This window comes from Manis pentadactyla, chromosome 11, assembly GCF_030020395.1.
Source record: "Manis pentadactyla isolate mManPen7 chromosome 11, mManPen7.hap1, whole genome shotgun sequence".
Taxonomy (NCBI): Eukaryota; Metazoa; Chordata; class Mammalia; order Pholidota; family Manidae; genus Manis; species Manis pentadactyla.
The window spans coordinates 104,960,289-105,166,868 of record NC_080029.1 but is presented as its reverse complement, the minus strand read 5'-3'; the positions used below and the strand labels follow the sequence as shown (position 1 = coordinate 105,166,868).

At 37.1% G+C, this 206,580-nt stretch overlaps 2 protein-coding genes and 1 pseudogene across 3 annotated transcripts; 2 read left to right on the top strand and 1 right to left on the bottom strand.

Annotated features, from left to right (window-relative positions):
• The first annotated feature begins 9,061 nt into the window (after nucleotides 1-9,061).
• MNS1 (meiosis specific nuclear structural 1) lies at nucleotides 9,062-76,285 on the top strand. Its single transcript, XM_036929717.2, has 10 exons — nucleotides 9,062-9,172; nucleotides 9,970-10,191; nucleotides 32,533-32,660; nucleotides 48,768-48,870; nucleotides 57,630-57,859; nucleotides 58,447-58,663; nucleotides 58,765-58,872; nucleotides 68,301-68,558; nucleotides 74,843-74,968; nucleotides 75,951-76,285. Exons 1-10 carry the CDS (start codon nucleotides 9,170-9,172, stop codon nucleotides 76,041-76,043), a joined length of 1,488 nt encoding a protein of 495 aa, XP_036785612.1. The 5' UTR covers nucleotides 9,062-9,169; the 3' UTR covers nucleotides 76,044-76,285.
• On the bottom strand, nucleotides 38,164-137,165 carry TEX9 (testis expressed 9). 2 transcript variants are annotated; one of them, XM_057488836.1, is made up of 12 exons: nucleotides 137,088-137,165; nucleotides 136,893-136,984; nucleotides 131,023-131,086; nucleotides 130,311-130,390; nucleotides 119,016-119,061; nucleotides 116,337-116,419; nucleotides 114,613-114,794; nucleotides 111,992-112,074; nucleotides 111,411-111,584; nucleotides 94,962-95,096; nucleotides 77,484-77,618; nucleotides 38,164-39,304 (listed from the first exon to the last, which is right to left on the bottom strand). In XM_057488836.1, exons 1-12 carry the CDS (start codon nucleotides 137,112-137,114, stop codon nucleotides 39,278-39,280), a joined length of 1,128 nt encoding a protein of 375 aa, XP_057344819.1. In that variant the 5' UTR covers nucleotides 137,115-137,165; the 3' UTR covers nucleotides 38,164-39,277. The 2 variants fall into 2 exon arrangements, with proteins under 2 accessions (XP_057344819.1, XP_036785614.1); XM_036929719.1 differs by lacking the exon at nucleotides 38,164-39,304 and adding an exon at nucleotides 76,669-76,893.
• A 28,407-nt stretch (nucleotides 137,166-165,572) lies between these two features.
• LOC118934308 (homeobox protein NANOG-like) lies at nucleotides 165,573-166,423 on the top strand (annotated as a pseudogene).
• Nucleotides 166,424-206,580: the final 40,157 nt, after the last annotated feature.

Genomic DNA, 206,580 nt, shown 5'->3' with positions numbered 1-206,580 from the left:
TTTTGGAGGGACACCTGCTGGGGTAGATGTGTTGGGGAGGGCAGGTCCATAGGGGAATGCCAGGGTGGGGCAAGCAATTTACTAGAAAGGTAGATGGAGAGCGTCAGCATCTGGCCAGGTAGGCAGAAAGGGGGCAAGAAAAATAGTGCCTGTGAGCATTCCCATTCCTACAGAAAGTTCCTAGGGATCCCTACCCCTCTTGCACATTTCCTAAAAATAGTCAATAAATCTTCATGTATGGCCCCAGTGCTTTTCAAACTGCTGCCTCTGTGCTGGGTCTCTGAGTGAGTTTGTGCTCAGGCCCTTTAAGTGTGGAGTTTCAGTTTCCATAGCCCTCTGGCTCTCTGGAATTAAGCCCTGCTGATTTTCAAAGCCAGATGTTATAGAGGCTTGTCTTCCCAGTGCAGATACCCAGAATGGGGGGGTTGCCCAATATGAGGCTTGAACCCCTTGCTCCTTAGAGAAAACCTCTGAGCCTTTGATATCCCTCCCACTTGTGTGTGAAGGGGTGTGGGTCCCACCTAGTGCACATCTCTGTCCCTCCTACCCTTCTTGATATGGCTTTTTCTCCATATCTTTAGGTGTGGAAGAACTGCTCTGACAGTCTTCAGGTCATTCTGAGAGAGAGTTGCTTGGTATGTAATTGCAGCCCTGGTGTGTCTGTGGAAAAAAGTGACTCAGGATCCTCCTACTGTGCCATCTTGATCAAGATAACAAATTACATAAATTAGTGTAGAATCTTTCTGTAATACCCAGGTTTGGACTGGACAAAGAGCTATAACTAAAATTCCCTTTAGAACCTCAGTTAGACAAGCAAAAAAATAATGAAAAGCATATGTTGCTTAAATACTTTGCAATGCTGCATGGCATTTTACTATTAGGAATTAAGAGATTCTCCTCTATTGAATCTGTTAAATTCTGAAACAGTCCCCATCTCCTACCGTAACTATAGGGAGCCTAACCCTTGAGGGAGGTGATATCAGTAAGTCTGCAGCAGGTTGCCTGCTTTGCTTCATACCAGGTCACTTTATACAGAACACCAAGAGGACAAGCTTGCACCTTCTCTCCATTTCTGTGAGGCAGTATTGCCAGTGAATGGAAAAGGAGAGATAATGTTGATATGCAGCCAGGTGATCAATGACCTAAGGACAGTGAGAGTAGGTTTATAGCAACCAGAAACTCAAGTCTCTAGTTAAGCATTTTAGTCACATTTTGTATTCTTTTCCTCTAGTTCTCAGTCTTTACCACAAATACACCTTTGTAACACTCCTTACCAGAATTCATGAATGTTGCATATTTTCATTTAATTATGTATGGCCCTACCTTTAATCACTCTTTTCTTCATTAGTACACATTGTTCTTATTATGCCATTACTTTAAGGTTGGGTTCCCTTTGCAAGAGCAACCTAGAAGTGCAGTGTGAGTACTCTGAGAATGTGAATTCTACTTGGTCAGAATCCTGTATTTCACTTCCCCTCACTCTTATGATTAGAAACATGCCAACCATTCCACAAAATCCTTCTTTGTAACTTGTCTCATAATTTCCAGTGACCCTCATGGTTTCCCCTTCACTTATTTCTACTGACGAAATGCAAAACTTTCTCCTTCTCCTACACAGTAGATTCCCCATCTGAATTATCCTGATTATCCTGACTGCATCCATATTACTGCGTTCTAAATATATTGTCAATCCTTCAGTGTTTATTTAAGTTTCACTATATTCAGGTCTTTGGACTCGCCACATTTTGGTAAATGTAGACAATTAGTAATGCATTTAAATCATTGCTTACTGTGTGTGATGTTCTGAAATATTAATTCTTTTAAGAAGCAAAGGGTATTGATATAACTGCCTGATTAAAAATATAGTTTAGGTATTCATGAGTGAAATACATTGTATATTTCATTAATGAAGTAGTTACAGATATTTCCTTGTAAAAACTAATATATTAGTGTGATTTAAAAGTTAATTATACATTATAGAGCTGACTTTATCAAGTGACCATTTATATTAATTGATCTTGGGGCATTGCAGGTAATGTTCTCCTGCTTTTTTAAAATGGTAGCATTAATATACAGTCACATGAGCAACATTGTGGTTACCAGATTCCCCCTATTATGAAGTCCCCACCACATACCCCATTATACTCACTGTCCATCAGTGTAGGAAGATGCTATAGTCACTACTTGCTTTCTCTGTGCTATACTGCCTTCCCCATGCTCCCCCCACATTATGTATGCTAATCGTAATGCCTCTTAATCCCCTTATCCCTCCCTTTCCCCCAACCCTCCCCAGTCCCTCTCCCTTTGGTGTTAGTCCATTTGTTCTCCCAAAATGAAGTATTCAAAAATATGTCATGCTTATCCGATTTGTAAATGACATGACTGGGAATTATCAAATGACTAGACAAATATGTTGCATGGATTTTTTTATTGAAGTATAGCTGATACACAGTATTACATTGGTCTCAGGTGTACATAGTGATTCAACAATTGTATGCAATGAAAAATGCTCATCACAATAAGTGTAGTTACCAACTATCATAGAAAGATATTACAACATTATTGACTATATGCTGTGTGCTGTGTTTTTGTCCCTGTAACTCATTTTTTTTTATAATTGGAAGTTTGTCCCTTTTTATCTACTGTACCTATTTTCCCTGTGCCCTTCCCCATGGTAACTACCAGTTTGTTCTCTGTGTTGATGTTTCTATTTCTGTTTATTCATTCACTTGTTTTATTTTCTAGATTCCACATATAAGTGAAATCATATGGTATTTGTCTTTCTCTGTCTGACTTATTTTAGTTAGCATGATATCCTCTATACCATGACACCATTTGTTGTCACAAATGTCAGAATTTCATTCTTTTTTATGTCAGAGTACATCTATTATATATACATACCACATCTTCTTTACCTATATACCTGTCCATGGACACTTGAGTTGCTTCCATATCTTGGCTATTGTAAATAATGCTGCAATAAACATAGGGGTACATATATCTTTTTGAATTAGTGATTTTATTTTCTTCAGGTATTCCTAGAAGTGGAATTACTGAGTAGTATGGTATTTCTATTTTTAACTTTTTGAGGAATATCCATACTGTTTTCCAGAGTGGCTGCATGAGTTTAGATTCCTATCAACAATGAACAAGGGTTCCCTTTTCTTCACAGCCTTGCTAACACTTGTTATTCTTGTCTTTTGCGACTAGCCATTCTGACTGGTGTGAAGTGATACCTCATTGTGGTTTTGATTTGCATTTCCCTGGTGATTAGTGATGCAGAGCATCTATTTCTGTGTCTGTTGGCCAACCATATGTTTCTCTGGAAAGTGTCTATTCAGGTCTTCTTGTGTTGTGTGTATATTTTTGAAAACAAAACCAACAATCAAAAGTTGTGATCAAGACTCCAGAAAATAAAGAAGGGAGAGAGAAAGATGTGAGAAAGGAAAGCAGAGTTTCTCCACTCTATGTACTAATGATCTTTAAAATCAAACATTTGTTTAAAAAAGAGAATGCTGACAAACGTTTTGTTTTTCTTAATCATTTTCACCCATGAGATTAGAGACAGTGGTTCTATATCTGTTAGGAATTGAATTTGGCTAACAGTAATAGAATCCTGAGTGCAGAATAGGACCCTGAGACTTAGATAAAGAATTTATTTTTCTTTCATACATCATGAGGTTAGGAGTCTGGCAGCCCTGAGCTTTGTGGTAGCTCTGTGGCCGTAAAGAACCAAGGCTCCTTCTGTTTTTCTGCTCTGCCACTCAGAGCATGTATTATCTCATCGACAAGATGGCTGGTGGAGTTTCAGTCATCACATACTCTTATTAATGGCAAAGACCACACATAACAAATTCCCTCTAGTAGGAAGGAGTTCAGAGAAGTCCATTTTAGCTAAAAGTTGAAGAAGAATCCTGAGGAGGCAGACATTCAAGCCTTTGTAGGCTAGGTTAAAGGCTTTAAAGGCAATAAGAAAACTGCATATTTACTGTTAAGGAAAATTTTTACAATTTATGAGACTCCCTCCTGCCAAAACACACACCAGAGACTAGTGTGCCAAGACCTGCCTAATGCTGAGTCTGGATGAGGGTAACAGAGAACCGCCCTCTTTCCACCATCTGTCTAGCAAGCATGAGCAACAAGGAACAGTGATCTAGTGCTAGAGGGAGAAGCCAGAGTGTGGAGAGAGAAAATCTCTTATGTGCAGGTACACAAGAAGTCCTAAAGCTAAGGGCAAATCAGGAACATTGAGAGAAGCCTTCTGGGAAACCAGGCCCCAACATAAGCATAAATGCCCATTGATAGATTGATTAATGGATAAAGAAGATGTAGTACATATTCTCAGCCATAATGCTAGAGAAATTTGAAGATAATGGTACATTGAAGATAACCATAGCAACACAAAGTTCAAATCCAGCTCAACTCCTGACTACATAGTCTCAACCTACACTAATACTCCTTCACATACTCCTTCCTACACTAATGTGCTTATTTCCAGGCATAAATATGATTTATCTCATTCTTTGCCATCTTACATGTGATGTCTGACATTCCACCCAAAATTATGGGGCCCACAATAAAGCAAAAAAAACATTGCAAAAGTGTATAAAGACAAAGCATCAGAACAAAACAGACATGACCCAGATGTGAAACTCTCAGATAGAAAATTTTAAATATGATAATTAATATATTAAAGACCTTAATGGGAAAGGTAGGAAATATACATGAAAAGATGGATAGTTTTAGCTGAAAAAATGGATATTATAAGAAATAACTAAGTAGAAATATTAGATAAAAAATAAAACAGAAATGAACATGATGAATACCTTTGACAGCCTTAGCAGACCATTTAACACAGCTGAGGAAAGAATCAATGAATATGAAGCTATATTAATAAAAATTACCGAACTGAAACAGAAAGAGAAAAAGATTGGAGGGGGGAAAAAAATAGAGCATTTTTGAGCTTTGAGACAATATCAAACAATCTAACTGTGTATTGTAGAGTTATGTATTTAAAAGTAAAATGTATGATATAAACAGCACAAAAAATGTGATGGAGGATTATACTCTTGTAAGGTTTACACCCAACAAATGAAGCAGAATATGGTATTTGAATATTTAAATGTATACACACATCTCGTAAATCTTAGGGTATTCACTAAAAAACCAAGGATACATAAATAATAAGCCAATTGTGAAAATAAAATGGAGTCACAAAAAAATCAAAAGAAGACAGAAAAAGAAGAGAAAATGACCAAAAACATAAGGAACAAATATTTTTAAATTGGCAAAACTGTAGGTTTTAACCCATACAAATAAAGTGATATATAAATGTAAATGTCAAAAACATACCAATTCAAAAACAGATTGTCAGACTGAATAAAAACGCAACATCCAACTATATGCTATCCACAGGAGAGCCATTTTAAATATAGACACATATAAACAATGAAAGCATAGAGAAATACCATGTAAACATTAGTTATAAGAAAGCTGGAATGGCTACATTAATATCAAATAGGCTTCAGAACAAAAAATATAACCAGTGAGAAGAGAGTCATTTCAAAATGTTAATGTAAAAATGTCATCACGATATAATAATAATCCTAAAGTTGTGTACACCTAACAATAGCAAAACACACACAGTGTGAAATGTAAATAAATGAAAAGAGAAATAAGCAAATCCAGAATTATTCTTGATGACCGCAACACTCCTCTCAGTAACTGATAAAGGAAACAGAAATACTGTAGGATATACAATACCTGAACAGCATTCTCAACCAATAAGATTCTTGATTTTATTGATGTTTATAGAATAGTTCACCCAAAACACCAGAATACATATTCTTTTCCAGGACACATAAAACAGTCACCAAGGCAGACCATATTCTGTACAATAAAACCAAATCTCAACAAATTTAAAAGATTTAAAGTCACAGAGTATGTTGTCTGACTGTACTGGAATTAAACAATAACAATAACAGAAAGAGAGCTGGAAGATCTGAAATATTGAGAAAGTTAAAACACTTCTAAATAATAGGTCAAAGAAGTCATCTTTGAATATTTTGCATGAATGAGAAAGCACAACATAATCAAAATCTGTGGAAGGCCAGTAAAGCAGGGCTTAAAGTGAATTTTATATTGTATATTTATATTTGAAAAGAGTAATGGTCTTAAGGATTTAAGTTTTCATCTTATGAAACTATAAAAAGAAACCCAATCAAATGAAACCCAAAGCGAGCAGAGGAGAAAATGAGCATAAAACAATGAACCTGGAAATCTAGAAAAAAAAAAACAAAAAAATTAACAAAGCCAAAAGTTTGCTCCTATAAAGTATAAAATTGATGAAACTCAAACTTATGGAGAACAATATTTCTTCAAAGTTATTTCTGGGTAGAACTTTCTTCCATGTGCGTTACAGTAATATAATTTCAATCAATTGTTCATTTAACAGATATTATTACGTATTATATGCCAGGACTGTTTTAAATGCTTGAGATACATCATTGTTCAAAACAAAGACATTTTCTGCTGTCAGTCTAGACAAGGTTTAACAATAAGCTGCTCTATGAGAAACTACACATAAGCCATATTTTTTTGTGGAGTTCTTATGGAAGTTGCTAGACTAACGGGATTAAAAGCACATAATGATTGCTTCCTGGTTTCAAAATGTTTTGCACTGCATGCACCTCATGGTTAATTTTAGTTTTGTGGTAACTAGGTTTATAATAAGATGAAGACAAAAACATTGACAATACCACCCACCAACACACAAACAGTAACACACACAAGTCCTCTTCTAATGTAGGAAAACAATTTGGATCTAAGGTGAGGTCTACAACCCAATAGAGTTACCTATTTGCTATTAATCCGTTTGCATTTCATTTTGGGAAGTTTATACTGACATTGTCATCAAGCTTACTGATTCTCTCAGTGGTGTCTAGTCTATTGATAAATCAGAGGCATTCTTCACAGAATATTTGATTTCTAGAATATCATTTGGATTCTTAGTTTCCATTTCTCCACTTACATTACCCATATGTTCTTGTATGTTATCCACATTCTTCATCACATCCCTTAGCATATTAATCAGGTTTTTTAAGTTCCTGTTTAATAATCCCTAAATTTGTGTCATTGCTGAGTGTAATTATGATGCTTCCTTTGTCTTTCAGATTATGTTTGTCCTTGCCTTTTAACAACTTTTTCATTAGCCTTATAGTTTTTTCTTGAAAACCGGACATGGTATATTAGGTAACAGGAACTGATGTAAATAGGGCATTGATGTGAGGTAATTTTATGTGACTGGGCGTTGGGCTGTGTTTATGTTTACTGTATCTGTAGGTTCCAGAGACTTCAAATTCCTCTAGGGGTTTTGTTTTTGTCTCCTGTTGTCTTTAGATTTCCCTAAGAGTTCCTTGTTTGATAGAGTGTGATTGTTGTTATACTGCAGCACTGTTGGTGTCCTGGTAAAGTTTAGGAAAGGGGAAGTGTTCTATAATTTTATGATTGAATCTCTTTTAGTAGGGCTGTGTCCCTGGGCTGTGATGTTCACAAGTATTTCCCAGCTCCCTTTCCTCCATTCAGGTGAGACAGGAAGGACAGAGGAGGCTACAGTCAGAAAAATCTTCACCCTGGGTTGAATAGGCTCTGGCAAAATCTTTTCTTCTGGAAAGTAGGCCTTTATTATGGAAAAGGCTCTGGACGTATTTTAAAGTGATTATTCTTCTTATCCTTCTCCCCTAGCCATAGGGATCTTCTTGGTTTTTCGCTATGAGAACCTGCTGTGGTTCCTGGAGTCAAAACCCATGGAAGTGTGTGGCCTCCCTGAGATCGCAGCCCTCAGTAGCTTTGCTCCACTAGTCCAAACTCAGTCACTAGCAATTCATCAAAATTACCACTTAAGTATTCCTAATTTATGGCTTTGGTGGCTTCTGCTCCGGGTAAGTAGGTCTTGGCTGTGACTCCTGGATTCACCTCCGTTTCCAGATTTTAGGATGTTGGGATGCCCTATAATCTCAGTTCTATCATGAATCCAAGAAAAGTCATTAATTTTTAGTTTGTTCAACTTTTTCTGGTAGTAAGGAAGGAAGTGATAACTTCCAATCTTTTCTATATTTTGGAACTAAAACTGGAAGGTTTTTTTGTTATTAATCTTTAAGCAGATATACTATTATACAAGATAAACTTCAAACTGGAAAACAAACTCCCTTAGAATTATTTTTTTAGCTTTTATGAGATTTCCCTAAATACATCATCTCTAATACAATAGACTTGACTAACTTCTCTGACCCACTCCTGTTGTTAGATTCTTCCACTTAAAATGGACTTTGGTTAACCTGCCAGTAAAATAAACCAGAGCACATCCAGCCATCACCTGCTCTCTCTGGTACCTGGAACATGTATTACAAAGTGGAGTAAAATCCATGTGGCCCATACATTTTTTTTTTTTTAACGTATCACTAATATACACTCCTATGAAGGCCCCACAAGAAAAACAATCCGGCCACCACTCGCCCCCACCATTGAGTGCTCCCACCCCCCATATGGCCCATACATTTTATTACCAAAGTTTACCAACAGCCTTTGGGGGTGAGGGGAAGGCTCCTGGAAGCACGTGCCATCTCACTGCCTCAGTTACCCAGCCAAGGGGACGGTGACCATTTCTCCCACTGCTGAGGATGAAGACAGTCCACAACGCAGGAAGAACAGGCACTGGGGGCGCAGGATGTTCTGTGAGTGCAAAGTGCCTTTGGCCCCATGTCCTAGACAGGATTTTTTGTATTTCTCTGAGAACAGTTTCCACAGACTTCACCTTGGCTTCCGACACCACCAAAACCACGGAGCTCAGCCGCTAGAGGGAAATCCGTAGCACCCTGGCCGACTACAACGGGCTTGCGTCAGGACCCAAGCTCTGAAGTTCCCGCCTGTCTCCTTTAGACGTATGGAAGTAGCCGTCCTGCCAGCCTCCCAAGAAGCTCAATGCTGATTGGGCGTGTGGGTCCAATGGGAGGCTACGCTCTGCGAAGACCCGCCTCAGACGGGTCGGGTGCGCAGCAACGAGCGGACGTTGCCGAGAAACCGAGTAAACACCAGAGTCCGGCGGGCCTCCCTCTGTGCTGCGGGAGGTGGTGGCTCCGGCAGCCGGAGAGGGGGGTTTTCCTCTGCCGAGATGGTGAGCTAGTCGACGATGTCGGAGCTACTTGTTTATTAATTGGCTTAATTGTATTTTAGAGATAGTCTGCTTCTAAAAAAGGATTCAAAATGCCTAACTGGAGAATTTAGTGGGAAATGCGTATATTTGCTTTAGAGGACTCAGGTGCTGCTGTTGAAGCAACGGCTGGCTTCCAGCCTTTACTCATTTTCCCCACACATTAGCTCTGCCTCGTAAAAATCTTGTTTCCCTTATTTCTGGCAATTTGGGGGAAGAATAAGAACTGCTGAACAAATGAGTGGAAATGAAAGTCCAGGACTGCGAATAAATAACAGCGACTGATCTCTTGAATCTGTTAATACAGATTTAAGAAAACCTCACCAGCTTCTGGAGAAAACCTCACCAGCTTCTGGACTGCATTTTGGCCGAGGGGGAAGGGGGGAGGGGTGGGGAGGAGGAATTTACCGCGTGGTGGTTAAGAGCTAGGTTTGTAGAGCTCGACTGCATGTTTTTGAATCCTAGTAGTACTGCTATTTAGCTGAAGAATATTGAATAAAGTTGCTTGTACTTTTCATGCCTCATCTATAAGATAGGAAATAATAATAGTACCTACTTATTTGATATATCAATATATCTACCACGCTTACTCATTTATGATGGTATGGTTTTCTGAATTTAGGAAGGAAGCCAAAGGCCCTTCGTTTATTACTGTTACCTAAATTTCTACCATTTGTTTCTGGATCGTGTATCAGCATATTTTTAAAAATTAGATTTTGGAATACCAAAATGTGCACACTTTTTTTTTTTTGGCATTATAGGCCTCCAAAAGGAGAACTTTGAGCTTCCACGAAAGGCATCAAAAATTAGTAGATGAAAACTACTGCCCAAAATTGCATGTAGACGCATTAAAAGAGGTAGAGCATCACATCAGAGACCGAATGGGGCAAAGTGAAAGTGATGACCGTGTGGAACGCAAGAGGTTCCTCAGATTACTACAGAATGAACAGTTTGAGTTGGATATGGAAGAGGCCATTCAAAAGGTAAGTTTTACTATTTGTTTTTACATCTTTTTTTCTTCATTTTCTCCTTGGAAACGATAAAAACCAACTGATCATCATACTGGAATTAAATAGACAACAGCCTCAGGCAAAGGATGCCGCCTAAGTCAGCCCAGTGTAGTGGTGAAGACTGGGTTTTTTTAGAGCTAGACTAGTATTTAGTATCTATCTAGTCTAAATACTAGACTCCTAATACTGGAACTTTGGGTAAGTTGCTTTTACTTTTATACCTCATCTATAAAATGACAGTAATATTTATAATACCCACTTCATAGGATTGTTTTAATTATTAATGAGTTAATACATGCAAAGCCTTTGGAATAGTGCCTAGAACAAAGTAAGCACTCACGCTTTTTTTTTTCATAAGTAAAATTAAAATTTCATTAAAAAATGTCATGAATGAAATCCATAAGTACTAACTTCCACAGTTTTGTTCATGTAAGTACAATACTGTTGCTTTCCATAATCTAGAGACAAAAATTTAAGAATATCTTTTTGTGATTTTATGGAGATTAAACGTGTACATTATTAAGTGGTAGAAAATGAACACTTAGGTATGAATTTACTCATATTTTTTATTTTTGAAGAACTTCTTTGAACAGTTCAGGTACTATATATGTATATAAAGCCTAAAATATGGAGATAATTTCTCAATGGAAACTGCTAAATATTTTAAGGGATGAGAGTGGCAGAAAAAGGAAAACTGGTAAGAAAAATATGTTCTCGTGAAAAAGATGTTCAGCATATTTTTAGTTCCTGCTATGTGTTCAGCATTTTGTAGGATGTTGCGGGGAATGGCAAAAACAAGTTTTAAAAGTGGTATTCATCCCTCCAAGTTCCAAATTCCAGAAGCTTAGACATGATATTTTAACCCTGAGCAGTAAGCTCCTAGGGGTTAGATTTTTTTCTTATTGTTTTTTTTCTTATTTTTTTCTTTATTTTTAAAGAAAATCCCAGGTATGTCAACTCTCTCCTGCATGGTTCAGTATGCATTTTATAGAAATGGGTAATTTCTTACATAGTATTAGTATAATGCCAGTATCTCACCTGGTAGAATTATCATTAAGCCCCAGGTATCACGTAATATAATACATAAACCAGTTTCTGTGATTTTGTCAAAAATCTGCTTTCACAATTGGTTTGTTTTAATCAGGATCCAAATTCACACAGTATATTTGGTTATGTCTCTTTGGTCCCTCTAAATCTAAAATAGCCCCTTCCTCATCCTTTTTTTTTTAACTTCACGTTTTTAACATTAAAGTAACAAGGCCAATTGTTTTATAGGATATCCCCCATTCTGAATTTATGTTTGCTTTCTCACTGGATTTTTTAATTTGCTGCCCTCTCTTTTATATTTCCTCTAAATGTAAGTTACCCCTAAATGCATGACTAAATTTAGGCACAACTTTTTTGGCAATCACTACAGATAGTGATGCTATCCTTGATACACAAAAGTAGGCACATGATAACTGGTTGTTCTACTTTTAGTGATGCTCAGGTTGATCAGTAGGTTTAGTGAGACATCCTGATTCCTCCATTGTAAAGATCCCCCTCAAACTTTCATCTCTGGTTTCACCAATATATCTTTTCTTCCTTTAGGCATTGCAAAACATTGATTTTCTAATTTTGTTATTGCTTTCACATGTAGCTGAAATTCCTGTATAAAGAACTTTTCCTCACCAACTAGGCTTAATTGGTACCATGAAATACAGTTTGTACTGGAAAGGAAGGTAATTAATTTTCAGAGTAAACAATTGGTGCCCTAGTCCTTTCCATTAGTGTCTACCTATGCTTTTTCTTCTTTTTCTTTTTTCTTTTTTTTTTTTGAGAGGGCATCTCTCAAATTTATTGATCAAATGGTTGTTAACAATAAAATTCTGTATAGGGGACTCAATGCACAATCATTAATCAACCCCAAGCCTAATTCTCAACAGTCTCCAATTTTCTGAAGCATAACGAACAAGTTCTTACATGGTGAACAAGTTCTTACATAGTGAATAAGTTCTTACATGGTGAACAGTGTAAGGGCAGTCATCTAACACAAACTTTCGGTTTTGATCACGCATTATGAACTATAAACAATCAGGTCAAATATGAATATTTGTTTGATTTTTATACTTGGTTTATATGTGAATCCCACATTTCTCCCTTATTATTATTATTATTATTATTATTTTTTTAAATAAAATGTTGAAGTGGTAGGTAGATACAAGATAAAGGTAGAAAACATAGTTTAGTGCTGTAAGAGGGCAAATGTAGATGATCAGGTGTGTGCCTATAGACTAAGTATTAATCCAAGCTAGACAAGGGCAACAAAACATCCACGGATGCAGAAGATTTCTCTCAAAACAGCGGGGGTGAGGTTCTAAGCCTCACCTCTGTTGATCCCCAATTTCTCACCTGATGGCCCCCCTGCGACTGTGCCTGTCTTAGGTTGTTCCTCCTGTGAGGAATCTTACCCGTCTCTGGCTAACCAGTCATCTTCCGGGGCCATACAGGGAAATGTAAAGTTGGTAAGTGAGAGAGAAGCCATATTGTTTGAAAAGGTTAGCTTTTTACTTCTTTGCAGATTTATGCCCTGTGGCTTCTATGCCCAGCATTTGTCTTGAGGTATCTTTACCACTTGGAAGAATTATGATACTCGGTAATTTCAATATGAGGCATGAATTCTACTTAAGGGTTGTAATTAGGAAGGAAGAAGAAAAGCTATAGAAGTAGCAGACGGAAGAAAACATGGGAAGATTGATTATTTCTTTGACATATCTTCTTGTAGAGTAACATAAGCATGTATAAGTTTTAAACTACTAATTAAATTGCATACACACATTAACATAATAGGAATATAGCTACATAACCAAAGCAGACCTACAATTCCCAGCCATCTCCAGTGAAACCAAAAATACCAGTTAGGCACCCTAGGCATTTGTGAAAACTTATCAATGATACGATGGATATTGTCTAACTGAATTTGAATAGTTTGAGAAAAATCACACAAATTAAAACAACACATTCCTGGGAACTGTTCACATCCCATATGTTCTTTTAACAGTAGATAGTCTATAGTCACAAGATGTTGGAGCATTGCAACTTGCACTTCTCCTAATTCTTGGTTGAGTTCTGACAGTATAGATCCAGTCAAATTTGTTGTTCTACTGTATGCACAGGCCAGCTTACATATCTCCTTCTTCATTCCAATGGCAAGTCCAGGAACCGGTGGGATGAATGCAGCTACAACTGCAACAGGGCCAGGATCTTTGTTGAAGTTTTTTGATGATCGTCTTCTGGAATGACTCTTCCAGAGAATGTTGATATTGGAAGTTCTTCATATCATATCTTAATTCTTTTTCTGGGTCTTTGGTGTTTCCATATGTATTTTTGAACTATTTGTTCCAGTTCGTTGAAGAATGTTCCTGGTAATTTGATAGGGATTGCATCAAATCTGTATATTGCTTTGGGCAGGATGGCCATTTTGACGATATTAATTCTTCCTAGCCAAGAGCATGGGATGAGTTTCCATTTGTTAGTGTCCCCTTTAATTTCTCTTAAGCGTGACTTGTAGTTTTCAGGGTATAGGTCTTTCACTTCTTTGGTTAGGTTTATTCCTAGGCATTTTATTCTTTTTGATGCCATTGTGAATGGAGTTGTTTTCCTCATTTCTCTCTCTATTGGTTCATTGCTAGTATATAGGAAAGCCACAGATTTCTGTGTGTTAATTTTGTATCCTGCAACTTTGCTGTATTCCGATATCAGTTCTACTAGTTTTGGAGTGGAGTCTTTGGGGTTTTTTATGTACAATATCATGTCATTTGCAAATAGTGACAGTTTAACTTCTTCTTTACCTATCTGGATTCCTTGTATTTCTTTGTTTTGTCTGATTGCCATGGCTAGGACCTCCAGTACTATGTTAAATAACAGTGGGGAGAGTGGGCATCCCTGTCTTGTTACTGATCTCAGAGGAAAAGCTTTCAGCTTCTCGCTGTTCAGTATAATGTTGGCTGTGGGTTTATCATATACGGCCTTTATTGTGTTGAGGTACTTGCCCTCTTTACCCATTTTGCTGAGAGTTTTTATCATGAATGGATGTTGAACTTTGTCAAATGCTTTTTCAGCATCTATGGAGATGATCATGTGGTTTTTGTCTTTCTTTTTGTTGATGTGGTGGATGATGTTGATGGACTTTCGAATGTTGTACCATCCTTGCATCCCTGGGATGAATCCCACTTGGTCATGGTGTATGATCCTTTTGATATATTTTTGAATTCAGTTTGCTGATATTTTATTGAGTATTTTTGCATCTACATTCATCAGGGATATTGGTCTGTAATTTTCTTTTTTGGTGGGGTCTTTGCCTGTTTTGGTATTAGGGTGATGTTGGCTTCATAGAATGAGTTTGGGAGTATTCCCTCCTCTTCTATTTCTTGGAAAACTTTAAGGAGAATGGGTATAATGTCTTCTCTGTGTGTCTGATAAAATTCCGAGGTAAATCTGTCCGGTCGAGGGGTTTTGTTCTTGGGAATTTTTTAATTACTGTTTAAATTTCTTTGCTCGTAATTGGTTTAACTTTTGTGTTTCTTCCTTGGGCAGTCTTGGAAGGTTGTATTTTTCTACGAAGTTGTCCATTTCTTCTCGGTTTTCCAGCTTCTTAGCATATAGGTTTTCATAGTAGTCTTTAATAATTCTTTATATTTCTGTGGAGTCTGTGGTGATTTTTCCGTTCTCATTTCTGATTCTGTTGATGTGTGTTGATTCTCTTTTTCTCTTAATAAGTTTGGCTAAAGGCTTATCTATTTTGTTTATTTTCTCAAAGAACCAGCTCTTGGTTTCACTGATTTTTCCTATTGTTTTATTCTTCTCAATTTTGTTTATTTCTTCTCTGATCTTTATTATGTCCCTCCTTCTGCTGACTTTAGGCCTCATTTGTTCTTCTTTTCCCAGTTTCAATAATTGTGATGTTAGACTATTCATTTGGGTTTGTTCTTCCTTCTTCAAGTGTGCCTGGACCGCTATATACTTTCCTCTTAAGTCTGCTTTTGCTGCATCCCACAGAAGTTGGGGCTTTATGTTGTTGTTGTCATTTGTTTCCATATATTCCTTGATCTCTATTTTAATTTGTTCGTTGATCCATTGATTATTTAGGAGCATGTTGTTAAGCCTCCATGTGTTTGTGAGCCTTTTTGTTTTCTTTGTAGAATTTCTAGTTTTATACCTTTGTGGTCTGAAAGTTGGTTGGTAGAATTTCAATATTTTGGAATTTACTGAGGTTCCTTTTGTGGGCTAGTATGTGGTCTATTCTGGAGAATGTTCCATGTGCACTTGAGAAGAATGTATATCCTGGTGCTTTTGGATGTAGAATTCTATAGATGTCTGTTAGGTCCATCTGTTCTACTGTGTTGTTCAGTGCCTCCGTGTCTTTACTTATTTTCTGCCCGGTGGATCTATCCTTTCGGCTGAGTTGTGTGTTAAAGTCTCCTTAAATGAATGCATTGCATTCTATTTTCCCCTTTAGTTCTGTTAGTATTTGTTTCACATATGCTGGTGCTCCTGTGTTGGGTGCATATTTATTTAGAATGGTTATATCCTCTTGTTGGACTAAGCCCTTTATCATTATGTAGTGTCCTTCTTTATCTCTTGTTACTTTCTTTGTTTTGAAGTCTATTTTTTCTGATATTAGTACTGCAACCCCTGCTTTCTTCTCTCTGTTGTTTGCCTGAAATATGTTTTTCCATCCCTTGACTTTTAGTCTGTGCATGTCTTTGGTTTTGAGGTGAGTTTCTTGTAAGCAGCATATAGATGGGTCTTGCTTTTTTATCCATTCTATTATTCTGTGTCTTTTGATTGGTGCATTCAGTCCATTTACATTTAGGGTGAGTATTGAAAGATATGTACTTATTGCCATTGCAGGCTTTAGATTTGTGGTTACAAAGGTTCAAGGTTAGCCTCTTTAGTATCTTAGTGCCTAACTTCGCTCGCTTATTGAGCTGTTATATACACTGTCTGTAGATTCTTTTCTTCTCTCCCGTCTTATTCCTCCTCCTCCATTCTTTATATGTTGGGTGTTTTGTTCTGTGCTCTTTTTAGGAGTGCTCCCATCTAGAGCAGTCCCTGTAAGATGCCCTGTAGAGGTGGTTTGTGGGAGGCAAATTCCCTCAACTTTTGCTTGTCTGGTAATTGTTTAATCCCTCCATGATATTTAAATGATAATAGTGCTGGATACAGTATCCTTGGTTCAAGGCCCTTCTGTTTCATTGCATTAAATATATCATGCCATTCTCTTCTGGCCTGTAGGGTTTCTGTTGAGAAGTCTGATGATAGCCTGATGGGTTTTCCTTTATAGGTGACCTTTTTCTCTGTAGCTGCCTTCAAAACTCTTTCCTTGTCCTTGATCTTTGCCATTTTAATTATTATGTGTCTTGGTGTTGTCCTCCTTGGGTCCTTTCTGTTGGGAGTTCTGTGTATTCCCATGGTCTGTTCGATTATTTCCTCCCCCAGTTTGGGGAAGTTTTCAGCAATTATTTCTTCAAAGACGCTTTCTATCCCTTTTTCTCTCTCTTCTTCTTCTGGTACCCCTATAATACGGATATTGTTCCTTTTGGATTGGTCACACAGTTCTCTTAATATTGTTTCATTCCTGGAGATCCTTTTCTCTCTCTCTATGTCAGCTTCTATGCATTCCTGTTCTCTGGTTTCTATTCCATCAATGGCCTCTTGCATCTTATCCATTCTGGTTATAAATCCTTCCAGAGTTTGTTTCACTTCTGTAATCTCCTTCCTGGCATCTGTGATCTCCCTCCGGACTTCATCCCTTAGATCTTGCATATTTCTCTGCATCTCCGTCAGCATGTTTATGATTTTTATTTTGAATTCTTTTTCAGGAAGACTTGTTAGGTTTGTCTCCTTCTCTGGTGTTGTCTCTGTGATCTTGGTTTGCCTGTAATTTTGCCTTTTCATGGTGTTAGAAATAGTTTGCAGAGCTGGGACGAGTGATGGCTGGAAGAACTTCCCTTCTTGTTGGTTTGTGGCCCTCCTCTCCTGGGAGAACAGCGACCTCTAGTGGCTTGTGCTGGGCAGCTGCATGCAGACAGGGCTTCTGCTTCCTGCCCGGCTGCTATGTAGTTTATCTCCGCTGTTGCTGTGGGTGTGGCCTGGGTTGGGCGGCTGCTCCTAAATGGTGGAGCCGTGTTGGAGGGGGAGTGGCCGGGAGGCTATTTATCTCCGTGAGGGGTCTCCGTGCTCCCCGTTGCCCAGGTGGTTAGAGTGCCCAGAGATCCCCAGATTCCCTGCCTCTGGACTAAGTGTCCCGGGCCACTTCCGTCCGGTTTTTGGGTCCCTGTCCCTTTAAGACTTCCAAAAAGCACTCGCCAAAAAACAACAACAACAAAAGAAACAAACAGGAAAATATTTAATACATTATTAGAAGAAAAAAAAAAAGCCGCTCGCTTTTCTTTGTCCTAAGGCGCCGGCCTCAGGGACCTGCCCACCGGTCTTGCTGCCCTGTTTCCCTAGTATCCAGGACCCCACGCATGCACTGTGTCTGCGCTCTGGTGCGGATGGCTGGGGCTGGGTGTTTAGCAGTCCTGGGCTCTCTCTCCCTCCTTGTTCCGACTCCTCTCCTCATGCCGGGAGCTGGGGGTAGTGGCGCTCGGGTCCTGCCCGGCTGGGGCTTGTATCTTACCCCCTTCATGAGGCGCTGGGTTCTCTCAGGTGCGGATGTGGTCTGGATGTTGTCCTGTGTCCTCTGGTCTCTATTCTAGGAAGAGTTGTCTTTGGTATATTTTCATAAATATATGTGGTTTTGGGAGGAGATTTCCGCTGCTCTACTCACGCTGCCATCTTGGCTCCACCTGTTTTTTTTTTTTTTCTTTTTTTCAGTAGTATCTATTTATTTAGTTTTTTTTTTTTTGGTATAATTAATCTACTGTTACATGAGGAACATTATGTTTACTGGACTCCCCCCATCACCAAGTCCCCCCGACAAACCCCATTACAGTCACTGTCCATCAGTGTAGTAAGATGCTGTAGAATCACTACTTGTCTTCTCTGTGTTGCACAGCCCTCCCCGTGCCCCCCAACCCCTGCATTATACATGCTATACATGCTATTTGTAATGCCCTCTTTCTTTTTCCCTGCCCTTGTCCCTCCCTTCCCACCCATCCTCCCCAGTCCCTTTCCCTTTGGTAACTGTTAGTCCATTCTTGGGTTCAGTGTTTCTGCTGTTGTTTTGTCCCTTCAGTTTTTTCTTTGTTCTTATCCTCCACATATGAGTGAAATCATTTGGTATTTCTCTTTCTCTGCTTGGCTAATTTCACTGAGCATAATACCCTCTAGCTCCATCCATGTTGTTGCAAATGGGAGGATTTGTTTTCTTCTTATGGCTGAATAATACTCCATTGTGTATATGTACCACATCTTCTTTATCCATTCATGTACTGATGGACACTTAGGTTGCTTCTATTTCTTGGCTATTGTAAATAGTGCTGTGATAAACATAGGGTGCATCTGTCTTTTTCAAACTGGGCTGCTGCATTCTTAGGGTAAATTCCTAGGAGTGGAATTGCTGGATCAAATGGTATTTCTATTTTGAGTTTTTTGAGGAACCTCCATACTGCTTTCCACAATGGTTGAACTAATTTACATTCCCACCAGCAGTGTAGGAGGGTTCCCCTTTCTCCACATCCTCACCAACATTTGTTGTTGTTTGTCTTTTGGATGGTGGTGATCCTTACTGGTGTGAGGTGATATCTCATTGTGGTTTTAGTTTGCATTTCTCTGATGACTAGCGATGTGGAGCATCTTTTCATGTGTCTGTTGGCCATCTGAATTTCTTCTTTGGAAAACTGTTCAGCTCCTCTGCCCATTTTATAATTGGATTATTTGCTTTATGTTTGTTGATATGTGTGAGCTCTTTATATGTTTTAGATGTCAACCCTTTATCGGATCTGTCATTTATGAATATATATTCTCCCATACTGTAGGATGCCTTTTGTTCTATTGATGGTGTCCTTTGCTGTACAGAAGCTTTTCAGCTTGATATAGTCCCACTTGTTCATTTTTACTTTTGTTTCCCTTCCCCTTGGAGATATGTACATGAAGAAGTCACTCATGTTTATGTCTAAAAGATTTTTGCCTATGTTTTATTTGAAGAGTTTTATGGTTTCATGACTTATATTCAGGTCTTTGATCCATTTCTTTGGTAATTTACTTTTATGTATGGGGTTAGACAATGATCCAGTTTCATTCTCTTACATGTAGCTCTCCAGTTTTGCCAACACCGCTCCAGTTCATTGAAGAATGCTATTGGAAATTTTATAGGGATTACTTTGAAGCTTTGGGCAGGATGGGTAGATTGCTTTGGTCAGAATGGCCATTTTGACAATATTAATTCTTCCTGGCCAAGAGCATGGGATGAGTTTCCATTCGTTAGTGTCCTCTTTAATTTCTCTTAAGAGTGTCTTATAGTTTTCAGGGTATAGGTCTTTCACCTCCTTGGTTAGGTTTATTCCTAGGTATTTTATTCTTTTTGATGCAATTGTTTTCCTGATTTCTCTTTCTGCTAGCTCATTTTTAGTGTATAGGAAGGCCACAGATTTCTGTGTATTAATTTTGCATCCTGCAACTTTGCTGAATTCCGATATTAGTTCTAGTAGTTTTAGAGTGGAGTCTTTAGGGTTTGTTATGTACAATATCATGTCATCTACAAATTGTGACAGTCTCACTTCTTATTTACCAATCTGGATTCCTTGTATTTCTTTGTTTTGTCTAATTGCCATGGCTAGGACCTCCAGTACAATGTTGAATAACAGTGGGGAGAGTGGGCATCCTTGTCTTGTTCCCAATCTTAGAGGAAAAGCTTTCAGCTTCTTGCTGTTCAGTATGATGTTGGCTGTGGGTTTATCATATATGGCCTTTATTATGTTGAGGTACTTGCCCTCTATGCCCATTTTGTTGAGGATTTTGATCATGAATGGATGTCGAATTTTGTCAAATGCTTTTTTGCATCTATGGAGATGATCATGTGATTTTTGTCCTTCTTTTTTTATGTAGTGCATGATGTTGATGGATTTTCGAATGTTGTACCATCCTTGCATTCCTGAGATGAATCCCACCTGATCATGGTGTATGATCCTCTTGATGTATTTCTGAATTCGGTTTGCTAATATTTTGTTGAGTATTTTTGCATCTATGTTCTTCAGGGATATTGGTCTGTAATTTTCTTTTTTTGTGGGGTCTTTGCCTGGTTTTGGTATTAGGGTGATGCTGGCTTCATAGAATGAGTTTGGAATTATTGCCTTCTCTTCTATTTTTTGGAAAACTTTAAGGAGAATGGGTATTATGTCTTCTCTATATTTCTGATAAAATTCAGTGGTAAATTCATCTGGCTTAGGGGTTTTTTTCTTGGGTAGTTTTTTGATTACCGCTTCAATTTCTTTGCTGATAATTGGTCTGTTTAGATTTTCTGTTTCTTCCTTGGTCAGTCTTGGAAGGTTGTATTTTTCTAGGAAATTGTCCATTTCTTCTAGGTTTTGCAGCTTGCTAGCATACAGATTTTCATAGTATTCTCTAATAATTTTTTGTATTTCTGTGGGGTCTGATGTGATTTTTCCTTTCTCATTTCTGATTCTGTTGATATGTGTAGATTCTCTTTTTCTCTTAATAACTCTGGCTAGGGATTTATCTATTTTGTTTATTTTCTCAAAGAACCAACTCTTGGTTTAATTGATTTTTTTCTGTTATTTTATTTTTCTCAATTTTATTTATTCTCTAATCTTTGTTATGTCCCTCCTTCTGCTGACTTTGGGATTCATGACTTTGGGTTTCATTTGTTCTTCTTTTTCCAGTTTCAATAATTGTGACTTTAAACTATTCATTTGGGAATGTTCTTCCAATAGGCCTGGATTGCTATGTACTTTCCTTTTAGAACTCCCTTTGCTGCATCCCACAGAAGTTGGGGCTTTATACTGTTGCTGTCATTTGTCTCCATATATTTGCTCGATCTCTGTTTTAATTTGGTCTTTGATCCATTGGTTATTTAGAAGCATGTTGTTAAGCCTCCATATGTTTGTGAGCCTTTTTGTTTTCTTTGTACAATTAATTTCTAGTTTTATGCCTTTGTGGTCTGAGAAGTTGGATGGTAGAATTTCAGTCTTTTTGAATTTACTGAGGCTCTTTTTGTGGCCTAGTATGTGATCTATTCGGAGAATGTTCCATGTGCACTTGAGAAGAATGTGTATCCTGCTGCTTTTGGGTGTTGGGTTCTGTAGATGTCTGTTAAGTCCATCTGTTCTAGTGTGTTGTTCAGTGCCTCTGTGTCTTTACTTATTTTCTGTCTGGTGGATCTGTCCTTTGGAGTGAGTGGTGTGTTAAAGTCTCCCAAAATGAATGCATTGCATTCTATTTCCTCCTTCGATTGTGTTAGTATTTGTTTCACATATGTTGGTGCTCCTGTTTTGGGTGCACATATATGTATAATGGTTATATCCTCTTGTTGGGCTGCCCCCTTTATCATTATATAATGTCCTTCTTTATCGCTTGTTGCCTTCTTTGTTTTGAAGTCTATTTTGTCTGATACCAGTACTGCTACACCTGCTTTTTTCTCCCTATTGTTTGCATGAAATATCTTTTTACATTCCTTGACTTTTCATCTGTGTATGTCTTTGGGTTTGAGGTGAGTCTCTTGTAAGCATCATATAGATGGGTCTTGCTTTTTAATCTATTCTGTTACTTTGTGTCTTTTGATTGGTGTATTCAGTCCATTTACATTTACGGTGATTATTGAAAGATATGTACTTATTGCCATTGCAGGCTTTAGATTCGTGGTTACTAAAGGTTCAAGGGTAGCTTCTTTGCTGTCTAGCCATCTAAGTTAACTCTCTTATTAAGCTATTATAAACACAGTCTGATAATTCTTTATTTCTCTCCCTTCTTACTATTCCTCCTCCATTCTTTGTATGTTGGTTGTTTTATTCTGTACTCTTTTATGTTTCCTTTGACTGCTTTTGTAAGTAGTTGATTTTATTGTTTGACTTTATTTAGTATTTGGTTGGTCTGCTTTCTTTGGTATGATTTTATTTTGTCTCTTGACATCTTTTTAGTCTTAGGAGTGCTTCCATCTAGAGCATTCCCTTTAAAGTATCCTGTAGAGGTGGTTTGTGGGCAGCAAATTCCTTCACCTTTTACTTATATGGGAATTGTTTAATCCCTCCTTCATATTTAACTGATAATCGTGCTGGATACAGTATTTTTGGTTCCATGCCCTTCTGTTTCATTAAATATATCATGCCATTCTCTTCTGGACTGTAAGGTTTCTGTTGAGAAGTCTGATGATAGCCTGATGGGTTTTCCTTTATAGGTAATTTTTTACTCTCTCTGGATGCCTTTAATACTCTGTCCTTGTTTTTGATCTTTGCCATTGTAATGATTATATGCCATGGTGTTGTCGTCCTTGGGTTCCTTGTGTTGCGAGATATGTGGGCTTCTATGGTCTGAGAGACTGTTTCCTTCCCCAGCTTGGGGAAGTTTTCAGCAATTATTTCTTCAAAGACACTTTCTGTCTCTTTTTCTCTCTCTTCTTCTGGTACCCCTATAATGTGAATATTGTTCCATTTGGATTGGTCACACAGTTCTCTTAATATTCTTTCATTCCTGGACATCCTTTTATCTCTCTCTGCCTCAGCTTCTCTGTATTCCTGTTCTCTGATTTCTATTCCATTTACAGTCTCTTGCACCTTGTCCTTTCTGCTCTTAAGTCCTTCTATTGATTGTTTAATTTCTGTTATCTCCTTCCAGACTTCATCCCTTAGCTCTTGCATATTTCTCTGCTGGTCCATCAGCATGGTTATGACTTTTATTGTGAATTCTTTTTCAAGAAGGTTTGTCATATCTGTCTCACCAGGCCCTCTCTCTGGGGTTGTCTGAGTGAATTTTCACTGTAACAGATTCTTTTGCCTTTTCATAGTGATAGCCCTGGTTGCTGGCAGGTCGTGCATGTGTCAGTTGGGGGAACAAAGTCCCTTCATGCTTACTGATTGCCTTGTCCTTCTCTGCTGCCTGTGCCGGTTTCCTCACACCGGGAGCAGTCTCTGGGATAATCTCCTGAGCTGCTGGGCATGGGGTGACCCTCAGGATAGCCTAGTGCCCTGCAGGGGGTCGCAGACACACCGTGTGTGTCTCCTGCGAGAACAGTGCTCCTTTGTGCCTTCTGGACCTTGCTCTGGCTTCCTCTGTCTGTGCTGGGCAGCTGCATGCCAGCAGCAGCTTCTCGGTCTGTGCCGGTTAGCAGCACACTGGGAGAGGACTGTTTGATTGCCCTGGGTGTGGCTATTCCCCTGGCTGCTCCACATCTGTGGCAGTTTAGCTGGTTTGCTTGCAGCGCTGGCAGGAGGGAATAAATGGCATTCTGCTTATCGCTATGAGGGGCTTTCAGAGCTGCATTACCACCCAATGGGTTAGGTTGGTCACCTGAAGTTCCTTAATATTCCCAGCCTGCTGGGCTGAGTGTGCCAGGATGATTTTGTCTAGCTGTTAAGCCCTTGTCCCTTTAAGACTTTTAAAAGGTGCCCACTTTTCTTTTGTCCAGAGTAGCCGACTGTGGGGACCTGCTCGCAGTCTCCATCTCGGATTTTACTTTTCCATTTCTGTAATATACTGTACACCATGCAATATGTGTTTGTGCTCTCGGTGGAGATTACTAGGGCTGGTTATTTAGTAGTTCTGTGCTTCAACTCCCTCCCTATGCTGATTCTTTTCCTTCCATCAGTTAGCTGGGGTGGGGTTAGTGCTTGGATCCCACTGCCTAATGGCTTTGTATCTTACCCTTTTCATGAGATGCTGAGTTCTTACAGATGTAGATGTAGCCTGGCTGTTGTACTGTATATTCTGGTCTCTCTTTTAGGAATTTGTTGTATTTTTGGAAACATATATAATTTTGGGAGGACATTTTCACTGCCCTACTCTTGCCGCCATCTTGAGCATTTGCTAAGAGGTTTCTTTTAGGTATTTAATTATTTTTGATGCAATTGTAAATGGAATTGTTTTCCTCATTTCTCTTTCTGCTATGTCATCATTAGTGTATAGGAATGCAACAGATTTCTGTGTATTAGTTTTGTATCCTGCAACTTTGCTGAGTTCTAATAGTTTTTTGGTGGAGTCTTCAGGGTCTTTTGTATGTAGTATCATGCCATCTGCAAATAGTGACAATTTAACTTCTTCCCTACCAATCTGGATGCCTTTTATCTCTTTGTCTTGCCTGATTGTCCTGGCTAGGACCTCCAGTACTATATTGAATAAAACTGGTGAGAGTGGACATCCTTGTCTTGTTCCAGATCTTAGAAGAAAAACTTTCAGCTTTTTGACATTGAATGTGATGCTAGTTGTGAGTTTGTTGTATGTGGCTTTTATATGTTGAGGCATGTATCCTGTACAGCCGTTTTGATGAGAATATAATTTTTATTATGAACAGAGTTTGAATTTTGTCAAATGCTTATTCAGCATCTATCAAGTTGATTATGTGGTTTTTATCTTTTTTGTTAATGTGGTGTATCACATTGATTGTTTTACAAATATTGTATCATCCTTGCATCCCTGTAATAAATCCTACCTAGTAATGATGGGTGATCCATTTGATGTATTTTGAATTTGGTTTGCTAATATTTTGTTGAGAATCTTTGCATCTGTGTTCATCAGGGATATTGATCTGTAATTTTCTTTTTTTGTAGTGTCTATGTCTGGTTTTAGTGAGTGATGCTGGCCTCATAGAATGAGTTTGGAAGTATTCCCTTCTCTTCTACTTTTTGTAATACTTTAAGAAGGATGGATATTAGCTCTTCTTTAAATGTCTGTGCAGCCATCTAGTACTGGACTTGTTTGCTGGGAATTTTTTGATTACCAATTCAATTTTGTTGCTGGCAGTTAGTCTGTTCACCTTTTCTGTTTCTTCCTGGTCAGTCATGGAAGGTTGTACTTTTCTAGGAATTTGTCCATTTCTTCTAGGTTGCCCAATTTATTGGCGTATAATTTTTCATAGCATTCTCTAATAATTATTTGTATTTCTGTGATATCCACTGGAACTATTCCTTTTTGCTGCTTATTTTGTTTACTTTTGTACTCTCTTTTATTCTTGATAAGTCTGGCTAGCTGTTTGTCAATTTTGTTCATCTTCTCAAAGAATGGGCTCTTGGTTTTACTGATATTTTTTCTCTTTTTATTCTTTATTTATTTCTGCTCTGATCTTTATGTCCCTCCTCCTACTAACATTGGGTTTCATTTGTTCTTTTTCAAGTATCTTTGTGAGTTTAGACAGTTTGGGATTGTTGTTCTTTCTTGAGGTAGGCCTGTATTGTTATGTACTTGCCTCTTAGAACTGCTTTTGCAGCGTCCCACAAATTTTGGACTGTTGTATTTTTGTTTTCATTTGTCTCCATGTAGTGCTTGATTTCTGTTTTGGTGTGTTCATTAATCCATTGATTATTTAGAAACATGTTGTTTAACCTCCACTTTTTTGTGAGCTTTTTTGTTTTCTTTGTAATTTATTTCTAGTTCATACCATGTGGTTTGAGAAGTTGTTTGATACAATTTAAATCTTTTAAAATTTATCGAGGCTCTTTTTGTGGCCTGCTACATGATCTGTTCTGGAGAACATTCCATGTGCACTTGAGAAAAATGTGTATCCTTCTACTTTTGGGTGCAATGTCTGTAGGTACATTAAGTCCATCTGATCTAATGTTGTTCAGTGCTTCTGCTGTTTCCTTATTTATTTTCTGTCTGGTTGATCTGTCTGTTAATGTAAATGGCATGTTAAAATCCCCTAAAATGAATGAGTTGCAGTCTATTTCCCCCTTTCATTCTGTTAGTATTTCTTTTAGGTGCTCCTGTGTTGGGTACCTAGATATTTATAATTGTTGTATCCTCTTGGACTGACCCCTTTATCATTATGTAATGTCCTTCTTTGTCTCTTGTTACTTTTTGTTTTGAAGTCTATTTTGTCTGATGTAAGTGCTGCTGCTTCTGCTTTTTCTCCTTATTATTTGCGTTCAATATCTTTTCTGTCTGTTCACTTTCAGTATTTGTGTCTTTAGGTATGAAATGAGTCCCCTGTAGGCAGCATATAGGTGGGTCTTGTTTCTTTATCCATTCTGCCACCTTATGTCTTTTGATTGGTGCATTCAGTCCATTTACATTTAAGGTAAGTATTGATAGGTATGTCCTTATTATCAGTTTATTAATTGTCTTCTGGTTGTTTTTGTAGTTCCTCCATGTTCCTTTCTTCTTCTCTTATAGTCTTCTTTTGTTACTTAATGGTTTTCTTTAGTATTGTGATTGGATTTCTCTTTTTAAATTTTTTGTGCATTTATTGTAGGCATTAGGTTTGTGGTTACCATAAGGTTGAAGGTCAGCTTCCTAACTATATAACAGTCCATATTAAGTTGATAATTGCTCTATTTCAGCATCATCTAAAAGTACTTTTTAATTCTTTTTCATACTCCACACTTTATGTGTTAGATGTCATAATGTGCATTTTTTGTGTACTCCTTGACTGATTTTGTATATAGTTGATTTTAATACTTTTGTTTTAATTTCATATTTGCTTAGTAAGAAATGGTCTATTACTCTTACTGTGAGTTTATTTTCATCGGTGAAAACTATTTAGGCTTAAGAGCATTTTATAAAAGTCCCATTAACATATCCTCCAATGCCTGTTTAGTGGTTATAAATTCCTCCAGCCTCTGTGTTTAATCTTCAAATCTGAATGATAATTTTGCTAGGTAGAGGATTCTTGGTGGAAGGTCTTTCTGTTTCAATACATTAAATATTTCATGCCAGTCCTGTCTGCTAATAGCCTGATGGAGTTTCCCTTATTAGTAATCTTTGTACTCTTTTTGGCTGCTTTCAGTACCATCTTCTTATCCTTCTCTTATCCCCTTACTGTTCAGTTCCTCTTCCTCTGCTTGTGGGTTGGGTTAGGGGAAGAGCTGGTGTCTCAATTGATCCAATTGATCATGCCTCTGCCATTTTACCCTTCTCTGTGTGGTCTTTTCTTCACCAGGTGCAGGTGGTCTGTTCTGTACAGCAAAGGAAACCATGTCCTCTCACTGTCCTCTCATTCTGGTTTTGATTTGCATTTCCCTGGTGATTAGTAAGTGAGCATCTTTTCTTGTGTTTTTTGGCCATCTGTGTGTCTTGGGGAAAATGCCTATTCAGAAGTTTTGCCCATTTGTTAATTGAATTATTTATTTGTTACTGAGTTGTATGATTTCTTTATATATTTGGCCATTAACCCCTTATCCAGATATATTATTTGCAAAGATCTCCCACTTAGTAAGTTGCCGTTCATTTTACTGATGGTTTCCTTTGCTGTTCAGAACCTTATTATTTTGATGTAGCTCCATTTGCTTATTTTTGCTTTTGTTGCTCTTGCCTTGGAATCAGATCCAAAATAAATATCACTAAGACTGGTCAAGGAGTTTGCTGCCTATGTTTTCTTCTGGGTGTTTTATGGTTTCGGGTCTTACATTCAAGTCTTTAATACATTTTGAGTTAATTTTTGTATATGGTGTAAGATACTGGTCCAGTTTCATTTTTTGCATGTAGCTGACCAGTTTCCCCAGTACCATTTATTGAAGAGACTGTCCTTTCCCCATTGTATATTCTTACTTCCTTTGTCTTTAATTAATTGACGATATAGGTGTGGGCTTATTTCTGAGCTCTGTATCCTGATGCATTGACCTATGTGTCTATTTTTAGGCCAATACTGTACTGTTCTGATTGCTATAGTATAGTTTGAAATCTGGGAATATGATACTTAAAATGTTGTTCTTTCTCAAGATTGCTTTGGCCCTTTGGGGTCTTTTGTGGTTCAAAGTAACAGTCATTAAGATGCTCACCAAATTTGGGAGATGGACACACTTGGGAGAAGTACCAAACAGAGGTCACATAACTGAAGAATACAAGAGAACTGTAAAATACACTAGAGAAGTTCAACAACAGACTGGATGAAACAGAAGAATGGATCTGCATACTGGAAGACAAAGCACTGGAAATCACCCAGACAGAACAGCAATTTAAGAAATGAAGATAAGAGAGTCATGAAACAACATCAACTGCAATAATAGTTGCAAAATACGGATCTCAGAGGAGAAGAGAGAGAATGGGATAAAAAAACTTATTTGAAGAAATAATGGCTGAAAATTTCCCTCACCTGGGGAAGGAAACAGACTTCCAGATCTAAGAGTCCCAGAGAGTTCACCATAATGCTCTTGAGAGTCATCTAAGTTTTAGTTGGATATATCAAGTTATTGTGTAGTAGTGTATGGTACAGGTGTTCTGGTTGTTTTCTTTAAAATTTTGCATATTACATTTCATTCTTTGTGATGTACAGTTCTGTCAGTCTTGACAAATGCATAGATTTATTTCTTCCATGATAAATATCATGCAAAACAGTTCCATCACACCAAAAGTTTCCTTTGTAGTGAATCCCTACTCCCCCACCAAATCTCTGGAAACTATTGATTTTCTCTTTGTCCCAATAGGTTCACCTTTTCCATAGTATCATATCAATGGAATTATACAATATGTCATCTTTTGGGTCTGACTTCTTTCATTCAGCAAAACAAATTTAAGATTCCATGTTGTATAAATCATTCCTTTTAATTGCTGAATGGTATAGTAGTGTCCTATTACATGGTTGTATATAGTTTGTTTATCCATTCACAGGCTGAAGGAAATCTGAGTTGTTTCCAATTTGGGGCAATTATGAACAAAGTTGCTATGAACATTTGATTGAAAACTCTTTTATGAGCATACATTTTCGTTTCTCTTGAATTGATATCTGGGAGTAAGATAGATAGGTCATATGGTAAGTGGTTGTTTCATTTTATAAGAGATTGCCAAACTGTCTTCCAATGTGGTGTACTATTTTGTATTTCTTCAAGTAACGTATATGTGTCATCATAAGTACATGCTGTTCTTTCTGTTAATTCATATTTTTATTGAGATAATTATAGATGCATGTTCAGTTGTAAAAAAATAATACAGAGAATCCTGTATACCCTGGACCCAATTTTGTCAATGGTACATCTTGCAAAATTATAGTACAATATCACAAACAAGATATCAACAAGATACAATTCACCAATCTTCTTCAGATTTGCCCAGTTTTGCTTGTGCTCATGTGTTTGTGTGTGTGTATTTACTTCCGAACAGTTTACCACATGTGTAGGTTTATATATCCAGTACCACAGTTAATATCCAGAAGAGTTTCATGACCACAAGGACCCCTCATTTTGTCTTTTTATACTTTTTTTATACTTCTTGTTTTTTATGTCTGTTTATACTTTTTAATGTGGCATACTTTTTCTTGTCCACCCCTACCTTATCTCTTACTCTGGCAACCACTTATACGTTCTCCATTTGTATAATTTTGTCATTTCAAGAATGCTATATATACACATAACTCAACAATAAAAAGGTTAAAAAAATGTTAATGGGCAAAGGATTTCAATAGCCATTTCTCCAAAGAAGATACACAGATGAGCAAAGCATAAAAAAATGCTCAACATCATTAGTCATTAGAGAGAAGAAAATCAGAACCACAACTGAGATACCACTTCAGACCTATGAGTTTCTATAATTTAAAAAGAAGTAAAATTAGTGTTGGCAAAGATGTAGAGAACTTGGAACCATTGTACATTGCTGTTAGAAGTGTAAAACAGTTTGGTAGTTCCTCCAAGAAGTGGAAAATGGTTTGGTAGTTCCTAAAAATGTAAATATAGTTACTGTATTACCGAGCAGTTCTACTCTTAATCATATACCTGATAATTGAAAACATGTCCACACAAAACTTGTACATGAATGTGCATAGCAGCATTATTCATGATAGCCAAAAAGTGGAAACAACTCAATGGCCTACCAGCTGATAACTGGATACACAGTGGAATGGAAAATGTGTTACAGCTATACAGTAGAATATTTTATAGCCATAAAAAGGAATGAATTACTGATACGTGCTGCAACATGGATGAACCTTGAAAACATTATACTGAATGAAAGAAGCCAAATACAAAAAGGCCACATACTGTATGATTTCATTTAATGAAATATCAAGAGTAAGCAAATCCATAGAGATACAAAGTAGATTTGTGGTTTTCTGAGGCTGGCAGGGCTAAGGGGAATGAATTGTGAGTGACTGCTATCAAATATGGTGTTTCTTTTTGGAGTGATGAAAATACTCTGAAAACTTACATCCGCGTAAAAACCTGCACATTGATGTTTGTAGCAACTATTCATAATTGCCAAAATGCGCAAGCAACCAAGATATCCTTCAGTAGGTGAATGGATATATAATACAGATAATAGAATATGTCAGCACTAAAAGAAATGAGCTATCAAGCTGTGAAAAGACATGGAAGAACCTTAAATGTGTGTTACTAAGTGAAAGAAGCCAATCTGAAAAGGCTACATACTGTGTGATTCCAATTACATGACATTCTGGGAAAGGCAAAACTATAGAGATAGTAAAAAGATCTGTGGTTACCAGGGTTTGGAGGAGGAAAGAATGAATAGGTAGAGCACAGAGGATTTTTAGGGTAGTGAAACTATTCTGTATGATACTGTAATGGTAGATATATGTCATTAGAAATTTGTCAAAACCTGTAGAATTTACAACAGGAGTGAGCCCTACTTTGAACTATGGACTTTGGGTGATAATAGTATGTCCATGTGGGTTTATTGATTGTAACAAATATACCATTCTCCTGTGGATGTTGATTGTGACAGGTTGCTGTGCATGTGTGTATATGGGAAGAGGGTATATGGGAATTCTCTTTATGCTTAATTTTGCTGTGAACCCAAAACTCCAAAAAAGTAGTCTTATTAAAAGACAAGTTCCAGAGCTAGTTAGTGATTGCTGCCCAACACCGTGAATGTACTAAAAATCCACTGAGTCATGGATTGTGAAAGGTGAATTTTATGCTATGTGAATCATACCTCAATTTTAAAATAAAGAAACACGTTCCAAGATCATTACATAAATGGGATCAAACAGTATTATATATAACTTTTTGGGATTGGAATTTTTCACTCAGCATAATTCTTAGAAATTCATCCAAATTGTTGGTTGCATTAGCACTTCATTCCTTTTTATTAAGCAGAGTATTCCATGGCATGGGTGCACTACAGTTTATTTGACCACTCATCTGTTGAAAGATTTCTGGGTACTTCCAGTATTGGCTATTTTGAATAAATATGCTGTAAATATTTGGGTACAGGTTTTTAAATAAACAAATTTTCATTTCTTTGGGATAAATGCCTGAGTACACTTGAGTTGTATGGTAATTGCATGTTAGCTTTATAACAAACTACCAAATAACACCAGAATGGCTGTATCACTTTACATTCCCACCAGCAATGTGTGAGTAATGCAGTTTCTTACCAGCATTGGTTTTGCCACTATTTTTCATTTTAGCCATTCTAATAGACATGTAGTGATATACCATTGTAGTTTTAACATGTATTCGCTGATGGCTAATGATGTTAGCTCTCTTTTCATGTGCTTATTCATTCTAAATACAGAATATAATGATGCATCTAGATCTTTCTACTATTTTACAGGCAATACAAAAGAGAAACAAGTTAAATGATATCCTGGGGAAGCAATCAAATTCAGTATGTGGGACATTATGGGACATATGTCCTAATTTCTACTTAAGCCAATCAGTGGCTTGGAAAAAAAAGTGTGTATATTGCGGTGACTGTTACAGAATAAAAGAGACTTAAAATAAATAATAGCCACTTGTAATATTTGGATTTTGATTTGAACAAACAACAAAAACATTTTTGTGGCAATTGGAGAAAGCTGAATGTGGACAAGGTTAATATTAGACCTTACTAAGGAATTTTAATCTATAATTTATTTAGACATGTTAATGATATAGTTGTTAAATAAGAAGAGAGATAGAGATCAATACTGAGTCATTTACATGGTAATGATATGCCTAGGATTTGTTTGAAAATATTCCAGCAAATACAAAAAAAACAAAAAAGAATAAGAGTGGAGAGGAAGAGTAGAGATAAATGGCAAAATATTGATAATTGTTGAAGATGAGTGATGGCTACTTGAGGGTGTATTTTAATACTCATCTTACTATGGGTGATCTTTGTAATTTTCCATGATAAAATATTTGGAAAGTTATTTTTTATTTTAAAATAAAACATAGTTGATTGTTGCTCTGAACGCACTTGTCATTTTCTTTTATAAAACAAATAAATTCAACCTCGATGAAAAAAATCTGATTCTGGAAGACAAATACCTTAAGTTAATTTTTATTTATTCAGGCAGAAGAAAACAAAAGATTGAGGAAACTCCAACTTGAACAAGAAGAAAAATTGGCTACAGAATTGGCAAAACTTAAACATGAAAGTCTAAAGGATGAAAAGATGAGGCAACAAGTAAGGGAAAACAGGTATCTTGTTTTCTATACATTTCATTTATTTAGTCTTTATCTTTAAACTTTTATGTAATGCTTTGCACCTGAGAGTGAAACTTCTTTCTTTTTACCAGTGCACTTAGTTACTCTTCTGCTTGGAAATATGTATTCCTCTAAGTCCTGCACATTCATTTGAGAAAATTATTCATAGAAGTAAGGTGTAACATTTAAGGTGGAAATAAATGCCAGTCCCCTCTGCTCTTTCCTCATAATTCTTAAAATGATGTTTAATAAAAAACAGATTCATGAATCCTCCTTTTAGAGAAACCTTAGGCTATACCTAATTTAATTTTATACCTCTATGTAAATTTCCTACAGTATTTCTGGAAAGTGCCTGGTCAGCTGTGGTGTAACACCTCTGACTGTAATAGGAACTTTCTTTTTCATTCAACCCTGTTTGATAATATTTCCCCCTATTGTTTCAAAATTGATATCCCTGTAATCCCCCCATGCATTTATCTCAGTTCTGCTGTCAGAGGAAAAAAAAGACAAATCAATTTAGTTCTTCTGAGAACTAACAAATTAATTTAGTTATTCTGAGAACTAAATCCTTTCATATTTATGAATACATTAAATTTTTTCTTGTGTATGTTAAATGTCCCTCATTCCTTCACTTCTTCCTTATGTAACATGGCTTCAAGTTTCTTCAACATTTGGGCTCTCTTCTATAATTTACATTACTGGTGTTCCTTAACAAAATATGCCCCCACAATTATGTATAATACTCCAGGATACTGCTTAGTACCCCTAAGAGTGGGCCTATTAGCCACATTGTTCTAGATTATGTTTCTTAATGTTGCCTAAGATTGAATTCCTTTTCCATCCCTTCACTTTTAGTCTGTGTATGTCTTTGGGTTTGAGGTGAGTTTCTTGTAAGCAGCATATAGATGGGTCTTGCTTTTTATCCATTCTATTACTCTGTGTCTTTTGATTGGTGCATTCAGTCCATTTACATTTAGGGTGATTACTGAAAGATATGTACTTACTGGCATTGCAGACTTTGGATTCGTGGTTACCAAAGGTTCAAGGGTAGCTTCTTTACTATCAAACCGTCTAACATAACTCTCTTATTAGGCTATTATAAACACAGTGTGATGATTCTTATTTCTCTCCCTTCTTATTATTCCTCCTCTGTTCTTTGTATGTTAAGTGTTTTATTCTGTACTCTTTTGTGTTTCCTTTGACTTTTTTTATGAATAGTTTATTTTATTTTCTGCCTTTAGTTAGTATTTGGTTGGTCTGCTTTCTTTGCTGTGATTTTATTTTCTCTGGTGACATCTATTTAGCCTTAGGAGTGCCTCCGTCTAGAGCATTCCCTTTAAAATATCCTGTAGAGGTGGTTTGTGGGAGACAAATTCCCTCAACTTTTGCTTGTCTGGGAATTAATTCCTCCTTCAAATTTAAATGATAATCATGCTGGATACAGTATTCTTGGTTCAAGGCCCTTCTGTTTAATTGTATTAAATATATCATGCCATTCTCTTCTGGACTGTAAGGTTTCTGTTGAGAAGTCTGATGATAGCCTGATGAGTTTTCCTTTGTAGGTGACCTTTTTTCTCTCTCTGGCTGCCTTTAATACTCTGTCCTTGTCTTTGATCTTTGCCATTTTAATGATTATATGTCTTGGTTTTGTCCTCCTTGGGTCCCTTGTGTTTGGAGATCTGTGGGCTTCCATGGTCCAAGAGACTATTTTCTCCCCCAGCTTGGGGAAGTTTTCAGCAATTATTTCTTCAAAGACACTTTCTATCCCTTTTTCTCTCTCTTCTTCTTCTGGTACCCCCATAATGTGAATATTGTTCTGTTTGGATTGGTCTCACAGTTCTCTTAATATTCTTTCATTCCTAGAGATCCTTTTATCTCTCTCTGCCTCAGCTTCTCTGTATTCCTTTTCTCTGATTTCTATTCCATTTACAGTCTCTTGCACCTTGTCCTGTCTGCTCTTAAGTCCTTCTATTGATTGTTTCATTTCTGTTATTTCCTTCCAGACTTCATCCCGTAGCTCTTGCATATTTCTCTGCAGGTCCATCAGTATGGTTATGACCTTTATTTTGAACTCTTTTTCAGGAAGATTGGTTATATCTATCTCCCCAGGCCCTCTCTCTGGGGTTGTCTGAGTGATTCTTGACTGGACAAGATTCTTCTGCCTTTTCATGGTGATAGAGGTGGTCGTAGGCAGGTGGTGTGTGTGTCAGCTGAGGGAACAAAGTCCCTTCCTGCTTGCTGGTCGCCTTGCCCTTCTCGCTGGTCGCCTTGCCCTTCTCTGCTGCCTGTGCTGGTTACCTGCAGACAGGGAGCAGTCTCTGGGATAATCTCCTGAGCTGCCATGGGTGGGGCAGCCCTCTGGATAGCCCAGAGCCCTTCGGGGAGTGGCAGATGCATAGGGTGTGTTCTCCTGCCAGAACGGCCCCCCTTTGTGCCTTGTTCTGGCTTCCTCTGTCCGTGCCAGGCAGCTGTGCGCTGGCTGCAGCTTCTGGGTCTGTCGCATTTAGCTGCGTGGTGGGAGAAGACTCTGGGTGGTTGCTGTGGGTGGGGCCACTCTACAGCTGTTCCGCCGCTGTGGTGGGTCAGCTGGTTTGCTTGCAGCGCTTGCCAGGGGGAATGAATGGCAGTCTGCTTATCACTGTGAGGGGCTTTGGGGCTGGGTTATCCACCCCCCCCCAGGCGGTTGGGGCATCTGAAGTTACTTAGGGTTCCCAGCCTGCTGGGTTGAGTGTGCCAGGACAGTATTGTCCAGCTGTTAAACCCTTGTCCCTTTAAGACTTTTAAAAAGCACCCTCTTTTCTTTTGTCCCAGGGGAGCTGGCTCAGGGACCCGCTCGCAGTCTCCATCTCAGATTTTACTTTTCCGATTCTCTCATATTCAGTACATCATGCAAAGTGTGTCTGTGCTCCCAGTGCAGATTACTAGGGCTGGTTATTTAACAGATATGTGCTTCCACTCCCTCCCCACTCTGATTCTTTTCCTCCTGCTGGTGAGCTGTGGTGGGGGGAGTGCTCGGGTCCTGCCAGGTCGCGGCTTTGTATCTTATCCTTTTTGTGAGATGCCGAGTTCTTGTAGATGTAGATGTAGCTTGGCTGTTGTACTGTATCTTCTGGTCTCTCTTTTAGGCATAGTTGTATTCGTTGTATTTTCAAAAATATATTTGGTTTTGGGAGGAGATTTCCCCTGCCCTACTCACGCCACCATCTTGAGCCTCCCCCACTGAATTCCTTTTGAGGGGCAGCTGTGTCACACTGTTTATGAAACATTAGGGCTGAATAAATGCCCATCCTGTACTTATGTAGTTGAATATATTGGAAATTTACTTTGATAGTTGTTACATTTTATCTTTATTGAACAGGGTTTCTGTAGATTATATAACCCACAGATGAGCTTCAGGAGTTTGGAGCCTCATTAAATTATGTTCACATATTTTGGAAATGTACCTGTGTGTATGTTTTCCTGAGTCCACAATTCCTATCAATGTTTCTAAGGGATTACTAATTCTTAAAAAAAATGATTTAAAATTACTGCTGTTTTCATATTGTTTTGGTCTCAGACTATCTTTTGGGATCTTAATTATTCAATCATTGTTAGTTACCATTTCATCTGAAGATGAAAAATACTTTCATCATGTCTTTGTCTAATCCACTAATAAAAGAATTAAATATGATGGACAGTGACTGTAATGGGGTATGTGGGGGAAACTTTGTGATGGGGAGAGTCTAATAAACATAATGTTCCTCATGTAAATGTAGACTAATGATAGCAAAAAAAAAAAAAAATAGAAGAGCTTTACATTTGTAGCAGTTTCAGACTAGGTTTTTCAGATTAATGTTTGTTCCCACTGAGCATAGACTATCTGGAGACAAGGTTAAAATAAATTCTGGGAAAGGAAGAAAACCAGAATGGTGAGCCTGGCACCTGCAGCTACATTTCTCCTGGTGGTTTCTGCTAATTCCAAAATGATGGCTGAGAGTTAAGAAGTGAAGCAGAGTTTGTCCAGTAAGCATATGGCAAGGTGTTCAACCTCATTCTACAAGATTTATGCTTAAGATTTGCACACTTTAGTCCACGTTTTACTTAAATAATACAGAATTTAATTAGATTTTATTAGATAGAAACAGATGAAAAGATAATGTTTGAACAAGTTAGTGGAAAATACCCAGAATAAAGCATGGCAAGAAGAAAGAACAGAAAAATACAGAGAACTTAAAATTTGAGACACTTGCTATGTTAGAAAGTTCTAACTTGTATAATTTTGATCCTGGTAGTAGAAATGAAAGAGGTGATGCAGAAGCAATATTTGAATTGAGAATACTGCTCAACCAGAGGGATGCCTGCAGGAGTCAGCTCCTAGCACTCTGTTCTCATCCCAAGCAGTCAAGCCTGGGTGCAGTGCACCCAAGCATCCTGCTGTTCTGCACCCCCTGGCGTCGTGTGCCCACACCCCCCATCCGGCCCTGAGCCCATTCCTTCCACCCTGTGAGCCAATAGGCAGTGCCTTTGCTGCAGGGTAGGCAGAGGGTGGCCCCTTCCACAATAATCCCAGCACATAATGTTTTTAATTCAAGAAAATATATACAAGACAATTTAATTATTGTTGATTTCAAGAGTTGGCCAAGCATTTCTAAAAATGATAAAAATACATAAAGCACAGGTTAGTATACAATAAATAATGAAATCCACACCTATACTCATCCTAGTCAAACTCTTAAAATCCAATGGAGAAAATCATAAAAAATAAAAAAAATCACAAAAGTGCCACACTCAAAAGACTACTACTTTCAAAGGAGCAACAATAAGGAATAACTGAATTTTGAAAAGAAACAGTAGAAACTAGAAGGCAGTAGATTTAAAGGACTAAAAGGAAATAACAATCTAGAATCTCTCCTGTGAAAATTTTCTTCAAATTTAAGGCAAAAGTCATTCAGTTGAGCACTCTTTCATATAGAGTATGCTGCCTCTCAGCAGTGTCAAATTGCTAAGAGTTTTTATTTTGTACATAAGCCATGGTAAAATTTTGACTGACATGCAGAAATGGACCATTTCTCTAATCAGTGTATTCATATGCAAATCAGGAGTTTAAATTCAAGGAAATGTTTGCTGTGGTACTTAAAATATATCCTAAACAGCTCAAAATTACTATATTAAGATTTGGCTCTTTAAATTTAAAAGAGATCAATTTTCAAAACCCAGAGTTAATTTAAAAAACTCATAGAAATTCATTTTGAAAATAGTTGTTTGAGTTCAGAAGTCATGGGACTCTTCTGTTATTTGATTTTTGAACATAATTTTTTAAATTAAAGAAAATATTTAAAAGACAGTTTAATTTTATCAGTGCTTTTAACTGGAGAGGAGAAACTCATTGCCCATTTTTAGAAATCCTGTTTTAATTTTAGCACTAAATATAATCAATAATTTGAATTATTATAATTATATAATTGTACAATTTATAATTATTACATATTTAGAAACTATATATTTATAACATAGTTAACACATAGCTTTATGAAAGCAAAAACAAGTACCTTATATACAATTTGTATTTTAGTTGAGCAAAAACTAGCTCAAAGAAGAGACAGTCTTTCCTTATTAAATATATAACCAGTTCCTCACTTATGCCAATACAGTTACATTTCTGACCAATAATCAAGATGTTAACTGTCAAGTAAATTAGTGAGGTGGATGAAAAAAATAACATTTCAGATAAACAAAACCAGAGAATTGATCACAATAACCCTGTGTTAAAGGAAATACTAGAAGTTGTTCTTCAGGTAGAAGAATGAAAATGATCCCAATATTAATTTCAGAACTTCAGGCAGGTAAATGTGTAGTAAATCTAAGTGAAATTTGAATGTGTAAGCATTCTATGTCTTTGGGGACTTAAATATATATAAAGTTTAAAATACAACTATAATAAAAGTGAGATAGGAAGTAAATAAATGGAGTTGAAGTGGTCAAGAAGCTTTTATTGTCTAGTGAAAAATAATGGACAAATTTTATTAGATTTGTAATCTCTAATAACAAATTGGAAAAGAAAATACGCAATTAAATTAAGAGAAAAGAAAATGTGATAAATGGTGAATCTAAAAAGATACTATGTAGTAAAGAGCTACCATAGCAGGCCTGAGACTGATAGCCTTTGAAAGTACTGCTTGCAAGTTTGGTCTTGGCTGGCGTGGGAAACTTGGATTTGGGAAAGGTTTCTACCACTGTGATAACAGTACCTAAACCGTTTTCCTTCTGGGATTCTGGAATTTTGGTATGTGCAAGGCAAAGGGTGCCTCCATGACTAGCCCCTTATATAAACTCTAGGTACTAAGCCTCTAATGAGCTTTCCTGGTGGACATTTCACTCATGTCACGACTCATTGCTGGGAGAATTAAGCATGTTCTGTGTGACTCCACTGGGAGAGGACTTTTGGAAACTTGCAGCTGATTTCTTCCAGACTTTGTCTCATGTGCCTTTTTCCCCTTACTGATTTTGCTCTACATTTCACTGTGATGAATCATAGCCATGATTATGACTACATGCTGAGTCCTGTGAGTCCTGTGAGTCCTCCTAGTGAATGGCTGAACCAGGGGAATGGGGAGTGGTGGCCTTGGGGACACTCAACATAGGCAAAAAGAAAAGAGAACCTAAAATAGAACAAATAGAAATAAAATACTAAGATTGTAAATGTAAATCTAACTATATTAGTAATTATAAACATATTTGAAAAATTACCAAAATAGAGTATACGTTATGCCAGAACAACTTATCAACAGATTTTCAAAGCATTTAAGTCATAGATAGTATGTTCTCAGACAACACTGGAATTAAACTAGATGCAGTAACAAAAGAGAAACCTAGACAATCTTTGTATGTTTAGATGTTTTAAAATGTACTTCAAAATAACTTTGAGGCCAAGGAAGTAATCAAAATTGAAATTAGAAAGTATTTTTTTCTTTTATTTTCAGCTTTATTGAATTATGGTGGTAAACAAAATTTCTTTATATTTAGTTCAACGTGAAAGCTCCATGAATGGAGAATAAGATGGGGAGGATGCCTCCTGAGCCATTCCGTGCTCAGTGCCCTTCATTAGTAGGTGCCTTTAATGTGGACTAAATATTAACAGGAAATGCTTTGGGAAGGTACTGCCTAAAATGTAGGCATCCGTGGTTGCCTGATGATGGGGAAATGCCCTTTTTGGAGCCCAGGTTCCCCCTTTTCAGAAGGGAATAGACACAGGATTGATGGTCTCCCAGAGAACCACTCCCACTTAGTTTCTTCAAGAATTTATATATTTCTCCCATATGAGCCTTAAATAAAGTGGTGTAACTTTTTTTTTGAGAGGGCCTCTCTCATATTTATTTATCAAATGGTTGTTAACAATAAAATTCTGTTTTGGGGACTCAATGCACATTCATTAATCAACCCCAAGCCTAATTCTCAACAGTCTCCAATCTTCTGAAGGATAACGAACAAGTTCTTACATGGTGAACAAGTTCTTACATAGTGAGTAAGTTCTTACATGGTGAACAGCGCAAGGGCAGTCATATCACAGAAACTTTCAGTTTTGATCACGCATCATGAACTATAAACAATCAAGTCAGATATGATTATTCGTTTGATCTTTATACTTGATTTATATGTGAATCCCACATTTCTCCCTTATTATTATTATTCTTTTTTAATAAAATGCTGAAGTGGTAGGTAGATGCAAGATAAAGGTAGAAAACATAGTTTAGTGCTGTAAGAGGGCAAATGTAGATGATCAGGTGTGTGCCTATAGACTAAGTATTAATCCAAGCTAGACAAGGGCAACAAAACATCCACGGATGCAGAAGATTTCTCTCAAAATGGGGGGTGAGGTTCTAAGCCTCACCTCTGTTGATCCCCAGTTTCTCACCTGATGGCCCCCCTGTGACTGCGCCTGTCTTAGGTTGTTCCTCCCTTGAGGGATTTTACTCGTCTCTGGCTAACCAGTCATCTTCCGGGGCCATACAGGGAAATGTAAAGTTGGTAAGTGAGAGAGAAGCAATATTGTTTGGAAAGGTTAGCTTTTTACTTCTTTGCAGATTTATGCCCTGTGGCTTCTATGCCCAGCATTTGTATTGAGGTATCTTTACCACTTGGAAGAATTATGATACTCGGTAATTTTCGATACGAGGCATGAATTCTACTAAAGGGTTGTAATTAGGAAGGAAGAAGAAAAGCTATAGAAGTAGCAGACAGAAGAAAACATGGGAAGATTGATTCTTTCTTTGACATATCTTCTTGTAGAGTAACATAAGCATGTATAGGTTTTAAACTACTAATTAAATTGCGTACACACATTAACATAATAGGAATACAGCTACATAACAAAAGCAGACCTACAGTTACCAGCCATATCCAGTGAAACCATCAGACAAATTAAAACGACACATTCCTGGGAACTGTTCACATCCTATATGTTCTTTTAACAGTAGATAGTCTATAGTCGCACAATTTTGGAGCATTGCAACTTGCACTTCTCCTAATTCTTGGTTGAGTTCTGACAGTATAGATCCAGTCAAATTTGTTGTTTTACTGTATGCACAGGCCAGCTTAGATATCTCCTTCTTCACTCCAATGGCAAGTCCAGAAACCAGTGGGATGAATGCAACTACAACCGCAGCAGCGCCAGGATCTTTGTTGAAGTTTTTTTGATGATCATCTTCTGGAATGACTCTTCCAGAGGATGTTGATGTTGGAAGTTCTTCTTCATAGCGTATCTTAATTCGTTTTCTGGGTAGCCAAATTAGGCTTTGATCCTCTGTATAAATACAAACAAACCCTTTGCCCACAGTTTGATATGACCTTTTTACCATTGTGAAGAACCTATTAGAGATCACCACACAGGAACTGCTTTTTTTTTTATGAGAAAGGAATATTATCAGAAAAATGTACTTCCATAGCTGATCATCTGACACCCTTTAAAAGATCAAATTTAAGGATAATTAAAGCATGCATTAATCGTTTATTTACAGTTAGTATTATCCTATCATGGAGTAATCCCCTTTTCTTTCCCTTTTTTTTTGTTATCATTAATGTACAATTACATGAAGAATATTATGTTTACTAGGCTCTCCCCTATACCAAGTCCCCCCCACAAACCCCATTACAGTCACTGTCCATCAGCATAGCAAAATGTTGCAGAATCACTACTTGTCTTCTCTGTGTTGCACAGCCCTCCCCTTTCTCCCACCCCCCACATTATGCATGCTAATCATAATACCCCCTTTCTTCTTCCCCCTCCTTATCCCTCCCTACCCACCCATCCTCCCCAGTCCCTCTCCCTTTGGTAACTATTAGTCCATTCTTGGGTTCTGTGATTCTGCTGCTGTTTTGTTCCTCCAGTTTTTCCTTTGTCCTTATACTCCACATATGAGTGAAATTATTTGGTATTTCTCTTTCTCCGCTTGGCTTATTTCACTGAGCATAATACCCTCTAGCTCCATCCATGTTGTTGCAAATGGTAGGATTTGTTTTCTTCTTATGGCTGAGTAATATTCCATTGTGTATATGTACCACATCTTCTTTATCCATTCATCTACTGTTGGACACTTAGGTTGCTTCCATTTCTTGGCTATTGTAAATAGTGCTGCGATAAACATAGGGGTGCGTCTGTCTTTTTCAAACTTGAGTGCTGCATTCTTAGGGTAGATTCCTAGGCGTGGAATTCCTGGGTCAAATGGTAAGTCTATTTTGAGCATTTTGAGGAACCTCCATATTGCTTTCCACAATGGTTGAACTAATTTACATTCCCACCAGCAGTGTAGGAGGGTTCCCCTTTCTCCACAACCTCGCCAACATTTGCTGTTGTTTGTCTTTTGGATGGTGGCCGTCCTTACTGGTGTGAGGTGATATCTCATTGTGGTTTTAATTTGCATTTCTCTGATGACTAGCGATGTGGAGCATCTTTTCATGTGTCTGTTGGCCATCTGAATTTCTTTTTTGGAGAACTGTCTGTTCAGTTCCTCTGCCCATTTTTTAATTGGATTATTTGTTTTTTGTTTGTTAAGGTGGGTGAAGTCTTCTTTTTTTTTTTTTTAGTTTTATTTTGGTATCATTAATCTTCAATTACATGAAGGACATTATGTTTACTAGGCTCCCCCCTTCACCAGTTCCCCCCACATACCCGTTCACAGTCACTGTCCATCAACATAGTATGATGCTGTAAAATCACTACTTGTCTTCTCTGTGTTGCACAGCCCTCCTCATGCCCCCTCCACACTATACATGTTAATCGTAATGTCCCCTTTCTTTTTTCCTGACCTTATCCCTCCCTTCCCACCTGTACTCCCCAGTCCGTTTCCCTTTGGTAGCTGTTAGTCCATTCTTGAGTTCTCTGCTTCTGCTGCTCTTTTGTTCCTTCAGTTTTCTTTTGTTCTTATACTCCACAGATGAATGAAATCATTTGGTACTTGTCTTTCTCCGCCTGGCTTATTTCACTGAGCATAATACCCTCTAACTCCATCCATGTTGCAAATGGTAGGATCTGTTTTTTTCTTATGGCTGAGTAATATTCCATTGTGTATATATACCATGTCTTCTTTATCCATTCATCTACTGATGGACATTTAGGTTGCTTCCATTTCTTGGCTATTGTAAATAGTGCAGCAATAAACATAGGTGTGCATCTGTCTTTTTCAAACTGGAGTGCTGCATTCTTAGGGTAAATTCCTAGAAGTGGAATTCCTGGGTCAAATGGTATTTCTATTTTGAGCATTTTGAGGAACCTCCATACTGCTTTCCACAATAGTTGAACTAATTTACATTCCCACCAGCAGTGTAGGAGGGTTCCCCTTTCTCCACATACTCGCCAACATTTGTTGTTGTTTGTCTTTTGGATGGTGGCCATCCTTACTGGTGTGAGGTGATATCTCATTGTGGTTTTAATTTGCATTTCTCTGATGACAAGCGATGTGGAGCATCTTTTCATGTGTCTGTTGGCCATCTGAATTTCTTCTTTAGAGAACTGTCTATTTAGCTCCTCTGCCCATTTTTTAATTGGATTATTTGCTTTTTGTTTGTTGAGGTGTGTGAGCTCTTTATATATTTTCGATGTCAAGCCTTTATCAAATCTGTCATTTATGAATATATTCTCCCATATGGTAGGATACCTTTTTGTTCTATTGATGGTGTCCTTTGCTGTTCAGAAGCTTTTCAGCTTGATATAGTCCCATTTCTTCATTTTTGCTTTTGTTTCCCTTGCCCGGGGAGATATGTTCAAGAAGAGGTCATTCATGCTTATGTCTAAGAGATTTTTGCCCATGTTTTTTTCTAAGAGTTTTATGGTTTCATGACTTACATTCAAGTCTTTGATCCATTTCAAATTTACTTTTGCGTATGGGGTTAGACAGTGATCCAGTTTCATTCTCTTAAATGTAGCTGTCCAGTTTTGACAGCACCATCTGTTGAAGAGACTGTCATTTCCCCATTGTATGTCCACGGCCCCTTTATCAAATATTAGTTGACAATATATGTTTGGGTTAATGTTTGGAGTCTCTATTCTGTTCCATTCGTCTGTGGCTCTGTTCTTGTGCCAGTACCAAATTGTCTTGATTACTATGGCTTTGTAGTAGAGCTTGAAGTTGGAGAGTGAGATCCCCCCTACTTTATTCTTCTTTCTCAGGATTTCTTTGGCTGTTCGGGGTCTTTGGTGTTTCCATATGAATTTTTGAACTATTTGTTCCAGTTCGTTGAAGAATGTTCCTGGTAATTTGATAGGGATTGCATCAAATCTGTATATTGCTTTGGGCAGGATGGCCATTTTGACAATATTAATTCTTCCTAGCCAAGAGCATGGGATGAATTTACATTTGTTAGTGTCCGCTTTAATTTCCCTTAAGAGTGTCTTGTAGTTTTCAGGGTATAGGTCTTTCACTTCTTTGGTTAGGTTTATTCCTAGGTATTTTATTCTTTTTGATGCAATTGTGAATGGAGTTGTTTTCCTGATTTCTCTTTGTATTGGTTCATTGTTAGTGTATAGGAAAGCTTATAAATCCTTCCAGAGTTTGTTTCACTTCTGTAATCTCCTTCCAGGCGTCTGTAATCTCCCTCTGGATGTCTGTAATCTCCCTCTGGACTTCATCCCTTAGCTCTTGTATATTTCTCGGCATCTCCATCAGCATGTGAATGATTTTTATTTTGAATTCTTTTTCATGAGGACTGGTTAGGTCTATCTCCTTCCGTGGTGTTGTCTCTGTTATCTCTGTCTGCCTGTAATTTTGCCTTTTCATGATGATAGAGATAGTTTGCAGAGCTGTGATGAGTGACGGCTGGAAGAACTTCCCTTCTTGTTGGTTTGTGGGAAACAAAATTGTATCTTTAAAAATGCTATTGAAATTGATAATTCCTGGCAAGAATGATAAAGTATAAAAGAGAATGCATGAATAACCAATTTTAGGAATTGATCATGGAATATCACTCTAGGTCATACAAATATTTACTAGGTCATAGCACATTATTGTGAACAATTCTATGCAAATAAATTAGAATATTTATATAAAATTCCTAAATAGCACAGTTTACCAAACTGACTGGCATAAGTAGAAATAGAATGCTAAATGTTCCTGTAAGTTTTAAAGATATTGCATCTATAATTACATAAACCCACATAGCTAGGTGGTTGGTAAATGTTATAAACCACTTAAAGAATAAGTAACACCAATCTTTACATATGTAGTTTTTCAGAATGGGAAAAGAGGGAGTAATTCCCAATTTTTAATCAGGTCACTACCTAAAAAGGATAAGGAAAGTATAGACTAATTTTTCTCATGAATTTAGCTATTATAATCTGAAACATATTAGTCAATATCAAATCCAGTGGTATGTGAGAAAGATAATACATCTGACCAGCTTTAATTCATTCTAGAAACATAAAGTTGGTTTAATATTAGAAAATTAATAAGTTTAATTCAACCCATTAACAGAATATAATAGGAAAAACCTTATGAGCAGAGAAAGCCAATGACAAAAAAACTGTATAATTAAAAAAAGATTGGCAAACTTAGGAATAAGATTTACAGTAACATCATATTTAATGGCAAATGTTAAACACTTTTCCTCTGACTTTATGAATCATTGTATTGGACACACCAATAAGTGCGTCCAGTGCAATAAGGCAAGAAAAGTAAGTGAAAGATGTTAGTATTAGCAGTCAAGAAATAAAACTTTAATCATTCACAGATGATATGATTGTATACACAGAAAACCCAAAAGAGCCTACATATAAATTATAAGGTTAGCAGTGCTGTTGGATATGAACTCCATATTACATTAATTGTATTTCTGTAAATCAGCAACAATTAGAAATCAAATTCATTTTCTCACATATGGCTGATTGATCCAGTGCATTTATAAAAATCTCTTTCTAAATCACTGCAGTGCCAGTTTTGTCATAAAGTAATTATGTGTATTTGCATGAATCTGTTTTTGAATTTTCTATCCCATCCTTCCTCAACTGAAGTTCCATAGGAGAATTAAGCATCACAGAAAATTGAAAATTTTCAAATAATTTATACAAGCATAAAAATAAATACCTAATGAAAGAGGTGTAAAATTTCAATACAAAACAAAACAAAAATGAACCATTATTGATAGACTTTTTAAAAACTAAATAATTGGAAGGATATACCTTGTTTATTTAAATATTTCAGTACTCTCCAAATTTATTTTAAACATTTCAGTACTCTCCAAATTGATTTATGCATACAGTAGAATCCTAATCAGAATCCAAGACAGTTTTGTATATATTATGATGTTTGACAAGCTGAGTATAAAATATATATAAAAATACTAAGTACCAAGAATGGCTAAGACAATCTTTAAGAAGACCAAAATTGGAGAGTACCTCTCCAGGATAGTACTACTTCTTAAAAAGCTACAATAATTAAGATAGTGTGGCTTTAGCACAGGATAAACAGAATGGAATAGAATAGGATAAATAAATGGATTAGTGGAGTAGAATAGAGAAGCTCTCAACCAGAAAATTTAAACCCTAATGCCCTAAAGCATCCATTAATATGCAATCAATTAACTTACCTTCTATAGATCTAAGATAATACCAGCTATATACTATCTTAGAGGAAATTAAAAATTCAGTTTTTCTGTGATAGCTGTTTTCTGTGAGGCCTAGTTCTCTGTGGAACTCTACTTGAGGAAGGATGAGATAGAAAATTAAAAAACAGATCCATGTATATATATACATTTGCTTTATGACAAAACTGTTACTGCAGAGTATTCAGAAATAGGCATTTTTATAAAGTGGTACTGGATCAATTACATATCCATATATAAGAAAATGAACTTGATTTCTACCTCACACCACAACAAAAATCAGTTCCTGAAGGATTATAGTCTAAAAGTGAATGGAATGGTGAAACAACAAAGACCAATAAGAAAATATTTTATGTCTGTGGGGTAGGCAACATTTCTTAAAACATGATACAAATGTCCCTGACAGTAAAGAAAAAGATTGGTAAATTAGAAGACTTCTCTTCCATCTAAATAAACTGCAATGAGAGTAACCACAGATGGTTGGAGGTATTTGCAATGCCTATAACCAACAAAAGACTTGTATCCAGAACATATAAAGAACTTTCATGTAGCAATAAGTAGTAGACAATTCAGTATAAAAATGGGCAAAAAAATACTGGAAAGAACTCCACAGAAAATACATGAATCAGACATATGAAAAGTTCCAGTTACATTAGTGATAGGGAAACATAAAACCTCAACAATATATTACATACCCATAGGAGTGATTAACTTTAAAAATAATAAAAAGAAAATATTTTTTACTAAGGATGTATAAAGCACTTAGGTAAAATTTATGAGAGTGTAAATCTCTAAAAGCATTGGAAAACTGACATCTACTAAGTTTGAACACAAGTCTATCCTGACTCAGAAATTTTACTTCTAGGTATATATCCAATAGAAATGTGTGGACTTTTCTTCAAATGAAGATCATTTATGTACATGTTGGTTGTTTGGAATTTGATGCATTTTTTAATACAGGCAATATTATGAATTGTGATTGGATTTGTACATTGGTTTATGCACATTAATACTATAACAAAACCCCCTTTAAATGTCTCTCAGCATCTTAGTAGAGTAAAATATGTAGACTAGAAAATTATTTCTCATTTATATTATTATTTTTATGAAAAAAGGCAATCTTATGTCATATACATTTGCATCTACAACAGTAAAGGCAAGAAGGATACAACACCACCAGGAATATCTCTCTTTCCTTACCCCTTAGGACTATCTCTTTGTAGGTATGGGGTACTTGTAAGTTGAGTTTATAATAGGTAAGTGACTCTGTGTTCCAGTAAAAATTATGTAGTACATCTAGGTGACATCTAAGGACCCTTTGAACTCAGAATTCATATTATGTCATATTCAGAATTATGACTGGCACATTAAAATGAAAAGTTTTAAATGGCAATTTGTTTTCACTAAGGTTAGGGACATGAAAGATTCAAAAGCAGTTCAGAGATTGTCTGAGGTCAATCCCCATTTTTTAGCAGGTAAGTAAAGAACCCAGAGAAGTGAAGCAAACTTACCCATGATCACTCTCTCTTCATAATCATCATTAAAAAAAAGTTACTGTTTATAGAGCGTTTACTGTGTAACAGGTACTTTTCTAATCTCTTTATATACATTAACTAATTTAGTTCCCACAATTACTACTTTTACAGATAACAATTAAGGTATTAAATTTAGGTAACTTGCTTAGGTTTAAACCCCTCCATTAAAGATCTTGATAGTGATAGTATCAGTAGCTGGACAGAAATCCAAACCAATAGTGCTAAGCACCTCTGAGCCAGGAACTGGCAAGGAAATTTTTAGTGGTAATTATTGAAAACAATAGGGTTGTTTTGTCCAGAAAATTAATCAAAATATTCCATTTTATACGCATTCTGATTTGTTTTTGGATGAAGGGAGAAAGGGTATTTTCAAAATATTTAAATAATAATTTAAGTGTATTTTACACATTTAGAAAAAATTATTTTAAATTTCAGATATAGGTTATTTTTAAAATTAACATAATCCTCAATTTTAAATTTCTGTTTTTTTTTTAAACAGTATTGAGCTCAGAGAATTGGAGAAGAAATTAAAAGCAGCTTACATGAATAAAGAAAGGGCAGCTCAGATTGCAGAGAAGGATGCCATTAAATATGAGCAAATGGTAATCATGTTACTGTTTTCTGTATTTTTGCTTCATTATGTTTTAAAAAATCTAATTTTTCTAATTATGTTTTCTATGTATTTTGCTTCATTTAGACAAAGGTAGAACAAAATTTTGAAAATTATTACATATCATAAAGGATTTATGCTGTTATATTTCACAAATACTTTTATGCTTTTCAGATCCTTAGGTATGGGACCTCATGTTTTATTTAATATTGAAACTTGTTTAATTTAATATTAGAGCCTTTTGGAGATATAAAGAATTAGGTTGCTGCTTAGAAAGAATAGCTATATTTAGTAAGTCCCAGCATTCCTTTTGGTCTCTAACTAATTATTCTTTCACAAACCAATGCAGTACAAGTTGTTAGCATGATCAATATATTTTAGAATGTCATTATAGTTTTTATTTGTTAAATGCTTTAAAAAGTAAACTATAATTTTAGGTAGAAAACTTTCCTGCTTTATAAACAGCTGTCTCTTCTTCTCATGTTTTCTTCTCTTTTTAACTTTTTAAAAACTTTTTAAAAGAGTTAAAATATTTTTAACTCTTTTCTAACTCCTGTTATACTGCCAAGTTCATGGCAAGAGTTACTCTTGGGCAAAGGAGTTTCAGACATATACACCAGTAGAGTTATACAGCATAATGTAATTTGGGGTTTATTTGAGTGAACACTTAAAAGCACATCATCACTTGAGCTCTCATTGTCATACAGGGAGGATAGACATAGATAAAAGGTCTGGTTGTAGTATTGCAGTCTTTTAAGTTCCCATCTCTCATTTCTCTATTATTTCATAGATCACCTTGGTGGTAGAGTCACCTTTCTCCTAGATCCCTTTCAAAGATATTATATGGCATTTAAAGATGAGCAGATAGAGTAGAAGTAAATGTTCTGGCTTTTAAAATTGACCAGAATGTAAGTTGAAAGAAAAAAAGCAAGTTACAGAAAAAAGAAGTTGGACAATAATACATATCAGACCATTTTTATTTTTTAAACCTATTCATATATGTATGTTTTTATCAACACACATGTGTATTATCTGTGTGTTATATATCTCAACACCCATATGTTCACAGAGACACTTAGAGGGATGATACAAAAATATGTAACTAGTGCAGTGCAATGTAGGCATCAAATAAGAACAGGTACTGGACATAGTGACGTGTGCATGTGTGTGTATGTTAGTATAGAAAAAGTCTGCAGGCTTATACAGCATGATGTTAACAAGTAGCCTTTGGTGTGGCAGACAATAGGAGATGGTGAGGAGATTTCATTTCCTAAGCCATGTACTCTACCCATTCAAAATACAGCAGTCAGTAATAAACTAAAATAAAAGTTGAAGAGCAGGGAAAAAGATGGTGGCATGAGAACTGAGGCAGAAACCTCCTCCTAACATGAAAATATAGCAAATACAACTAATCCTGGAGAGCAGCTGGAAAGAAGGCTGCAACAGATGGCCTAATCTGGGAAAAAGAGAAGACCTCACAAAAGGTTAAAGTAGCAAAGCCATGATCTGGTGGGACCCAGGCCCTCCCACAACCCCAGGTCACAGGCAGGAGGAAGAGAAACAGAGTGGGGAGAGAGTAGAAGCCCACGACTGCTAAACACTCACCCCTGGAGATCTGCTTTGGGAGCATGAACCCACATTACATGGTGCTCTGGATATTAGAGGGGTTGGAAAGCAAAGACAGGCAGAATACTCAGAGAGACTGAGATTCCACCACTTGTGGAGAACAGGTACCCACAACCAGCCACTCTGGGACAAAAGAAAAGTGGGTACTTTGAAAGACTTCCCAACAGCAAGAGGGCTGCAAAAGGGGCAAGGACTATACAGAGCTTGTAGTTTGGGAGAAAGGACAGGTGGAAAAAATCGTCCCAGAACACTCAACCCAGCAGGTTGGGAACTCCCAGGATCTTCAGATGCTCCATCCCCCTGGCTAGCAACATAGCACTGAGGCCCCACACTGTGATATGTAGTGTGCCACTCCTTCCTCCCGACAGGCACCGGTCAGCACCCTGCCATTGCGCCAGGCCTATCAGAGGGTGGCTGTGCCTATAGCAGCTACAAGGGCATAATGCAGACACCTCCCTGCGTGCTCGGTCCCCTAGCCCTGGCAGTGGAGGCAGGCACTGCAGCCAGGAAGCAGGAAAGAGCTTTTTCCTCCCTGCAAGAGCTGGCACTGCACATGTGTGACCCCTATCATCACTCCAGGTGCTGGGCAGCTCCATAGAATAGAGCTTTTGGGCACTAGAGGCTGCCACCTACAAAAAGTTGTTATTCCATAGACATCATTAGAAATATGAAATGGCAAAACAATTTTGTGCAAACCAGAATCCCTCAAACACCAGAAAGAGGGCTAAGTGAAGTCACCAATCTTCTTGATAAAGATTTCAAAATAAAAATCATAAACATGCTCACGGAGCCACAGAAAATATTAAAGATATCAGGGAGGACTTTAAGAAAGAGAGAGAAACTTTAAAAAATATAGTATCTGAAATGAAACATACAACAGAGGGATTTAAAAGCAGATTAGATGAGGTAGAGGAAATGGAAATGAAATAGAAGTTAGACAACAAGAAAACAGAAGCTGAGGCACAGAGAGAAAAAAGGATCTCTAGGAATGAAAGAAAAATAAGAACTGTGCAACCAATCCAAATGGAACAATATTTGCATTATAGGTGTACAAGAAGAAGATGAGAGAAAAAAAAGGGATAGAAAGTCTCTGTGGAAATAATTGCTGAAAACTTCCTCAATTTGAGGAAGGAAATAGTCTCTCAGATCTTTGAAGTGCAGAGATCTCCTGGCACAAGGGACCCTAGGAAGACAACACCAAGACATATAATAATTAAAATGTCAAAGGTCAAGGACAAAGAGAGAATATTAAAAGCAGCTAAGGAGAGAAAAAAGATGATGTGCAAAGGGAAGAGTATCAGGTTATCAGCCAAAACCTTACAGGCCAGAAGGGAGTGGAATGATATATTTAATGGAATGAAATAGAAGGTCCTCGAACCAAGAATATTCTACCCATCAGGATTATCATTTATATTTCAAGCAGGAATTAAACAATTTCCAGATAAGCAGAAGTTGAGGAAATTTACCTTCCACAAACCATCTCTACAGTGTATAGATGGAAGTGCTATAGGTAGAAGTGCTCTTAAGGCTAAATAGCTGTCACCAGAGAAAATAAAACCACGCTAAAGGACATAAACCAATTAATTAATAAGCAAATGCAAAATTAAATCAACTACCCACAAAGTCAAGAGATACACAAAGAGTACAGAATATGACACCTAATATATAAAGAGCAGAGGAGGAATTTTAAAAAGGATAAAAAAAAACACCTTTAGATAATGTTTGAAATAGGATAATAGGTGAGTTAAGTTAGACTGTTAGATAGTAAAGAAGCTGCCTTTGAACCACGAATCAAAAGCCTGCAATGGCAATAAGTACATATCTTTCAATAATCACCCTAAATGTAAATGGACTCAATGCACCAATCAAAAGACACAGAGTTACTGAATGGATAAAAAAACAAAACCCATCTTTATGCTGCCTTCAAGAGATTCACTTCAAACCCAAAGACATACACAGACTCAAAGTGAAGGGATGAAAAAAGATATTTCATGCAACTAATAGGGGAAAAAGCAGGAGTTGCAGCACTTGTATCAGACAAAATAGACTTCAAAACAAAGAAAGTAACGAGACAAAGAAGGACATTACATAATGATAAAGGGGTCAGTCCAACAAGAGGATAGAACCATTATATCTATGCACCCAATGTAGGAACACCTACATATGTGAAACAAATACTAACAGAATTAAAGGGGGAAATTGAAAGCAATGCATTCATTTTAGGAGACTTCAACACACCACTCACTCCAAAGGACAGATCAACCACAGAGAAAATAAGTAAGGACACAGAGGCACTGAACAACACATTAAAACAGATGGACCTAACAGACATCTACAGAACTCTACACCCAAAAGCAGCAGGATATACATTCTTCTCAAGTGCACATGGAACATTTTCAAGAATAGGTCATATACTAGATCACAAAAAGAGCCTCGGTAAATTCAGAAGGATTGAAATTTTACCAACCAGTTTCTCAGACCACAAAGGTATGAAACTAGAAATAAATTATGCAAAGAAAACAAAAAATTCCACAAACACATAAAGGCTTTACAACATGCTCCTAAATAATCAGTGGATCAATGACCAAAATAAACAGATCAAGCAACATATGGAGACAAATGACAACAACTCAACACCTGCAAACCTGTGGGATGCAGCAAAGGCAGTTCTAAGAGTAAAGTATATTGCAATACAGGCCTACATCAAGAAAGAACAACAATCCCAAATGAACAGTCTAAACTCAAAATTAATGAAACTAGAAAAAGAAGAAAAAATGAAGCCCAAAGTCAGTAAGAGGAGGGACATAATAAACACCAGAGCAGAAGTGAATAAAATTGAGAAGAGTAAGACAATAGAAAGAATCAATGAAATCAGGACCTAGTTCTTTGAGAAAATTAACAAAATAGATAAACCCCTAGCCAGACTTATCAAGAAAAAAAAAAGATTCTACACACTTAAACAGAATCCGAAATGAGAAAGGAAAAATCACTTAAGACACCACAGAAATAGAAAGAATTATTTGAGAATACTATGAACAATTATATGCTAACAAATTGGTTAACCCAGAAGAAATGGACAACTTTCTAGAAAAATACAGCCTTCCAAGACTGACCAAGGAAGAAACAGAAAATCTGAACAGACCAATTACCAGCAATGAAATTGAATTGATAATCAAAGAACTACATAAGAACAATCCCTGAACCAGATGGCTTCACTGCTGAATTTTATCAAACATTTAGTGAAGACCTACTACCTATCCACCTTAAAGTTTTCCAAAAGTAGAAGAGGAGGGAATACTTCCAAACTCATTTTATAAGGCCAGCATCACTCTAATAGTAAAACCAGGCAAAGACACCACAAAAAAAAGAAAATTACAGACCAGTATCCTTGATGAACATAGACGCAAAAATACTCAACAAATGTTAGCAAACCGAATTAAAAAATACATGAAAAAGATCATCATGATCAAGTAGGATTTATTCCAGGGATGTAAGGATGGTACAATATTTGAAAATCCAACAACATCATACATCACATCAGCAAAAAGATGGACAAATATCACATGTTCATCTCAATATATGCTGAAAAAGCATTTGACAAAATTGAACATCCATTCATGATGAAAACTCTCAACAAAATGGGTATAGAGGGCAAATACCTCAACATAATAAAGGCCATATATGACAAACCCACAGCCAACATCATATTTAACAGTGAAAAGCTGAAAGCTTCCTCTTCAATTGGGAACAAGAAAAGGATGCCCATTCTCCTCATTTTTATTCAACACAGTAGTGGATGTCCTAGCCACAGCAATGAGACAAAACAAAGAAATAAAGGCATCCAGATTGCTAAGGAAGAAGTTAAACTGTCACTGTTTGCAGATGACATGATATTGTGCACAAAAATCCCTAAAGAATCCTCCCCAAAACTGTAGAACTAATAACTGAATTCAGCAAAGTTGCAGGATGCCAAATTAATACACAGAAATCTGTTGCATTCCTATACATTAATGATGAACCAATAGAAAGAGAAATCAGGAAAACAAGTCCATTCACAATTGCATCCAAAAGAGTAAAATACCTAGGACTAAACCAAACCAAGTAGGTGAAAGACCTATACCATGAAAACACAAGACACTCGTGAGAGAAATTAAGACACCAATAAATGGAAATACATCCCATGGTCATGGATAGGAAAAATTAGTATTGTCAAAACGGCCATCCTGCCTATAGCAATCTACATATTCTATGGAATCCCTTTCAAAATACCAACAGCATTCTTCTACGAACCAGAACAAATAGTTCTAAAATTCATATGTAACCACAAAAGCCACAGCAATCCTGAGAAGGAAGAATAAAGCTGAGGGCATTACGCTCCTCGACTTCAAGTTCTACTATAAAACCACAGTAATCAAGACAATTTGGTAACGGCACAAGAACAGACCCATAGATCAATGGAACAGAATTGAGAGCCCAGACATAAACATATCATATATATGATAAAGGAGCCATGGATATACAATGGAGAAATGACAGCCTCTTCAACTACTGGTATTGGCAAAACTGGACAGCTACATGTAAGAGAATGAAACTGGATCACTGTCTAACCACATATGCAAAAGTAAACTCAAAATGGATCAAAAACCTGAATGCAAGTCATGAAACCATGAACCTCTTAGAAGAAAATACAGGCAAAACCTCTTGAATATAAACGTGAGCAACTTTTTCCTGAACACATTTCCTCGGGCAAGGGAAAGAAAAGCAAAAATGAACAAATGGGACAACATCCAACTGAAAAGCTTCTGTACAGCAAAGAATCCATCAGCAGAACAAAGAGGCATTCTACAGTATGGGAGAATATATTCATAAATTACATATCCAATAAGGGGTTAACATCCAGAATATATAAAGAGCTTACATGCCTTAACACTCAAAAAGCAAATAACCTGATTAACAAATGGGTCGAGGATCTGATCAGACACTTCTTCAAAGAAGAAATTCAAATGGCCAACAAGAACATGAAAGACGCTCAGGGAAATGCAAAGTAAAACCACAGTGAGATATCACCTCACATGAGTTAGGATGGCCAACATCCAAAAGGCCAGGAACAAGAAATGTTGGTGATGATGTGGAGAAAGGGGAACCCTCCTAACACTGTTGGTGGGAATGTAAGTTAGTTTAACCATTGTAGAAAGCAATATAAAAGTTCCTCAAAAAATAGAAATACCATTTGACCCAGGAATTCCACTCCTTGGAATTTACCCAAAGAAAACAAGATCCTAGAGTTAAAAACACATATGCACCCCTATGTCTATCACAGCACTATTTACTATAGCCAATGTATGGAAGCAATTTAAGTGTCCATCACTGGATTAAATGGATAAAGATGATGTGGTACATATACACAATGGAATATTATTCAGCCATAAGAAGAAAACAAATCCTTCCATTTGCAACAACATGGTTGGAGCTAGAGGGTGTTATGCTCAGTAAAATAAGGCAGGTGGAAAAAGACAAGTACCAAATGATTTCACTCATTTGTGGAGTATAACAATAAAGCAAAACTGAAGGAACAAAACAGCAGCAGACTCACAGACTCCAAGAAGGGACTAGCGGTTACCAAAGGGAAGGTGTTGGGAAGGGTGGTTGGCACACATAATGTAGTTGGGTTATAGGGAAAGCAGTATAGCACGGAGAAGACAAGTAGTGACTCTCTAGCATCTTACTATGCTGATGGACAGTGACTGCGGTAGGGTGTGGGGGGGACTTGATAATATGGGTGAATGTTGTAACCACGATTTTGCTCATGTGGAACCTTCATAACATTGTGTATCAATGATACCTTAATAAAATAAAAAAAATAAACAAAAGTTCAATATTCACATTGAAAAAATAATAAAGTAGAACATAAAAGCGGTAATATTTTACCTTGTTTGCAGTTTTAAATATTCTGATAATTGGGGTTATTCAAGGCTATTGAAATCATTTTAATCTAACTCCTGAAATAACGGCTACTATTTTCTAAATAAAATTGATAATATTAAAGTCAAATTCTCCTAGGAATTGACTAGGTGTCAGGATATCTAGGTGCCAGTTTTGGCTTTGTCTCTCTGAGCCTTAGTTTTCTTGTCTGTGAAATGAGAACACTGTATTTCTGTAAGTGTGTGGTAATATGTACATAAATATTTTTGTCACTTCATATTTTTCCTAGAGAACCTAGTAGAACATGTGCTAAGAAAACAGAAGCAAAGAGAATTTTGGTCCAGTCACTAACAGTGTACATGTTAAAGGCATCAGTTAGATCAGGAATGGCATTCAGCATTTGTATTTTAACTGTTTCTTCTTTTATGTGTGATGTTGGTAAGCATTCTAGTGCTTTGGATGTGATCATACTGATAAAGAGTAATAACTATTTGCCCAATATATTTAATTTAATACTTACTTTATTATGTGATTTCAAAATGCTCAGAACAAGTAAGAGGTTTAACTCAGTCAAGGGGCAAATTGTCTCCAACTCAGGAAATGGTCTTGAAGGAGTGAATTAAAAGGTGCAGAAAACAGGCACAGTGTATGTGACATAGTGACTCTTTTAAGTTAAAGTGATTACAGAGGGCCTTTACTAAATGAGAACAGGAAGACTTCAAAGGCCAATGGCATGAAAGAAAGTTTAGGCTGGGAGAAACTTAAGAATTGCTCAGTGCTATTTAATGGAAGACTTGTATAAAAAAGAGTACCATCCATGCTTTAAATAGCAGTTTAAAGTTAAGTTTTAAGTTTGAAAATTGCTTACATCCTCTTAAATAGAAGAAAAAGACTACTGCTTTGGCAATTAACACAGTTACTAATAAGTGCTTCTAATGTTACTTGTTTTCAAATGTGGAGTTATTAATTATCCTTATCCTGTACTGCCTTGAGAGAGCTACTTGAAGGATTAGGAAAACCTTTTTAAGATTTGATTCATCATTCAAATCCTTCAGATAACAGCAGCTTACCTTGGCTTTTTACCTAGACAGATGAAAATATTTTATGTAAAAGCTTTAGGATATTCAATTTCATTTGTTTAAGTATTCTAGCACACTATGGTCAAATTTGAAAATGGAAAGTTTAATTTTGTTTTAATAACAGAAACGTGATGCTGAAATAGCCAAAACCATGATGGAAGAACATGAGAGAATAGTAAAGGAAGAGAATGCTGCAGAGGACAAACGAAATAAAGTAAAAGCACAGTATTATCTTGACTTAGAGAAACAACTTGAAGAACAAGAAAAAAAAAAGCAGGAAACTTATGAACAATTGTTGAAGGAGAAACTCATGATTGATGAAATTGTTAGGAAAATCTATGAAGAAGATCAGTTGTAAGTTTATCCCAACTTTCTTCCATGCCTAAACATTTAGATGAGATTTATCTTAGGCTTGTTTTGAAGAAGTATAGCACCAAACAATGCTACATAGTTCAGTGCTCAATAAATTTTATGATTACATAAACTGAGTCCAACTCATATTCATCTTTTAACGTCATAATTGATTACCTAATAATTAATGCTTATGAAGGGACAGAATGACTAAACCTTTGTGTTTCTTAAATTTGTGCATGTCATATGTCAGATGATGTGTTTTTTGATAATTACCTTGGTAGCTGAAGTTCAGAGTGATGCAAGGCTTATGTAAAGAGGTTGTAGCCTTTCTGAAATGAGATGCATAAAACTTAATAAGTTAGAGAAAAGCAAAGTAGTATTTTACTTGAAAATTCTTAGCTGTCATTCTATATGGTGGCATCTAGTGGATACTCAAAATGTTTGTTGCATGAATGATTGAATGAATAAACTATAAATAGGGAAGCCATTTTCCCCCACATTGTCATCAACTGAAGGAAATGACACTTCTGTATTTTAATATTCTACTATCATAGCTGTTACTATAAAGCTGCACTATTACTTTTTAGGGAGCAACAACAAAAATTAGAAAAAATGAATGCAACTCGAAGGTATATTGAAGAGTTCCAGAAAGAGCAGGCTCTTTGGAGAAAAAAGAAACGTGAGGAGATGGAAGAAGAAAACAGAAAAATCATAGCGTTTGCCAGCATGCAGCAACAAAGAGAAGAAGATCGGATGGCAAAAGTTCAAGAAAGTGAAGAAAAAAGGCTACAGCTTCAGAATACAGTATTAAAATAACTACTTCTTTAACATTGGAGAAATTGTGAAATATTTTTTGTAGAATTTGATTCTTATAAATGTTGGTGTGTGTGTTTTTTATTTAACAGCTGACTAAGAAATTGGAGGAAATGCTGCAGCAACGTGAAGATTTGGAACAAATGCGACAAGAATTATACCAGGAAGAACAAGCTGAAATACATAAGACAAAATTAAAAGTAAGTTTTGTAAATGGAAAGAATGATTAACACAGAAAAGAGTATCATTTTGAGATGCAACATTAGAAAGATAATAGATTTAAACCCAACCACATCGATAATTGCATTATATGTAAATGGTAAAAAAACACAACAATTAAAAAAGAAATTTTCAGGCTGGATAAACAAGCTAGACTACCTCAGCAGCAGTTCACAACTGCCAGCTATGTTGCCTTCAAGAAATACAATTTAAACATGAAGACACATACAGTTTAAAAACAAAAGGATGGAGAAAGATCTACTATGCAAACATTAATCAAAAGCAAGCTAAGGTGGAAATCATGATGTATTGGGTAAATTTATGAAGAGAATGTAATAGTTCCAAAAGTATATGAACTTAAATAAAGTTCAAAATTCATGAAGCAAAACAGAAAGGGGAAATAGACAAATCCATAATTATAGTTGAAGATTTCAATATTCCTTTTTATTAACATATAGAATAAAAAATCAGAAAACCATAGGATATAGTGTTGAACAACAATATCAGCAAACTTGACCTGAAGCCAAGATAATTTGCTGATTTTATGATTGGGTTATTTGTTCATTTCTTGTACAGTTTTGAGAGTTCTTTATATATTCTAGATACTAGTCCTTTGTCAGGTTTATAGTTTAGAAATAGTTTCTGCTAGTCTGCAGCTTGTCTTTTCATCCTCTGAACAAGGTCTTTCTCCAAGCAAATATTTTCCATTTCTATGATTTTGTTTTTATGGATCCTTCTTTTGGTATCAGCTCTAGGAAGTCTTTGCTGAGACGTTAAAAATTTTTTTTCTTCTGAAAGTTTCCCACTAAGTTTGTGATCCATTTTCAGTTAATTTTTTGTGTAAGGTATGAGACTACTAAGATCAAGTTTCAATTTGTGCTTTTGGATATCCAGTTGCTCCACACCATTGTTCAAAAGGTTATTTCTCCTTATCTGAGTTGCTTTTTCACCTTTGTTAAAACACAATTGAGCATATTTCTATGGGTCTGTTCTTGGGATATCTATTCTGTTGATCTATGTTTCTATCCCTGCACAGTTTTGATTACTGTAGCAATATAACAACTCTTCAAAATTGCTTTAGCTATTATAGTTACTTTGCCTTTCCATATACACTATAGAATAATCTTGTCTCTATCTGCAAATGGTCTTCTGCGATTTTGATCGGAGTTGCATTAAATCTGAGTATCAGTTTGGGGAAAATTGATATGTTCACTATGTTGAGTCTTCCAGTCCATGAACACAGTATGACTCTCCCTTTATATAGACCACCTTTGAATTTTTTCCACCACTGTTTTACATCTTTTAGTGTGTAAATCCTGTATTTTGTTAGATTTACACTTAACTATATAATTTTTGAGCAATTATACATGGAATTTTAGTTTTAATTTTAATGCCCATGAACTCATTGCTAGTGAATTGACTTTTTTATATTGTATCTTGCAACTTTGTTGAATTCACTTAGTAGATGTTGGAATTTTTTTCCCCCTTATATACTCATGTCTTTTGCAAATAGTGACAATTTTATTACTTTCTTATTTATATCCATTATTTTGTTTCCTTTTCTTGCCTTATTATACTGGCTAAAACTCCCACCGCTGGCTAGCACTGTGTTGAGTAAGAGTGGTGAGAGTAGACATCAACAATCTTTGCCTATTTTAGGAGAAAAACATTATGTTAATTGTAGGATTCTTTGTAAATGCTCTTTATTAAGTTGAGGAAGTACCCTTCCATCCCTATTTTTCAGAAGATTTTTATCATGAAGTGGTGTTGAATTTTGTTAGATGCTTCTTCTATATCAATTGATATGATCATATGCTTTCTCTTCTTTGGCCTAATGCATTATAATAATTGATAATTTTGAATACTGAACCAGACTTGCATCACCGGAATAAATCCCACACAGTCATGGTGCATAGTTCTTTTAGTATAGGCTGGATTCTATTTTCTAATATTGTGTTAAAGGGTTGTTGTGTCCATATTCATGAGGTATATTGGTTTTTAGCTTTTTTTTTTATACTGATGTCAGGTTAATACTATCTTTATAAAATGAATAGGGAAGTATTCCCTCATTTTCTACTTTCTGGAAGAGATTGTGTAGAATTGGTGTTCATTCTTTTTTTAAACATTTGGTAGAACTGTCCAGTGAAATTATCTGGGATTGAAGTTTAATTTTTTTAGAGTTTTAAATTATTAAGTCAATATATTAATAGTTACAGGGATATTCAAATTATGTTATTTCATATTTGGTGAGTTTTGGTGACTTGTGTTTCTCCAGGAAGTAATCTATTATGTATAGTTGTCAAGCTTATGTGTGTACAGTTGTTCATTCTATTCCCTTATCCTTTTGATGTCTGCAGGATCTGTAATGCTAACCACGTTTCATTCCTGATACTGGTAATAATGTCTTTTTGCTATATCTTTCCTAAACCTTTCACTTTAGGTTTTTAAATTTCACTAATTTTTTAATTGACACCTCCTTGAGGTATAGTTGACATAAAAAAATTGTAGGATAAAGTGTACATTACTGTGATTTGATATATGTTTATATTATGAAAGGATTCCGCCCATCTAGTTAATTAACAAATCTGTCACCTTATTTAGTTATTTATTTTTGTATTTTACATTCTACTTTCTTAGCAAATTTTAATTAGTCAGTTCAATGTTACCACCTCTAGTCATCATAGTTTACACTAGAACCTCAGACCTTATTCATCTTATAGCTGAAAGTTTCTACCCTTTACCAACCTCTCCTTATTTCACCCACCCCCTAGCCTTTGGCAAGCATTTTTCTACTCTGTTTCTGAGTTTGATGTTGTATTGTTGGATTTCACATGTTAAGTGCTACTATGATTTTTTGTCTTTCTCTGTCTAGCTTATTTCACTTAGCATAATGCCCTCAAGGTCCATCCGTGTTGTTGCAAACGGCAGAATTTCCTTTTTTTTTTTTTGTGGTTGAAAACATTGCATGTTAGATATCTTACACATTTTCTTTATCCATTCATCCATTGGCAGACGCTAAGGTCATTTCCATGTCTTGGTTATTCTGAGTAATGCTGCAGTGAACATGGGAGTGCAGGCATCTCTTGATATCCTATTTTCACTTCCTTTGGGTAGAAGTCTGATTGCTATATCATATGGTAGCTCTATTTTTAATTTTTTGAGGAAAGTCCATACTATTTTCCATAGTGGCTGTACCAATTTATAGTCCCACCAGCAATGCACAAGGGTTCCCTTTTCTCTACATTCGTGCCAACACTTGTTATCTCTTTGTTTTTTGATGATAGCCATTCTAAGAGGTATGAGGTGGTATCCCATGCTTTTGATTTGCATTTCTCTGATGATTAATGATATTGAGCATCTTTTCATGTATCTGTTTGCTATTTGTATGCCTTTGGAAAAATGTCTACTTAGATCCTTTGCCCATTTTTTAATTGGATTTTTTGTTCTGTTCAGTTGTGAGTTCATTATATATTTTGGGTATTAACCCCTTGTTGGATATATGATTTGCAAATATTTTCTCCCATTTGGTAGGTTGCCTTTCCATTTTATTGATGGTTTCCTTTGGTGTGCAGAAGGCTTTTAGTTTGATATAGTCCCACCTGTTTATTTTTGCTCTTGTTGTCTTTGCTTCTGGTATCAAATCAAAGACCAGTGTCACGGAGCTTACCCCTATGTTTCCTTCTAGGAGTTTTAAGTTTCAATTTACTTATTTTTTTAAAAAGAACCTGCCTTTTATTTAATTAATATTGCCTATTGGTTCTGTATTTTCAATTCCACTGATTTCTGCTCTTTATTTCCTTCCTTTAGCTTATTCTGAGTTTACTTTTCTTCTCTTTTTATAAGTTTTTGAAGTAGGAGCTTATTAGATTAATGACTTGAGACATTTCCTACATGCATGCATTTAGTGCTAATAATGCATTTTCCTAAATATATGCATTTAGTACTACAAATTTGCCTCAGCACTGTTTCAGTTGCATCTCACAAGTTTCAATGTTTCTTACTTTTATTTTCCTTAACTATGATGCATTTATTTTCCTTAATACTTCTCTTTGATCCATGAATTATTTATAAGTGTGTTGCTTAGTTCCCTAATATCCAGAGATTGTCCTGTTTGTTTTTTTAAAAATTGATTTCTAGTTTGATTCTACTGTGGTCAGAGAACACATTCAATAGGATTTCATTTTCTTTAAATTTGTTCTGTGGGCACTTGAAAAGAATATGTATTCTGCTGTTGGATGAAATGTATGTTCTGCAAATATCAATTAAATCCTATTGGTGGTATTGTTGAGTTCTTCTGTGCCTTTGCTGATTTTCTGTCTAGTTCTATCAGTTGTTGAGAGAGGGTTGTTGAAGTTTCTAATCATAATTGTGGATTTCTGTATTTCTTTTTTCACAAGTGTCTTTTTAATTGAGGTAAATTCACATAAAATTTACCACCTTAACCATTTTAAAGTATACAGTTCAGTATTTAGCACATTAATAATGTTGTGCAATCATCACCTCTGCCTAGCTCCAGAACATTTTCTTTACCCCAAAAGAAGACCTTGTACCCATTAAGCAGTCACTCCCCATTCCCTACTCCCCTAGTGCCTGGAAATACTAATCTGCTTTCTGTCTTTATGGGTTTGGCTATTCAGATACTTCATATAAATGGGATTATAGAATATGTGACCTTTTTGTGTCTGGCTTTTTTCCTTTCATGTAATGTCTTTAAGGGACATCCATTTTGTAGTATTGTATCATTGTAGTAGTAAATTCAGTAATTCACTCCTATTTTTAACGGAATTATGTTCCATTGTATGGATATACCACATTTTGTTTATCCATTCAACAATTGATGGATATTTGGCTTGTTTCCAAGTTTTGACTTTTGTGTATGTTGCTGCTTTGAACACTTGTGTACAAGTTTTTGTTTGAATATCTTTTAAAAATTCTTTTGGATATATACCTAGGACAGGAGTTTTAACTTTTTGAGGAACTGCCCAACTGTTTTCCACAAAGGCTGTATCATTTTACATTCCTGCTGCCAATAAATAAGGGTTCCAATTTCTCTACATATTTGTCAATACTTGTTATTTTCTGTCATGTACAAAAATTCACTCAAAGTGAGTATGACATAAAGCTGAAACTACAAAACCTCTAGAGGAAAACATAGGAAAAAGTCTTAAATGAACTTAAGAATGGCAAAGATTTCCTTAGTAGGACAAAAAAGATGAGACATTAAAGAAAAAGTTTATGATTGGGCTTCATCAAAATAAGAATTTCCTAACATTGTTGCAAAATGAAAATTTAAGCCACAGTCTTGGGGAGAATATTCCCTATACATACATCTTACAAAGAACTTACCTAGAATATATAAAGAATACTTATAACTTGGTAGTATACTATAAAGAACCCAATTTTTTAAATGAACAAAAAGTTTGAACAGACACTTCATAAAACAAGATATGTGAATAGCCAAGTACACAATAAACTGTAGCTACTAGGATTATTGTTTTTAATATTTTTAGCTACAGCAAAACATTTTAGATACACTGTTTCATCAATGAGGAAGGAATAGCATGTATTTATATAAAAACCAATTGCATATATATTCTTAATGATTAACTGCATAATGTAAACTGTATACATTTCTTTTAAAAAACATGTTAATACAATCCACTTAAATATATACCTAATATCAAATTACCCCAAAAAATTTAAGAATAAAATGATGGATAACAAGCATATGTGAACAATTGGGAAGCAGATAAGCAGAGTCATCACCAGGTAAATAGAACACCAAATTAACTGCAGATGTCACTGATAAAATGTGTAATTGATAATGTCGGTATTATAGAATAAATGTGTAATCTTCCATGTAACATTGCATTAAAGTATGTAACTTTAAAAGCTATGAGATCTCCAGAGAAAATTTACTGGAATGATGCAAGGGGAAAAGGTGTTCAACACCACTAGAAATTTATAACAAATATTTTAACCTATTAACTGAAAATTTAAAGTATTCTTTTCAGTTATTACTGGCTGAAGGTGAAATTTGCAGACAATTTAGAGGATGAGATTTTTTGTAAATCCATGAGATTTTGTAAAACTGATCTCTGAGGCTATTATTAAATGAGAAATAGTGGAAAAAACTATTTAAGTAATCAACTTAGTAATTTAGTGAAACAATACAAATTCAAAATGAGGCAAGAATATGTAAGGAAATTATACAGATACAAGTGGAAATTAAGAATCAGGAAAACATTAGCATTAATTAATCCAATTGCTTTACATTGGGGGAAAGATTTTACTCTGGAAAAATAATAAAGAAAACAAAAACAAAATTAAAAAGAATAAAGGTTCTGTAAAGAGATTAGAAAAATAGCAAAAGGTTAATTAATACTAATGTGAAAACCTGATGGTACAATTTTCTAAGTTAGAAATACAGTGATTTCAAGAAATGTAGAAAAATCAGACAAAATAAGATTACTAAGGATATCTCAAAAGCCTTTTGTGCCCTGCCTCATATCCTCTCAGCCTCACCTTTGACTTCAGCGGCAGCCATGGAAAACAGTTGTGAGGACTTAGACCGACTCTGCTGACAGCTTCCTAAAATGTGGGAGTGTGGTTGGGGACAGGGAGCTAACATTCTCTGGAGCATCCCTCCACCCACAGAGGACAGAAATGAAGTCTTCCTGGCAGCCTTCAGGAAGGCTCTCAAAGGCAAGCACGTTCCTCACAAGGTGCTGGCAGGACTAAGCCTCAGCGCCATGATGGTGACCAGCTCTGTGAGGCGCCCTTGTGTTGGCTTCCCTTCCTTCCCTGTTCTGCCTCTCACTGTACTTCCCGAGATTATCTCCCTTATAAAGTATCTATACACAAGATCTTGTGTAAGGCTCTGCTTTCAGAGAACCCAGACTAAGATAACCTCTAACGGTTTCCAGTCTCAGATATTTTTTATTAAGGTATCATTGATATACAGTCACATGTGCAACATTGTGGCTACTAGACTCCCCCCATTATCAAGTCCCCACCACACACCCCATTACAGTCACTGTCCATCAGCATAGTAAGATGCTATAGAATCACTACTTGTTTTCTCTGTGCTGTATTTCCTTCCCTGTGCCCCCCTTACATTATGTGTGCTAATCATAATGCCCCTTAATCCCCTTATCCCTCCCTTCCCACCCACCCTCCCCAATCCCTTTTGCTTTGGTAACTGTTAGTCCATTCTTGGGTTCTGTGAGTCTGCTGCCGTTTTGTTCCTTCAGTTTTTGTTTTGTTGTTATACTCCACAGATGAGTGAAATCATTTGATACTTGTCTTTCTCTGACTGGCTTATTTCCCTGAGCATAATACCCTCTAGCTCCATCCATGTTGTTGCAAATAGTAGGATTTGTTTTCTTCTTATGGCTGAATAATATTCCATAGTGTATATGTACCACATCTTTTTTATCCATTCATCTACTGATGGACACTTAGGTTGCTTCCATTTTTGTCTATTGTAAATAGTGCTGCGATAAACATAGAGGTGCATATATCTTTTTGAATGTGGGATCCTGTATTCTTAGGGTAAATTCCTAGGAGTGGAATTCCTGGGTCAAATGCCAGTCTCAGATAGTTTTATAGCAATTTGCTTTAAAACTTCAATGAGCAGCTATTTCTCAAACTATATAATGGTTATTATATATAACTATATAATCTCAACTATTTAGAACATGAGATAGAAAATTATGCAGTTCATATTATGTGACTATAATCCCAATCCAAACATATTAAAGAGTACATGAACTCTTTTCTAGTTGAAAAAATATAATGAATTGTATATTTTGTTTTGTCAAACAATTCCCTGATTTTTAGCCAGATGTCTTCACCATTGGATTAAACTAAAATTTGTTTTGGAGATGGATGATAGGAAATATCAAAGTTCATTTGGTTCAATAGGTACAAAATTTCTCTGTGCAAGGTATTATGATAAGCTCTGGACCTTTTCTACTTCTATATAGCAAGTGGCAAATAAACACAAGCAGTATATTATAAGAAAAATTATGTGCCCAGCATCCAAAAGACAAATAAGATATGCCCTTTAGGAATTTATTTTTAGTAAGGAGAATAAAGCATGTACATATGAAATAAAATTAGATGACAGAAAAATTAAATCGTATCAGAGGCCGAAAAGAGAGGTACGTAGGAGTAGAGTCATTAGAAAAGATTTTTGGAGGAGGTACATAAGACAGGGATAAGTGGAGAAAGAGAGGTTGATACTCAAGGTAGTGCACAAAGTTGCAACAGCTGGTACTGCAGATTGGCTCACATAAACCCCACTCCTGTCCCTTTTAAAAACATTTATCTTACTTTTATTATAAAGACTATAAAGTTAAAATGACATTTCTGTAATTTAGCTAGAATTCTTCATATGACCTGAGGTTATCTCTAACAGTTTTCCCCCTTCTTGAAGGTGGAAATGGGCAAAATGAGATAATAGCCACGTATAATAGGAAGATCGAGTCATTGGGGGTAGCTTTGGTAGAGTTATGATCATGGCTCAAATTCCATGATGGTGACTCTACCAACGATAGATGGTAACCAAGATGGTAGCTTGGTTTCTGGCCCCCTTGGAAGTTATTATATATCACCTGTTGGCCTATAGTAAATCCTTTTTAGTCTGTGTTATTTGTAAGTAAGAACTCTGACCATATGGCTGTTGTTAAGGCAATATTTTGAATGCCTTAAGGATATTGGCCTATCTGGATGGAAACTGGGCAAGTTTGGTTCAATTAAAGGATTTAAAATTTGCATCAATACTAATTGAATAGCTGCTAAAGCAAAAATAGTAAAATGTTACTGGTAGAATCTAGGTGTTAGGTATATGAATGATCACTGTAAAATTCTTTATATTTTTTAGTTACATTTGAAATTTTTCATAAAATGGGAAAATTAAAGCTTGCAGGGAAGGACTTTAACTGCTCCAAATAAATTTGAATTTCCATGAGAAACTTCTGTCATTGCTAGATTATTCTGAAAAATATCAATAGAGTTTTTTTTTTTAGGCAACAGTCTAGAATGATTCATAGTTGGTACAGATTTCACAGACCACAGATTAATAAACTCAGGTGTGCAAAAAAAGTTTTTACGTACTCTTTTTCAGCTCTCTTTAAAGGAGCTGTGTGTTAATTCTGAGTACAGAAACAAGATGGTAAATATATACAAGTTAAAATATAAAAATAAGTAACTAAAAGCAATCTAAATGTAGTATGTCATTTATCCAACTAAAATGATGCGGGAAAGTGTTATCTTGAAAAGGTGTAAATTTTTCAGTTTTATTTCATATTGTAACACTAAGCTTAACCAAGCTCTTGTACCCTTTTTTTGTAAATCTGCTGTAAAGAATAGTCACTGAATTAACTTTCGTATGTATTATTATTAGGAGGAAGCAGAAGAGAAATTGAGAAAGCAAAAGGAGTTGAAACAAAATTTTATAGAACAGATGGCCTTGAAGGAACTGGTACTACAGGCTGCAAAAGAGGAAGAGGAGATCTTTAGAAAAGCTATGCTAGCTAAACTTGCTGAGGATGATCGCATAGAATTAATGAATGCTCAGAAACAACGAATGAAGCAACTAGAACACAGGAGGGCTGTGGAAAAACTTATTGAGCAGCGTCGCAACCAGTTCCTTGCAGACAAAGTAAGAAAGTTTTTTGTTTTGGGGTGTTTTTTTTTTCTCATTATAATTGAACAACAATCAGCTCATCTAGTCATCCACTGAACATTTAACAGAGGACTTTTTATGTGCCAGGTGATGTTAGATATGTTTACTTATGATATATAAAATTTCTGGCCACTTTATGCATCTAGAAAATATTTTTGATGCTTCTATGTGCTAGGCACTGGTTGGTGTTGAGAACATAAAGATGAATACAACTAAGTTCATGTCATCTATGAGTGTATGGTCTTGGTTTAGAAAAGTATATAAAAATAATGGTTATAAAGAGATCAAGTGCATGTGATTATAATTATACAGTTATGGATATCTTGGTATGGTAGAGAGGAAGACAGATCACGAATGCCCTGGATCCTATTTTAAAGAAAGTGGACCTTATGCGAAGGGACCCACTGAAGAATTAAGAAAGCTACTTGATAAGATATGCCCTTGAAAAGATGACTCAAATAGCAGGATTGAGGATAGATGTGAGAGGGCTAAGACTGGTACAGGGAGACCAGTAAGGAAATTATTACAGTATTCCCACTGATGGTGATAAAAACCCAGGCAAATGGAGAAGGGATCTTAGAGATGTGAAGGAGACAGAATTGATGCAACTTCGTGACCAGTTAGGTCTGGAGAGGTGAGAGAGGAACTCAGGCTACTACTACTACTACTAAATAAGGCTATTGCTTCTGTCTCCAGTGAGTGGTGGGTGATGCCCTAAAGAAAAATACTCTGAGACGGTATGTAATGCCTTTTTGTCCACATTGATTTTAAAGCCCAGGGGGGGATTTCGTAGTTGAAACTGTGGATTTGATAGTCGGAGAGGGAACTAGTTTTGTGACTTGGGACACATTGATTTGTGTTCCAACCGCAAAACAAAACTTATGTAATCTGCCTCACTAGATTGTGCTTTAGGAACCAAATGAGGTAACGTTTAAGTGCTTTAAAAAGGTAAACAGCTCTAAATATGAGAGTACAGATTAGGCATGTGGTAATATTTTTGAATAACAATAGAGGTGGTAGTAAAAACAACTAACATTTATTGAGTATTTACATATGTCTTTCACTATTCTAAGCTTGTTACAAGCAAAGTAATAACTTTCAACTTCCGATTCTGTGAGTTAGGTACTAGCACTATTCCCATTTTAAAGTTGTGGAAACTGAGGCATAGATTATTTACATATATACTGCCCAAGGTTTCACAGGAAGTAGGTGGCAGAGCTGGGATTAGTAAGTCTTTTCCTGCTTGGGTAGACAAAAAGAAATTCCAGGATTTTCTTCTAATCAACAAGTACTGACCTGCTAGGCATTCTGCTGAGTGTTGGTAAGGGAACAAAAACAAATAAAAGTTATTCTGGTAGCTTCTAAATCTAGTGCAGAAAATAAGGTATAGATACCCCAAAGACTTGTTTATATATAAAACTATGAAGAATGCATTTCTTAAATGTACAGTGTAAATATTAATAGAATCTGATAATGTATAATTCACTAATTGTGCAATACATTTATGGCAAAACTGTGGGTTTATCTGGAAATACATAAAAGATGAATAAAAAGTCTGTTCTAAGTTGGCAGCATATGGAATTACCACATGGAAAAACTTGAATGATAGAGTTTAGACATGGTACAGTAGGAAATTGGTTATCATGATATATGGTCTTTAAAAAAGAGGAGAAAGTAATAATTCAAGACCGATGTGATGAGCACCTGGTATAAGTTAACAGCATTGGAAGGAGAGAGAAAGAGAAGAGTTTAAATATTTTTAAAGAAAGAATAGAAAAGACAATTTTTTTACCACATAGGGTGGTGTGGAAGAAGGTGTCAAAATAACACCAAGATTTCAAATATGAGAAACTCAAGGAATACAAACGCTGTTAGGTTTTGAGTTGGAACAAAAGATAAAATGACTTCAGTTTTAGTCATGTTGAGTTTGAAATAGAAATGCAGGTTGAAAATATCCGGAAAATAGTTGAACTGAAAAAGCTTAGGTCAAGTTTTCTAAGAAGTGTGTATCTGGCATTAAGCAGCATAGAGAGGTTCAAGCTAGGATGATTCCCCAAAGTATATATTATAATAAGAAACAATCAAAGGTCCATAACTGTGTCTTGGAGAACATTCTAATTTAGGAGGTAAAAGGAGGAGAAAAAACCGACAAGACCAAGAAATGGTCATAAAGGTAAGAGAATCTAGATGGTGTAGTCACAGAAAACCAAGAGAAATCACCTCTGTCTTTTGCCTGCTCCATGAAATGCTGAGATATGTGGGGTTCAGTTTTTGGTTCCCCTCTATTCTTATTCACCTCATGCCATAGTTGTTAACCTATTTCTAGATGCCTAAATGACATAGCTGGAAATCTTGTAGGTGCCTTAGAATTTAGGTTTCCAAAAGTGAACATACCATATAAACCTTTGCAATTTCTGTAGCCTGAATCTTGGTTAAAGACAGCATACTCACTGCACCACCCAAGCTTATCACCTTGGAATCGTTCCTGGGTTACACCCCTTTCTTACCTAGTAATTTTTAATCAGCCGCCAAATCCAGCTGACTCTACTTAAGTAACAACTCTTAAGTCCAGTTTCTCTTTTTCATTAATTAGTTCAGGCATTCAAAACCATTCCCGTGGGCTGAAGCTGCCTTCTACCTGGTCTCCTTGTGATTCCAGTCCATCTGCCATTAGTTACCATGTTTTAAAAAAACTTACCATGTACCCCTCATGCTTAAAACTTAAGTGGATTCCTACAGGATGAAATCCCAATTCCTTAGCTTTGATATAAACCAGTGATCTACTCTAACTTCATTTAAGGGAGATGATTATCTATTAACTATCTAGCATTTGCCTGGCAAGTGATAAATGCTTAATAAATGATTGTTAAAATAATGAGGGTGATCAACAGCATGAGACACAGCAGAGTAATTAAGGAGGCTGAAATTAAAAGGCTTTTGAAAGTGACCAGAAAGCTTTGAATATTATATGCCTTGGAGGAGGTAGAACGAGCAACCGATTGTCCTATCTCGCGGCTTACAGAGCTAATCAGAAAGCTCCTGGAAAATTAGCAAGAAAACTAAATGAAACCAGAGAAAACTACCTAAAGCATAGATACTCTATAATATATTTATGTCTTAAATTTTAAAAAATTATAATGTTTCCAATATGAAGCTGTGGGCTTAGCATTAGGTGTCGGAAGATTTGGTCATATTTTTGTTCTGGCTCAAGGATAAGGGTGGGTTTTCATGATCATGGAACTCAATAATCCGCCCCATCACACAATCCTTTAAGGCTCTATTTTTTTTATTTCAGAGATATTCCTAAGTAGGTATTTATCACTCTGTCTATATATAAAAAGTCATGTGGCTAATCAGACAAAATCTGAAGCTTCCCCAGAGATCGTTTACTACTAGCACTACTACTATTCAGAATTTGTCCTTAATGGACAAGTTGGTTTCATACCTTTCTGAACGGTTTAATTTACTATAAAATGTTTATTAGAATAAATACCTATTGAGATATACCATATCTAAGGAGAGAAATCCTGCATTATTCCTAAATTAGAGACTATATACATCATTGGACACAAAATCTAACAAGTGAACTTCCATTAAATTATAGAACTTCTTGCATCTCCCTTTTAAAGGGGATAGATCAATTAGATTAGGTTTGGCCATAAGTAGAGTCTCAAATTAACAGTGGCTTAGTAGTTTGCATTCTCTCAGTAGAAGTCTAGAGGTAGGTAATTCAGAGTTGGAACAGAGGCTTTATTCAGGCTTCAGCAACCCAGGTTCCGCCTAGCTTTTCTTTTACGGCTTCTGTAGGGGATAGCCTTTAACTTCATGGTCTAAATTCAACTTCAGCCTTTATATCCATGTTGCAAGCAGCAGATGCATATGGCAGAAGAGAAGGGGGGATAAAGGGTGCATTAAGATTGATTCCCAGAAACTGCCATATGACACTTTTGTTTATATTGCACTGGCAAAAATCTAGTCCTGTTGTGAGCACACCTGACTGAAAGGGAGCCTTAGAAATGTAGTCTTAAAAAAAGTTCTGAAAACTACTTCATGGCAGATTCTATTACCCTATATCATCAAAGAGATAAAATAAGAGCATCTGAACTCTGGATCAGCAGCAAGATGGGTGATGTCTTTTATCCATTAGCTATCAGTGCTGCTTCTGATTCTGTAATAGATCAAATACATAATAAACAGCATATTCTCATATGAAACAATTCCAGATTTAAGTGGCATTGCATATGGCTGTGTCCTAGCATCCTTGTTTATCTTCATCCAGTTACTTTGAAGAGTTATTAGGTTATGTAGAAACCTGCCGCCCATTGTAGCAAACAAGACAGATATTCTCTTTTCTGGTTTACATGACTGACTAAATCGTCTGAAGAAATAGTGACTCTAGTAAACTAGTTACTTGAAAGACAAGCTCAGCATTAATATCACTTTAATTCATCACTGTTTTAGTGGTCTGCCTTTAGCATCCTTCCTTATCCAACAGGATTATTTGGATACAGTTCCATAAGCGTTCTTTTAAGCCCTAAAACCTTTTAAAGCAAATCATCTCTTCCATATTATATGGCACAGGATTTTGGTGTAGTTATCCAAAAGTATTCAGAGCCCTTTCCTGAGAAATACTGGTTCTCCTTTTGGAACTCTTGCTGCTACTCTTGTGCTTCCTATAAGGCTTTTTTTTTTTTGGTATCATTAATCTACAGTTACATGAGGAACATTATGTTTACTAGACTCCCCCCATCACCAAGTCCCCCCCACATACCCCATTACAGTCACTGTCCATAGCGTAGTAAGATGCTGTAGAATCACTACTTGTCTTCTCTGTGTTGCACAGCCCTCCCCGTGCCCCCCACCCCACATTATACATGCTAATCATAATGCCCCCTTTCTTTTTCTCCGCTCCTTATCCCTCCCTTCCCACCCATCCTCCCCAGTCCCTTTCGCTTTGGTAACTGTTAGTCCATTCTTGGGTTCTGTGATTCTGCTGCTGTTTTGTTCCTTCAGTTTTTCTTTTGTTCTTATACTCCACAGATGAGTGAAATCATTTGGTATTTGTTTTTCTCCACTTGGCTTATTTCACACTGAGCATAATACCTTCTAGCTCCATGCATGTTGTTGCAAATGGCAGGATTTGTTTTCTTCTTATGGCTGAATAATATTCCATTGTGTATATGTACCACATCTTCTTTATCCATTCATCTACTGATGGACACTTACGTTGTTTCCATTTCTTGGCTATTGTAAATAGTGCTGCGATAAACATAGGGGTGCATCTGTCTTTTTCAGACTGGGCTCCTGCATTCTTAGGGTAAATTCCTAGGAGTGGAATTCTTGGGTCAAATGGTATTTCTATTTTGAGGAACCTCCAGACTGCTTTCCACAATGGTTGAACTAATTTACATTCCCACCAGCAGTGTAGGAGGGTTCCCCTTTCTCCACAGCCTCCCCAACATTTGTTGTTGTTTGTCTTTTGGATGGTGGCCATCCTTACTGGTGTGAGGTGATATCTCATTGTGGTTTTAATTTGCATTTCTCTGATAATTAGCGATGTGGAGCATCTTTTCATGTGTCTGTTGGCCATCTGAATTTCTTCTTTGGAGAACTGTCTGTTCAGCTCCTCTGCCCATTTTTTATTGGATTATTTGCTTTTTGGTTGTTGAGATGCATGAGCTCTTTATATATTTCAGATGTCAACCCTTTATTGGATCTGTCGTTTATGAATATATCCTTCCCTACTGTAGGGTACCTTTTTGTTCTATTGGTGGTGTCCTTTGCTGTACAGAAGCTTTTCAACTTGATATAGTCCCACTTGTTCATTTTTGCTTTTGTTTCCCTTGCCTGGGGAGATATGTTCATGAAGAAGTTGCTCATGTTTATGTCCAAGAGATTTTTGCCTATGTTTTTTTCTAAGAGTTTTATGGTTTCATGACTTTGCTTCAGGTCTTTGATCCATTTTGAATTTGCTTTTGTGTATGGGGGCTATAGGGATTTAAAAAATTTAATACAAACAGAAAATATATATTATCCATTTCTTTTTGTCTTATACTGTAAGATGCCTTTAGCACGTGGTGTATGGTAAGCATTCAACAAATATAGGTTGAATTAATTAGGAAAGCACTTCTTTGAACATTTTTTCCTTGGTCTGATACTGTCCTGAAAATAGGTACTTGCCTTCCTAAAATAGTTTTGACAAGTTCTTAAAAGATTAATGTATTTCATGACAATTAATAAAATTGCATTTACATTTCCAGCAACATGAACTGGAAGAATGGCAGTTGCAGCAAAGACGACAAGGATATATTAATGCAATTATTGAAGAAGAAAGACTAAAACTTCTCCAAGAACATGCTACAAAATTACTAGGCTATCTTCCTAAAGTGAGTGAGATTTAAGTCATGGTGTAATTTTGATGAACTCTCATAGTGGGGAAAAACCATGGTAATCAGGATATCAGAGGGCCTGGGTTTCGCTCCCTTCTTGTTGTGAAGCAGCAGTGGGAACTTGGGCAGTCACTGAACATCTCTAAAATGAGAGAGTTGGTCTTGGCACATTCTTAGAAGTATAAGCTTGATTTATTGAATTCAAATTTTAGAGATTCTTTTCTCCCCTTTCAGTGTAGGAGGTCTAAAACCAAACTACTTTAACATAATAATTATATATTTTATACCAAAGCTGATAATAATACAAGAAATCTTGTAAATGATAACACTAGTAACAGACATCCTCTCAGACAAATGTGCCCTATAACAGTAGAGTCCTGGGGTTTAGATATTTTTGTAGGGAAATAATTATGTAGATGGAGAGAGCCCAATGAACCTGATATCCTAAAATGACTTTTATCTTTTAGGTCCTAATGGCCCCTAATGACCTAAGTTATTCTTTAGATCCTTTAGATTTTTCAGAGGGTAAATGGCTTAACTGCAAACCTGGATGGACTCTTTCCTGCAAGACTGAATGCTGCTTAGCCACAGAACTGAGGCAAGAGCTAATCCCTTGTATATGAATCTGGCAAAGCTCAGTCTCATACTATGACCTCCCTAATATCATATTGTAGGGCTGTTTCAAGACAAGGGTAGGGTACAGTATATATGTAAAATTAATTCCCCTTTAGTCAACCCAAGCAGTGGTCCTTTTTAGTAGTAAAAGCCCAGATTCCTATCACAAGTTACTACTCTTGAACTGATAAATCAGGAAATCAGGTGAGTCTAAGAAAATTCTGTCATAATTTTCAGAGAATAGAAATGATTTTTTTCATATATCTATAATTAGACTTCATTATCTTGGGGATAACTTAGTCTTACAAGCATTGAGTGAAATATTCTGGCCTTCAAAGTAACCCACAAAATATTTTTCTTGTAGGGAGTATTTAAAAAAGAAGATGATATTGATATGCTTGGTGAAGAGTTTAGAAAAGCATATCAGAAAAGGCATGAAATTTGTGAAGAGAAATAGTATCAAGATTTGGTAAAACCTGGATTTTTTTTTATTACCACTAGATGTCAGTGTAACCTTTGTTTTATAGTTAAGTGATAGCAATCCATTGTCTGGATTTTCTGAAGTACCTCTGTATTTCATCATTTGTAAACAATTATCTATAAGAAAATGTTTTCTGATAAAGCAATTCATTTTGCAGTTAAATATTCAGAATTAAAAAAAATTTTTTTAATCAAACCGTTGTTTTGTACTGATAATTTGAAGATCTGAGTTCTACACCACATTACAACAAACACTCCATGTATATATAAATATACTCCAAACCCAAGAGGCTAGCTTCTCCATACCACTCCTACCACTCAGAGCTTTTTCTGCATTTGGCTACAGTTCTGTATTTTTATTTAGGAATGTCCCTAATTTGTCCAGGGAACTAAGTGTCTAAAATTAATTTGGGTTTAAAGCATCTTTTATACTGTCTTTTATAAGGGAGGAGAAAAGTAAAGAGCAAGGAATTTCAAAAAGTGTTTTACTACCTAACTTCAAAACAGAATTTCTCAGATAAGCTATCATCACTTATGAACTAAAGCTAAATCGCCAGAATCTATTTTCTATTCAAGCACAGTTAAAAAAGCAGACTCAAAAGTTAAATTCTTATTGGTTTATTTTACAAAATACTTAGGAATTACTCTGATTTCATTTCTCAGTAAAAATTCAAACCATTACAACTGAAATAAATTATTATATATCTGTCACACAGTTTTAGTTATACAGACCAATTAAAGTAGATCACTTATGAATCTCCCCATTCAAGTGCCTTCATAAATTCCTCTTCCGTGAAAGACAGCATCTTGGCAGCTTCAATATGCATCTATATATTTTTTAAAATATTGATATTGTTTAGTATTAAGAATAGAGGACAAAACTAGAAATCTGTACAAATCTGTGTATGCTATCAAATTATAAGCTCTGTAATAGGAATGTGTACTATAAGTCCAATAAACACACTTGAAATGGTAATTATACCCAAGGGCCTATAAAAAGTCTGCTTGTCTAACAGTGCTATTGAAACTAACCTGTTGAGAGAACACTTTAATACTATAACGCCTAACCTTTGCATAAAGGAAAAGTGGCAGAGCATGACTTCATATCTTCTCACCACCAGGTAATTCATGTGTAGAGAAGGGAGCAATAGTGGTTTTCAATCAGCTTTCCCTTTTCAAGGTTTCAAGAGGCAAACCAATCCCCTAAGATAATCGTTATTCTTGCACATGATACTTTCTTTAGTTAGGAAGTACCCACACTGTATTTACCAGTCCCAGTTTCCACATTACTAATTTACTTGGATGGCACATTATATATATGAAGATTATAAAATTTTGTGCCTAAGCATGTGAAACAAAACATACCTAAAGTAGAAATACCACCTATTTTAGAGGTTCAACTGTTTCAAATACTCACCTTCTGCCTTTTTAAAACATCAATTAATTTTAATTGTTTCTTGAACCCTATCATTAATTCTCCTTTTTGCTTTTCTAGCTTCTTGTTTTCTGCTTTTAATGCTTCAATTTTTTTGTGTTCTTCATTTGCTATATCCTGCAAAAGAGAAATATTGCCATATATTCTTTGCAGTCTTTTCTTGGAAAAATTATAACTATCATCACTTCAGTAATAAAAACTTCACTGAATGATGAGGAATAAGACAAGGATGAACTCTTGCCACTTTTATCCAACACAATACTGGAAGTCCTAGTCAGAAAAGCAAGAGAAGAAAAATATATAAAGGGCATCCAAATAAAAAAGATTATCTCTATTCATCTGTCAGAACCAATAAATTAATTTTGGCAAAGTTGCTGGATACTGAACACACAAAAATCAGTTGTGTTTTCATATGCTAATAATGAACATTTCTTAAAAGAAATTAAGAAAACAGTTCCATATTTAATACCATCAATAAAAATAAAATATTTAGGAATAAACATAACCAAGGAGATGAAAAGACTTACCCTGAAAACTTCAAAACATTGCTGAAAGTATTTAGAGACAAATAAATGGGATGACATACTTTGTTCATGGATTGGAAGACTTAATATTATTAAGATGTCAAATAGATCTACAGATCCAGTGCAATGCCTACCAAAATTCCAATTGTGTTTTTTCTAGAAATAGAAAGATTCATCCTAATATTCATATGGAATGTCAAGGGACTACGATAGCCAAATGATCTTAAAAATGTAACAAAGTTGGAGTTCTCATACTTACTGATTTCAAAACATTAAAAAGCTACAAAAATCAAAACAGCATGATACTGGCATCAGACAGACATATAAACCAATGGAACAGAGAGCCCAGAAATAAACCATTGCACATAGAAACAAATTATTTTTGACAAGGATGCCAAGACCATTCACTGGGAAAGCACAGCCTCTTAACACAAACTATTTTAGGAAACTGGATAACTCCAAGCAAAGGAATGAAACAGTACCTCTATATCATACTGTATACAAAAATTAACTCAAATTACCTAAATGTAAACTATAAAACTATTACAAGAAAACACAAGAAATGATTCATGACATTAACTTTGGATATGACACAAAAAGCACAAGCAACAACAAAAAGTAAACTACTACATCAAAGGACACTACACTGAACAGGCAAACTATGATATTTGCAAATCATGTATGTGATAAGGAGTTAATATACAAAATATATAAAGAACTCTTACAAATTAGTGACAAAACACAAACAATTTTAAAACTGACAAAGGAAGAATATGTAACAGGGACCATATGTAGCCCACAAAGCCAAAAATAGTTATTAGCTGGCCCTTTACAGAAAAAGAATCCCTAGCCTTGGCCTATGTAGAATCCTAAGGATTCTAGAGTAAGGAACTTTGATACAAATTCAATATATGAAAGTAAACTGTATTACTCTATTTTAGCAACACAGATTAAAAATTAGAATTAAAAAAATTCACAACATGAGAGAAGATGAAATATTAGATAAGTATTAAAAGAATATATAGAACTTGTATACTTAAAAGTACAAAAACACCATTAGAGAAAATGAAGAAGGCTTAATAATTAGATATACTCTATTCATGATGTGAAAGACGCTATTAAGAGGTCACTTTCCCCCAAATTAAGCTATAGAGTCAATGAAAGGCCATTCAAAACTCCAACAGGATTTCTGTAGAAATTGCAAGGTGATTCTGAAATTATGTGGAAGCTACACAATCTATGAAAAGAACAAAAAAGTTTTTTAAACAAAATTTGAAAAACAGAGAGTAAAATTACACTATGATATTAAGATTTATTATAAAGACATAATAATCAAGATAATGTATTATTACCATAAAGATGGACATACAGATCAGTGGAACAGAATAGAGATTCCGAAAATAGTTCCAAACATATTGGGGGATCTGATTTTAAACAAAGGTGCCAACGCAATTCAACGGTGAAAGGCTAATCTCAACAAATAATGTGCATATATGGAAATAATGAACTTTGACCTTATATCATATACAAAAACTCACATAAAACATAAAGCTCAAGCTATGCATCTTCTATAAGAAAACATAAGAGTAAATCTTAATGACCTTAGGTTTAGCAAAGAACTCTTAAAGAACCCAAAAGGACAAATAATTAAAGAAAACAACAGAGTAAATCTCATCAAAATTTAAAATTTTACTCCTCAAAAACACCATTACAAAAATAGAAGGCAAAGGATAAAATATCTGCAAAGCATATATATGTACATATATGACAAAAGACATAGGACATATACATATAGAGAACTCTTACAATTCATTTATTATAACTAGTCAGCTCAATTAAAAAAATGAACCAAAGGGATAAAAATGAAGGACATATTAAGAAAGTATGTTCTTTAGTTAATGATGCTGTTGAGATTTGCTCATTAACCATACTAAATGTACCATATGAATTTATATGTTAGTTTCTAAGGAAACTGTGTGATTATAGAAATGTTCTGTACTAACTCCACAATTTTTATGTAAATCTAAAACTTAAAAAAAATAAAGTTCATTAAAAAAAACTTAAATCATTTGCAACAACATGGAATGGAGCTAGAGGGTATTATGCTCAGTGAAATAAGCCAGGTGGAGAAAGACAAGTATTGAATGATTTCACTCATCTGTGGAGTATAAGAACAAAGAAAAAAACTGAAGGAACAAAACAGCAGCAGAATTGCAGAACCCAAGAATGGACTAATAGTCACCAAAGGGAAAGGGACCGGGGAGGATGGGTGGGAAGGGAGGGAAAAGGGGGAAAAGGGGGCATTACGACTAGCACACATAATGTTGGGGTTGGGGGGCATGGGGAAGGCAGTATATACAGAGAAGACAAGTAATGATTCTATAGCATCTGACTACGCTGATGGACAGTGACTGTAATGGGGTATCTGGTGCGGACTTGATAATAGGGGGAGTCTAATAACCATAATGTTGCTCATGTAATTGTACATTAATGATACAAAAAAAAAACTTAAATGAGCTAAAGACTTATACAGACACTTCACCAAAGATACCTAGACTCTCCTGAACAACCACTGAATCAAAGAAGAAAATAAAAATTACCTTGAGACAAATGAAAATGGAAACACAACATACCAATTATGGGATACAGCAAAAGCAGTTCTAAGAGGGAAGCTCAAAACAATAAACATCTACCTTAAGGTACAAGAAAGATCTCAAACAAACTCTATGCCTCAAAGAACTAGAAAGAGAAGAACAAACTTCTGTTTGAGCACCAAGCTAATAGAAGGAAGGAAATAAGCCCAAAGCAGAAAAAAATGAAACAGAACAGGGAAACAATAGAAAAGCTTAACAAAACTAAGAGCTGATTCTTTGAAAAGATAAAATTGGCAAACCTTTTGCTAGACTAACCAACAAAAAAACAGAAAGAACCCATATCAACAAAATTATAAATGAAAAAGGAGATATTACAACTGATACCACAAAAGTACAAAGGATGATTAAGAGACCACTATGAATAACTATTTATCAACAAACTGGACAATCTGGAAGAAACAGAAATATTCTTAGAAACATGCAACCTACCAAGGCAGATCAGGATGAAAGAGAAAATCTGAACAGACCAATTAAAAGTAATCAATAATCTCCCAACAATGCAAAGTCCTGGACCAGATGGCTTCACTGTGGGTTTTACCAAACATTAAAAAAAAAATGAATTGCAATCCTCAAATACTTCCCAAAAATTAAAACTGCAGAAAATACCCTGAAACTCTTTTTATAAGGCCAATATAAAGGACATTATAAGAAAAGAAAACTACAGGCCAATATCCCTGATGACCTATAGATGCAAAAATTCTCAATATAATAGTAGTAAATGGGACTCAGCAGCGCACTAACAGGATCATGCACCATGACTGAGTGGAATTTACCCCTGGGTGGTTCAACATAGGCATTATACATCACATTAATAGAATGAAAAAGAAAAAACACAAGCCCATCTCAAGACAGAAAAAGCATTTGACAAAGTTAAACATCCATTCATGATAAAAACTCTTAACAAATTAGGTTTACAAGGAAGATACCTCAACATAATAAAGGCCATATATGACAAACCCACAGCTAACAACATATTTCTTAGTGAAAGGTTGAAAGCTTTTCTCTAAGAAAAAAACTTCGCCTCTCATCACTCTGATTCAAGATATTATTAGAAGTGCTAGAAAAATCAGGCAAGAAAAAGAAATAAAAGCCATCACAATTGGAAAGGAAGAAGTAAAATAGTCTCTACTTACAGGTGACATGATTTTATATGCAGAAAACACTGAAGACACCACCAAAAAAAAAAACCCATTAGTTCTAATCAAGAAATTCAGTAGAGTTGCAGGATACAAAATTAACGTTCAAAAATCAGTCACAAACAAATTATCTGAAAAATAAATAAATAACCCCATTTATAATATCATCAAACCAATAAAATACCTAGGAACAAATTTAACCAAGGAGGTGAAAGATCTGTACACTGAAAACTTTTAAGATACTCATGAAACAAAACAAAGAAGACACAAATGGAAAGGTATCTTGTGTTCATTGACTGGAAGAATTAATATTGTTAAATTGTCTGTTACCAAAGCCATCTATAGATTCAATGTAACCCCTATCAAGATTCCAATGACATTTTTTTATAGAAGAAAAAATGCTCTGAAAGTTCCCAACCTGCTGGGCTGAGTGTGCCGGGATGATTTTGTCCACCTCTCCTTTCTCCTGAGCAGCAAGCTCTGTGAAATTCTTGCCCTTTTTGCAGCCCTCTCACTGTTGGGAAGTCTCTCAGAGTGTCCGTCTTTCTTTTGTCCCATGGCAATTAGACAACACAAAGAAATAAAAGGCATCCATATTGGTAAGGAAGAAGTCAAACTGTCACTGTTTGCAGATGATATGATATTGTACATAAAAAACCCTGAAGAATCCACTCCAAAACTACTAGAATATCTGAATTCAGCAAAGTGGCAGGATACAAAATTAATACATAGAAATCTGTTGCATTCCTATACACTAATGATGAAATAGCAGAAACAGAAATCAGGAAAACAATTCCATTCACAATTGCACCAAAAAGAATAAAATACCTAGGAATAAACCTAACCAGGGAAGTGAAAGACCTATACCCTGAAAACTACAAGACATTCTTGAGAGAAATTAAAGAGGACACTAATAAGTGGAAATACATCCCCTGCTCTTGGGTAGGAAAAATTAATATTGTCAAAATGGTCATACTGCCTAAAGCAATCTCAGATTCAATGCAATCGCTATCAAAATACTGACAGCATTCATCAACAAATTGGAACAAATAGTTATAGTTCTAAAATTCATATGGAACCACAAAAGACCCTGAATAGCCAAAGCAATCCTGAGAAGGAAGAATAAAGCAGGGGGGGTCACACTCCCCAACTTCAAGCTCTACTACAAAGCCACAGTAATCAAGACAATTTGGTACTGGCACAAGAACAGACCCATACATCAATGGAACCTAATAGAGAGTCCAGATTTAAACCCACACATAAATGGCCAATTTATATACAATAAAGGAGCCATGGATATACAATGGGAAAATGACAGCTTCTTCAACAACTGGCATTGGCAAAACTGGACAGCTACATGCAAGAGAATGAAACTAGATTATTGTCTAACTCCATACACAAAAGTAAACTCAAAATGGATCAAAGACCTGAATATAAGTCATGAAACCATAAAACTCTTAGAAGAAAACATAGGCAAAAATCTCTTAAATATAAACATGAGCAACTTTTTCTGAACACATCTTGGGCAAGGGAAGCAAAAGCAAAAATGAACAAGTGGGACTACATCAAACTAAAAAGCTTCTGTACAGCAAAGGACACCATCAGACCAAAAAGCCATTGAACAGTATGGGAGAATATATTCATAAATGACATACCGGCAAGGGGTTAACATCCAAAATATATAAAGAACTCACAAGCCTCAACACTGAGAAAGCAAATAACTGGATTAAAAAATGGGTGAATGAGGAGGGGCAGAAGATGGCGGCGTGAGTAGAGCAGCGGAAATCTCCTCCCAAAACAACATATATCTATGAAAATATAACAAAGACAACCCTTCCTAGAATAAAGACCAGAGGACACAGGACAATATCCAGACCACATCCGCACCTGAGAGAACCCAGCGCCTCGCGAAGGGGGTAAGATACAAGCCCCGGCCCCGCGGGAGCCGAGCGCCCCTCCCCCCAGCTCCCGGCGGGAGAAGAGCAGGCAGACCGGGAGGGAGACGGAGCCCAGGACTGCCAAACACCCAGCCCCAGCCATCCGGGCCAGAGTGCAGGGCCCTCGATACTAGGAAAACAGGGCAGCAAGAACAGTGAGCAGGCACTGGAGGCTGGGCGACAGAGGGCATAAGAAAAGCGCGCGACCATTTTTTTTTGCTTTTTTGCTGTTTTGTTTTGGCAAGCGCTTTTTGGAAGTCTTAAAGGGATAGGGACCCCAATACTAGGGAAACAGGGCAGAAAGACCGGTGAGCAGAGGCCTGAGGCTGGCACCGCAGAATAAAGAAAAACGAACGACCACCTTTTTTTTTTTTTTTTTTAATTAAAAACTTTTTTCTTTTTTTTTAATTAAAAAAATTTTTTTTTCTTTTTTTTTTTGGTGGGCGTTGTTTTGTTTTGGCGGGTGCTTTTTGGAAGTCTTAAAGGGGCAGGGCGGGTCACTTAATCCAGAGGTAGGGAATCCGGGATCTCTGGGCACCCTAACCCCTGGGCTGCAGGGAGCAGGGAGGCCCCTTATGGAGATAAATAGCCTCCCAGCCGCTCCTGCTCCAACTCGACTCCACCATTTTGGAGTAGCTGCCCGAGCCAGGCCACGCCCACAGCAACAGCGGAGATTAACTCCATAGCAGCCGGGCAGGAAGCAGAAACCTTGTCTGCGCGCAGCTGCCCAGCACAAGCCACTAGAGGCCGCTGTTCTCCCAGGAGAGGAGGGCCACAAACCAACAAGAAAGGAAGTCCTTCCAGCCGTCACTCGTCCCAGTTCTGCAGACTATTCCTATCACCATGAAAAGGCAAAGCTACAGGCAGACAAAGATCACAGAGACAACACCAGAGAAGGAGACAGACCTAACCAGTCTCCCTGAAAAAGAATTCAAAATAAGAATCATAAACATGCTGACAGAGATGCAGAGAAATACGCAAGAGAAATGGGATGAAGTCCGGAAGGAGATCACAGATGCCAGAAAGGAGATCGCAGAAATGAAACAAACTCTGGAAGGGTTTATAAGCAGAATGGATAGAATGCAAGAGGCCATTGATGGAATTGAAATCAGAAAACAGGAACGCATAGAAGCTGACATAGAGAGAGACAAAAGGATCTCCAGGAATGAAACAATATTAAGAGAACTGTGTGACCAATCCAAAAGGAACAATATCCGTATTATAGGGGTCCCAGAAGAAGAAGAAAGAGGAAAAGAGATGGAAAGTATCTTAGAAGAAATAATTGCTGAAAACTTCCCCACACTGGGGGAGGAAGTAATCGAACAGACCACGGAAATACACAGAACCCCCAACAGAAAGGATCCAAGAAGGGCAACACCAAGACACATAATAATTAAAATGGCAAAGATCAAGGACAAGGAAAGAGTGTTAAAGGCAGCTAGAGAGAAAAAGGTCACCTATAAAGGGAAACCCATTAGGCTAATGTCAGATTTCTCAACAGAAACCCTACAGGCCAGAAGAGAATGGCATGATATATTTAATACAATGAAACAGAAGGGCCTTGAACCAAGGATACTGTATCCAGCACAACTATCATTCAAATATGACGGTGGGATTAAACAATTCCCAGACAAACAAAAGCTGAGGGAATTTGCTTTCCACAAACCACCTCTACAGAACATCTTACAGGGACTGCTCTAGATGGGAGCACTCCTAGAAAGAGCACAGCACAAAACACCCAACATATGAAGAATCGAGGAGGAGGAACAAGAAGGGAGAGAAGAAAAGAATCTTCAGACAGTGTATATAACAGCTCAATAAGCGAGCTAAGTTAGGCAGTAAGATACTAAAGAGGCTAACCTTGAACCTTTGGTAACCACGAATTTAAAGCCTGCAATGGCAATAAGTACATATCTTTCAATAGTCACCCTAAATGTTAATGGGTTGAATGCACCAATCAAAAGACACAGAGTAACAGAATGGATAAAAAAGCAAGACCCATCTATATGCTGCTTACAAGAAACTCACCTCAAACCCAAAGACATGTACAGACTAAAAGTCAAGGGATGGAAAAACATATTTCATGCAAACAACAGTGAGAAGAAAGCAGGGGTTGCAGTACTAATATCAGACAAAATAGACTTCAAAACAAAGAAAGTAACAAGAGATAAAGAAGGACACTACATAATGATAAAGGGCTCAGTCAAACAAGAGGATATAACCATTCTAAATATATATGCACCCAACACAGGAGCACCAGCATATGTGAAACAAATACTAACAGAACTAAAGGGGGATATAGGCTGCAATGCATTCATTCTAGGAGACTTCAACATACCACTTACCCCAAAGGATAGATCCACTGGGCAGAAAATAAGGAAGGACACGGAAGCACTGAACAACACAGTAGAGCAGATGGACCTAATAGACATCTATAGAACTCTACATCCAAAAGCAGCGGGATATACATTCTTCTCAAGTGCACATGGAACATTCTCCAGAATAGACCACATACTAGGCCACAAAAAGAGCCTCAGAAAATTCCAAAAGATTGAAATCCTACCAACCAACTTTTCAGACCACAAAGGCATAAAACTAGAAATAAACCGTACAAAGAAAGCAAAGAGGCTCACAAACACATGGAGGCTTAACAACACGCTCCTAAATAATCAATGGATCAATGACCAAATCAAAATGGAGATCCAGCAATATATGGAAACAAATGACAACAACAACACTAAGCCCCAACTTCTGTGGGACACAGCAAAAGCAGTCTTAAGAGGAAAGTATATAGCAATCCAAGCATATTTAAAAAAGGAAGAGCAATCCCAAATGAATGGTCTAATGTCACAATTATCAAAATTGGAAAAAGAAGAACAAATGAGGCCTAAGGTCAGCAGAAGGAGGGACATAATAAAGATCAGAGAAGAAATAAATAAAATTGAGAAGAATAAAACAATAGCAAAAATCAATGAAACCAAGAGCTGGTTCTTCGAGAAAATAAACAAAATAGATAAGCCTCTAGCCAGACTTATTAAGAAGAAAAGAGAGTCAACACAAATCAACAGTATCAGAAACGAGAAAGGAAAAATCACGATGGACCCCACGGAAATGCAAAGAATTATTGGAGAATACTATGAAAACCTATATGCTAACAAGCTGGGAAACCTAGGAGAAATGGACGACTTCCTAGAAAAATATAACCTTCCAAGATTGACCCAGGAAGAAACAGAAAATCTAAACAGACCAATTACCAGCAACGAAATTGAAGCGGTAATCAAAAAACTACCAAAGAACAAAACCCCCGGGCCAGATGGATTTACCTCGGAATTTTATTAGACATACAGGGAAGACATAATACCCATTCTCCTTAAAGTTTTCCAAAAAATAGAGGAGGAGGGGATACTCCCAAACTCATTCTATGAAGCTAACATCACCCTAATACCAAAACCAGGCAAAGACCCCACCAAAAAAGAAAACTACAGACCAATATCCCTGATGAACGTAGATGCAAAAATACTCAACAAAATATTAGCAAACCGAATTCAAAAATACATCAAAAGATCATACACCATGACCAAGTGGGATTCATCCCAGGGATGCAAGGATGGTACAACATTCGAAAGTCCATCAACATCATCCACCACATCAACAAAAAGAAAGACAAAAACCACATGATCATCTCCATAGATGCTGAAAAAGCATTTGACAAAGTTCAACATCCATTCATGTTAAAAACTCTCAGCAAAATGGGAATAGAGGGCAAGTACCTCAACATAATAAAGGCCATCTATGATAAACCCACAGCCAACATTATATTGAACAGCGAGAAGCTGAAAGCATTTCCTCTGAGATCGGGAACTAGACAGGGATGCCCACTCTCTCCACTGTTATTTAACATAGTACTGGAGGTCCTAGCCACGGCAATCAGACAAAATAAAGAAATACAAGGAATCCAGATTGGTAAAGAAGAAGTTAAACTGTCACTATTTGCAGATGACATGATACTGTACATAAAAAACCCTAAAGACTCCACCCCAAAACTACTAGAACTGATATCGGAATACAGCAAAGTTGCAGGATACAAAATCAACACACAGAAATCTGTGGCTTTCCTATATACTAACAATGAACCAACAGAAAGAGAAATCAGGAAAACAACTCCATTCACAATTGCATCAAAAAAAATAAAATACCTAGGAATAAACCTAACCAAAGAAGTGAAAGACTTATACTCTGAAAAATACAAGTCACTCTTAAGAGAAATTAAAGGGGACACTAACAGATGGAAACTCATCCCATGCTCGTGGCTAGGAAGAATTAATATCGTCAAAATGGCCATCCTGCCCAAAGCAATATACAGATTTGATGCAATCCCTATGAAACTACCAGCAACATTCTTCAATGAACTGGAACAAATAATTCAAAAATTCATATGGAAACACCAAAGACCCCAAATAGCCAAAGCAATCTTGAGAAAGAAGAATAAAGTAGGGGGGATCTCACTCCCCAACTTCAAGCTCTACTATAAAGCCATAGTGATCAAGACAATTTGGTACTGGCACAAGAGCAGAGCCACAGACCAATGGAACAGACTAGAGAATCCAGACATTAACCCAGACATATATGGTCAATTAATATTTGATAAAGGAGCCATGGACATACAACGGCGAAATGACAGTCTCTTCAACAGGTGGTGCTGGCAAAACTGGACAGCTACATGTAGGAGAATGAAACTGGACCATTGTCTAACCCCAGATACAAAAGTAAACTCAAAATGGATCAAAGACCTGAATGTAAGCCATGAAACCATTAAACTCTTGGAAGAAAACATAGGCGAAAACCTCTTAGACATAAACATGAGCGACCTCTTCTTGAACATATCTCCCCGGCAAGGAAAACAAAAGCAAAAATGAGTAAGTGGGACTATATTAAGCTGAAAAGCTTCTGTACAGCAAAAGACACCATCAATAGAACAAGAAGGATCCCTACAGTACGGGAGAATATATTTGAAAATGACACATCCGATAAAGGCTTGACGTCCAGAATATATAAGGAGCTCACACGCCTCAACAAACAAAAAACAAATAACCCAATTAAAAAATGGGCAGAGGAACTGAACAGACAGTTCTCCAAAAAAGAACTACAGATGGCCAACAGACACATGAAAAGATGCTCCACATCGCTAATTATCAGAGAAATGCAAATTAAAACTACAACGAGGTATCACCTCACACCAGTAAGGATGGCTGCCATCCAAAAGACAAACAACAACAAATGTTGGCGAGGCTGTGGAGAAAGGGGAACCCTCCTACACTGCTGGTGGGAATGTAAACTAGTTCAACCATTGTGGAAAGCTGTATGGAGGTATATCAAAATGCTCAAAACAGACTTACCATTTGACCCAGGAATTGCACTCCTAGGAATTTACCCTAAGAACGCAGCAATCAAGTTTCAGAAAGACAGATGCACCCCTATGTTTATTGCAGCACTATTTACAATAGCCAAGAATTGGAAGCAACCTAAATGTCCATCAATAGATGAATGGATAAAGAAGATGTGGTACATATACACAATGGAATACTACTCAGCCATAAGAAAAGGGCAAATCCAATCATTTGCAGCAACATGGATGGAGCTGGAGGGTATTATGCTCAGTGAAACAAGCCAAGCGAAGAAAGAGAAATACCAAATGATTTCACTCATCTGTGGAATATAAGAACAAAGGAAAAACCGAAGGAACAAAATAGCAGCAGAATCACAGAACTCAAGAATGGACTAACAGGTACCAAAGGGAAAGGGACTGGCGAGGATGGGTGGGTAGGGAGGGATAAGGCGGGGAGAAGTAGGGGGGTATTAAGATTAACATACATGGGGGGGTAGGAGAAAAGGGAGGGCTGTACAACACAGAGAAGGCAAGTAGTGATTCTACAACATTTTGCTATGCTGATGGACAGTGACTGTAAAGGGGTTTATAGGGGAGACCTGGTATAGGGGAGAGCCTAGTAAACATAATATTCGTCATGTAAGTGTAGATTAGTGATACCAAAAACAAAGAAAAAAAAAAAAAAGGGCAGTTCCTGTGTGGTAACCTCCAACGAGTTCTACACAAGGGTATAAAGGGCATATAAAAGTGTAGGCAAAGGGTCTGTTTGTGTTTATACAGAGGATCAAAGCCTAATTGGGCTACCCCGAAAATGAACTAATATACGATATGAAAAAGAACTTCCAACATCTGCACTCTCTGGAAGACTCATGCCAGAAGATGATCATCAAAAAACCCCAACAAAGATCCACGCACTGCTACAGCTGTAGATGCACTCATCCCACCAGTTCCTGGACTTGCCATGGGAATGAGGAAGGAGATATCTAAGCTGGCCTGTGCATACAGTAAAACAACAAATTTGACTGGATCTATACTGTTGGAACTCAACCAAGAATTTGGAGAAGTGCAAATTGTAGCGCTCCAAACTCTTACAACTACAGACTATTTACTGTTAAAAGAACATATAGCATGTGAACAGTCCCCAGGAATGGGTTGTTTTAATTTGTCTGATTTCTCTCAGACTGTTCAAGTTCAGTTGGACAATATCCACCATATCATAGATAAGTTTTCACAAATGCCTAAGGTGCCTTAATGGTTTTCTTGGTTTCACTGGAGATGGCTGGTAATTACAGATATGCTTTGGTTATGTAACTATACTCCTATTATGTTAATGTGTGTGCGCAATTTAAGTAGTAGCTTAAAACCTATATATGCTGAAGTTACTCTACAAGAAGATATGTCAAAGAAATAATCAATCTTCCCATGTTTTCTTCCGTCTGCTACTTCTATAGCTTTTCTTCTTCCTTCCTAATTACAACCCTTAAATAGAATTCGTGCCTCATATCAAATTTACCGAGTATCATAACTCCTCCAAGTGGTAAAGATACCTCAAGACAAATGCTGGGCATAGAAGCCACAGGGAATAAATCTGCAAAGAAGTAAAAAGCTAACCTTTTCAAACAATAAGGCTTCCCTCTCACTTACCAACTTCACATTTCCCTGTATGGCCCCCGAAGATGACTGGTTAGCCAGAGACGGGTAAGATTCCTCAAGGGAGGAACAACCTAAGACAGGCACAGTCGCAGGGGGGCCATCAGGTGAGAAATTGGGGATCAACAGAGGTGAGGCTTAGAACCTCACCCCCCCTGTTCTGAGAGAAATCTTCTGCATACGTGGATGTTTTATTGCCCTTGTCTAGCTTGGATTAACACATAGTCTACAGGCACACACCTGATCATCTACATTTGCTCTCTTACAACACTAAACTATGTTTTCTACCTTTATCTTGTATCTACCTACCACTTCAGCATTTTATTAAAAATAATAATAATAAAGAGAGAAATGTGGTATCCACATATAAATCAAGTATAAAAACCAAATGAGTATTCATATTTGAACTGACCGTTTAGAGTTCATAATGCATGAGCAAAACCGAAAGCTTCTGTGATGACTCCCCTTGTACTGTTCACTATGTAACTAATTCATTATGTAAGAATTTGTTCTACATGTAAGAACTTGTTTGTTATGCCTCAGAAGATTGGAGACTGACGAAAATTAGGCTTGGGGTGGATTAATGATTGTGCATTGAGCATTGACTCCCCTATACAGAATTTTATTGTTGTTAACAACCATTTGATCAATAAATATGAGAGATGCCCTCACAAAAAAAAAAAAAAAAAAAGGACAGACTTCCAATGGTAAAATAAATAAGTAACCGGGATGTAATGTATAGCATAAGGAATATAGTCAAGGTATTGTAACAGCTTGGTAGGGTGATAGCTGGAACCTAGAATTATGTATATAAATGTTTTATCACTGTGTTGTACACTTGAAACTAATGTAATGTAATACTGTGCATCAACTACCCTTCAATAAAAAATAATTATTTAAAAAAAAAAAATGGGTGAATGATATGAACAGACACTTCTCCAAAGAAGAAATTCAGATGGCAAACAGGCACTGGAAAAGAAGCTTCATGTTGCTAATTATCAGGAAATACAAATTAAAACCAGAATGCAGTATCACCTCACACTATTTAGGATGGCCAACATCCAAAAGACAAGGAACAACAAATGCTGGTGAAGATGTGGAGAAAGGGGAACCTTCCTACACTGTTGGTAAGAATGTAAAATAGTTCAACCATTGTGGAAAGCAACATGGAGGTTCCTCAAAAAACTAAAAATAGAAGTACCATTTGAACCAAAAATTCCACTCCTAGGAATTTTCCCTAAGAAAACAAGATCCCAGATTCAAAAAGACATATGCACTTCTATGTTTATTGCAGCACTATTTACAAAAGCCAAGATATGGAAGTGACCTAAGCATCCATCAGTAGATGAATGGATAAAGAAGATGTGGTACATATACATAACGGAATATTATTAAGTCATAAAAAGAAAACAAATCCTTCCATTTGCAACAACATGGATGGAGCTATAGAGTATTATGCTCAGTGAAATGAACCAGGCGGAGAAAGACAAGTACCAAATGATTTCACTCTTCTGTGGAGTATGACAAAGCAAAACTGAAGGAACAAAACAGCAGCAGACTCAGAGGTGGGGAGAGGTGGGGGAGGGTGTGTGGGGAGGGATGGAGAAGGGGATTGAGGGGTATTATGACTGGCACACATGGTGTGTGAGGGTTCACAGTGTAGCACAGAGAAGACAACTAGTGACACTGTGGCATGTTACTACACTGATGGACAGTGACTGCAATTCGGTGTTGGGAGACTTGATAATATGGGTGAATGTAATAACTATAATGTTGCTCATGTGAAAACTTCATAAGAGTGTATATATCAATGATACCTTAATAAAAAAAATTTTTTTTAAACATAAAACTCAGACATATGGCTCTTGATATCTACCCAAGATAAATGAAAATACATATTCAAAGGCTTACATGTCACTTCATGGCAGCTCTATTTCTAATAGTAAAAAATTGGAAAACAAACTTAATGTAATCAACAGGCCATATAGGTTGGTATATTTATACCATATGTAAAATTATTAAGAGTAAACTGCTGTCACATGTAACAATGTGGATGAATCTCAAAATAACTGTATTGAGTTACAGAAGACACATTTTTAAAAAGACTAAAAAGTTCTAAGAAAAATGCAAATAAGTTACCTGGAGATGGGGGTTAGAAGAAAGGCATGAATCTTAGAGAGACACAAGGAAGCTTTGGGGGGGTGATATATTCATGATCTTTATAATGATGATTATTTCACAGGTATACACATCATCAAATTTTATACTTTAAATATGTACAGGTTTACTGCATGTCAATTATACCCCAGTAAATGTGAAAAAATAAATATTGAAATATATATACCCAAAAATATGCAAATAAAAAAAATGTGCCACACAATTAAAGTATCACTTTGAAGGTTCCTTCTTTGACCAGCCTTGTTACTGAGTTAACAATAAATCTTTTCAAAGAACCAGATTTTGGTTTTATTTTCTCTATTATCTGTTTTCTATTTTCCCTGAATTATGCTTATTATACTCTCATGTCTACTTGCTTCAGTTTTTAATTTGCTCTTTTTCCTTCTTAAATTGAAAGCTTTGACCATTGATTTTCAACCCTTTTTCATTTCTAACACAGTATTCAAAAGATAAAATTCCTGGATGAGAAGTTTATCTTGAATAAATCTGAACTGTTTTTATAGTGTTGCTGGTTTTACTTATTTTTTTATTTTATTGGAGAATCGTTGATATACAATATTATATTGGTTTCAGGTGTACAACATAGGAATTCAACAGTTGTGTACATTACAAAGTGTTGATGGCTTTAAACTAAGTTGTTCACCAAGTCCTCATTACCTGAATTTGCAAAATGACTAGCCAGAATTAGGAGTCATTTATTGTTATGGAAACAGGTTTTTCCTTCTACTTCTCTAATGTATGTGCTAAAAGAGAGATCAAATCTACAACAATTATCAGCAAATCCTGACATATACATGTTGTTTCTTCATGTTACATATACATTGTATTGTCTTCAAAATCTCTTCAGAATGCACCAAACTGGAAATAATACTCTAATAAAATGCTAATTATTTGCAGGTTTGTAAAATTACTTCCTAACTTGTTCACTTATAACTTCTATTAACATACTCCAGTCATCATGCTGTCAGTGACAGCTCTTGAACATGAACATACTCTCAACATATGGCATAAACTATCTCACAAAAGAGATCTTAAAAGTCTACAGTCACTGTAACATATTTGCCTCTGTTACACCTTTTGGAGGATTTATCAACAACAGTTTAGTTCTATATCCTATAAGTGTTATTCACTTAATCCAAAATGTATCATGTGTGTGTGTAATGAGGGTGGCTCTTAATTTAATCATCCAAGCCATTATTAAATTATTAAATATTGTCCTAAGGGAGAGATTCCACTGGAGTATCACTTTCAGGTTGAAAAAGACTAATAGCCAATATTTACAGAGTGTACAAAAGGCTTTCTCAGACACCGATATTGGAGCTTTCATTCATTCAACAGATAATTCAGGAATTGAGTGCTAATTCAATGCAATCATTGGCTAGAAACTAGGGATAACAACAGTAATCCTCACAATAACATCTTAACAGTGGTTATCAAAACGTCTCAGAACAAGGAGCATCGGCATCACTTGGGAACTTGTTAAAACTGCCCATTTTCAGGCGGTACCTCAGACCTACTGAATTAGGAACTCTTGGCTTGGGGCCCAGGATTCTATGTTTTAACAAGCCCACCAGGTAATTCTGATACATGCTCAAGTTTGAGAGCCACTGCCCTCAAGTAAGCAGCCTCTCTGCATTATAGATTAGAAAACTGAGGATCAGAGAAGAGATACAGACTTGAGATACAAGAGTCTTTTTCCACCATTTGTCCCCAGAGATTAGAAAAGCATCTGGCATATAATATACATACAAAAAAGATCTGTTGGATGAAAAAAAAATGAATGAATCCTCCAAAAAGTTGTGCTATTATCCAATTATGGTAATACCCAAGCAATATAATCCTAACTTACTATGTACACATTGATAATGAATGTATTTCTTCTGAAAAGAGAAGTGTTCGTTATGACATCAAGAATTATTTTTAAAAACTATTATTTTTGACCCTTGCATAAAAGAAGTTAAAGGAGATCACTAGCCAAAACTATTATTTCCATACCTTGTTATTTTGCCTTAATTTACTTAACTCCAATTTATACTTTTCTGCTTCCTCTAGAGCTCTATTCAAGCGAACTTCTGTAGCACTTTGATTAGTGGCAGCCTGCTTTTGTAGTCTTGTTTTACTTTGTAATTCCTGTATAGTAAAAGAGATATATGGAACATTTATAAATATACCATAAGTTCTATTATTTTTCAACATTTTCCATGACCATATTCCTTATTTTCTCCTACATTTATACATAATACACACACACACACATACACACAGCACACTAGAGGCTGAGCACTGAGTGACAGAAGTCTCAGGAAATTTTAACCTGGACAAGTTTTAAGGAAATATATCCTTAAAGATGTAGCTGCAAATTAGGCTTTCAAACTTCTTTTTGGTTTGGAATTTTCTGCCTGTTTTTATTGACTCCAAAATAAAATATACATGTCCTGCACATTTGTTTTATAAGCAATTCTTTATTACTATTGTTCTTCCTTTGGAAACCTCCCAAAATACTTAATGTAAGGCACAAACTCTCTTATAAATACTGTGTTTATGTAAGCCTGAAAAATACATCATTTAAGATGTTTTTGTTAAATACAGAGCATTTACATTAGCCTTATAGGAAAATCCCAATTCTGAACAAAAACAACAGATCTTACGGATTATTTTCCACATCTTGGGGTGGATTTAGGCCTGCACTTCTGCAAATATTCTGAGATACTGTTGTAGAGAGTCTACAGGCCACACTTGAAGAAACAAACATACAGGATAAACTCCAAACTCTACCATAACTTGGTACTATAAATTTGTTCTCATGCCACAGATGTTGCCTTTGGCTCTGTCAACATCACTTGACTCTGTTCCAAACAGCCAAGATGTTTCTTGCCTGAGCCTTTGCTCACATTCTTCCTTCTGCCCTGACCCCTCCCTATTCCTCATCCTCACTGGCTAGCACCTACCTATCCTTTAAGACTCAACTAGTGCTGTATACTAGGGTTCTACCTCTTTTCAAGAAGCTTTCCTCAGTATCTTCCTCACTCTCTTCCCTGGTTGGATTAGGTTCCCCTTCTCTAGAGCTTCTATAACACCTTGGTATACATACATCATAGTACCTGCTGTGTAGAACTAAAGCTATCCATTTACTTCATTTCCCCCATTATAATGTAAGTTCCTTGAGGATAGGAACTGTCTAATTTCTGTATTCCCAGCACTTTAGTGGCAGGTAAAAGGCACTAGTTTACTTAACCAAATTTATTTTGTAATAACAACTCACTCTTCTTTGCATCCCCTACAATGCCTAGTACAGAGCCTTATACAAAACAGATACTTAATAAATATCATGGGATTGAAATGATGCAGTTAAAAACACAATTGTCTGTTTTCTTCTTTTATAATTTTTTTCTCCTGGCTGTTATCACTATGTTTTATTTAAAAACTGATCTCCCTGGCTCTGAGTAATTAGGGGCAAAACAAAACAAAACAAAACACATGCTGCTCTTTATGTATGTTTCTAAACAAACCAAACTGTGTATGGATACCATCTGCTTTCACCAGCCTTCTTCACAGCTTTGTGGGTGGTAACTGCACTAAGAACAAGCTGGTTTTATCTCACTGTTCACATGGAAAAAGCAGAGATTCTCATTAGTTACAAAGTCCACAATTTTTGCTGCCTCATTTCAGCCTCCTCTCAGAGAAATATGGAAATGGATCTGTGCCCCTCTCTTTCCTGCTGGTGACTTTGTAACTTACTACACAGAAAAATGAAAGCCACCCTCTACCAAATGATATCACCCTACCCCTGCATCAATATTGCCCATTTCTTGGGAGAAGTGAAAAAGAAAAAGAATAGCCAGAAGAACAGTAAAGGAGGACAAAGTATTCCTATATGAGTAAATCCACTAAAGAAAGAGAAAAACCTTATCAAAAACTTGGAAACATTTGTTTTCAACCATACACAAGTACTTTTTACAAAGTTCAGACAAGATACTGAAAGTGTTATGAGAGCACCTGCATCCTGAAAATAATAAAGTGAATCTATTGTTAACAAAACAATCAGGCAGTTTACATAGTGTTAGAGAAAAATTTTCTGAAAAATCTCAAGCCCTGAACTTTACATTAATTTTAAAAGAAAAGGCTGGATAGCTTAAAAAAAAAAACAAGTCTAACTTTAAAATTCAAATACTACGAGGTCAAAGAGGAAATAATTTGCCATTTTCTTATCATTTTTAAAGCATTCCTAAGGCACTGAGAGAGGGCAAGGAGAGAAGTATCTATCAGTAGACACTGCACAAGATAAAATGTAAATGTTTTAAGAGTAACACAAATTACCATAGTAATTCGGATGAAGAACAAGCAAGATGAGGACACATAAACGATCAGATAAGGTTCTAGAAACAAGTGGCTAACATACAAAAAGCAATAAACTTAGAACCAGAGAACCAGCCAGCTGTGGCAGACTGTTTTCACATCCAAAACTGGGAGTAACAGTATCTATACCAAATAGGTTTTACTTATTCAACACATTTATCAAGCACTTCTGCATGCCAGGTACTGTTCTACATGATGGGCACGGAATAGTTAACCAAAGTTCCTTCTCTCATAAAGCTTGCATCACAGAGGAAGAGACAGATCGCACATACATACAGCACACACACACACTCATCTGTAATATATGGTAGTGATTTAAGGGTTATAAAGAAAAATAAAGAAGCGTAAAAGGAAAGAGCAATGGGGGCAGGGAGGTGTGAATACTTATTTAAGACAGAGTAGTTAGGGGAAGACTTCCAATCATGTGAAAATGATTAACATAAAGATCTGGAGGAAAGAATTACAGACGGGAAGAACAATGAAGACAAAGCATTCATAAGGCACTGAGAGAGGGCGAGGAGTAAAGTATGTATCAGTAGACATAGACTTGAGGCGGGAATTCAAAGATCAATGAGGTGGTGAGTGTGGCTTCAGTTAAGTGATACAGTCACAGTGTTAGGTCTGAAGAGAAAAAAGCAGCGTGAGCTTAGGTAGGCCTTGCAAACCCCGCTAGGAGTCTGTACTTTATTCTCAATGACGTGGCAAGTCTTTGGAGGATTTTCAGTAAGGCGTGCATGTGTGTATGTATGCCATGACCTAGGTTTTTGAAGGATTACTCTAGCTAATGTGGTATTCTACTGAGTACAAGAATACCAATTTGGAGGTCATTGGAATAGTATAAGTGAAAGATAGCTTGGACTTGGGTAAAGCAGTGAGTTTTAGTAAGTGGTTAATTCTATGTATTTTAAAGACAGAATTGACAGGACCTGTTGGTGGGCAGGATCTAGGTGTGGGGAAAGAGAAGGATCCAGATGACTCCTGGATTTTGGCCTGAACAACTGAATGTCTTTTACTGAGAGGGGCAAAAGGAGAAGCAGGTTTGTAGAGGTCAGGGAAGCAGAAGCTCCATTTAGAACACAGGAAGGTTAACATACCAAGCAGATATACCAAGGGGGTAGCAAGAGGTGAGTCTGGAGTCAAAGAAGAGGTGAGAGCAAGAAATAGAATGTAGGGGTGATCAACATATGTATTGTATATAAAGCCATGGAAATGAATGATAACATCTAAGCATTGGACATAGACAGAGAAAAGAGTCAAAGACTGAGTGCTGGATGTTTCATCCAGGCTGGTAAAGGTCATGAAAATGAGGGAGAAAATCATGAGTGTGGTGCTCCAAAGCCAAATAATAGTGTTTCAAAGTAATATGTGAAATATTGCTGAGATATAAATTATTACGAGGAATAATAATTGACTAGAACTGGCGATGTGGATTACTGGTGACCTTGCTGAAAAGGTTTCAGAGGCAAAGTAGAGACAGAAGCCTAACCAAGTAGTTTCAGGAGAGAATGGCAAATGAGGAATAGACATTGAATAAAGACAAATATTTTAATAAGCTTCGCTATAAAGGAAAGCAATGAAAGAGAGCTAGAGGTAGATGTGAAATGTTTTGAAAAATATTTATTAAAGATTCTATAGCATGTTTGTATGTTAATATAACCCAATAAAGTACATTTCATTTTTGCAGGAGAAAGAAAGACAGGATAATTACAGGAGTAAAGTCCCTGAGCAGGAGAGAGGGTAAGGGATCCAGTGAACAGTTCTTTAGTGAAGAGTCTAACACTTTAGACAGAAGAGGTAATAACTCCTTGCAATGAAGGGGAAAGCAGAGTAGATGAGTATAGCAGTTGATAGGGGACAATGATAGAAGGAAGAAAAGTTACCTTTTGATTCTGTTTTCTTAGTAAAATGGGGCAAAGTAATGAATTGAAAATGGGAAGGTTGGAAGACATATTAGAAAGATAAGAAAAGATCTATTTAATAGTGACTTCTTAAAGTGGGAGAGGGAACTGACTTCTCAAAAAGTAGGAGAGGAAAATGCCATTACACTTCAGATTTGTAAATACATTTAAAGTGGGACCAATTCACTTGGCTGTGTTATTTCTGTCCAGCCACAATCACTGCTCATGAGTAGGCGTGCCACAGTAAAATTTGTTTAACTAGGGTTGGGTTTTGTACACACACTATATTGGCAAGGAAATTAAAAATATATGCAAGGCATAATTAAGTGCTATACCATGAAGCCTATGTGAGGGAAGAAGGCAATAAAGAACATGGGGGAAGGGGTAGATCTATATAATAAAAATACATAACTAACATATGCACCCCTATGTTTATCGCAGCACTATTTACAATAGCCAAGAAATGGAAGCAACCTAAGTGTCCATCAGTAGATGAATGGATAAAGAAGATGTGGGACATGTACACAATGGAATATTATTCAGCCATAAGAAGAAATAAATCCTACCATTTGCAACAACATGGATGGAGCTAGAGGGTATTATGCTCAGTGAAATAAGCCAGGCAGAGAAAGGCAAGTATCAAATGATTTCACTCATCTGTGGAGTATAAGAACAAAGAAAAAACTGAAGGAACAAAACAGCAGTAGACTCACAGAATCCAATAATGGACTAATAGTCACCAAAGGGAAAGGGACTGGGAAGGATTGGAGGGAAGGGAGGGATAAAGGGAAAAAAGGGCATTACGATTAGCACACATAATGTAGGGGGTGGGGTACAGGGAAGGCAGTATAGCACAGAGAAGACAAGTAGTGATTCTATAGCATCTTACTACGCTGATGGACAGTGACTGTAATGGGGTGTGTGGTGGGGACTTGATAATGGGGGGAGTCTAGTAACTACAATGTTGCTCATGTAATTGTATAGTAATGATACCAAAATAAAAAATAAAAATAAATACGTGACTACACACAACTATCATTATGTATGTGATAGTAGTTTGTAAACCATACAGTATTAAACAAAGGTAAGGTACCATTAATAGCATGACATTACAGGATAAATATAGGTAAAAACATTAAAAGCTTTCTTTGCAAGATAAGGAAATGACTTGAAGTAGTTGAGAAAATGTTTATGACGATTTCTGCTATGAAAGCAAAAAAGAACAAAACATTTTAGGAAATAACAGCTTGGTTTTAGCTGGAGCAAAAGATAACAGACAGTGAACATTTTTTATAAAGGTGATGATGATAAGAATATTATGTTACTAATGATAGGACTGTTCATGTATCTATGGTGAGAGAAACTTGTGCAGTGTACCTACTGACTTCAAGATGACTAAAAACACAAAACAGATGAAATCTTCCAGGGATGATAAAATAAGGACCTAACATAAAAACTCATTGTAAACAACTAGAAAAAAATGGACAAAATATAATAAATGTTTAGAGATACTGGAAAACAGTAGGATTGTCATGTCTGAGAGAAGAGAAACAAATGTGGTAGTCCTACAATTATTCCAGGATTCTACCTGGAAGGAATATTCACACTGTAGATACAGGGAGAAGAAATACAAACAGCCCTAGATGTCCACTGAGTTGAGGAGACAGAGACCAGAGTTGGAGGAGACTGAGGGAGCTGAAAACTGTGTGGTGGGTTCAAATCAGGAGGAACTACATTAGGAGAGAGCTTCAGGAATGTACATAGGAAATCCCTTGAGTCTACTGAGGACTAGTACAAACCTGCATACAGGAAAACTCAGTAAGGCCAGCCAAAGAACAATCAGGGAATTGTAAATAGAACAGGTTCCATAGCTCACACAGGGTAGGAAGATATATGAGCTCTAACTAGCAAGAATGGAGAGTCCTCCGTGATCATCTGGGGCACTGAGTGGAGATTCTGGAATATTTCTTTAGGGTAAGTTTTAGTGGTAAAGCTGAACTATTTCTGGATGCTACTCTAGACACACCCTAGCAAAACTTAAAAACAGACATCAAAGGGACTTAACTGGAAAATAAGTACCTGTCAAAACCCAACATTATCTTCAAAAAACACACTAAACATGGACACTTAATATTCAATTAAAAAGAGGAAAAAAGTAACAAAGAACAGTTGAGGAAAACAGAAAACAAACAGAAACAAACAGTGTTCACAATGTCTAGCATCCAGAATAAAATTACCAGCCAAGTCAAGAAACAGGAAAACAAGATTGATATCCAGAAGAAAAATTAATCAACACAAATAAACCCATAAATAAGAAATATAACAGATCTGGAAGAAAGGCTGTCAAAACAGCTACCTTAATTATATATAAGTACTTAAGCAAAACATTAATATAATAAAATGATAAACTGAAGATATAAAAGAGAATCAAATGGAACTTCTACAGATCAATAATATAGCAATATGAGCGTTTCATTAATTAGGAATAAGAGCATATTAGACACTGCAAAGAAAAGATCAGTTGAACTACTGAAGATGCAGCAACAGAATATATCCAAATAAAGAATATGAAGAAAAAAGGGCTAAAAACTAACAACTCATCAGTGACCTAACATCACTGATATACTATCACTGTGATAATATCAACTGGTCTAACAAAAGTATAATGGAAGTCAGGTTAGGGGACAAAGGAGATACAGGAAAAAAATATTTGAAGAAATTATGGCCAAATTTTTCCAAATTTAATTAAAACTATAAATACAGATTCAAAAAGCCCAACAAAAATTCAAGTAGAATAAACACACTCCCCACACAAAACTCAGAAGCACATCATTTATTATGAAATTGCTGAAAACCAGTGACAAAGAGAATGTCTTAAGAACAGAGATAAAAGACACTAACATACAAAGGTAGAGAGAAAAGAATTAGTGTGGACTTTTTGTCTGAAACGAATGACACAACTCAGAAAACAATAGGAGGACATCTTTAAATACTAAAAGTAAACAAAAATTGTCAACCAATAATTCTTTATCTAGTGGAAAATACTCTTCAGAAATTGAAGGGGCAAACACATGAGTACAAAACTGGTGAAATCTGAATAATATCTGTGTATTGTACCAATGTCAGGTTTCTCGTTTTGATATTACACTACAATTATATTAGATGCTACCACTAAAGGAAACTGAGTGAAGGGTACACAGGACCTTGCTGTATTATTTTTGCAACTTCCTGTGAATCCACAATCTTTTCAAAATAAAAAGATTTTTCTTTTAAGTAAGGAAAAAAATATTTTTCAGAGAAACAAAAACAGAATTAGTGACTAGCAAACTGACACAACAAAAATTTAAAGGGTAGTTATGTCAAGCAAAATGTGGAAAAAAAGATGTACAGAAAGAATACCAAAAATGGTAAATATAAAGGCATTTTTGTATCATAACCTTTTAAAAATATAATTGATGATTTAAAGAAAAAATATTGTGAGATTTACGACATTTAAAAGTAAATATAGACAGGAGGGGCGGAAGATGGCGGCATGAGTAGAGCAGCGGAAATCTCCTCCCAAAACCACATATATCTATGAAACTATAACAAAGACAACCCTTCCTAGAATAAAGACCAGAGGACACAGGACAATATCCAGACCACATCCGCACCTGAGAGAACCCAGTGCCTCGCGAAGGGGGTAAGATACAAGCCCCGGCCCGGCGGGAGCCGAGCACCCATCCCCCCAACTCCCGGCGGGAGAAGAATAGGCAGAGCGGGAGGGAGACGGAGCACAGGACTGCCGAACACCCAGCCCCAGCCATCCGGGCCAGAGTGCAGGGCCCTGGATGCTAGGGAAACAGGGCAGCAAGAACAGTGAGCAGGCACCAGAGGCCGGGTGCCAGAGGACACCAGAAAAGCGAGCGACCATTTTTTTTTTTTTTGTGCTGTTTTTTTTTGGCAAGCGCTTTTTGGAAGTCTTAAAGGGATAGGGACCCCAATACTAGGGAAACAGGGCAGCAAGACTGGTGAGCAGATGCCTGAGGCTGGTGCTGGAGAATAAAGAAAAACGAGCGGCCACCTTTTTTTTTTTTTTTTAATTAAAAACTTTTTTTTTTTTAATTTAAATTTTTTTTTTTTTTTTTGTGGTCAATGTATTGTTTTGGCGGGTACTTTTTGAAAGTCTTAAAGAGGCAGGGCGGGACACTTAATCCAGAGGTAGGGAATCTGGGGATCTCTGGGCACCCTAACCCCTGGGCGGCAGGGAGCAGGGAGGCCCCTTACGGAGATAAATAGCCTCCAGGCCGCTCCCCCTCCAATGCGACTCCACCACTTTGGAGCAGAGGCACGAACCAGGCCACGCCCACAGCAACAGCGGAGATAAACTCCATAGCAGCCGGGCAGGAAGCAGAAACCCTGTCTGCACGCAGCTGCCCAGCACAAGCCACTAGAGGTCGCTGTTCTCCCAGGAGAGGAGGGCCACAAACCAACAAGGGAAGTTCTTCCAGCCGTCACTCTTCCCAGCTCTGCAAACTATTCCTATCACCATGAAAAGGCAAAGCTACAGGCAGACAAAGATCAGAGAGACAACACCAGAGAAGGAGACAGACCTAACCAGTCTTCCTGACAAAGAATTCAAAATAAGAATCATAAACATGCTGACAGAGATGCAGAGAAATATGCAAGAGAAATGGGATGAAGTCCGGAGGGAGATCACAGATGCCAGAAAGGAGATCGCAGATGCCAGAAAGGAGATCACAGAAATGAAACAAACTCTGGAAGGGTTTATAAGCAGAATGGATAGGATGCAAGAGACCATTGATGGAATTGAAACCAGAGAAAAGGAACGCATAGAAGCTGATAGAGAGAGAGAGATAAAAGGATCTCCAGGAATGAAACAATGTTAAGAGAACTGTGTGACCAATCCAAAAGGAACAATATCCGTATTATAGGGGTTCCAGAAGAAGAAGAAGAGAGAGGAAAAGAGATGGAAAGTATCTTAGAAGAAATAATTGCTGAAAACTTCCCCAAACTGGGGGAGGAAATAATCGAACAGACCACGGAAATACACAGAACCCCCAACAGAAAGGATCCAAGAAGGACAACACCAAGACACATAATAATTAAAATGGCAAAGATCAAGGACAAAGAAAGAGTTTTAAAGGCAGCTAGAGAGAAAAAGGTAAAAAAAAGTACACACTTCCAATGGTAAAATAATAAGTAACCGGGATGTAATGAATATAGTCAAGATATTGTAACAGCTTGGTATGGTGATAGCTGGTACCTAGAATTGTGATGTATATAAATGTTGAATCACTATGTTGTACACCTGAAACTAATGTAATGTAATACTTCAATAAAAAATAATTATCTACAAAAAAAATAAAAAAATAAAAAATAAAAGTAAATATATGGCAACAAAAGCATAAAGGAAAGGAAAGAAAAAATGGAATATATTGTTGTGAGGGTTTTATATACAGTATAAGGAACAGTATGATGTGATTTGATGGTAGACTGATGTGTACTGTACACATTAAATCTACGACAAAAATATTCAACAAAGAGATACAGCTGATAGTGAAGGAAAAATGGAATACTAAGAAATATTCAATTAAAAAGATGAAAAAAGTAACAAAGAACAGTTGGGGAAAATAGAAAACAAACAGAAAGATGACAGATTTAAATCCAAACATCATAAGTTTCAGTAGTATAAATGGTCTGAACATTCCAAAAAGAGATAGAGTCTATTAGAGTGGATAAAGAAGCAAAACCCAATTATATGTTATGTGCAACAAACCTATTTTCAATATAAAAACAGATTAAAAGTAAAAAAGATGAAAAAAGATATGCCATGCAAACATTAAATATAATAAGACTAGAATTACTATACTAATATCACATAAAGTAGACTTTGGAAAACAGAATATCATCAGAGATTTCAAAAACAGTATTTTATCATTATAAAGGTGCACTAATCAAAACACTATTATAATCCAAAAGGTGCAGGTATCCAAAACTAGACTAACAATACATGAAGCCAAAACTGATATAATTGAAAGGAGAAATAGATAAATCCACAATTCCAGACAGAATTCAGCACCAGTAACCCTCTCTCAATAATTGACAGAAAAAGAAAATCAGTAAGGACATAGAACACTTGAACAACACTATTTGTTCAACAAATTTGGCCTAACTAATATTTGTAGAACAGTACATTCAATGCAACATACTTCATATTCCATTCAAGTACAAATGAAGCATTTACCAAGAAAGGCCAAATGCAGGACCACAAAACCAGTTGGAACAAATTTTAAAAGGATGAAATCATATAGAGTAGGTTTTCACACCACAGAATTAAATTAGAACTCAATTAACAGAAAGACATGAAAAAACACCCAATTATGTAGACATTAAACAATACACTTCTAAATAAGCCAATGGTAAAGAAAAATCAGGAAAGAAATTAGAAAATACTTTGAATGAAATGAAAATAAAAACATCAAAATTTGTGGGGTTTAGGTAAAGTAGCACTTAGAGGAAAATTTATAGCTTTAAATGCTTATGTGAGAAAAGAAAAAAGTAGAAAATTAATTATCTAAGCTTCTACCTTAAGAATCCTGAAAAATAAGACTAAATTAAACTCAAATAAGAATGAAGGAAAAGCTAAAGATAAGGTTAGAAATAAATAGAAAATTGATAAACAGAAAAAAATCAACAAAGCCAAATGCTGATTGAAACGTTCAATGAAATTGATAACTAGCTAGACTAAGACCAAAAGGGAGAAGAGACAAATTATTAATATCAAGAATGAAATGGGGTCATTACTATAGATCTTACAGGCATTATACGTACAGCAAAGGAATATTATAGACAAATTTATGCAAATAAATTTTACTACTTATGAGATGGCAGAATTTCCCAAAAAACACAAACTACCAACACTGAGTCAAAAAATAATAATCCAAATAGACTTAAATCCACAAAATAAGTGAATTGGTAATTAAAATCCTTCCCAGAAGAAAACTCTGGTCTACACAGTTATTACAGATGAATTATATCAAACATTTAAATCAATGAACATATAGATGAATGTAACAAAATAGAGAATCCAGAAACAGTCCCACAAATATAGACAATTCATTTTCTCCACAGGTGCAGTGGTAATTAAATGAAGAAAGAATTTAATTTTCAATAAATGCTGTTGATTATCTGTATGAAAAATAAAATAAAATTTGACCCTTATCCTCATGCCATACACAAAATTAACTTGAAATAGATCACAGATTTCTATATGATACATATATACATAAAGGCTAAAACCATAAGACTTCTATAACATAGGAGAAAATCCCAATGACGTTCAAGAGGGCAAAGATTTTTTGAATAGGATGAGAAAAGCACAAAGTCTACACACACACACACAGTCTGGAATTAAGTTGCTGCCTTTTGAAAGACACTGTTAAGAAAATAAAAAGCCAAGTACTATTGGGAGAAACTATTCACAATAAATAGTCTTCTAGCAAAGGAATTATACAAAGAAACATAAAAAACCCTTACTACAACCCAGTATTTTTTAAGTGACCACAAGATTTGAACTAACAAAAGAAGATATATTAGTGGCCAATAAGCATAAGAAAAGATACTTAAGATCAATAGTTAAAAAGGAAACACAAATTGAACTATAATGAGATACTACTTCTGCCCCTTGAGAATGGCTAAAAACACCCTGACAATACCAAGTGTTGGTGAGGATAGAGAGCAACTGGAACCTTCATATACTGCTAGTGGGAATGAAAAATAATACAATCACTTTGGAACACTTTGGCAGTTTCTTAAGTTAAACATACGTTTTCTATAATACCCCCAAATTCTACTCCTAGGTATTTATACATCATGAATGATGTTGAATGTGCATACACAAAAATATTTATCTACACGAAAGACTTGTACATGAAAATTCATAGTGGTTTTATTTCTAATAGTCCAAAGCTGGAAACACCACAAATGCCCAGCAAATGGTAAGCAAATAAACAAAATGTGGTAAATCCATAAATACTACTCAGCAATACAAGGGAATGAACTACAGAACATTCAACACTAATGAATCTCAAATCACTATTCTGAACAAAAAAAGCCAGACACAAAAAAGTACATACTATGATTCCATTTATGCAGAATTTTAGAACAAGGAAAACTAACCGTAGTGAAAAAATGCAGATCAATGGTTGCCTGAGGCCATGGTTAAAGGCTGGGGATTTATGAGTAAGGGACACAAAGGCAATTTTGGGGGATGATAGAAATTTTCTTTACCTTGATTGTGGTGATGGTTAAAAGGATGTGCTAATTTGTCAAAACTCAATGAACTATACAATTAAAACAAGTATATTTTATTGTATTTAGGTTATTCCTCAATAAAGTTGATTTTTAAACAGAAATTAACAGAAAAAATCCAATGCTGAAATATATTTTTTGTGTTTATATTTTAGTAATGACTCCATCTGTTAGTATCAGCAGCTAACATAGTTAATGTACATAGTAATTTTTTAAATAATTGGTTTTTTCAGGTTTATAGAAGCAGCTCCATTAAACTCAAGCTCTCCCTTGCATTTCTGTGAAGTTCACACTGAGATTTGTGTCTAGAGAGATATAAAATAAATGGAACTAGCACAGAAAGATTCAATCTTGCATTCCACTTAACCCATGAGGTTTTTTTATTATTAACGTATCTCACTGATATATACTTATGAACGTTTCACAAGAAAAATAATGTGGTTGCTACATTCACCCATACTATCAAGTCCCCCCCATACTCCATTGCAGGACACTGTCCATCAGTGTAGTAAGATGCCACAGAGTCACTACTTGTTTTCTCTGTGCTACACTGTCTTCCCCATGACCCCCCACGCACACCATTTAAACTAATTACAATGCCCCTCAATCCCCTTCTCCCTCCCTCCCCACCTGCCCTCCCCTACCCCTTCCCTTTGGTAACAGTTAGTCCCTTCTTGGAGTCTGTGAGTCTGCTGCTATTTTGCCCCTTCAGTTTTGCTTCATTGTTATACTCCACACATGAGGAAAGTCATTTGGTATTTGTCTTTCTCTGCCTGACTTATTTCACTGAGTATAATACCCTCTAGCTCCATCCATGTTCTTAGAAATGGTAGGATTTGTTTCTTTCTTTCTTGTGGCTGAATAGTATTCCATTGTGTATATGTACCACATCTCCCATGAGAGTTTTTACACCTCTCTGGCTGACAGGTAAGATAAGTATGCAAGCTGGGAAGTTCAGAGCCAATGAAAGTTTTCATAAAAATATTCTGATAGCCAGTGTATCATAACTGTTTAGCACATTCACTGTGAACCAAAGTTTCAAATATTTTACTCCAAATAGCAATCAGATTTGGGGATAGTTGTGTGTTTATGTCCATTTAATTTGGGGGGACTAGAGAAAGAGTCTACATGATTTATAGAAACAACACAGACTTTGGAGTTAGAAAAACATGGCTTGAATCCTGCTCTGCTGCTACTGTATAACCTTGGGCAATTTGCTTAACCTCTGAGAGTCAGTTTCTCTTTCTGTAAAATGTGTTTTGCCTGGCACACAGCACTCAAAAAATGTTAGTTTCATTTCTGCCTATATAGAGATAGATTATAATCAATGTAGTTCTTTAGGAACATTAATCTATGGGCAGAATACAGGACAATAGATATGGAAAACAGAAAGGACAAAAAATAATCAGTGAGGAGGATTCAGAAATAAAATAATAGCTCGAACCAAGTAGTGGCAATGGGAACTGAAAGAAATAATGAATGAAAATATCTGAAAAAAAAAAAGAGAATATCTGGAAGAATGCACAGAATTGGGTATGAGGACCAAGAACAAGAAGAACAAAGCTGTAGGCAAGGTTTCAAGATTATGCAAGACTATAGCAGTGATATGACCAGAAGCTTGGTTGCATGATGACAAACGGTAAGGGGTCATGACAAATTAAAAATTGTTTCCCAGATACAGCTTTTTTTTTCTTAGACCACTTGTCTGTATTTCTTAGACCAACAGAAATATAACACAAACCACATATATAATTTTTAATTTTCTTGTTACTACTTTTAAGAAGAAACAGGTAAAACTAGTTTTAATACTACATTTCTCTTATCCCAATATATCCAAAATATTATCATTTCAACATGCAACAATATAAAAAATGTTAAAAAAGAATATTCTTTATTCTTTTTTGTATTAAGTCTTCAAAATCTAATGTTTATTTTACACTTAAAGCACATCACAATTTGGATTAGCCACATATGATGCATGGCTATTGTACTGGACAATGCAGGTTTATACCATTAGATCCTATAATTTTTATTTCCAGATGAATAGGTAAACAAAACATGGAACCTTCATTCACTGTTATACTACTAGCAATGGAAAGGAATAGACTATAACATGGATGAATCTCAGGCTTTATGCTAAGTAAAAAAAAAAACAAAAAAAGACTTGAGGGTACTAAGTGATTCTATTCATATGACATTCTGAAAAAGGCTAAACTATAAAAAACAAAATAGATCAGTTGTTGCCTGAGACTGGAAGTAGGGACTGGACTTGACTGAATTCACATGGGGAATTTTTTGGGATCATGGAAATGTGCTACATGTCAATTATGGTGATGGTTATACAACTACACATTTGTCAGAACTCATACAACTATAAAAAAGAGTGATTTACTGTATGTAAATTTTAATTCAATAAATCTAAATTTAAAAAATTTATTACCAGGAGATAATACTAATTATACAAGACCAAAATGTTTAAAATAGGCTCTTTTACATGAACACAGTAAAGAAAAATATGATATGGTAATGAAGAAGGCATAGTTTCTTATGTAAACCTTAATACATGCTAAATTGTATAATTTTTATCATCACTATGTCTTAAAAAGTAAAACTGTACAGTATGTTTTATTTTTACTATCACAAGGTGCACTAATATAACAAAAATTTAATGGGATGTAATTTAAAATATATTTTCTCCTTATATATGTCACAAAAACACAAGCACACCTCCCCCAAATTAAAAAATTAAAAACTTCTGTGCTTCAAAGGATACCATAAAGCGAAATGACAACACAGTGAGTGAATGGGAGAAATATTTGCAGACTGTACATCTGATAAGGGACTTTTATCTAGAATATATAAAGAACACTTACTACTCAATAATTTTAAAAATGGGCAAAGGACCTAAACAGACATTTCTCAAAGAAGATAAACAAATGGCCAATAAGCATATGAAGAGATGTTCAACATCATTAGTTTCCAAAAAATGCAAATCGAAATGATAAAGAAAAAACCATATCATACCACTAGCAAGGCTATATGTGAAAAGATAGATAATCTAACATGTATTGGTGAGGATGTGGAGAAATTGGAACACTTATAGACTGATGGTGGAAATGTAAAAATGGTATGGTTTGTTTGGAAAACAGCAGTTTCCTCAAAAGTTTAAACATAGGGTTACTAAGTGATTCAGGGATTCTACTCTTAGACATATAACCAACAGAAATAAAAACATTATGTCCACACAAAAACTTGTATATGAAATGTTCACAGCAGCATTATTCAAAATAGCCCCAAAGTGGAAACAACTCAAATGTCCATCAATTGAAAAACAGATACATAAAAAGTGTTATATCCATAGAATAGAGTACTACTCTATACAGAGGAATGCAGTACTGTCATGCACCAGTGTGGATGAACCTTGAAAACTTTATGTTAAGCAAAAGATGTCAGTCACAAAATATCACATGTTGTATGATTCTATGTATATGAAATGTCCAGATCAGGCAAATCTATCAGTGAAGAAAATACATTAGAAATTTCCTATGGCTGGAGAGGTTTGGGGAAAGAGGACACAGGTATGGTGGCTAACGGTATAGGATTTCTTTCTGGGGTGATGAAAATGTTCTAAAATTGATAGTGGTGAAAGTTACAAACTCTGTGAATATCCTAAAAGCCACTGAACTGTACACTTTTAAAGGGTGAAATGAAATTATATCTCTACAAAGCTATTAAAAAATACTCTCCTCTATATGATGGAGTATTTAGTAAATACTAACAAAATAACTGAACCAGAAGTTGTGTCTATACAAATGTGTAACTTTAATGTTTTAGTGTATCTTTGGCATTAAGTTAGAAAAAAGAGCAAAATTGTTACCTTTTCTAATGAAGACAGCTGTTGGTATAATCCATCACATTTTTTGTTTGCTTCTTCAAAAAGAGTTTTGTATTTTTCTGCTTGAGACTGTTGCAAATTAATTGTTCGCTGCTGTCTCACACAATCTTCTTCAAAATTTTTTATTTGAGACTTTAAATCCTGAATTTCATCCTTCTATTGTTATGGAATTATAGATGTGAAAAAAAGCACAAGATCTATTATCAACATAAAGTAGAAAACAAAAAGGAGCTTCATATGACCTTTGGTATTTATACCCATGAAGAAAAACAAATTACATTCCATTTTCATCTTCAAAAATATAACTCAGGTGTTTTGTTTGCATTTAATAGACTATACTTGTAAGTCTAATACAGAGAATTCTAATGGCTAACAAGTATTAAAATTCTTTAGCTCTGTGAAAATTCAACATCTCAGAATAAAGTTCAATATTTACATACAATTTTTCAATTCAAATTTAACTGTGAATTATATCTTAATGAAGCTATTTTAAAAATAATTGGAATTCCTCCTAAAATGTCTTTGAATATTAGACATTTATTTGGAGGTCTTAAAAAACTTACCTTTTTATTGCATTCACATACAACATTATCCAATTCCTCCTGCATAACACGGAGTTTGGCCTTTAGAAATCTGATCTGTGCTTCTGTGGATTTAAAGAATTATTTATTGTCTTTCACTGAATCTAAGATGCTTCCATTTTAAGAGAGAATTAGTTTATGAGGAAAAAAGTGCTCAAAAAAGGGTGTCTGACAGGAGGTCCCTGTTTGGGACACTAAATACCCCAACATAAAGGTGAATGAAAAACAAATCCACCAACACAAAGTAACTATTTACAACCTGACACTGGAACTGAATAAAGAAAATGGGAAAAACACAAAAATCTCTCCTGAGAATCTGAACCACAAGCCAGTATTCACACAAATTTTCAGATTGAATTCATACTTACCAAGGTGGTCCAAAATACATCTAACAGAATTTAAAGCGGTTTCAGGTCAGTAATGTCCCCAAATGTTTGGCAGAAACAAACACAAATCCTCTCTAGTGAAACTCAGTCTCGACCGCTGTGGTTATAAAATTCCATTGATGGTAACACTCCAATTTCACAGAAATTAAAATGTAGTATATGTGTCAGGTAACACTCCAATTTCACAGAAATTAAAATGTAGTATATGTGTCAGAATTAAAGAAATACCTTTCTGCCAAAGCTTTCTCCCACAAACCCTCATTAAGATCTACTTTTTGTATTTCATTGCTAGCAAAAGTTCTTTATTCTATAATATCAGCAGTAAATCTTTGAAGTTTATAGGCCTATAAAAATAAAATGAAAACTGAACTTAGAACTCACTTGTTATTCATTTGATCATTCATTCAAAAAATATACATTAAGTCTCTACTATGTTCCAGGCATAACAGGAGAATTAAAATACAAGCTTTGCCCTCATGGAGCTTATCTTGAGTAAACACTCTGAATTGCCTCTGAGAAATCTTTGGGATAAATCCCACAGAACACAAAATATCCCCACATACACTTCCTGTTCCAAAGCTCTTCTTACGAAGTGCCCCCACTGTTACCGGGAGCTCATGAATGATAGTGGCTCTAACCCCACTAAGATCTCTCTTAGCTGTACCTCTCCTTCTAGCCTTTCACGTAACTCCAGGTTAGCAGGGGATAGAAGGGAAATGATAACTTCAAAGGTGTGAAGTTTGCGGTAGTTGGTCTCTAGGGGGAAAGAACAAAGAAAGAATGGAAGAGCATGACTTTTACCATCTCTTTCCCCAACTCTAACCTGAATAGTATCATCAAGGAACAGGGTACTCTGGTCTCTGCAGGCCCACAACACTAAACTCCTCTCCCCATCTGACTCTGACTTCAGTCTTACCAAGAAGTCTGTGCTACTAAACTACTTTTTAATCTTTTCTTCCCACAGGTAGCATAGCCATTTTAGGCAATCATCTGGAATAAGAGAAAACTCCCCGAAAGGGGAGAACTTAGGCCAAAGATTCTGAAAAGGGAGATAGGGAAGTAAAGTGGCAGAGAGGTGATTCAGAAATAAGAAAAAAGTAGCAGTTTAAGGTGGTCTATCTGTGCTGGTTCCATATATCTGGGAGCAGGAACACTGTAACAGGGCCATGGGTGACTGTGTACTGAGAAATAGTCAACATGTGATCATTGTGTCCTTGAAGGCATCTTAACAGAAACAAAAGGCAACTTCCTGCTTTACTTACCTTCTCTTCTGATAACTACTCCCAGAAAGCTTAGAAAGGTCAGTAAATGTAATAAATTCATAAAATGAATTGCTCCTCATTTATGACTAACTAGCAGGTAGCATAATAATCATTACACATATAAATTTTATGCTTTTTACAGAATCAGAGAATTTTAAAGATAAACTTTATGATTCTCTAATACAAACTAAATTTTCAAATGAAACTGCTATTACAGAGATTGTGTAAGTGCCCTGACTGGTCACAACTGAACACATTAGAACAAAAAACATAAGAACACAAAAGAATACAATAACTATGTTCTATATACACTCAATTATTTTATTTTTGTTTACAATAGCATAGGTGGTTCCTCATAAATTGAACAATTTTAGAGGCTTTACTGATAATGCTGTTTTTTAGATGACCTAAACATATTGACTTTCTAGTGGTATGCAGAGAATGAATTTATAAAAAAGAAAATTATATTCATTAGAAAAGTCACTTATTTCACCTGATGCTACATCAGTAATTCATTCATCCTTTTGCAGGTGCTGATTTAACACACACTAAGTAAAATACAGTAACATTAAATGACAGGAATTCAAAGAAATGTCATTAAAAAAAATCATTTTAGTGTTTTAATGATAAGATATAAGGCACTTTAACCTTAGTTGAAAAGTGGTCAGTGTAACCAATATCATATAGTCTTTTTTGTTTTTACCTTTTATAATGGAAAATATAAAAAATACACAAAGTTAAAGATACCAGTTCAATGAAACCCTACCTATCCATCACCCATTTTCAATTATTGACTCATAAACAATTCTATTTCATCTATAATCTTCCACTATATCTTATAGAAGATATTGAAATAAATGTAAGAAATAACAATACAGTTTTTAAATGCAAGAAAAATAGTCCCCAAATATCTTTTTCTAAGTAATTGGAAGGAAAAAATTAAAGGAAAGCTTACCTGTTCCAATGTCTTTACTAACACCACAAAAAATATCATCATCATCTATATCATCAGAAAAGCCTTCTTCCTCCAGTTGCCCTTCAATTTTGCTAATTGTTTTTGTAAGAGAAAAGTCTGAGAAATCCTCTGGAATGGCAACATCATTGGCAGTTGGTACATCAGAGTATTTTGATTTTATACTAAAAAAAATATATATATATATATGGGTATATGTACACTGTATATATGCAAAGGAGATAGGACTTTTATCCAAATTAGCAAAATTATAAATTGTACATTTATGATGAAATCTACAATTGATACTTTCAAGAACTACATTTTAAGAAACTTAGTAGACTTTCAATCTTTATGAATCATACAACCACAGAGCTAGAGAAGCCTTTATGAAACCAGTTAGTCTAGACTTTACCTCTGAACCTGTGAACATCAAAACTAAGAGTAATGAACTTGGCCTCCTAGGTCAAATCCAGTCTTTGGCTTTTACTTTTATGTGCCACTGTAGAAGAACTATACAACTTGGTATCACTTCTAGCAATATGTCTGCAAAAGCTGAAGAATAATACCTCTTAAGAAAGAATTATAGAATGAACAGTTATTATTCTAAACTCACTATTTCCTTTCCACCCTAAAAAAACACATGTTAACCAGGATCAAAGTCAATGAAAAAGTTGGATTTGATTTTTTTTAATGAGGTAATGGAAGAAGCATGAAATAGAAGTCATGTCTGAAGGTACTGAGCAATGTGCCAGGTCTAACCCATCAAATTTATGAATTTGAAAGCCTTATTTTTCACTTTTTACTTACTTTTAAAGCCTAACTTACTTTCAACAAATAAGCAGAATTCCATTTGGAAAAACAACCTTTCTTTAAAAAGTAAACTTAAAGTCTGAAAATAAGATAGCCCTTTCCAGTTATGCATGTATGTATGTACTTACACACATACTATATGTTCTCTTTTCTCCTATCAGTCTATTTTAGATTTCTTTTTGTTATCTTTTCACTCTATTTTTTCTCTTTTATTCAAAAAACAAAAAGTTCTTTAGCCAGTTAAAAGACACAAAAATTAGCAAAGATTTTTCCAGAATTATAATGCAGTTATCAGTTTGGGTAAGTAATAGACATATAAATTTAATGACTTACTGTGAATAAGAAGCTGATTGGTACAATCCACTGTAGGTGTGACCTTTTTCTAGAAGATCTCCTACCCTAGAAAGCCTCTTGTATTACCTTTTTAGACTTAAAATACTAAGAACAGTCTTGAATTCTTTCTCACCAAAACCAACAGAATGTAAATTATAATTATACTATAGTCTTATTTAGAGAAGGCCAATCATTTTCTATCTCACACAACAATGTATGGTGCTCTGTTAAATGCTCAAAAAGTAGAATGTTTAGTCTATTTGAGAGAACTGGGAAGATAAAGACACCTAGGTTATAGTCTTAATTCTAAGAAAATATCACACTAAAAATAATACGTAAAAAACATTAGAAATGTGGCAATTTTGCTTAAGAGAACACCACAAAAATATTCAGTAACAGCTGTAAAACATTTCTGAGTAGAGGGTGTCTTAAATTATTGGAAAAGATATATACAGTGTAATTTTATATATTATAGGTATAAAAATATTTGCAGAAACAGAAAGAGCTTAATAAATAAGAATGATGGAACTGTGGATCATAAAACTAAAAAAGAAAAGTAACATTTTAAAACTGTACTATACCTTAAATGTGCTTTCCTTCCTTTACTTGCAGAGCATAGTTTGGTTTGAACTTTGTTTACTGGATCATTGTTTTTGGCCTTTGACTACATGAAAAGAATTTAAACTATTGATTAGATTCTAATCATTTGCCAAGGAAAGCAATTTTGTAATACACAGAATTGCTGGTTTCCTACACAGAAGAACAGCTATTTCATGGAATTAATCAAAGTGTATTTTAAAGAATCCCATTATTGTCCATGCTTACCACTTTATTCAACATAGTACTGGAGGTCCTAGCCATGGCAATCAGATACCACAAAGAGATAAAAGGCATCTAAATTGGTAAGGAAGAACTTAAACTGTCACTATTTGCATATGACATGATATTATACTAAAAAACACTAAAGACTACACCAAAAAACTGTTAGAATAACCAGATTCAGCAAAGTTTCAGGATACAAAATTAATATACAGAAATCTGTTACATTCCTATATACTAACAACAAACTAGTAGGAAGAGAAATCAGGAAAACAACTCCATTTACAATTGCATCAAAAAGAATAAAATATCTAGGAATAAACCTAACCAGTGAGGTAAAAAACCTATACTCTGAAAACTATATGACACTCATGAGAGAAATTAAAGACACCAAAAAATGGAATCTATCCCATGTTCATGGATAGGAAGAATCAATATTATCAAAATGCCCATCCTGCCCAAAGCAGTTTACAGATTCAATGCAATCCCTATCAAAATACCAACAGCATTCTTCAACAAACCAGAACAAATAGTTCTAAAATTCATATGGAACCACAGAGATCCTGAATAGCCAAGGCAATCCTGAGAAAGAAGAACAAAGCTAGGGGCATTATGCTCCCTGACTTCAAGTTCTACTACAAAGCTACAGTAATCAAAACAGTATGAAACTGGCACAAGAACAGACCTATAGATCAATGGAACAGAATAGAGATACCAGATATAAACCCACAAATATAGGTCAACTAATATACAATAAAAGAACTATGGATATACAATGGCAAAATGACAGCCTCTTCATACGCCTCAACACCCAAAAACAAGTAACCCAATTAAAAAATGTGCAGAGGAACTGAACAGACATTTCTCCAAAGAAGACATACAGATGACCAACAAGCACATGAAAAGATGTTCCACACTAATCATCTGGGAAATGCAAATCAAAACCACAATGATTAAGATATTTACCTCACACCAGTCTGAATGGCTACTATCCAAAAGACAAGAAATAACAAATGTTGGAGAGGATGTAGAGAAATGGGAACCCTCCTACACTGTTGGTGAGAATGTAAATTGTGTAACCACCTTGGAAAGCAGTATGGAGGTTCCTCTAAAACTAAAAACAGAAATACCATTCAATCTAGTAATTCCCCTTTTAGGAATTTACTCAAAGAAAACAAAATCCCTGATTAATAAAGATACATGCACTCCTGTGTTTATCACCAGATTATTTACAATAGCCAAGATATGGAAGCAATCTAAGTGTCCATCAATAGATGAATGGATAAAGAAGAGGTGGTATATATACACAATAGAATATTATTCAGCCATAAAAAGAAAATAAATACTGCCATTTGTAACAACATGGATGGATCTAGAGGGTATTATGCTAAGTGAAATAAGCCAACCAGAGAAAGACAAATACTATATGATTTCACTTACTTGTAGAATATAAAAACAAAGCAAAACAGAATGAACAAAACAGCAGCAGACTCACAGACATTGAGAAGTGACTAGGGGTTACCAAGGGGGAGGGGTTGGAGTTGGGGGAAAAGGGTGAGGGGGATAAAGGGGCACAATAATTCACCATCACAATATAAGCTGGTCATGAGGATGGTAGTACAGCATGAAGACTATAGTCGATGATTGTGTAACATCTTTCTGTGTTGATAGATTGTAACCATAGTAGAGGGGATGAGGATTTAATAATATGGGTAACTGTTGAACCACTGCATTGTACATTTGAAACTAATATAAGATTGTATATCAATACTTCAATATAAAAAAAAAAGATACCAGAACTATATAGCTGGAAAAGACCTAGCTATCTCCAGGACCAAGAGATTCAAAGATAAGGAAAATGAGTCCCCAAATTCAAGGATATTCAGCTCTCTAGTAGAACATTAAACTGGGTGTTGTGACTCTCAGAATTTAGTTCTCCTCACTGATTATTCCCCAGAAAGGCCTTCATATATGCTGTTCCCTTGGCCTAAATCCCCTGGGTGAGGAACTTGTAGATACCAGTACGCCCAGCACCGAAAAGTTACCTCTTACTGTAAATATTTAAATGAATGAATTAAACTTTCAAATCACCTTTTTATTCGAATTCTCTTTTTCAGTTTTTTTCTAGTAAATTTGGGCTTCAGAGACAAAACTAAAAGTCCTTAGGTTATAGACTCATTTCACTTGGAATTTTTTCCAATGTATCTCCAAACTGTTCAGTGAAATTATCAGACAAAAAAAGATTCAATTTATTTTATGAGCAACATTTCATGAAGACATCTCTTCTGAGTATGCTATTTCTATAGAATCATAATCCTCTGTTTTGTCTAGAAAAAGTCTAAAAAATAAACTAAATTCTACAGAATGTAAATATAGTCACGTGAAAATAAACTAAATTCTACAGAATGTAAATATAGTCATATGAAAGTTTGATTTCATACCTTAGTTTCTGAATGTAGATGAACTGTCCCTTCAGATATTAGACCTCTACAGGCCAAAAATAAACATTATGCATTAACAGATGAAACTAAGCCAAGAAACAAAATAATTCAACAGCAATTATATTTTAAAAGGAAAATATACAAACATCAACTAGCCTTTCTATAAGTGCTTAGGCTAAATAATTCATTTTTGAGAAGATATACTATAATGTCACTATTTTTGTAGGAAAATTAGCACAACTTCTAACTAATGGAAACATAAGGAGTGATAACTGGCCATACAAAGAGCTTGTCTGTTTCACAAAATGACTCACCAAAGGGCTTTCTATTGTTAGCCTACTCAAGTGTTAACCTTTGTCTGATGCATTAAACAAATGACTTGGTCAGTGTCTGTTTTCTCCATTACACTGTGAACTTAATTAGGGTAGGAATCATGTCTGCCTTGCTCACAGCTCTGTACCTAGTACTTGGCATAGTACCTGGCATATAAGCTCTTCAATTTGCACTACATATTTTTTAAGTGTATAAATAGATCTAAAATGCGATTCATTTTTATGCTCATGTTGTCAAAATACATTTGTAGTTTAAAACTAGTGTTTATGGGGGTCTTCAAACTATGGCCCACAGGCTGAGTCCACGCACACCCACTCATTTGTGCACTGTCTACAGCTGTTATGGCACCAAATAAACAAAGCTGAGTAGCTGCAACAAAGACCTTATAGCTCACAAAGCCTAAAATATTTACTACCCGGTTCTTTATAGAAAAAGTTTGCTACCCCTCATCACAGTCTAGATCATCCCCAACACATGATTAATACTTCTGAAAAACCTGCCACAATAGTACCTATTGTTGCTATGGAAAAGAGAAAGAAATTAATTCCATTATATCCCCTGAGAACTCCAAACCATAGCAGAGGACATAAAATTATTTTCCATCAGATGCCCCCTACTAAACTAGTCAGACATAGGTTATTTCCCTATTAGACACAAAGATATACTTTGATAAATAGTATTAAATACAACCTCTTAAAGAACTAGAAATAGCTCTGGGAAGAAAAAAATCATCAAAATATCTTAAAATTACAATCTAAAGAATCATTCTCATGTGACATGAAAATGTTACCAAAGTCAATACAAATTTTAAGTGTCTCTTTAATCACCCTGATGTTAAATAACATTTGCCATTTCCATACATTTGTTGCATTTTCCATCTCCTTTCCCTTTTCCATATACACATATACAGCAACAAAAAGACATTTAATGGTTATCTGTTTTGCTCAGGTTTAGCAGAGTGACATTACTTTGCATTTCCCTGAAAAATGAACTAAAACACAGTATTCTGATTATTTCCGTTGAAATTTTCCATTAAAGGAAAATATGATTGAAATGATTTGTGTCATAAACTTTGCTTCCAACAGACCAAAGGATATATATACCTTACCATTAGGAAACTAAATTCTGGTTTCCCTACCATAGTGTTTGGTAGAGTAACCCTGAATGTAGAAGACCTATTATAATATACACTGCCTCACTGTAATCATTTAGGTGAACTATAGTTGTTCCAAGTTGAAATAGATTGTCTCTTTACAGAATCATCCCTTCAGCAATTCCCACTAATAGTCAAGTATTATGTTTCATGTGGTAAATGCCACCTACCTGTTCAAAAAGTAGCATTAAAAAAAAACCCTGTCTATTGGTAGATGAATGTATAAAGAAGAGGTGGTACATACACCCAATGGAATATTATTCAGTCATAAAAAGAAAACAAATCCTACCATTTGCAACAACGTGGATGGAGCTAGAGGGTATTATGCTCAGTGAAATAAGCCAGGTGGAGGAAGACAAGGGCCAAATGATTTCCCTCATTTGTGGAGTATAACAAAGAAGCAAAACTGAAGGAACAAAACAGCAGCAGACTCATAGACTCCAAGAAGGGACTAGCAGTTACCCAAGGGAAGGGCTTGGGGAGGGTGGGTGGGGAGGGAGGGAGAAGGGGAATAAGGGGCATTATAATTAGCATTCACAATACAGGTAGGTCACGGGGGAAGGCAGTATAGCATGGAGAAGACAAGAAGTAGTGACTCTATAGTATCTTAATACGCTGATGGACAGTGACTGCAATGGGGAGGGGGGAACTTGATAATATGGGTAAATGTTGAAACCACAATGTTGCTCATGTGAAATCTTCATAAGATTGTATGTCAATGATACCTTGATTTGAAAAGAAAAGCCACCTGATTTACGTAAGCAGAGTGTCATCACCTCTTTACACTTCAGGAAATTTTAGTAAAAGAAAATCAACAGATTTATTTTGATGCTTGTGAAATCAGTCTCTCACCTGCTTCAACAGAGACTAGGGATTAGCTGCTGCTACCATAATTTCAATCTTTTAATTTACTGGATAGAAGCCATGCTAATCTTATTTGCAATCCAAATTTTGGAGTTTTTTAAACTGTTAGCCATCATTTCCCATAAAATATCAGAAAACATTATATATAAGGATAAGTAGTTTCACATTATATGTACACATAGAGAAGTGTATATCAAATGATGATGTAAAAAATATTTTTATGGGAAAATTCTTTTAATTACAAAGTAAAGAACTGAGATTAAAGATGGCAGCATGAGAGCAGAGACAGAGGCTTCCTCCTAAAACTGTATACAATTAGAAAATTTAATTGGCACAACTAATCCTGAGAGAGCAACAGGAAAGAAGAGACATCAGACTGCACACACCTGGAGAAAAGAGCAGACCTCACCTAACGGGGTAACGTACCAGAGCTGTGGCTCCCGGGACCCGAGCCCCTCCCCCACCCCAGCTCACGGGCGGGAGGAAGAGAAACAGAGCAGGGAGGGAGTGGAAGGCTTGGGACTGCTTAATACCTAGCTCCGGAGATCTGCGCTGGGAGCACAAACCTACATTTCATGGTGCTTTCATGAGACTCGCCTGACTCCTGGGTTGGAAAGTTAATGCAGGCAGAGTTCCTGGGGAGACTGGGATTCCAGCTGCTTGTGGAAAGCAGGGATCCATATCTGACTGCTCCGGGACAAAAACTTATACCTGTGTGCCCAGCCCACTGGCTCAAGCAGTGGAGACAGGCACAGGAGCCAGGAGGCAGGGGAACAGCTCTTTCCACCCCCCAGTACTGCTCCCCTGCGACCCCCCAACATTGCTTCAGGGGCTCAGCAGCTCCAGAGACTTCAGCTTCTGGACACTAGAGGGCGCCATATACAAACATGAAACGCCAAAGGAACCTTGTCCAGAGTAAAATTGTTAATACAACTCCTGAGAAAGATTTAAATGATATGGACTTCGTGACTCTTCCTGAAAGGGAGTTCAAAATAAAAATCATTAACATGTTCATGGAGGTATAGAAAGATAATCAAGAACTCAGGAATGAATTCTGGTCAGAGATCCAATCGTTAAAGAACACAATGGAGGGTATTAAAAGCAGGTTGGATAGGGTGGAGGAGACAATAAATGAAACAGAAACTAGAGAAGAGGAATAAAAGAAGCTGAGGCACAGAGAGAAAAAAGGATCTCTAAAAATGAAAGAATATTGAGAGAACTGTGTGACCAATCCAAGCAGAACAATTTTCACATTATAGGGATACCAGAAGAAGAAGAGAGAGAGAAAGGGATAGAAAGTGTATTTGAGGAGGTAGTTGCTGAAAACTTCCCCAATCTGGGGAAGGACATAGTCTGTCAGGCCATGGAGATCCACAGATCCCCCTACACAAGGGGCCCAAGGGAGACAACAGCAAGACACATAGTAATTAACATGGGAAAGATCAAGGATAAGGACAGACTGTTAAAAGCAGCCAGAGGCAGAAATAAGATCACATACAAAGGAAAGCCCATCAGAATAACATCAGACTTCTCAGCAGAAACCTTACAGGCCAGAAGGGAGTGGCATGATGTATTTAATGCCATGAAGCAGAAGGGCTTGGAACCAAGATTACTTTATCCAGCAAGATTATCATTTAAATTTGAAGGAGGGATTAAACAATTTCCAGATAAGCAAAAGCTGAGAGAGTTTACCTCACACAAACCATCTCTGCAGTCTATTTTGGAGGGACTGCTATAGATGGAAGTGTTCTTAGGGTTGGATAGCTGCCACCAGAGGTAGTAAAATCATGGTAGGGAGGGGGGAGAAGCTGATTGCGAGGCAAATGCAAAATTAAATTGACTGTCCCCAAAGCCAATCAAGGGATAGAGAAAAAGTATAGAATTTGATACCTAATATATAAAGAATGGAGGAGGAAGAAAAAGGAGGAGAAATAGAAAAGAACCTTTAGATTGTGTTTGTAACAGCATACTAAGTGAGTTAAGTTAGACTCTTAGATAGTAAGGAAAGTGACCTGGAACCTTTGGTAACTACGAATCTAAAGCCTGAAATGGCAATAAGTACATACCTATTGATAATCACCCTAAATGTAAATGGACTGAATGCACCAATCAAAAGACATAGAGTCACTGAATGGATAAAAAAACAAGACCCATCTATATGCTGCTTACAAGAGACTCACCTCAAACCCAAAGACATGCACAGACTAAAAGTCAAGGGATGGAAAAAGATATTTCATGCAAACAATAGGGAGAAAAAAGCAGGAGTTACAGAACTAGTATCAGACAAAATAGACTTCAAAACAAAGAAAGTAACAAGAGATAAAGAAGGACATTACATGATAAAGGGCTCAGTCCAGCAAGAGGAAATAACCATTATAAATATATATGCACCCAACACAGGAGCACCAGCATATGTGAAACAAATACTAACAGAACTAAAGGAGGAAATAGACTGCAATGCATTCATTCTAGGAGACTTCAACACACCATTCACCCCAAAGGACAGATCCACCAGACAGAAAATAAGGACACAGAGGCACTGAACAACACACTAGAACAGATGGACCTAATAGACATCTATAGAACTCTACACCCAAAAGCAACAGGATACACATTCTTCTCAAGTGCACATGGAACATTCTCCAGAATAGACCACATACTAGGCCACAAAAAGAGTCTCAGTAAATTCAACAAGATTGAAATCCTACCAACCAACTTTTCAGACCACAAAGGTATAAAACTAGAAATAAATTGTAACAAGAAAGCAAAAAGGCTCACAAACACATGGAGGATTAACAACACACTGCTAAATAGTCAATGGATCAACGACCAAATTAAAATGGAGATCCAGCAATATATGGAAATAAATGACAACAACAACACAAAGCCCCAACTTCTGTTGGACGCAGCGAAAGCAGTCTTAAGAGGAAAGTATGTAGCAATCCAGGCATATTTAAAGAAGGAAGAACAGACCCAAATGAATAGTCTAACGTCACAGTTATCAAATTTGGAAAAAGAAGAACAAAAAAAAAAATTGGAAAAAGAAGGCCTAAAGTCAGCAGAAGGAGGGACATAATAAAGATCAGAGAAGAAATAAACAAAATTGAGAAGAACAAAACAATAGAAAAAATAAATGAAACCAAGAGCTGGTTCTTTGAGAAAATAAACAAAATAGATAAGCCTCTAGCCAGACTTATTAAGAGAAAAAGAGAATCAACACACATCAACAGAATCAGAAATGACAAAGGAAACATCACGATGGACCCCACAGAAATACAAAGAATTATTAGAGACTACTATGAAAACCTATATGCTAAGAAGCTGAAAAACCTAGAAGAAATGGACAACTTCCTAGAAAAACACAACCTTCCAGGACTGACCAAGGAAGAAACACAAAATCTAAACAAACCAATTACCAGCAAAGAAATTGAAGCAGTAATCAAAAAACTACCCAAGAAAAAAAAACCCTGGGCCAGATGGATTTACCTTGGAATTTTATCAGACATACAGAGAAGATATAATACCCATTCTCCTTAAAGTTTTCCAAAAGATAGAAGAGGAGGGAATACTCCCAAACTCATTCTATGAAGCCAACATCACCCTAATACCAAAACCAGGCAAAGACCCCACCAAAAAAGAAAATTACAGACCAATATCCCTGATGAACATAGATGCAAAAATACTCAATAAAATATTAGCAAACCGAATTAAAAATATATTAAAAGGATCATACACCACGACCAAGTGGGATTCATTCCAGGGATGCAAGGATGGTACAACATTCGAAAATCCATCAACATCATCCACGACATCAACAAAAAGAAAGACAAAAACCACATGATCATCTCCATAGATGCTGAAAAAGCATCTGACAAAACTCAACATCCATTCATGATAAAAACTCTCAGCAAAATGGGAATAGAGGGCAAGTACCTCAACATAATAAAGTCCATATACGATAAACCCACAGCCAACATCATACTTAACAGCGAGAAGCTGAAAGCTTTTCATCTGAGATCAGGAACAAGACAGGGATGCCCACTCTCCCCACTGTTATTTAACATAGTACTGGAGGTCCTAGCCACGGCAATTAGACAAAACAAAGAAATACAAGGAATCCAAATTGGTAAAGAAGAAGTTAAACTGTCACTATTTGCAGATGACATGATATTGTACACAAAAAACCCTAAAGACTCCACTCCAAAGCTACCAGAACTGATATCAGAATACAGCAAAGTGGCAGGATACAAAATTAACACACAGAAATCTGTGGCTTTCCTATACACTAACAATGACCCAATAGAAAGAGAAATCAGGAAAACAATTCCATTCACAATTGCATCAAAAAGAATAAAATACCTAGGAATAAACCTAACCAAAGAAGTGAAAGACCTATACCCTGAAAACTATAAGACACTCTTAAGAGAAGTTAAAGAGGACACCAACAATTGGAAACTCATCCCATGCTCTTGGCTAGGAAGAATTAATATCGTCAAAATGGCCATCCTGCCCAAAGAAATATACAGATTTGATGCAATCCCTATCAAATTACCAACAACATTCTTCAATGAACTGGAACAAATAGTTCAAAAATTCATATGGAAACACCAAAGACCCCAAATAGCAAAAGCAATCCTGAGAAAGAAGAATAAAGTGGGGGGGGGATCTCACTCCCCAACTTCAAGCTCTACTACAAAGCCATAGTAATCAAGACAATTTGGTACTGGCACAAGAACAGAGCCACAGACCAGTGGAACAGATTAGAGACTCCAGACATTAACCCAAACATATATGGTCAATTAATATTCGATAAAGGAGCCATGGACATACAATGGGGAAATGACAGTCTCTTCAACAGATGGTGCTGGCAGAACTGGACAGCTACATGTAAGAGAATGAAACTGGATCACTGTCTAACCCCATACACAAAAGCAAATTCAAAATGGATCAGGGACCTGAATGTAAGTCATGAAACCATAAAACTCTTAGAAAAAAACATAGGCAAAAATCTCTTGGATATGAATATCAGCGACTTCTTCATGAATATTTCTCCCTGGGCAAGGAAAACAAAAGAAAAAATGAACAAGTGGGACTATATCAAGCTGAAAAGCTTCTGTACAGCAAAGGACACCATCAAAAGAACAAAAAGGTACCCTACAGTATGGGAGAATATTTTCGTAAATGACAGATCCGATAAAGGCTTGACATCCAAAATATATAAAGAGCTCACGCACCTCAACAAACAAAAAGCAAATAATCCAATTAAAAATGTTGGCAAGGTTGCGCAGAAAGGGCAACCCTCCTACACTGCTGGTAGGAATGTAAATCAGTTCAACCACTGTGGAAAGCAGTATGGAGGTTCCTCCAAAAGCTCAAAATAGACATACCATTTGACCCAGGAATTCCACTTCTAGGAATTTACCCTAAGGATGCAGCACTCCAGTTTGAAAAAGACAGATGCACCCCTATGTTTATCGCAGCACTATTTACAATAGCCAAGAAATGGAAGCAACCTAAGTGTCCATCAGTAGATGAATGGATAAAGAAGATGTAGTCCATATACACAATGGAATATTATTCAGCCATAAGAAGAAAACAAATCCTACCATCTGCAGGAACATGCTTGGAGCTAGAGGGTATTATGCTCAGTGAAATAAGCGAGGTGGAGAAAGACAAGTACCAAATGATTTCACTCATCTCTGGAGTATAAGAGCAAAGGAAAAACTGAAGGAACAAAACAGCAGCAGAATCACAGAACCCAAGAATGGACTAACAGTTACCAAAGGCAAAGAGACTGGGGAGAATGGGAGGGTAGGGAGGGATAAGGGCGCAGAAGAAGAAAGGGGGTATTATGATTAGAATGTATAATGTGGGGGGTGGGGGAAAGGGGAGGGCTTTGCAGCACAGAGAAGACAAGTAGTGATTCTACAACATCTTACTATGCTGATGGACAGTGATTGTAATGGGGTTTGTGGGGGGACTTGGGGTAGGGGAGAGCCTAGTAAACATAAGTTTTAAAAAAAAGAAAAAAAAAAAGGCTACACACTAGGCATTAACTCCCTGGGGTCAGGACCTGGTCAATTTACTAACCATTGTACCAGGTGTAGGTAGACAAGGCACTAATGGTGTTAAAAATTCTTCAAGTTTATTGAAATGTAATTTACATTTACCTATTAAAATATACCCTTTTTAGGTATATAGTTCTATAAATTTTAACAAACATAGGGTAACATAACCACCACAACAGCCAAGACAGAGAATATTTCCATCAACCCAAAAAATTCCCTTGTGTCCCCTTGTAGTTAATCCCCTCCACTAAGCCCCACACACAACTAATCTGATTTCTGTCCCTATAGTTTTACCTTTGTCAAATGTCAAACAAATGGAATCACACAGAATATATAGTTTTTAGTTTGGCTTCTTTCACATCTATGTTGTTGTTGTAACGGTACTTCATTACTTTTTATTGTCAAGTAGGATTCCATTGCATGAATATGTCATAATCTATTTATCCATTCACTACTTAATAAATATTTGATTATTCCCAGTTCTTGGCAATTTGAATAAAAGTGCTATAAACATTTGCATACAGGTTTCTTCTAGGACATACGTTTCATTTTTCTTGGGTAAATAGCTAAAGGGGAATTGCTGGATTGTACATAAAACTATTTTTGAATAGATGAATAGTGTCCCAATATTTCAAGTATGAGTCAAATATATTGCACTTAAATAAAATATTTTTTTTTGTTTCTAAACCCTCTAACGTATTTAAACGTTGTATCTTCTTAGGGCTGTGCAACTCCTACAGTCTGCTTCTTCATCTTACAAGATTGGGAGGATCCATAGCTATTTTAAGATAAACAAACCCAAACAGTTTTAGTCTGTCATTCTTAAAACTTCTTTGCAGGTACAACTCTCAAAAAGCAGAGTTTATCTATTTGATTCCAGTCAGTTCCATGTACAGTACCACATGCACAGTTCTTTCCAAGACTATACTTTTTTGCCCTGAACCCTCCCCTGGTTCCCACCCCACAGTTCACTTTGAGGTTGTTAGATTTTATAGGGAGATTATACCTTTAGTTAGATCTTTGCCCTGAGCCCTTTTATCCACTGGAAAGTTAATAAGTGCCATTTAAAATTATCCTTGCCATGAAGAACCTTAATCCACTGGAAAATGTTATCAATAGTTGTGAAAACTAACTTGTAGTATGATCTTTGCCTGAAGGTTGAGCTTTAATACGCTTTTGTTCTTCAAAGATTTTCTCAATTTTATCTCCTAACTTTTGAGGTCTAAGAAGCAGCTGACTCTACAAAGTAAGGGTAATCAAGGCAGTGTGGTGCTGGCATAGAATTGATATATAGATCAAATGTAGGAGAATTGAGAGTCCAAAAATAAAATCATGTGTCTCTGGTCAGCTGGGTTTTGACAAGAGTACTAAGACCATTCAGTGGGGGAAAGAACAGTCTTTTCAGCAAATGGTCCTGAGACAACTGGATATCCACATGCCAAAGAATGAAGTTTGACCCTTATCTCATACCAGGTACAAAAATTAACTCAAAATGGATCAAAGACTTAAATGTTAGAGCTAAAACTATACAACTGTCTTCAAAGAAAGCATGTGGCCAATCTTAATGACTTTAAGTTTAGCAATGGATTCTTACATATGACTCCAAAAGCCCAGGTAACAGATGAAATAAACAGACAAACTGAATCTCATCAAAATTAGGTGACTCTTTCAATATAACAAGGTCTCTAGTTCCTGGAATCTCCACATTCCCATTCACTGTGCCTCCAAAACAGCTAACTCTTTCCCAAACTTGTCTCTTTCTTATAATGCAATGCCAAATACAGCTAACAGTAACAGTGCATACTACTAAAATTTTATTTTCCAACCTCTCTCCCTAAGAGCACAAGTTCATTAGATACTTGTTCTGCCTCTAAGATTACCAAAGAACAGTTTTACGAAATCTATTGCCACTACATAACAGTATTCCTCTACCTTTCCAGCGTCCAATATCAATTTCCTTGCTGGCTTAATTTAAACCTAACTGCAAAGCTAAAGCCACACTTTTAGAGTTTTTGTTATACAACACCTGACTCTCAATATCAGTTGCTATGCTACTTAGGATAGGCTAGGATATTAACCCCAAAATCTCAGTAGCTTAACACACTTGAAGTAGCAGTAGAGAGGAAGAAAAAGCCCTTTTTTCCACATGTTCCACATCACCCAGAGACCAGGCTGGGAGGTTTCATTCACCAAGTAGATTTTCATTGATTATGGCACAGAAAGAGTCAGCTGGAGATTCACACAGACTAAGTCTGTTTAGGCTTGGAAGAGAAGCACTGGACTTCTACTCATAGCAAGAGACTTGGAATGTTTGATGATCACCATCGTCTCTACTGTAAGATTTTATAGTTTTATTCACACAGATCCTGTACTTTTCCTAAATTTGTTTCCAAATATCTTTTTCACTAATTCCTTCACATATCTGAAGTTCACATGAAAATCAAGGAAAAACAGATTTAATACATTGTTTTTACTAATTTATTTATTTTTACATCTTCATAAGCGATTTTCTAAGAAAGGCAGTATAGTATGTGAGAACAGGTTTAAAACTCTTATCAACTGTGGTTTGAACCTCAGTGAAATCACACTCTATCTATATCCTTGGGCAAGGTACTGAACTTCCCTAAACTCCAGTTTTCTCATTTTTAAACTGATGACAATAATACTTATTTCAAAATAGGAATCTGGGAATTAAATGAGATAAAGTAGGTAAAGGGTTTATATTGTATCTGATTGGCATAAGTGCCCAATTGTTTGTATATCATACACAATTTTACTCTTCAGAAAAGGATTTCCAATACTTACATGCAAAAAGATTTTATATTAAGATTCACATACATCATCAAAAAATGGCATTAGGTAATTTAATTCACTTACCTTAAACTGTTATCATCTTCCTCTTCATGTGATTTAATTTGTGTTGAAACAGGCCTAGATTGTACTTCTTGCTGCTCTCTCTAGTTAATTGAGTAAAGGTAAGTCATATAGAAGAAAACACAAAACTAGAATACACTCGAATGCCTTTCTGATCATTAATCATTTCAGACTTGTTCACGGTTTATATGAAATCAAGGCACAGAATTCTAAATGCTATGGTATAAAAATAAGACCTGTAGCAATGTAGTTTCACATTCCATTTATTTTGAATTAAAGAAGTCAAATGCTGAGTTTAAGAAAGAAATTACCATCTGAGTATTAATGATGATTGTTTTCCTTTATTCAGCTTATGTCCAGAGAAAATGTTACTTCTATTCTTACTGAATTACCAGTGTTAATTCTATATAGCTACTCTCAAATATTAATCTTAAAGCAAAGGGAAAGATTATGAAATATTAATGTTCTTTGTGATTAGGTTGGAACATCTAAATGGAAAACACTTTTTCAGTGGATTTCAGAAAATGCTTATCAAAAACATATATGTGCATATGTACATACACCTATACATATATTCATGTTCCATTTGTGATGATTCATTGAGCTGAAAATTTTTGCCCTGGGTACTTGTTTTTGCATGTATGTTATATATCAAATTAAAAAGTTAAAAAAATTGCACTTACAAGAAATTACTAATAATTGTACATTTACTTACTATTACTTCCTCAGCTTGTCGAACCAGATCAGCTGTTTTTGCTTCCAATTCTGCATTTAAACGCCTAAAAGCAGAAAATAGTATTTTTTATATACTGAAGATGCTACAGTACACTTTAGCCAAAACATAACTATTAGAATACTATCTCCAATTTTCCATGATTCCTCCTGCTTTGTAACAGAAATTCAAACAGTGTAGCTCTGGCCTCTCTCTGGCCCTCACTTCAGGTGGAATGACTTATTTGAGAAGAATAAACTTCTTTAAGTTCAACTCAGTTCCATTCTGTCTTCTTGGGATCAACTTCAGCTGGGGATGGGAAGTAGAGCAGAGTCAGGAAAGGGTCTACTTTGGTCTGGGGTGTTGCTGTGACCGGCCAGACAAATCTGGGGTTTAGTGAGCAGACCTAATGTGGCTCACACCTCAGCTATGTATTTTGCTAACAGCTTCATCAGAAAAAAAAAGGTGATTATTTTGACCTCTACCTGCCGCTCTTTCTTTTTAAAAAATTTTTCAATCTATTTGGAATCTAGCAAAGAATAGGAATACCATTTGTCTCCATCTAGACTGCAAGAATGGCAATACTACTGAAGAAAACTTTAAAGGAAAAATTGCTCGTAATCCTACTACCATTATCCAATTATTTTTATTTTTAATATTCCCTTCTAATTTTCATGTATATACACAATTCTAAGATATGTTTTCCTATAACAATATAGAAGCAATATGTTTATCTCTAGAAATCTTTATAATTAGTGTCATAAATGGGTATACAATATTCTAATGAGTTACAGTTTACATAATGCACTAAATTGTTCCTACTGTTAGTTTAATTCCTTTTTTTTACTTTTAAAGGTTAAAACTATAATAAACATCTTCAAAAGCATGTTTTATTCTAGTCATAGGTCACATATCTAGACCATCTAGGCTCTTTTGAAGTTATATGAAGAAATTGTTGAGCAATTTTAACAGTAAGGTACCGTGTTTGTTCTTCTTAGATACGTGATTCAGAAATAATCCAAATCACCACAAATCCCCACTCCCAGAAAAAAAAAGTACCATATTCATACTTAAAACAGTCTGCTGCTTTAAGGAATATTCTTAGGATGAGTTAATCAAAAGAAAAATATTAAGACTTGAAGTTGCATTTAGGGTGCCAGTACCTGATTTTTCACATTTCCCTTACAAGAATCATGAGAACTTAAATAGAAGCTCTGATCAATATAGCAGACCAAGATGACTCTGAAGACTATTCCTCTGCTCCAAATGCAGGGAAATGCTGGATAAAATGTAATGAAAGAAATATCACTAAACTCAAACTCAGGCAAGGGAAATACCCTGGCCCTAAAAATAAAGCTGCAAGTCAAATTGAGAGCAGTAAACAGGAACAGAAGCCAAAACAGCTTACCAGCTAGAAACTGATGACACGAGTGGGAGTCATGAAGGGTGACACCTGTAAAACGCAAGCCACAAAAACACTACCCATAACTTAGGTGAACGGAAATGAAACTAGAGCCATAGGTAGAAAAGATTCTCTTGTGGGTTGATTAGAGCATACAGGAGTACAGTCCAAATTCACCTTACCCAGATGGTATAGAGACACTACGCCAAAAGTTTAGTATAGAAAGCTAGACTGAAACCAGTGAAAACTCTGATAAGCTAGGACAGGTAAATGTGAAACCACCTAGAGGGACATTTACTTCATCTAGAACATATGGAACTTCCTCAGAAAGCAAATCCTGCTAAAGACAACTTCACAAAGATAACAAGTTGCATGAAAAAAGAAGTCACAAAAACAGAAAATCAGCAGATGCAACCAAATCTGTACCATAAGAACTGGAAATAAAACAACCTAAAATAGATTTTTAATTAAGCATTTTTCATTTACAAAAGGAAAAAAAAGAGGAAGAGTAGAAAACATGAGGGAAGAACCAGTATTTACTACAAAAGAACACTAAATTTGGAAAAGAAACAAATTATCTTAAATGAGGAATATAGTCATTGAAATAAAAAACTCAAACTCAGTGGATAAGCTGAACCACAGAATGAACTGAGGAGGGAATGAATGAATTAGAAGGTAGATAAGAAAAAATTACCTGAAAGGAGATACAGAGAAGCAAAATGACAAAAATACAAAACAGAGGTTAACATCCATTGAAGACAGACTGAATGACAAAGATGTACATCTATCTAATAGAAGTTGCAGAAAGAAATCCCAGAGGAGAGAGAATGTCAGTATTTGAAAAGATGCTGAGAATTCTCTAGAAATGAAAACATGGATCTCAAGTAGAATTAAGAAAACAAATACGTATCTATACACATCTAGTGAAACTGCAAAACTTCAGAGACAAAAAGAACACTCTATAAATTACCAAAGCAATTATTTTAAAAGAACAGAAGAAAAGTAGTCTACCAGCTATGGAACATTTAGAAAAATTGAACACATCCCTGGTCACAACAGTATATACACTGTTTGATCATAGGGCAACTAAAAATAAACTTTAAAATAACAACAATAAAAAACCCCAACAAACCAACCTATGGGCTTGGCAACTAAAAAACACACTCCTAAATAATCACTCTGAAAATAATTAACTATTTAAAACTAAGAAACTGCAGAAGAAATACATATATCTAAATGGGTCCTAAAGTACAGAAAAGCTATAATAGGGGAGAAATTTATAGAAATTAATGTATTTATTAAGAAATAAGAAAAAAACTAAAAAATGAAACTAAAAATGAAAAAACTAATCCACCACAATTAGAGGAGATAGAATATAGACCAATAAAGAAACAACAAATCAGCAATAAAATCAAAAGCTTGTTCCCTGAAAAGACCAATGAAATAGATAAACCTTCCAGCAAGACTGAAAGAAAGAAAAGACAATATTGCAAAGTTCTCAAAAGGTGTGTATGATTTTACAAATTCATTCAAGTTTGAAACCTAAGAGCATAATTAGAGTAAATTTATGCTACTACATACATTAAGTGGACACTTTTCTAGAAAACTATCAAGTGACCAAAATTTATTCTGGAAGCATTAGTATATCTAAATAAATGAATAACTGTTAATGATCCAGAATCAAAAGGCAAAAAAATTCCATCAGCAATACCAAAGAATATCAGACTCAGCTTCACACTTTTAATCAAAGGATCCCTTTACAAAAAGCTTCCCAGAATGGAAAAAGCAGAAAAGGAAAACTATTCATTTATTTCATGTGGCTAGGGTAATACTGCTTTCAAAATCAGAAAGAAAAAGACCTAGAAAAAAGTGCAATACCTATCACACTTTTGTTCATAAATGCAAAAAAACATACACAAAACTATAGCAATCAAATTCAGCAGTCTTGAAAAGAAAGTAAGAAATCTGCTCTGCTGTTCAGTATGTCAAAATATTAAATGGGAGCAGTGGGTATTCACCAAAATTCTTTTGGGAAAAGTTTTGATAAGATTTACATTCAAAATAGGAAAATTAAAGGAAACAGTGTCCCTAAACCTGGTACAAGAATCTACCAAAAACTCTACAGTAAAACTTAAATATTGGGATAAATTATTAAAAGTGGGTTCCTGAAAAATCATAACCAACATAAGGATGCTCACCATCACTTTTCCTATTTCCATACTGCACTGGAGCTTCTAACCAGGTGGAGAAGAAAAGAAAGTGTATGGAGAAACTGTAATGGGACAAAACTATCATAATTTGTATATGATATAACTGTTGTTATAAAAAAATGCAAGGGACTCTACAGAATGAATTAAGAGCATTCATCAGGTCTGACAATCCGTATCTATATAAATATAGGTGTAGGATCAACATAAAAAAACAGTAATGTTCCTACACATCAAACCAATTAGAAATAGAGTAGAAAAGCCATTCATCATAGCAAGAAAAACTGTAGGATGCCTTGTAATAAATTACATATACAAGACTTTTACATAGAAATAAAGTAAAATATTATTAACGGACTCCACCCCATGAGAAAAAAAAGCCTTTGTAAATGAAGATGTACCATATTTGTGGAAGAGAAGATTCAAAAGCACAGAGATGTCAGCTCTCTGCAAATTAATCTACAAATCCAATGTAACTGGCATATACCAGGAAGGGGTGTGGGGAATGGGGGGCCTGCCTATCAGTTATCAAGACCAGTTAAAAGAGATGTGACATAATTTTGTTGTTTGGTTTTCTGGCTTTAATACAGGCATGAAACTACTTACTTCAGTGATCAGCATATTCCTTAGTTTAGCCTCACAGATAGTGATTATTTCCTCCAACTATTTGACAGGAGCTGATTATAGAAGATTCTGGACTGGGATCCCTGGGAAGTGCTGTTAAAAAAGACATGCCAACCATGACAACATGTGGCAAAATACTCATATTCGTGCTTCATATAACAAAGGCCAGACATTTTACTCTTCTGTATGGAACAGAAGTAATCTACAACTTCAGGCAGATCCAGGAAGCTACGTAGTTCCTATGTCTCAGATTTGCACATCCAAGAACAGGCAACAGAATAGCTGGCCACCTTTACTGCAAAACAATTACTGCTAAAATAGAATAGCTCCTGTAGATGTCTTTAAGGTGTCATTAAGTAGGACGATAACAACACAGCAGAGCCAGGTGCAAAATATACCCTTAAATAATGATATGAATTAACCTAATCAATGTATGTGCTATTTGGGGCTATCTGGTATATGATAATGAAAATAACCATTCTGGGTTGATCACAGCTTATTCATAACTGTACATGGACAGTAGGCTAATTGCTTAAGATCCACTGCATCAGAGGGGGAAGATATCCTCCTGCATACTATGGCAAGCTAGCATGTGCCTAGTTCAGCTAAAGACAGTGAATGTCAGTTTTAACTTTAAATACGCTTTAATTTTAAGTATAGATCATCTGGTACTCTATGTTTAACCATTAGAGGAACTTCCAGATTTTTGTCCAAGTTTTAAAAGAAATTAGTCATTTTAAAATAAAAAGAATTTGAGTTGTTAAAATATTTTATTTTAAGGGCAAACAAAATACTTGGTCTCCAACCTTATGGAGCTTACAGTACACTGGAGGATATAGACAAAAAGTAAACTAACAAATGAATTCATTGTCACAAATTACTCGAATTCAAAGAAAAATTGGTAAGACAATAAAAAGAGAGCATAATTAAGGGAGGGAATATGTGACTGTCCCCGAGGAAAAAGTTTGACGAATTTAAAGGCCACAGAGAGGAGTAGTTAGTAGGCAAAAAACAGAGATAAGATCAAATAGGAGAGGAGCCATATCTGACGGAGCTTTTAAGTACGGAAGGAAACCACGGCAAAGTTTTAGTTAAAGAAGTGACACGATCAGACTGAAAGCTACTTCTGGCTTTTGTGTGATACCTGGGGGGTGAAGAGTGTAACGGTCCAAGAATAAAAGCACCCGTGTCAGGTGTAATTCACTAAGAGCAGATACGGGGAAGGAAATCCTCCTCCCAACTCCACCAAACGGAAATGAGAATGATAATTCCAATTGCACTGAGACTCATTCTTTCAATTTAGAAACCAAGCCTATAAGAAATTTACATACGTGAACTCTAGGAACTTGAAATTAAGTGGACTTCCTTAAACTGGAAACTTAACTATTATTGGCAATTTCTGCTATCCAAATCACTTCTGATGAATATGTTTACTTGGGCTGAGTTTTCACCTCCTTCAAATACCTTTTAAGACTCAGGTGAGCGTGAGAAAACAGTGAAGAAGAGCAAGAGAACAGGACGATGAGAAGAAAATACTGGACGGTGAGGGGTCCCAGAGATCCAGTCAGTCATCAGGAAAAGTACTTGCAACCAGCTTCCTTTAGGTAAAAGAAAGAAAACAGAGCCGCCGAATTTCTTACTTATACTCCTCCTCCTTGGCGAGGAGGTCCCGGCGAGGTGTGGCAGGCTGCGGAACGCGCGGCGCGAGCGGCGCCCCTGGAACGCTCCGTCTCTGCAAAAGAGACGAGACTTTCAGACCCCCAGGTTGGATGAGGTTAGGCGTCCTCGGGCCGGCCCAGAATCCAGTCACTCCCGAAGTTAAGGGTTGAACTGACCCCGGAGCCAAGACCTTTCCCCGCCATCTTTCGCGATCAGGACGCCGTTCCCGAGGCAACGACTCCTCTTCCCGCGAGATCTACCACCTCCCGGGCAGCCTCCGGCCTGGGCGCAGACTCAGTCCGCACCCGCCCGCAGGGCTCGAGGAGGGTCTGAGGGCTGGGGAGTGGGCACGACCGAGGCTTTGTCCAAGGGTGGTAAGCTCTAACTGTACGATGCGTTGCCCCGGGAGCCCAGGAAGCCAAATCGATGCGTTGATTTGTAAATTCTTCAGTTGGGGTTGGAGGGGTTGCAGCCGTGGAAGACGGGTCCGTTTCTAATACTCAGTTGGAAGCAAGCTAGTTTTAAAGCCCCTGCTCTGTTGTGCTTTTCCAACTGAGTGGCAAACCCCACCTACACGCCTTTAGTTTAAAATGAACTCTTCAGAGGAATTCTAAATTCTGCTTTCTCGTTTATTTATAGTATTGTTAAGGAGCTAGGCTGTCAAGTCAATCAGGCTAAGTTCCTGTCCTGGCTCTGTCCATTTACTATCTGGTCTTTGGGCAAATCACACTGTATCTGGGCTACTTCATCTGTAAAGTGGGAGTAAGAATAATGGCCATCTCACAGAGTTAATATTAAGAATGTGTGCTTAGATTAATACCTAGAAGACAGTTAGCAGTCAAAATGTCCAACTTTTTTGGAAAAATTACTGAGAGTCCAGAAATAAACCTTCACATTTAGGGTAAACTGATCTTCCACAAGAGTGCCAAGACCATTCAGGGGAAAGAAGTCTTTTCAACAAATGGTATGGAGTAAGTGGATAATCTCATGCAAAAGAATAAAGCTGAACCTTTACCTCAACTCAAACTGGATCAAAGACTTAAGAACTAAAATGTAAATCCCTTTGAAGAACTCATTGGTGTGTGTCTCCATCACCTTGAATTAAGTAATGATTTCTTAGATACGACACCCGTAGGTAAAATTGCAGTATTTCCAGAATCTCTTGGCTGGCTTTAGTGTATCTCCATATCGACAGCCGTTTCCGAGGGATGGAGAAAAGTAGTCCAACTCCGTATCAATGGGTAATCACTTGGGCAACTGATGGTTTACGTGAACCTGACAGGTTAGGGGTACGATTTGCTTGGTTCTTCCACAGCAGGAGAGAAAGAGACAGAGACGCCAGACCACTTTGTGTAAGCAATAAATGGGTTTTAAACTTTATTTCTCCCTTTGACTAATTCCGGTTTCCCCTAGGTATTTTGCCCTGGCATTTCCTCTCTCCGGAGTTACATCTGCTAGTAGTCGGCAGGACCTCTGAAAATGAAATCTGTCTACATGGGTGCAAACTTTGGGTGGGCTGCCCCTAGAGAGGATGGGAAGATTCCCTGAACCCCCCCCTGTGGTTGGTGGGGAGGTCCCAGTGGATGCAGCAGCAGAGGGTGCAGCTTCACCTGGGAGCCCCCTATCTGTGGGGCTTCCAATTTGGGAGCCCCTAGTGGAGAATTGGTCTAGGGTAAAGCATCTCCTACAGGGGTGGGGCCTTCCCTAAAACTGGGGAAGGGTAAAGACACTGGAAGCTGCAAAATTAGCCCTCCGTGCAATAGAAGGCTGCTTAGAGGCCCTGAGTGGCCATGTAGCAGCTGGCATTATAGGGTCTCTTTCTCTCAAGATAGTAGAAAATGTTATCAAGGAGAGAGAGAGGGCTATCGAGAAAGAGAGGGTTATTGACGAGAGAGAGTGACTTCGGCAGGATAGACACGCACTTCAGCACTGCTTGGAGGAGCTGGGTGATTACCTATGGGATACCCTTAAGGAAGAGAGACCATTATTGAGCAGATGGATTGCTCTCCTGGAAGATTCCTTAGCAGCAGCAAGTGGGGAGGCGGCAGGAGAAGCCATGTTGCAGGAGGCCATGGGGGATGGGGAGGAAAGACTGGTGCCTTCGGCCCCAGAGATGGTGGAGGAGCTGGGGGGAGCAGATGAGGAGGCGGGGCCATGGGCCAATCTGCTGCTGAGGCCACCACCTGAGGTACCAGCCTCTCCTGTATTAAAGGCCCGCCCAGCTGTAATTAAAAAAATTAAAACCAACAACCGCAGGCTCCTCAGGGGGAGGAGCCACCCCCTCTCCAAGTGTGGAGCATTCTATGCTCCGCCCCTGTACCCAGGATGAGCTGGTGGACATGAGCGTCTGGTAGAGGCAGAAGCCATCAGAATCTCTGCCTACATGGCTTTTATATCTCTGGGATATGGGAGTGGAAAACATTGTTATGTCAGGTACTGAGATGAGTAGACTGGCTTTCCTGGTGACTCACCCTACCCTCTGGCAGCGTTTGCAAAGTGCCCATCACACCTCAGGAAATCAGACACTTCTGGAATGGCTGACAGCTGCCATCAGGGAAGTTTGGCCTAATTAGGGTGATTTACTATATTTATACACTAGCTGGAAAATGCATGTAGAGCTCCAACAGGTATTGCGGGAAATTGGGCATGAAAAATATCATCTATAATATGGACCCCTAGAGCCCCAGTGAGTTGTTGTTCACCGTAGGAATGAGAAATCTGGTGCCCCATACAGCTCCCACATCTCTCTTTGGGTCCCTAATTGTCCCCCACATAGGGCAACCCATAAGTGAGGCTACTCATACTTTAGCACATCTGGGGAGGTTGAAACAATAAGGGCATGGAGGGAAGTATGGGCTACGACTGAAACAAGAAGTGCAAAAGACCCTGTGAAGGTCTCGAGGACCCAGATGTGGGTTGATTTGATAAAGGCTGGGGTAGTGAAAGAAAAACTTGATGGGCAGTGCAATAGAATCTTGTTAGAACTTTGGCACCAATTAAAGCCAGAGCAGCAGTTCCAGCCGCTTAGGTCCAGGACACGGAAACTGGAGTCAAGGCCTCACCCCAGCCTGTGTCCCTGCAAAACTTCCTAGGGGACAGTACTCAGGATTCGGCTGGGCCCTCACTCCCACAGGAGGATGATTGGGCATTGCAGTTTAACTGAGGTAGGGTTCAAGGTCTCCACCTTGGGGGATGTGGTGGGAACCGGAGGCCACATGTAGAATTAGCAATTCATTGGTTCCCTGTGAATGTACAATGTGGACACAGGATCTGAGTGTTCTCTGATTCATGGCAACCCTGAGCATTTTCCCAGGACCCCTGCTGTGATAGAGGGCTATGGGGGTAAGGCAATTAGAGTGAAGAAAGCCCAAATCCCAAGGGGGTTAGGGTGTTTACTCCCAAAGGAGTATACTCTGTATACATTTCTCCCATCCCTGAATACATTTTGGGGGTAGATATCCTGCAGGGCCTATGGTTATAGACGACTACAGGTGAGTTCAGACTGAGGGTACGTGTGGTAAAGGCAGTCCTGAGGGGACACATTAAGCACCCACCTGTAGCTCTGCCTGTACCCAGGCGAGTGACAAGTACTAAGCACTATAAATTGCCTGGGGGACAAAAGGAAATTGGAGAAACTCTACAGGAGTTGGAGAAACTGGGAATCATAAAGCCCATTCATACTCCTTTTAATTCCCCAGTGTGGCCAGTGAAAAAGCCAGACAGCTCCTGGCATATGACTATGAACTACAGGGAATTAAATAGTCACACCCACTTTGCATGCTGCTGTTTGCTCTATAGCAACCATTCTGGACACCCTCAGCCATGAACTGGGAATGTTGTAGACCTTGCTAATGCTTTCTTCTCTGTTGACATAGCACAGGAAAGTCAGGAACAGTTTGCCTTCACATGGGAAAGCTAGCAATGGACATTCACTGTCCTTCCACAGGGATATCTCCACAGTCCCACCATCTGTCATGGACTTGTAGACCAGGACTTGGCCACCTGGAAGAAACCACAAACAATGTGGTAGTATCACTACACTGATTATGTTTTGCTCACATCTGATTCTCTTGCAGATTTAGAAGGGGCAGTTCCTAGGCTGTGGCAACATCTACAAGAGAAAGGATGTGCTGTGAACAGCACCAAGGTTCAGGGACCTGGTTTTTCTGTAAGATTCTTGGGGGCTGTATGGCCAGTTAAAACTAAAGTTATTCCTAAAGCACTCATAGACAAGACCCAAGTTTTCCCTACCCCTACCACTGTGGCAGTATTACAAGAGATTTGGGTCTTTTGGGTTACTGGAGAGTGTTTATCCCACATTTGGCACAAATTCTGAAGCCCTTATACCGGTTGGTACAAAGGGCATCAGGTGGGACTGGGATGAGACATGTGCAGCTGCTTTTACTGCTGCTAAGTGAGCAGTCAAGGCCATAGAGGCCTTGAGTGTAATGGACTCATCAAGGCCCTGTGAGCTAGATGTTCATGTAACTGAAAATGCTTATGGATGGGGTCTTTGGCAGCGGCTTGAATGGACATGCCAACCTACTGGATTCTGGTCACAACTATGGAAAGGAGCAGAGGTCCAGTACACATTGATAGAGAAGCAACTGGCTGCTGTGTACTATGCCTCGCTAGGTAGGGAGCCCATCACTGGAACATCTCTAAGGTAATAACCACCTGTCCCATCACAGGGTGGGTGTGAGACTGGCCCCAAAGGCCATGGAGTGGTGTGGCACAGATGCCTAGACTGGCCAAATGGGGCACATTTTTACAGTACCATAGTGTCCTCTCTATCAGCCCCTTAAGTGGAGAACTCCAACGCTTATTGGGGCCAGTGACCTATACCAGTGGAAAGCAGGAAGAACTTGCTTTTGAGCCATTGGTATCAAGAGTTTTTATCAGGAGGTAAAAGCCCCTATACCTGAAGATGCTTGGTATACAGACGGCTCCAGTCATGAGCAGCCCCCAAGTGGAGGGCTGTGGCTTTCCATCTTAAGACTAAGACAATATGTATGGAGGATGGAGAAGAGAAGAGCAGCCAATGGGCTGAGTTGCAGGCAGTATGGCTCATGACCACCCAGGAGCCTTCCCCCATAGTTGTCTGCACTGACAGCTGGGCTGTCTATTGGGGCTTGACCCTGTGGCTATGAATGTGGTACCATACCAACTGGATGGTTGGCCTCTTTGGGGGCAAGAGTTGTGGCAAGACCTAGGGGCCTCTGGTCAGACAAAGACTATTACTGTATATCATGTGACTGGCCATTTGCCTTTGGCATTCCCAGGGAATGATGAAGCAGACACATTGGCCCAGGTGCATTGGCTAGAAGGAAAGCCTGCCTCTGATGTAGCCCAGTAGCTACATCAGCGTTTGTTGTATGCAGGGGAAAAGACAATGTGGGCTGTAGCACGTCGGTGGGCCTTGCTTTTGACTTTTGAAGAAGTCAGCAGTGCCCAGAAGGATTGCCTTGTGTGCTCTGGGTGGGACTTACACTGAGTTCCACAGCAGCATGAGACAATAGCAAATGGGCCGATACCACTTGTCAGGTAGCAGATAGACTATATTGAGCCATTGCCCATATCAGAAGGATATCGGTATACTATGACTTGTGTGGACACAGCTACTGGCCTGTTGGTTGCTCTTTTCCTGCACATCATGCAGATCAGCAAACCACCAAAGGGGGCCTAGGGTATCTCTTTGCAGCCTATGGTCAGCTACAGGTGATTGAGAGCAATCAAGGCACCCACTTTACTGGACATGCGTTACAAGAATGGGTGCAGCAATTAGGAATAAAGTGGAAGTTTCATGTACTGTACAACCCTACCGGGACAGGCATGATAGAGAGGTACAATGGTTTGTTGAAATCTGCCCTGAAGTCAGACACCAATAGTCTACAAGTCTGGTCAGTTCACTTATGGACAGTATTATGCATTTGAATAAGAAGCCCTGAAAAGGAACCTTGAGCCCTGTGGACATGCTAACACACATTGCTGCCTCTCCTATACAAATGTATATGCAAACCCAAGAGGAGTTGTTGAAGCCAGGACATGGCCAGCAGAGCAACATCCTGCTGCCAGCCCCAACTGAGTTAAGCGCTAAAGACTCTGTTGAGTGGATGTGGCCCTGGACATTTTGACACATGGCCCAGGAATGGCTGGCCCTTCTGTTACCTTGGGGAAAAGGCCTGGAAGCTGGCCTCTGGGGTGTTTCTGAAGTAACAGCAGAGTGGCCTTCAAAGATCACAGTAGTGTATCCAAAATGTCCAGGAGATAAGAGCATCTTATGGGGAAGTTCTGTTTTACTCTTATGGCCACTGCATTTTCTCCCATAGCCCTATATATTGGCCCATCTATAACTCCCACAGGAAGAGGGGGTGAAAGTCTGGTTTACTAGACCAGGAAGAGATCCCATTCCTGCCACTTTCCTATCACAAAACCACTCTCTTCCATGCATCTTACCTGATGGATAAGATTTACCTATTCTGGTGTTATTAAAACATGTATCTTATTTCCCTTAAGTTTATTTTTTTTAACACTTCCTGTGGTTTGGACCTACCCCCTGTCTGTAACTGCCACAATGATTGTTCTGAACTCCCTACCTGTTCAGCTACTGACCACCTGTGGACTAGGCAAGCTATGAACTGAATCTGCATAGCACTTTGAACCTAGCTGAATCTTCCAGCTTGAGGATTATCATGATTTTATTCCTTTTGCTATTTTATGTTATTAGTTTTGTTACAATACTCCAGTTTTCTCAAACAGGGGCCACTGCAGAAGATGGGTAATGAGCAGTTTGTAAGGTGAGATTTCTGGAGGGGTGTACTGTGGGGAAAATCGCAAAATTTCCATAATCTCTCTTGTGGTCTTAGTGCATTTTCATATCAATAGGTGTTTCCAAGGGGGTGGGGAAAGAAGGCCATTCCATATCTACAGTTGATTACATGGGGGAGTGAGGGCATATCTGGACTGGAGAGGATTGGTGTGGTCCCCTATTCTGCAACTGGGTTGTGAGAGACATGGGCAAGCAGAAGTGGATGACTGTTTGTAAGCAATAAACTGTTTTCTTCCACTTTATTTTTCCCTCTAACCGATTTTGGTTTCAAAGGTATTTTGCCCTGGGCTGGGAAAATATTCCACCCCCCAACCAAGTTACAACTACTAAAACTCAAACCCAAGTAAAAAAATGGGCAAGGTGGAGCCAAGATGGTGGTGTGAGTAGGGCAGTGGAAATCTCCTCCCAAAACCATATACATTTTTAAAAATACAACAAATACAACTATTCTTAAAAGAGAGACCAGAAGACACAGGACAACAGCCAGGCTACATCTACATCTGTGAGAACCCAGTGCCTCACGAAGGGGGTAAGATACAAGCCGTGGCCCAGTGGGACCTGAGTGCCACCCCTACCCCAGCTCCCCAGAGGGAGGAGAGGAGTCAGAGCGGGGAGGGAGAGGGAGCCCAGGACTGTTAAATACCCAGCCCTAGTCATCAGCACCGGGAGCATAGACACACATGTGTGGTGTGCTGGATATCAGGGAAACGGAACAGTAAAACCTACGAGCAGGTTCCCATAGCCAGCATCCCTGGGACAAGAGAGAAGAAAGTGCTTTTTGAAAATCTTAAACAGACAGGAGCCTCACAGCAGGATGGAAGCATCTGGGCACATGCAGCCCAGCAGCTGGGAATCCCAGGGAACTCTGGGTGCCCTAACCCACTGGGTGGCAGCACAGCTCTGAGGCCCCTTATGGCAAAAAACAGACTCCCATCCGTTACCCCTTAGGCACAGCCCCGCCCAAGTGGAGCAGCAGCCTGAGGCCAGCCATGCCCAAAGTAGCTGCACAGAGCTTCCTCCACAGTGGCCTAGGCAAGAATCAGAGACCCCATCTGTGCACAGCTGCCCAGCACAAGTCGCTAGGGGTTGCCATTCTCCCAGGAGAGGAAGGTGAGGAGCAAGCGGGAAGGGACTTTGTTCTCCCAGCTAACACATGCACAAAATGCCCACGACTACCTCTATCACCATGAAAAGGCAGAAGAATTTGATCCACACCAGAATCACACAGACATCCTCCCCTGAGAGGGAACCTGGGGAGATAGACTTAACCAATCTTTCTAAAAAAGAATTCAAAATAAAGGTCATAACCATGCTGATGGACTTACAGAGAAATATGCAAGAGCTAAAGGAGCAAGTAGGGAGGGACAATACAGAAATAAAACAATCACTGGAAGGACTGAAAAGCAGAATGGATGAGGTGCAAGAAGCCGCTAATGGACTAGAAATCAGAGAACAGGAACACAGAGAAGCTGATGGAGAGAGAGATAAAAGGATCTCCAGGAATGAAAGAATATTAAGAGAAATGTGTGACCAATCCAAACGGAACAATATTAACATTATAGGGGTGCCAGAAGAAGAAGAGAGAGAAAAAGGGATAGAAAGTGTCTTTAAAGAAATAATTGTTGAAAACTTCCCCAAACTGGGGGAGGAAATAGTCACTCAAACCATGGAAGCACACAGAACTCCCAACACAAGGGACCCAAGGAGGACAACACCAAGACACATAATAATTAAAATAGCAAATTTCAAGGAAAAGGACAGAGGATTAAAGGCAGCCAGAGAGAGAAAAAAGGTCACCTACAAAGGAAAACACTCTACGCTATCAGCAGACTTCTCAACAGAAACCTTACAGGCCAGAAGACAATGGCAGGATATATTTAATGCAATGAAATAGAAGGGCCTTGAACCAAGAATACTATATCCAGCATAATTATCATTTAAATATGAAGGAGGGATTAAACAATTCCCAGACAAAAAAAAGTTGAGGGAATTTGCTCCCACAAACCAGCTCTACAGAGTATTTTAGAGGGACTGCTCTAGACAGAAGCACTCCTAAGGCCAAATAGATGTCACCAGAAAAAATAAAACCACAGCAAAGAAAGCAGACCAACCAAATACTAACTAAAGGCAAAAGATAAAATCAACTACCCACAAAAGCAGTCAAAAGAAACACAAAAGAGCACAAAATAAAACACCTAACATATGAAGAATGGAGGAGGAAAAAGAAGGGAGAGAAATAAAGAATCATCAGACTGTGTTTATAATAGCTTAATAATTGAGTTAAGTTAGACAGTAAGATAGTAAAGAAGCTAACCTTGAAACTTTGGTAACCACGAAACTAAAGCCTGCAATGGCAATAAGTAGATATCTTTCAATAATCACCCTAATTGTAAATGGACTGAATGTATCAATCAAAATACACAGAGTAATAGAATGGATAAAAAAGCAAGACCCATCTATGTGCTGCTTACAAGAGACACACTTCAAACCCAAAGACATACACAGACTAAAAGTCAAGGGATGGAAAAGGATATTTCATGCAAACAACAAGGAGAAAAAAGCAGGGGTTGCAGTACTAGTATCAGACAAATAGACTTCAAAACAAAGAAAGTCACAAGAGATAAAGAAGGACATTACATAATGATAAGGGGTCTATCTAACAAGAGGATATAACCATTAGAAATGTATATGCACCCAATACAGGAGCACCAACATACGTGAAACAAATACTAACAGAATTAAAGGAGGAAATAGAATGCAATGCATTTATTTTAGGAGACTTCAACACACCACTCACTTCAAAGGACAGATCATCCAGACAGAAAATAAGTAAGTACACAGAGACACTGAACAACACACTAGAACAGATGGGGACCTAACAGACATCTATAGAACTCTATACCCAAAAGCAACAGGATACACATTCTTCTCAAATGCACATGGAACGTTCTCTAAAATAGACCACATACTAGGCCACAAAAAGAGCCTCAGTAAATTCAAGAAGATTGAAATTCTACCAACCAACTTCTCAGACAACAAAGGTATGAAACTAGAAATAAATTGTACAAAGAAAACAAAAAGGCTCACAAACACATGGATGCTTAACAACATGCTCCTAAATAATCAATGGATCAATGACCAAATCAAAATAGAGATCTAGCAATATGTGGAAACAAATGACAATAACAACACAAAGACCCAACTTCTGTGGGAAGCAGTGAAAGCAGTTTTAAGAGGAAAGTATATAGTAATCCAGGCATATTTAAAGAAGGAAAAACAATCGCAAATGAATAGCCTAAGGACACAAATATCAAAATTGGAAAAAGATGAACAAATGAGGCCTAAAGTCAGCAGAAGGAGGGACATAATAAAGATCAGAGAAAAAATAAATAAAATTGAGAAGAATAAAACAACAGACAAAATCAATGAAACCAGAGCTGGCTCTTCGAGAAAATAAACAAAATAGATAAGCCCCTAGCCATACTTATTAAGAGAAGAAGAGAATCTACATACATCAACAGAATCAGAAATGAGAAAGGAAAAATAATGACAGACCCCACAGAAATACAAAGAATTATTAGAGAATACTACAAAAAACGACATGCTAACAAGCTGGAAAACCTAGAAGAAATGGACAACTTCCTAGAAAAATACAACCTTCCAAGACTGACCAAGGAAGAAACAGAAAAAACAGACCAATTACCAGGAAAGAAATTGAAATGGTAATAAAAAACTACCCAAGAGGAAAACTCCTGAGCCAGATGTATTTACTGCCGAGTTTTATCAGACATACAGAGAAGACATAATACCCATTCTCCTTAAAGTTTTCCAAAAATTAGAAGAGGAGGGAGTACTTCCAGACTCATTCTATGAAGCCAGAATCACCCTAATACTAAAACCAGGCAAAGACCCCACCAAAAAATAAAATTGCAGACCAATATCCCTGCTGAACATAGATGCAAAAATACTCAACAAAATATTAGCAAACCGAATTCAAAAATACATCAAAAGGATCATAAACCATGACCAAATAGGATTCATTTCAGGGATGCAAGGATGGTACAACATTCGACAATCCACCAATATCATCCACCACATGAACAAAAGGAAGGACAAAAATCACATGGTCATCTCAGTAGACGCTGAAAAAGCATTCAACAAAATTCAACATCCATTCATGATAAAAACTCTCAACAAAATGGGTATACGGGGCAAGTACCTCAACATAATAAAGGCCATATATTACAAACCCACAGCCAACATCATACTGAACAGTGAGAAGCTGAAAGCTTTTCCTCTAAGATCGGGAACAAGACAGGTATGCCCACCCTCCCCACTGTTACTCAACATAGTACTGGAGGTCCCAGCCATGGCAATTAGACACAACAAAGAAATACAAGGAAACCAGATCAGTAAAGAAGAAGACAAACTGTCACTATTTGCAGTGACATGATATTGTACATAAAAAACCCTAAAGACTCCACTGAAAAACTACTAGAACTAATATCGGAATATAGCAAAGTTGCAACATACAAAATTAACACACAGCAATCTGAGGCTTTCCTACACACTAACGATGAACTAGCAGAAAGAGATATCAAGAAAAACAATTCCATTCACAATTGCTTCAAAAAGAATAAAATACCTAGGAATAAACCTAACCAAGGAAGTGAAAGACCTATACCGTGAAAACTACAAGACACTCTGAAGAGAAAATAAAGAGGACACTAACAAATGGAAACTCATCCCATGCTCTTGGCTAGGAAGAATTACTATTGTCAAAATGGCCTTCCTGCCCAAAGCAATCTACAGATTCAATGCAATCCCTATCAAATTACCAACAGTATTCTTCAACAAACTGGAACAAATAGTTATAAAATTCTTATGGAATGACAAAAGACCCTGAATAGCCAAAGCAATCCTGAGAAGGAAGAATAAAGTGGTGGTGGGGGATCTCGCTCCCCAACTTCAAGCTCTACTACAAAGCCACAGTAATCAAGACAATTTGGTACTGGCACAAGTACAGAGCCACAGACAAGTGGAACAGAATAGAGGCTCCACACCTTAACCAAACATATATGGCCAATTAATATACGATAAAGGAGCCATGGACATACAATCAGGAAATGACAGCCTTTTCAACAGCTGGTGTTGGCAAAACTGGACAGCTACATGTAAGAGAATGAACCTGGATCACTGTCTAACCCCATACACAAAAGTAAATTTGAAATGGATCAAAGACCTGAATGTAAGTCATGAAACCATAAAACTCTTAGAAAAAAACATAGGCAAAAATCTCTTGGACATAAACAAGAGCAACTTATTCATGAACATATCTCTCCAGGCAAGGGAAACAAAAGCTAAAATGTACAAGTGGAACTATATCAAGCTGAAAAGCTTCTGTACAGCAAAGGACACCATCAATAGAACAAAAAGGCATCCTACAGTATGGGAGAATATATTCATAAATGACAGATGCAATAAAGGGTTGACATCCAAAATATATAAAGAGCTCATGCACCTCAACAAACAAAATGCAAATAATCCAATTAAAATATGGGCAGAGGAGCTGAACAGACAGTTCTCCAAAGAAGAAATTCAGATGGCCAACAGACAATGAAAAGATGCTCCACATTGCTAGTCATCAGAGAAATGCAAATTAAAACCACAATGAGATATCACCTCACACCAGTAAGGATCGCCATCATTGAAAAGACAAACAACAACAACAAATGTTGGCAAGGTTGTGGAGAAAGGGGAACCCTCCTACACTGCTGGTGGGAATGTAAACTAGTTCAACCATTGTGGAAAGCAGTATGGAGGTTCCTCAGAATGCTCAAAATAGAAATACCATTTGACCCAGGAATTCCACTTCTAGGAATTTACCCAAAGAATGCAGCACTCCAGTTTGGAAAAAACAGATGCACCCCTATGTTTATCGCTGCACTGTTTACAATTGCCAAGAATTGGAAGCAACCTAAGTGTCCATCAGTAGATGAATGGATAAAGAAAAGGTGGTACATATACACAATGGAATATTACGCAGCCATAAGAAAAAAGCAGATCCTACCATTCACAACAACATGGATGGAGCTAGAGGGTATTATGCTCAGTGAAATAAGCCAAGCGGAGAAGGACAAGTACCAAATGATTTCACTCTTATGTAGAGTGTAAGAACAAAGGAAAAGTGAAGGAACAAAACAGCAGCAGAAGCACAGAACCCAAGAATGGACTAATAGTTACCAAAGGGAAAGGGACTGGGGAGGACGGGTAGCAAGGGAGGAATAAGGGCAGGAAAAAAAGAAAGGGGGCATTACAATTAGCATGTATAGTATGGGGGGGCACGGGGAGGGCTGTGCAACACAGAGAAGACAAGTAGTGATTTTACAGCATCTCACTATGCTGATGGACAGTGACTGTGAAGGGGTATGTGGGGGAGGGACTTGGTGAAGGGGGGAACCTAGCAAACATAATGTTCTTTCTGTAATTGTAGATTAATGATACAAAAAAAAATGGGCAAAGGAGCTGAACAGACAGTTCTCCAAAGAAGAAATTCAGATGGCCAATAGACACATGAAAATATGCTCCACATCGTTAGTCATCAGAGAAATGGAAATTAAAACCACAGTGAGATATCACTTCACACCAGTTAGGATATGCACCATCCAAAAGGCAAATAACAACAAATATTGGTGTTGATGTGGAGAAAGGGGAACTCTCCTACACTGCTTGTGGAAATGTAAATTAGTCCAACCATTGTGGAAAGCAGTATGGAGGTTCCTCAAAAAGCTCAAAATAGAAATACCATTTGACCCAGAATTCCCACTTCTAGGAATTTACCCTAAGAATGCAGCAGCCCAGTTTGAAAATGCAGATGCACCCCTATGTTTATTGCAGCACTATTTACAATAGTCAAGAAATGGAAGCAACCTAAGTGTCCATCAGTAGATGAATGGAAAAAGAAGATGTAGTGCATATACACAATGGAATATTATTCAGCCTAAGAAGAAAACAGATCCTACCATTCGCAACAACATGGCTGGAGGTAGTGGGTATTATGCTCAGTGAAATAAGCTAGGTGGAGAAAGACAAGTACCAAATGATTTCACTCATATGTGGAATATAAGAACAAAGGAAAAACTGAAGGAACAAAACAGCAGCAGAATCACAGAACCCAAGAATGGACTAACAGTTACCAAAGGGAAAGGAACTGGGGAGAATGGATGGGAAGGGAGGGAGAAGGGGGGGCGGTAAGAAGTAAGACGTCCTTACGATTAGCATGTATAATGTGGGGGGGGGCACGGGGTAGGCTGTGCAACACATAGAAGGCAAGTAGTGATTTTACAGCATCGTACTAAGCTGATGAAGAGTGACTAATGGGGTATGTGGGGGGGACTTGGTGAAGGGGGGAGTCTAGTAAACATAATGTTCCTCATGTAATTGTAGGTTAATGATACCAAAGTAAAAAAAGTTATTTAAAAATGGGCAAGCATCTTGAATAGACATTACTCCAAAGTAGAAATACAAATAGCCAAAAATCACATGAAAAGTATTCAATATCATAAGTGTTCAAGGAATCAAATCCATAAGCAAATCAAAACCATAATGAGATACCACTTTACAACCACTGGGAAGACTATAATAAAAAAGACAGGCAATAACAAGTGTTGGGGAGGATGTGGAGAAATTCAAACCCTCATATACTATTGAAGGGAAGGTAAAATTATGTAGCCACTTTGGAAAAGAGTCTGAGAGTTCCTCAGAAGTTTACACATAGAGTTACCACATGATTCAGCAAACCACTGCTAGGTATATGCCCAAAAGTATGAAAACATACCCCCCCACACAAAATGTACACATATGTTTATAGCAGCATTATTCAGAAGAGCCAAAAAAGTGAAAATAACCCAAACGATCATTAGTTAATGGGTAAGTAAAAAGTGAATAAATATCATTTAATTTAAATAAGTGGACTATAATTCAATACGAAAAAGGAATGAAGAGTGGTTATGTAGTATAACCATGGATAAATCTTGAAAGCATGAAATGTGAATGAAGCAATTCACAGAAGACCACACATTATATGATTCCATCCCAATATGACCACATATTATACAAATGTCCAGAATAGGCAAATCTATAGAGACAGAAGGGACATTAGTGGTTGCCTACTTCTGGCAGATAATGGGGGATTGCCTAAGGAATTGCAAAGGCTTTTTTGGAGAGGGGTAATTAAAATGTTCTAAAATTATCATTATGGTTGCACAATTTCATGAATACACTAAAAACCAATAAATAGTATACTTTATATTGGTGAATGAAGAGTAGGTATGTGAAATACATCAATCAAGTTGTTCAGATGTTAAAGAAAATAAATTATTAAAATGAAAAACTCAAGGGATGGACAAAGTACACCATACTACTGTTAATCCAAATAAACTGGGGTAGCTCTATTAATTTCAGAGAAAACTGGTTTCAGAACAAAGAAAATTATCAGTGACAAAGAGCATTACACGATGATAAAGAGGTCAAATCTCTAAGGAGACGTAACAATCCTTAATGTGTATGCATCTAATAGTTGACTGTCAAAATGCATGAGGCAAAAACTAATGGGACTGCAAAGAGATAGATAAATCCACTGATATATCTGGTCACTTCAACACTCCTCCTTCAGTAATTGATAGTTCAAGCAGGCAGAAAATCAGTAAGGATATAATTGTCCTGAACAACACTATCAATCAATTTGATCTAACTGACATTAGGAAAATACTCCCTCCAACAAGAGCAGAGTACATATCCTTATCAATGTCACATGGAACATCACCAAAAGACCACATTCTGGCCCATAAAATGCACATTAATAAATTCAAAAGAATAGAAATTTTCTAAGTTTCCTAGGGCTGCTGCCACAAAGTACCAAAGAAATTGATTATCTCACAGTTCTGGAGGATGAAAGTCCAAAATCAAGGTGGTGGCAAGGCCATGCTCCCTTCAAAAGCTGTAGAGGAGAATCCTTCCTTGCCTCTTCCCAACTCCTGGCAGGGGTTTCCGCACACGGGCATTCTTTGGATTTTAGCTTCATCACTCTGATCTCTGCCTCTGTAATTACACAGTGTTCTGCCTGTGTGTCGCTGTCTTTACGTGGCATTTCCTTTTCTCGTAAAGATTCTAGTCATATTGGCCAAGGAGTCTGTTTTATGTCAGTCTCAGCCTATCAATAGTAATGCTGTTGACTAGGAATATCTGGGCCCTCATTACTGTGATGAGCCCCCACAGACATATCTCCAACTGGAGTTACTGTTGTGCCTGGACTAATCCATGTGGTTCTCATAATGATTGCAAGATGCAGCTCAGCAACAACCGCCAGGGAACTTTGAAAGAACATGGTTCATTACTCACAAGTCTGGAGGGTACACTGCATGCACAAGGGTCATGCACCAAGGTCACAGGTAGAGAGAATATGGACCTGGGGTCCTGTCTTCATTGGCGTCAAGGGTGGGTTGCTTGGGTTTTCCCCAATTCACTATTTACTGGAGAATTTTAAACCATAAGAGTGGGAATTAGGGTATGGGAAGGGAAAAGTAGGGTCACTCAAGAAGCTACCTGGGTCACCCAGGGCTTTCTAAAAGGGGAACCTCATTGAGTGGAGAATACCAGGCTCCTTAACTAGTTGTTTAGCTAGAAGCTGTATCATCCTGGCAATATGTTCATTTGAGATGGATGTCCTTGAAATAGATCCTTGGCAATAGAAAACTTAACATCAGGCACTCACACTACAGACCCACACTAATGACCTCATCCCAACTTGATTACATCTGCATAGACCCTAGTTCCAAAGTAAGATCATATTCACAAGTTAGTGGGCTTGGGGTGGGTTGAGGGTGTTAGGATTTCAATGTATCTTTTAATGGGACGCAATTCAACCTATCACACAAATCATACAAACTATGTTCTCAGACCATAATATAATTAAATTAGAATTTAGTAACAGAAAACTAGCTGGAAAATCCCCACATACTTGGAGATTAAACATACTCTTCTAAGTAATACAAGGGTCAAAGAAGTCTCAAGAGAAATTTTAAAACACTTGAAACTAAATGAAAATACAACTGAACAAAATCTGTTGGATGCAGGAAAAGCAGTACTTAAGAGTGCTTAGATTTAAGGGCATATATTAGAAACAAAGAAAAATCTAAAATAAACAATATAAGGGTTTCACCTTAGTCAATGAGAGAAAGATTATGGAAACAATTTAGTCTTAATTTATCTCTTCTTGGTTACAAGTTTAGTAGAAAAACTTTAAATGTGTTTTCCAGTTTCAGTTATTGAAGAACTTTGTAACACAAATTCATATAAGGAAGTTCTCACTTCCTCTATACCTGTAGAAAAAGCTACTGTTATTAAAATATGGATTATCTCCTCAATAGTTTATGATAAATGCAGATCCCTAAGTAAAACCCATCTATTCATTGAAATGACTTGCTTTAAAATTACCAGAAAAAAACTTTTTAAAGATTATTTCAATGTTATACAATAATATGCTATAGAAAAGTCAACTTCTTATAACAGTCATGCTGAATACATACAATGAATAGTCAAGAAAAATTTATTTCCATCTCACCACTGTCCCTTACCATGATTACCTAATCTATTTTGGAATGGAGAGAGATGATTTCTGGTTGTTCTTCCTCAGCAGACAGAAGCAAACCAGAAGACACACTTACCCCTCCTTATTCTTTGTATTTTTGAGCACCTGTTCTCTACCTTCAAATATTGTGTAACTAATGTCAGATGAGGTCAGACAAGAGTGTGTTAAATCCTTAGCCCTTCAGGAGCAAAAGCAGAGCATTAGCTGTGATTATTCAAAGATCTTCTCTATGCCAATTTTTATGTGCAATAACTATTAGATCTGGTTGTAAGGCTACACCATACTTTTGATTGGGTTATCACCCCCCACCAAAATCACCCCCAAAAATCACAGAAATTTCTTCAACTCCTGCCTCCATAATACCAATCTTCTGATGTCTTTCAGATGATACTTGCTACCTAATAAATGTCTAAAATACTCAGCTGTAAGTCAAGTCATGGATGGCACACATTATCATCTCTCACGGTGCCCCTCTTGAATAATGAAGTACTTTGCAATAAATTTTTCAGAGTGCTTTTGATTTCTTCTACTTTAAAAGGAAATTTTACATTCAGAACTAGTCTTCTATAATTCCGTTCCCCAAATATTTGACAAAAGTTAGAAATGTTTATAATTCTATGTAGCCACCACATCTATTTGGAAATAATGTTTCAGGGTAATGAGAAAGTATAAAACATAGCATTTAGCTATGGAAACATTGTAAAAACAAACAGGAATTTAAAGGATGTGAATTCTGGGTGTTTATCCAATAAAGTTCACCACTTTGAGAGTTATCTGAATAAACATTTGTAGTTAATTCAATAATTGGAGCTGGTAGCTGGATAGAGAAAAGTCTTATGTGGGGCGGGGGGGATGCTAATGGGAATTCAGTTCAATGTGTGCATAAAGCAAACACAACGTGGAAATTGTGAATATCTGAGATATCGTTAATATTAGCCAGACCAGAATCCCAATCTATTTAAGATGAAGTGTTTTTTAAGTTCAGATTAAATTATACACAAAATCAGAATTTTAGAGCAGTACATGATCTTACATAGGCCTCTCATTTTATAGTAATAAGGAAATCAATTTCTAAAGAGATTTAAAAATTCACTTAAGGCTGCATGGTTCATTAACAGTAGATTTGGGATTAAAAACCATATTTTATGACCCCAACCCCATTGTTTTTTAATATGATTTTTAAAAATTAGAGTAGTAATTTGATTTTATAGTCAGTATAATATTTTCTCTAATGTGCTACACAATCAAAATTCAACCCCTAGAAATGCTAAAACTAAAAAGTTTGAAATATAATAATAAAATACTTGTTATTTCAGAGGTGAAAACTGGGCTGGATAGGAAAATCCCTTACTTATAAAGTTGTATGTTAGCACTCCATAAAATGTTTAAAATGATGATGGTGAAAATGAGACTGAAAAATTGCAGAAGTCAAGACAACAATACGTTAGAATTTGTGATTAAGGAAGAGCTAAAACATGTAATAGATAATATAGGAATTCAAGAAGGGAGAACTGGAAATCTTGAGAAACAAGGAAAAACTTATGGGGAAGGAAGGATTTGATCTGGGCCTTGAAGAACTTAAAAGATTTGGAAAGCACTGAAAAATAAAAGAATCATTTGCTTGTAAAGGGAAGTGGAGCCTGGGATGTCTGGGGTGGAGGCTGATGGTGGGTAGCAGTGAGTAATAAGGCAGAATGATAGTCAGAAAACAATGAAGGCTCTTGAACCTCAGAATAGTACTCTATGTTGTTTTAAGGAAAATTCATCCAATACTAGTTAATAAAATGAATAGGAGGATGAAGACCCTGTGCAAGGGTCCTAGCTAGAAACTATTTTGGTAATCTAGACATTTAAAGTATTTGAAAGAAACAAAATTGTACTTTGAAAGACAATACAGTATTGTGCAAAGAACGTGATTTTAGACTCAGATTCTGAGCTAGATTGTTCGTACTACTACCTAATAGCTTGTATTGATCCAATACCTAATACCTAATGCAACCTTCAGTAAATAATTTACCTATACTAGGCCTCAATTTATTATCTGTAAAATGGATAAACCCATATTGTAGGGTTGTTATGACAATCAATAGGTGGTACATGCAATTATCCTTAAATACTCTATGATTCACAGTTTTTCCACATTTAATCTAGTTTGGCCCTACCTTTGAGATGCCTCATAACCAGAAGCATTTACTAGTAGAATGGACTGTGTTGTAGGATATGAATTTCTTCAGCACCAATAGGAATTCACACAGAGGCTGAATGGGAATATATAGTATGGATATTTTGAAAAGATTCTGGCATTGTTTGAGACATTTGTTATGGACTGAATGTTTGTGTCCTCTCAAAATTCATGTTGAAACTCTATGCCCCAATATAATGGTATTAGGAGGTAGGACCTCTGGGAGGTAATTAGGAATTCATGACGGGGATTAGTGCCTTTATAAGAAAGAGTCACCAGAGAGTTTGCTTCCTCTCTCTATTCTCTGCCATGTTACGATACACGATGTCAGCACTCTGTAGTTCAGAACAGGGCATTCACAAGAGCTCAACCACACTGGCAATCTGCCGTTGGACTTCTACCCTCCACAACCGTGAGAAATAAATTTGTTGTTTATACACCAGCCAGTCTATGGTATTTCTGTTACAGCAGCCTGAATAGATGAAGAGTAATCATGGAACTAGATGATTTCTCCAGTGTTGAGATTCCATTGTTAGAGACCCAAGGAGGAAAACATCAAGACATATAATAATTGAAACAGCAAAGATCAAAGACCAGGACAGAGTATTAAAAGCAGCCAGAGAGAGAAAAAAGATCACCTACAAAGGAAAACCCATCAGGTTATCATCAGACTTCTCAGCAGAAAATATACAGGCCAGAAGGGAGTGACATGATATATTCAATACAATGAAACTGAAGGGCGTCAAATGAAGAATACTGTATCCAGCAAGATCATCATTTAAATTTGAAGGAGGGATTAAACAATTTACAGACAAGCAAAAGTTGAGGGAATTTGCCTCCCACAAACCACCTACTGCTCTAGATGGAAGTACTCCTAAGGCTAAATAGATGTCACCAGAGAAAATAAAACCTCAGCAAAGGAAATACACCACCTAAATACTCACTAAATGCAAAATAAAATCAGCTATCCACAAAGTCAGTCAAGGGAAACACAAAGAGTACAAAATAAAACACCTAATGTATAAACAGTGGAGGAAGGAAAAGAAGGGAGAGAAACAAAGAATCATTAGACTGTGTCTATAATAGTATAATAAGTGAGTTAAGTTAGATGGTTAGATAGTAAAGAAGCTGCCCTTGAACTTTGGTAACCATGAATTCAAAACCTGCAACGGCAATAAGTACATATCTATCGATAATTACCTGAAATGTAAATGGACTGAATGCACCAATCAAAAGACACAGAGTAATAGAATGGATAAAAAAGCAAGAAGACCCATCTATAAACTGCCTACAAGACACTCATCTCAAACCCAAAGACATACACAGACTAAAAGTGAAGGGATGGAAAAAGATATTTCATGCAAAAAATAGGCAGAAAAAAGCAAGTATTGCAGTACTTTTATCAGACAAAATAGACTTCAAAACAAAGAAAGTAACAAGAGATAAAGAAGGACATTACATAATAATAAAGGGTCAGTCCAACAAGAGGATATGACCATTATAAATATAGATGCACCCAACACAGGAGCACTGACATATGTGAAACAAATACTAACAGAATTAAAGGAGGAAATAGAATGCAATGTATTCATTCTGGAGACTTCAACACACAGTTCACTCCAAAGGACAGATCCACCAGACAGAAAATAAGTAAGGACACAGAGGCACTGAACAACACACTAGAACAGATGGACCTAATAGACATCTATAGAACATTCCCCCCAAAAGCAGGAGGATACACATTCTTCTCAAGTGCACATGGAACATTTTCCAGAATAGACCACATACTAGGCCACAAAAAGAGCCTCAGTAAATTAAAAAAGATTGAAATTCTACCAACCAATTTCTCAGACCACAAAGGTATAAAACTAGAAATAAATTGTACAAAGAAAGCAAAAAGGCTCACAAACACATGGAGGCTTAACAACATGCTCCTAAATAATCAATAGATCAATGACCAAATCAAAACAGAGATCAAGCAATATACGGAACAAATAACAACAACAGCGCAATGCCCCAACTTCTGTGGGACACAGTGAAGGCAGTTGTAAGAGGATATATATATATATATATATATATATATATATATATATATATATATAAAAGTTTATAGCACTCCATGCCTATTTAAAGAGGGAAGAACAATGCCAAATGAATAGTATAAAATCACAATTATTGACACTCAAAAACAAAGAACAAATGAGGCCCAAAGTCATCAAAAGGAGGGACAAAATAAAGATCAGAGAAGAAATAAATAAAATTGAGAAGAATAAAAAATAGAAAAAATAATGAAACCAAGAGCTGGTTCTTTGAGAAAATAAACAAAACAGATAAACCCCTAGCCAGACTTATTAAGAGAAAAAGAGAATTTACACACGTAAAGAGAATCAGAAATGAGAAAAGAAAAATCATGACAGACACCACAGAAATACAAAAAGTTATTAGAGAATAGTATGAAAAACTATATGCTAACAAACTGGATAACCTAGAAGAAATGGACAACTTTACAGAAAAATACAACCTTCCAAGATTGACCCAGGAATAAACATAAAATCTAAACAAACCAATTACCAGCTATGAAATTAAATTGGTAATCAAAAACTACCCAAGAACAAAACCCACATACCAGATGGATTCACTGCTGAATTTTATCAGACATTTAAAGAAGACATAATACCTATTCTCCTTAAAGTTTTCCAAAAAATGGAGGAGGAGGGAATACTTCCAAACTCATTCGATGAAGCCAGCATCACTCTAATACCAAACCAAGGTAAAGACATCACAAACGAATAAAATTGCAGACCAATATCCCTGATGAACATAGATGCAAAAATACTCAACAAAATATTAGCAAACCGAATTAAAAAATACATCAAAAGGATCATAAACCATGACAAAGTAGGATTCATTCCAGGGATGCAAGGATGGTACAACATTCAAAAATCCATCAACATCATCCACCACATCAAAGAAAAGAAGGAGAAAAACCACATAGTCATATCCATAGATAGTGAAAAAACATTTGACAAAATTCAACATCCATTCATGATAAAAACTCTCACCAAGATGGGTGTAAAGGGCAAGTACCTCAACATAATAAAGGCCATATATTACAAACCCACAGCCAACATCATACTTAACAGTGAGAAGCTGAAAGCCTTTCCTTTAAGATCGGGAAAAAGACAAGGATGCCCACTCTCTCCATTTTTATTCAACATAGTTCTCACCATAGCAATCAGACAACACAAAGAAATAAAAGGCATCCAGACTGGTAAAGAAGAAGTTAAACTGTCAGTGTTTGTAATGACATGATATTGTACATAAAAAACCTAAAGAATCCACTTCAAAACTACTAGATCTAATATCTGAATTCAGCAAAATTTCAGGATATAAAATTAATACACACAGAAATCTGTTGTATTCCTATACACTAATGATGAACTAGCAGTAAGAGAAATCAGGAAAACAATTTCATTCACAATTGCATCAAAAAGAAGAAAGTACCTAGGAATAAACTTAACCAAGGAAGTGACAGACCTATACCCTGAGAACTACAAGATACCCCTAAGAGAAATTAAAGAGGACACTAACAAATGGATATTCATCCCATGCTCTTGGGTAGGAAGAATTAATATCATCAAAATGGCCATACTGCCTAAAGCAATCTATAGATTCAATGCAATCCCTATCAAAATTCCAGAAGCATTCTTCATCAAACTGAAAAAAAGTTCTAAAACTCACATGGAACCACAAAAGACTCTGAATAGCCAAAGCAATCCTGAGAAGGACGAATAAAGTAGGGGGTTTCGCCTCCCAACTTCAAGCTCTACTAAAAAGCCACAGTAATCAAGACAATTTGGTACTGGCACAAGAACAGAACCACAGACCAGTGGAACAGAATAGAGAGTCCAGATATTAACCCAAACATATATGGTCAATTAATATGATAAAGGAGCCACAGATATACAATGGGGGAAATGCCAGCCTCTTCAACAGCTGTTGTTGGCAAAACTAGACAGTTACATGTAAGAGAATGAAACTTGATCATAGTCTAACCACATACACAAAAGTGAATTCAAAATGGATCAAAGACCTGAATGTAAGTCATGAAACCATAAAACTCTTAGAAAAAAATATAGGCAAATATCTTTTGGACATGAACATGAGCAACTTGTTCATGAACATATCCCTCCCAGCAATGGAAACAAAAGCAAAGATGAACAAGTAGGACTATATCAATCTGAAAAGCTCCTGTACAGCAAAGGACATCATCAATAGAACAAAAAGGCATTTTACAGTATTGGAGAATATATTCATAAATAACATATCTGATAAAAGGTTGATATCCAAAATATATAAAGAGCTCATGCACCTCAACAGACAAAAAGCAAATAATCCAATAAAAAATGGGCACAGGATCTGAGCAGACACATATTCAAAGAAGAAATTCAGATGGCCAACAGGCACATGAAAACATGCTCCTCATTGCTAATCATCAGAGAAATGGAAATTAAAACCACAATGAGATATCACTTCACACCAGTTAGGATGTGCACCAACCAAAAGGCAAACAACAGCAAATATTGGTGTTGATGTGGAGAAAGGGGAACCCTCCTACACTGCTGGTGGGAATGTAAATTAGTCCAACCATTGTGGAAAGCAGTATGGAGGTTCCTCAAAAAACTTAAAGTAGAAATACCATTCGACCCAGGAATTCCACTCCTAGGAATTTACTCTAAGAAAGCAGCAGCCCAGTTTGAAAAAGACATATGAACCCCTATGTTTATTACAGCACTATTTACAATAGCCAAGATATGGAAGCAACCTAAGTGTCCATCAGTAGATGAATGGATAAAGAAGATTTGGTACATATACACAATGGAATATTATTCAGCCATAAGAAGAAAACAAATCCTACCATTTGCAACAACATGGATGGAGCTAGAGGGTATTATGCTCAGTGAAATAAGCTGGGCAGAGAAAGATAAATACCAAATGATGTCACTCATCTGTGGAGTATAAGAACAAAGGAAAAACTGAAGGAACAAAACAGCAGCAGAATCACAGAACCCAAGAATGGACTAACAGGTACCAAAGGGAAAGGGACTGGGGAGGATGGGTGGTTAGGGAGGGATAAGGGGGGGAAGAAAAAAGGGGGTATTATGATTAGCATGCATAATGTAGGGGGTGGGAGAAAGGGGAGGGCTGTGCAACACAGAGAAGACAGTAGTGATGCTACAACATTTTGCTATGCTGATGGACAGTGACTGTAATGGGCAACTATAGACAATCTAATGTTAAAAGAACATATGGGATGTGAACAGTTCCCAGGAATGTGTTGTTTTAATTTGTCTGATTTTTCTCAAACTATTCAAATTCAGTTAGACAATATCCATCATATCATTGATAAGTTTTCACAAATGCCTAGGGTACCTAACTGGTTTTCTTGGTTGCACTGGATATGGCAGGTAATTGTAGGTCTGCTTTTGTTATGTAGCTGTATTCCTATTACGTTAATGTGTGTGCACAATTTAATTAGTAGTTTAAAACCTATACATGCTTATGTTACTCTATAAGAAGATATGTCAAAGAAATAATAAATCTTCCCATGTTTTCTTCCATCTGCTACTTCTATAGTTTTTCTTCTTCCTTCCTAATTACAAACCTTTAGTAAAATTCGTGCCTCATATCAAAAATTACTGAGTACCATAATTCTTCCAAGTGGTAAAGATACCTCAAGACAAATGCTGGGCATAGAAGCCACAGGGCATAAATCTGCAAAGAAGTAAAAAGCTAACCTTTTCAAACAATATTGCTTCTCTCTCAATTACCAACTTTACATTTCCCTGTATGGCCCTGGAAGATGACTGGTTAGCCAGAGACGGGTAAGATTCCTCAAGGGAGGAACAACCTAAGACAGGCACAGTCGCAGGGGGACCATCAGGTGAGAAATTGGGGATCAACAGAGGGGAGGCTTAGAACCTCACCCCCCCTGTTTTGAGAGAAATCTTCTGCATCTGTGGATGTTTTGTTGCCCTTGTCTAGCTTGGATTAATACTTAGTCTATAGGCATAGACCTGATAATCTACATTTGCCTTCTTACAGCACTAAATTATGTTTTCTACCTTTATCTTGCATCAACCTACCACTTCAGCATTTTATTAAAAATAATAATAATAATAATAATAAGGGAGAAATGTGGGATTCACATATAAATCAAGTATAAAAATCAAACAAATAATCATATCTGACTTGATTGTTTATAGTTCATGATGCGTGATCAAAACCGAAAGTTTCTGTGATATGACTGCCCTTGCACTGTTCACCATGTAAGAACTTATTCACTATGTAAGAACTTGTTCACCATGTAAGAACTTGTTCGTTATGCTTCAGAAGATTGGAGACTGTTGAGAAATAGGCTTGGGGTTGATTAATGACTGTGCATTGAGTCCCCTATACGGAATTTTATTGTTGTTAACAACCATTTGATCAATAAATATGAGAGATGCTCTCTCAAAAAAAAAAAGAACAAAGAAAAAACTGAAGGAACAAAAGAGCAGCAGAATCACAGAACCCAAGAATGGACTAATAGTCACCAAAGGGAAAGGGACTGGGGAGGATGGTTGGGAAGGGAGGGATAAGGGGAAAAAAAGGGCATTATGATTAGCACACATAATGTAGGGGGGTGAACGGGGAAGGTAGTATAGCACAGAGAAGACAAGTAGTGACTCTATAGCATCTTACTATGCTGATGGACAGTGACTGTAATGGGGTGTGTGGTGGGGATTTGATAATGATGGGAATCTAGTAACCACAATGTTGCTTATGTGATTGTATTTTAATGATACCGTAATAACAAACAAACAAACAAATAAATAAAAAGAATGAAACTGGATCCATATCTTACACCACTTACAAAATTCAACTCAAATGGATGAATTATTTAAATGTAAAAGCTGAAACTGAAATTTCTAGAAGAAAATATAGGAACAAATTTCCGACATGAGTCTAGGTAATGATTATTTGGATATGACACCTAAAGCATAAACAACATCATAAAAAGTAAACAAGTTGGACTGCTACAAACTAAAAAGCTTCTGACAGCAGAAGAAACCACCAACAAAGTGAAAAGATGACCTACTGAAGGGGACAAAATATTTGCAATCCATATATCTGATAATGGCTTAATATCCAAAACACATAAGAAAGTACACAACTCAATAGCAAAATATAAATAAATAAAGAAATGAGCAAAGGCCATGTATAGATATTTTTCCAAAGAGGATATACAAATGGCCTACAGATACATGAAAAGGTGCTAAACATCACTAATAATTACGGAAATGATATGGAAACCACAATGAGATATTACTTCCTGCCTGTTAGAATGTCCATTAAAAAGACGAGATAACAAATTCTGGCATGGATGTGGAGAAAAGAGAGCTCTTATGCATTATTAGAGGGATTGTAAATTGGTAATGCCATTGTACAAAACATTACGAAGGATCCTCAAATAATTAAAAATAGAACTATCATATGATTCAGCAATTCCAGTTCCAGGAATATATCCAAAAGTAATAAAAACACTAACTTGAAAAGATGTCTTTACCTCATGTTCATAGTAGCATTATTTACAATAGCCAGGATATGGAAATGACCTAATATTGTGGTAGATATACTAGGAAATATTCAGCCATAAGAAAATGAGAAAATCCTACCATTTGTAAGAACAAGGATGGATCTTGAAGCCATTATGTTAAGTGAAATAAATTGCAGAGAAAGACAAATGCTGTATGATCTCACTTACACATGGAATCTTATAAAAAAGAACAACAGATAATAGAAAAAGAGATCAGACTTGTGGTGACCACAGGTAGGGATGCGGGCAGGGGGACTGGAAGGTGGCCAAAGGTACTTAGTTACAAGACAAATAAGTACTAGGGCTGTAATGTTGAACATGATGACTCTAGCCAACACTGCTGTGTGATCTACAGAAAAGTTCTTAAGAGAATAAATCCTTGGAGTTCTTCTTCACAAGGAGAAAATATTTTTTCCTTTTCTTTTTACTGTATTTGTGTGAGAAGATGGATGTGAGCTGAACCTATTGTGGGAATCATTTCCCACTGCATGTAAATCAAACCATCATGCTGTATGACTAAAACTTATACAGTGATATATGTCAATTATTTCCCAATAAAATGAAAAAAAATAGACACATAAAGGGCAATAATTATTTATTGACTTCTGAGGAATCATGGAGAAGAGTGGACAATAGAACATTTTTAAAGTGCTGAGAGGAAGAACTAACTCATAATTCTTTATCCACCAATAAATACATGTCAATAATGAAGGTGAAATAAAGACATTTTCATATAAGAGAAAGTATGTAAACTTTTCACCTGGAGACCTGTAGAAATTTATCATCAGGGGAGGTCTGAACCATCAAAATATACTATAGAAGTTCTTTAGGCAAAAGTGAAAAGCTACCAGTTGAATCTTCAAGAAGGAATAAAGAACATCAAGAGTGGTAAATAAGTATAAAATACTATTTTTCTCTCGAATGGCTTTTTGAAAGAAGTTAAAGTGAATCTTAAGCAAAGGAAACAGCATTAAAAAATGGCATGAAGATGGGAAACATGGTGTGTTAAAGAATTACAAGCACTTCATTGTTTGGAATGGTAAGTGTGACAGGAACACTCAGGGGCACGCCTGCCATGCTAAGGAGCCCGGTCTTAATCTATGTGAAAAGGTTTTCTAGCCAAAAAATGACATAATGAGATCTGTATTTATAGAGATCACTCAGGCTACTCAGTGAAGGATGAATCTGAAGGGGTAAGACTGACTGGAGGCAGGAAATTCAAGCCATTGCAGTGATCCGAGAGAGATGTTAGAGAAAGTATATCACCCCTATTTCTCTAAACTCTTCCACCGAGACACTTAAGCTTGGGCCTTTCTTCCAGTCTAGACCTTTGGGTTTTTTCCTTCTCCCCCAATTCAACAACATGAGTACAGGCCCAACTCCTCCTCCTTGCGCCGAGGCATCCGACTCAAGAAACCCTCTCCAGTCCCTGAGATTTATGGTCCTGAAGATTACGCATCCTTGCACATGTCATCTGCCCAGACCCCCCACGTGGAGACTGCTGTCTCTCTTCCTTTCTCTGTGGATCTGCTTGGGCAGCACAGCCCTGATTCTTCTACCGGTCCCAGAGTGAAGCTACTACCTGCTCCTGTAGAAGAGCACAGTAAGCAAGGAGGATAAAATCCAGGTCAAGAAACAAACGATCAGAACTATGTTCTCTCAGACATAGCTATGTGCACTCAGTGATAGGTTTCAGAGACAGAAACACAGCCTCCAGCAGATGCAAGAACTTTCCAGCATCCTGAACCTTAGCTACAAACAGGTTAAGATGTGGTTCCAGAACCAGAGAATGAAATGTGAGAGGTGGCAGAAAAACAACTGGCCAAAGAATAGCAAGTGTTCAGAGCTCAGCAGCTATAGAATACTCAGGCCTATCACCTGGGATGCCTGGAGAACACTTCTGGAAACCTTGCAATGTGGAGCAACCAGACTTGGAACAGCCAGTCTTGGAGCAGCCATTTCTGGAACAGTCAGACCTGGTACACACAGGGCAGAATAACCAGGCTTGGAACAATCAGTACCACAGACTTTGAAGAATCCTTGCAACCCCAGATCCAGTTCCAGTAAAATTTTATCAGTGATTTGGACGCCACCTTGGAAACTTCTGGAGGAAGCCATAATATACAAAAGCAAACCGCTAAGTATTTTAGTACCCAGCAAATCATGGATTTATTCCCAAATCACTCCATGAACCTACAGCCTGAAGATGTGTGACAATGGGTATATTATTCAATCTCAGTTTGGGCAGTATTACTTCTGGATTTTTCTTCTTTTACAGTTATGTATCTCTGTCTTGATATCCTGCATCTTAGTATGCCTATTGTGTAAATGGGGGTGGGAGGGTTTGATTGGAGACTAATCAAAGAGGTTTCAGTAGCCTTGGCTGCTATGGACAATGTGGTAAAAGCTGTCTGGCTATATATAGGTTACTAGGTATAACTAGTTTGGATATCTTTGGGATCTAGACTCTAACCTCAAGAATAGAAGTAAATACTAAGATGTGTGATGAAGGATTATTCATATTTTCTGGGGTTGGGAGGTTTTACTTGCTAAAAACCTTAATTATTAAGGTGAAGTGTTAAGCTATAAATGTGCTTCCTTGATTTCCTCTGCCTCTTCCGCTTGTGCTGTTTTACTACAACCCCTAGTTTGTTCATTAGTCTAGTATTTGTAGAAAGATGTTTTCTATTTTGATAACATCATGATAATAATGGTACAGATTTGGCTGGTTGGTGTATAAGTTTAAGTATGAATAAATAAAACATCAGTTTTATCTTTAAAAAGAAAAAAGAAGGAAAGTACGTCAAGAAAACCTGATCTAAAGAGGCAAAGGAATGGAAATTTGAAGAACATAGTTGAAAAAATATTTTGGAAGTAAAATCTGTATGAATCAGAGTTTGTGAATGATGTAGAAAAAAACAGCACTTGGGTAATTTTAAAAAATCCAAGGAGTTTCCTTAATACAGACCAATTTACTGTGTAAGTTTCTGGTGACATTGTACTGGGTCCTAATCCATGTTGCCCATTTCATTCATAACACCTACTTAAGGCTCAAACCTCCTATATAATACTGGGTGATTATGATCCTCATCCCCTTGGCAACAGCTAATTTGACTAGGGTGCCTGGAAGGGAGAGAGATTAGACAATCAACACATAAACCAACCAAGAACCTATGATGTAGCCAGTATCAAAAGATGAAGCAAGCCGATCAGATTTTTAAATCGCTAAAGAAAAGGTCATTTAATAGTTAAAGTCAAGGCTGAACCTTCCTGTCCATGAGAGAGGCTAGGTACCTTGGCAAATCCAAGAACCCAAGAAGAAATACGGAAAGAAGAGACTCCGCACAACAGAGGGACATGGTAGTTCCAGAAAGACACAAAAGAATAAGTTGACATCCTTGGTTTCTCTGGCTATAACAGGGACTCATAAACACTTTTTGTTGTTCTTGGATGGAAGAATAAATAAATGATAAAACACGTTAACAGGTGAAGATGATTTTCCAGTGCCAGTTTCTGTAAAGCAATTTCCTGCAGCCTATCTTCAGGGCCCTCAGAAACCCCCATCTCCCTACGATCCCACTTCTGTTCCCTTATGCTTAACTCCACTCCATCCCATTTTACAATGTCCCTTGAACATCCGTATTTTTTAATTAAAAAGGTGGATCAAATGATTGACAAATTTGTTGCAGTTTTTTCAATATCTCTGCTCTCCAAAAAGTCAGAAATTCTCAGTATGTACCCACACCACTGATGGATACAGTTTTTGGCTCTGGAAATCAAACAGCCTATACAAGCTCTAACACCTAGAGCTTGAGGACCTCATGCAGTTCTGATTACTCAAGTCTTGAAAACTATACTCCTTTGGAATCACTGTTTTCCTGCTGAAAAATGTGTTCCCTGTAGGTATCAAGTCTTTGAAGGTCTTTTTTGGGTAACTCTCTAGGCTGCTACTTTTCTCATACCTTCTTAGACCAGGTATTCTGTTTGGATCACAGCCTAGGTGGGAGTGAGGAATGATAACAGTACCCAATCATCATTACAGAAAGCCTTTCTGTCCTCCAGATCTGAAAGTTTATCACATTTATTTCAGAATAACACAGCCAACTGTCTGAGCCAGTAGTAGAGACCTCATGTAGAGACTCCAAACTACTGGAGAAAAACATTCCCCTTTTGCATCTTTGAATGGAATGACTGAACAAATAAAGTTTTTTTCCTTTGAAAAACTTTTAAAAAGAAGTGAGATGTTTTCTCACTGCTGCTGCTTAGAATTGGATACTGCTATACACATTCTGCTTGAAGGAGGAAATTAGATGAAAAAGGGAACAGAGGTGATTAGCCTGTCACTGGAAAGGAATATTAAAGAATGGGAAAACAAATTTGTCAGTTCCTTAAATAACCAGATGAAATAATTATAGCTAATTGTTTCTGAATTATCTAGTTATGACTCAAATCCTTTATTTCTGAATTTTTCTTCCTTCCCTTCAATTTTGTCTAAGGCATAGCATCTGAATTTCATATCCCCCTTTAACAAGCATTATCTACCCCCCCACACGATCTAGCTACCTTCAACATATCTTAAACAAATTATAAAATTAGCATTTACTTGAGAGCATGAGAATGGAAATAAATGTAGCCATAGACTACTCAAATGTGAGAAAATCAGCTAAATTCTATTTATATGCTTTTACAAAATGCTGTGTACCAGGTGTTTCCAATCCACTGGTCTGGAAAAGATAAAAAAGAACAATCTCCAATAATAATAAAATAAACGGTTTCTCTCTGGGTCTCCAGCAGCTGGAATCCCAGTTGTCCTACCTCTTACTGCCCAGTAATTTCTGTCCCTAACCATTCATAGGAGTGGGAGTACCTCACAAACTCTCCATGACAAAACAGAAGCCAGCCCAAACTATTTTAAATTCCCCCTTTTTGTTAAATTCTTTTATTTTGGGATTTTAGATCAGATGTAGTTGTAAGAAATCATACAAAGACATTCTATGTACCCTTTATCCAGTTTCCCCCAATGGCAATATCTTGCAAAACTGTGACATCACAACCAGGATATTGACATCAATAGTCAAGATACAGAACATTTCCATTACCACAAGGATCCTTTATATAGTTACCTTTTTACAGACACATCCACTTTTCTAGCACCCCCAATCTCTCCTGAAGCCTTCGTTAACAATTACTCTTCATTGCTATAATTATGTCATCCCAAGAATCTTATGTAAATGGAATTTTACAATATATAACCTTTTGAGATTGGCTTTTTTTTAACTCAACATAACTCTCTGGAGAATCATCCGGGTTGCTGCATGTATCAACAGTTCATTTCATTTTACTACTGAGTAGGGTTCTCGGTATGGATGTATCAGAGTTTGTTTAGCCTTTTACTCATAGAAGGACATCAAGGTTGTTTCCAGTTGGGGATTATTACAGAAAAAGCTGCTATTAGCACTCACATATAGGTTTTTATATGAACATATGCCTATGATCATTTCTTTGGGATAAATGTCCCAGAGAATTGCTGTGTTGAGTGGTAGTTAAATGCAGTTTATTAAGTTTATTAAGAAACTGCCAAACTATTTTTCAGTGACTGTGTCAACACCAGCAATGTATGACTGATCCAGATTCTCTAATATTCTCATCAACATTTAATGCTATCACTATTTTAATAGTGACTCTTTCAAATCATGAACATAGTATGTCTTTCCATTTATTTAGAGCATCTTTTATTTCTTTCCTCAGTTTTGTGTAGTTTCATCATACAAATTCTATACAGATTTGGTTAAATTTACATCTAAGTATTTTTTTTAGAGATTGTAAATGGTATTGTATTTTTTATTTTGGAGTCCATGTGTTCATTACTAGTATATAGAAATATAATCCCTTTCTATTTTTATCTTACATTGTGAGACCTTGATAATCTCACTTATGAGCTCTGGAAGATTCTCTTTGTAGAATCCTTAGGTTTTCTATGTAGATAGACATATTATCTGCAAATAGGGACAGTTTTATTCTTAAGATTTCTATGCCTTGTGTTTCCTTTTCTTACCTCATTGAACTGTCTAGAACCTAAAGCCCTATGTTGAATAAAAGCTGTGTGAGTGGACATTCTTGCCTTGTTCCTGATCTTAGGAAACATTTAATCTTTCACCAATAAGTGTAGTGTTAGCTGTAGGGTATTTGTAGATGTTCTTATCAAGGTGAGGCAGAGGTTGATTTGAGAGTTTGATCATCAAACTTTGTTAAATTCTATCAAGTGCTTTTTCTGTAACAATGGATAAAATCATGTGAATTTTCTTATTTAGCTTGTTAATAAAGATTACATAGATTGGCTTCCAAATATTGAACCAGGCTTGCATCTCTTGAATAAATTCCACTTCTTCACAGTGTGTCATTCTTTTAATGTTTTGTAAAATCCTATTTGCTAATATTTTGTTAAAGATTTTTGCACCTATATTCCTGCATATTGGTCTGTACTTTTTTTTGTATGTCTTTGTCTGGTTTTGGTGTCAGAGTAATACTAGCTTCATAAAATGAACTGGAAAGTCTTCCCTCCTCTTCTGTTTTATGGAAGAGATTATGTAGAATTGGTGTTGATTCTAAACATATGGTAAATTTCTCCAATGAAACCATCTTGCCCTGGGGATTTTCTTTTTGGTAGTTTTAAAATTATAAATTCAATTTTTAAAACAGTTATAGGGCTTACCATTTGCAACAACATGGATGTAGCTAGAGAGTATTGTGCTCAGTGAAATAAACCAGGTGGAGAAAGACAACGATTTCACTCATTGTGGAGTATAACAACAAAGCAAAACTGAAGGAACAAAACAGCATTAGACACATAGACACTGAGAAGTGACTAGTGGTTAACAAGGGGGAGGAGTTGGGAAGTGTGGATGGGGAGGGAGGGAGAAGGGGATTAAGGGGCATTATAATTCATAATCACAATATAGGTAGGTCACAGGGAAGGCAGTACAGCACAGAGAAGACAAGTAATGACTCTACAGCATCTTACTATGCTGATGGACAGTGACTGCAATGGGGTGGGGGGGGGACTTGATAATATGGGTGAGTGTTGTAACCTCAATGTTATTCATGTGAAACCTTCATAAGATTGTATATCAATGACACTTGAATAATAAAAAAAGTTATAGGACTATTCAAAGCATTTATTTAGTTTGTGTTTTTGAGGGAAAGCTGTCCATTTCACCTCGGTTGTCAAATTTATCTGTACAGAGTTGTTCACATTATCCCCTATTTTTCCTCTGATATCTGCAGGATCTATAGTCATCTCAACTGTTTCATTTCTGATAATGGTAATTTGTGCCTTTCCTTTCTTCTTTCCAATTTTCCTACAGATTTCTCAATTTTACTGATCATTTCAAAGAATCAGCTTTTTGTTTCATTCATTTTTCTCTATTGTTTTTGTTTTTAATTTTGTTTTCAATGCCCTTATCTTTATTATTTTCTTCCTCTCCTTGTTTTGGCTTTATTTCACTCTTTTCTAGCTTCTTGAGGTCATAGATTAGATTATTGATTTGAGACTTTTCTTTTTTTTTAATGTGTGCAATTAGTTGCTGTAAATTCCCTCATAAATGTGTGCTTTAGTTGCATCCTATAAATTTCAACATGTTGTATTTTCAATTTCATTCAATTTAATGATTTAAACATTTCCTTCAAGACTCTCTTTCACCCATAGATTATTTAGAAGTGTGTTGTTTAGTTTCCAAGGTTTGGAATTTTTCCTGTAGTTTTTCTATTGATTTCTATTTTGATTACACTGTAGTCAGAGGACACACTCTATATGATTTCAGTTTTATTAAAATTTTTTAGGTTTATTCTATGGCCCAAGATTATGATCTATCTTGGTGAGTGATCCATGTGCACTTGAAAAGAATGTATATTCTGCTGCTGTGGGGTGGAGTGTTCTAAAAATGCTTGTGGGATGCTATTTGTTGATGGCATTCTTGAGTTCTTCTACATCCTTGCTGAATTTCTGCCTAGTTGTTCTGTCACTTGTTGAGAAAGGGGTGCTGAAGTGTCTAACTGTAATTGAGGATTTGTGTATTTCTCCTTTCTATCAGTTTTGGCTTCATATATTTTGCAACTCTGTTGCTTTGTGCATATACATTTGGGATTGCTATGTCTTCTTGGTGGATTGACCCTTTTACCAACCTGCTTACCACATTATATTTGAAGTGAGTTTCTTGTAAACAGCATATACTTGGGTCATGTTTTTAATGAAATCTGCTAATATTTCTTTTAATTTAAACAATCTAATAAGTAATGTGTAAGGGATTAACTCTGCCATATAATTTTTGCATTTTTTTGGATCTATTTTTTTTAACTTCTCTATTTTCTCTTCCTGCCTTCCTCTGGGTTACTTGAGTATTTTTTAGAATTCCATTTTGATTTTTCTCTAGGGATTTTGATTGAATCTCTTTCATATTTTTTTTAGTGGTTGCTCTAGGTAGCAGATTATATATACATAATCACATACTACAAGTACAATCATTTACCAGTTCAAGTAAAGTATAGAAACCTTAGCTATTTTTTCATCTCTTTCCCCTCTCTCGTTTAGAATATAATTGTCTTAATATTGCCTTTGCATACATTGAGACCCACATCAGGGTTATCATTTTTGCTTCAAATGTCAACCATAATTAAGAAAACTTAAGAGAAAAAGGAAAGCCTATTGTATTTACCCATAGTTTTGCTTACCATGTCCTTTCTTCCCTTTTGGTGTTCCAAGGCTGCTTATTAATTTTTTCATTACTGTTTAAAGAACTTCCTTTAGCCATTCTTTTAGGATAAATCTTCCTAGCAACACATTCTCTTAATTTTCCTTCATTTGGGAATGTCTTGATTTACCCTTAGTTTTTGGAGGATATTTTCACTGGATATAGGATTCTTTTTTTTTTTTCTTCAGTACTTGAAAATACTGTGTCACTTTTTTCTGGCTCCCATGGTTTCTGATGAGACACTTAACATTGTTCTAACTGCTTTTCCCTTATAGGTAAGATGCTGTTTTTCTTTGGCTGCTTTCAAAGTATTTTTTTCTTTTTAGTTTTCAGAAATTTAATTATAATGTGTCTTGGAGTAGGTTTCTGTGCATTTACTTGTTGGCATTTCAAGTTTCTGGCTTCTTCAGCTCTAAGTCTGAGATATATGAGACAAAAAAGAAAACCCAGTTATCATCATGTCATTCCTTGGGTCCCAACATACCTGGCTGGTATACCTTCTTTCATCCACATTTCAAAGTCTTCCTATATTTGTTTTATATGTAATTTCTAGAGTTTTATTTGTACTCAATAGGAGGAATAGGGAAAAGTACATGTACTCTATCTTCCTGCATGTAGAATCTACATCTTTTTTAATGGAAAACTCAAAATCAAAATAAACCTTGATGGTCAGTTCTAAGACCAGAGGTTTACAGGGGTTGCTCTCTCCAACCTCTACATATGTGGCAAACATTTCAGAGAAAAAATGTGTGGTCAGGTCATAAAATATCCCAAACGAGTTATCAATCAATATGGTCATTATGAGGAATACTGATATAGGTATCCCTCTATTTTCCTAGGTATTCTCCTACTAAGTTAGGAGAAGAATGGGTTGGAGAACTTGAGACCCTAGACAGCAAGTCAAAACACCAAACAGAGAGTGGGGTGACTTAATTCTGGAGATGGGACAGGGGCTTTTAGGGGCTTCAAATGTTCCTTTCATGAATAAGCTAGGGTCATTTTAAAGATTTGGAAAGCAATACTAGCCTGGGCTCCAAGAAGCACCATTCACAATCTTGCCCTGGCCCATCCCTGGCAAGAGCCAGACATATCTTAACCTAGTCACTGTTCAATTCTAAAAAATCATATAATCTACATTCTCCAATGAATGAAGTCAGATACCCAAAATCACATCTGGGCTGCGCCTCCCTGCTTGTGTTTCAAGTTTCCCGGGCATCTTCTTCCAACCTCAGTTCAAAAATTTGGACCCCTTCTTTTACATTGAGATTCTACCCTATATCTGTTTTTCTAAAGAACCCCTGAGCATTTATAGTGATCTATTACATCTCAAATACATAAAACTCTATGAGGACAAGGGCAAGCAGGGCATGTTTATGTTAGGCACCCTTTTATTTGTATTTGGGACTGCCATGCATTCTGATACCCACTTATGATGGGCATTCCACTGAGCTTAATTGATCAGTTGCCATCTCAGGTTAACCCTGTGGCCCTTTCACATTGTGATTGGAAGGATTAGGCCCAGAAGCCAACTGCATATCCAGTAGTGCCCACAGCAACATGTGGTCCAGTTAAAAGTCTTTAGAGTAACACTTCTGACTCCACATTTTCCTTGCTCCAAAGGTATTACTCTTCTCTGGGTCTGATTCTTTAATAATATCACCATAATCTACTCACGTTATCTCAATCTTTGCCTTATCTTGGCAGTTTTCCTTGTCCAAGTTTTCCTACTACTTACAACCAAGGCAGCTCTTGCTCTGGGACTTGGCTGACATGTATGCTGCCATTCCTTCCTTAATAAGCCAGGAAACACTTGCCCTCAACCTGGGGTGCAGGCTCAGAATCCTCAACATAGTTCTCCAAGCACACAAGTTGATTGGCATTGCAATTCCTGCCCTTTTTGGTTACAACCTTCTATCCCCAACTGTCACAGAAAACTGTGATTGTTGTCTATGCCCTATCCATTGATGTCTATGCTTCCAAAATATCTACTGTTTTCACCATTCACTCCTTTCGCTGCACCCAATTTATATTTATTCAGTGGGGATCTCTTATTATTGGAGGATACCCAAAAAGTTCTACTACAAGTATCTGCATTTACAAGATTACCACTGGTGTATAGAAGAAAGTTTTCAAATAGATAGATAGATAAGTAAATCATTAAGCAAACAAATAAACAAGATGGTGATAGGAGATATTTTCTCTAAACCATAGTAGGCTGTTATCTATCCTGCTTACTGAGTAGACTGAGTTGAGATAATGGATAATAGCAGATATTGTGGATAGGGTCCAAGCATTATTTTGGACAGGGACAAACACTTATGCTAATAAGGAAGTATCCAACATTCCTATAATTCTTCTTTGCATGTTCCAAGTATATTCTTAATTTAAACATTTTTTCTGTGTTTCTTAAGGAAGAAACAAAAGTTTTCTTGTGAGGCTTTGTATATATACACTATATAATAGAAACAAATGTGTACCTATTGTTTTAGTCAGTTCAGGCTAAATAATATTCCACTATATGGATAGCCTCAATTTGTTTATCTGTTCATCAGCTAATAGACATTGGGGTCTATTCCACTGTGAGGCTATTATGAAACACACTGCTATGAACATTCATGTTCAAGTTTTTATATGAACATGATTTCAACTCTCTTAGGCACATACCTAGGAATGTAACTGCTATGTCATAAGGTAACTCTATGTTTAACTGTTTGAAGAACTGCCAAACTGTTTCCAAAGTGACTGCACAATTTTACACCCCCCCCCACAAGTAGTGCACAGATTCTCCACATCCTCACCAACACTTACTATTTTATTTTTTTGATAGTGGTCATCCTAATGGGTGTGAGGTGGGATCTCATTGCGGTTTTGATTTGCGTTACCTGATGACTAATGATGCTGAGCATCTTTTCAGTGATTATTGTCCACTTATATATTTTCTTTGGAGAATTAAGTATTCATATTCCTTGCCCATTTTAAAAATTGTGTCATTTATCTTTTTTATTATTTAGTTGGAGGTGCTCTTTTTATATTCTAGAAACAAGTTCCTTATCAGCTGTATAATTTACAAGAATTTGCTCCCATTCTGTGTCTTTCCCATATTCTTGATGGTAAGATGTGTTTCTAAGGTAACTATCCATTGCATCCAAATTGTTATTAATTATTTAATGAACTGAAATTTATTGGCACAGTTTTTCATAATATCCTCTTTATCTTTCCAATTAATATAGGATCTGTGGTGAAGTATTCTCTTTCTGCCTTATATTGGTATTGTTTTCAATCTCTCCTTTTTATTTCATTAGTCCTAAATATCAATTTTATCAAGATTTTCAAAGAACCAAATTTTAGTGATATTGATTTCTCTCTGTAATACATTTGCTTTCTATTGATCTCTGCTTCTAGCCTTATTATTTTCTTCCTCCTACTTTCTTTAGGTTTGATTTGCTGTTCTTTCTTTACTGTTTCTAAGAAGTTTGGCAAATTGATGTTTAGCCTTTTATCTTGTCTAATATATGCATTTAAGGCTATGAATTTCCTCTAGGCACTGCTTTAGCTGTACCCAACAATTTTGGTAAGTCATATGTGCCATATCAGTTCAAATATTTTCTAATTTCTGTGTCAGTTTCTTCTTTCATCCATGAATTATTTTAATTAGTTTTTTTCTCTTAATCATAGATTTTCCATTTCACTGCCCTAATTCCTTTTTCTCCTTTCTCTTGCTATGTTGGCATTTTCTATTTTTCTTGCTCCAATAGCCTCTTAAAAAGGCAAGTTGTAGCATTACATGACATCTGGGGCATTGCAAGGTAAATTTTTACCTTTAGAAGAAGGTAAAATCATCTCTCTGAAGTATTATGCTTAATTTCTCTCCTCATCTGGCTGATAATATTTGGAGTTCATTTAACTTGGGAATTCTCCCCAGAAGGAATGTATGCACTACTAATATTTGGGAAACAAGTGCTGAGAGATTCCAATTTTCCTTTTTCCAGGAGGTACCAGTTTGGATGCAGCTGCAGGAAGTTTCTTGAATGGTACCCTTAAGAAAGCCTAATTTGTCCTTGTGGATTTTATTTCAGGCCAGTATAACCTCTTGTCTATTTTCTTGTAATCAAAGCTTTTTAAAAAGTAATTTACTGCCTGTTAGGAAGTCACTGCACTGGGCCAGTGTTTAGATATGCTTCTTTCTGGCATCCCCAACCACAATACTTTCTATAGCACACAAGAGCTTCTCTTCTTTCTTTTTAATTCATACCAAATGCTCTGAACCATACTTGTTTTTACTTCTTTTCTTGGCCACAGATAGGTAGATAGGTGGTTGTTGCAAGCAGAAGACCATAGGAAGGAAAATTATTCTTAGAGTTGACTTTTTAAAATCAGCTACCTTGGGGTTTCATTTTCTAAAATGAGCAGAGGGAGTGACATAGCTCGTTTGTTTACTGGTTGTGTGAATTTTTCACTCAACCTCTCTGAGACTTAGTATTCTAATCTGAAAAATGGGATAACACTTCTGGCTTCATAATAAGGTTATTGTGAAGTGTGAAAGCAACGAATATTAAGTGTTAGGAGAGTTTCTTGCATATACCAGTTATTTTCATGGAACCATGGATAACAGCATCAAGTGAAAAGAAAGGGGTGACATTTTAGTCCTGAGTTGAAAGTTCTTGTTTGAACTTTCAAAATTCCAGCCTCTCGGCTTCATCACAGGAATCAGCATAAAACTGAATCTATGTCAATGTAATTGAAAATCCTACTTGTAAAAAAAGCATAGTTGATATGAAAAGTTGGGTATAGGTACATTTGATGACCAGTATAAACTCAAAGCTTAAAAAAGAAACTACCTTTTTCACTTCTATTTCTAAAATTATTAGCATTTTTGTACACCACCAGTTCTCATGTGTACCTAGAATTAACATTACAGCTCTCCTATACTCAACATTTTTATATTTATGATTACCTTTTAATATACTTTATATTTATTTTTCTTTTGCATATTCTTATCCACTCATGGCCTTTCACAGACTCACCTTTTCCATCAATTCCTTAAATAACAATTAGCATTAATATTATTATTTTGCTGCCCATTATTATCAGTTTCACCAATGGGAATATTTAAGGGGTTCCAGATTTTTGTTTTTAGCACTACTCTCCAATAAAAATAACCAGGAAGAGAGGAGCCAAGATGGCAGCATGGGTAGGGCAGTGGAAATCTCCCAAAACCATATATATTTTTGAAAATACAACAAATACAATTATTCCTAAAAGAGAGACCAGGGGATACAGGACAACAGCCAGGCAACATCTACATTTGCTAGAACTCGGCATCTCACAAAGGGGGTAAGATAAAAACGGTGGCCCAGTGGGACCCGAGCGCTCTCCAAACCCCGACTCCCCAGTGGGAAGAGAGGAGTCAGAGCGGGCAGGGAGTGAAAGCCCAGGACTGCTAAATAACCAGATCTAGCAATCTGCACCAGGATCGCAGACACACACTGCATGGTGGGCTGGATATTAGAGAAATGGAAAAGCAAAATCTGTGAGCAGGTCCCCGCAGCCAGCTCCTCTGGCACAAAAGAAAAGGGAGTGCTTTTTGAAAGTCTTAAAGGGACAGGGGCCTCAAAACTGGACGGAAGTGTCCTGGCACACTCAGCCCGGCAGGCTGGGAATCCTGAGGAATGTCAGGCACACCAGCCCCCTGGATGGCAACGCAGACCTGAAGCCTCTCACAGCGATAAGCAGCCTGCCAGTTGTTCCCCCAGCCAGCGGGGCTCCCGACACAGCAGCCCAGTAGCCGGAGAGCAGACGAACGTGCCTGCAGCGGCAGCGGAGCAGCGCGGGAGCGGCCACATGTGCTGCTGCAACAGCGGAGCAGCTGCCCAGAATATCCTTCAACTGCACAGCCATCTGGGCCAGACACAAAGGCCGCCGCCAGTGCACAGCTGTCCAGCGCAAGCAGAGAAAACCAGGACAAGGCGGGTAGGGGCGCTGCTCTTGCAGGAGAGCACACCCGGTGCGAAAGGCACTCCCGGCAGGGCTCTAGGCTACCCTGATGGCAACCCCACCCATGGAAGTTTAGGGGATTAACCCAGAGGCTGCTCCAGGAGTGCGGGTAACCGACACAGGCAGTGGAGAAGGTCAAGGTGACCAGCAACAGGAAAAGACTTTGTTCTCCCAGCTGACACATGAGCTACCTGCCTACTGCTACATCTATCACCATGAAAAGGCAGAAGAATTACCCAGACAAACCCCAAGAGAGGGCCTGGGGAGATAGATTTAACCAATCTTCCTGAAAAAGAATTCAAAATAAAGGTCATAACTATGCTGATGGACCTGCAGAGAAATATGCAGGAGCTAAGGGATGAAGTCCAGAAGGAGATTACAGAAATGAAACAATCTCTGGAAGGATTTAAGAGCAGACTGGATGAGGAGCAAGAGGCCGTTTATGGAATAGAAATCAGAGAACAGGAACGCAGAGAAGCTGACACAGAGAGAGATAAAAGGATCTCCAGGAATGAAAGAGTATTGAGAGAACTGTGTGACCAATCCAAACAGAACAATATACACATTATAGGGGTACCAAAGAAGAAGAGAGAGAAAAAAGGGACAGAAAGTGTCTTTGAAGAAATAATTGCTGAAAACTTCCCCAAACTAGGGGAGGAAATAGTCTCTCAGACCACAAAAGCCCACAGAACTCCTAATAGAAGGGACCAAGGAGGACAACACCAAGACACATAATAATTAAAATGACAAAGATCAAGGACAAGGACAGAGTATTAAAGGCAGCTAAAGAGAGGAAAAAGGTCACCTACAAAGGAAAACATCAGGATATCATCAGACTTCTCAACAGAAACCTTACAGGCCAAAAGAGAATGGCATGACATATTCAATGCAATGAAACAGAAGGGCCTTGAACCAAGAATACTGTATCCAGCACAATTAACATTTAAATATGAAGGAGGGATTAAACAATTCCCAGACAAGCAAAAGTTGAAGGAATTTGCCTCCCACAAACCACCTCTACAGGATATTTTAAAGGGACTGCTCTAGATGGAAGCACTCCAAAGGCTAAATAGATGTCACCAGACAAGGCACCAAGACCAGCAAAAGAGCTACCTGAATATTAAGAAGATATAGAACTTATGGAAGAGAAAAATGATGATATCAGGATCAAATGCAATGTCAGGATTTGGAGTTTTCACATTAACCTTGTAAATTTCTCCAGGAAAAAAAGAGTAACCAGAAACCAGGATAAGCTGTCTCCAGATGTGAAGTTACATTTCTCATAATGTTTCTGAGACTAATCCACACCAAAACTCCTGTATGCAAATCTCTATCTCAGTCTTTCACAGGAAACCTAACCTAAAACATATTCACACCCACTGAATAAGTTGAGATCATGGGGATGTGATGCATAATTTATTACTGCTGTAAACTAACAATGGCAAGTCATCTGAGGAGAAAAGAAAGTACTCCAACTACACAACTGCACATGACGGCCCTGGATTGGTGGTGCTCTGCTAAAGTCTAAATCAATCTTCATACATATAAAGAAATGGATTGTTGTTAAATGAAACACATGAAGTTGAATCTCTGGAATCTAAATGGCTGTATCTTGTAACAGAATCCACAACATATAATATAGTTTTTTGGATTCAAACATATCTGTATTAAGTACTATTTGTGAACTGCAAGTATGAATCATTGACATTTGAATACATAGTACACTTTCCCACACTGTTTATATCTTTTAAGCGCTATCATAATAAACATACAGTTGAGTGGCAACTGGATGAAGTATAAACAAATTCATTGTTCAATGAGATTTAAATAAAGTAACTCTTTAAAAAGTAGCAAAACCTGGAACCTGTCTAAATATTCAACCAGGGAATTAAGTAAATTATGGTATAGTATGTCATCATTAGTGATGGTATGAGGAGATCTACATTTATTAACATAGAAAGAAGAGACATATAGTATTACTAATTGTCAAAGCAGCCTGCAAATTAATATTATAGAATGACATTATTATTATTTTTTTTACATCATTAATGTACAATTACTTGAACACCATTATGGTTACTAGACTCCTCCTATTATCAAGTCTCCCCCACATACCCCATTACAGTCACTGTCCATCAGTGTAGTAAGATGCTATAGAATCAATACTTGTCTTCTCTGCATATACTGAATTTCCCTTGTTCCCCCCAACACGCATATTATGTGTGCTAATCATAATGCCTTGTTTTCCCCTTATCCCTTCCTTCCCACCCATCCTCCCCAGCCCCTTTCTCTTTGGTAACTGTTAGTCCATTCTTGGGTTCTGTGAATCTGCTGCTGTTTTGCTCCTTCAGTTTTTTCTTTGTTCTGCTACTCCACAGATGAGTGAAATCATTTGATACTTGTCTTTCTCTGCCTGGCTTATTTCACTGATCATAATACCCTTTAGCTCCCTCCAGGTTGTTGCAAATGGTAGGATTTGTTTTCTTCTTATGGCTGAATAATATTCCATTGTGTATGTGTACCACATCTTCTTTATCCATTCATCTACTGATGAACACTTAGGTTGCTTCCATTTCTTGGCTATGGTAAGTAGTGCTGTGATAAACATAGGAGGCATATGTCTTTTTCAAACTGGGGGGCTGCATTCTTAGGGTAAATTCCTAGGAGTGGAATTCCTGGGTCAAATGGTATTTCTATTTAGAGTTTTTTGAGGAACCTCCATACTCCTTTTCACAATGGTTTAACTAGTTTACATTCCCACCAGCAGTATAGGAGAGTTTCCCTTTCTCCACATCCTCGCCAACATTTGTTGTTGTTTGTATTTTGGATGTTGGCCATCCTTACTGGTGTGAGGTGATATCTCACTGTGGTTTTAATTTGCATTTCTCTGATGATTAGGGATGTGGAGCATCTTTTCATGTGTCTGTTGGCCATCTGAATTTCTTCTTTGGAGAAGTGTCTGTTCAGCTCCTCTGCCCATTTTTAATGGGCTTATTTGCTTTTTGTTTGTTGAGGTGCATGAGCTCTTTATATAATTTAGATGTCAACCCCTTATCGGATATGCCATCTATGAATATCTTCTCCCATAATGTAGGATGTCTTTTTGTTCTATTGATGATGTCCTTTGCTGTACAGAAGACTTTCAGCTTGATATAGCCCCACTTCTTCATCTTTGCTTTTGTTTCCCTTGCCTGGGGGGATATGTTCATGAAGTAGTTGATCATGTTTATGTCCAAGAGATTTTTGCCTATATATTCTTTAAAGAGTTTTATGGTTGCATGACTTACATTCAGGTCTTTAATCCATTTTTGAGTTCGCTTTTGTGTATGGAGTTAGACAATAATTTAGTTTCATTCTCTTACATGCAACTGTCCAGTTTTGCCAACACCAGCTGTTGAAGAGGCCAGCATTTCCCCATTGTATATCCATGGCTCCTTTATTGAATATTAACTGACCATATATGCTTGGGTTTATATCTGGGCTCTCTATTCTGTTCCACTGGTCTATGAGTATGTTCTTTCACCAGTACCAAATTGTCTTGATTACTGTGGCTTTGTAGTACAGCTTGAAGTCAGGGAGCATAATTCCCCCTGCTTTATTCTTTCTTCTCAGGATTGCTTTGGCTATTTGGGGTCTTTTGTCATTCCATATGAACTCTTTTACTATTTTCTCTAGTTCATTGAAGAATACTGTAGTTATTTTGATAGGGATTGCATTGAATCTGTAGATTGCTTTACACAGGATGGTCATTTTGACAATATTAATTCTTCCTAGTGAAGAGCATGGGATGAATTTCCATTTATTAGTGTCCTCTTTAATTTCTCTCAACAGTGTCTTATAGTTTTCAGGGTATAGGTCTTTCACTTCCTTGGTTAGGTTTATTCTTAGGTATTTTATTCTTTTGATGCAATTGTGAATGAAATTGTTTTCCTGATTTCTCTTTCTGGTAGTTCATTGTTAGTGTATAGAAATACAACTGATTTCTGTGTATTAATTTTGTATCCTGCAACGTTGCTGAATTCAGATATTAGATCTAGTAGTTTTGGAGTGGATTCTTTAGAGTTTGTTATCTACAATATCATGTCATCTGCAAAGAGGGACAGTTTGAATTTTTCCTTACCAATCTGGATGCCTTTTATTTCTTTGTGTTGTCTGATTGCCATGGCTAGAACCTCCAGGACTATGTTGAATGAGAGTGGGAAGAGTGGGCATCCTTGTCTTGTTCCTGATCTTAAAGAAAAAGCTTTCAGCTTCTCGATGTTAAGTATAATGTTAGCTGTGGGTTTGTCATATATGGCCTTTATTATGTTGAGGTACTTGCCTTCTATACCCATTTTGTTGAGAGTTTTTATCATGAATGGATGTTGAATTTTGTTTAATGCATTTTCAGCATCTATGGAAATGATCATGTCGTTTTTGTCCATCTTTTTGTTTATATGGTGGCTGATGTTGATGGATTTTCGAATGTTGTACCATCCTTGCATCCCTGGGATGAATCCCACTTGATCATGGTGGATGATCTTTTTGATGTATTTTTGAATTTGGTTTGGTAATATTTTGTTGAGTATTTTTGCATTTATGTTCATCAGGGTTATTGGTCTGTAATTTTCTTTTTTTGTGGTGTCTTTGCCTGGCTTTGGTATTAGAGTGATGTTGGCCTCGTAGAATGAGTTTGGGAATATTCCCTCCTCTTCTACTTTTTGGAAAACTTTAAGGAGAATGGGTATTAGGTATTCACCAAATGTTTGATAAAATTCAACAGTGAAACAATCTGTTTCAGGGGTTTTGTTCTTAGGTGTTTTTTTTATTACAAATTCAATTTCTTTGCTGGTAATTTGTCTATTCAGATTTTCTGTATCTTTCTGGGTTGGCCTTGGAAGGTTGTCTTTTTCTAGAAAGTTGTCCATTTCTTTTAGGTCATCCATATAATTTTTCATAGTATTCTCTCATAATTCTTTGTATTTCTGTGGTGTCTGTAGTGATTTTTCCTTTCTCATTTCTGATTATGTTTATGTGTAGACGCTACTTTTTTCTTGATAAGTCTAGCTAGGGGTTTAGCTATTTTGTTTATTTTCTCGAAGAACAAGCTCCTGCTTTCATTGATTCTTTCTATTGTTTTATTCTTCTCAATTTTATTTATTTCTCTTTTAATCTTTATTATGTTCCTCCTTCTACTGACTTTGGGCCTCATTTGTTCTTCCTTTCCTAGTTTCATTAATTGTGAGTTTAGACTGTTAATTTGGGATTGTTCTTCTTTCCTGTGGTAGGTCTGTATTGCAATACATTTCCCTTTTAGCATGGCCTTTGCTGTATCCCACAGATTTTTGTGTTGTTGAATTATTGTTGTGATTTGTCTCCATATATTTCTTCATCTCTGTTTTCATTTGGTCATTGATCCATTGATTATTTAGGAGCATGTTATTAAGCCTCCATGTGTTTGTGGGCTTTTTCATTTTCTTTTTGTAACTTATTTCTAGTTTCATACCTCTGTGATCTGTGAAGCTGGTTTAATTTACAATCTTTTTTAATTTACTGAGGTCCTTTTTGTGGCCTAGTATATAATCTATTCTTGAAAAGTTCCATGTGCACTTGAGAAGAATGTGTATCCTGTTGCTTTTGGATGGAGTGTTCCGTAGATGTCTGTTAGGCCCATCATTTCTAATATGTTTTTCAGTGCCTCTGTCTCTTTACTTATTTTCTGTCTGGTTGATCTGTCCTTTGGAGTGAGTAGTATATTGAAGTGTCCTAAAATGAATGCATTGCATTTGATTTCCCCCTTTAATTCTTTTAGTATTTGTTTCACATATGCAGGTGATCCTGTATTGTGTGCATAGATATTTATAATAGTTATATCCTGTTCTTGGACAGACCCTTTTATCATTATGTAATGTCCTTCTTTGTCTCTTGTTACTTTCTTTGTTTTGAAGTCTGTTTTGTGTGATACAAGGACTGCAACTCCTGCTTTTTTCTCACTATTAGTTGCATGAAATATATTTTTCCATCCCTTCACTTTCAGTGTGTGTATGTCTTTGGGTTTGAAGTGAGTCTCTTGTAGGCAGCATATAGATGGGTCTTTTTTTAAAAAATCAATTCAGTAACTCTATGTCTTTTGATTGCTGCATTCAGACCATTTACATTTAGGGTGATTATCGATAAGTATGTACTTATTGCCCTTGCAGGCTTTAGATTCGTGGTTACCAAAGGTCCAAAGGTAATTCCCTTACTATCTAACAGTCTAATTTAAGTCACTTTATATGCTATTACAAAGGTTCTTTGTTTTTTTTCTTTTCTCTCCTTTTTCTTCCTCCTCCATCTTTGTATGTTATGAATCACATTCTATTCTTGTTGTCTATCCTTGGGTGACATCTATTTAACTTTAGGAATACTTCCATCTATAGGATTCCCTCCAACATGCACTGTAGAGGTGGTTTGTGGGAGGTAAATTCTCTCAGCTTTTGCTTATCTGAACATTGTTTAATCCCTCCTTCAAATTTAAATGTTAACCTTGCCAGGTAGAGTATTCTTGTTTCAAGGCCCTTCTGCTTCATTGCATTAAATATATCATGCCACTCCCTTCTGGCCTGTAAGGTTTCTGTTGAGAAGTCTGATGATAGCCTGATAGGTTTTCCTTTGTATGTGATCTCTTTTTCTCTCCCTAGCTGCTTTTAAAAGGCTGTCTTTATCCTTGATCTTTGCCATTTTAATTATTATATGTCTTGATGTTGTCTTCCTTGGGTCCCTTGTCAACTTGGGAGATCTGGGCACCGGCAGACTGGGGAAGTTTTCAGCAATTACCTCCTCAATGACACTTTCTATCCTTTTTTCTCTCTTCTTCTTCTTCTTCTTCTTCTGGTACCCCTATAATGCAAATATTGTTCCATTTGGATTGGTCACACAGTTCTCTCAATATTCTTTCATTCTTAGAGATTCTTTTTTCTCTCTGTGCCTCAGCTTTTTGTATCCCTCCTCTTTAATTTCTATTCCACTTACCATCTCTTCTACTACATCTAACCTGCTTTTAAATCTCTCCATGGTACATTTCATTTCAGATATGGAATTTCTTAATTATTGAATCTCTGACTTAAATTCATTCCTGAGTTCTTGAATATTTTTCTGTACCTCCATAGCATGTTTATGATTTTTATTTTGAACTCTCTTTCAGGCAGATTAGTGAGTTCAGTTTCATTTGGGCCTTTTTCTGGAGTTTGTGAGATTTTGGTCTGAACCATGTTCTTTTGACATTTCATATTTCTGAGTGGTGCCCACTAGTGCCCAGAAGCTCCAGTCTCTGGAGCTGCTCAGCCCCTAGAGTGAGGTTGGGGGTCTTTGGGAGTGGAGCTGGTGCCTGGGGGAGGAAAGATCTGTTTCCTGATTCCTGTCTGTGGTGCCTGTCTCCGGTGTTAGAGCCAGTGAGCCAAGCACACAGGTGTAAGCCTCTGTGCTTGGCATCTCTAGCTGTTGTAGGCGAGGCCTCCCTCTGGCTGGCCTGATGCCAGCACAGTGACTGCTGGTTTGCGAACCATTGCTGGCAGGCTAGGAGGAAGGCTCAGCAGGCTCTATGTCACAGTGGGGGGCCTCAGAGCTGAGTATTCAGCCAGGGGGATGGAGCACCTAAAGCTCCTCAAAGTTCCCAAACAGCTGGGCAGAGCATGCCCAGACAACCTTGTCCAGCTCTCCCTTCTCCTGTGCAGCAAGCTCTGTGCAAACCTCACCCCTTCAGGAGGGCTCTCACTGCTAGGAAGCCTCTCAGACCGCCTGCCTTTCCTATGACACAGAGTGGCCAGAGTGGATCCCTGTCCTCCACAAATGGCTGGAATCTCAGTCTCTCAAGCACTCCACCTGTCCAAGCTTCCCAACATCCAGAGCACCACACAATATAGGTTTCTGCTTGCAAAGCAGATCTCCACAGCTAGGTGTTCAGCAGTCCCAGGCTTCCACTCCCTCCCCACCCCATTTCTCTTCTTCCAACTGGTGAGCTATGGTTGGAGAAGGGCTTGGGTCCTGCCGGATTAAGGCTTTCATAGGTTACCCTGTTTTGTGAGGTCTGCTCTGTTTGTGAGGTCTGTGTGCAGTTTGGTGCAGCTTTCTTTCCTATTGCAGTTTTAGAGTTAGTTGTATTAATTAACTATATTTTCATACTATTTGTGGTTTGGGGAGGGGTTCTCCATCTCACCCTCTCATGCCAACATCTTGAATCCCTATCCTGAATGACAGTATTTTTATGATAATTTATATTCAGGTGAATATATACATAGGAAAAATTCTGAGTGGAAGTACAGCAAAATGTTAATTCTTAGTAATTGTAATTATCATTATTTTGCTTATTTCTCCAAATGCTGTGTGCCCCATGCCATATTCAAGCCAACTGTTAATGGCTTCTGCTGTGCCTGACATCTCTTTACTCCAGAATTTTGGAAGACAGCTTGCATGTGAGCAGGCTGAAATGCTGGGGCATTATCTCACCCCTGAGGTGGCATAATTCTGAGGCATTTATTTTTCAGCCTTTTCCAGTGTTTCTCCATGAGATTTCTCTCTAGTTGTGCACTGTGATAGCTGGCTTAATAGCACATCCTTCACTGGCTGGATTCTCTTCCTTTTATTACTTCTGCACTCCCCTAAAATTTTCTGAATTTCCCAAATAATCTGCTTACACTCAAATCCTTGTCTTGTCTGTTTTTGGGCAAACGCAAATGAAGATATTTATCTGTAATTGTTAAATACTTCTACTAAAACAGATTATCTATGTGAAAATTTATTAAAAGTTTAAAAGCATTTTCTATCAGATTTTTAATAAATCAGACATATAAAAACATAATCAGAAGAAAAGAGTTCATTCTGTGTTCTTCAGTGAATGTTTGTGTAAAAGCTTCTATTTTAAAGCTGTGATGGGGTATGAAAACTATTTTCAAATATCAAAAGGGCTGGTAAGTAAAAGAAAAATTGGACATATTCAACATGACATCAAAGAAACCATAGAAAAAGAGGCTAGTGGGTGGGAGTCACAAGGAGAAGGATTTCTATTCAGATCAGAACTTTCTAGCAGTTAAAGCTGCCCCAAATTAGAATAAACTGTCTCTGGGAAAAGAGTATTTCAGCCAATGACAAATGACAGTGCGTAAGCAGAGGCTGGATGTCCCCTTGACAGGGACAGTAGGTGCTAAGGATCTTTAACATCCCTTTCAGCTTGGAGAGTCTCTAATTTTTGAGTCTCATTCATCAAATTATGTGGCTATCAGGGACCCATTTATACATTCTTGCTAATGATACCTTAAGTGTTGGATCATTTGGGACCATATGTTCATTCCCAGACCTTCAGATATGAGTGAAGGGATAATCGCAGCACCTTGTGCACATGGTAAATGCACATTCAGAAAAACGGAGGGGGAGGTAGATTTAGGACTCTAGATAAACCACCAAATTTGGGTCCAAAAAATGTTGATTTAAAATTGCCATGATCCACACTGGCTACAGTGTGACCATGAAATCATCTTGTTTTACATAATTTCCAAACATTTGAAGTATCTTACACATAAACAAGAGATCATCAAGAAAGGTCCATTTGGACAAACAGGAAAATTCATCATGCATCCTTGAAAGGAGAAACACAGTTCTTTCCTGACCTACATCAGGAGAGAGAACAGAAATGAGAAGAAAGCCAATGTGTGATACTTTTGGATCCCCCAATTTTGATAATGAGTAATGTCCCCATGTGGTTAAAGGAGATTAGAAAATACAGGGTTGAAGAAGTGAGAACAAAGGGGAGTAGAGAGCAGCAAGGAAGGATAAAAGCAATGAGGGTATTTCACTGTCACCTTGGGAATCTCCAGTCTTCTGTCCCATCACCCCCATAAGCCATATCAGGTTTCCTGGATCACAGACCTCCTGTATTTTGGTTTGGAAAATATGGCTCCATTAGTGTGATGATAAGACTTCTGGGTCCCAGGGCCCATGGCCTGGCCCTTGTTTCACCACTAGCTAGCTTGTGCATTGACCTTGAGAGTGCAACTTTATCTTTCTGAGCCTAAATTTCCCCATGTGCAAGCAGACTATATGATTTTAAGTTTCCTTTCAGCATTAACTCCTTGTACTTCTACCAAGATGGTACACAGTGCTACACTGAAGGAGATACCACATACTCATCAACCAAAGTCCTTACAAAGCAGACTGTTTCACCTGGTCTGTTTCCAAACTGACTTAAGCCAGTGTGATTATCAGGCTCTATTGGAAGCTCCGCATGGTTAAAGGTAGGTGAGGGCTATCAGTCTCTTCCCCTACAATCTACTATGTGGATTTTATAATGCAATCAAGTTCCAGGTTTAATGCTGCCACTTACACATTTTACTAGTAAGCAGCAATAAAAACAGACCTTCAATATAAGCTTGCTAAAGCTCCAGCTGTCTGTCCTTTCAAACGCTCAGCAAGTAACTTGCATGACAGATTCGCTCAAAGCAGATGCAACACGATTGAGTTCATCATCTCATCGAAGTCAGACCACAAAATCCTTAAGTGACTTGTATGTAGGATGAAATGGAATACTAAGCACAGAGTACCATTCCAAACTGTAGAGACTAATGGGTTCCCCAGATTTTTCATACCTTGTCCCTGTTCACGCAACTGCAGAAGGACCAATCCAATATTCCTAGCCAATCAACATGTTTTGAAACCTACTTTCTTTACCAATAAAAAAAATCGGTGACATGTATTTTGCTAATTAACAAGCTCTCTGTGATGATTAAGGACTTTGGGAATGCTGCCTGTGGAATGTGAGCTTTTCTTTTGTGCCCTACTGATGGATGAATACAGAACTCAATATTAATTAGCCTGCCTGGAGTATAGATTAAAATTATACACATACCTCTCACACTGTCCATAATGAACTGAAGTTAAATTATAGATATGTAACAATACAATGTGAGGACTTCCAGGAGGGACTGTTCTTCAAAGAGACCCAAAGTTGTACTATTCATAATTTATTTTTCTTAGGTAGTTCCCTATGACATCCTTGTTTTTGTTTTTTACCTCTTCCTTCCCTCATACTATTCTCTCTTTACCATTCTTCTTACTGTCCTTCACATTGTGGATAAAATGAGAGTTTCTGTGGCCAGGATTCTCACCTGGCCCTGGTTGACTAGCTCATGGCACACCTGTGGGCAATACATGGCTGTTGACTCTATATACAGAGCTCCACCCAGTGCTCTGTGCGTGACACGGTGGCATGGCTGCAAGGCTGCAGGAGAGCAGAGCAGAGGCTGGAGTGGTGGCAGTGCCAAGGACAGAGGCCCAGAGGATGGATGTGTGGGCTGACTGTGCAGAGAGGCCCAGAGGATGGCTGTGTGGACAAGCCCAGAAGATGGCTGTGCAGACAGAGGGGCCCAGAGGCAGAGACCAGCTTGCTGCATGCACTCACTCTTGAGTGAATGGGATGGAAATAAAGTTGGGTATAACCCTTTCACCCCAAAGAGTATTTTGCTGTCAGTTCTTTTGGTCACACTGAATCCATAGCAAACCTGCCCAGGGCTGAAACCCATTGGCAAGACAACATCTTCTCTTTATCATGTGATACTCTTTTGTAATGATTATATATTGCATTAATATATTAGCACTTTAGCATGAATTATGGTAATATTATTCGGGCCCCTTTGTTCACCCCTCACACGTCTGGCTACACTTTGACTCTCAATTAATTAAATTACATGCCTTCTTCCTTCTTACAACTGGGCTTCTAACATTGCTAGAGAAATCACACAGACCTGTGCTTCAGAGCCGTGAAAAACTGTCAGTCTCGAACTTCAGCTAGACTTCAAGTTGCCTGGAAGCATTTCTACATGTATTACAATGTATATTTAAAGCCCAAAAGAATAAGGAATCTTCAGAAAATAAATATTATTTATATCACTGCAAAGATAAGTCAGAAATTGGTTCTAGCAATAGAACAAAGCTTTCTCCCTCACCCAGTCCTTCCACACTATAACCTTTCCTAACTACCACCATTTCTACATAACCACAATGGTTTTCTTGCTTCCATACTTGCTCCTGAATGTCTGTTCTCCACAAATCAGACTAAATAATTTCCCTGCTTACTTTCAATGGTTTCCTGCCATACTTAAAAGTAAAACCACTTCTTACTAAGGGCTATCAGACTCCACATGATCTGGCTGCTCCCCACCTCTTACCTACTCCTCTCTATACATGCTGGTATTCTTGCTGATACTCAGGCCTAAAGTATATGCCCACCCCTTGTACATTTGCTGTTCCCTTGACTGGAACACTCTTTCTTAGATTTCAAAATGGTTCACTTCCTCACTACATTCAGGGCCCTGTTCATATGTCACTTTCCTCTACCTTCGTATCTACCCTCTTTCTTGCACCATTGGCCTGGACATGGAGAAATATCAGTACTCAAGGTTCTACTTACTACTGTATATGGGAATCTTTAATGCTCTGGTTACATACTTCCATACATTCTGGTTCTATTCCTACAGTGTCATTGGACTTACAACATGCCTACATGTGGAAAGACATATATCTTTGTATGCATCAGAAGGATATAAACTTGTTAAAGCAACAGTCTAGAATGGCAAGGGGGATGTGGGAGGGGAGACTGTTTATCTGGTTTTTGTCCATTTAGACCCTGATTCTTTTATTTTTAAAATGTTTATTTATTTTAAAACTTACACACAATAAAATTCACTTTGTGATGTACACATCTATGAATTTTGACATATATGCCTAGAGTCATGTATGCAACTCAACAATCAATATATAAAGCAGGTCTATCACTCCCCAAAGTTCCCCTCATGCAGCTCCTCTGTCATCAACTTCTTCTCCCACCTACCTCCAACCCCTGCGACCACTTATCTGTTCTCCATCTCTATGGTTTTTAGGCCCTAGAATTTTGATCCAATCACTATTTAAGATCCAGTCAGATCAGAAATTAGAAGTAGTTTTTCAAATTAGTACTTGATTTCAAACTAATTGATTGGGCATGACTGAGTGTGAACTATGGATATATTTAATAAACCATGCATGAGTTTTTGTGGAAATGTGATATAGATTCTCAGGGCAAAACTTTAGCTGGACAAATCAGAAGAATAATTTCTGTCCTGGTCTGGCTTAGCTCAGTTTCCTCCTCTCCTGCTTTGTCAAATTCTAATTCCCCTCCTAATACCTGTTCCTGTTCCTCATACAGTTATTACTTCTTTATGTAATGTTCCTAATACCAGTTATGGTATTTTTTTCTTTGAATTTACAAATGGGCCAAGTTTTTTCTAAGCATAGAATCTTTGTCACTTAATCGCTATGGGTGACTGATGATCTCTGCAAAATTCCACCTACCTACCCAGCTCCTGCAGCTCCCTGTCTCTTTCCATCTGAGTCCTACTCTCTGACTCTGTGCTCCCTCAGGCAGGCAGAAGTTCCTTCTTGAGTGTTCTGTGCTCTGCCTTTGACCCACAGATGGTTTGCCACATCTGTGTTTTGAGTATACTCTGGGACTGAGGCTTTAAGTGTTAATGTCCAATTTGCAACCTGGTTACTGCAGTCCTGGTGTATTCTTGTTTGACCATTTCATACATTCACACCCACTGGGAACTGTAACCCATGAATTACAGAGTAGAACTGAGTTTTGCAGGGGTAGGAAATAAGAAGTTGGAATAAGAAAACTCGCAGGTTAGTTTCTGTGCCTGCTGCAGTTACAGGGATTAGCATACCTGGCAGGCTATGACTGCAAAGTAGCTCAAACAGCCATCGATGAGTCACAAGTCTGTTCAGGCTGCATCCCATGTGTACTGAAGAGACTATACTGAGTTCTAGCTATGAATTTGCTTTAGAAGCCTCTCCATTTCCTAGTTCCAATTACTCCCTCTCACAAGATTCCTAAGGAACATACATGCCTAAGCAGTGAGGGCAGAGGAAAACCACACAACACTTTAGTTATAGGCTAGTGAGACCCTATGGCCTGGTTTGCCAGGACAGTGCTGAGATGCAGGTGTAATTACTGATAGCACATTTTTTACTCTGAATGTGTACCATTTTTTAATTGTAAGTTATATGGCTCCCTTATTATGTACAGCATACATACACAACATATAACTCCCCCTCTCCTCCCCCCATGCCCCATGGGGGGAATATAGAGAAAAGAGAAATTAGACAAGACAGGGGTGAAAGAATGGGATCATATTGTTCCTAGTATTGACAAGTAACATTGGAAGCCAGAATTCTGTCATACCTCTCAGAGTGGAAGCAACATATGATAAAAGCAGTTCTTAGGGTGGAATTTGAGTTTTCACAAATATGGAGACTAACAATGATATTAAGTCCCTGAAACTGGAGAGTGACAATCCAAAAGAGAAGTATGGTCAGGCAGGAAGGAGATGCAGGAAGCCATGCAGAGTGGACCAGAATAGAAACCAATTGCTTAGTCAAAATGGCTGAAGGAGGAACTGAGAGGTGATATTAGAAGTAATTATATGGTAGAGGTCCTTAACTTGGGCTCCACGGATAGACTTGAGGTTCTATGTCACTTCCGTAAATTATAACTGAAACTTCTTGTGGACATAAAATATTCTGGAAGATCTACCTGTAATTTTCACCAGACCCTCCAAAAGGTCCAAAAAATTAAGAACCATTGCTTTATGGTGTTTGCAGTTCTGATATATATTAAAAGATATATTGAAACATAGCTGGCTCTTATTCCAGAGTGTGGGTTTAGTCATTCTTAACACAGCTACAACTAAGTCTCACAAAATCCTAAGTTAATAGCTTTAACAGGGCTAGGAGGGTTCTACCTGAGTTTTACAATAACAATCCCAATATTTAGAGTGGTGAAAACCAGATAAGCAGCACTGTTAACAAAATGCTCTCTTAACACAGCTTATTTTTGTCAAGGTGTATTGCACATTATAGAAGCCCTTGGTAATTCTATACTTCTTAGGATAACATAGAGATAGCCTTGCAAGTAAAATACCATTTCAGATAAGGATGAGAGATATGACTTATATAAGAAAACTGTTTCTGCAATGCCATTTGAGGACATTTTTGTTCTTTTTGACTTTTAGTTTATTCCTTCTTAGTAGGGGATTTAAATGCCAGGTGAGTTAGGGTGTGATTGGCTTATATGGCCCTTATTATAATAAAATACTGAGTTGTAGGTAGCTCTACCTCTGCTACAGTTAACCTCATACTTGTTCCTACCATTAAATATCTGGATACCCTTGTGAAAAATAATTTAACTTCTCTGGGCCTGACGTTCGTGATCTCCAGACATGAATGAGAACACTGGATTTCATTAGGTGTTATCCAAGGTTCCTTTCAGCTCTGTGATTTTATAGCTTTATATTTCTAGGAAGGCATCTGTGTTTATCATTCTTAAGCTTATGTAAAAAACTCTCGGGAAGAAGGGGCACTTTATGTTCATTCAGGATAATGTTTAAGACAAAAAGAAAATAAAAGATAAAACACTGATCAAGAACTTTAGGCAGCTGGGGAGAAAGCCTCTCAGGAAGCTTTCCTTCACCTAACACTTCTCCCTCCTCCTGCAAAAGACTGACTGGCCAGATTCCAGGAGTCTTTTTGGATAGGCTTCCAGTGGATAAGACCACCATGCCTAAATGTCACACACACACACATACATAACAGTGCAGCATGGATTCTGTCTTATAACTACAAGCCTGTCCTAGCTGAATCTTTTGTGTCATCTTTTCCACTATGCAGAAACAAATATGAAACTAAGCCAAGCTCCACTTCTCTGGCCTTCTCGTCCTCTTCCCTTTCCTGGACACTCTTTGCAGGACTCCTGTCCTTCTGGCCTCCTTTTTTCTGGAACTGCAAAGGTCCTGGTATTCAGAGGAAGGACACATGCCCCCTGTCGCGAGTAACCAGAACATGGCATGTGGCAGGGAGAGGGGTGTGTGAGGTTGAAGGCCCAAGTAGGGTTATGGATTGTATCTGGCAACCCTACCCTACTTATACACAACATGACCCTGAGTCAAAAGAAGCATTTCCTGGTTATGGCCAGAATTGAAAACGGTCCCCTAATAGACAGAATTATGAGGTTTTCATATAATTCCCAGCCTTAGCCCAGCAACAGTCATTTACAAGCACAATAGTGCTTATGATTTAATGATATTCAATTATAATTAATTACATGTAAGCTGTTTTCATTCTGACAGTTGTGAGGGACCTGAAGAATGATTACCCCCTTTATTTCATGGCTCTTATGTCATCGTAGGTTATGTCACTGGAAATTCAAAATCTAATATATTTCACTCTAGAAGTATAAAGCCTCGTGTATTTTACTCCAGAAAAGAAATTTTCGGTATGCATCATGCCAAACAATACCAGGTTCAAACAGATTTATTGTTTTCTGTTCACATCTATAACCTTTGTCTTCATGAATTAGTATAAGATGTCAAATTCTTCTTTCTAATCAATTAGGCTGGACTGTAGCAATTTTCCATTCTTATGTAACATAGCAATTATTCAAATACTTGGATATGTTCCTTGTAATCTTAATTCTTATTGCTAAGAACCCAGGGAACTGCTCTTCTCTTCCTTCTATAACAGCTCTTAGAGGCCCTATGAATCAAGACACAAACGATATCAAAAACTGCTGCAGCCTTATGTGCATTGGCTTGGGTATCTCTCCATTTACTCTGAAGGTCTTTGCCCAACATCAGCTTCCTTTGGGCTCCAGGTCATTCTATTTCAGACCTTCTTGGCTCTTGTCATCTAGCTCCATTTGACAAGTGACCAGTTTCTGGCCATTTACCCTACCTCTTTTAGAACATGGATTTAAGTAATTGTGTTCAGGTAAAAGCCAGAGGACAAGGAAACAACTGATGCGATCTATACAGGTCAGCCTACTGGGGAAAAAATGGGATAGAGAAGGGTAGCGAGGAGGGATAAATGGAAGAAACCAACACAATGGCAAACTGAATTTAGGCATTTAGTTCTTTGACTTTTTCCTTTACTCTCACTCTGAAGCATTGTTCTTTCACCAAGCAAAGAGGTCTCAAGCAACCCCATTCTATGGGTCTTCTACCCATGTTCAGACAGGTTCAAGTCCTAAGGTGAACACAGCCGAAGGTGCCAAAATGGTACCCCACCCCACAAAACAATGATACTCAAGGTATCTTTCTCTGAGCATGAGAATTTTCGGCTCTGATTGTGAATAAATTTTCTCTTTGATTCACTCTTTCATTGTGAAGAAAATAATCAATATATATCCAGATGCTAACAAACTGCCATGCTAGTTCCCAGATCTCAGTCTTACGAGTTTTTTTGAATGGTCCATATCTCCAATATGGTCGTTTGTGTATTCAAGGACTATGAATAAGCCATTGTGTTAAGTGTTAGGGGTTGTTTTGGACTGAATGTTTGTGTGCTCCCAAAATTTGTATGTTGAAGCCCTACCCCCCAGTGTAACTGTATTTGGAGTTAAGGCCCATACAAATTTAATTAAGGTTAAACGACATCATAAATGTGGAGCCCTGATCTGATAGGATCAGCATCCTAACAAGAAGAAACACTAGAGAACTCACTTCTTATTCTCTGGTACAGACAAAAGGCCATGTGAGGATAGTGAGAAGGTAGCCATTTGCAAGCAATGGGGAGTGCTCTCACCAGAAAATGAATCAGCCAGAACGTTAATCTTGGTCTTTCATGTTAACTGAAGCATTAGTCACATGAGCCAAGACAGGGAAGTTACCTAAGTTGCTCCTTAAGATCAGAGATGATAATATGACATCTGCTCTGGTCACTTCACTTAATATTGTACTGGAGGTTCTATCCAGGACAACTACAAAAAGACAAAATAAATGAATTCACATTGGAAAAGAAGAAATAAAACTATTTATCTTCAGATGATATGCTCTTGTATGTAGAAAAATATGAAGGAATTCACAGAATGTACTATTAGAACTAAGAAAAGAATTCAGCAAAGTTGCAGAATGGATCAATATAGAAAGATCAGTTATATTTCTACACACTAGCATAAGAAATTTGAAATTGAAATGAAGAAAAAAATCCATTTGTAACATTATAAAAAAGAATAAAATACTTAGGAATAGAGTTCTGGCTCAAGATGGCGGCGTGAGTAGGGCAGCGGAAATCTCCTCCCAAAACCATATATATTTTTGAAAATACAACAAATACAACTATCCTTAAAAGAGAGACCAGAGGATACAGCACAACAGCCAGGCCACATCCACATCTGTGGGAGCTCAGCATCTCACAAAGGGGGTAAGATACAAAGCCGTGACCCAGTGGGGCCCGAGCACTCCCCCCACCCCAGCTCCCTGGCAGGAGGAAAGGAGTCGGAGTGTGGAGGCAGTGGAAGCACAGGACTGCTAAATAACCAGCCCTAGTAATCTGCACCAGGAGCACAGACGCACATTGCATGGTGTGCTGGATATTAGAGAAATGGAAGGGTAGGGTCCAAGACAGAGACTGCAAGTGGGTCCCCACAGCAGGCTCCCCTGGGACAAAAGAAAAGTGGGCACTTTTTAAAAGTGTTAAAGGGACAAGGGCTCAACAGCTGAACAAAATCGTCCCAGCACACAGCCCAGCAGGCTAGGAATCTTGAGAAACTTCAGGCCCCTTAACCCTCTGCGGGGGAATGCAGCCCCGAAGCCCCTCACAGTGATAAGCAGCCTGACATTCATACCTCTGGCCTGCGTTACAAACAAACCGGCTGATGTGCCACAGCTGTGGAGCAGCCGGAGAGAGGCCCCGCCCACAGCAACCACCCAGAGTCTCCTCCCAGCACACAGCTAACCGGGACAGGCGGTGGAAGCCGGAGCAAGGTCCAGAAGGCATGAACAGGCACCGTTTGTGCTGGAGAACACACCTGGCATGGCTGCGACTCCCTGAAGTGCTCTAGGCTAGCCTGAGGGAAGCCCCACCTATGGCAGCTCAGGAGATTGTCCCAGAGTCTGCTCCCAGTGTGTGGGTAACCGGCACAGGCAGTGGAGAAGGGCAAGGTGACCAAGAAGCAGGAAGGGACTTTGATCTCTCAGCTGACACATGTGCCACCTGCCTGAGACCACTTCTATTGCCATGAAAAGCCAGAAGAAACTGGTCTAGTCAAAAATCACTCAGACAACGCCAGAGAGAGGGCCTGGTGAGATAGATGTTTGTTAGGTCCATATGTTCTAATGTGTTGTTCAGTGCCTCTGCCTACTTATTTTCTGTCTGGTTGATCTGTCCTTCAGAGTGAGTGGAGTGTTGAAGTCTCCTAAAATGAATGCATTGCATTCTATTTCCCCCCTTTAATTCTGCCACAGAGTCACTACTTATCTTCTCTATGCTACATTCACTGTCTTCCCAGTGGACCCCCCACCACACACCATGTGTGGCAATTATAATACCCCTCAATACCCTTCTCCCTCCCTCCTACCCCACCCTCCCCCACACCTCCCCTTTGGTAACCACTAGTCCCTTCTTGGAGTCTGTGAGTCGGCTGTTGCTTTGTTTCTTCAGTTTTGTTGTTATATTCTAAAAATGAGTGAAATTATTTGGTACTTGTCTTTTTCCACCTGGCTTATTTCACTGAGCATAATAGCCTCTAGCTCCATCCATGTTGTTGCAAATGATAGGATTTGTTTTCTTCTTAAGACTGAATATATACCATTTTGTCTATATACCACATCTTCTTTATCCATTCATATACTGATGGACACTTAGGTTGCTTCCATATTTTGGCTATTGTAAATAGTGCTGCAATAAACATAGGGGTGCATATGTCTTTTTGAATATAGAATCTTGTGTTCTTTGCTTAAATTCTTAGGAGTGGAATTACTGGATCAAATGATATTTCTATTCTTAGTTTTTTGAGAAACCTCCATATTGCTTTCCACAATGGTTGAACTAATTAACATTCCCACCAGCAGTGTAGGAGGGTTCTCCTTTCTATGCATCATCGCCAGCATTTTTTGTTCCTTGTCTTTTGGATGTTAGTCATCCTAACTAGTGTGAGGTGATAATTCCTTGTGGTTTTAATTTGCATTTCCCTGATAATTAGCAGTGTGGAGCATCTTTTCATGTGCCTGTTGGCCATCTGAATATTTTCTTGGGAGAAGTGTCTGTTCAGATCCTCTGCCCATTTTTTAATTGGCTTATTTGCTTTTTGCTTGTTGAGGCGTATGAGTACTTTATATATTTTGGATGTTTATCCCTGGTCAGATATGTCATTTATGAATATATTCTCCATACTATATGTGTGTCAAAAAGGCTGCCTTTTTGTTCTATTGATGGTGTCTATGCTGTACAGAAGCTTTTTAGTTTGATGTAGTCTCATTTGTTCATTTTTGCTTTTATTTCCCTTGCCTGAGGAGATGTGTTCAGGGAAAAGTTGTTCATGTTAATATTCAAGAGATTTTTGCCTATGTTATCTTCCAAGAGTTTTATGGTTTCATGACTTACATTCAGGTACTTGATCCATTTCGAATTTACTTTTGTGTATGGGGTTAGACAATAACCCAGTTTCATTCTCTTACATGTAGCTGTCCAGTTTTGCCAACACCAGCTGTTGAAGAGGCTGTCATTTCCCCATTGTATATCCATGACTTCTTTATTAATTGACCATATGTACTTGGTTTTATATCTGAGCTTTCTATTTGGTTCCATTGATCTATGGGTTTGTTCCTGTGCCAGTACCAAATTGTCTTGATTACTGTGGCTTTGTAGTAGAGCTTGAAGTCAGGGAGCATAATTCCCCTACCTCTATGCTTCCTTCTCAGGATTGCTTTGGCTATTCGGGGTCTTTTGTAGTTCCATATGGATTTTAGAACTATTTGTTCTAGTTTGTTGAATAATGCCATTGGTACTTTGATAAGAATTGCATTGAATCTGTAGATTGTTTTAAGCAGGATGGCCATTTTGACAATATTAATTCTTCCTATCCATGAATGTGGGATGTGTTTCCAGTTATTGGTGTCTTCCTTAATTTCTCTCATGAGTATCTTGTAATTTTCAGGGTATAGGTCTTTCACCTCCTTGGTTAGTTTTATTCCTAGGTATTTTATTCTTTTGGATGCAGTTGTGAATGCAATTGTTTTCCTGATTGCTCCTTCTGCCAGTCCATTGCTGGTATACAGGAATGCCATAAATTTCTGTGTGTTGATTTTGTATCCTGCAACTTTGCTCAATTCAGTTATTAGTTCTAGTAGTCTTGGGGTGGGTTCTTTAGGGTTTTCTATGTACAGTATCATGTCATCTGCAAACAGTGACAGTTTAACCTCTTCCATACCAATCTGGATGCCTTTTATTTCTTCATGTTGTCTGATTGCTGTGGCTAGGACCTCCAGTTCTATGTTGAATAAAAGTGGGGAGAGTGGGCTTCCTTGTCTTATTCCCAATCTTAGAGGAAAAGCTTACAGCTTTTTTGTTGTTAAGTATGATGTTGGCTGTGGGTTTGTCATATATGGCCTTTATTATGTTGAGGTACTTGCACTCTATATCCATTTTGTTGAGAGTTTTTATCATGAGTGGATGTTGTATTTTGTCAAATGCTTTTTCAGCATCTATGGAGATGATCATGTGGTTTTTGTCCTTCTTTTGGTTGATGTTGTGTATGATGTTGATGGATTTTGAATATTGTACCATCCTTGCATCCATGGAATAATTCCTACTTGATCGTGACAAATGATCTTTTTGAGTTATTTTTTTTATTTGGTTTGCTAATATTTTGTTGAGTGTTTTTGCATCTATGTTCATCAGGGATATTGGAATGTCATTTTCTTTTTTTGTAGTTTCTTTGCCTGGTTTTGGTATCAGAGTGATGCTGGCTTCATAGAATGCATTTGGAAGTATTCCCTCCTCTTCTAATATTTGGAAAACTTTAAGGAGGATGGGTATTAGGTGTTCAATAAATGTTTGGTAAAATTCAGAGGTGAAGCCATCTGGTGCAGGGGTTTGTTCTTAGGTAGTTTTTTGATTACCAATTCAATTTCATTGCTGGTAGTTGGTGTCTTCAGAATCTCTGTTTCTTCCTTGTTCAGTCTTGGAAGGTTTTACTTTTCTAGAAAATTGTCCATTTCTTTTAGGGTGTCCAATTTGTTAGCATATAATTTTTCATACTATTCTCTAATAATTCTTTGTAATTCTGTGGTGTCTGTAGTGATTTTTTTCTTTCTCATTTCTGATTCTGTTTATATGTGTAGACTCTCTTTTTTTCTTGATAAGTCTGGCTAGGGGTTTATCTATTTTACTAATTTTCTCAAAGAACCAGCTCCTGCTTTCATTGATTCTTTCTATTGTTTTATTCTACTCAATGGTTTTTATTTCTGCTCTGATCTTTATTATGTCCTTCCTTCTACTGACTTTGGGCCTCATTTATTCTTCTTTTCCTCCTTTCACTAATTGTGATTTTAGACTATTCATATGGGATTGCTCTTCTTTCCTGAGGGAAGCCTGTATTACAATATACTTCCCTCTTAGCATGGCCTTCACTGCATCCCACAGATTGTGCAGTGTTGAATTATTGTTGTCATTTCTCCCCATATATTGCTTGATATCTGTTTTTATTTGGTCATTGATCCATTGATTATTTAGGAGCATGTTGTTAAGCCTCCATGTGTTTGTGGGCTTTTTTGTTTTCTTTGCATAATTTATTTCCTGTTTCAAACCTTTGTGGTCTGAGAAGCTGGTTGGTACAATTTTAATCCTTCTGAATTTACTGAGGTTCTTTTTGTGACCTAGTATATGATCTATTCTTGAAAATGTTCCATGTGCACTTGAGAAGAATGTGTATCCTGTTGCTTTTGAGTGGAGCATTCTGTAGATGTTTGTTAGATCCATCTGTTCTAACATGTTGTTCAGTGCCTCTGTCTCCTTACTTATTTTCTGTGGAGTTGACCTGTCCTTTGGAGTGAGTGGAGTGTTGAAGTCTAAAATGAATGCATTGCATTCTATTTCCCCCTTCAATTTTCTATTTGTTTCACATACGTAGGTGTTCCTATGTTGGGTGCCTAGATATTTATAATGGTTATATCCTCTTGTTGGACTGACCCCTTTATCTCTATGTAATGTTCTTCTTTGTGTCTTGTTACTTTGTTTTGAAGTCTATTTTGTACCACAGAAGTACTGCCACTCCTGCCTTTTTCTCCCTGTGGTTTGCATGAAATATCTTTCTCCATCCCTTCACTTTTAGTCTGTGTATTTCTTTCAGTCCTAAGTGAGTGTCTTGTAGGCAGCATATAGACAGGTCTTGTTTTTTTTTATCCATTTAGTAACTCTGTTTTTTGATTGGTGCGTTCAGTCCCTTTAAATTTAGGGTGATTATCGATAGATATGTACTTATTGCCATTTCAGGCTTTAGATTCATGGTTACCAAAGGATCAATGATAGGTTCTTTATTATCCAACAGTCTAACTTAACTCCCTTAGCACACTATTTCAAGCACAATCTAAAGGTTCTTTTTTTTCTCATTCCTTTTCTTCTTCCTCCATTCCTTAAATATTAGGTATCATATTCTGTACTCTGTGTGTATCCCTTGACAGACTTTTGGAGTAGTTCATTTAATTTTGCATTTACTTAGTAATTAATTGGCTTACTTCTTTTACTGTGGTTTTATTTCCTCTGGTGACAGCTATTTAGCCTTAGGAACACTTCTATCTACAACAGTTCCTCCAAAACACACTGTAGAGATGCTCTGTGGGAGGTAAATTTTCTCAACTTTTTCTTTTCTGGGTATTGTTTAATCCCCCCTTCAAATTTAGTCAATAATCTTGCTGGGTTGGGTATTCTTGGTTGGAGGCCCTTTTGTTTCATTGCATTAAATATATCATTCCACTCCCTTCTGTCCTGTAAGGTTTCTGCTGAGCAGTCTGATGATAGCCTGATGGGTTTTCCTTTGTATGTGATATTTTTCTCTTTTTGGCTGCTTTTAATATGCTGTCCTTATCCTTGATCTTTGTCACTTGAATTATTATATGTCTTGGTGTAGTCTTCCTAGGGTCCCTTGTGCTGGGAGATGTGTGCATCTCCATAGCCTGGGAGACTATTTCCTTCCCCCAATTGGGGAAGTTTTCAGAAAGTACCTCCTCAAAGACACTTTCTATCCCTTTCTCTATCTCTTCTTCTTCTGTTACCTCTATAATGCAAATATTGTTCCGTTTGGATTGTCCACACAATTCTCTCAATATTCTTTCATTCCTAGAGATCCTTTTTTCTCTGTCCCTCAGCTTCTTTGTATTCCTGTTGCATAATTTCTATTTCATTTACTCTCTCCTCTTCCTCATCTAATCTCCTTTTAAATCCCTCCATTGTATGTTTAATTTTGGACACTATATTTTTCAAAATTTCTATCTCTTTCTTGAATTCCTCCCTGAGGTCTTGAATATTTTTCTGTAGCTCCATGAGCATGTTTATGACTTTTATTTTGAAATATCTTTCATGAAGACTGGTGAGTTTAGTTTCACTTGACCCTCTTTCTGGTGTTTGTAGGACTTTGTTTTCAATCAGGTTCCTCTGGTGTTTCATATTTGTAGGTGGCGCCCTCTCGTGTCTAGAAGCTCTACTCTCAGGAGCTGCTCAGTCCCTGGAGCAATGGCAGGGGTTGTCGTCAAGTGGCTCTGGTGCCTCGTGTGAGGAAAGAGCTCTTTCCTGCTTCCCAGTTGCAGTGTCTGCCTCCACTGCCAGGCCAGTGGGCCAAGCACACAGGGAGGAGTCTCTATACTATGACTTTGTAGCTGACATAGGGGGGCCCCCCTCTGGATGGCCTGGTGCAATGGCAGGCAGCAGGTTTGTGACCTGGAGCTGGCCAGGAGGAAGGAGTGTCAGGTTGCGTATCGTGGTGGTGGGCCTTGGAGCTGTGTTGCCAGCCAGAGGGATGGAGCACCTGAAGCTCCTGAAAGTTTTCAACATGCTGGGCTGAGTGAGTCAGGACAATTTTGTCCACCTGTTCTTTCTCTTGAGCAGCAAGTTCTGTGCAATCCTTGCCCCTTTAGCAGCTCTCTCACTTTGGGAAGTGTCTCAGAGTGTCTGCCTTTCCTTTGTCCCAGAGAGGCTGGTTGTGGGTACCTGTTCTCCACAACTGGCTGGAATCTCAGTCTCTCCAAGTATTCCATCTGTCTTAGCTTTCCAACCCCACTAATCTCCAGATCGCCATGTAATGTAGGTTTGTGCTCCCAGAGCAGATCTCCAGGGCTGGTGTTCAGCAGTCCTAGGCCTCCACCCCCTCCCTGATCTGTTTCTATTCCTCCTGTCAGTAAGCTGGGGTAGGGTAGAGCTTGGGTCCTGCCAGATTACAGCTTTGGTACTTTACTCTTTTCCATGAAGTCTGCTCTTTTCCCCAGATATAGGCAGTCTATTGCAGCATTCTTTCCTGTTGCTCTTTCAGTATTTGTTGAATTTGCTATACTTTCATAATATATGTGGTTTTGGGAGGAGGTTTCTGTCTCACCTCTCATGCTGCCATCTTTAAGCCAATCTAGATGCTTAATTTGAAGGAAAAGTATAGAAGCAACTGAAGCCACTTGGGACTGCTTATAGATTACTTTGCTTGTTGATGGCAAGAAATTTTTGTTGGCAGAAGTAGATCTAGAAATTCAGAATAAATTCAGGGTTGTGCTCTTGTGGATGTGACAAACAGCATTGTGACTACAGTTAATAATACTGTATTGTATGTTTGAAAGTTGCTAAGAGAGTAGATAATAAAAGCTCTTACCACAAGAAAAGAAAGTATAATTACATGTGGTAATGGATGTTAAACTTATTGTGGTGATCATTTTACAATATATTCATATATGGAATCATTATGCTGTACATCTGATACTATTATAATTTTATACATCAATTATATCTTATAAATTAAAAATTTAAAAAGACATGTAGGAACAAACCAAAAATAAGAAACTCCATTCCTACATAATAATTGAAATTATGAACTTCATTTATATTACAGGCTTCTCCTTCCACATTCAGCTCAGATTTGCTCCACCCAGGGAAGTCAGAGAAGCCAGAAGTCAGGAAAGGGAGTATGATTCACTTCTTCCCTTCCCTTTTACTGCATTCTACTGCTCCTCCCACAGTTTTACAACTCTTGAAGGCTGGAGTGCTAAGGGAGAGGAGAGGAATGCAGGTCAGAAAACTTCGTACTTTATTGATGCTGATGCTGGTTGCTCTTGGCTCCTTTTAGATTGGCAGGTGTTTTAATCTGGCTCTTTCTTTCCTAGAGGGTGTTTGGGTTATTTTGCAAATCCTACCACCACCACCGTGGGGTATCCCAAATCCATCTCTATTCCACCTACTCATTTGTGATTTCTTCCACATGCTGAGGTTTCTGGGAGCTCACATTTGGCCTCCTTCTTAGACAGGGACTAAGACAACCCCAGGCCAGCTTTCTGCCACATTATCAACTCAGGTCTAGTCTTGGGAAACATTACAACTCTTTTGCTGTCACAGACTCTAAATGGGCAGCTACTTTCCAAACTACAGCCATTTGCCACTTCCTCTAAGCTCTCATCCTTTAGATTTTTCAGCTATAATTTTGACACCTGTCCGCTATGCTCTTGCAGGACACACATGTTAAGCTCTTTAAATGGTTTTCTTAAATTCCTCTCTTTTGCCTTGAGGTGAAGGGGAAGCACCCAAGCCTTCATGCTCTTCCCACCATGTACGACATACTCATAAGTTTATATAAAATTATATGAATTAAAAATTTTTAATTAAAAATAAGATAAAGCATTTAAAGAGTCAAGCACAGTGTTGGGAAGATATTAAGCATGGATGAATGTTAGCTTTTATTGCTAAATATCAGTTTTCCTGACAGGTCATCTGTATGATTGTTAAGAAATGGAAAAAAGAATCACCTCTTAAAAACCTAGCTACTTACATGTCAGTAAATCAATTCCCTTTATTGAAATAAACATATTAGAAATATTAGGACTATGTGTCTTATATTTTTGTCTACACTTTTGTTTTTTGTCTACACTTTGTGTCTTATATTTTTACGACAAAGATGGTATGACATAGTTAAGTGAGACAAGTACATCTGCAGAGGCAAATAAAGTTTTACCAAAACAGGAACCACTATGAAAAAAAAAACTAAACGTACATGGCACAGCAATTCAAAATGGTTAGGATTGAAAAAAAAACACACACAAAAAAGGAGGCAGTACAGTCAGTACAGCAATTTTGGTGCCATCTAAACTCATTTTTATAAATGAGGTGAAATATAAAATGAAATAACTTACAATAGCTATAATTGTTCCTTGCAGATCACACAAACAACATGGCAGAGGCAACTGGGAGGGGCCTTAAAAATACTGAAATGATAAGAACTGTGTTCTTGTTATTTGGGGCACCCAGGTGTAACCAGAGTGCATTCACTATTCATGCCTTCATTCGTTCAAAAAATATGCACCTCATATGGGCAACATGTTTTCCAAGAGCCTGTGATGGCTTTAAAGATCTATGACACAGTAATTGGCCTTAAGGTATGTGCAGTTTATTTGGAGAGGGTGAACAAAGCATGTTGTTTTTCTATTTAGAAATATTGTGGAAAACTAAGCTAGGTAGGTAGAGCTTAGGTACTTATTATTAACAGAAATATTTGTTGTTGCTGTCAAATTACACATTTTCAAATTGAAGCTATCTATTTAAAAGTGTGTTGCTGTTGGGTAGTAGATA

What these genes read in the sequence shown, in the direction of transcription:
- TEX9 (XM_036929719.1), bottom strand. Translation starts at nt 137,114, where the DNA reads ATGGCGGGGAAAGGTCTTGGCTCCGGG. An exon ending in GGAAAGGTCTTGGCTCCGGG is followed by an intron (nt 136,985 to 137,087) that starts GTCAGTTCAACC and finishes TCTCTTTTGCAG; the next exon opens with AGACGGAGCGTTCCAGGGGC. An exon ending in TATGTGAATGCAATAAAAAG is followed by an intron (nt 111,585 to 111,991) that starts GTAAGTTTTTTA and finishes CCATAACAATAG; the next exon opens with AAGGATGAAATTCAGGATTT.
- MNS1 (XM_036929717.2), top strand. An exon ending in ATCTATGAAGAAGATCAGTT is followed by an intron (nt 57,860 to 58,446) that starts GTAAGTTTATCC and finishes ATTACTTTTTAG; the next exon opens with GGAGCAACAACAAAAATTAG. An exon ending in ACCAGTTCCTTGCAGACAAA is followed by an intron (nt 68,559 to 74,842) that starts GTAAGAAAGTTT and finishes TTACATTTCCAG; the next exon opens with CAACATGAACTGGAAGAATG.